The sequence below is a fragment of the Aricia agestis genome, chromosome 20 (genome assembly GCF_905147365.1).
Source record: "Aricia agestis chromosome 20, ilAriAges1.1, whole genome shotgun sequence".
NCBI classification, from domain to species: Eukaryota; Metazoa; Arthropoda; class Insecta; order Lepidoptera; family Lycaenidae; genus Aricia; species Aricia agestis.
The window spans coordinates 7843402-8131759 of record NC_056425.1 but is presented as its reverse complement, the minus strand read 5'-3'; the positions used below and the strand labels follow the sequence as shown (position 1 = coordinate 8131759).

General features: G+C 36.0%; 13 protein-coding genes and 2 non-coding genes across 19 annotated transcripts in view; 8 read left to right on the top strand and 7 right to left on the bottom strand.

Moving 5' to 3' along the window:
- Positions 1-13, top strand: part of LOC121737136 — a 12352-nt gene extending 12339 nt beyond the window's left edge. Inside the window, exon 9 of the mRNA XM_042128702.1 lies at positions 1-13. This exon is cut by the window's left edge and continues 2342 nt beyond it. Within this exon, the coding sequence (XP_041984636.1) occupies positions 1-13 (13 nt within the window).
- Positions 14-4870: 4857 nt separating this feature from the next.
- Trnai-aau lies at positions 4871-4944 on the bottom strand. The gene has a single exon. It is a non-coding gene; the product is annotated as a tRNA-Ile (tRNA).
- A 4349-nt stretch (positions 4945-9293) lies between these two features.
- Positions 9294-9375, top strand: Trnal-aag. Its single transcript has one exon. It is a non-coding gene; the product is annotated as a tRNA-Leu (tRNA).
- Positions 9376-33409: 24034 nt separating this feature from the next.
- LOC121737422 lies at positions 33410-87232 on the top strand. The gene is made up of 9 exons (XM_042129099.1): positions 33410-33450; positions 81407-81534; positions 82196-82339; positions 82592-82702; positions 83125-83258; positions 83558-83726; positions 83977-84395; positions 84482-84703; positions 84782-87232. Exons 2-9 carry the CDS (start codon positions 81438-81440, stop codon positions 87230-87232), a joined length of 3747 nt encoding a protein of 1248 aa, XP_041985033.1. The 5' UTR covers positions 33410-33450; positions 81407-81437.
- A 4510-nt stretch (positions 87233-91742) lies between these two features.
- On the bottom strand, positions 91743-96408 carry LOC121737355. The gene is made up of 5 exons (XM_042129022.1): positions 95692-96408; positions 94811-94908; positions 94382-94704; positions 93091-93337; positions 91743-92541 (listed from the first exon to the last, which is right to left on the bottom strand). Exons 1-5 carry the CDS (start codon positions 96343-96345, stop codon positions 92145-92147), a joined length of 1719 nt encoding a protein of 572 aa, XP_041984956.1. The 5' UTR covers positions 96346-96408; the 3' UTR covers positions 91743-92144.
- Positions 96409-128549: 32141 nt separating this feature from the next.
- On the top strand, positions 128550-202635 carry LOC121737200 (carbohydrate sulfotransferase 11). Of its 2 annotated transcripts, XM_042128798.1 has the most exons (8): positions 128550-128756; positions 148112-148352; positions 149124-149195; positions 184301-184485; positions 191851-192148; positions 200440-200616; positions 200884-201041; positions 201950-202635. In XM_042128798.1, exons 2-8 carry the CDS (start codon positions 148200-148202, stop codon positions 202026-202028), a joined length of 1122 nt encoding a protein of 373 aa, XP_041984732.1. In that variant the 5' UTR covers positions 128550-128756; positions 148112-148199; the 3' UTR covers positions 202029-202635. The 2 variants fall into 2 exon arrangements, with proteins under 2 accessions (XP_041984732.1, XP_041984733.1); XM_042128799.1 differs by lacking the exon at positions 149124-149195.
- A 4354-nt stretch (positions 202636-206989) lies between these two features.
- On the bottom strand, positions 206990-211611 carry LOC121737183 (putative GPI-anchor transamidase). Its single transcript, XM_042128778.1, has 7 exons — positions 211342-211611; positions 210985-211263; positions 210520-210728; positions 210080-210197; positions 207855-207965; positions 207374-207555; positions 206990-207096 (listed from the first exon to the last, which is right to left on the bottom strand). Exons 1-7 carry the CDS (start codon positions 211411-211413, stop codon positions 207024-207026), a joined length of 1044 nt encoding a protein of 347 aa, XP_041984712.1. The 5' UTR covers positions 211414-211611; the 3' UTR covers positions 206990-207023.
- Positions 211612-217221: 5610 nt separating this feature from the next.
- Positions 217222-219304, top strand: LOC121737184 (ras-related protein Rab-43). The gene is made up of 4 exons (XM_042128779.1): positions 217222-217497; positions 217578-217662; positions 217941-218197; positions 218767-219304. Exons 1-4 carry the CDS (start codon positions 217288-217290, stop codon positions 218866-218868), a joined length of 654 nt encoding a protein of 217 aa, XP_041984713.1. The 5' UTR covers positions 217222-217287; the 3' UTR covers positions 218869-219304.
- Positions 219305-223196: 3892 nt separating this feature from the next.
- LOC121737267 (RING finger protein nhl-1-like) lies at positions 223197-227570 on the bottom strand. Of its 2 annotated transcripts, none has more exons than XM_042128891.1 (9): positions 227303-227570; positions 226883-227007; positions 226357-226631; positions 226120-226239; positions 225826-226041; positions 225511-225725; positions 224738-224964; positions 224013-224179; positions 223197-223756 (listed from the first exon to the last, which is right to left on the bottom strand). In XM_042128891.1, exons 1-9 carry the CDS (start codon positions 227482-227484, stop codon positions 223280-223282), a joined length of 2004 nt encoding a protein of 667 aa, XP_041984825.1. In that variant the 5' UTR covers positions 227485-227570; the 3' UTR covers positions 223197-223279. The 2 variants fall into 2 exon arrangements, with proteins under 2 accessions (XP_041984825.1, XP_041984826.1); XM_042128892.1 differs by lacking the exon at positions 227303-227570 and adding an exon at positions 227145-227218 and having other exon boundaries at positions 223198-223756.
- Positions 227571-233795: 6225 nt separating this feature from the next.
- LOC121737138 lies at positions 233796-257393 on the top strand. Of its 2 annotated transcripts, none has more exons than XM_042128704.1 (6): positions 233796-234104; positions 247943-248206; positions 250276-250480; positions 252994-253140; positions 253671-253805; positions 257275-257393. In XM_042128704.1, exons 2-6 carry the CDS (start codon positions 247951-247953, stop codon positions 257351-257353), a joined length of 822 nt encoding a protein of 273 aa, XP_041984638.1. In that variant the 5' UTR covers positions 233796-234104; positions 247943-247950; the 3' UTR covers positions 257354-257393. The 2 variants fall into 2 exon arrangements, with proteins under 2 accessions (XP_041984638.1, XP_041984639.1); XM_042128705.1 differs by having other exon boundaries at positions 253671-253809; positions 257275-257323.
- A 1974-nt stretch (positions 257394-259367) lies between these two features.
- LOC121737140 lies at positions 259368-260089 on the top strand. Its single transcript, XM_042128707.1, has 3 exons — positions 259368-259503; positions 259570-259671; positions 259797-260089. The coding sequence occupies exons 1-3, from the start codon at positions 259495-259497 to the stop codon at positions 259968-259970; spliced, it is 285 nt and encodes a 94-aa protein (XP_041984641.1). The 5' UTR covers positions 259368-259494; the 3' UTR covers positions 259971-260089.
- A 75-nt stretch (positions 260090-260164) lies between these two features.
- Positions 260165-264532, top strand: LOC121737137 (peptidyl-alpha-hydroxyglycine alpha-amidating lyase 2-like). Of its 2 annotated transcripts, XR_006037103.1 has the most exons (6): positions 260165-260350; positions 260800-260945; positions 261289-261487; positions 262173-262694; positions 263563-263743; positions 264011-264532. XR_006037103.1 is itself a non-coding variant. In XM_042128703.1 (5 exons), exons 1-5 carry the CDS (start codon positions 260234-260236, stop codon positions 263677-263679), a joined length of 1101 nt encoding a protein of 366 aa, XP_041984637.1. In that variant the 5' UTR covers positions 260165-260233; the 3' UTR covers positions 263680-264532. The 2 variants fall into 2 exon arrangements, 1 of the variants encoding a protein (XP_041984637.1); XM_042128703.1 differs by having other exon boundaries at positions 263563-264532.
- Positions 264533-265431: 899 nt separating this feature from the next.
- On the bottom strand, positions 265432-273546 carry LOC121737139 (vesicle transport protein USE1). Its single transcript, XM_042128706.1, has 7 exons — positions 273221-273546; positions 272866-272962; positions 272442-272568; positions 271941-272146; positions 268841-268982; positions 268010-268085; positions 265432-265856 (listed from the first exon to the last, which is right to left on the bottom strand). Exons 1-6 carry the CDS (start codon positions 273409-273411, stop codon positions 268036-268038), a joined length of 813 nt encoding a protein of 270 aa, XP_041984640.1. The 5' UTR covers positions 273412-273546; the 3' UTR covers positions 265432-265856; positions 268010-268035.
- A 385-nt stretch (positions 273547-273931) lies between these two features.
- LOC121737263 (proteasome subunit alpha type-4) lies at positions 273932-276111 on the bottom strand. The gene is made up of 6 exons (XM_042128887.1): positions 275995-276111; positions 275842-275884; positions 275439-275768; positions 274849-274979; positions 274394-274517; positions 273932-274125 (listed from the first exon to the last, which is right to left on the bottom strand). The coding sequence occupies exons 1-6, from the start codon at positions 275995-275997 to the stop codon at positions 273983-273985; spliced, it is 774 nt and encodes a 257-aa protein (XP_041984821.1). The 5' UTR covers positions 275998-276111; the 3' UTR covers positions 273932-273982.
- Positions 276112-277732: 1621 nt separating this feature from the next.
- LOC121737264 lies at positions 277733-281733 on the bottom strand. The gene is made up of 3 exons (XM_042128888.1): positions 281419-281733; positions 280609-280801; positions 277733-278207 (listed from the first exon to the last, which is right to left on the bottom strand). The coding sequence occupies exons 1-3, from the start codon at positions 281716-281718 to the stop codon at positions 277909-277911; spliced, it is 792 nt and encodes a 263-aa protein (XP_041984822.1). The 5' UTR covers positions 281719-281733; the 3' UTR covers positions 277733-277908.
- Positions 281734-288358: the final 6625 nt, after the last annotated feature.

Below are 288358 nucleotides of genomic sequence, written 5' to 3'. Positions count from 1 at the left end.
CGTGGAGTGCTGAACCAAAAACTTTAAGTGCGATTACACGTTAAGTTTGGGCCGCGCATCGGACTGCGTTCTAAGCTGCAAGGTTTGGACTACCGATGAAAATGTTGTACTGATTATGAGTATGATGCCCTGTTTGGACTGTCATGTTGGCGTCGTAAATAATAGTTATGAATGTGTGTGCTCAATAAAAACTATGGAATATGCGTCAGTTTTGGCGCAAGTATTAGAACTTGGAATGGTGTGTGTCTTACTTGCAGTTCCAACTTTACATCATGTAGACGTTCAGAGAACATTTGCAAAAATTTATTCTGAATAAAAATGTTTGAGTTTGAGTTTACGCGTGTCTTGGGTTTAAATTTTTGTATAGATAGATCTTAGGTTATTTACCTTACATAATATATTGATTACTATAGTATTGATTTTGTGCCACTTACCTCAAAGATAATATAATTTAGAGTCTTAATTTTCTTAGTATAAATGTATTTAATATTAAAATAGTATTAAGAATTCATTGTAGATAATATTTTTATTGTTAATCAATAGATGAAATACGAATGTAATAGAAATAAGTTTCGTCGTAGTAGAATTTACGTAGGAAAAAGAAGAAAATTATGAGGCTTAAGTGAATAGTTAGGTAGTCTAAATACTAGAATTATTAAAGTTTTAATTGTTACTTATGTTAGTAAATCTCATCCTGAGTATTGCTCAATACATTTTTACTATACTATTTTTAGGGCCTGTTTCACCACTTCCTGATAAGGCTATCCATCAATTAACTTGACAGATCAAGTATGGAGAAACTGTCAAAAAAGTTATAAATAGCCTATTAGGCACTTTATCAAAAAGTGGTGAAACAGGCCCTTAATCTTTTAGAACCTACTTAGATAAATAATCATGTTGAAACTTATACAATGAAATTGTATTAAAATGTTATTTAATCTAATTTATTTCTCTATTTATACTGAAATGTAAGCAAAGAGGCTTTAATAATTTATTTTTACCTGCTATAGAATGAAAATGATCATATTATATGACCTAAAATAAAAATCAGCCAAGTGCGAGTTGGACTCGTGCACGAAGGGGGTTCCGTACCACTATAGAGCAAAAAAAGGAAAAAATGTGTTTTTTGTACGGGAGCCACCTTAATTTTTTAATTTTATTTAAATTTTTTATGAATCATTTACTATAGAATAAATAAAACTGAGAATTTTGTGAACATTTCAGGTGGCTACCTGTTGTCATCATTGAAACCGAGCAAAAAATGTTTAAAAAATCACGTTTGTTGTATGGGAGCCATGTAAATATTAAATTTATTTTGTTTTTAGTATTTATCGTTATAGCGGCAACAGAAATACATATTTTGTATAAATTTTAACTCTCTAGCTCAGTGTTTCTCAAACTTGTCGGGACCGCGACCCATCTACGAGAAGGTTTAAAGTTCGCGGCCCACCTTGCGTCATGAAAACAAAAAAGCAGCGGTATGTTGCTGCCGCATTTACCCGTTAATTCTTATCGTAGTTCACCATCAGGGCCCACCCAAAATCTACTCGCGACCCACCAGTAGGTCACGACCCACACTTTGGGAAATACTGCTCTAGCTATTACCGTTCTTGCGTTACAGCCTGGAGACAGACGGACAGACATCGAAGTCTCAGTAATAGGGTCCCGTTTTTATCCTTTGGGTACGGAACCCTAAAAATGCGTTCATTAAAAATATATTTTAATTTTCCTTGGGAAGTTCTTTATCAATTATACTATAGGTCTACCAGAATCTGATGGCAAATTTTGAGGGCAGATTTAAAAAAAATATCCCTAATCATTGGATAAAATTTTATATTTGCATGTTTCACACACAGAATAAGCCGCTATAAGGAAAAAAAGGATCAAAATGTTTTATTCCAATTATCCCGGTATTGCTAGAGTCAATTTAATTTCTCACTTTTTGCCGTCAGATTCTGGTAGACCTACGACATTTCATTCGCTAGTTTACGGCCGTTCCCAATATTTGATCTATCTCTGGTTTTGCCCTACTAGAGATAGGAATAGCTCACATTAGACATTAGAGACATATATTTTATGTCAATTCAATGTTAGCTGCGATCGGTCGTATGACAAACCAGAGATAGATTGAATATTGGGAACCACCGTTACATTGCGAAGGATATCGAAAATGTGTAGGATTTAACATAACGCATCACTAACGGCCGTTCCCAATATTTTATCTATCTCTGGTTTTGCCCTACTAGAGATAGGAATAGCTCAAAATTGACATAAAATATATGTCTGTAATGTCTAATGTGAGCTATTCCTATCTCTAGTAGGGCAAAACCAGAGATAGATCAAATATTGGGAACGGCCGTTAGTGTCATTGCGCCCTTTTTTATGAAATAAGGGGGCAAACGAGCAAACGGGTCACCTGATGGAAAGCAACTTCCGTCGCCCATGGACACTCGCAGCATCAGAAGAGCTGCAGATGCGTTGCCGGCCTTTTAAGAGGGAATTGGGTAATAGGGGAGGGTAGGAAAGGGAAGAGAAGGGAAGGGAAGGGAAGGGAATAGGGGAGGGTAGGGAAGGGAATAGGGTAGGGGATTGGGCCTCCGGTAAACTCACTCACTCGGCGAAACACAGCGCAAGCGCTGTTTCACGTCGGTTTTCTGTGAGAACGTGGCATTCGTGCCGAAGCATGGCTCTCCCACGTATCTTGCGATGCATTATGTCAAATCCCATACATTTTCGATATCTAACTTCGCTAACGAAATTCGCGAAGGCAATTCAACTAAGTACCTACCCTGTTTCATAGTCTGTGTACTTACTTTGTGTAAAACAATGTATTATTTTGTAAACGTTATCGCAAACCTTAATGCTATAAAAATAAGGTTTAAATGTAGACTATAAGTAACTTGTAGTTGTTTTTTAAAAAGCGGTCGATACAATTTTGGAAGCTTTATACAAAACTCCCACCAGGTACATTAGATGCCATTATTTCTTTAGATTTACTAATTGGTTATAAATTGTGATTAGACTAGTGTAATACTACATACAACGATAGAACTGCGCAGTTTGATCATAACTTACATTATATTTCACTACATATTACAGGGTGTAACATAATCAAATTAATGTTAATATTTTATAAAGTGTGTTTGTCCCTTGTATAGAGTTTACTGTAAAAGAAGCAGCGCTAACATATACAAGGCAAATCCATGACATTACTTACAGCATTTTCTCAAAGCAACATAGAGGCTTTTTTCTACGTAAGTTAGTTTATACCCTAAAGCAGTGTTTCCCAACCTTTTTCTGCCACGGACCCCTAGGAAATCATGTACAGTTTTTAGGGACCCCCTTAAACGGCAAAATAATCTGATCATGTATGGTCCAGAGACGACACCGCGGACCCCCATACGTATACTCGCGGACCGCCAGGGGTCCACGGACCACAGGTTGGGAAACACTGCCCTAAAGTTTACCTACCCTAAAGTTTATACACTTAAGTTTAGTTCAACTCTGCATAAACCTTAATTTTATACATTATTTATCGCCCAAATCATTGCGTGGCGGAACTGTGCAGTTCCATCGTACCGTATGTAGCAGGAATTAAGGTTCGAACCGTGTAAATTATTTTTCGGCCGGCAGTGCAATCAAAGATGTTAGGTAAATTGTTAGTCTAGTGTACATAATGTTTTATATTAAATTCATAAAAAATTAACTTTTTTTTTCTTTGAAACCTTTATCAAGACTCCTATTTGACAATAGATATATTTTTTTTACGTCCGTGAGATAGACGATATCCTATTTGACAATAAAAAGAATGTGCAAACGTTTGCCTGATGATAAGGAATTACCTTATTTTATTATGTCCCATCATGGGCCGTTTACGTAACGTTTGCTTTGTCAAAATATTATTATAATACTAGCTGTCCCGGCAAACGTTTCTTTGCCATATAAAGTATTTCGCCCGTATTATTTTATTGAAATGACTAAATAAGTATGTCACCATGGCAACGTCCATCGCTATCCCGTCGCAAAAACAATGGTCGCCGTCAGTCTCGAGTTGTAATAATTTACTATTATTTATGCAACAGAAGTGACACCTGTAGACAACTGGCGGGGATAACTAATGAAATGACGATTGATCAGTTATCGACCGGGAATGAACAATGATTAAATTACTAAAATGGCTATTAAAAAATAAGGGTTGATCGTAGAAGGGTGAAAATTGAGAATTGTATGTATTTTTGTATGTTGGATCATAAATAAATAGAAATTAAAAATTTTGTCTAAAAAATAAAATAAAAAATTTAGGGGGATGAAAAATAGATGTTGGCCGATTCTCATATATACCGGATAAGCACAAAAAATTTCATCAAAATCGGTCAAGCCGTTTCGGAGGAGTATGGCAACGAAAACTGTGACACGAGAATTTTATATATTAGATAAGGGTGGGTTGCGCTGACTTACTTTAACTATTTAACTTTAACTATATCAAAATATCAAATGAACAGTCAAATTTACTTAAAGTAAAAGTAAATTTGACTGTTCATTTGATATTTTATATACTAACTTAACTAGAACAACGCCTCTGGTGCAACCCAGCCTTAGGTATTATTTTTAAGAGTTCACAGAGCTACTCCAATTTAGAAATGAAGGAAAACTACAAGCAATCCATACTAATATTATAATTGCGAAAGTGTGTCTGTCTGTCTGTCTACCATATTCACGCCCAAACCGCTGAACCGCATGGAAATTGACATTCATCCCGGAAAAATGTATAGTGAGGTGTGATAAATAAAGTGTACCTAAGCTATGTAATTAATAAATATTGTCGTTAATTAAAACAATAATATCGTTCATAAAATACAAAAAAGGATATTGGCCCATGAGGGGATCGAACCCGCGACCTTCGCGTTATTAGCACGACGCTCTAACCAACTGAGCTAATGGGCCGTTGAAATTTGCAGTCAAATAGTGATTCAGTACTTAGGAAGTGCAAGTAAATTTTTTGAAATATACCAATTATAACGATAAATAATTAATATTTAAAAAAATACTTTAATTCCGTAAACATTATTCAGCAATTATTATGAAAATGTTTGACTTTGTTGATTCATATAGTTCCGAAAACACACAAGAGATGGCGCTAGCAGTACAATTACATATTATATTAACAAAAACTTTTTAAGTTGTAGTAAGTAAATTACAAAAATAGGTTTTGAAATGTTTTCATTTTAATTCATTATGTTCATCGCCATATTTTTTATTTAAATTACAATACTTAATTCTACACTTAATTACAGATATTTTTTGCTTAGATACAAGTAAGTACTTACATACTTAATAATTGTCCTCTAGGCTTGTTTGCACTATAATAATATCCTGTAATAACTTCAATACTACATTGTAGACCTAATATAAGACCTTCTATACACTGTCATAAACAATAATAACAGTGTTCAACCTTTATATTGCGGGATGTTACTTGTTATAATTTCCCGTGTATAAGCGTATGGCTCAATAAATAGAACTGACCTATGTATAATTTGTAGAATTATTCAATATGCCTTATAAAAATTGCATAGCCTAACACTCCTTTTTTTTTATGAAATAAGGGGGCATACGAGCAAACGGGTCACCTGATAGAAAGCAACTTCCGTCGCCCATGGACACTCGCAGCATCAGAAGATCTGCAGGTGCGTTGCCGGCCTTTTAGGAGGGAATAGGGTAATAGGGGAGGGTAGGGATGGGAAGGGAATTGGGGAGGGTAGGGAAGGGAATAGGGTAGGGGATTGGGCCTCCGGTAAACTCACTCACTCGGCGAAACACAGCGCTAGCGCTGTTTCACGCTGGTTTTCTGTGAGAACGTGGTATTTCTCCGGTCGAGCCGAACCATTCGTGCCGAAGCATGGCTCTCCCACGTATAAAATAATTTTCCTCGTTAATTGTGCTCATAAACCAGCTTTCATTGTAAGTAGTAGTCTGTAGTTGGTATTGGTATAGTGGTTAAAATAATATATTTTAATTTTTATATTTTATTTTAGTAATTTAGTAATGAACACATAATTACAACCCCAGGATTGAAATAATTAGACTATAGACTCTATGTCACAGGGGTTCCCAAACTTATTTTTGTTTAAAACTGCCCACTTCAAAGACAAAATTAATTATGATTTAGCGCCTCCATTGCTTCAATTTTAAATGCATCTATATGAAATAAATCACCCCGCAAGCCTCTACACAACGCCCCCATTATTTTTCTAGGCCCACACCGCCCGGCCCCCTTTAGACCTTCAGCCCACTAGGGGGCGTTATCGCCCGCTTTGGGAAAGGCTACTCTATGTCAATGTAACAGCGTCATACTATTTTCCATTACATAGTACTCTGTACTCCAATAAGTGCTTATTCCTAACCCATAACCCAATTATTGTTGTTGATTTGCTCATATCATCGGTAAGAGCAGAAGAGGAGCGTGCCTTGGCGGGGCCCCGTATACAATTATTAGGTTGCCCTAAGGTATGGTTGCCTTTTTTAACTTTAAGAAATAGTGAGTTATTAATAATTATGTTCACGTTGGGCCCCCGTGGCCCGGGGGCCTCGTTATAATTGATACAGCATATATGGCGGTAGCTACGCCACTGGGTAAGAGCTTCTCAAAAAGTTTCTGATATTTTGCCAACTGTTTGAAGGGGTTTTACACTTCATATCCATCCATACCCATACGTCCTAATAATTATTATAAATGCGAAAGTGTGTCTATCTGTCTGTCTCCTTCACACCCAAATCACGGAACCGATTTTGCTGAAATTTTGTATGGAGATATTTTGAGGCCCGGGAAAGACAAAGGATACTTTTTATCCCGGAAAAATGTGCGGTCGCCGTGCGATAAACCAATTTTGGCGCAACGGAGTTTCGGGCGACGGAGAACGTACTAGTACGTAGAGTAAAAGTGGGTTGCACCAGAGGCGTAGTTATAGTTAAGGTTGAGGTTATCGTCAAATATGGCGTCCATTATGGACTTTTACTATGGAATTCGACAGTTCATTTGACATTTTGTTATGGTTAAAGTAAGTTGGTGCAACCCACCAACAGCTGTCCAGAGTAGACAGAATGATAGAGTATGCCGACTTAGAACTGATGTTGAAATTTTTAAATTTGACGTCTTATGACGAAAATCGTCGCTAGGGTTGTTAAATTGTTTCTATATTGTTACCTACGAATTTAAAACTGTGACATATTCGCTGAACGTGTTCCTCTTTGGTCGTATTGTTGTTTGTGTTTTGGCACATGCGATTAAAATTGTCAGAATCCAATTTTGAAATCTTATTTTAAATATTTAAAAATAAATTATATCAGCCAGCGCGAGGCACATTCCGTTCATAATCCTAGTGAAACCCGACGAATTTGACAGACATTGAAACCTGTCCCTCTCTTTGCAGTCGAACTACTGGCAGTTATGTCTATTGTGAGCTGTCTATTTTGTTTTGAGAAACAACACGTAGTACTCACGTCATAAACTTAACTTCACATTGGTGTACAAAATCGCGGTTGCGCCATTCCTCGAAGCGTAGTGTGAAAGTATTGTGAGTTTTCTTGTTGAATCTCAATATTAAATATTTACGTGCTGTAAAGTTTCGCTTCTAGTTGTTTTACTCAAGAAGTTCTAAGGGTGCGTCCACAAATTACGTGAGGTGTTTAAGGGGAGGGGGTCAAGACAAATCTCACCTAACCTTACGTGATTTTTTTCTCATTGTTACAAAAAAAAAATGTACTATTTTGATCCATTTCGTCATGGTAGGTATACATCGCTTAAATACGTTATGCGATTTAGCTCATTCTCCAATTCGTTCGAATGAAAAATTCATAATTTCATTCATACTTTGCCGTTATACATCTACTGACTGTCAAACAATCCAACGCGTTTACGTAAGAAACACACATTAAAAAAAATATCACCGGCGGGGGAGGGGAGGTCAGAAAAAAAAAAACACCTCACTTAATTTGTGGACGCCCCTTAAGTACCATCGAGGAAATTGATACCTAGGCAGTTGACAGACCAACGTCTGTTGATCGGACAATGTTAATTGTGAATTGTCGACTGGGTTTGACGTAACGCGACCAAACTACGTAGGTCCCCATCTACTTAAGAATCAACTTCTCTGATAGTATCTACCTTAATTCTGCTGTTATAATCCGAGATTTGTTATATCCTAAGATCCGACCGTAAAATCCTGCATGAATCGTTTTTTTCGATCAAATATATTTTAAAATAATCTTTAGAACGTATAGAATGGATTAATGTTGGGTTGCCTTGTTAAAAGTAGCCGCAAGTACCTCTAATTGAGCAAAATGAAAGCCCGTAATACAAACTTGCGTGTATTCAATGGAAAAATAAGAACTAAGAAGGAATGACAGGACACTACGCATAAAAATAAAAACGCCTGTTACATAAAAATTGCAATCTTGCGGGTTCTCGACGTCCTCAAATTCTCCCAGGCATAATAATTGTAGGCCTGAACATTTGTCTTAAACAAAAGTGATGGCAACCCCAGTTTGCGGCTATCGTGCAACTGGCAACCATGGATATTCATGCACAAAATGCATAAAACTTTAATTTTGTATCAAAATTATTAAAAAAATCGATGCTTCAATTTTGATGAAGAACTATGTCTGTTTACGGGCTGGCAACCCTAGGTTGCGGCCGACTTAGAGCTGGCAACCATTTATACCTTATTTTATCTCGTCATTTTCTTTCAAATGATGTAAAATTTACTGAAAACAATATTCAAACAAATTATGCATTCATCTCATGAACATTAAACTTAACTAGAGGTACTTGCGGCTACTTTTGACAAGGCAACCCAACATTAATCCATTCTATACGTTCTAAAGATTATTTTAAAATAAATTTGATCGAAAAAAACGATTCCTGCAGGATTTTACGGTCGGATCCAATACTATTAAGTTTATACCGAGTTTAAAGTTTTGGATGCCAAACCAGCGTGTCAAAAAAAAACCTGTCAGTTGATGTACCTACAAGTACTAAAAAAAACCTGTCAGTTGATGTACCTACTACTAGTTTAATTAAAATGGTATGGGTTAATCACGGTGTTAATCTGTCGTACACATTTTGTTAATGTATGATACAGAACTAAAGGTTTTGAATTTTTTTTACTCTTAATCGTATTCGCAAATAATTATTACGGAACCTTGAAAAAAGTATACAAGTGTACCTATTAGCAATTTTACACGTGGTCACGAGCTCTAATCTAAGTAGCGCTATTTGAACTACTACAATATCCGGTAGCGTGGCCGAGCGGTCTAAGGCGCTGGTTTAAGGCACCAGTCTCTTCGGAGGCGTGGGTTCGAATCCCACCGCTGCCATCTTTTTTGACTTATTTCTTTTTATTTGTAAAATGAACTAAAGATTTTTTTTTAAGATTTATATAATAGGTACATACAAAATATGTAACTCTCTCTTGATGACGTTAAAGTTTTAATCGGTTGCGCTTCCTAGGTAACAATCTTTTAACGAAATTTTACTTTACTGACGTCTAAATCAGACGGTTTATTTCCCATTAGCGGTCGCTCGCGGCTCTTTTGAGTCATTCGTTAACCGGACTAAAAATGATTCCCAGTGTGTCTAGCATACGTTCAACGAAATATTATCTCACTCTTGAGCATAGCTGTTAAAATGTCGATATCGACATAATATATTATTATCTATTTTTCCCTTACGTACGTCGGGAGATAAATTTCTCGTTCGTAGACTAGCTTACTCGATAATATATTACGTCAACGTAACATCGAATGTCGACGTACACTAAGTACTTATTATTATCTACATAAACTGTACTTCATCATCATCATTTAGTGCCCTCTTCATAACGAAGTTCGGCGGTCAGCTGGTTGAATTTCTTCCGGTCTTGCCTCTTGGGCTAATTTCTTTCATTGTGGGTAGGTACATCTGGTCCATTCCTTTATGTCATCTATCCATTTTCTTCTTGGTCTACCAGGTGGTCTCTTCCCCGGAAATCTACCCTCTATGATCAACCGTAGAAATTCATATTGGGATCCTCTTTGTAGGTGACCGAAAAAACGTTTCTTTGGATGCAGATGTTCATTAGTTGACGTTCACGTTCACGCTCTTTTTAAAACTTCTTTATTCGATACAAATTGTGACCAAGAGATTTTTAACATTTTACGTAGTGTCCACATTTCAAACGCCTGTATCCGTCGACAACTATTTTTGTTTAAAACCCACCCTTCACAGGCGTACAAAAGGAAGGACCAGACATAACATTTAAGAACACGATATCTTGTTGAGAATGCTAGTTTTGGATCACACAGTACTTTACTCATTTTAAAGAAAGCTGTACTTAGTGATGGAATAATTTATTTTGATAAGGATTAAGAGCATGAGTAAAATAAACCTTTAAATGTAGTCCAAAAAAATTCAAGATTTTTAAATAAAAAATATGGTTATTGTGCCTCACTCGACAGGTGCGGAATTTTTGTAGATATTAATTATAATATCTACAATTACTTAGAACATTTTATTGTTCTATCTCTTATAGTTTAGGCAGCGTGCGCAAAACAAGTAACTTTTCTGATTGATTTTTTACATCTTGCCTCCGAAAAACCCAAGTATCTTACGGAACTCTATTTTTCCAAAATAAAATTCAGCCTATGTTCAGCAGAAACAATGTAGGATTCCAATGGTAAAATATTTTTCAAATCGGTCCAGTAGTTTCAGAGCCTATTCAATTCAAACAAACTAACAAACAAAAAATCAAAATATCTTTCCTCTTTATAATATTAGTGTAGATGTAGACTGGAAACTCTATAAGTCTATACTATAGTCTATATTATCATCTTCAAATACATACATCATCAAATTAATTATTATTGATTTGACGTGGATCAATCTTTATGATTTCTTTTATAAGTTGGTAGTATAATGTAGGTTTGAATGGGGAAATTATGGTATCTGTATAGCGCTGACCTCTATGGCAGCTTCTATGAATAGGTAGTCAATTTTTTGTGGAGTCGCTTACATTTAACGTTTTCCATAGTCAGAGTACCTGTGGCTTTCCCATACAAATACATCGTTTGATATAAGGGTCATAAGTCATAATTCACATGCAAAATTATTAATTACGAGCTTTTGCCCGCGGCTTCGCTCGCGTTAAGAAGTATTATTATATACAAACTTTCATCCCCTATTTTAACCCCTTGGAGGTGGAATTGATCAAAATCCTTTCTTAGTGGCTACGTCATAATATCTACCTGCATGCCCAATTTCAGCCCGATCGGTCCAGTGGTTTTGGCTGTGCGTTGATAGATCACCATGTCAGTCAGTCACCTTTGAGTTTTATATATATAGAAGATGACCAATGTATTATGATAAAAAGATTAAAAAGTGTAACGAAGACAGGGGCGTAGCTACCGGGGTCCCCGGGCCACAGAGAACCCTTATTTTTTTCAACAGTTTCATTAGGTAATAAAGGGTTCGCTGTCACCTGGAAATTTTAATAGGGGTTCGTGGGGCCGAAAATTTGAGAAGCCCTGATCTAAAACAGTGTTTTTCAATGATGCGACCTCCTTGGTATTGAAAATATTTAACGACTCCTTTCGCTTGATCCCCCCGGGGGTCGCGACGCACAGGTGAATAACACTGATCTGAAAAGTTAACATACGTCCGACACCAATAAGTTGTTAAAGTTCCACGGGATATTCCGATGTAACCCAGCCTCTACACCTCAACACGTTCATCTTTATACTACCTCCCCCTCACCTCTATCCCGACGGCATAAGGCTCAAGCACCTGCCTAGCTACCGCGTCCGAGTCATCCCCGTGCGATACCGACAGACAGACAGGTGGAGTCGCGGCACGCGCCCGCGTCTAGTGATGTCAGTGATTATAGTGAATGTCGATAAACTCGTGAAATGAAGAGCGGTGAGTTTTTTTTCTTTTTTTATTGGTGCAGGTTATTTTCGTTATTGGGTTAGGTTAGTTATTATGTAAGTTAATTATTTTTTATGTGATGTTAAATGCGGTCTAAGATTTTTTTCTCTAAACTCAGTCAAGACTCAAGATAAAATATATTCGAACATTATAAAAAAAAAGAATATCCATAACATGGGTTAAAAATAATTTAAAATAATTCTACGTTTTGTTTGGTATATTATTATTAAAATATAATATATATACGTGTGATATATTTATATATAAAAGCGACATAGTGTAAATCTAGGTATTTGAAAATCGAATTCTTAAAACTGTATGCTAACTGTAAGTATTTCAAAGTTATCCTCTTTAAATAGTTTTACTCTTATTTTTCAAGAAAAAAAAAACGAAATTCCATTAATTTTTATACGAAAATTACCATCCATAACGATTTGAATAATGACTAGATTACGGCGATATCTTGTATAACTGATAGTCATGGATAATATTAAGATAAATAATTATAAATACAAAATAGAGAGTTTACGATGTGTTATACGTAATTCGAAAGCGCGAACGTTTGGATAAAGCATAATATTTCTATATCTTTTAATCGTTCTAAATAACTCGGTCCAAAATAACAATAAGTATTTGCTTCTAAAAATAAATTCAGTGATTCTTCAAAAATAAATCGCTAATTGTAATAAATTAAATTCGCTAATTCTTCTAGAATAAATTCGCTAATTTCAAAATAAATTCTCTGATTATTCTAAAATAAATTCGCTATTTCTTCTAAAATAAATTCTCTGATTCTTCTTAAATAGATAAATTCGCTGATTCTTCGAAAATAAATTTACTTACTTAGATAGTTCCCGCGTTTTTTACAGTAGGTGCGTACAAAAATATCTTTGCATACACTTTATTTTCTCGCTTTTCAGTGATATATGGTGAATCTTTTAAAATTAAATAATAGACAAATTATGTTATATCACAACCAATTAAATAAAGCTAATTTGGTCTCCAATTATTATTATTAACAAGTTTAACAACTATTGTTGTAATTAGAGACAAATATATTCGTAAGTATTAACTACATTTAATTGTTTGTGATATAAGTTATGTTGCCTCTGGTGACTGGCATATTGTGGTTGCTCATCTTAACAGAAAATATCAAAATGGCTACTTATTAAATTCAACATGAGTTAATTTAATAAGTAGCCATTTTGATATTTCAACTTCATTATTTCAAATTGTCAAAAATATTTATACTTAATATTACACACTTCACTGTATAATCGAAAAGAAACGTAAAATTTTAATAATAAAAACAGTTGAAACCGATCACGATGTTTACTCACGTCATAATTCATAAGCTCTACAATATCTCTGATCAATAAAACTAAAAAAAACAGATGGACTGATTAGCCTTTGGTCTTAAAATAATCATAATAATTATTATCAATTCAGAGAATACTTACCACTCATATTAATTTGTCAGATTATATCTCGACCTTTAAATTAAAAAAAAACTTAAGCTTAAGTAATTTATTTTTCTAGAGAGTAGAAAGAGTCTAGTTTTTCTTTGGAATATAATTTAATAATCAAGGGAAATAAATGTTCAAACAGTAAACATTTTTAAACAACGAATCGGACACGGACAAAACACTGTATAATAAGTATAGTGTGGATTATTTACCAGTAAGGGGCAAAATGTTAATGAATAATTTCTAATATACGTGACATTATGACATGGCTTCCCGACGCAGACAATGGAGCAAAAAGTAACAATGGGTGAAAATGTGAGAGCATCGATTGGTATTAGCTGTGCCGCGAGAAGTCTTATAGTTTGTAAATATTGAGGAAATAGGTGAATAGGAGAGGAAAACTATGATAAATCTAAAAGAAGTTGGTCATGTCACTCAGGTTTAGGGGGTAAAAGCAGCTGCTAAATAGCCGGTATAAATAGTCAGTACTTAGGATGCGACCCGGTCTCAAGAAGCGTGTCGGCTCTGTGATTAGTCCAAATTTTGACAGCTAACCAATCACAGAGCCTGAACCGTGTCTTGAGATCGAGATGCATCTTGAGTACTGACTATTATAAATACCGGCCTTAAAGACATATTGCAGCTAAGAAAAGATAAAAGCATTATATTAAGTAAAATGTTTACTAACACTACGAGTATATGGTCACAGACCGAAATAAAAACCGAAAAAAAAAAGTTTTTTTTTATATTTATATTTATTTAGTGTATAATTGTTTAACTACATAAAGTTAAGGTGTTTTATAAAATATCGTTAGTTTTACTAACAAGTAACCTTACAATAAACTTAAACTGGTATTGATATAACACATTTTAGTTAATATATAATATGCTCAGATGTGTGTAACACTGTATAATATTATTATTATAATAGTTTCATTTTTTATTCATTTAAAAGTGTATTTATTTTGATCAGAAGGTACAGCACATAAGTTTCGGTAAATCCATAGTGCAGCTATTCTCAAAGTACGATCCGCGGAGCCCTGAGACTCAGAAAATGTCATAACAGACACAACTCACAAGCATTCACTCAAAGTGAAAAAGACGAAACATTTTTTTTGGGAAGTCCGTCGAAAATGTAACTTTTTTATAGATATCCGCTACCAAAAATGTTTGAGAGCTGCTGCTCCCTATACCATAGGTGTGAGAAAAATATTATCTTTGTAAACGATTTATATTATTATTTTATCTCTAAGTAAACAATGATGTCAATGCCATATTGCCCAACATAATATATACAATAATAACATCGTGGGAAATAGTTTCTGATTAAAAATGATAACATTAGATAATTATTTAGTAAATATTTTGGTCTGTATTGTTAATAAAAATTACTATGTTAACAAATCAATAGGCGTGATAGTTTTTCACAAAAGTGCTCAGGTTGTGGGATATACTAGGACTCGCTTTGCCCTGATAAAAAAAAACTTTCTCAGTGGACGCTTTAAAAATACACAAAAATGTATTCTATATGGTAAAGAATATGTTTTATAAATAAGGTCACAATAAAAGTTAAAGTACCAATGATTTTGGAAAAACTAAAACCTTAAAACATTATAAAAACTGACCTAACATCGTATCATTTTAAAATCTAGATATTCCTGTCGATACCGCGGCTACAAAAAGAAATTATCACTAACATACTGCGACTTCACAGCACAATGAGTCTTAGCATATAGGTGATAAGTGTTATATTTGTGTGGTATTTGTCGTGTCTTCGCTTCTGTTCCGGTCTGTTCCCACGTCAAGTAATAAGAAGAGATAATTGACGCTTTATCGATAACAATATAGTGATGGCGGGTGTACAATTAGACGTATCTATAACTATACAATCAATGGTTTCTCATACAAAAGTTCTTGTAACTTTTGTTGTAAGGTTCCTCATTATTAGATTTGTAAATAGCTAGATATTGCCGCAGTGTTGCACCAAAATTCGTTTACTGCCGCGCAGGTACTCTATTTTGCAGTTTGCCGCGATAAGACTATAATAATATTATTGTGTCCTTTTCCCAGGACTCACAGTATTTCTTTGTCTAATTTACAACACACAAACAGTACAAGTTTATATTACATATTATTAGTATGGATTTTTACTGACTGTAAAATAAGCTACATAGAGTCCTTCGAAATCTTTTATCTTTAAACGAGCAATTCTTGTATATAATATATTATAATAGGAATCTCGGAATCGGCTTCAACGATTTTCATGAAATTTAGTATATAGGGGGTTTCGGGGGCGATAAATCGATCTAGCTAGGAATCATTTTTAGAAAATTTAATTTTATTCGTGCATTTTCGAATACCGAGCGAAGCTTCGGTCAAATAGCTAGTGGGTATTTAAATTAAAAATGACACGCCACCAAATTGGTAGACCATTAACCGACAATTCAAAATTACACTAAAGTGTAGTTAGACTCTTAATATTAACTTGAAGATCGATCTTAAGTTCGGCTCAATAGCTACTACCATAATGGACTCTATAAAATTGGAAACATTGTGTAGATTGTAGATTATCGAATATGGAGTATGGACTATGGAGTAGGGGCGAAAAACATAATATACTAAGGGCCTGTTTCACCACTTCCTGATAAAGTGCCGGATAGGCTATCCACAACTTTTTTTGACAGATTTTCCATATTCTATCTGTCAAGTTAAGTGGTGGATAGCCGGTGATTATCCGGCCCCTCATAGAAAACAAGCGTAGCGTAGCGTAAGCGTAGGCCTCTCATAGAAAACAAGAAATGGCACAGCAAAAAATGAAAAGGGCGTAAGCGACAAAATGGTTTTTGTCGCTTAATTTAATAACCATAAATATATTTCATATAAGCTATTGGAAAATTATAGTGCATGCTTGAACTAGTCTATGTACACATTTTGGAAGCTTAAATCACTCTCCTCTGTTGGCAAAATTAGAATCCCTGTTTTTATAGAGGTCTTTTTGATTAATTATTCTGTGTTATAAAAGTTGACCAATCGTGTTAAGCTATAATGGGTAATTCAAAGATGAATACTGACAATGATCTTTAATTTCTTAGCTTTAGTCATTTTTGAGAAAAATCGATATCGCTGCAGCCAAATTATCAAGGCGTCACCTTGAGCAGCTGCTCTCGAAGTTACCATCATGCAAAAAAATAACTTAGAAATAAGCAGAACTCTACTAAATCATGTTATTTTCTCTAAATTCTTGCAGCTGTTGTCGTTAAACCATTTTACCTACATATCTAAGACAATGTATCTCTATTTTGAAGTGTTTTTTCTGCCACTTTACTGACATTTAAATCAGAGTACAGTCAATATTGGCACAGTAAATGTAATGTAGACTGTAGTGGGGACATCCGTTAATCCGGTGAGAGCACATTGGCTGCGCGCGCGCCGCCCTCACGAAGGCGGGCCGATCGATAGTAACGGCTATTTTTGACCGACTTCCAAAAAAGAATCCATATCCATATAAAATAATATTATTATATATGCAAAAGCGTGTGTCTGTCTGTCTATTGCCTCGTCACGCTCAAACGCGCTGTACCGATTGTGCTGAATTTTTTTATGGGGATACTTTGAGTCCCGGCATGGACTTACTTTTTACCCGTCTGCGAATGTATCCGAATATATATCTCTAAATATATTCGTCCGTTCCTCTATCCATAATTCCATACTAATTTTATAAATGATAAATGTTCTGTTCGTCTCTAACTTCAGATTAAGCAGCTGAACAGCAAAAATAGACACTTTCTTTTTCCGAAAATCGCGTCAAACAATTTCTGGTACTGTACAATGGATTTGCGGGAAACGTCTAGTACGTTGTAGAAACATAGCGAGAACTATAAGTAGTCTTTAACTTTTCAAAGAAACTATTTCGAATTCAAGATTTTTATAAGTACCTAACTTCCTTGTAAAAGAAAAGTATAATAATAACCGTTTAGAATTCCGTTACAGTTTATGTTATAACTGGTACGGCTAGACAAATACCAGTACAACCGTACTTACATATCAGTGAAATCTGATGTTACACCTAAAATAAGATCATAATGACACTGTGTTAAAGTGACTTACATTGCCTTGCTTACGTTTTAAAGCATCTATATTATAATGTTGACTATCTATTACTCTCATATTATCCTTTTTAACACCTCCATCGTGGGTATCGCAGACACAATAGATTTTCTATTGTTAATTGTTATGCGTCAGCCGGCTGCCGCTTTGGGGATTGATGGGTTAAATTGCTGATTGTTGACCAAAAACAAGGTGTAAAACACGAATCATGCTTTGGCACGAATCGATTGGGGAAACACTCCGTAATACAAAGCTTATTGCTTTGCCGGATGTATGGCTACGACTAGAGGCTACGACTACCTCATGGTAGTCGTAGCCTACGATAATATATAATATGCATTTTCACAATATGTATTTCATAATACCTAGGGATAGGTCCGTTGTATAATATTATGTTTTTTTTTTATGAAATAAGGGGGCAAACGAGCAAATGGGTCAACTGATGGAAAGCAACTTCCGTCGCCCATGGATAGGGGATTGGGCCTCCGGTAAACTCACTCACTCGGCGAAACAGCGCTTGGCTGTTTCACGCCGGTTTTCTGTGAGGCCGTGGTATTTCTCCGGTCGAGCCGGCCCATACGTGCCGAAGCATGGCTCTCCCACGGATGATAGTTAAAAAATTGCAAATATTACTTTCTAGTTAGGTGTATAATGTATATACTCGTAGTATAATTTACAAGATATAAAAACATAAAAATATGATAATTTTCTACGGGTTTTGCAAAGTTCAAACCATTTTTTCTAATTTTAGCATAACAAAGTACAGTTTGTTCAAACGTTTATTATATGGAGCGAACAATATTCACGTAATGTTCAAATGTGCGTGACGTTTCTTAAAATTATCATAAAAATTAAAAGCTTTGCGCACGCGCCGCCGTTACTTCGGTATACTCGGTAAAAACTCCAAAAATACGCAAAGTGCGGGTCAAACTCGCACACGAAGGGTTCCGTAACGTTATGACCTACAATTATAATAATAATTAAGTATTAACATATTATGATATTATGAATTATTTCATGCTGCTTGTTACATACATTATATTATCTGTGAAGTAAATATTTTTAAAATTCCAAAATGTTTTAACATTTTACCTATTAATAATAGAGTCCAAAAATGTTTATATCTACAGGGTGTAACAAAAATAAGTGATAATACTTTAGGGTGTATACGTGTTCCTTGTAGAGAGTTCACTGTGAAAGTAACAGCCCTGAAAGACCATACTTTTTTTCACTTTTGTATGGGGAAACTCGTGACGCGCGGGCCCTTGCCCTGGATACAAAAGTGAAAAAATTTTTTCGTCTTTCAGCGCTGCTACTTTCACAGTGAACTCTCTACAAAGAACACGTACACACCCTAAAGTATTATTACTTATTTTTGTTACACACTGTATACTAATATTATAAAGCGGAAGAGTTTCTTTGTTTGTTTGAACGCGCTAATCACAGGAACTACTGGTCCGATTTGAAAAATTCTTTCAGTGTTAGCCCAGTTATTGAGGAAGGATAAAGGCTATATTTAGCTAAGAGGAGCGAAGAAATAGAGGAAAATGAGGAAAAACGGGGGGTAATTACAGGGCTTATTTGAATTTTGAACGCGCTAATCTCAGGAACTACTGGTCCGATTTTAAAAAAAATTTCAGTGTTAGATAGCCTATTTATCGAGGATGGATATAAGCTATATTTTATCACGCTAAAACTAATAGGAGCGAAAAAATAGAGGAAAATGTGGAAAAAACGGGGGAAATTAATTGAAAGAAAGCTCACGAACTACTGGAGCAATTTTTCTGTTATTTGGCACAGATAAAAAGAAGACTACATGAAGGATCATAGGCTAGTTTTTGTGAACTAATTTATCTGTGAATTAATATCTAATTTACGCGGGCGAAGCCGCGCGGAACGTCTAGTTTTCTATAATTTCTATATATTTTCTACAAATAAAATCTTCTTTCTTGAAATTCAATCATCGAACTGCAGCTGCTGAAAAAGGCTCTATCATAAACATATTCAGAAAAACAGGCAGTGGAGCCTTATTTAATCTTATTTGCGGACCCTAAAATTAAGTATAAGCTCGTATTTTCGGCTTGGACTGTACCGGTCAGCGGTAACGGAACTGCCTAACGGATGTGTTACATGTCTCGTGCTCTCCGCACACGAGCGTACAGTTACCGATAATATCATTTTATTACATAATCGTTAAATCGATGAAATAATAAACGCAATAAACCCCATGTTGTAGATGGCTTTTATGCTTACAAATTTTAATGTGTAACGTTTTTTGTTGCTCTCTTCTCTCTGTCGTTATTGAGTATGAGATTATAATTTGAGGGTATCCCTAGCTTGTGTACGGTGTACCTCATGCCACGGGACTCAAATTAAATACTCACACAAGGTTTTGCTCGATCGAGCAATAACGTTTCCGCGGCTCGGGATTTCATCCACACATTCAGCATTGCTCGATAGTTTTACTCTAAATCGATATATTTAATTCCATCACAACACACATTAATGATTACTCGATTTGGGGTAAAACTATCGGGCAAAACCCTATGTGAATACAGCATTACTCCCACACTAAAGACAGAGAAAATACGCATCGTAAAACCAGAGTAGAGAGAGTAGTTATGTATATTGTGATTTGTGGTATAACTATAAAGTTCCGCTTTTCTTTGTCTGTCATTTGACATATTTTGATATGCTAGACAAAGACAAAGGGCCAGGCTACAGTTGCGGCGTCGCATCGTAAAAATCTACGACGCCGCAGAACGCATCAACGACTATTTCCAATGAAATTTTGCGCTCCGACATCACATCGCATTTCTGTGCAATGCTATTTCTGCGATGTGATGCCGTAACGCGAAAACAACATCGCACAGAAATGCGATGCGTTGTCACAACCCAAAAATGTCATCGGAAATCTCGGTCGCGTCGCAAATTTCCACGATGCGTTCAGCGACGTCGTAGATATCACAATGCGACGCCCAACGCACTGTTGTGGCATGGCCCTAGTAAAAATACCCAAAAGTCTCAAGAGAATCATGGCAATTAATATTACAATTTTATTGTTTTCATAATGATCTATAACGTTTTATTACTGAAATTGATGACGTTTTGGTAATAAAATCAATAATGATCGATCTTAAAATCATTTGTTTATAATAATTATTACGACCAAACGTTAACCGTATCTTCATGCCGATTGCCGTGGGATCCGCGTATTTTTTAACTGACTTCCAAAAACGAGGAGGTTATACGTTCGGCTGTGGATATATTTTTTTATGCGTGTTCATTGTTCAATGATTACTCCGCCGTTTGTGAACCGATTTTCAAAATTGTTTTGTTGTGTTAGGTTTCACTCCAATTTGTTACCATGTTCACAAAAGAAGTGACTTTATGAGGGGATTCATGAGTAATCGAGAAAATCCTCAAAACTCAAATTGAAACATATTATGGTTTTCTTGGTTTTATATGAAGTATTCCAGGCATATTATGTTACCAAAAATTAAGATTTTGCACCAGGACATACCATGGTTCGCAGGTGGTGAACAGAACTCTTTACATTTTATATAGATACATGTTTGGGGGTTTCGGCGTTGTTTTAGGAACTGAAAGCATATCCTACTATGCAAATTACATTAATCATCATCATCGTCACCACTATTCTACCATACATTTTCACAATATGACCCCATTATTGGTTGGTTGGACCTTTCATAATATTTTCAGATCAAAACAGATCACGGCCGATGTCTTTATACATTATTCTGTAATCTGTAGTAAGTTAAGCTATTTTTTGAAAATTCTTTTATTATTTCGACCTGATGATGGGTTCCATCCCACACTCAAATAGTTTTGCAAAAATGAACCAGCCAGTTTTTGTTGTATTATTATTAGAAATAGTAATAATGTTTAATATATTTAAATTTTGGTATATAGAGTAAATACATTATTGTAAATAAACTTTATTCAAAATCACAAACAATTTTATAGAGTACAAAATTTTAACAAAAATGTATTTTTCTTAGAACTGTCATAGTGTGGGTTGGTTCTGGTTTGCGTAAGTAGGTCCAATGGGAATTTGTTATGAATCACAGGATCTGACTTCATTTACTAAATGGTATTTTGTTATTGACAAACTGATAAGACAAAAATCCGAAATTTCAGGAAAAGTATAAACCTACTAGTAGCCACGATACGAGAATATTAGAAAGTATGTTCAAGATAAAATGGAAGAATTTTTTTTATGTAGAAAAAGAATTGAAAAGGAATTGTTTTTACTGTAAGGATAAAATTTTGCTCCTGTGTACTAAGAAAAAAAAGAACATGTAATAATCTGTTTATCGAACGGCGACCGTACATTTTTAGGACTAACTTACGGCCGTTCCCAATATTTGATCTATCTCTGGTTTTGCCCTACTAGAGATAGGAATAGCTCACATTAGACATTAGAGACATATATTATTTTATGTCAATTGTGAGCTATTCCTATCTCTAGTAGGGCAAAACCAGAGATAGATCAAATATTGGGAATGGCCGTTAGCGGTTTAAGCGTGAAGCGGTGACAGACAGACAGATTGACAGACAGACACACTTTCGCATTTATAACATTTCGTTTACAAATAGCAAGTAATTAATAATGTTTTACATGTCGGTCTGCGTTTCGCGACATAGGCTGCAATAGCTAATATGGTAATTCTGTATGTTTAACGGGCAGGTAATGTCTGATCACGTCGCCAGCCGTTTCTGTTCACAGGAAACTATTTAGTGCTTACTTAGGTCTTATTATGTACTTAAGAACTTTAAAGACCTTAAAGTATTTAAGTACATAATAAAGACCATGCACTAAGAAAGATGTTTTCGTTAATTTAACTATTGAAGTTTGAAATGTATGTTTTTTTTTATCTATTTTTATGGGGGTTTTTGTCAATAGACATGTCAACCCCATTGTATCCGCCTTAATGAAATTCACTCATCAACTTCCAGCTATAAATTGCAAACAGCCAAAGCTGCATTAGACCTAGTGACCATGTGCAAGTAACTCAGAATCCATTCCACATCTAAAAGATTTAAGTATATTAAACTAGAGATCGCCCAATGGTCGAAATTCGACCGTTTCAACAACATTAGGACTACTAGAGTCTGGCTAGCGAAAGATGAGACTGGCTTTTTATTCCAAAAACATAAACCTATAAAGTATATATTAAGTCTATGTCCAAAAATGATTATGGTAACACTGTCACTAACGTCATTGTCACCTATAGCATCTGTTGTTTAAAGTGAAAAATATTTCTATGGTTTACGTGATTTTCTAATTTAAACCTGACGAAAACTTTGAAAAAAGATTTGCGAAAACTGCTTTTTGCTATGATTAGTAAATACGAATATAAAAGAAGTGAAAAGGATGCAATTTAAAAAAAAAAAAAATTGTTTACATGAAATATCCCAGTGCATTGGTAAGTACAGGTAAAAGATTTTGGTACTTTCAATTACAATTAATTAAAATAATTATTATTTATCATGTAATTGAATTTATTGTTTTGCAGGTAACATGGATGATGCAAAGGATTCAGCAAGTTATATCAAGCATAAATAAATTAAGAGATATGTTCCAAGAAGAGTGTTTAAAGACAAAATCAGTTCCTTGATGAGATTTCTTCTTTGACAGGTAAGACCCTAACGTTACAAAAAAAAAAACCTGAAACCAACCTTGTTATTGAATGCTAACTTTATTTATGAACATATTTTCAGATGTCAGTGTTTGTACCCTAAAAAGGATTAAAAAAGAAGGCCAAATAAATAAAGGCGTGTGGTTACGGGAGTTTGGCTGGGAGGTGTTATTAATGCATCCGCCGTATTGTCCTGACCTCGCACTTGTTTCGGTCGCTGCAGGATTCTTTAGGCAGTGTCAGGTTGACATCACAAGAGGACTGCCAAAATCACTTGTCGCAGTTTTTTCATCAGAAGTACGAAAATTTTTATAGCAATGGGATCGTGTCCCTACCAACAAGATGGTAAAAAGTTGCTTTTTAAAAAACCTTTCGAATGTTTATAATATTATATAAAATGCGAAAAAAAATCCGCAATCTTTGATTTTCTGTGTTGTTTTTTCATCTCCCCTTAGTCCTTGGTTTTTAATCAACTCGCAAGGGGGGGTTATTAGTTTCAGGCATGTACAAGTATGTATTAAATAAACATATTTGAGTATAATCAATACAATCTATGATGCTTGCGAGAATTTGTGCTAATACACTTTTAATTGCATAATAATATAATATAGGAAATTATTTAACATTTAAATTAAATAAATTATATTTAAACTAAGAAACAGTAGGGACAATTTAATTTTAGGAAATGAAGATAATTGTTTGATTAAATTATATTTTGTAATATATTTCATGATGTACGGTAAGTATTAAAGAAGAAGTTTTTTAATACTTCGACAAAAACATGTAAGAGTTTTCGTCAAAAACAAAACATCATGAAATGTATTGCAAAATAAAATTTAAGTAAACAACAATAAACTTATTTTTCTTAAAAAGAGTTATCCAAACTAAAATATAATATTATTGTCATAAATAATCAAGTAGCAAAACTATAATTCCGACTATAGATACGTATATTTTTTGAATTTGCCGCCTTTTTCCAGTCTCATCTTTCGTTAGCCAGACTCTACCTATATTTTGTAAAAAAAATACTTTTATCATATTTTTTTTCAACTCTTGTCTATGGGACTCAGCTGATCTCAGACTGGCCATGTAAGCATTGTCTAATAGTATCTCAGATTCAATAAAAAAAACTAGTCTATAATACATTTTCAAATTGTCAACTTATTGTCAACAGACTTCAACCATAAACAAAAGAGTATAATTCGTAAGTATAGGTTTGTCACTCAAAAATCTGTCATTTTCCTAGTGTGTGTGTGTTGAAGTGTGTGTAATGTTTTATTTGTTAAAAAAATGTATGATAAAAGCATAATTTCAAAATAATATTAGCTCGATGCACTCCTTCACCTTATAAACTATAACTGTGCAAAATTTCATTCACCTACGTTTCTCCATTTTTCGTCAAAAGGGATACAAAGTTTTTGCCTCACGTATTAATACATAGAGATTGGTTGATTAGTAAATTTCTTTTACCTCTATTCTTGAGTCTTGACACATTCCATCAAAACATGCCAGACATCATCTATTTTATTACAATTTAAAATGTATGATATTTGATGTAAGGCGTCGCATTTGCAGTACAATATAGCAATGTTGTTCTTCTTCTTCTTTTAAAAATGGCCGCCTCGGTGAGTTGCCAATGTCAGAGTAATGTTGTTTCTAATAGGGGTGAGCATGAGTTGTCCGATGTCACTTGTTAGTGCCCAATCGAATCCTACTAATAATAAAACTATTTATTATTCGTAGGCCTAATTCTAACATTATTGAAATAATTGATGTGCCTCCTTAAGAGGATACAACAGGGGCTAGAGAAATGAAAAAAAAGTACGTGTAATATCTATAGCTGTCTCCCTTACCTCAAGCCTATACCGCAGAACGCGATAGAGACAACTGCAGAAAATCCAGAAAATCAACGATTCGTTGTCCCCTGATTCCTTCTCCAAAACTTAACCGATTTAAGTACTTTTTTCATTAAAGATTAAAAAAAGGCTTGAGCTGTGTTCCTATGTTTTGCTTTTTTTGTATAATCTAGCCAAATCTGTTTTCTGGACGTTTGAACACAGTGGAAAATCTGGCCATTTTTTTGGGTTTTTGAACGTTCATATCTTATTTAATAATTAAATTATGAAAAAAAAGAAAACATAGGGACATTGTATTAGTGGCCGTAGATATTCAAGAAAAAAATTATAACTCTACTAGCATTATCCAGGGAGGAAACAGGGGACAACGTTTGTATGGAAAAAAGGGCGGTGTGGAATCCTCTTAAGAGCGCTCCTGACTCAATAAATCAAACATCGTACTTCTCTCTTCACACTCACGCCCGACTTTCATAATTATGCCAGGTGAAAAATGACGGCGCGGAATCATCGCCAAGTTAGTTGAATAAAAGACGAACTATAATGATTATGAAGAAAGTGTTTTGAGAAAAGGTTAAAAATTTAGGTTTTATCAATGCCTTTTTAGATATTAAAAAATATTAAAGAAAAGACAGCAAACTTCGAAAATCCAAGCAAAAATGTGTCTAAAACAAGGTTTTTTTTGTAAAAAACAAACTTTCGAGCATTTTTTCAGTAATCGTGTTTTCGTCTTGAGCATTTAATATTCATGAACTGAAGTTACTTGTGTCAAAAAAACCAAACCTTAGAGATTTTGAGATCTAGGTTTAAGTATGTAGTCAAGTTAGGGTCAGGTGCGCTCTGGATAATTCTCTTCTGTTCTTCAAAAACTAGACGACAGATTCAGAGTATACGTATTAAGGTTTTTATCAATCACCCGTTTCTAGACTCTAGTCATATAAAATTCCGATAGGAATATCTTGCTCATTCAGATCACGAACGTGATTAGATAATAAGTATTTTCCAATGCATTAGTATGCGCAAAGTGACTTTACATCTTAAAAGATACACATGTCACATACATGTACATTGTACATGATGTCACTTCTTCCACTTTCCATTACCAGGGGACTGATTCTCACGCCTAGAATATCGATTATCGATTTCATGTGAAATGTATTGGTGCCCGAGTGAGACGTTACGAGATCGAGGCGAAATTCAAGGGATTAGAATCGGGCCCCTGATATAACAGTCTTAATTTTTTACCAAGCATGAAGTAAGACTGTTCTCATAGAAACTCCTAGGTAAAATAAACTGAGTACGGACTCTCTGGCAGTTTGTTCACGCTTTTTTATGGAAATATTTTGAGTCCCTAGAAAGGACCAAGAATAATTTGAAAAATGAATGGTTTTTGCGAATAAAGTAATGAGCAACATCTAGTTACATAGTGATGTTGTATTTTGTATGACACGTTAATTAATAGGCTTGCGAACTGCTATCAACAATGTGTGTACAATCCATAAAGTTAATATACCTAGCGGAATAGAGCAACAATCTCGAGCTGTCAAACGGCACCGAAATTGGTTTCATCTGTGTGTAAAAATATGTGTACGTATACACTTACACAAGCATGATTGAACATGATTTCTATGTGATTAAATTGTCAACGGCACGTGCCGACTGGACGTCAAAAAAAAACGTTGCTGTCATGTATCACACGTCTCTTTTTACCACGCAGTGTTACTGATAGTCACATCAGCTCTCCTGCTCAGGCCTTTGTTTCTCTATTCCGCTAGGCATATTAACTTTATGGTACAATCACATACCTTGTGCATATATAGAGTTAATTACTATGTTGCAATAGACCTTTTATATACAGGAAAAATGTGAACAAAGAAACTATATGCTGTATTAATCACTTGAGCCCTTGGCGAAGCTGCCATCATTCTGTAAATTCTGTTACATTGCATCGCTTAGAAATTTTGGCAATCACTAAAATTGGATTGGTTTGTCATCATTTTTTAAGAAATACAGAATGCTTAGTCAAGATGCTATACATTTTTGACGTTTTATTTCGCCATCGAAACTGACGAATGCATTTTGACTCACATCAGTAGGCCTGAACGGTTCGACGCGATACTGTAAGTATTTTCTGATTTGACTTGCTTTTGTAGCGACGATGATTAATAGGGAATAATATGCAAAGGTCGGAGCAGAGGGCGGTACTAGCGCATACAATAAATAATCCGACCAAAATCCGACATGTTGCACGTGTCATATCAGAATTATAAGTATGTCAAACGTCGAACAAAACTTTTAGATTCCTGTCCGTGCTGGTTTTTTTTATGAAACTTATTTGGGGGCACACGAGAAAACGGGTCACCTGATGGAAATCAACTTCCGTCGCCCATGGACACTCGCAGCATCAGAAGGTAAGAATAAGGAAAGAATAGGGTAATAGGGGAGGGTAGGGAAGGAAATAGGGGAGGGTAGGGGATTGGGCCTCCGGTAAACTCACTCGGCGAAACACAGCGCAAGCGCTGTTTCACGCCGGTTTTCTGTGAGCCCGTGGTATTTCTCCGGTCGAGCCGGCCCATTCGTGCCGCAGCATGGCTCTCCCACGTTAAAACGTTGCAGTAATATATCCTATTCTATGACGAATGTCTTCAACGTTCCGTTTCTTAATTTCATCGTCATAATTCATAACCACTAACCACTAAGTACGAAAAAGATGACTGCAAATTATAAGTGAACCTTGTTAAAGTAAAGTTTGCGGTCTATATTAGATTTAGTAGATGTCCACGAGAGCCCTCTGATTATTATCATAATTGAAGACGTAATGGATGAAGTTGGTAAGTTACAATTTGAAAATTTTCGTTTTTTACATAAATTGTGGCCAGGACCGGGAAAATGATATGAAATTGAAAAAAAGTGTATTGTAGGTCTGTAAATGTGTATAGATATATTAGCCAGATGATGAAGAACGTAAGTAACAAGGCCATTTAGCCGAAACTTTTTCGTTTTCGCTTCGTAATAGAATCGCCGATCAAAATGTATGGAATTGACATAAGACGCGTCGAACGTCAACGTCATATTAACGAACGCTTATGTCAATTCCATACATTTTCATCGGCGATTCTATAAAGAAGCAATAAGGAAAAAGTCTTGGCTAAACAGCCAGGTTATAAGAAAACGTAAGAAAACGTTTCGGCTACAGGCTCTGGTTAAAGAAGAAATAATATTATTATCTTTCTGAAAAATCAAAAGATATAAGAGGAATATTGTTTGTCTTTTTCTTTCCTTAAAAATGTAGAAATTGCGTATTATGGTTTATGATAAAGTAGGTTAAAATGTTGGTATTCGCCTGTAATTCAACATTTTACCCATATATTCATTCCTAAGCAGATGACGGACCTACGATATATAGATGTAAACATGTAAATTTTGGAGATCTGCGGATTATACGAGCTACCTAACCTACTTACTATGACAATTTTATTTTAATTTTAGAATTGTACATACAATATAATAATGATAAATAAATAAATATTTATTTTAATTTATATTTTAAACAATAGTCGCGCGCCCAAAGATTTTGAGAAAAAGTTATCTTATCTACTTCAAATAAGGAATTGGCCCAAAAAATAGGGCTATGTTTTACAAGGTTTTATTAGCTCGGGCTGTATATATTATAAATGTAATGGAATCTTTGAGCACGATTTTTAGTTTTTAACCTATCTCCAGTAGTCTAATTAATTTGAAATTTTGTATTAAGAGCCAATGAAAATGCAATAATTTGTGAAAAAAAAACGCGCGGTTTTTTTTTAACTATGTATTATATTATTGCTCCTATTAGCCATTCAAACGCTGGTACACCGTGTTCTTGGTGACCGTGCATTATGCTTCGCGACGCGGTGCGAATACTCATTACCTGATTTTAGTGACCACCGGGCTGGTTGCGGTTTTGTGCGCAACCATGGGAACAAGAATGTAAATACTTCTAATGATACCATTACCCTGATGGTCAGCTGACACCGAGACGAGACGGAACGTGACGCTGTGATGCATTTTAAAGGAGTGAGCACACTGAGACGGGCCGTGCCGGGGCTCAGCGTGCCGGGGCTCATCGCAAAAATCCGCCTCCATACAATTTGTATGGAAGCGGAAATCCGCTGCGCCCCGACACAGTGTGCGATACGCGCATCCGCTACCATACAAATTGTATGGAGGCGGATTTTTGCGATGAGCCCCGGCACGCTGAGCCCCGGCACGGCCCGTCTCAATGTGCTCACTCCTTTAATTAGCTGTAAAGGCTCGTACACATAACTGCGACGTCGCATTGCAAAATATTTGCGAATTTTTAAAGTGTTTATAATGAGATTGGAATGTTTTTACCACCGTAATATTTTGCGATGCGACGCCGCATCGCAGTTCTGTGTACGAGCCCTTATTGACAAGTGGCATCCACTTGTGCAGATATATGTGCTGTTAGACCGGGGGATGGTGACCCAAAATTCTTGGTCATTTGTACCAGTATGGCGGTTCTTCAGGGGTCTAATTACGTAAAGTTAAAAAGGAAAATGATGGTCATAGCGGCCACTGGCGGCCCAAACGCGTGGGCGTTAATCGAACGCGTCAGATAAATAACGAGTGTCGAACGATTTGTTCCATAAAAATGCTTGTATTTTCAAATAGTCGAAAAAAAAGAAGTAGGCGGTAGCGTAATGCTTGATTGATTGATTACTACCTTAAAATTTTATTCACAGGCAGTTGACAGACCCCTACAATTTGGTCGGGTTTGTCAATTTCACCCGACAAATGACAGATAGCGACTAACATTGATACAACCCGACCAAATTACGAAGACAATATAATATTATGTCGAGAAACAAATTCCTGGCGAATCATCCCGATTCCCAAGACCATGTCCGGTCACGGTCGCGCCGGTCTGAACGCAGCCATCTGCAAGATTAATCGCAAGAAAAAAGGTCACTGAACTTTGAAATATTAATATTAATCAAAGTAGCATTCATAAAAAATCAGGAAAAACTCACTAGACGCTCCAGTGCTGACCATCGTACCATATCGCACGTGGTGATTTAGAACTCTATTTCTCAAGGAATAGGGGCGTAGATAATAATCATAACATTTCAATTCGCCCTCAAAGCTCTGAGTGAATGAACGAATGCACTCAATTATAACCTGACAAGTTCGCGTTGAACCGGAACTAAGAGGTTCCGTAGGAAACCTTAATATAAGCAATATCGTTTCTCATCTCATCGTATAACTTTGTTAATCACGGCTAGTATTATCAATAACATTTATAAATTGTATTATTAATACAGTCAAATTTCAAACTTTCATATACTTAATAGTTTTTGCGTTGAAAAATCAGTTACTGATTAAATTTCGGCAGCATTCAGAGACTTATTGTAATGATGATTAAACTTCAATTTAATAATGAATTTGACAGATAATATTGTATGGGGTTTGTGTCAAGTTAATCAAAATATAATCATTACAGTTCGTCTCTGAGTGCGCAGTTTGACTTTTATTTAAAGAAATACATAAAATAGAAAATAACAATACGCTTAAAAATTGTGCATACACTAAACCAAATAATATTTTTAAGGGGAAGGGAACCCTAAATATATTTCTTGGGTGCTTTGAGTTAATAGTAGTTTAATTGTTCTCGTTTCTTTACAATGATCGTGTGTTTCTTGTTTCTACGCTAATAATAGGTATATCAACTTCAAAGTACTTGATTTTAATGAGAAAAACTAAAATTAGAATCTATTTTATGATTTTTCTACAAGTTATACGTGGGAGAGCCATGCTTCGGCACGTATGGGCCGGCTCGACCGGATAAATACCACGTTCTCACAGAAAACCGGCGTGTCCTTGGTTGACGGAAGTTGCTTTCCATCAGGTGACCCGTTTGCTCGTTTTCCCCCTTATTTCATAAAAAAAAAAAGTTACAATGGATTTTTTTTAGCTGTGGCCAAGAAAGCAGTCGTAAACAGGATAGCATACTACCATAGATACCATACTATAAATCATTTCATAGGCAGATCTTAGCGGTCCTATGTGTCTGAAATAATAAAAAAAATATTTATGTAATTTATCGGGTTGTGTCGAGTCCAGCCAACGGACCACGACTAACTCGACACATCGCGAGCAAAATATAAGTTATAACACTTATAACATACTAGGTTCGTTTAACTTGAATCTTCTCTGATGGTACTGTCATACTAGATCAGAAGGGCCTCCGTAGTCTAGTGGTATAGAGCGCAGCTCTTGAGTCTTGACTCGGAGGTCGCGGGTTCGATTCTAACGAACGCGATGGAAACATATTGTTATTTCCAAGTTTGGTTAGGACAATGCAGGCTGATCCCTGATTGTCTGACAAGTAAGATTTTTATTTTTATACTAGATGTCCCGCGCGGCTTCGCCCGCGTAAATTAGAAATTTTACAGAATCCGTAGGTACATTTTCCCATAAAAAATATTTCCCCCGTTTTTCCCACATTTTCCTGAGTTTCTTCTGTCGTATTAGTCTTAGAGTAATAATATAATATAACCTTCTCGATAAATGATGAGTCTTACTCGATAAATGATCTATCTAACACTGAGATAAGTTTTTAAATCGGACCTGTAGTTTCTGAGATTGACGCGTTCAAGCAAACATACTCTTCAGGTTTATAATATTAGGTAGATATAGATTTTTTTTAATTATCGCTTGACAAACTCGAGTCTCGATCTAAAAGACTATGAAATGGTATAATATGGTAGTGATGATGATGATGATGATGATGAAGAATGTAATTTGCATAGTAGCATATGCTTTCTGTTCTTAAAACAACGCCGAAACTCCCAAACTTGTATCTATAAAGAATCAGGAATTCTCTCAGCACCTTCCGAACCACGGTATACCAGGTATATCTCGGTGCAAAATCTTACTTGTTGGTAGCATATGCTTAGAATACTTTTCACGAAACCGAAGTCACCATATGTTTCCCTATAAGTTTTGAGGAGTTCCCTCGATTACTTATGGATCCTTCATCAGATCACCACTTTTCTGAATATAATACCAAATTGGGATGATACCCTATATACCAAAAGAAAAATTTTGAAAATCGGTTAACAAACGGCGGAGTAATCGTTGAATATAAGAAAACGAACATAACACCTCCCCCATTTTGAAAGTCGGTTAAAATTGTAGCCTATGTGTTATTTATTTAATATTTTAATCAGCACATGAATTGAATAACAAAATTTTTTTCAAATTAATCGTAGCACCATCTGTCAGGACAAACTAAAATTGAAATAGAATAATATTGAATGCGATGATAGCGCCGTCCGCCGGATCTAATGTAAAACATTCCAAAATCAACAACTCCTTATAAATAAGAAATTAATTGAAAAAACATTTTCCAGTAGACCAAACTGTAAATCTAAACCATTCTCGAATCTCCACGAACACACACAAAAAATTTCATCAAAATTGGTCCAGTCGTTTAGGAGGAGTTCAGTCACATACACACGCACACAAGAAATATATATATTAAGATTAAGATACAATAGGCCTATAACTACTCTTTCTTATATGATACTAGCTGTTCCGGCAAACGTTGTTTTGCCATAAAATGATTTTCCCTGTTTTCCTGCTTTTCTCTTGAAGTTTTTTTTTATTTTTTTTCTATAGACCTCACGGAGCCCGAGACCTTTTAAACGAATACCAACCCGTGGAAATCGGTTCGTGCGTTCTTGAGTTCTAGCGGCAGGAAGGAAAACCTGACTTATTTTTATATATTAGAGATAATAATATTATAATCCCTGCATTCGGCCCGAGACTTCAGTTCCAATTCACCCTATTACATCATCGCGCGACATTTGCATATTTCGTAAACTCATATATTTTGTAAAACCGAAATCTATTTCTAATTCTAATTGTGAATTAATCCTGTTTACAAATAAAATCCTTTTTTTTTAAAGAGGTTTATAACTGAACCGTCTAACAGTACCATCGAGGAAATTAATTCCTACGTCGTTGACGGACCTACGTCATGTGATCGGCTTATATTATCTCAATGTTAGCTGTGACCGGTCGGAGGGGTTTGGCTCGCGACCAAATTACTTAGGTCCGCCATCTGCCTAAGAATCAACTCTCTGATAGTACATTGAAAAGAACGAAACTGTTATGCCTAGTTTATTTAATCCACTGTTTTGTGATAAGATACAAAAGCTTGTGGGCTCGTTCTTTTAAGACGCACTTAGTGTTAGGATAGTTATGTGCTCATAATATTGTTAAGGCAAGCAGATAGGTATATCATTCATCATAGGCCATAGCTCTATTATAATGTCGTGATTTATTTTGGTTTCAGGTGAAGACTGCAGGCGAAGTTTAAAACGAATACATATTAGGTAAGCTAGAAACTTTTATTTATTTCTCTTAATCTTTAGTCCTTCGAAAAAACTAAGAAATAAGTAACCTGGGATTTTATAGATGTACCGTTCATTATATGCCTCCATAAAAACATGTACTTTCCTACAGAATACTGTATGATCGAAATTGTTTCAGACGTTATGAAACTAACTAACAAATAAAACTACCAAGTATCAAACAAAATAATATTGACTGTAAACCATTTGAAATTATTAGATGAACAAATTATATCTGCTTAAAGCAAATCCGTTTGGACTAATGACACAACAATTTTATCATGATCCTGCTTGGCAATAATAGATTTACAATCTGACCTTGTAGAACTCCTACGGAGCTGATCTATGGTGTAGGGATTCCCAAACTGGGTTCATAACTAGAATCGTCGCTTTGGAATACATTTAGGGTAGACCGAAGATAGGTCATGGGATATAGAGTAATACTAGTAGAAATACTTACCTGCTCTGTAAGTTATTTCATACAAAAGTTAGATGGCAGAGTTCCAGATTGCGTTTTTGCATAAAACAGCAGATTTTATACTTAAAAACCTATTCTATTTTTCAGACTCTATTACTATGTACCCTTGCTATTAACTTATATGTTCAATATAAGACTGAATCGTTTTATTCGACTTCAAAAATCTTGTACTCAAATAATATTAAATGAATGAATCGAATAGTGTTTTAACCTAATCGATTTATCAGGTCGACGCGAGGGCGAGAGATCATTGCTATTATGTATTACACGGTTTAGTGTGTACTGTGTAATGGTAAACACCTTTAACACCACAGGTGGTTGTAGCTTGTAGGTGTTTACAATTTATCAATAGACTGGATCCCCTCAAATCTCAATGTACGAAGTACGAACGATTATAATTATGCTGCTAAAATATTGAAATATACAGTGTATTAGTGTAAACACCGTTTTCCTTGAAACCATCAAATGAACCCGTCAAAATGAACAACTTTTTCTATGAGAGCAATGCTGGGAACTCTTAAAAAAATTCCATACGGATGCCCGGATCGGCAATTTGTATGGGTATGAAGACGGATTTTTTGAGTTCCGTTGAGTGAGATGGTTTCAAGGATAACAGTGTTTACACTAACATTTGACATACCTACTAAATTATTCAACAAGTGATGAGAAAAACGTATAGGCTCTCGGTGGGTGAAGTTTTGCAATAATATTCTTAGTTCTTACTAAATTATTGAACAAGTAATGAGAATAACGTATATCTCGTTGGGTTCCCAAAGTCTTTGAAATAATATTCTATTAAGTACCTCAAGTTTGTGCTTACGAGGCTTACTCTGACTTGAAATACTTGAAGTGTGATAATTATATCTTAGTATATTCTAATACTATGCTATAATATATTATAGTATAGTATTGGTATAGCTTAATGTATGATATTAACTTTATGCTTATTTCCCAATGTGTCCAACGTTGTTCCGAGTATTGTGGCGTAACTTCTTAATAATTATTGTACCACCCAAGTAGAATAAGCTAAGTAATAATTTTAAGTGAGATTAATCATTAATAAAGATGCATCGGAGGAGACAAGTCGTTTTTATTTAATAACTCTACAAGTCCAAACTCTTCATACCCAAAATTATTATCGCTATACAAAACACACGAAATGCTCACACACATGACAATAGTCTGACTTGTCTCAAGCAATATGTCTCACGCCAATTTCTGCGCTATCTGTCGTAGTTTTAAACGAAACCATCCCAGCAAGTCAATTAAAATCCTCAGAACATGCTTCAAAAGAGTAGAGATTGCTCTACTTAAAATATCAAAACAAATTTCAAAACTTGTCCCAGAACCATCCTACAGTGTGGTCACGCTAGTATTTTTATTCTAGTACAGAATACTCAGTAATTCTAGTGAGGTGTCCGAAGCTATACTTAGCTCTGCTACCGTGTGCCAGTAATAGGACACTTATTAGTTATGATTGATATGTTCGTATGTTCTTGAAATAAACAGGATTTAAATGTCTATGTATCATTTTACAGTAAAAACAAGTTTTCACAGGATGGAGTTAATATCGAAATGGAGGCAATACTAGCAATTTTTTCTTGTTAATTGTTAGGCCAGGTACAACTAAATGCAACATTTTATCTACAGTTTCTACTATATAATTAGAATCTTACATTTAGGATAATCTGAACATATTTTATGAAGGTTTTCTAAACGTCGCTCTATGTTATCATATTCTCTTTCCTTCATAACTCATCCTTCTGGGCTTAGAACTCAAGGCTTTTTCAGTAATCCGACCGAGCATAGGCACAGGAAAATTTAAAATTCAATTTGTTATTATTTTTAGCAATATTCCGCGAAATAAACTTCCACCTTTTTTTATTTCGCGGAATATTGCTAAAAATAATAACAAATTGAATTTTAAGATATGGATTTCCGCAAAGTAATGCCTGATTCCATTAACAGGACATTTTACTTTAGTTAGATTATCTTTTTATATTTGTCAAATAATAATTATTAGGACGTGATCAGCCTACATGACTGTACCGTACTCACAAACAATACTTCCCTCAGTTAATTACCATTGCTATGCGAAGTAAGGGATTTCTCAGTGCGTTCCTTTTGACAAGGCTTTTAATTCACAAACAATACTCAAACGTTCGCTATGCGTACGCATAGCATCATATAGGGCTTTCTGATTGGTCCGTTTTTGTTGCGTATCTTTGCTACATAATAATATTAATTTTTAACAAAGTCTAAGAAAAAAGTATACTGCACAATGGAATGTTAAAAAAAAGTCGGAGAGCTTCATAAACAACGCAAGTTTCAGTAATGCAGTTTGGTCTACTTTTTATCGTTGTTACCGCGCCGCGCCGGCCGCTGTGTATCCGAGCGCAAATGGCGACATTAGCCACGCGTGCGCACGCGACCGCTGTCGTGTGCGGTCAGGGCTGTCAAAACATATTTAAGAGCCGCATTTTATGCGTTAGTTATCATAGAAATAAGTGCAATTCTATTCTGGATTTTTTTCAAGGGTTCTATGTATTTCGGTACGAATTGGATGCAGTGCGAGATCGCTCTTACATAGAAAAATATTTAAGAATATTCATTGTTTCGTCTTACAGAAAACAGTTTAGGAAGATAAATACGCAAATATGCCGCACTAAGTGACAACTGAAATTGTATTATATGGGTTAAACAGCATGCCGTACGCAGCAGGAGAACTACGTAAGACGCCTAGAAAAAAAAAAACAATTTAATTTATAACTTAGGTAGTTATGAAATGAATTAGATTTTTTACACTAGATATCAAGTAATTCTAGCCTTAATAATTGTTTTACGCTCATCTCGTGAATCTCTATACGGTTAAATAATTTAATATTGTCCGTTCAATGAAAAATTGACAACCCTATTCTGGCGCGAGCTATTACGACTACGGTGAACAAAAATCTAGTTTTTTATGGATAAGATTATAATCAACTGTGAGTAAAGTTGCAGTGGGTTGATCGTGCCCGTATGCCTAAGCGGGGAGTGGAGCACCACGGGGTTTCAGTGGGTAGTTCCTCGGAGAGTCCCACATACCCCGGCTGATGTCCCCAATCCGCCGGGGATGCGCAAAGCATTTCCCCATTAAAAAAAAGTAACTTGATAAAGAATCCGGGAAAGGCCGTGTATATACTTTTTATCTCGGGTAGGTGTACGGTTCTCGCGCGATAATCGAATTTTGGCGCAACGGAGTTGCGGGCGTCATCTAGTAAAGGGTGTCACACACAGAGCAGGTATTGTATATTAATATACATTACATCCCGGGATGTATAGCTTTGTGGCAAGTGGCAACACTGTGTATATCTATATCTGTGTATATCACACACATAATATAATCACAGAAATATTTGAACATCGTATGAAGAGAAGAGATGTATAGTAATTAGTAATTATTATACACATATATTTGTTTTGAGATGTATTTAGATGTATCAAAATATTAATGTATATTTTCATAATATACTTACCTAGCTCTGTATCTTAAGATACGGAGATGTAAAAATACATTATAGCTGTTAGATATAGAAATATATATAGAAAGATGTACCACGTTCGCTGTTGACAGCGCTATAAGGCATGCCCTTGATGAACAGAAAAAGGCACAATGTGGACAAAGCTATGAGTGAGTTTACCGGAGGTCCAATTCCCTACCCTTCCTTTCCCTATTCCCTACCCTGTAATCCTATTCCCACTTAAAAGGCCGGTAACGCACCTGCAGCTCTTCGTAAGATCTTGCGTGTATCCATGGGCGACGGAAGTTGCTTTCCATCAGGTGACCCGTTTAAATACAAATAAATACAAAAATCTTTATTCACAAACTTAAAATACAATATAATAACAGTGTTTGAGACCCCCTTTTAAGTAAAGTGTTAGGGGAATCTCGCTCTGCCGAAAACAATAAATTTGAGAAGAGTTTGCTCGTTTGCCCCCTTATTTCATAAAAAAAAGTGTAAGGGAACACTTAATACATTATTGAATAGAGGAATGTCTTGACTCCTATGCCTGTCTGCTTTATAAACAATAGGTCTTCAAAGAACAAGCATATAAAGCCGCAGACTATAGAAAGCTGTTAAATAAATACATTAAAATCTTTTACTTGCTATAAAATATTTTATTATATTTATTTTAAACTAACTTTCGTTCTAAGCAGTGTAACAACTAATAATACTAGAGGTATGTGGCTAGTAAATAGACCAAGCATTAACCTTGTTAGTTCTGACTAAGAAATATCTAAGACTGTACCTATATAATGCAGACGATTTTTTTCCTAGTTTGCAAAGTATTTGGGCGTGTACAAATCATTGTTTTACTAATATCAGCTGTATAGTTTATATACGGTGTGAATTGATTTATTAGTAAGTAGATCATTTTTTAATTATAACGTACGACTTACGAGCAAGATAAACATTAAGGCGATTTTCATAAAAAAGTAGTCTAGAGTCTAGACTGTAGAATACATGAAGACATATCTACCTTATGAACTCGGAATATAACATGTATTTCAATTTGTAGGATCAAATTCATCACCTAAATCACAAGATAACGAGATTAATCTCGAAATTATAGGTATTTGTTTCAACTTCATATAAGATCAGCATAAAATGATATGTTATAATGAGTCTAATGAACAATGATTAAAGGTGAGCCCAAAATGATGATATCAGTGACTAGGTGATGACTTGATGCTGGCAATTGTTATCCCATATAAGGCCTAAACACTGGTTGCCATAGCAACCGTTTTTTCCCCGCCGACCAGATGCGCAGGGAAATGACCAATCATTAGTTCGACACATGTAGCGGCGTTTAGTGATGGGACACGCGATGTCCCATGATTGTCGATTATGTTTTGTTCCGTAATTCTTGGAGATACCGTAACTTTTATGGAATTTTCAGTTCAGTAAAGAAGGTTTTATATTCAAGATGTAAAAAATGGTAAAAACGGCGTAAATTTATTAGAGGGGTGTCCATTAATTGCGTGAGGCTTTTTCGCGGATTTTTGACCCCCTCAACCTCCTCGGGTGTCCATGTAATACAAATATTTTTTCACACAATATTACAGTTTTTCTGACAGAAAAAAAATACGTGATATTCGCTACGACCATCCTCCCTAGTAAGATTTGGAAAGATTTAGCTTGACCCCCTCCCTTCCTAAAACACCTAGCTAGTCAATTCTACTTAAAAACTTAGTAAGTAATTCAAGAATTGATTAATAAATTTAATAAAAAGTATTACGTTAATAATTAAAAGAAAAACTTAAAGTCACATAATCATTGTGTCTCGAAAATCGTGCTAGTTTATCTTACAATATAAGTTATTTATAATAAAAAAAAAAATAAGAATGTTTTTTTTTTCAGGTGAACTAATCTGTATGCAGTATGCTGAGTCTATAATAATAAAATGCCAACACAACATATCGCTATTCGCTACCAATCAAAATTCTATAATTTCGTTAATTTGAAACGCATTTAAACTAAATAATTCCAAATGTCCCAACCCTATACATATCATCAACATAGCATCATATACGAACATGATTTGCAAAACCATTGATATCCACATAGATGGAGGTTACAGGGTTATGGGTCTCAGAATATAGGTGCCGTACCAGACCAAGCTAATGTAAAAAATATTGTCGAGTACTCACTAAGTATTACTTAATGGTATTAAAATGTGTTTATATTAAAAGAAAATTAAGATACGGATTACAAATTAATGCACCTTTTGAAGTTCTCTTAATACCATAATTTCGTTTCATTATATTTTATCTAATGAGTTAAAGATGAAACGTCTTAATGAAAAGTGTTTATTAAGAAGCTTTTGATTTTAAAGATGAGTCTTATAAGTTAGAACTCATAAATAATTATGTTATCATGAAAAATATAACTTTAAATGACATTATTGAAGTTGTGCAGCCTAAATATTTTTACAATTTTTTTTTATTATCCAAGTTATTACAATCATTCAACGGGCACAGCGTATTTTTTGACTGATAGGTCTATGTGTTAGTCTATAGCAGGGGTCACCAAATGGCGGACCGCTGTCCGCATCCGGACCGCCGATCCATTGTGCAGACCAAGCATGTTCTTCTTTAAAAATTAATTTCATTTTCAACATAGGTTCTGATGAAATTGTAGCAACAAAAATTGACACTTTTCTCATTGATACAAATAAACACCTTTGTAATTTCCCTAATTACATTTGTTTAATGAATAATTTTTTAAATGTGTGGACCGCGAAGGTCATTTCATGTCTTAAAACGGACCCCGAGCGAAACTAATTGGTGACCCCTGGTCCATAGTCTATTACTCTAGAGCAGTGTTCCGCAAACTTTTTGTGTTCAAGGTACCTCTAGAAAAATAAAAATATTTGGACGCACACCACAAATGAATGTGTGTGTGGCTTACTCTGAGCTCCCACCCCTTCGTCGATCGTCCTGAGATGTCCCTTTTTAGTACTTAGCACTAGAACTATAAGTACGATGACCTTTTTTTCGGGGCGCACCAACTCGCAGCACAAATTTCGCGGATCACTGCTCTAGAGCACAACCTAACATAACAATATTTTAACAAAAGCCTTCTTTAGAGCCTGTTTCACCACTTCCTGATAAGTGCCGGTTAGGCTATCCACCATTTAACTTGACATAGAGTATGGTGAACCGGTAAAAAAAATTGTAGATAGCCTATCCGGCACTTTATCGGGAAGTGGTGAAACTGGCCCTTAGTATATTATACTATATTCATCTCATTATTTGACACGTTAAGGTGGCTTTCGTATCTTTGCCGCAAGCGACCGCGACCGAGGAAAATTCAAACGAAATACCACTTTATGACATTGGCGATAGGTTTTATTTTACTCTACCAACTAGCTTTTACGCCGCCGCCGGCGGCAGCGTGGGTCGCCACCAAAATGTCAGTAGAAAATGACACTTATATTCTATTATTATTTTTTTAATGAAATAAGGGGGCAAACGAGCAAACGGGTCACCTGATGGAAAGCAACTTCCGTCGCCCATGGACACTCGCAGCATCAGAAGAGCTGCAAGTGCGTTGCCGGCCTTTTAAGACGGAATAGGGTAATAGGGGAGGGTAGGGAAGGGAAGGGAAGGGAAGGGAATAGTTGAGGGTAGGGAAGGGAATAGGGTAGGGGTTAGGGGATTGGGCCTCCGGTAAACTCACTCACTCGGCGAAACACAGCGCAAGCGCTGTTTCACGCCGGTTTTCTGTGAGAACGTGGTATTTATCCGGTCGAGCCGGCCCATTCGTGCCGAAGCATGGCTCTCCCACGTATAAAAATCTATGTCATAAAGTAGCATTTTATTTGAATTTTCACCGGTCGCGGTCGCTCGCGGCAAAGGTCCTAAAGCCACCTTTAGAAAAGCCACTGCACGACAAATACAACATTATAGCTAGCGTAATATTTATACGAATAGTGACACGAATAAGGATCATAATAGTAATACCTAATTATTATTATTCATAACTTAACATTAAGTACCCTAAGTAGCCACATTCTTGTCCTAAGGCTTTCTCGATCAATTTGCATGACTATTATAGTTTTTGCCGTTTTCCATTAAGTACGTGGATTCCTGTTTATTGATTAATGATGTTTTCTTGTCAGCCCTGCCGTTGGATGCGCCTCTAATAAGCTACTACATGTAAATTGCCTTTAAATTCTATTTCGCATTTTCTGCCAGGCTCCTGGACTACTTCCCTTTATTAACAAACAACGTTTCAGCAAAGTTTTAGCACAATAATTAAAAATATGAGTAATGCTGCCTTTGAAATAAAATGCTCAATACGGAGATGTTTTTTACGCGATAAACTGCATTATTTTACTCTGTAAAATCTGAAAAAAGTATTTTTAAACTTTCTTTTTTATATAAAGTTTGTTCCAATAAATATCTAATTAATTGTGTTTTACAAAACATTGTTTAAACTAAGGTAACGGCACAATATTTTTTAAATGCATTTACTCATAGGTTTGAAACGTCTTGTGACAAGCGTGTTAAACATTTGAAACCAAAACCAATTATACAAATTTGGTATATAATAGATACATTCTATTGTACTATCCTTATAACAATACATTGCACACAGAGTATACTTTTCAGTCGTCACAATTGACTTGGACGCCCATTTTGACCCATAATTCAAGGTCAGATGGAAAGGTAATTATGACCTCACCGTACATGGCAAACAAAGATCTACCCATCGATTTGAAAACAAAAGATAGTGAGGATACTAAACCATTGTAAGCGGTACTAAAGCGCCAAAAATGTGACTATGAGTAAAGATTTCAAAACTTATAATAGACTTAGATATATTATAACAATCATGTAAGTATATATATATTTTAACGGTAAAGTTTTTGTACTGTGTGTAATACGACTATTGCAAACTTAAATGTCGATACTTTCGACGTTATTAATTAATTAAGGTTTTAATTTAAGCCAATCAAAAGCAATATATTATATGGGAACGTCAGATAATTCACATCAGAATCTTTGGAGTCATTTCATAGTACAGTCTGTCAAAAACAAAAATTTGCCCGAAGTAATTATTTTCGTAGTAATAGCTCGTCTGTCAAGCGCCCAAAATGGGCGTCTTACCCTAGAAGAGCATTTCGATACATAAAACACAAAATGGTTTGACAGTTCGTGACAGATGAAGGGATAAGTAACTTGAAATTATTCCCTTTTTAAGTAAGTAGCTCCTCTTATTTTAGTGAAACTCAAACATGTAGATGTTACGTTTAAAAAATTTGTGACGTTAACTCATAAAATAAAATGACATTTTCTAAAAATGATTCCTAGCTGGATCGACTTATCGCCCCCGAAGCCCCCTATATACTAAATTTCATGAAAATCGTTGGAGCCGATTCCGAGATTCCAATCATATACAGTGTGTAACAAAAATAAGTGATAATACTTTAGGGTGTGTATGTGTATATATAAACACATACACACCCTACATATGTATATATATATATATATATATATATATATATATATATATATATATATATATATATATATATATATATATATATATATATATATACAAGAATTGCTCGTTTAAAGATATAAGATAAATATTTGCCGTGACACAAGAAAGTGTATTAGAAAACTTAAAAAAATCAAAGTCATGTGAGTTTCGAGTTAGAAAGCTGCGACAATTTCGTGCCATTAGGTATGGCATCCAGCATGGAGACGCAATTTGCCGTGTGTCGCCTCTGATCGGTAATCATTGGATCGTGCCATTGGAAATGATTTCCGCATTTTCCAATATGATATAGAAAAATGCGGATATATCAACTGAAGTTTGTCGGCACTCGCCATTTTGATACCCGTGGGAACTTCACATTTTCCCGCGATAAAGAGCAGCGGGCCTAAAATGATCGCTTTGGAGAATCATGTTATGAATCATAATATAATTCTTTTTTTTTTAATCGTAAAATGCAAGTCTGCTTGCAATTCACGTCTAGTAATTCAGTCAGTTTGACAGTTTTGACAATTCATTTGCTAAATTGATTAAGAGGAATTGCTAAATGTGACCATTTTAGCCCCGCAGACTATGTTTGTACTTTCCTTAAAATAGTTTTAGTAGTTTCGATGCGCATTAGATGCCAGCAAACACATTTCAGCTGTCGTATATATAGCGACGCGCTCAGAAAACTTCGATAGCGCGATGCAGGAATGTCAGGCGAATTGTGGGTACCGCCACACCTCTTTTTAAAATTTGTACAAAACTGTAGATCATGAAGGGGGAGCAACATTTTTTTGATTTAAAAATATTGAAAATATGACGAATCTGAATCGCCGTTACTTCTTACACTTTAAACTCATTAGTCTCGCAGCTGATATGAAAATGCAAGGTTTTTATTAATAACGAGCTTTTGCCCGCGGCTTCGCTCGCGTTAGCAAGTATTATTATGTACAAACTTTCATCCCCTATTTTGACCCCTTGGGGGTAGAATTGATCAAAATCCTTTCTTAGCGGATGCCTACGTCATAACATCTACCTGCATGCCAGCCCGATCTGTCCAGTGGTTTGGGCTGTGCGTTGATAGATCACCATGTCAGTCACCTTTGAGTTTTAATTTTTCAAAATTGGAAAAGTATTTAATATTTATAGTTAAAACTGTATAATTCATCAGCATACCTGGTAAACAAGTAGTATAACATAATGGCGCTTCAAAAAACTCATTTTACCGAGGTAACTAATGTTCCATTGTTGATATCACGACTTCATCAGCTTTGCCGTTACTATCATTATCACCGATATTTTATGGTCCAGTACGATATGAGTCTAAAAGCTCATTTACGACGACATAGGGTCTATAGAATTAACCAGTTAATGGACACTTCTAAATCAATTACAAAAACTTATAATTAACTGTTTACTACGTGTGTTGATAGCAAATAAAACATGAAAAAATAAAAAAGAACCGGATGAATAAAGTTGAGAGTAACTGGAAAGGCACTGCCAAACAGCTGATAAGAGAACATATTTTTTTTAATAATTTGCCCAAAATTATATCTTTACAATTCGAAATATTCAGTTACTTAAAAACTTTTTATATTGTGCGTCCTTCCTTTATCTTATTCTAATTTAAACTTAATTTAACTACTATAAGTAATAAAAAAATAAATATTGTTAACTTACTGAATCTATAGTATATACTCATATTTTATAAATGCGAAAGTGTGCCCGTCTGTTTGTGACCTCTTCATGCCTAAACTGTTGAACCGATTTTGCTATAATTTGGTGTGAAGATACTTTGAGTTCGGAAACCTAAAGGATATTTCTATCCCGGGAATTTTGGCGTAACGGAGCTGCGGGCGTAAACTAATAATAAAGTATTACTAGCTGACTCGGCAAACGTTGTTTTGCCATTTGTAGTTGTAATGTAGTTCTTCATTATTTTATTGAAGTGATTAAATAAGTATGCCACCGTGGCAACGTCCATCGCTATCCCGTCGCACAAACAATAGTCGCCGGCCGGCAGTCTCGAGTTGTAATAATTTACTATTATTTATTCAACAAATGCACTGATCAATATAAATAGCCAGAAGCCGATTCTCAGACCCACTGAATATGCATATAAAATTTGGTAACAATCAGTAAAGCCGTTACAGAGGAGTACGGTAACTAACATTGTGACACGAGAATTTTATACATAAGATATTATTAGTTTACGTTTAGGTAAGCAGCACATATTGGACAGAAATGGGCCATACAAGTTCTCACGAAAGCTGTTGCTAAGACTACTTGTAATTAGAGAGGCCTTTATGTTTCACGGCTACCATCAATATCTATAACAAAATACTTCAACGCGCTGCAAGTAACATTTTAGAAGCTACGATCAACATTTAAGAAGGTAGAGGGATAACATATTCATTTAAATGTGTAGTGCCAAAAAAGTGTTAAAAATCTTGGGAAGATATATTTTTAATGGGTTAAACCTGAGAAGTAGGTAGTTATCGTACGTAGATCGTCATATTACAGATTGTAGGTATGTATCTTTTAAAATAATTATTGTAGGTAGATCTTTTAAAAATAGTAATACGTTGGTTTTCAAATATTTTTGTTAAAAATACGTTTTTCTAAGATATTAAAAGATGTCGTAGCGCGTTAATGTCTTTTCTACTGCAATAGCAAATTTATTTTCTGCTTTTGTTCAAACGACGAATCGAGGTATAAGACTTAATTTTAATGACAAAATTTCTATCAAATTGTCAGCCTCGTTATTTTATTGATTATATAGTCGATCATTTGTTAAATTATTATATTGAATTAATACTTTTGACTTTGTTACATATTATGGTCAGAATCTTTATATAAAAAATTACTAAGTTACTATAATATTTTGTTATATTTAGCAATTAGATTCATGGAATGTGTCGAAGAAAGTGATGATAAATTCTTCGAAAACTACCACAGTCCACAATAATTAATATCTTTGATACTCCGCTATATCATCTAGATTTGAGTTAACATGGCCCTTATTTTAAGGGAATAAGGGTCATGTTTGATGTAAAACAGACTGTAAACTTTATCATATTATTAAATTGACATTGTAATTGTCGAGTCCATACTAATTGCTTGATTGGTAAATTAAAATCGCTCTTCAAGAATTAATAAATGGACTAGTAAATATTGTAAATCTTATATATAAAATTCTCGTGTCACAATGTTAGGCCGCGTACTCCTCCGAAACGGCTTTACTGATTTTAACCAAATTTTATATGCATATTCAGTGGGTCTGAGAATCGGCTACTGGCTACTTTTTATATTGATAAGTGCATTTGTTGAATAAATAATAGTAAATTATTACAACTCGAGACTGACGGCGACCATTGTTTGTGCGACGGGATAGCGATGGACGTTGCCATGGTGACATACTTATTTAGTCACTTCGATAAAATAATATGGGTGAAATACTTTACATGGCGAAGAAACGTTTGCCGGGACAGCTAGTAATAATATGTAAAACTAGATGAGAAGAAAGATAGACGTAAATATGTAAAAATAGAATTTTTCCGATATAAGTATTCTATATCCTTTCCCGGGACTAAAAGTATATCCATACCAAATTTCAGCAAAATCGGTTTAGCAGTTTGGGCGTGAAGAGGTAACCGACAGACGAACAGACAGACATACACTTTCGCATTTAAAATATTAGTATGGAATTAATTGGTATGGTACTAGATGTTCATTGTTCTCAGTAAGAGTGCCCTGCAGACTCTTACTGTGAACATCTAGTATCACGAAACTGTTTTGAGACTTAAACAATCGAACGAGAATGCATGTAGCCTGCTCTAACAACGTAATTTCTCGTTTGTTAAAGCAGGACGCGGCATTCTCGTTCGAGTGTTTGAGTCTCAAAACGGTTTTGTGGTACGGGCCCAGTTTACATATTTTTTTAAGAGCCTATGCAGTCCCACTGCTGGGCAAAGGCCTCCCCAAGTCCTTCCATTCATCCCGATCCATCGCCACCGTCGGCCAACCTGGCTTGCATGTGTCAAGTTCATCGCGTCATCTTTTGCGAGGTCGACCGCGGCGGCGCGCGGCGTCGTCCATCATCAGTCTGTGGCGATCTTTGCCCAGCGGTCAGGATGCATACGGCCCAGTTTACATTGCATTAAGGTAATACTTCGATGCGAAATGCGGCCCGCCCCGCTGCGCCCCGTCTCAACGTGTGCGAAGCTTAACAGGACAGTAATGATCGGACAGTAAGCTCGAACCTAATTCTAGTTTTTACCGAAACTCCGTTAGACATTTCGAAGTGAAGCATCGAACACAAATTATGCTGCAATTAAATTCATTAAAATGTTTTCCAGTGCGTTATATGTAACTGTAATTGTAGTTTTATTATAATATTTACGCAACTAACGAGCGAGAAAGAATTAGAAAAGTTTGAACGTAATTACTTAAATGTTGTGTGTGTGTAGTCCGTTTGGAGCGCATTCAAATTATATAACCAGAAGATTATAGAAAATATTGGATAAGAAAAAGTTTTACGGTTCCTTCGCAATTATAGCCAATACACGAATTTTGGCACAACGGAGTTGTGGGCGTCATCTAGTAATATTATAATTATTATAATATTATTATACGTGCCGATGACTTTGGTATCACTTCCCTTCTAAATATATAAACCTTCCCAGACTTCCACGAATATTTTTAGACTAAAATCAGCCAAATCGGTTCAGCCGTTTTCGAATTTTAGCGAGATTAACAAAATTTAAAATATATAAAAGATTAGATGACGCCCGCAACTCCGTTGCGCTAAAAATAGTTTATCGCGCGGGAACCGTACTTTTTTCCGGGACAAAAAGTGTCCTATGTCCTTTCCCGGGACTCAAAGTATCTCCATGCCAAATTTCAGCAAAATCGGTTCAGCGGTTTGGGCGTGAAGAGGTAACAGACAGATAGACAGACAGACAGACACATTTTCGCATTTATAATATTAGTATGGAAGTATGGATTATCGGTCTTACTGCAAAAGATTTAAACACCTGTTGAGCAGTTAATTAGAGAAAAATTCAGTACAAAATGGTCGAAAAACAACTGTTCAATAGATGTTTAAATCTTTTGTGGTTCTTCGTTAAAGTCTAAATATTAACACAGGGAGAAATTTTGAAATGGGCAATGGCAAGGAAACAAGTAGCTGATGTTCATTGGCAAATGGCATATGCGGTAAGATTCCCATGGGATACTATTTTACTTCGCTCGCGGGCAAAATCTAGTCAATTATGTACAAGATATAGTCCTTAAGGAATACGAAGGGAGCGGACAACTCTAGGACCTTCGTATTCCAACCTTCATAGTCTCTCCCGTGCACTAACTCTATGCTTCAAATTACATTAAAATTGGTCCAGACTTGTTACAAAAATTGAATTTTCTATCGTATATACAGCTACATTGACACTGGATAAAACTAAATATAAAAAAAGAATATAAAATTAGATTTTAAAGCATTTAGAAGTGACATCGCAATGGTCGCTTTCGTTATTAAATCGTTTACATCTTCGTTATTTCCAATGATATCCAAAATCGATTTTTCAAATATATTAGATAATTAGACTAATAAAACGTAACTCTAATAGATTGTTAGCAGTGGTGATTCGTATATTCAAGGGGTCAAGTCATTTTGACAATTACATACAATAATGTTATTTTAATACGTACCTAACCTACACAAATACACGCGGTGGTGTCTGAGTTCAATTCTGTATAGACTAAGAGCTGGAAATACTTGGTATTCATATTAACTTGAATATAAGTATGTGTGATTGATTGTTAATTTTCAAATAACTTAGATAAATACTAAGTACAAAGATTGTAAATAAATCTATACTTAATAATTCAGATTTCGTTTTGTGTACGAATCTGTCATGGTTATGTTTGTTATGATTACTGACAGTAAACATAGTCTATGTTATAAATTGACAACATTTCAAAATTTTAACATGGCTTTTTTATTATTTTATATGAAAGTAGACTTAAAATAAGGCGACACGTGTTTCTTGCTTTTTCAAAATTATGTTTTTATGATACCTAAAAAATAGATTTTAATCCTTCGTATTCTAAAGAGACGTAAGCGCCAAGTGACGTCATACTTACGTCTGAACGGTTAATTCCATTACACTTTATCATAAGAAAAAATCTGTCAATGTAAGTTTGTTACGTTTATTATGACGTCTGTCAATGTCATCGTCAACCTGGAGGATAGGTAACCAATGAGGTAATGTTATTATTTAGAAATGTCAGTGTTGACAGGTGGTTGACAGTGACGTTTTTGTTTTTATGCTTCATGTTGTCTTTTTAAAACTATTTTACACCAGGCAAACAAACTGTATGATATTATGCCGTAAGTATGACGTCACAGCGTATTTTTCAGTTTTTATTTATTTTCTCAGTAAATAAGCAATATAAAAATTTTTTGAATATTTTTTTGATATCAGGAGAAGAAACTAAAGAAACGGTATTTTTTATTTTAAGGCTTAAAAATTTTGAAATGTTGTCAATTATGGACATAATAATTATAGTTAACGAGCTTTTGCCCGCGGCTTCGCTCGCGTTAAGAAGTATTATTATATACAAACTTTCATCCTCTATTTGAACCCTTTGGGGTTGGAATTTATCAAAATCCTTTCTTAGCGGATGCCTACGTCATAACATCTACCTGCATGCCAAATTTCAGCCAATCCGTCCAGTGTTTTGGGCTCGGCGTTGATAGATCACTGTCAATCAGTCAGTCAGTCACCTTTGAGTTTTATATATATACGAGCTTTTGCCCGCGGCTTCGCTCGCGTTAAGAAGTATTATTATATACAAACTTTCATCCCCTATTTGAACCCCTTGGGGTTGGAATTTATCAAAATCCTTTCTTAGCGGATGCCTACGTTATAACATCTACCTGCATGCCAAATTTCAGCCCGATCCGTCCAGTGGTTTGGGCTGTGCGTTGATAGATCACTATGTCAATCAGTCAGTCACCTTTGAGTTTTATATATATAGATTTCAACATATTATTATGCAGGGATATAAAATGCTAAAATGTTTTGATACGACATATTATAAACTTTATAGAATGTTTGAAAAATGTTTTTTAGGATGATGACAAGGTCAAAGATTAGCGAATTTTGTTAATAAAATAAAGAAATCTCGGTAAAAAATAAGTGTTCCCAAAATTTCAGCTTCATAGCATTTGTATTTTTTTTGGTATGCGCCTTCAAAGTTCGATATTCAAGTCGAATTTTTTTCAATTAAATTTCTTAATATTTGTATACAATTCGATAACTTATGCAATTAAAAGCAACTTTTGTTATGAAACTACTTTCATAAACGCAATATTTAATATACCTGTCGAACAAATTTGTCTCCCGATGCGTACAAACTACGAAAGACTGACGTCATACTTTCGTAGCACTTTGTATGGAGCGTTTCGGGCAGGTCTTTTTTATGAGATATTTGAATTGTCATATCTTGGTGAATTTTTAAGCTATCAGAGTCATTCTTTCAACGATGTTTCTATTTTTTAGGTGTCTTTTAATTACCGATAAGAAAAAAAAATAGTCATCATGCCTAAACCCACTTGCCGCTTTACCAACTTAGTAGTCAATAGACACGTCTTTCGTTGCATATTGTGATTTATGATTTAATCATGAATAAACCAAGGTAATATTATGTAATAATCTAATATATTAAAATAAGTCGGATTTTCCTTCTTAACGCTATAACTCCAGAACGCACGTACCTATTTCCATGGTTTTGAATTCGTTGGAAAGGTCTCGGGCTCCGTGAGGTCTATAGAACAAAAATCAGAAAAAACTTCAAGAGAAAACAGGAAATCAGGGAAAAATCATTTTATGGCAAAACAACGTTTGCCGGGACAACAAGTATTAAATATCTTTTAAAAATAAATTCAAAATAACATAATATTAATATGTTTTATGTTCTGTTTTCCAACTTTTTTGGACAAGCGAAAATTGCCGTGGGCTCTTATACTATGTGCTTATCGACAATTAAGAGCATAGTATAATACCTTATACAAACATGACGTCTTAACGTCTGCGTCTGGCGTACAGTCACTGACATATCCGCTTTATCAATTTTGAACTTTATCACTTAGGAATAAGGTCGAAAATATGTATACCAAAGTTTCAATAAAATCTTATGTCCATTTGTATCATAAAGGTACTTGAGTCTCTATCAATTTTTTCCTCTCTGTTCAATTAAGTGTAATGCAATTAATAAAATACGGTACGTACGTAATTTTTTTAGGTTTTAATATAAGTACTTACATTTTGTATAGATTTTCAGTTTTTTTGGCTTCACAGTTAGATGAGGAATAAAAAATCTGACTAGCTTAATAATAAACCTAAGTCAGTGTCTAACAGAAACGTATTTTTTGGAGTAAAAAAGTAGCAATATTATGTGTTACCTCTATCTACAGCCTAAACTACTGTATACATTTAATCGAAATCTAGCCAGTAGTTTTTGGATCAAGAAGTAACAAACAATCTTTCACTTTGTAATATTAGTGCAATTTTTTTAATAAAATATTATTTTGAGGTAAGTAATTAGGGCTTCGTACCCAAAGGGTAAAAACGGGACCCTATTAATAAGACTTCTGTCTGTCCGTCTGTCTGTCTCCGAGCTCCGGTCTGAAATTTTCACAGATTGTGTATATCTATTGCTGCTATAACAGCAAACACTGAAAACAAAATAAAATTAATATTTAAGGGGGGTCAAAGTTCATTCTTCAAATAAGTGGTCTAGGATATTTGAGATAAGAATCGGGTTTCAGCCCGCGAATGGAATGAGGATCGTAGGTACGAAAATTGGACCCCCAGACGTCACGTACCTATGTTCGCGATTGGACCGATTACCGCACGGCAGAAATGCAATGTGGCGTCATTACTACAAGTCACAAGATTATTTCAATAATATTAGATGTGTCTCTAGTTAAAATACGATCGAGGAATCGAACATTGAACTATAGGCTCTTCTTGTCACATTCATAAACGAATATATTGCTATGGCGTTTCAGGTAACATAAGTTTCTAATGTGCAGTGAGCTCTACGACCGGACTATAAAGTGTGTAACAAAAATAAGTGATAATACTTTAGGGTGTGTACGTGTTCCTTGTAGAGAGTTCACTGTGAAAATAGCAGATCTGAAAAATACGTTTATTTTATTGGAATTATTGGAAGTATTCTTTCCCGGGGGCCGGGACTCAAATTATCTCCATACCTAGCAGAATCGGTTCTGTAGTTTGGGCGTGAAAAGGAATTGGACAGAAAGAGTAAAGACACACTTTCGCACTTATAATATTGATATGGTTTTTATCTTTTTCGTTCTTCGTGTTTTATAGAACGACTAGATGACTCGTTATCGCAGCGGAACTGTACATTTTATCGGGATAAAAAGTATCCTATGTCCTTTCCCGGGACTCAAAGTATCTCCATGCCAAATTTCAGCAAAATCGGTCCAGCGGTTTGGGCGTGAAGAGATCACAGACAGACAGACAGACACACTTTCGCATTTATAATATTAGTATGAATCAATCTATAAAATAAACTTTCATAATATAAGTAATCAGAATATTCATAAAATCATAAATAATATTTCTATTCATGTAATTCATTTATTTATTCATATTAATTATATATATAATTTACTCTCTACTTCCTTAATCTCTTTTTTTTCCTATACTAAATTATTCATCTGTGGTCACCGCTGTTGGTTCTACATTTAGTAAATACTAGCTGTTGCCCGCGACTTCGTCCGCGTGGACTTTAGTTTATACCGCGCGCTATAAACTAAAGTCCACGCGGGCAGGCAAGTAAAAAATAAAACGCCATCTGTTGAATCGTATTAGAACTAAAATGTTCATTGCATCGATATATTTCTGGATTTTTTATAATATTATACATATAATATGTTTAAGATTTATGAAATTTTATTTTAATACACATCCAAGACCCAGGAACATTGAAAACTTTTTGTTCCGCCTGCGGGACTCGAACCCAGGACCCCCGGGATGAGCGCAGGCCACGCGCAATGCGAATTCATTTTCATCGATATTATCATGGAAATATGATATTTTCCCACATCAAAATGTAGCCTATGTCCTTTCTCAGACTCTAGAATAACTGTGTACAAAATTTCATTGCAATCGGTTCAGTAGTTTTGGCGTGAAAGCGAGACAGACAGACAGACAGACAGACCGACAGAGATACTTTCGCATTTATAATATTAGTATGGATTATAATTGCATACTTTACTAATATTCATGTAAGACTGTTTGGAGACCCCAATATACGAAAATAAAATAAAATAAAATTTTCATATCATAATAAAATATCATATTTACGATTTACTCTACTGCATGATATTTATATTGTGTACAGTGTAACCAAACAAACGACTAACACCAAAACATGCCATGTCACATTTCTCGCAATTTGCCAGCTAGTTTGATATCATTTGCGCCATTGACAATGTCGTTGTCAAACGTGTTCCTTGGACAATGGCCATCAGATGCCACAATGGCCGTCAACTTGGCCACACTGGCCCCGTGACCGTGGGTGATGGCCTCGGCCTTGCAACATGGTAAAAAGAGTTAAAATTATACCGTACATTCTGGTATGTTGTCCCGGATCTGTTTTTCAGGGCTCCGTAGTCAACAAGGAACCCTTATAGTTTCGGCCTGTCCATCCGGCTGTCGGTCTGTCTGTCGGGGTTTTGCTCAGAGACTATAGGACCTACAAAGCTGTAATTCGGCATGAATGCAGATATCAATCATTGCGACAAAATGGTGTATATAAATTCTTACAGTAATATTTTTATAGCACTACAGATCAAGCGGAGATTTTTTCGCGTCAGCCGACCGTGTGGGGTATCGTTGAATAGGTTTTTTTAATATTACGAGTATTCATAGATCATTTTCCGATTTAGGGATCCATTTTTTTTTATGAAATAAGGGGGCAAACGATCAAACGGGTTACCTGATGGAAAGCAACTTCCGTCGCCCATGGACACTCGCAGCATCAGAAGAGCTGCAAGTGCGTTGCCGGCCTTTTAAGGGGTAATAGGGGAGGGTAGGGAAGGGAAGGGAAGGGAAGGGAATAGTTGAGGGTAGGGAAGGGAAGGGAAGGGAATAGTCGAGGGTAGGGAAGGGAATAGGGTAGGGGTTAGGGGATTGGGCCTCCGGTAAACTCACTCACTCGGCGAAACACAGCGCAAGCGCTGTTTCACGTCGGTTTTCTGTGAGAACGTGGTATTTATCCGGTCGAGCCGGCCTATCGTGCCGAAGCATGGCTCTCCCACGTATCAAATATTTGTGAAATATGAAGTTTTAAAGTGGAAAAACTCGTCCCTTCTACCAGTTAAACGGTTACTTCTGGAAATGTGAAAAAAATTCACGGGAGTAGAAAATATGCTGAATTTAAAATGAAAACTATCACGGCTAAGAAGACTTCATAAGCATTTGAGTAATGGTCAATCAACTAGGTATTCGACGGAGTATTAAGAAACTTTTCGTTCAAATTCCTTCGAACGTAACTGAGATGATGTTGTCAGTAGTGTAAAACACGTTTTAAATGTAAGCTGTACATACCATACAAAAATTATCAAAAACTACGGAACGGTCTTTTAGAATTGATACTAGATGACGCCCGCAACTCCGTTGCGCCACAATTCGTTCATCGCGCGGGAACCGTACATTTTTCCAGGATAAAATACTTTTTATCCCTTTCACGGGCTTCAAAGTATCTCCATACCAAACAGCAAAATCAGTTCAACGGCTTAGCCGTGAAGAGGTTATATACAGACCCATTTCGCATTTAAGTATTACTAGCTATTTGACCGAGCTTTGCTCGGTATTCGATAAAACACGAATAAAATTACATTTTCTAAAAATGATTCCTAGCTAGATCGATTTATCGCCCCCGAAACCCCCTATATACTAAATTTCATGAAAATCGTTGGGGCCGATTCCAAGATTCCAATGATATATTTATATTATATACAAGAATTGCTCGTTTAAAGATATAAGATATTAGTGAGCATGTAACTTGTAGCTGTGCAAACGCTAGTAGATACTCTCTCACGTTTTCAATCATAGAAACGTTCGTTCCCGTATGTAAATTTCAATAGATTGAACATTATTGTTCTATTACGCAAATCCATAGGCAATTCCAGACGCATTAAATCGATCGTTTTAATGATAAATTGGCCTTTACGTGTTTGGCCACTTACATAGATGTACAATATACTAGCTGTTATTTGTACTATCTGAGAAATAGATTTACAGGTTTCGTTTGGGGTCCATAATGAAATGAAATGACCTTCGCGGTCCAAACTATAAAAAAACATGAAACAAAGGCAATTACGGAATTTACAAAGGTATTTATTTACAATGAGAAAAGCGTCATTTTCTATAGCGAATTATCTCTCCGATATTTGGAGCGAAATTGGTGCAAGCTATTGGTTTAAATCCTGGAGATGATCATCGAGACCGAAAATTTTGAACAAGGTTCATCTTCGAAAATGCTTGGTCCGCACACAATGAGTAGGCGGTCCGGATGCGGACCGCGGTCCGCCATTTGGTGATCCCTGATGTATGGTTTTGCGTCAGTGACGACTGTCGTCACAAACTCCGCGTTAGTGTCGCTATGCTCGATCCCAAACCACATTTTTCACAGTCGCAGCGTCACTGACGCAACAAACGCTCGATTCGAAAGGCTACCTTATGACGTGTTAATTAAGAGCCGGCTGAATCTCTTTTTTTGTTGTGTTTTCACATATAAAAATAAAATTAATAATATCGCCAAATAGAGCCTCTAAGATAATACCTATATTATATCTTAAACATTATAACATCCCTAAAAAGCAAATACTACATACATTTGCAAACTTGTCAGGTTTCCTAGAATGTCTAGAGAGAAATTACCATTCACAAATGAACATACAAAATACAAATATATCATTACCATATGACCTGGACTTTCACGAGCACAAATACATAATTACATTAGTAATAGAAAAAACTAGACACATAAGCAACTAATAAATAATATACTATAACTGTTAAAAAAAATAATCGGCCAAGTGCGAGTCGGACTCGCGCACGAAGGGTTCCGTACCGGTATAGAGCGAAAGTACACAAAAAATGTGTTTTTTGAATGAGAGCCCCCCTTAATTATTTACTTTTATTTAATTTGATTATTAATTATTAGAGTAACAATATAATTAAGTTTTTTGTGAAAAGTTCAAGTGCGGACGGACGGACGGACGGACGGACGGACTGAAGGACGGACTGAAGGACGGACTGAAGGACGGATGGACGGACGGACAGACGGACAGACGGACAGACGGACAGACGGACGGACGGACGGACAGACGGACAGACGGACAGACGGACAGACGGACAGACGGACAGACGGACAGACGGACAGACGGACAGACGGACAGACAGACAGACGGACAGACGGACATACAGACAGACAGACAGACGGACAGACAACGAAGTCTTTAGTAATAGAGTCCCATTTTTACCCTTTGGGTACGGAACCCTAAAAAGAATGCATTATGTCAAATAAATATATCACTAACAAAATTGAAAAGAATTTTCAATTTTGTTAGTGCCACAGGCCACTATATTGTACTCGGCGAAACATTGCGGTAGCGGTCATTGACTCCCTGTCAAAAACTTGTCATTTTCTATATAAACCGCGATTGACAATGAAGTGTCAGATGTTCCTAGTCCATTGTCAATCGCGGTTTATAATTAATAGAAAATGTGGAGTCAATGACCGCTACTGCCATGTTTCGCCGAGTACAGTAAAAAAGTCGAGAAAGCTTGAAATATTAGTGGAAGTCCAGGTAAGGTTTATATTGGGAGGAAAATGGTACGAACTTTACCGAGTCATCTAGTAGATCAGGGGTCACCAAATGGCGGACCGCGGTCCGCATCCGGACCGCCGACCTATTGTGTGCGGACCAAGCTTGTTCGAAGATGATCTTCGTTCATCTTAGGATTTCAACATCTCCAGGATTTAATGTCAATATCTATAGCTTGCACCAATATTTCCCTTCAAAATTGAAAGATATAATTAGCTACAAAAAATTGTTACTTTTCTCATTGATATCTAAAAAATACCTTTGTAATTTCCGTAATTACCTTTGTTTATTATATTTTTTTTATACAATGTGTCCCGACACCGGTGTCCGATCCTTCAGTGTCATGATCTGTGGCATATTTAATCGACAAATTGGCTCCCAAATTTTTTCTTTCTCTCACGGTTGTAAAATGGCAGCCATTTTAATTTTTCTCGGGCGTTCACACTAATCTGACCAGTACTTCTCATGTAAATATCCTATGAAGATAAAAAAGGTCTCATTTGATAGCTAAACTTATGGACTACGCTTACACAGGCAATATGTTATAAATTTCGTGGAACCAAACATAGAAAAACCAAAGTTTAAGAAAAAAAATTGTGCATTTTTAAATTAATGGCTTTTTGTGAAAAATCTAGCACATTAAACTGGTTCTTTTTTATTTAAAAAAAATAGAGGAGGTTTTCATTTTAAATAAATTCTTTACTTCAATGCTCTAAGTCAGATAGTTTAGACGTTATAACGATTTTCCTATGAAGTATTATTCAGATTAGTATGAAGCCACAGAAAAATATTTTTTTTCAAAAGTTGGAAAAAAAAATGAAAGCCAATTTGTCACTTAAATGTGCCATAAATCATGAGTTCAATTTTTTTTCTCCAACTTTTGAATAAAATAATTTTTCTCTGGCTTCATAATAATCTGACCTATACTTCATACGAAAATCGTTATAACTTCTGAACTATCTGACTTAGAGCATTGAAGTAAAGAATTTATGTAAGATGAAAACCTCCTCTATTTTCTTAAAATAAAAAATAATCAGTTTAATGTGTTAGATTTTTCACAAAAAGCCATTAATTAAAAAATGCACAATTTTTTTTCTTAAACTTTGGTTTTTCTATATTTGGTTCCACGAAATTTATAACATATTGCCTGTGTAAGCGTAGTCCACAAGTTTAGCTATCAAATGAGACCTTTTTTATCTTCATAGGATATTTACATGAGAAGTACTGGTCAGATTAGTGTGAACGCCCGAGAAAAATTAAAATGGCTGCCATTTTACAACCGTGAGAGAGAGAAAAAATTTGAGAGCCAATTTGTCGATAAAATATGCCATAGATCATGACATTAAAGGATCGGACACCGGTGCCGGGACACATTGTATATTATAAAATGTGTGGACCGCGAAGGCCACTTCATGTCGTAAAACGGACCCCGAGCGAAACTAATTGGTGACCCCTGTAGTAGATCATGTAATTAATAATTTTAGATATTTTTTAATGCCCAAGTAGAACAAACTATTTTTACTTTGTTGCTCCGGAGTCCGGAGTAGAGAGGCTCATATTTGGTTGAAATATGCAAAATGGAATTCACTTCTTCAGGTACAGTTTTAAAAGGATTATACTTAATTTCTTTATTGATATTTCTTTATTGATACAAAGCCACCCGCAAGTAATCGCGAGAAATGATCAACAATAATTAAAAATAACGTAAAAATTAACATTTTGTTAATGTTTGAAGGTTGTTAAAACCATTTTACGAACGTGTGAGTAATAAAGACGGACATTAAAAGTACTACGAGATTTTTGGCACACGCGTTTTTCTTTTTAACCGACTTCTTAAAAAATATTGATTATTGACTTTACTAACAGGGACACTTTTTATGAAAGAAAATCAGGCGTTAGCTCTATTTCTGTTATTTTTTATTCTTTTTGACGAATATGAGTGGTAAAGGTGATTTGAATTGGAGAAGTATACTGTATAGCCTTAGCCCTGAAGCAAGTCATAAAAATTACTTTGCTTGCTTTACTTGCATAGTAACTTTTTTGTTACGGTACTTACAATAAATTTTTGGTTCGAGTACTTAGTTTTATTTACAGTTAAAAAACTTTCCTGTCGTCGCTTAAACAAGAAAAAATATGTTACAATATATTTTTATACCCCGAACTTATTATTATCGCACTATCATATAACGAGATAAAAACCGGTGAAAATTTTAGCACTTGTGTCGCGTGCTATGGCCACACTTAAATTTACTACCCAGAGACACATCTAAATCAAATTTTATTGAGACATCGACATGGACCATAGACCGAAGAGGGAAGTAGACAGGATCTTAATTATATAATATGATCGCTGAAGCCTCAGAACAGGAAAATAAGGAGAAGTGTTATGTAGCGCCTTTTATATGGAAACCTATGTCGCCGACTTCAATGACACTATATTGTCAGCATAGTGTCAACGGTACACGATCTAGTGATGTCCGGTCTATCTACGGTGTCGATTAATTATTATTACGACGATATCGATGTATTTTGGTAGGTATTTAAATACTATTAAAAGAATGAAAGTGATAAATAATTAATATTACAGTCTAACAAAAACAACTTAAAGGCCGAAAGGGGTTGAACAAACAAACTCTTCAGCTTTGTAATATTAGTGTAACGTAACCGCATAAAAAATGTCGATACCAAAATCTGCATAACACCACATCACTAGTGCCTTAGTTTGATAGTTCACGGAACATTTTTCGTGAAGAATATTTTTCGTGAAGAATAATTGATTTTTAAATTAAAAAGTCGTATAAATTACAGTTGGCTGTGATAGGTGATCCCGCTATTTCTGAAATACACAGTATCGCTGCAATTTTTGTAGGTAATTATAGCACAAGTCAGCATTTTGTTCACAATTTACGGCGTAGTGAAAACGTGTAAGCCGTGGAGTGATTGACATACGACTGACAATTTGTGCCCATATGGGAAGGATTTGGCGACATGTGACACGCTCTATAACATATCTCTTACTTCTAAAATCTGTGGCTGAAGCATTTATGTATTAACCCACCAAAAATATTTTTGTTGAGTTATGAATGCAGTCTTGTTTTAAATGATATGAAGAACGTACATAACTCAAAACCCATTTTTTTGTGGGATAATAGGTACACATATTGCATAACAGCGTCCAATTGATGCGGTGATTTTTAAAAACATTATTTTATACAAACATTAAAGAAATGTTGAAAGGGATTAACCCCTTTCAACATTTTTTTAATGTTTTTTTTTTAATGAAATAAGGGGGCAAACGAGCAAACGGGTCACCTGATGGAAAGCAACTTCAGCCGCCCATGGACACTCGCAGCATCAGAAGAGCTGCAAGTGCGTTGCCGGACTTTTAAGAGGGAATAGGGTAATAGGGGAGGGTAGGGGAGGGTAGGGGAGGGTAGGGGAGGGTAGGGAAGGGAAGGAAAGGGAATAGTTGAGGGTAGGGAAGGGAATAGGGTAGGGGTTAGGGGATTGGGCCTCCGGTAAACTCACTCACTCGGCGAAACACAGCGCAAGCGCTGTTTCACGCCGGTTTTCTGTGAGAACGTGGTATTTATCCGGTCGAGCCGGCCCATTCGTGCCGAAGCATGGCTCTCCCACGTATAGATATTTAGCCTATTACCCACTTACGGCCATTCCCAATATTTTATCTATCTCTGGTTTTGCCCTACTAGAGATAGCAATAGCTCACAATTGACATAAAATATATGTCTCTAATGTCTAATGTGAGCTATTCCTATCTCTAGTAGGGCAAAACCAGAGATAGATCAGATATTGGGAATGGCCGTTAATAGCTGAAGCTGATTAACTGATAGATCAACGTGTTACTCTTTCCCTAAAAGAAACATACTACAGTACTATATTATATGCGGGCAAACTTTTTGTCACATAAAATAATCATTTTTTTAGACAATCCAACCCGAAGTAAAACAATACAAAAAGTTAGCTGTGCTAGGTCACATTCTTAGCTCTATAGAGACGTTAACTACATGACAGAAGCGAAACTTTTTACGTCGACATTTAAATAAACTCAAATAAACCGAGTGGAATCCAGTTATTTTAACAGAGCAGTATGTTCCCAAAACTGTCGTGGTTGTAAAACCTGTGCTCTCGATTTTACATGAAATTCGTGTCGACATCGCTAATTAGGTAATTAGGTACCTATTAAATATTAATTGGGGATTCACAAAATAATATCGAATTGACAGAAAAAATGTATTTTCCTTATGCGTTTTTTTTTTCTTTTTTTCTCAACTCGCAATCGCAACTGTAAATTGTTTCTAAAATATTGAAACATAATTGTTTGATGGATGAATTTAAATATATGGAATCGGGGTAATCCCCGATTCCATATATTTAAACGCAACATCATTGCAGCTTAACCTCTCCCAATCCAGTCCGTTAACACTTAATATTTCACGAAAAACTATTAAGTAATCCTACTAATATTATGAAGGCGAAAGTTTGTTTGGATGTAGGGATGTGTGGATGTATGGATGTTTGTTACTTTTTCATGCAAAAACTACAGAACGGATTTTAATGAAACTTTACAATAATATAGCTTATACATCAGAATAACACATAGGCTACAATTTTAAAATGGTGTTATGTTCGTTTTCTTATATTCAACGATTACTTCGCCATTTGTTAACCGATTTTCGAAATTTTTCTTTTGGTATATAGGGTATCATTCCAATTAGGTATGATATTCACATAAGTGGTGATCTGATGAAGGATCCATAAGTAATCGAGGGAACTCCTCAGAATTTATATGGAAACATGTGGTGACTTCGGTTTCGTGAGAAGTATTCTAAGCATATGCTACCAACAAATAAGATTTTGCACCGAGATATACCTGGTATACCGTGGTTCGGAAGGTGCTGAGAGAACTCCTGATTCTTTATAGATACAACTTTGGGAGTTCCGGCGTTGTTTTAAGAACAGAAAGCGTATGCTACTATGCAAATTACATTCATCATCATCATCATCATCATCATCATCATAACTACCATATTATACCATTTCATAGTCTTTTAGATCGAGACTCGAGTTTGTCAAGCGATAATTAAAAAAAATCTATACCTACCTAATATTATAAACCTGAAGAGTATGTTTACTTGAACGCGTCAATCTCAGGAATTACAGGTCCGATTTAAAAACTTATCTCAGTGTTAGATAGATCATTTATCGAGTAAAACTATAGGCTATATTATATTATCACGCTAAGACTAATACGACCGAAGAAACACAGGAAAATGTGGGAAAAACGGGGAAAATATTTTTTAAGAGAAAATGTACGGTTTCCGTAAAATTCCTAATTTACGCGGGCGAAGCCGCGCGGGACATCTAGTATTTTGTACGTGGGAGAGCAATGCTTCTGCACGAATGGGCCCGCTATACCAGAGAAATACCACGTTCTCACAGAAAACCGGCGTGAAACAGCGTTTGCGCTGTGTTTCGCCGAGTGAGTGAGTTTACCGGAGGCCCAATCCCTTAACCTATTCCCTTCCCTAGCCTCCCCTATTCCCTTCCCTTCCCATCCCTACCCTCCCCTATTAACCTATTCCCTCTTAAAAGGCCGGCAACGCACCTGTAGCTTTTCTGATGCTGCGAGTGTCCATGGGCGACGGAAGTTGCTTTCCATCAGGTGACCCGTTTGCTCGTTTGCCCCCTTATTTCATAAAATAATAATAATAATAATTTGCGTTACCTTGCGATTTAATTCAAATTTAAAAAAATCCACAGCCGAACATAATATTATAACCTCCTCGTTTTTTGGAAGTCGGTTAAAAATACGGCAATATTGTTCGGATTTTTTAAATTTAGCTCTCAGAATCTTATTAAAAAGTAAAAAAAAAATAAGCAGTCGATTTGTAAAGCTGTAAAATTAACGTAATTATCGTTAATAATTACGTATTAAACGTCGTAATGATGTGGGCTCGCAATTAATTTTTAAATTAAATTAATATACAAACCCCTTAACAAGTCGTTTATGATGAAACAATTACTTATTAACTGGACGAAATTCTTTATCAGCTTCTTAAATTTTTATCGTTAAAATAAATTAAAACATTTTAACAGTTTGTAATATACAGTGTATTTTGTGTTTATGGCTACGGAAAACGTTAAAAAGGCATATTCGTAAAAATCTGGTTCGATTAAATATTGTATTTACGAGTTCGACGTTAAAGATGCTTGTACACTTTATGCGAAACATCAAAACAGTTTAAGAAACTTATGTTATTTTTCCGTACTAATATTACAAATGCGTAAGTTTTTCTATATTTATGTCCGTTACCTTTTGAGGAGAGCATCTGATATCTACCTATAAATGAATATTGGATGGTACTTAAAGTATATTAATATAAAAAAATGTTTCGAAAATAAAGACCAGTGACCTTTTAATAAAAGATTTAATTGGCTATCAAGACGTCACATATGTATTTAGCTATAGTATACTGATTCAAGTTTAGAAACACACCCTATAAGCTCTAGATGAACATTTTTACAATATAAAAGTAAGTATGTTTTATGATTCCGTGAAATAGAACCGGGAATCCACTATTACAAAAAAAAGCCACAGTTAACCATATAACCTAATTTTTTTGGAAAGTCGTGTAAAATTAAGATGTCTTGAGTTTATAGCAACTATAACTTTTGAATAGCATTAATTTCGTACACTTATCGATTTTAAGTCGTCGTTACAGGTCACCGTATCATTTAAGCTCTTTTTTGTCGACGACAAAATAACAAATAACTGTATTTTTTTAAGCTCGAGATCTCTTAATGAACGTCGAGAAGGCTTTATTATATTTTATTTAGGTTTTTTGTGTCGTCTCTGCAGACACACAAAAACTAATCAGACGCGGAAATTCGCGGTTTTGACGAGGGAGAGCCATGCTTCGGCACGAATGGGCCGGCTCGACCGGAGAAATACCACGTTCTCACAGAAAACCGGCGTGAAACAGCGCTTGCGCTGTGTTTCGCCGAGTGAGTGAGTTTACCGGAGGCCCAATCCCCTACCCTTTTCCCTTCCCTACCCTCCCATATTTCCTTCCCTACCCTCCCCTATTCCCTTCACTACCCTCCCCCATTACCCTATTCCCTCTTAAAAGGCCGGCGACGCACCTGCAGCTCTTCTGATGCTGCGAGTGTCCTTGGGCGACGGAAGTTGCTTACCATCAGGTGACCCGTTTGCTCGTTTGCCCCCTAATTTAATTTAAAAAAATCGTGCAAAAGAAATGCTAATATGAGGTAGGTAACCTTCTTTCGGACACCGTGTATTTTTTCAAGATAAGCTACATTATCCTGTCCCAATTTTGGTTCTAAAGACACTCAAAGTATCTTTAGAATCAAAATCGGGTCAAGCGTAAATCGTTTATAGATAAAAAGATACACTTTACTAGATGACCTGATGAACTTCGTATCACTTTTTACTATCATTTAGTAGACAAATGATTTGCAAAAAAACAATATTGTATAAGCTATCCTATCATTCGAGAAATCGGTAATTCCATCCATACCCGCTTAATTTAATGCGAAACGCATACTGTACTGTTTTGTCACTGAACATTAATCTGTAGGTACACTAATGTGTCTATTGTGAAGGATGAAGATGGTCTACGATAAGTATGCGTCACTAACTGACCCGCCAAAACAAAAAATCCGTTGCCTAGTATAAAAGATCCATGGATTTATTATTAGAAGCATACACGGATACAGACAGCTGATAGACAAACAGTGCGAAACGACTTTTTAGTTATAGACTTGACTAGATGACGCCCGCAATTCCGTTGCGCCAAAATTCGGTTATCGCGCAGGAACCGTACATTTCGCTGGATAAAAGTATCCTACGTCCTTTCCCAGGAATCAAAATATCTCCATCAGTGGCGAAGAGTCCATATAACCCGATTCCCGTCGGCTTCCCTTTTTGGAAAATCTAATCTATGGGGCAAATACATTTTTATCTAATAAATATTTTACATACTTAAAAACTTTGAATTCACTAAACACCTACAAAATTTTATATGCAATAAATTTTTCTCTCACTTGAAATAGTTTGAATCAATAATTAATCGCCTACAAATTTATATAGGCATCTCCGATAGTCGATAGAAGCCGATAAATTAGCGGGTTATTTCTTCATACAACGATATTTCATAGTAAGCATCTGTCCTTTTCATTCCTGTGAACTGATCGTCATGTTCTGTCTCGTTCTAGCACGCGCGAATATACTCGGAAATAAGCCGATACTCGGCGAGTTATTACGGAGAAAGGTTAATTAACAACGCACAAGTGCGAGCGAGAAAGATGAGTCATGAAGCAAAATTCTTATGAGTCATATGGCGGATGAGTGTTTGTTGTTTACAAACTTATTTGTTTTGTGTTTAAATGTCGAATGTTAATTACGATAAGAGTGCAGTGTCGCGAATTTAAATTAATTTGTATTGTGATTTGTCAATTGTGACTCGTACAGCTGAGACTGTTGTCTGACAGATTATTTGCTGTCGAAAGAAACTTAGTTTTGCATGACCGCATGTGCCGACTGCCGTCACGACTCACGCATACAACTTAACTCAGAAGGCATTTTTCAAAGGCATCATTATCAAACTTGAAACTCGAACATTGTTGAACATCAGTGCTGAGCATTTTGGTAAGTAGATATTTTACTCCGGCTTCCCTTCCAAAAATATTCACCCTTCGCCACTGATCTCCATACCAAATTTCATCCAGATCGGTTCAGCGGTTAGGGCGTGAAGAGGTAACAGACAGACAATAGACTTTAGCATTTATAATATTAGTATGGAATTATGGATATAGTAGTTTCCAGGCCGGTCGTAAATCACGGGTTTTGCAAGTGACAAGTAGCAGGTTCGATGTTTGTCGCAACAGTGCGAGTGTATCACATATCAATTGGACCATCACACCTAGACAGTGATAATCGCGTGCGTCGATGTCTTATTGTAGATTTGCGTGATAATAGTTGGAGATGACGTAAGGCTGTGAATAAATTTGCAAGTGCTTTGGTTGTACGTATCCATGGGCGTAGCCACACTGGGGCAAGCTGGGGCGTTTGCCCCACCCTGACTCTGACCTATAAGTTACGTAACTAAACAAAAAAATATATATTTTCAACTAACTACAATCATAATATCCGTGCAGCTCGACAAGGGGAACTAACGCTGCCATCGTCACGTCATTTTTGACAGTTCTCCTTTACCAGCAGCGCTCGCTTTGGTAGGTTGACTGCTGCCCCACCCTGAGCCCAAGCCTGGCTACGCCCATGTGCGTATCCATTATTATTGGCTCGCGGAAAACAGAACAGATTGGCGCAAACGGATAATGGAGATTAGTAAATTTTGCGATGATGCCTGGTTCTGCAATGCTTTCAAAGACAAAAACCTCTGTGTTACTGTGGTCGTTTATCACTAGGCGAGAGGCGAGGCGAGACGAGTTTGCGCCACTTGTCGCGGTCTTGCGCAGTTTTTCTCTTAGTCGGTTTCTGACCCTGTGATTTTTCCGTGGGCCGTGTGTCAACCTGCCGCACAACCACCAAAATGCAGGAGGACTGCATCCGACGTTGGTCGGCGAGTCCATAATATGACTAAAGGTGGGCTTTCAAAGTGAGCGTCTATAGCGTCAGTGACGTCGCGACTCGCGACTGTCGTCGTGAAAAATGCATGGTTTTGCGCACAGGCGTATATATAGCTTTGATAAGGGGGGGTTACCTTACCCTAACGTAAAAAAGCGGCCAAGTGCGAGTTGGAATCGCCCATGAAGGGTTCCGCAGCAGCAAATAGGCAACGTGTTTAGGAAATCAAAAATATTTTTTATACATACAGTACCGCACCGATTTTAATCGGCGAGGTACATATATTATTGTCGAAAGTGGACAAGTAAGATTGATCCATGGTCCGGACCCCCCCCTTATATACGCCCATGGTTTTGCGTCAGTGACGTCACAGACTCCTCGAGCACAGCGACAAAGTCGAATCTACTAGAAAATAATTACAATGATTTATCTCTATACTTCTAATATCGATGTCAATTTTCGAGACGGAGACTCACGCACTAGAACATGGGAACCCCACGACTCTCCGTATTGACACGACCAGTGACGACTTGATGACTTCACACGATCACAATGAGAATATTTTATATTACAGGTTCAATTATAGTAACACCTTTACTTAACGAGATAAGGATTATTTTTGAAAACTCAGAGGTAATATAAGTCTGAACACAGCACATGGTTGATAGGTGTTAGAGTGATAAATGGCTTGTTAGTTTAAATGTTATTAAAATAATTGGTGAAGATTGAAACTTTATTGTATTGCATACTTCAATATTTGGTTATTAAAATGTTGTTATTAGCTTCTGATGTAATTATTTTGCAGTATCATTGTAATACATAAATATAAAATAGTATCGTTGACATTTTGTACATTATGTAACAGATTATATTTACTTTTTGTGTCAAAGTTGTTTTGTATGCGAAATAAAACAATTTCGTATTCAAATGTTAATAGTAGACAAAGCTATTAAAAGTGATAGTTGTAACAAAGGTTGTAACATCTACTGTGATTTGGATAATGACAAGAATATTAAACCGCCGAATGTTGAATTTACTTAATCTTTTTGGAAGTTAGTACTTAGTTAAAAAATAGTATGTCATATTATTTCGTAGCCTGCAAAAAACGCCTATTCTTTTAAAAGAATGAGAAAGATGACATAACATTATTTAGCCTGGTCTTAAATTTAATCAAAACTAGTTATCCCGGTGAACTTCGTGTCACTTTAAAACCTTCCCTGGACTTCTACGAATATTTTAAGACTATAATTAGCCCAATCAGTTCAGCCGTTTTCGAGTTTTAGCGTTACTAACACAATTGAAAATCCATTTTTATATATATGTTACCGTCCAAACCCGATTTCAGGACAAACCAGTTCTGCCTAGGCTCAACTAGTTCTTCCTATACGCGATAGGATTAACTAGTATATCCTAGTTCAAACTAATTTGTCCTAAGCTCGATTGGATAAACCAGTTTAGACTAGGCCAAACTAGTTGATCCTAATATCAATACGCACACTTTAGGATATACTGGTATGGCCTAGTCTAAATAGTAAAAAAATTAGCGAGGTCGTTGGTCTTGCCAGTCTGTGACCCACTCAAAATTGTGTACGGAAAACCCAGGCACAGTCAAAGCCTCTGTTGAACGTGCCAATCAAGATATTGAGAATATGATAGGCTCTTGGATGAAGGACAACATTTCAACGAAATAAGGCTTGAGATAATAATATGTTCAATTCATGAAAAACCGCGCTTACCCTTCAGGGATAAAACAATCGCCAAACAAGGCATTATTTGTTCGAGTTGGACTTTAGACTTCCTCTTTGCCGCAAGAAATCATAATATAATATTCAGGATGATTTAAGGGAGGTAATAGAAGATGATCGCAATGTTACCCTGACAGAAGACGTTGCTGAACCAAGAAAAAGTTTCTTCATCTGAAATAGACATTCATAAAGCTAGAACAACTGCAGCACAAAATCTTGTGAAACAGGCTAAGAAAATGAAAGCTACTACTATAATAAAAAAAATCCAATTATGAAGTATTTTATTCAGTTTAGGTATCTATTTATTTTGACTTTCTAGATATACTATAATGTTTAGACTAGGCCATACCAGTTTATCCTACAGTGTGCGTATTGATATTAGGATCAACTAATTTGGCCTAGTCCAAACTGGTCTATCCTATCGGGCTTAGGACAAATTAGTTTGGACTAGGCTATACTAGTTAATCCTATCGCGTATAGGAAGAACTAGTTGAGCCTAGGCAAAACTGGTTTGTCCTGCAATCGGGTTTGGCCGGTAACATATATATAGATTTGGGCAAATAGAAGAAAACAATAAAATAATAGCGAATTTCAATGCTGCATTTATTTTAACCAGACTAACCAAAGGGATTGAAAGATTTCAGGAAGGTCCAGCAATAAGAAAGCATCAAATTAAAAACTATAACGGGAGTAGACACCTTATTTAAATTAGATATGCAAATCACGAATGGTGATTATAGACAATTATTTGCGGGTGTACAGTGGGCTTAAGAATCAATAAGCCAAGGGTATGAGCCGTCATCGATGATGGATGGAACGGTGTTGGCGGCTTTGTGCAAATTTGCCTCCTCTGATTACTGCGACAAGTTTGCATAGAGTACACACTACACAGACATCTATAGATGGAGTTGTTACTTTGGAGTGTCTATGATCTTTAATGATAAGGGCATAAGAGTCTAGAGTAGTGGTTCTTAACCGGTGGTCCGCGGGCCACTGGTGGTCCCTGGAGGAATTCCAAGTGGTCCGCGAAGCCATTCAATAATACGTGAGAATTCAGAAGTTAGTGAGGAGTATGAAGACACAAAAATCTGTAGCTTTTAGATTTTTGGCCAAATAAAAAATAAATGAGTAGTGCTAGTAATTGTAAAGTTGGGCTTGTTTTCCTTATCAAATTACTCTTAATTTAGATTAACCAACTGGGTGGTCCCCGCCAAGACAAACATTAATTGGTAAAATGGTCCCTCATGACTAAAAGGTTAAGAAACACTGGTCTAGAATCTATTATTAATTATTATCATAGTTATACTTTTGTCGATGAGCGTCCGTGGCCTTATGGTAGACCTCTGGTACGCACTCGCAGGGGGTGCAGGTTCGATCCCGGGTGGAGGCGTGTACCAATGTGATATTTTCTGATCTCAACGGTCGTACGGAGAAGGAAAACATCGTGAGGAAACCTGCACATGGTTGGTCCCAGATGTATTGACCTGTTTTCTCCTCTGGACTAGTCTGACCATGTTGTGAGAATGCCGTATGTACTTGGGCAACCATACGGATATTTAAAAATCTTGTCACGGGCACACAGTAATATTTAAAGAGTGGTTACTTCGCTCTGAAAATACTGTATTTAAATCATCAAGTGGTTGCAAGGGCTACTTTTTCCATTGTAAAGTACTATGTGAGGTTGAATGTATGTTCTTGATTTACGAAGTTTTTTTTGGAAAAACAAAAACCGCGTAACCTACAATATTAATGTTTTCAATTCTTTAAATCTCGCGCACGAACTACAGATTTCTACACTAATCAAAATTACCTTTCACATCAAAAATCACCATTCACGCCAATAATTATTAAGAATCACGAGAGTCAGCACTTTTGTAATTTTTAGTAAATCATCGAACTATCGACTATAACGGTTCGCACTTGCTCGTCATTTTGACACGTTGTTTTAAATGTATCGTGTTTGCATTACGCGCTCGCGACGGATTCTGTACGTCATGACGCTATAGAGTTAAGAAGAATTTGGTTACTTACTGCTTCCGGGTTCTAGACTGTTCTTCTTTATCGTGCCCAAGTGTGTACGCAGTACACAAGAGCGCTATCTATTCCTTTACTCTCATAGGCCCAGTAGGACTTAAGACCGACACGACTGGCGAGAGATCGGGCACAGGTCGGTCCTGTGCCTGTGTCTTTTTACATGCCCGTCCGACGCGTGGATCATCTTACTTGTCAAACAATCAGGTGACCAGCCTGCATTATCCTAACCAAACTTGGAAATAACATATTCCCAACGTGGGAATCGAACCCACGACCTCGGAGCTCTTAACCACTGGACCACGGAGGCGTTAAATATGATTTGAGTTCATAATGAAAGTGAAAAAAAAATATTTTTTCTGACATATATTTAGTAGTTACACAAGTTAGTAGAGTCGACGACAGACTAGACTTACCACATCTGAAACGTATTGCTAAAGTAATAAAACCAGATGCCAGATCTACCGGTAACCGTACCGTTTACAAGTGACTAATGAGTGAAATCGCCTAACGTTCTGTAAGCTAAAAGTCACGATTCACCGTAATCTTGAGACAAAACTTGAGTTTTCTTAAACCGAGGTTTTTCTAAGTGCTCTCGAAATGCTACCAGAAAAATAACATTAAAGTAAAAAAACTTGAAGTGTGCTTAGTAATTTTAAAGTTTATAACAAACTTAAGTGTAAAAAACCGTATAACTGTAGTTAGAATGAATTACCATCTGGTTGTCGCGGTGTTTGCATTTGGAGTGCGGCTTCGAGTTTTGACGGGAAAACTAAAATATATACTTTAGAGTTTATAAAGTTTCTATAGTTTATTCGAGTGAAAACTTTACTAATAACAACGTATTTGTAAAAAAATATACAAATTCGTTGTTTTACAATATAGAAAATATCATGTTTTTTTGCCGGTGGTCGGTTATCACGTTAACTTTCTAAAAAGATTTGATTCAAATTTACTAAGAAATAAAAGTATTTTTATCTTATTTTAATCCTATATTTATTCAACATTGATTCAGTCAGCAATACCAGAATCCAGATTCTATTAATCAGCTTTATAATATTCTAAAATATCAAGGTTTTTAGAAAAAAATTTATATTGAGATGACGTTCCCAGAAAAAAGACCAAATAACTTGTTGACCATAATATTAATTTATTTCAGAACAGGGCATAATAGATATGTCGTCTAGTTTGACTTTCTGTAAACAACAATCATTTAAATAGATTACATATTTACATCGTCAATAGGGCAATAAAACCTTTGTAAATGACCGTAAACCGAGAGAACGCTGTTTACATATTTACATACACCTGTGGACACGGTAGATTACAATATCTCGGAATGTGTGATGAAGAATTATGATCCTTATGTGTTCGGCATAAAGGTGGTGTCAGGGGTACAATAATTTTGAATGGTTGGAACATTAGACACGGTTGACTCTACCTAGAGTAAGACTTTGGATTTTATGGATTTTGAACAATTGTCTTTAAACATTATCTATACACTAGCTGTCCCGGCAAACGTTTCTTTGCCATAAAAAGTATTTCACCCGTATTATTCTATAGAAGTGACTAAATAAGTATGTCACCATGGCAACATCCATCGCTATCCCATCGCACAAACAATGGTCGCCGTCAGTCTCAAGTTGTAATAATTTACTATTATTTATTCAACAAATGCACTTATAAATATAAAAAGTACCCTTAACTCCAAAATAGCTTAATCACTATCTGACTTCACAGTTTTTAATATTTTTATCAAACTAAACCAAAAACCTAGAATAAAATAGCATTTTAATAAATGATTTCAAGCACAGTATTAATCGCACAATAAAGTAAATGACACATTTATTTGGTAGACTGTTAATTTATAGCTTATTAGATGACGCCCGCAACTCCGTTGCGCCAAAATTCGTTTATCGCGGCAGAACCGTACATTTTTCCGGGATAAAAAGTGTCCTATACCCTTTCTCGGGTCTCAAAGTATCCCCATACCAAATTTTATCAAAATCGGTTCAGCGGTATAGGCGTGAAGAGATAACAGACAGACAGACGGACAGACAGACTTTCACATTTATAATTTTATTTTATTAACGAGTGAGTTATATAAATGAGAATTATATACAAACTTTCATCCCTTTCATGGGGTTGGAGTTTATCAAAATCCTTTCTTAGCGGATGCCTACGTACGTCATAACATCTACCTGCATGCCAAATTTTAGCCCGATCTGTCCAGTGGTTTGGGCCGTGCGTTGATAGATCACTATGTCAGGCAGTCACCTTTGAGTTTTATATATATAGATATGGATAATCGATGACAGATCATGCCGAAATTACGTCGCGTTATATTGTATGAGTAGCGCATTGCTGTATGTTTAGACAGACACTAACAGTGATATTACAAAGTTTATGTTCAAAGTTACTCATTAATCATTATGCTCACATTAAGTGTCTCCACGTACCGCATTAGCGCTGGTCAGGAACCAAGTGCTGTCTAAAAGCTCTCAATTTACACATCATAAAGCGCACGGAGCTTTGATGGCTGTTGAATAATCAATAGCGTCTGTAGCCTAGTGGTATATCAAAGACAGTGACGGATTAAGACTACTTGATGCCCTAAGCAATCCATGACTGTGTACCCCCCCCCCCCCATCCGTATGTCAACTAGAATCTGTCTTTAAGCTTTTACCACCTAAAACATTAGTAATTATTTTTTAGAAACTTTTTTTGCTGAGGTTTTTGGTGAAGTGAGAGTGGTGAGACGTGATGCCCTAAGGACGGATGTATTTTGTCCTTCTTCTGGTGCCCCCTCCGACGTGATGCCCTAGGCAATTGCTTAATTGATTAAGGGTTAATCCGTCACTGATCAAGGAATCGCTAGGGAAGGTGCTGCCCCCCAAGACAAAGTATATTTCGTAAAAAACGATGACGAAATTCGTTTTATATGACATTTCGCTTGCGAAGACTAATGTCAAATCCCATACATTTTGATAACGAATATAGTCATCGTTTTTAACGAAAGGCACTTTGGCTACGGCCTCAGGTTCGATTCCAGGTGGTGGCATTTTTAAAAACAAACACTTTGCATTCATTGTGGATGAAAATACTTGTTGTTTTCAAAGAACCTGTACGACCTGCAAACCTTCAAGAAGAGAGCGTATTCCTTCTTAAAAGGCCGGCTACGCACCTGCAGCTCTTCTGATGTTGCGAGGTGACCATGGGCGACGGTAGTTGCTTTCCATCAGGTGACCCGTTTGCTCGTTTGCCCCCCTATTTCATTTAAAAAAATTCAAAGCGAATTAACCACTATTCAAGTGTCAGTATGGTTTCTCAAGCACATACGGCATTCTCGTATAGTCAGCCTAGTCCAGAGGAATGAGCTCCCTGCTCATTCCTCTGGACTAGGCTGACTATACGTCTGGGACCAACTATGTGCGGGTTTCCTCACGATGTTTTCCTTCACCGTATGAGCATCCGTATTATGTACTTGAGATCTGAAGATGTCTCATTGGTACACGTCTCCATCCAGGATCGAACCTGCGCCCTCTCAAGTGCGAACTAACGGTCTTCCCACTAGGCGACGAACGCTCATGGTGGTGGCATATAATTATATTAATGACTAGTAGTTCCTGAGATTAGCGCGTTCAAATAAGTCCTTTTAAATAATTTCCCCCCGTTTTTTCCACACTTTCCTCTATTTCTTCGCTCCTATTAGTATTAGCGTGATAAAATATAGCCTATTATATAGCCTTCCTCGATAATTGGGCTATCTAACACTGAAAGAATTTTTCAATTCGGACCAGTAGTTCCTGAGATTAGCGCGTTCAAACAAACAAACAAACTCTTTCCAATTATAATATTATAGTAAAGATAAAATTTCTATATACGTACCTATAGTAAATAAGCGATTTTGTATTAATTACAAACGGGCCTTGAAAAAGACAGCAACGATCACGCATCTCTCAAGTAATAATTGGGCAGCTGTTTCACCACTTTCTGATAAAGTTCCGAATAGGCTATTCACAACTTTTTGACAGATTCTCCATACTTCATCTGTCAAGTTAAGTGGTGGATAGCCTATTCCGCACTTATCAGGAAGTGGTAAAACAGGCCCTTAGTTACCAAAAATAATATCTAATATTATATTGTATTTGGTAGGCTATATTATATTATGTTTGTAGCTTTATTTGTTGCACCTTAGCATCTAAACTTCTACGTCCTATTCATTCGAATATTGAAAACACCACATCCTTGATGGGCACGAACAATCTACTCAACTTTCGCGTTCAACAAATTAATAGAAGTAAATAATTTACACTAATATAACTTTAAATCATCATTAACCCATTTCAGTCGAGATACAAATATGATAGAGAGAGGTAATATAGTATGAAAGATACTTCGGTATGAAAGTTATGAGTAAGTATGAGTGATATGTAGAGTATCAGTAAGACGTATAGGCTATTACACACGACACCTAATTACCAGCTCGAGGCTACCGGAAACTGTCTGGACTAGAAACCTAGACCACTAATATTAAGCCCTAATATGTTGCAGTCAAAGCTGTGGAGATATTATACGATATGACAGTAAGACCACAGATGATATCAGAATAATAAATATGATCCATACTTAATATTATAAATGCAAAAGTGTGTTTGTCTGTCTGTCTATCTGTTACCTCTTCACGCCCAAACCGCTGAACCGATTTGGCTGAAATTTGGTATGGACATACTTTGAGTCTCGGGAAAGGACACAGGATACTTTTTATCCCAGAAAAACGTACGGTTCCCGCGCGATAAACGAATTTTGGCGAACGGAGTTGCGGGCATCACCTAGTCTATACTAATATTATAAAGCGGAAGAGTTTGTTAGTTTGTTTGAACGCGCTAATCTCAGGAACTACTGGTCTAATTTGAAAAATTATTTCAGTATTAGATAGCCCAGTTATCCAGAAAGGCTAAAGGCTATGTTTTATTACGCTAAAACTAATAGGAGCCAAGAAATAGAGGAAAATGTGGAAAAACGGGGGAAATTATTTGAAAGTGCCTATCTCACGAACTACTAAAGCATTTTTTCTGTTATTTGGATTAGATAAGAAGTAGACCACGTAAAGGACCATAGGCTTTTTTGTGGACAAATTTTTCTGTGAAAATATCTAATTTACGCGGGCGTAGCCGCGCGGAACGTCTAGTATTAAATAATTCTCAATTCGATTGACATTAATTTATTTAGGTACTATTTATCGAAAAATCCACAGCCGAACATACAACCTCCTTCTAATTAGGAAGTTGGTTAAAAAGTGTAGTTTACATTAAAATTAATTTTATGATACTAACATTTTCAATGAATTTCGTTTAAGAAATTACAATATCGCACATTTTAGTATTTATAAAGTTTTACCTTTACACAACCATCCATCGCTATTCACCTGCTTTTGGACTGGGGAGGTTTTAGTTCCTAAATATGTCACCTTTTTCTTTTCATCGTATTAGTTAGGCTTAGGGCCAGCGGCTTATTAAGGACACATCATTATTGAGAAAGTTTTGTCCTTCAAGAGAGACCTGCTGTCAAAAATCTGTTTTACGAGACTAGTACAGCTTTATGACAGCTGGACAGGACCACTCCTATACTGTTGAGTCTATGTGACGTTTTGTTGCTGGATAGTCCGTCTCAAGACTGCTGATTCTAAGTTATTTTTAGACATTTTATAAACTGCCTAGATGTAATTTAAACCGTAACACACGTACTAAGAAGCAGCTATACATGTAAATAATAGCTGACGATTAACCAGTCGAACCGGCTTCTTACTGTTACTATTACTTAATTGTTTGAAAATTATAAATCTGCTTTAATCACAGCCTCCATTTCTAAGAAATTCCATTTTCCCTCATTCCTAGGAAGGAAAATAATTCTCACTGTAGATAAGTAGGTACAGTGATTTGATATTTTTTTTAAATTAAAATATTTACTTTTGAAATCAATATAACTTAGTTCTTTTATTGAAGGCTAGCAGGTTTAAATATAACCAAGTATAAGTATAAGAATCATATTAATATGAACATAATTATAAAGGGTGTAAATTAATATGGATATACTCCATCACTATATAGAAAGACATTTACATTCTATAGTATAACTAATAATTAATTATTATTCATACATTTGACCTGTCGTATACAATTTTTTAACGTTTCCTAGAATACATTGTACAACTGTAACTTCTGTGTACCCCAGTGTAGGTCTTTTTATTACTAAGGTGTCTGCATACTTATTACTTATACCTTGATGATATATTTAATTGAACGGTAGCTGGATCATCTCTCTCAGCACACGCCGGTCTAACAGCTGGCGCCTTTCCAACATAGGGTTGACACTTATTAGTTTTTTACTCAATGTAGTTACAATAAAAATACGCGTAAATTGAATAGCATTAATCTTCAGGTAAGCAGACCAAGTTAAAATGCTTTAAATTTCAAGTAAGTAGTCAAAAACTAATATATGTACATGACAATATAATATAATATGTAGACTTACATTTATACACAATATGCACATCGTAGGATACACAGCTTACATGCCAACACTTTTTACTATTTAACTTATTACTTTTTATTAAGTAATTAAATGTGAATTTTGCCAAAAGTGTCAGTTAATTCTAATTAAAAAAAGATCGAATTAAAAAACCTTATCCATTTTGGATGTCGGTTAATAAAGTAGCGAATAAAGGATGTGTATTGCAGATATTATCGGTATCTACCTCTATAAAAAATTGTGGTTATTTCATTTGCGTACAAACACTGTGACACGAGAATTTTATTAAGATGTAATAAAAATGTTAGAAATCATTAATATAAAGCGACAGCCCTGAATGATGCCGCGCTTGAATACTAACATTAACTCATGCTCTATATTATTTCGTTCAGAAATTGAAACGTACACACGTAGAGACATAATGTTGTTTATAATATAGAGATCAGTAAAATGTAAAAGCTTTTCTGAGGTGGAGAGCGATGTATAATTATGTAGACGGTACTCTATTTCCGAAAACTTTATGAAAACCTTACTTACTTAAGATCTTTTCTAAAAAACTGTTTTCAAAAAACTTTATATGTACTATTTCCGCCTACATTATAAATGCGAAAGTGTAACTTTTTTTTATTTTAAAAGAAATTTGCTATGGACCTACTTTTAGTCCCGACTAGAACATAAAATAAGAAATGACAAAATAATATTATGACCCATTTATTAAAAATCCGAATCTATGACAACACTTTGAATCCCCATTCAAAAGTCTCTGTCTAATAAACACGTTTTTGTATCTGAATAGCTTTGACCACACTGTGCCTTTTTCTGTTCGTCAAGGGCATGCGTTATAGCGCAGACAACAGCGAACATGAGACATGCCCGCGACGCATGCCCTCTGACCGTTACCAAAACTTTCGCTTTGTTACTAAAAATGACAGTTGGCGTCGCGTTTGTTGACGCATTCAATTATTGAATGCGCCAAAAAGTTGAATAAAATAAGATGACGGCAATTGAAGACGAAAGCGCATAGTGTGGACATAGCTAATAAACATTTCTAAGGCGACTTGTTTACATTAGAAGGTATTCTCATCAGACGAAATAGGCTCCGAAGGTAATTTTACACCACAGACCGCTTCCTAACGCATCGATAGACGAATGGATGAGCCTAAGTTAAACTTTGAACAATAGACTATCCTCTTTACTGACGGAGGGTTAGTTTAGATTTTACGAACTATTGTTTTAAGCAAATAATGAATTCGCTCTGGAAAATTAACAAATCGTATTTTAGGGTTTACTGTTAGACTTTGCGTTTCCTGGGTAATTTTTACCAATTACCCGACTAGACTACGTAAGCGATATTATTTTTACCCGTGATATTAATAAGAATTTATCTGGAAGAAGTTAGACTCGTTAATTACAACAAAATCAACATTTTATGCGCTACGACATCAAACAAGAATACAAAATAGACAGTCAAGAACATTGCTATCTCTTTCGTCATGACCGCCGCACTCAGGGAGTTTAATGTTTACTTAACTTTAATTTAATGAGAATTTGACATTAACTTCATACATTTTCTGTCAAATGCTCATTAACTTAACGATAATTAATCATCTTATTTATCTCTCTGATCTTGTCTACGCGCATACGTCTACTCCAGCCTTTCCCAAAGTGGGGGTAATGTAATCATCTTATTTATCTCTCTGATCTTGTCTACGCGCATACGTCTACTCCAGCCTTTCCCAAAGATAACGCCCCCCTTTGGGCGCTGATTGCTGAAGGTGTGGGACCCAGAAAAAAATGGGGGTGTTTCATAGAGACTTGAGGGGTGATTTATCTCATCTGGATGCATTTTAAATTTAAACAATGAGAGCGCAAAAACATAATTTGTTCTCAAAATGGACAGCTGTAGACAAAATAAGTTTGGGAACTCCTGGTCTAGTCCCACGCACACAAACACCGTGCCGAAGACTGCCGAACTGAAACAACGTTCGACGACCCGACGTGTTAGGTTTATTTTCGTTACGGAATTTCTTAATTCGGTTTTCGTGCTCAAAGCCCGCGATAAAAACAATAGCAACAAATAGCTTAAAAACCGATAATATTATTACGTAAATTAACTTGTGAGGTCCGCGTGGTATACAGACCTCACCGTAGAACATTGTCACCTCATTTACTGCTGTTTGTTCCTCGAGTCAACACTGCCACTGCCACGCGGACACAGCAAACAGCTGAACATACATATTGATTGATAGACCAGTTGGGTGGTACAGTTGGAGGGAATGAGATTGCTTGGGATTACACGGATATGCGAAGCAACTTAAGAAGTTACTTAAAACTGAACTTTATAAACATATTAAAATCTTCTTTTTTTGGAAGTCGGTCGATAAATTAAATGTAACAACTAACAAGTTTTATTCCTGTGACTTAGTTTGAAATAATTATGATTATTTTTCCGACCCAAATATCGACCAATAGAATTGCACCATTCGACGTCACGTGGTACAACCTACATGGTATTATACTGATAATTTTTTGAAAATTTTCTCTGGTAGTTGCTATATATAAAAGACAAACACGTCAAACTGACAGGTTGAATTCAATTGTGTCTCATGGTGCAATTATATTGGCCGACATTTGGGACGGAAAAATAATCCCCCGAATACCACACGAGCTTCAAAATTATCTGGCATTTCCCTCAAGGTTCCCTGCAAACAAATGAAGGAGTCAAGTTTTTCAGGTTAAAAAATCACGAGCGCGAAGCGCGAGTGATTTTTCCTGAAAAACTTGACGACGACGACGACTTTATCGGGAAATACCCGATAATTTTGAAGCTCTTGTGGTATTATAAGTAAGCCGCCCCGCGCTGCAGAAGCACCTTTGAGCTTCGCATTTTTCATACAAGTTTTTTTAGTGTGCGATATTGCTCATAAAATTTATATGAAAAATGCGGCCCGCCCCGCTGCGCCTCACAATGTGCGCGAGGATTTAGGGTTAAGCTGTTAGTTAAGCTGTATAGGTAAATACCATAAAAACCTCTATGGTACTATTAGGCAAAATGCGATATTTATTCAAATAATAAATATATGTAAGGTAGCAAACAGACACACTGGCATACTTTTTTATTTTTTATGGATTTTATTGGACTACGTCATGATAACTAAGTTCTAGATATCAGGTCTAGTGAAAAATCGGCACATTTTCTTGATTCCCAGTCATAATCTAATAATGTGAACTAAGTGAAATCGAACAGTAACAATGAGCCGGCTTTCACTGCTGTAATTGCTTCAGACAATCTGTCAGCCCTATCATTTTATTGTTTTGAAAACAAAATGCTAATGATAACACCCATAAAAATAGCATGGAGGCAATCCAGTAGTTATCTTTGTCCGTAAAGTCTACTGGATCAAACAATTATTGGGGCTTTTAAAATATCTTTATATTGTTCGACATGATGTTAGAAATCCATACTTAATATTATAAATGCGAAAGTGTGTCTGTCTGTCTATCACCTCTTCACGCCCAAACCGCTGAACCGATTTTGCTGAAATTTGATATGGAGGCAGTTCGAGTCCCGGGAAAGGACATAGGATACTTTTGATCCCAAAAAATGTAAGACTCCCGCGCGATAAACGCATTTTGGCGCAACGGAGTTGCGGGCGTCATCTAGGATCAATATTAAGAAAATCAGGACGAGTTAGAGTCAGGGCCTGTAGACAAGTGGCAAAGCGCTAACGCTAGCGCTAACGCTAGCGCTACAAAATGTATGCGATTTGACATAAGTCATCGCTTCGCTAGCGAATACTAATGTCAAATCCATACATTTTGTAGCGTTAGCGCTAGCGTTAGCGTTCGAGTTAGCGTTTTGCCACTTGTCTACGGGGGCAGTTCAGACCACAACGCGACGCGTAGAGCATTTCTAAATTTGTATGGATTTGACAGATTTCAATTGCGTCAGACGTCTTGCGAATCTGTCAAATCCATACTAATTTAGAAATGCATCTACGCGTCGCGTTGCGGTCTGAATCAACCCTTAGCTGTTAGATGGTAGCTTCCACTCAGTGCCGGTTTTAGCACTAACAGCGCCCTGGGCGAGTATTTTTCGGCGCCCCGGGTGCTGGTATTGCTGAAAAAATTGGCGCCCCTGTTGCCCTCAGCACCCCCTTTTTATCTGGCACCCTGGGCGGTTGCCCAGCGTCGCCCCACCCTTACACCGCTACTGCTTCCACTTATCACAGGTATCCGTCCAAATAGCTAAGTATAAGGTTCAGCGGATCGTCCGTTACAGCGACAACACCTAATTTGTAAAAAAAACATTGACACCATAAATTATTATAAATCGTCCTTGTTTGTCGAATTCGTATACGAAAAAATAAGAACACCATAAAGTAAGATAGTGAACAAAAATATTTTTTAAGGCAAGTCGTTGTAGCCCTGACGTCACTGCGATCCATGAGGATCTATTGTGACTATAATATATTAACATGGACGAATTATACATTTCTCTATGGTATTAATTAGGTACTTGCCTATTTTCCTTCTTAACGATGCTTTTCATTGTTCCAGTGAGGTAGTATAGCGATGGTGCGGCGCGCAGATGGCGGGCGTCGCGCTGCTGGTGCTGCTGCCGCTGGCAGCCGCCGGCCTGGCTGACCTCTCGCGCAGGGACAACGGGGACGTCTTCACTCTCTACGGTAAGCAGGGGGAAGCGTGTGGCAGCGGGCGTTAGCGTGAGGCAGCGGGCGTAAGCGTTTGGCAGCAGGTGTAAGCGTGAGCCAGCAGGGGCAAGGGTTAGGCAGCGGGCGTAAGCGTGAGATATCAGGCGTAAGGCAGCAGGTGTAAGCGTGAGACAGCAGAGGCAAGAGTGAGGCAGTAGTTATAAGCGTAAGGCAGCAGGCGTAAGCGTAAGGCGTATGGCAAATAAGCGGGTATATAAGAGCAGATGCGAAGGCATAAATAAGCTGATGAACACGCATAAGAGCGGGAAGATGTCAGCAACAATCTTACAGGCATATCCAAGAATACATAATATTATGAGCAAGGCTAAGAAAATTAATTTCTAGGCATATCCTTCTGGATACTTTACATTGAGCATTAAAAAAAGACTGTAATGTTTTTCTTCATAGCTTAGTATAAAATAAGAGCTTCAGCGCAGTCTTAAGACTTTGCTATACCAAGCACATGAAAATACACACACTAAAACAAATATTTTAAATTTCAGTCTGCCTAAAAATTTTCGGGTCTTAACTTTCAGGGGAGCGCTCTTTCTAAGCAGCACTAAGATTTACATAAGCTATTGGTCACTAATTAGTAAAGTTATGAAACAGGCTTCTTCATATATTTGCAACATTCCAGGCGACAAATGCGGCCCCTCGCAGTGTTCGGAGCATGGCGCGGGCACTGTTGGCCCCAGCAGCCCCGACCGCTGCTCGTGCGCGTGCCCCCAACGCGCCCCCCTGTTCCGGGAGGATCGAGAACTGTGCGTTGATGATTTGCCAGGTACGTATCATGCGTATATTCTCTACACTCATAAGGCTCCTTAACAGCTTAAAAAATTTGTAAAACCTGCTGATGATATTTTTTGAACTAGGAAAGTTGCTACCATAGAAGGGGATGCTTATATTACACAGACTCACCCTAATTATTATTGATAGCACCAGTATTTTTAAATCCTCTAAGGATACGTGATTGATCCATTTGATTTTCTTTATAGCCTAGAAACCTAAGTAAAGCTATTGAAATCGTTTGCAGAATGTTCGCTAGCGATTTTCGGCAGCGGGGGCAGCGTGCAGAGAATACCTTTTGTCTACTTACCGCTGAAAGGCCAAATCATACACCCGTCTAAAGACATCGTCTTCCCAAGTAAGTAACAAATTAATATACTTTACTAAGGGCCTGTTTCGCCACTTTCTGATAAAGTGCCGAATAGACTATTCACAGCTTTTTTGACAAATTCTCCAATTCTCCATCTGTCAAGTTAACTGGTGGATAGTCTATTCGTCACTTATCAGGAAGGAGTGAAACAGGACCTAAGTAAAGTAAATTTTTATAACTGGGCAGGTTTAAAAGTAGTACTTTAACGTTTACTTAAATTTGCTATGAAGTAATTTCCAGGCGTTTTTTTTAAAGTGCTGGATAGGCTATCCACAACTTAATTGGACAGATAGAGTATTGGGCATCTGTTAAATAAGTTGTGGATAGCCTATCCAGCACCTTATCAACAAGTGGTGAAATAGGCCCTTAAGATGACGTAATCAGAAAATAATTACTTGAATTTTTTCCAGACGTGAAAACTCCAATATGTGCTGTATCTGGCGCGCAGTTTCTGACCAGGAAGGGTTTCCTGGACCTACGTAACACACTCGATGCCGATGTCCCGTTTGCTCTGTTTCGTGATGAAGGCCGAACTTTCCTACAAGTAAGTCTGGTCATATCTATCCTAACCATGAAGACACTCACAGAACTTTAAAATGCCAATTCAATTTGTTTGACTAGTGTCGTTGTTTTGGGTAATAATAAGGCAGTTGATAATCCAAATTAAGTATAACTTATCGTACACAGCCCGATAGAAACTATCGAACTCTTGCGTTAAAAGACAAAAAAAAAACATAAGAATAAAACAGGTGCTTTCTTCGCTATATCGATTTGCATTTTGGACTACTGACGAAAAACCTTCTATCGGACTAAGCGTTGATCAGACTTATAACCAAATTCCAGTGGACAGGCGAAGACGACGTCAGGTCCCGCATGTCAGGCCGCGTCATGGTGGTGCGACTGCTGTGTCGCGATGTGTCGGCCATGCCCACCTCGCCTCTCGACCTAAGGGGTGTGTTCACCCCATGCGTCGCCTTCAGGGTGCAGGGAGCCCCACCACGACATATTAATAGTGAGTTGAATGTTCCTTTGGTTACAATGCTATGTTATTTTAGGATCGATTGTCATGTTTAGTGATTGACGTAACAAAGAGGGGGACTTTTTATAGGAAGAGCAAATGAAGATAGCTCCAAAATATAACCCAACAGACCTTCATGGCTATATTACCACATAAAATGCTATTCTTGTTTTATTGGATGTCATAGAATCTATCGATATATAGATCGTGGATGTTTTACTAACAGAAACATACCTTATTTCAGATATAACAGAAGTTCAGTTTACTCCAAACGCACAAACTTCTGTAGCCAGCTCTTCAGGATTGTCAGTGGCAGAATACGTAGCTATTGGAATCAGTTCCCTCCTACTAGGTCTAATATATGTTGCATCTGTATTTCTCTATTTGCACATCAAAAAACGCCGTCAAGCTGTAACAGAAGCGAACAATAAAAGGATTCTAAAGAACCTAAAAGGCAATGGAGGATCTCCCATCACGGAAAGAGATATTATAAGGATCACGAATGAGAGAGCCATTTTGCCTAACAGTATGGGACAGGACGATGGAGTCATTAAAAAGAATCCTCTGTTAACGGTAGGACGTCATTTGTACGATAGAAATGTTTCAAGTGATTTATCTGATTGCGACGATAATGGGGAGAGAAGCGATGGGCAAGGATTTCAGGTACGATTTTTATTTTGAACAAATATTGTAAGTAACATATAAAGAAATACGAGTATAATAGTGTTAGCAATGAAATTTTATTTTAGAACTCAACTATATCTGCAATCATACATCAGCGAGCCGATGAAGGAAGAAATATCGATAACAACGAATACAACCACCGCGAAGAACCGAATATCGAACGACTGCCCGATGAGCACGTATCTATTGTGGAAACAATAGACGAAAGAGAAATAGCTAGACCAGTGGGTACTACGAGAAGAAAACTATATTTCAATCCAGCATATTTTGAACCACATTTAATGGCCGTAAGTAAATTTTATGATAAAAGCGTAGGTACATTAATTGTATTTTAGCATTAAATAGGTAAAAATTAACGGTTTCAGGACCCTCCAGCTGCAGCGTTAGAATTCCTGTCAAAAATCAGAGAAGTGATTGCAATCGCTAAACAAAAGATGGCAGCGAAGCGTTTTCAACCGATCTTGAATGAAATACCAGAAGAAGAAACATACCCGTCGTACGAAAACAGCATTGACTACTACCATAGGGTGGATAGTCAACGTAGTGGAAGTATTGTTAGTCTCAAACGAGAAAACAGTCGGAGGAAATCCGTCAATTGTTTGGGTTGTCCCGGCTGCCAATCCAATAACAATAACGAAATTCAAAATGTGGCTCCTATCAATCACGTAGCTTGCAATAACTGTAGACGCTCTAAAGGTGAATTGCAGCAAAGTATACGAAAATGGCTTGAAAATATTCCCCAAGAAAAACAACCTCCATCGTGCTTTGAAAATATTAATACGACCAATCAAAGCACATTGGCTTCATCGCTACTTTCTCTGCCACTAACAGTAAACAATTATAAAGCACAAGACTCGAATAGTGACACTTATAATTCTTTGAGCGATTTCGTTTTGCCAAAGAGACCTCGATCAGCTAATTCAGAACCAATAAGCAATTATAATATGCCACCAGAATTTAATACAAACAAAACGAATAACTTAAGCCGATGCCATACAGTTTCACACGTCAATGAAAATAAGAATATTATTCATCATGATTGTAGAGGTGGCAGTCTAAGAAATATCCATGATGTAAATAGATATAAAAACAATAGAACGTTTATGAAAAACAAAAACACCTTGCCCGATATGGTAAATGAGGCTATAGAGTTAGAAACAAAAACATCATATAATCTGAGTAGCTCTGATGATGAAAGACTATGTAAGGAAAATAATATTGTTAATGATTACGAAACAGATAGTTTGGAGCGAACGTCTCATAGAAAAGTTAAGGGCATAGCTAGCGATGTAACCGAATTATCGTCATCCCAAGCAAGCCCGAGCTTGAGTACTGCATTACCACTGGAAGAAGAACTAACGATACGAAATGACATTTACAAGGTGAACTGCAGCAGTAATAGTAACACGCCATCGCCAGACAATAACATACTAATAGAACACGATCATTACGAATCTATAGAAGCAATAAAGTCTAAATTCCAAAAGAATACAAACAATATATCCAGTTTGATAAAGAAGAACGCTGATTACAATTTGGTAAGCGAAGTGTACGTCAATAATAATTATAACTTCGGCAGCGCACCAACATCTCCCAGTGGTTCTGAATGTTCTATGGGAAGTAGAAAGTTTGTTGCACTCAATAACTCTGAAGAAACGACAGGACCTTTAACCATAGAAGTAAAGGACCCGCCTGAAAATTACATCAAAATTCACGAATCCGATGGATTTGAGCCGGACACTTTGGATCGGAAATATTCGAAGCAGAAAGATCTACTTCACCAGAATATATCCAATCAAATAGAATCCTATAGCTGTGAAGAAGGCAAGCCTAAGCAACGCTTTCAACTGATGAGTAGCGGTACATTTTCTATTAAAAATATGAACGGCGATTCTGGAAATACCTGTAAAAGCCTTGACATAGACCAGAAATATTCCAAATTCTTCCATAATGCTGCTTTATACAGTGGATCTAAGTCACTAGAAAATACAGCCGATGACGATTGGGAAGACACATTCGACTGGACATCAGAAGAAGGTAGAATATTGACTTTAGAACTGAGACACTCTAAAAGACAACGTCAGTGCACGCCACCCACAATCAAACAGATGAAGAACTTACCACGTCCTGACGTCCTCCCACCGCTACCTCCTGTTGAATTAGGTTCGATATACGAAAAACCCATCAGTCCACCTAGAAGAGTTGAAAGAGGTGACTTTGGAGTGACCAAAATAAGCCCTGGCTCTAAACCTCACGGAGAAGCAAAAGATAATTTAAATTCGCTGACGTCTCCGTACAGTTCCTTGCAAGCATACTCTATGCCTTCGTCGCAGGGTATTTCAGGACCATCCTCTCGATCTGAATATGACGAAAACGACATAATCAATTGTTACGATAACGAAATAGAGAAAGAAGAACCAGGTGACTGCGATGGTGCGAAGGAACAGGTATACGACATGGCGTTTTCGAATAGAATAAACACTAACACATTCGTAAAGGGCGTAAAAATTGACACAAGAAATAGGTTCAGACGAAAAAAGGGGCTGAGCATTGAAGATTCGGGTTACCTTAGCAGCGATTCTACGAGTTCGAAACAAACGAACCCAAAGAATTTCCAGAAGAAAATAGTTGTGGCAAAAGTAGTTAGTTGCAGTGAGAGTGAGGACACTGAAAATGAAGCGAGGAGTGAAAGTGGTGCTGAAAGTGTAGAGACACATTCTGTATATTTCGACAGTAAATATAAAGACAAGAAAAGTGATGACAACTTTAGTACTCGTGTTAAAAGTGTTAGAGACAAAAGAAAAGTAAATACCTAGTTGTAATATTATAATAATAGATATTATTTTTGTGCAATAAAAGTGCAATATGTATTGAATAGATAAATATATTGTAAAATAGAGTCACTATAGTGACAATAAACTAAAAATTGTAATCTTAATTATCTTATTCATGATGGTGCAAGAATTTGATAAAGAAAAGGTTTTTAGAAAAACGCAAAAATTTAGCTCGACTACTTATTAAGAATAGTTAAAAAATATATGAAAATATAATAGTAACTTAGTATATAACAATATAGATATTTTATTACTTGTTTGACACAAAGTGTATTTAGGTATGGTGATGACTGATGACGTAATCAAAATACTTATCCTAGCTTTAGTCCAAAACAATTATAATGTTATTAGTAGTGTAAAATTTTATTTATGTATAGATTTAACGAAAAGGAGAATTTTTAATATCATTTATTTACACCCAAAGAGTGAAAAATAGGTTTTAGAAAATCTAAAAATTTATTTTTTTAAGTTTTTTGTATACATGGTGTAACATAACATAAGTAAGTACGAAAATACCTTAGGGTGTGTATGTGCCCCTTCCATAGAGTTCAATGTGAAATAACAGCGTTATTATAAGATTAGAAGAAAATTAAAAAAAGTTTGTCTTCAACACTGGCACTACTATCACTATGAACTCTAAAAAAAGGGCTTGAAGTATGAACACATAAACATTAAACACCCTAAAGTATTATCACCTAGTTTTGTTACACCCTGTAACAAAACTAAGTGATATAATCACTAATGTTATTTTTTTATGGACAGAGTTACGAATTCTAATACTCACAGGTCGATAGACTGAACTTTAAATAAACCATAAAGTTAATATACCTAGCGGAATAGAGAAACAAACGCCTGAGCACGCGAGATGTCACTATCAGTAACACTGCGTGGTAAAAAGAGACGTGTGATACATGACAGTAGCAGTCTTTTTTGACGTCCAGTCGGCACGTGCCGCACGTTGACAATTTAATCTCATAGAAATCACGTTCAATCATGCTTGTGTAAGTGTATACATACACATATTTTTACACACAGATGAAACCAATTTCGGTTACGTTTGACAGCACGAGATTGTTGCTCTATCCCCCTAGGTATAATAACTTTATGAAATAAACATAATGACTGTAGGGACATTTTTCTCTAGGGTCTGATTCACAATGCGTGATTTGTCTCAAAGAGAACTTTCATGCGCTACAGCCAATAAATGCGTGCCGCGTCTAGCGTTGACCAATAACAGTGGTAAGTTTCGAATACGAGTCGAAAGGCATTGTGAATCACCCCATTGATTGATAAATAATTTAAAATATACAAGGTGTAAAAAACTAAGTGATAATACTTTTAGGCTATGTATGGGTCTAGGCTGTATTGAGTTCACTGTGAAAGTAGCAGCGCTGAAAGAGTAACTTTTTTTAAACTTTTGCATGGCAAATCACAAAAAAAATTTAATTCAGCGCTGCTACTCTCACAGTGAACTCTATATGAGGCACACAAACACATCCTAAAGAATTATCACTTAGTTTTGTTACAACCTGTATAAATTATAAAATAATTATAGTTAATAACATAGGAAAATTTACTAGGTTAATAAGTAGTAAAATATGGCCGGTCGTGCAATGCAATAATAGATTTAAGTAAACTTTAACTAGATGCTTACTCCCTTACTAATAAAAATATTTATTATTTACGCATTCATAATCCAGGGTCAGATTATTACTAATTAATATCCTATTTATTATTACTAATTAAGATCCTATTCCAACTCAAGCTGCACTGTTATTCCATGAGCTAGAGGCTGCTTGGAAGAAATCCCTTCATAGCGATAAAGCTTTGCAGTGCTCAATGCTCGTGCTGAGTTCATGTAACTTCTTTTATTATGTTTGTATATTTTGAGCACAATAAAGCATATTCATTCGTTTATTCCAGGCCCCTTAGACAAAGTCCCTTTCGTTAAGAGGATACACCAAGGGCTAGAGAAATTGAAAATAGGTATTTTAAAATGTATTGCTGTCTCGCCAATCTCAAGTCTCCCACCGCAGAGCGCAATAGAGACAACACGGCAAAAGTTCTAATAAAAGAACAGAAAATCATCGATTCGTTGTCCGCTGATTTCTTCTCCAAAACTTAACCGATTTAAGTACTTTTTTCATTAAGAATTAAAGCAAGGATTGAGCTGTGTTCCTTTGTTTTAATTTTTTGTATATTCTTGCCAGTATTGTTTTCTGGGTGTTTGAACACGGAGGAAAATCTGGCCATTTCACACATATTCATATCCTTTTTTATTAAGGCGGGGATTAATCTCAATCCAAAACGATAACCTTGCACACAACCAAAGACCAAGCGTATACGCATCGCAATAAGATTCATTGTGTATTCATATTGTATAGATTAAGTTATTTACATTGTAAATTTTATTTTTTTAAAAGACAAATTTTCCACTTTTTTACTAAAAAGTGGCCCCGTGCGAGTTTCTTACGCCGGTTCTTCTCGCCGGGTTAGTTCCCGAACCGGTGGTAGGCAACATGTAGTTCAACATTCTGAAAATATTTGATTCAAATTTATTCAGAAATAAAACAATTTTTATTTATTTTATTTATTTATTTTAGCTTAGAATAAAACTGTTCTTGCATAAAGCGGATCTTGTCTATTTTTCATGTTTTTTTAAATATCTTTCGAAATAAACATTAAGAAACAAAATTGTTCGGTTAAAGAAGTTTTAATATAGATTTACTAACATTTGATTCAAATAAAATGTATAATTATCCTAGTTAATACTTATATTTCGATGAAATAGATTTTTATCGGAGGTGAGTTTGTAAATTAATTACAGCCAAAGTATTACGTTTTATTAAAATGTTTATGGTTTAAGGTATTTTAAATATTGTGCTTTATATCTCATATTTTTTAACACTTCGTTATTATATTGGAACTAGGTAAACCGGGAGTCACGGAATAACAAATTGGGGTTTATCCTCGCCTTAACTAAATTATGAAAAAAAAACATAGGGACATTGTATTAGTGGCCATAGATATTCAGAAAAAAAATCATAAGTCTACCGGCATTATCCAGGGAAGAAACAGGGGACAACGTTTGTATGGAAAGACGGCGGTGTGGAGTCCTCTTAAAAACGATGATGAAATTCGTTATCAAAATGTACCTATGCGGTTTGACATAAGTCATCGCTAAATGACATTTTGCTTGGGGAGACTCGGGAGACTAATGTCAAATCCCATACATTTTGATAACGAATATCGTCATCGTTTTTAACGAAAGGGACTTTTTCTAAGGGGAGGTCTGCTGTCTTTATCTGTCACGTGACTTTTCCAATGTGCCAGACAGAGACAAGTAGAACTTGTAGTTGTTCACAGTTTAAATATTTTTATTTTTAGGGGGGTTTAGGTTTTTAGTATTAGATTTTTTTTACTTATATTTGAAAGCATGTCAAATTGTCAATATATTGAACGGAGTCAGGCGGCATAAATGAGCTTCCTAGTACCTGACTGGAAGTGCTCCAGAGAGGTAAATACCTCTCTGTACGTAGAGCGCTGTATAAATATGTTGGGAATAAGCAATCAAAATTTAGATTAAGAATCACTAGAGCTTAAAAAAATACCTATTAAAATTGAAAGCTATAGTATAAGTAATTAAAAATGTATAAAATTTATTTCAATTTAATGTTTTACAACAAAAGTTTTATATTTTTAATTTATAATGTAAGTAGGTAGTTAATATAATATAATATTGTATTAATAAAATTGATTATTCTCAACATTACAGGGACTTACGGTTGTGGGTAGAACTAAGTAGTTATTAAATAGAGCCTGATTAGGAAAATAGAAAACCACATTTAAAAATACAAAATTTTATTTGAGATTCAACCAATATTTTTTGCTGTGGCAACATTATGAAGTTGTAGCATTTCGTGGTGCTGCCACGTTTAAAAATTAAGTTTATAATAGGTTTCTTATTTTCCTAATCAGGTTATAATAATGCTGACTAATGGTGCTAAATGACAGGAAAATCGGGTATATACCATAGAATTAATGTAACACTAGTAAATAAACTAGATGAATGCCTTGTTTCTAATGTTTTTTTGACAGAAGTTCATTTATTCAACAGAATGCTGATTGTTAATATTTGACGTTACCCAATCAAAAGCCCTAGTACAAACGGCGGAGTAATCGTTGAACATACAAAAAAAATATATATATCCACAGCCGAACATATAACCTCCTTCTTTTTGGAAGTCGGATAAAAAGGTAAAACTTCAGCTTAAAAATACCTCAGAAACTGGGCAAAAGTAAATTAATTTTAAGCCTAAATTATTGTTATTTCTATTTATGACTTGCTGCTCAATTTTTTTTATTGTTTTAAAATATGCTTTCTTTACAGCCAGTATTCTGGATCAATCTTGAATTTCTCAAAATAAAAATTATGATTTTTAAAAAAGTATTTTATTTGTACTTACATAATATTATCACAGAATGTCCCTTAATATGCAATTTTCTCAGTCGGAAGAGTCAATATGTTATGAGTAATTCAAAATTATTTTAAGACAAAAGAACCTTTAAATAATATATTATCTTGATCGACACAAAAGTGCTTGTAATATAAAAGATTTTTATATTATTGCTGAAAAGGCAATTGCCTCGTGTTCTGAGATTGTGACGGATTCTGCATCGCGCTATAACAACTTCGTAAGCAGATTCGACAGCTAAAATCTTTCTAGTGGGCTTCCCTGACCAAGCATACCACCTCGTTTGGTCGGATAATCTTCCTTTGCGGCCTCAGCGAATATTCCCACAATATAAAATATAATATTGAGATGATATTTACAACTGGTAGATCGTAGCGAATAATGAGTTACAATTCAAGCTCAAAAAACTGCTTTTGTTATTACAATTCCATATCTTCACATTCATTATCGTTTTTAATTTTATTAAGTCCATCAATACCTTTTTCAGTGCTTTCTAATATCTTTCTTCTGAATTCCAAAAACTTTTCTTTGCCTAGAGCGACAATATCTATTTCTCTTCCGACTCTTGCTTGAACTAGAGGGTTCTTATTTTCATTCATTTTGACTAGGCACTCATCGAAATATTCTTTCATTATTTCTGTTTGATTTATAATGGATTTTGAGAGTTCTTCTGTGTTTATATCCTCTAAATTATCTGCTATTTCTGCGGGATCATCTTCAAGTGGTGACATCTTAATGTCTTTCGTTAAAACGATTATTCTGTGTGGAACAGCGTCATAGATGTAGTGTACGAGAGCTAATATTTGAGATGGTGATCTGGAATCATAACACAAGAGTCTTAAAAATAGGCTGTAAAAAGTCAGAATAATTAATATTTAATAATAATTAGTGCTATGTATTTAAACGAGCAATTCTTGTATATATATAATTGGAATCTTGGAATCGGCTTCAACGATTTTCATGAAATTTAGTATATAGGGGGTTTCGGGGGCGATAAATCGATCTAGCTACGAATCATTTTTAGAAAATGTCATTTTATTCACGTCACGAATGCGCTGCGAAACGCGAAACAGCGGCGAACCGATTTACTGTCTCATCCGCCACACGGCAATGCGTTATATGGCATCTCGCTCTATTCCTGTTTCGCAGATATTTCGCTTCCATGTACAAGAGGCGTTAACATTGAAAAAAAAATGAAATCAAAATTAAAACTATTTTTTAAAGTTTATAGTAAGTAATTGTCTTAATATATTATATTTAGAAGATGTCACTTTTTACATAAAATACTTTTGCAATTTACAGGTAATAAATCAAGTTTAGAACCACCTAAAATATATTTCTAGAAAGTTTAAATTATAAGCATACCTTGTGTAGACATCAATATCAAAACTATTATGATGACATTTTTTTAAGTGAATCATTACTCCATGTAGAGGGTGAAAGGGTGACAGTTTGTGTATGGCAACATTCTCAAAAAGTTCTTCCATTTTCAAATGAGTACAAAATATTTTGTGCAGTGTTACCAGGTCTTCGGAATTACCGGGTAGATTAAGAAGATTTAAATTATTTTTTTCGCTTGATGATAACACACATAGAAGAGTTATTCGGTCATCTGAAAACACATTTAAAGCCATAAAGGATTTTGTTTCTAATAATAATCGAATTTAGCTCTTTTGTCTGGCATATTGAAATGTTATACAATCAACAAGGAATAGAACTCATCAAAAACCCTCAGACACCCAGTGTCCAGACACCAGACTAATGCCTGGTCATCCAGTAGATTGTTTGTTTGGTAAGAAAAAGAATGTATATCCCTAAAGGGCAATACAGAGGGCATTTAGGTTTATTTCATTTATATTATTTAATATCAATTATACAATAATTTATATATCCCATTATAAATGCATAAATTTAAAAATGAATATTTATCATTATCTATTGTAAAAAGCAATACATATTGATTTTTAATTGAAATTGAATGATTGCAATAAGGGAGATCGCAGACGACAGACTTTTTGTGCGATCGAGTCTGCGGCGCCCATACAGTCGGCATGGCGCGGGCGCGGCCATGCGGACTGTATGGGCGCCGCAGACAAAAAGTCTGTCGTCTGCGATCTACATAAGGGGGGGTATTACATTATCATTTATAGTGGATCATTTCTATGATTATATATAGGATCCAATATATATGATCATTTGATCATATTTGCATATTACATTATCATATTTCATTGATCCCATTTTACGTCATATGTGGTTTCAATAGCCAATGGAGAGCGCTAACGCTGACAGGTATTGACGTCAGGGTTACTAGATCTCAGAGAATTCGATTTGTCAAAAGACATCGACTTTTTTTAATATGGCTTGTTTTGTGCTATTTCAGCAAGATTATCCAAGTATATAATTAGAAAAATAATTACATTACATTATTTAAAACATTAACGAACAAGAAAATAAAAACTCTTTTTTTTATTAAATAACTGGCAACACCTATTTCTATGACCGTATTGGATCCAATCTCTCAGCAAATGTCAAAAATCTATGATAAAGGAAGAAATGAATCTTATGTCTATAATACATTATCCAATATCATTGACTCAATGATCTCGGATCCAATATATATGATAATCTAATATCCCCCTAAGGAATATCTAACCATTATTCCTCGCCAAAATATCAAAATTCTCTCCCAAAATGTCTGTTGCAGAGATATGAACTTTATCAAATGGCAATAAGAAGCATTTTCCGCTTTTAGAGTATGATATTACAATCTCAAAGTTGACTTTTGAATTTGCACAATTTTGTAACTCCTCTAAATCTATTACAGCTACCACGCATGCTGAGTTATTTGGTTTCACAGTTCTTTCTGTCATTTCTTTCCAATAGGGTGGCTTATGAATTTCTTCGAAAAGTTTTGTTTTGTATTTTATTGTCTTCTTCGATGTGTTGTGTAGAATTATACTTACATCTTCTAATGGTCTGAAATAAAAATATTAATTATAAATCTTCTAGTTATTTACTGTTTTAAAACAAAAATAAAAATAATTACTACATATACTATAATATGAAATAATAATATTCTTACACAGAATTTTTATTGAGAATGTTAATCATAATTATAATCTTTTTATTACATAATTTTACTTCTGGATGCTGGGCGTCAATTTGTAATAAATTGGCTACCTGGAATATAAATAGCATAAAATATATTAATCATGATGGAAATGCAATTTACACCAGTACTTATATTCTGAGATGGAGGGAAAGAAGAGATGAAGAGAGAAGAGAATGAACATTATATAATGAATATTTGATGGATTTGGATCTCAAGTCAAATTATTATTGCAGCCTATAAAGTTAATATACCTAGCGGAATAGAGAAACAAAGACCTGAGCAAGCGAAATGTCACTATCAGTAACACTGCGTGGTAAAAAGAGATGTGTGATACATGACAGCAGAACCAATCTTTTTCATCTGTTTGACGTCCAGTCAGCACTTATCGGCACATTGTTAATTTAGAAAGATGCTTGTGTATGTGTATACGTAAATAATTTTTTACACACAGACGTAAATCAATTTCAGTTTCGTTTTGACAGCTCGAGATTGTTGCTCTATTCTGCTAGTGGATATAGATGGTTCCGTGGATTCCTGAAAATATATTGTTTTCGCGGTCAAATTCGACCGCTTGAGAGTTGAAGCATTAACTTTATGTTGCAGCCAGAGATTATTGTCAGAAGAGCAACTTTGACATACAATTTACTTTGTTATTCCCTTACGGCCATTCCCAATATTTGATTTATCTCTGGTCTTGCCCTATTAGAGATAGGAATAGCTCACATTAGACATTAGAGACATATTTTATGTCAATTCAATGTTAGCTGCGATTGGTCGTATGTCAAACCAGAGATAGATTGAATATTCTGAACGGCCGTTAGAAGCTTGAGATATCTGTAGAAAATACTTACATCCTTAACTTTTAGGGAAGTGTGTAAATCTTTTGCGATTGTATCATACATGTGGAATATTGCCTGCTGCCTTAAATTTATTAATTGTTTGTGCTTGTCCTCGTTAAATTTAACACAGTACTGAGCTTCTGACAATTTTCTTCTCAATTGTACTAGTAGAGGGAGGGTATCTTGCGAATGTGATTGACTTTCGGATATTAACAGTTGCTCCTCTAAATTCTCGAAATTATTGTCAAAAACCAGAGGCACTCCGTCATCACTTTTTATTATTTTGAGACATGGTCGGCCCTTACCATCTTTGTCATCAAGAGAGAAGCTACTAACATTGTCAATCTCGTGTCGTACCACAATTCTTTCTTTCCGCGACAGCAAAAAAATCTTATCATCTGCTCGCACTAAATAAAATAAATCACAGTTTTTATTCCTCAAAACTTTGATGTCCATTATTTCAGCTTTCTGTAGGGCGTAACTTTGTACTACTTCTCGTTTATAAAACTCGATTATTTCTCCTCTTTGTGTGTATACAATTACTTCTATTAATTTATTATCGCTAGGATGTTTATCGTACAAATCAAAACACTTGGTTTCATTGTAAACATAAACCGGGATCAACTTCAGAAGATCCTTACGAATATTACTGGGAAGTTGCTCCATGTTCACTGTATATGTACGATAACTATTTTGTTTAGATTTTAGTACCTATGTAGATTTGATTATTTTATTTTCATTTGTGGCATTAAAATCTTAATTATTGAGAGCAAAGAGAATATAATCACTACGTTTTATTGAGAGAGAAATTCTAGATAATTTCAAAATAAAATCATAACATTATCTTCTTTGTCTTCCTTTTTGAATTGCTTGACAACATGACAGTGTCACTCTGACATTGTGACGAGTAGTTTTTTATTTTTAAATGCAATAATATGCCTTGAAATTATTATATTCGGGCAAGACTGAACAACCAAAAAAAAAACAAAATGAAACTGCACGCAACAATTAACAGCTATCAGCACAAGATGTAAGAGAAATTCGTAACGTTGGATTTTATTTCTGTTTTTAGGGGACCGGCTGGACCCAGATTCCAGGCTCGAGATTTGGAAGCGAATAGCGACAATGGATGAGGGCTGAGGAGTGAGGACTAAAGTCCCAACTCCCAATACTCAAGTCTTAACCCAACACCACCTGATTCTACACTCACAAGAGCTATACTCAGAAGACTGCACAAGTAGGTGCTCAAGTCACTCAAAGCCTTGGTTACACAATATACCTATCGATACGTCTTGTACTATTATAATAAAATATTCTATTCTGTGCTATCGAGTAGAGTGGCGAGACCACAGATTTTAGATATTTTTCTGTTCTGAGGGCGAGACAATGCTCTTGGCCTATTATAATATAGTCTGTTTGAAGTGTCTCGCCACCTTCTCGCCACTTTATTTGGTAGACGACGTGCGTCGTGCATAAGAATGGGGCGGCAAAATTGACTTATTTCCATGATCCATGCACCTACTCCCCAAGTTTGAGAATGTTACCTCCAACCTACTTCAGATTTTATAGTGGAAATATTTAAGTATTTTACTTAAATATTCGAATCTATTTAATTAGTTAAGTTGTCCGATAACAATTTTTATATTTTTTATTTTTATTTTAGTATCCCCCAACAAAACTACCTCTGAATGTACCTATAGATCGGGCCCTGGCTGGGAGGTGTAAACTTATATACACATTACTGTATTAGTTGCTATAAGTACCTAGTTATTACAAGATACTTAATAATTTCGACTGTGGCTCAATTGGTTGAGTGTGTGGCAGCTCAAGCCGGGAATCGCGGGTTCGAATCCCGCCGACGGAACAAAAAATTTTCAATGTTCCTGGTTCATGCGTATTATTACCGCGATCGTGGGAATCGCAGACACAATAGATTTTCAATTGTTATGCGATAGCCGGTTGCCGCTTGGGGATTGATGGGTTAAATATGTATAATATCATGTACCTAATAAAAACCTTAATTATATTATGTAGGTAAGTATAGTATAAAAGTATTAAATATAATTGCGTTGTCTGGTACCTGTAACACAAGTCCTTCAGGTACTTAGCACGGGGCCAGACTGACGTGGTGTGAAGCGTCCATAGATTATTATCATTATTATTAATTATAATAATTGAACAAATGCACCTGTTATTTTCCAGTATCGCCAAAGGATCTTAGAATTCTGCGCAGACAATTTAATATTATTAATAAACAAATTGAATCAATTTTTAGTATAATGACCCAAATATTATTATGTTAATCATCTGTAGTATCTATACGGTGCTCTCACGTGAACAATTACGTAAAGCAATAATAGCGGATCATTACCGTTCGGCTCCAAAAGAATTATTCAACTGGAACGGCCATTTTAAATGACCTGACGCAAGCGTAATGAATTTGTCATTTCCGCAATTATACTGAAACCCATGGGCGTACCGGGGGGGGGCAGGGGGGGCAGCCGCTCCCCCCTGGATCATGTTGACGTCCCTACTAAGTATATTATATAGTACTTTCATCTATAAAAATTAAAAATAATAAAACGAATTTTGCCATTTGTTTGCAATACAATATTTTTTTTATTCTTTATAAACACCTAGCTTATAAAAAATCTGATTTGCCCCCCCCCTGGCCCAGAATCTGCGTAATTTGCCCCCCCCCCCCCCCCCCCCCCCCCCCCCCTGGCCCAGAACCTGGGTACGCCCATGTTGACACCTATAGGTAATTTACCTGTTATGATCTACTATCAGTTCAGAATTATTTTACCTTTGAAATAAATAAGGAAACGAGCAGATCGAACGTCCCATGATAAGCTAATTCTGCCATGAGCGATCGCAACAATAAACACGTCGATCCTCATACCCAGTGGCGAAATTATATTTTTATGAGCATAGGCCACTTTATTTCCGCCGCCCTACGTACGAAACCCAGCTCCGGATCTAGGGGGGGGGCAAGCCGGGGTCTGTGCCCCGGGCGGCAAATTCATACTTCACGGACCAATGGACAACTCATCATTGACCACGTAATAAAATATATTATAATAGCACAAGTACAGCAATTTCATGGCCATATCAACTTGACCGGTACCTGAGCGCGGACTGCGGAGTGAGACGTGCTGCACGAATAAAACATTATATTTTATTATTCGCGAGGCGCGTAGGCATAGTTCAAAATACGCGCCCGGCTCTCGCACGCTTTTAAACCCTACCCTGATAATTATATTGTAAACTAGCTGTTGCGCGCTATAAACTGAAGTCCGCGTGGACTTCAGCGCGATGTCAACAAAATTGGTGTCAAATGCTTTTATAAAAAAACCCTGGTACCAATTAAATCAATACAGTATAAGTCCAGTGTGCACACAATAAGTATTTCATTTTTTTATATTAAACTTTATATTTTATGCCAAATTTTAAAGCTTATTTAGCCCCCCAATTACACAACTTTACCCATAAACTATTTATCATTGATAGGTTTAAGGTTATGTCACTGCACAGATAAAGTAATGAGTTATTTAATACCTACCGTAGAATAGATGAACAATCGAAAAAAATCGAAACTTAGATGGAAGATGATACCACCTCTTATAGAAAGACTTTTGAGCAAGCGTCAGCGCGATGTAGAAGACGCACGGCGCCATCTATTATGAATTTTTGGAACTAACTTAATTTGAACAAATTTACGCATTTTCACCCCCTTACAACCCTTTTTTTTCAGTAAAAAAGTAGCCTATGTCCTTTCTCAGGCTTTAGACTATCTGTATACAAAATTTCATTACAATCGGTTCGGTAGTTTTGGCGTTTGGCGTGAAAGCGAGACTGACAGACAGACAGACAGACAGAGATACTTTCGCATTTATAATTAGTATAGATTATGTGCACACTGCACAGCTGTTTTTGGGTATTTTGATTAATTAAGGGCCGCGCTACACCGGAATGGCAGCGGCGAGGCAAGCACTTTCAGCGCTGCCACTCCGGTGTAGCGCGGCCCTAAGAGGGGTACCAGTTACCAGGGTTTTAAAAAGTTTTTAAATTTGATACAAATTTTGTTGACACCGCGCGCTATAAACTAAAGTCCACGCGGACGAAGTCGCGGGCAACAGCTAGTTACGAGTATGAATAAAAACAATATATAATAAAGTAGGTATGATTAGTTCTGTTACAATAATGAATTAAAAAATAAAACGCCATCTGTTTTCATATATTAGAATTAAAATAATAATAAAAGAGATAAGGTCACAAGGTGAAAAACCTCCAATGGAAACAGCTCTGGCAGGTGCGGAAAAAGAGAGCAGTAGCTCCTGATAATGGAAGTGAGAAGGTTAATGCCAACAGAGACTCAGACTCTGCGTCCAGTTCTCAAAGCTCAGAGAATCTCTTACCTTCCGGCTCCGCCTTACACGGTGCTCACCGGACTCAGATGTTTCGGCACGTACATGTACGTAATATTAACAATTCAGGAGAGCCTACGTCAGCCTGCCACGAATGTGGCGCTGTGGAGGATTTGTGGTGTGCGATGCAGCGCCATGACATCAGCTGTGAATCCATAATTTCACAGAAAAGGGCCGCAGAGCGGAACAGGGAGGAAGATCCACCCTCCATTCGGCTCAGGATACAGATTTCGGTAGAACAAAAGAGCAGAGACGTGGTTTTGAAAAGTTCTAAGACATTGTCTAAAGGGGTTTTGGGTGCAGTATATGGGAACCTACTTAGCAGTCCCGGTGCCGATGAAAATGCTTAAGTTTTTTTTTTATGAAATAAGGGGGCAAACGAGCAAACGGGTTACCTGATGGAAAGCAACTCCCGTCGCCCATGGACACTCGCAGCATCAGAAGAGCTGCAGGTGCGTTGCCGGCCTTTTAAGAGGGAATAGGGTAATAGGGGAGGGTAGGGATGGGAAGGGAATAGGGGAGGGTAGGGAAGGGAATAGGGTAGGGGATTGGGCCTCCGGTAAACTCACTCACTCGGCGAAACACAGCGCAAGCGCTGTTTCACGCCGGTTTTCTGTGAGAACGTGGTATTTCTCCGGTCGAGCCGACCCATTCGTGCCGAAGCATGGCTCTCCCACGTATGTTGACCTAAGTTCCCTTATTTTGTTGAAAATCCTATCCCTTATGTGGTAGACCAGCCAGTCGAGGTGGGCTTCTTGTGTTAAATAGTTTCAGGACACTCTCCGTTATACGGCTGATGGCAAACGTTTTTAGTGGGTTGGCATGCTACTACTCGTCGGCTAGTTCCCCAAATCCGTATTCAATTATGAATGATAGAAAAAAAAAATTGTTTCGTTTTCTTGCTTTGAATTTTATAAGGATTAATCAAAATGTTGTTTTTATTAACAAACGAAAATTCCAACTTTTCACTAAGTGAGCATTATTAATTTTTATTTAGTTGAAAATTAACTAAGCATACTTATAACCCTTTCTATTTCTTCAGTTTTTATGCGAAAACTCACTAAATGCACTTAACAAGCAATAAAATTACACTAATGAAAGAAACGGTAAGGGCGAAAAGTAACTAAAGTAGTTTTTATTGATTATTTTTCCGACCCAAATATCGACCAATAGAATTGCACCATTCGACGTCACGTGGTACAACCTACATGGTATTATACTGATAATTTTTTGAAAATTTTCTCTGGTAGTTGCTATATATAAAAGACAAACACGTCAAACTGACAGGTTGAATTCAATTGTGTCATGGTGCAATTATATTGGCCGACATTTGGGACGGAAAAATAATCCCCCGAATACCACACGAGCTTCAAAATTATCTGGCATTTCCCTCAAGGTTCCCTGCAAACAAATAAAGTCGTCAAGTTATTCAGGAAAAATTTTTTAACCTGAAAAACTTGAATCCTTCGTTTGTTTGCAACGAACCTATCGGGAAATATCCGATAATTTTGAAGCTCTTGTGGTATTATAAGTGAATATTTATTATAAAAATACATTTAAATTCATTAAAAATTATTGTGTAAGTAACTTTGGTATACCATCCAAGCAATAGCAAAAAGAAAAAGTTTATATCTCTTAACAGAAATCTGTAGGAATTTTTTGAAAATTTTAAAACTTTAAACGCTCGTATCTCAAAATGATGAAAAATCTATCTGGTGAATTTTAGCTCTACGGGACGATATACAATTTTGTGTAAAAACTAAAAACATTGCAAGAATTTGCAATTATAACGAATATTGCAATATTTGTGACCCTTGACCTTGCGTTGGTTATGGCACAAGTGGATAATGACCACGTCCGTTTCCTTGTTAGTAATGTACCAGAATAGACCCAGCGTGCTCGATAGTAAGGATTATATTACTTACCCGGTTAAAAGTTAAAACATTATAATAGGGAACCCGATTGCACAATTTTAATTTGGCATTAATGCAGTTTCGTTCCTTGTCCAGTCTAGACTCTATCTGTTACTTCTTTACGCCCAAACCGTTGAACTGATTTTTGTGGTTATGAAGATAACTAGGATAGAAATGTAAACACTAAAATACTATCTAAAATATACAGATATATTATAATATATACAAACTTTAAATATAAAACTATAAAAAGAAAAACTTGCCCAAGTCGTCCCCATCTGGCAGAGTGCCCAGCAAGCTGACAGCATTGCCACGTTGGATGGCAATTGCTATCCGCTGTGCCAGGTAGCTCCCAGCTCTGGGGTCTCGGGTGGCTTCAACAAGCTTCTTAGATATTCCTCTAAAAAGCTTATGTGCCCCCGGACCCCATGCGCCTAGAGTTTCCACCCCAAACGGTTCAAATATAAGATCTCCGCTGAGGTTCTCATATTTGCGCCGCTTGAGGTTCTCTGCTTGGTTTGCGGCTGCGCCCGCACAGCTCGAGGTGCTCTGAATATGGGACGAGGCGAGTGTGTCGACACAAGTAGCGTCCCACACAAGGGCCCGACCCACATTCCAGGGCACCAGGGTCATTCCATCGGGTCTCTTGCCATCGTCGCGCGCCAAACCGGAGGGCTCCAGTATCGCTGGCACGCCGGCAGTGACAAGAGCCCGACGAATGAGGTCATTCAGGTTGTGATGCCGTGAAAAGCGTCCGGCACTTCGCGAGCAGCACAACCCGTGGTGACCATAGCTGTCAACGCGCGCGCCGCAAACACACTGATGGGGGACGACATGGGGGACACCAAGACGCAGGGCAGTGGCAAGACGGAATGTATTACGGTCCAGCAATGTTCCTGTGTTTTTAGATGGCAGTGCCTGCAGCCAAGCTCCCGACTCCCACCTCTCCACGGCCAAAAGTCGAGCCCGTTCTACGGCGCTGGTAGACGTGTTAAACAGTTTATTACGCACCAGTTCGCAGATGGGCTCGTCCCAGAGCCTTTGGGAAGATGTGTTCTTGGGAACCTCGCTGCCGGCACTAGCAATGTCCCAGGCATCCTTGGCCTCGTCCGCAAAGGGAATGACGAATGGGCAAGATGAGGGCTCTAAAATTTTGGCTATTACTGCGCGATTTGCGTGGACCGAGGACAAGAACGCCGGTAAAGCTGTGTCCGATGTTTTTCGTATTCCCAGGCCACCGAACCTTACTGGTAGTGTAGCTTGGGTCCAGGAACGTTCATCAAATTTTATGTTTAAAATTGTGGAAAGCGTATGCTTTAGGGTGTCATCTAAGCTATGGAGAAGTTCTGGGAACTTCCAGATTTGACAACACCGCAAAGCATACGTAAATTTTGGAACGAATAAACAATATCGAATCAGAGTAAATGCCATGTGACTGTTAATTTGGAGAAGACGATCTAAACTTTCACTAAAATTCCGTGTTTTTTCATTTATATAGTCCGGAAAAGAATCGGCTAGAACAGGTGAACCCAAGAGAAAAAGTGCACTCTTCTCAATCACTGATAATTCTGGGGCGACGGCCTTGAAACTGGATATTATCTCATCTCTATCCCCACAATCATCAGGGACAAAAAGTTCACACTTCCCCAGGTTCAAATCTAGGCCTATAATTTTGAATTCGCGAATCAGAGTCTGAAAATCCGAAAGAACTGTAGATGCGTCGCTGGCAAGGGTCCCATCATCTAGATACCACACGTTGAATTTGGAATTTAGGAGTTCGATGACCGGGTGAATAGCTAGACTGAAAATTGCTGGACCTAGAGGGTCGCCCTGTTGACAGCCAACTTCAGACTGGATTAAGTGGTTCTGGTAAATGAGTTTAGTGGGATCTCGGTAGCACTGTAACATGAAGGGTAAAATGGTGGGGGCTTTGGTTTTTATCTGTGTTAACATGGCGACCCTGTCTACAGAATTGAAAGCGTTTGAAATATCCACCTTTAAATATATACTATTTTTTGAATTTTGAACATGAGTGCGAAAAGAGTGAACGGCTGCCTCACAGCCACCTTTGCAGGCGAAACCAAGTTGCTTGGGTTGGAAATATGATGACAGAGATTTTATGGACCTGCAGGCTATCTTGGCAGTGAGGCGCCGGTATGTTGAGCCGACAGCGATCGGTCGAATGCCACCATCTCTCTTCCTCAGCGCGCAGAGGTTTGCTCCATACAGGATGTCTACGATATCTGAAGCAACCTCACCACGAAGCATGAGGTTGCACAAATTCGTGACCTCCTGCAGGAGTTTCTCTCCGGCATCCCCACAGCAACCGCTGGTGAGGTCCTTCAGATGCTGAGAGGTGATACCGTCGAGACCGCCTGCTGAACCCGGAGGAAAAGACATGATGGCTCCACGAACACTGTCGACTGTCGTTTGAAGAGGTGGTGTTCCGTCATGGGCGTCAGAAATGTGTTGAGATAACTAGGTACTTTTAATCCTGGAATTATGGCAGTATACTCGTATATGAGTAATTGTAGGCAGTAGGCGTCATCCAGTTTCCTATAAAACTTCTTTATTATTATTCTCAAGGGCATATTTCATAAACAGTGACATACCCCTTTTATATAGAGTTCACTGTTAGGTCGGTATATTTAGTCAGTACTTAAGATGCGATCCGGTCTCAAGTCGCAGTTCGGCTCTGTGATTGGTCCAAATTTTGACAGCCAACCAATCACAGAGCCTGAACCGTGTCTTGAGACCTATTGGCCGGTAGCCATAAAGTAGCAGCGCTGAAAAAGTTACTCTTGACTTCTATGTTTCTGTAAATATTCCCCAATTTTCCCATTTAGATAGGTAATAATTAATTTAACGTTTTCAGCAGTGCTACTTTCACAGTAAATTCTATATTACAAATTATACAAGGGACATGCTTACACACCCACTTTGTTTTGTTACAGCCTGTATAGTCTGCAAATTCTCAGGAATCATAATGACATCATTATTCGAAAGTAGAGCAGTCCCACAAGATAAGTCTAATCTATTTACCTTGGGGCAAAAACTAAATTAGTCGGCAACATAATGAGTGGTAATTATAATTGTCTGTCTGTATGACGTCCGTAACCCACATGTTGTGAGCCGTGCGATGTGAAACTACCTACATTGTTAAAGCTCTAGCTAGTCTAGTCAGAATCTTCCTTTTTCTTAGGGTTACCCAAGGGGTAAAAACGGGACCCTATTACTAAGACTTCGTTGTCTGTCCGTCTGTCTGTCTTCAGGCTGTATCTCAAGAGCCGCTATAGGTAGACTTCAGAAAAATTTTCCCCTTCCATACAACAGACGTGATTTTTTCGGCCTTTTTTGCTCGATATCAATAATGGCAAAAGGTACCATCGAGGAAGTCGATTCCTATGCAATTGACAGACCAACGTTATTTGGTCAAATATGTCAATTCAATGTTAATTGTGATCTGTCAGCTGGGTTTGACGTAACGCGACCAAACTACTTAGGTCCCCGATTTGCATAGGAATCAACTTATCTGATAGTACATTAAAATTTCACAAAATCTTATTGCTCTATAACGGTACGGAACACTTCGTGCGCGAATCCGACTCGCACTTAGCGCATTTTTTTACATGGGGAAATGCTTTTCGCATCCCTGGCGGATTGAGGCGATTGGCCGGGGTATGCGGGGCTCCCCAGTAGGGTCTACCCACTAACACCCTCGCTTCTCTACTCCTCGCTTAAGGTAAGGTTGCGGTGACGGTAGAACCTACCGTAGTAAATGGAATCAGGCGTTACTTTGCGGAAATCCATAGTTTAAATTTAGTTTGTTATTATTTTTAGCAGTATTCCGCGAAAACAACTTCCACCTTTAAGTAAATGAGTGAGTGTACGCATAGGCATGCGTACAGCACCTCCCTCCTCCCACACTGCCTATGCGTACACTCGCATGCAAGAACTTGCAAACACCACCACCACACAAGCAATAATGTTGGCAAATCCGTGCAAGGCTCCTCACCACCATGCAGGTTGAAAACCTCGACGCGCGTTTCGCCCCAACACCGGAGCATCCTCAGGATGTGGACTCTACGAACAACGTCCGTTAAGTAACCTAACCTAACCTAACCTAACCTCTTAACTACTTTACTTTACTAAATTTAGAACCTACCGTAACGAACCAGATAACCTAGGCTTAAAGCAGTCTTATTATTTTATAAACTTTGTCACCAGAGGCAAAGGCTGGCTCTTCTTCAGATCCTTTATGTAGAGTTCCTAAATTTGGAGGATTATCTTCAAAATGGAAGAGGTAAGGGATAATGAGAATGAGTAAGGTCAGTAAGGGATACTGAACTGTCATGTCTTAAATAAGTTACTTAAATAACACAAACTTCTAATTTTGATACATAAACATGGAGTCCATCAAACAAACAATCAATGATTTGTCCCAAGTCTTCAATAAAAGAATGGCCGATTTTGAAAGGAACCTTCAAGAAAAAAATCCCTCAGCCACACAAGCAAAAGAGCAGAATGCAATACAGGAGGATTTCCAGAACTTCAAGCAATTCGTGATTTTTGCCTTGAACTCACTGCAGAAACAATTAGATATTTTATCCATCCAGTGTGACAACTTAGAAATGCGCTCCAGGAAAAAAATGCTCCTAATTCATGGAGTGCCAGAAGAAGATAAGGAAGATCTAGCGCTCAATATGTCAAAATTTTTCTCCCACCACATTGAAGATCAAGATATTACTTCAAGCTCCATCATTAAATGCATGCGTCTTGGCCAGGTCAAAAAGGACAAGCCCCGGCCCATACTCATCAAATTCAACAAGACCGAGGTGCGCAGCAAGATATGGTTTTCCAAGACAAACTTGAAAGGCACTGGAGTGAGCTTATCTGAGTTTTTAACTAAGGATAGATACAAAACATTCCTAGAAGCCAGGCAGCGATTTGGAATATCAAAGTGCTGGACAAAGGATGGCTGTATTTTTGTTCTTGGCCCAGATGGCACCCATCATCGTGCAGTATATGTGTCAGATTTGGAGGGCTTTCCTGTCTCTACTGATGATAATCAAGCTGTGGCTACTTCAGCTTCACCTCCATCTAAGTTGACCCGATCAAAAAAACAGGGTAAAAGAAAGTAATAGTTCTGCTCAATGTAAGTTTTGTTCTATTCAATTTGCTACCATCTGATTGCTTTCTTCTCAGCCTTTCGCTTTGCTTATTGTTATCATTGCTTGATACCATAAAAAATCACCAATCATATTCAGTGTTAATCTATTCTAGCTGTATGCCTACTCATTTAATTTCGTATACTTAATATGATTTTGTATTGTGGTGTTGTGTATTGTCCGTAGCTTTATATTCACGGATGCCATTCCTTATTCATTGAAATATCACTTTTCTGGCAGGTAGATTCTTAAATCACTAAATTACTACGGTATATTTTATAAATAGAAACATGTCAGGTAAAATTCAAAAATTTTTCGTTCAATGAATGACAAATGATGTCCAAATAAACATTAGAGAAGTGACAAGAGACAACTGACAACCAACATTGTCATTTGTCAAGTTGTTGAACTGTCATCTTCTTCTACTTCTTTTTTTTTTTTTTTTTTCTTTATTTTAAAATGTATTTGGAACAATATTCATTTATGCTCTTGTGTTGTGATTATCATAGTAGCGCTGCTCATTTTTTGATTTTTAATGTTTTAAAACTTATTGTATATTATGTAAGGGCTTGCGATAGTTTTCATATTTTGTTTTATTTGCTGGTAAGTATGCTGCTGGTTTTGTTAGTGTGCTTATTTGCTTTAATTAGCTTTATTGTCTGATTTATTTTGTTTTTTTATTTTGCTTTTTTTTTATTGTTTTTAGTTAGTAATTAATCGTACTGCTTTAATGGTTGAATCTGATAATGATGAGTTTTTCACGTGTTCATCCTCAGATGAGAGTTCAAGTGATAATAGTCATGATAATAATTACACTTTGAGTACTGCACTGCATGAGGGCTTAGACACCTCTCCGAAATCCCTTAACGTAGTTCATATAAACGCGCAAAGCATTCCTGCACACTATCCAGAGCTGCTCAACACTTTTGAATCAACTTGTATTCATGCCATTTTAGTTTCCGAGTCATGGTTAAAACCATGCTTACCATCAACCAGCTATTCTCTTCCTGGCTTCACACTAATCAGAAATGATCGCACATGCAGGGGTGGTGGTGGGGTTGCTATTTATCTAAAATCTCACATTCCCTTTCGCTTAGTTAGTGCTTCACCACAACCACCTCCTGCGGATACCGCCGAACACCTTCTTATTGAAATTGAACTGCGTCATGTCAAATTGCTTCTCGGTGTTTTTTATAGTCCCCCGTCACAAGTAAATTATTTCGCTTCTTTCGAGTCCCTTCTAGAGTCCTATTCAGCCTTATATGATCACACGATTATAATGGGTGACTTCAACACATGCCTTTTGAAAAATGATAATAGAGCTAAGAAGTTACAGTCAAGTGTTGAATCGTGTAATCTCCATCTGTTATCCCTTAATCCTACTCATAATGTCCCATTATGTACTCCCTCCCTACTGGACCTAATCATCGTCTCTTCCTTAAATCACGTAACAAGTCATGGGCAACTTGACTCCCATTCCTTTTCCTATCATGATCTCCTTTACCTGTCATACAACATAAAGCCCCCTAAATTTAAGCCTAAAGTTATGATGCGGCGTAACTTTAAGAGGATGGATTTAGTGGCTCTGAAGCGTGATGCCGGAAATCTCGATTGGACTGAGCTCATACAGGCGCCTACAGTTGATGCAAAAGTCGACATACTTACGCGACAGCTCAATAAACTGTATGATATGCATGCACCTATAATACCTGTCAAGCAAAAACATCTACCGACACCCTGGCTTACAAACGAGATTAAGGCAATGATTAGGAAGAAGAATATTGCTAAGCAAAAACTTAAATGCAATCCTTCTCAAGTAAATATAGATAAATATAAAACCTTACGTAATGTTTGCAACAGGCTTTGTAGAGACGCACAGAGGCGACATATTCACACCTCCGTAGAGAACGGTGACACCAGTAAAGTATGGAAGTTCCTCAAAACAGTTGGAGTTGGAAGACCTCACCAACAGACTACTATCAAGACCGGCAATATCGATGGCCTGAACCAGCATTTTAGCTCTAATTTTTTAAATTTTGATAAAAATATTAAGGCTAAGACACTATCTGCTCTCAGATCGGTACCAACTCTTAATGTCGAGCCGTTCTCAATTAAGAAATTTGCAGACCTGGAGGTTAAAAATGTAATTTTGTCCATAGCTTCGAATGCCGTTGGTGATGATTTGATCAGTCGTAATATGATTCTCCCTATCCTAGATGATATTTTACCTGCTATCTCACACATATTCAATACTTCCATTTCTTCTGGTATATTTCCCGAAAAATGGAAGGATGCGCTAATTATTCCCATTCCCAAAAAAAGCAAGCCTATCAATTTTTCAGATTATCGTCCCATATCAATTTTACCGTTTTTGTCCAAATTTCTTGAAAAGTTAGTACATCGACAACTCAATAACTACCTAATTAAAAACAACCTTCTTGTTCCTCTGCAATCCGGATTTCGGAGAAGCCATAGTACTGTTACGGCTCTTACTAGAATTACCGACGACATTCGATTAGCGATGGACAACAAAAAAGTTACATTTTTGATTCTCTTGGATTTCACTAATGCATTTAATTCTGTGGATTTCGACATCATGCTAAGTATCCTGCAGTCACTAAATATTTCAAAAGATGCTATAAACTGGTTTCAGAGCTATCTACATGGTCGTCGACAAAGAGTCAAAATCGATGAAACTGCTTCAAACTGGTGCCGCACTCTTACTGGAGTCCCACAAGGCGGTGTACTCTCCCCGTTGTTGTTCTCAATCTATATTAATTCTATATGTAATAACATAGCGTCACTTTACCACATGTATGCCGATGACCTTCAAATATATTCGCATGCTACTTTAGATAATCTAATTTCAGCTATTTCTAAGTTAAATCAAGACCTATCGAATATATTTGACTGGTCAACAAACCATGGTTTGCAACTCAATCCTGCAAAAACACAAGCTATTGTTATTGGCAGCCAAGGCATTATAAAAAGAATAAGTTTTTCGGATCTGCCTCCTATTATGTTGAACAACGTCATAATAAAGTACTCTGAGACAGTTAAAAATCTAGGGGTTATCTTTGACACAACATTGTCTTGGTCGAGCCAGATAAATTATGTCTGCAAAAGAGTTTTTGCAGCATCCGCTTCATTAAAACGCCTTAAAAACTTTTTGCCCATTCCGACTAAAGTAATGCTTGCACAGACTTTACTCCTTTCCATTGTCGACTATGCTGACGTCAGTTATATAAATTTGACAGAGGAACAATTAAATAAACTCGAACGCATGCAAAACCTATGCATTCGATTTATTTTTGGGCTGCGTAAGTTCGACCATGTCTCGGAACATAGATCAATTTTGAAGTGGCTACCTATTCGTTTACGCAGGAATGCTCATGTGCTACACCTACTATATAATATACTTTTTGACCCCATGGCTCCCCCTTATCTAAAGCAAATGTTTACTTTTTCTGACAGTGACAGCGCGCGTTTTGCTTTCAAATTAAATGTCCCTGTTCAAAAGACAAAATTTTTTGGTAACTCCTTTTCGGCTCGCGCAGTGCGCTTATGGAACTCTTTACCTAATCATGTAAGGCAGTCAGAAAACTTAAATGCATTTAAAAGACAACTTAAAAATTATTATCTGACTAAATCATTGAACAATAATGACACGGATGAAACATTGTAGCCTTGTTAGTCATTAGATTTTTTAACATTAGTAGTTAAGTAGGTAATTAATAGTTTTTCATCGTGTACTTTCGCTTTAATTGTTTTGTGTGTGTGTTTATTAGTTTTAGTTTGTTATGCACATTATGCATCCACTCGTTTTTAAGTTATCTTTATATCAATGTTCTAGTCGTAAGATGGTTGCCTGGAAGATATCGCTACTTAGCGATAAGGCCGCCAGAATTGTGTTGTCCTTTTCAGATTTTAGTGTTTTCTTGTATTATTTTGTGGAATGCAATAAAGTATATTATTATTAAGTGTTCACTGTTCTAATAGATCACCACTGCTAGGTGCTAACTCGCCAAACAATCTCAAATCATTAAAGTCATCAATGCAATTGCAACTGTGACCCCCGCGTCTCCGCCACGTATGTTGAGTAGTTACGTACCGAAATAGACGTTCCTCGGGCCACTTCCTTCGCGCAGACACCCATTACGGATGAGGAGTTCCGTACCCGAAGGCCGCATGAACTGTGATCGAATATAATTATGTTGTTACTAGCGATCATAATAATTTACAGCTTGGTAATTTGGCTGCATTTACAAGTTTAGAGGCTTACTGTCTGTAAGTTATTGAATACTAGTCATAATTTATTTGTTTTTTAGGGCCGAAAGTACCCAAAGGTTGAAAATGGGACCCTATTACTAAGACTTCTATGTCTGTCCGTCTGTCTGTGTAGTATGTGTCTCCACTCTCATAGCTAGACTTCTGAAATTTTCACAGATTGTGTATAATATCTGTTGCCGCTATAACAACAAATACTAAAAACAAAATAAATTAAATATTTAATGGTGGCTCCCATACAATAAACGTCATTTTTTGCTATTTTTTGCTCGATATCAATAACGGCAATACATAAACACTTTAAGTATTCACAAAATACTCAGTTTTATTTGTACTTTCATAATTTATAATAAAATTTAAATAATGCAATAATTAAGGGGGGCTCCCATACAAAACACACAACTATTGCTCTAATGTGGTACGGAACCCTTCGTGCGCGAATTTAACTTGCACTTGGCCGATTTTTATTTAGGGCCGAGGGTACCCAAAGGGTAAAAATGGGACCCTATCGATCGTTGTCTGTCTATCTGCCTGCCTCCGCCTCCTGCCTGTATCTCAAGAACCGCTATAGAATAGACTTCTGAATTTTTTACAGATTGTGTATATAATATAATTATATATTGTTGCCTGTATAACAACAAAGTCTAAAAACAGAATAAATTAAATAATATTAATGAATCCCATACCACAAACGTGTTATTTTTTGCTCAATCTCAGTAATGGGCACTTGCAAATTGCAATGTTTACGATTGACTATGTTTTCAACAAGTAGATTATTTAAAAAAGAAAGAGCTTATGTAACTCTGGTTATGTAGCATCTATGTTCGACATACAATAAAAATTAAAATGATTGTTCTAGTCAGGAAGTCCGCGCATGACTGTATAATTTATCATTAAGTGTATCTAGGCACGGAAACCTAGCTTTGTTCATTGTAAATACAGCTCTAGATATCATTTATTATCATTAATATCATTGTTGTCTTTATGATCATCACATTATAGTCAATTTAGCGTTAAAAGTATCAGCAGTTGACTGACCAACGCGCAACGTCTTTTGGTCGGATCATGTCAATTCAATGTTAATTGTGATCTTGGCTAGGTTTGGTAGTTCTACCATCTGCCTATGAATCCCTGGATAAACCTGGATGATTGGCGCGTGGCTGAAACTGACAAAACCGGACTCGTTTTATCCATTTTATGTACGCTTTGGTCAGCCTACGATCAGTCTGACATTATAATTATTATTTGAATCCAGGAACGCCTTGATTAAAAAAAATACGTGTGGCACTCGGGGACTGCCGCGGTAAAGCTGCATACTGCATTTTTAATTTATTGATAAGTCCAACCAGCATTAAATAAAATACTTTATTGTTTAGGGCCTGAAAAAATTTACTAAAACACATAGAAGATTTGGCAGGCGCAACGATGATCGGCGAATACCCATAACCCAGCACTCCCAGCAGGCAGCAATTTTATTTTATCAAAAGTAGCAACATTTTTTATTTAAAAAAGTATGATAATGACTTCCGTTTCCGAGTAACGCTGCCGACTTATCTCCATGATAATGATGTTTATTTTTAAAAGTTGCGAGAACAAGTCTGCTGGGAAAACAAACTCCAAAATATGGATCATTAATCACAATGACTAGTTGCTTACTCAGGCTGCTTTTTTGGTTTTCTGAAATAAATTATTTTTGCTTTCTTAAATATTTATGTAAGATGCAGATTACTTATTAGTTATTTTACATTCTGTTATGATATTTACATTAGATGGAACAAAAAAATCGCACGCGTAAAACTGATTGTCTTTAAGAGTTCTTACTATACAATTCGTATTACATGATATAAATTTTACTTTTTTTATTTACATCCCGAGCACCACAATCATAACAATATACCGATTTTTCGGTTTTATCAATGCTATCACTGCGACTTTAAAAAAGAAGGACGTTTCAGAACTCGACCGTCATAATATAATATTATTAAATTATTAAACTGTATGTTATTTTTTATGTTTGTTCGATTTTGATGATTCTTTTTTTTGTTGGAAAGAGGATAAGCATTAGACAGGTGATCCTTATCATGATAAGGCAATACTGTTTAAAGGCGGATCTCTTTTGTTAAATTTAGCCATGATTTAAGCTTGACATAGACCGACCAAATTAATCCCTCGATCGCGGATTCTTGGAAATCTTTTGTTATTTTATAATTGTTATCGAAATCGACCGCTTGGGAGTTGTTGATAGATTAAGATTCGCAATCTGCCAATGAATCAATTTATCTGATGGTTAGTGTTTACACAATACACAACGACAGCTATTCAGCTATTTTGGCCATATATTGCTGGTAATTCAAAGTTATCTTATCTTGCCTCGGAGTTTAAACGAAAATGATTTGTAAGTGGTAGGCATAAAAGCTTTGTCAAGGGTAGAATAACTATGAACAGACAGTATCGGTATATGTGATAAAACGACATCAAAAATCAAAAACTTATCATGGCGAGTACAAGGACACTGGACAGTCGAGTAGGTACAGTCGGATAGAGAATTGTAATCCATACTCAATGATCTATCTGATTCCTCGTCACGTTACCGCTAAAATGATGTTGGTGTAATTTCCCCCCCCCCCCCCCCCCCCCGATCGGGCCTTGGTCCCAGGAAAGGAAATAGGGATTACTTAAAGAGAGAAGTGACAATTAGGGTGAAGCCAAACGAACGTAATTTGTGAGTTGTGACTCACAACTCACAAATTACGCAATGAAACTGAATGCAGCAGAACTTCTGCCAGCCGAAATTCTGCGACTTACGACTCACAAATTACGCTCGTTTGGCTTCACCCTTAGCATAGTAAAAGGAGAGGAAGTAAGTTATCTTCATACAAAGGCACCGCGCGCGGCTTGTATGTGTGCGCCATAGTATCAATGCGTCGCCACGTACCGCACACAACAAAATCTCGGCGGTACCCACGAAGCTAAACTGGCCGAGATTTTGTTGTGTGCCGTACGTGGCGACGCATTGATACTATGGCGCGGCTTGTATGGCGCACACATACAAGCCGCGCGCGGTGCCTTTGTATGAAAATAACTTACTTCCCCTCCTTTTACTATGCCCTTAGTGTGTTCTCTTCACATCGTTGAAGTGGCAAGGCGTTCTCTTGAAATCCCCAATCGCTCCAGCCTTAAAGGTGTAAAGAAACCTAATAAATATGCCCTTGGTCTATACCTAAATAGTTCCAAAGTTTTGTTAACAAAACTTTAACTGTTTATCGTCAGTCAAAACATAATTCACGTTCAAAGTGTAATTAACACAAACCAAAACTTGTTGAAATCGAATCAAAGTTGATTATTTATAGGCAACACTGTTTTCATTCATACGGAAGTTATTTTCGGTTGTTATATTTTGGGGAGCCCTTGAACGTGGCACAGTTATTTGTAAATTTCACAATATTAAAATATTATGTGTTTTTATTTCTCCAGCGTATTAAACAAGACGTTTTTTCTTGTATTGACACTGTTATATTGTTAAAATTGTATTAATATTTGTATTAAATAATAAAGAACATAATATAAATATTACTCAAGTTAAATATTCTCAAAAGTACATACCTACCGAACCCTTTATTTTTCTCAAATTTAATTGGGAAAAAACAATGATTATAATTTTTTACGTACATTTTTATCGTTTACTAGCTGTCCTGGCAAACGTTTCTTTGCCATATTTAAAGTATTTCACCCATATTATTTTATTGAAGTGACGAAATATCTAAATAAGTATCTCACCATGGCAATGTCCATCGCTATCCCGTCGCACAAACAATGGTCGCCGTCAGTCTCGAGTTGTAATAATTTACTATTATTTATTCCACGAATGCACTTATCAATATACAAAGTACCCAGTAGCCGATTCTCAGACCCACTGAATATGCATATAAAATTTGGTTAAAATCAGTAAAGCCGTTTCGGAGGAGTACGCGGCCTAACATTGTGACACTAGAATTTTATATATGAGAAGAAGATTACAAAAGCTTAGTTTTTTGTAGCTTACAAGACATAAAAAATTTACTAATCAACCTTTTTTCTTTTCAGGTTTAATTTTTTTTAGCAATATAAGACTTGTGTGCATGAGTGTACACCGTTTTAAAGCACTCACTATAATATTGTGTTATCAGTAGTGCACCTTTACTTTCCCAAGACATCATCGAGATAAAATGGCCTCTTGTGTCATCGATTTGGGACACACCTTTTCTGAACAAATCTTTATTAAGGTGACGCCGCGTTCAAGTAGAAAAACCGTGTTGGATATGTTTTAGATTTCTTGTTTTCTATGAGAGGCCGGCTCGGCCTCTCATAGAAAGCAAGCAATGGAACAGCAAAAAAATGGAAAGGGCGTAAGCGACAAAATGGTTTTTGTCGCGTAATTTAAAAACCGTAAATACATTTCATATAATCTATGGGCAAATTAAAGTTTATGCTTGAACCAATTTATGTACAAATTTTGGAAGCTTAAATCACTCTCCTCTGTTGGCAAAATAGGAATCCCTTTTTTACAGAGGTCTTTTTGATTGATTATTCTGTGTTATAAAAGTTATGCTATGGGTAATTTAAAATTTTTAATTGTAGATCTTTTAAATATCTACAAAAAAGTCCGCGACACACTATACCTATCTATGTTGAGTGAGGCACAATAACCATTTTTTTATTAAAAAATCTTGAAATGTTTTTGGACTACATTTAAATGCCTTTATTTTACTCATGGCATTGATTCTTATCAAAAAAATTTTTTCATTACTAAGTACAGTTAATGTAGATAGTATTTGGTCTTAGAATAATTAAAATTGGACGTTTGGTTTTAATGTTATGGCGAAATTAAAATATTACGATTTCTGCTGCACGTTGCGAATTGGACGTCGTCAAGGCGAGCCGCGCGGGTGTGCTCGCCCGGAGAGTCCACGTAAATATTAATTATTATTACCTCGATCATGGGAATCGCAGACACAATAGATTTATAATATAATAGTTATGCGACAGCCGGGTGCCGCTTCATTGATGGGATAATATTATTGTGCTTCATTAATTCATTACGTTTTGAATGACTATTATAATTAATTTCTATAACTTTAAATCTCCAATAGCGACAGCCGGCTGCCAGCATAACAATTATTGAAGATCTATTGTGTCTGCGATACCCACGATGTCTGCGATACCCACGATGCCGATGGAAGTATAATTAATGCATATTTTTAAATCTACACTATTTCTGCTGAACAAAGGCTGTAGCCTATAATTATTTAATGAGAGAAAAAAGGGAACCGTATTAACATTAATGTTAATTGTGTAAAAAAACTACCAAAATATTCCATATATTGTAAGCTTTATAAATTATAGACTCAAAGTGATGTACTAGAGTCTTATAAGTTATAGAGGACATTGATATCGACGTAAAAGTCCGCGATATCGTATGTCTGACATCACAATTATTATCCTACTTTTTAATCTAAAAAAAAATATCCACAGCCGAACATATAACCTCCTCCTTTTTGGAAGTCGGTTAAAAATATGCAATAGTAACGTTGCGCCGGTACAAACCAGGCCAAATTATTTACCAGCTATAGCTTAGTTAGTATTTACCAGATTTAATAATAATAATGAAATTATATTTTAATCAAGTGTAACAATAATTATCCCAACCATTACATTTACCACGTTTACTAAATTAATAATGGTAAGGATAAAATAATCAAACATAACACTTAAAATATAAAAAAAAAATACAATAAAAATGTGTGTTATAATTATAATATAGTAGTTACAGGCTAAATAGTGTAAGCCATTTTTATGTTCTGCTTAACATAAAGATTGAGTAAGAAATAAAGATTTAAAAAAAAATATTTAAAAATCAATGTCCACCCGTGCGAAGCCGGGGCGGGCCGCTAGTATCTTATATCTTTAAACGAGCAATTCTTGTATATATATATATATATATATAATTGGAATCTCGGAATCGGCTCCAACGATATTCATGAAATTTAGTAAGTATATAGGGGGTTTCGGGGGCGATAAATCGATCTAGCTAGGGCTCATTTTTAGAAAATGTCATTTTATTCGTGTTTTATCGAATACCGAGCAAAGCTCGGTCAAATAGCTAGTAAATATATTATATTAGAAGGGATGTGATACGAAGTTCACCGGGTTATGTAGCAAAGGATATTATTATACCATTTATACCACATTAATATCCCTACTTCCCTACTAATATTATAAATGCGAAAGTGTGTCTGTCTGTCTGTCTGTTACGTCTTCACGCCCAAACCGCTGAACTGATTTTGCTGAAATTTGGCATGGAGATACTTTGAGTCCCGGGAAAGGACATAGGATAGGATACTTTTTATCCCGGAAAAATGTACGGTTCCCGCCCGATAAACGAATCTTGGCGCAACGGAGTTGCGGGCGTCATCTAGTTATCTATATATATAAAACTCAAAGGTGACTGACTGACGTGGTGATCTATCAATGCACAGCCCAAACCACTGGGCCGATCGGGCTGAAATTTTGCATGCAGGTAGATATTATTGTGACGTAGGCATCCGCTAAGAAAGGATTTTGATAAATTCCAACCCCAAGGTGTTAAAATAGGGGATGAAAGTTTGTATGTAATAATACTTCTTAACGCGAGCGAAGCCGCCGGCAAAAGCTCGTAATTTATAAATGCGAAAGTTTGTTAGTGTGCAATGTGTATGCTTGTAATCACTTTATCCACGTGTAATTGGCTGAAGCGATTTCAATTGGTATAGGCTAACTCTGTTAGCTAATTATAGGCCCTAGGCTAACTAATAATAAGGAAAAATATTGTGGAAATATTTGATTTTCCCTAAAAAATCGCTGGTAACACTGTAGAGCTAGTCATTTATAATAAATAAAATATAATACAGTATTGTTCATTATACGTAGTTTGTTTTAAATATAAGATGATGCCTTACCCCGAAATTATTTTACCGCGCGGGAATTGTCTATTTTTCCTGTTGTACATATAAATTATCATAATATAATTTATTATTATGATAATTATAATATGACTCCTGGTGAAGGACATATATTATAGCTGTATTTTTGAGTTTTCTGTGTAGCCAAAGAAAATCCACCCCTCTACCTCCCACACTCTTATCTTCATTACGCTCCTTTGTTTCTCAGCACGCTGCACGTACGTTCGGGCTTTCCCCGAAAAGCGGGACTGAGCCTGTCCCGCGCGGGACACTTAATTTTGATGAAAAAATCGGGACGTCCCGCCAAAATCGGGACTTCTGGCAACGCTGCTCTTAACATATCTACAATTTTCTTTTTTATGATATAAAGGTATAAAAGTAAACATAACAAGATATTATCAATATAATAAGAGTAGAAACAGGCTCAAAGCCGGTTATTCTAATTAAATAACAAGTTCAAATGAATTATTGTTTGATAAAATTTTATAAATCTTATGAATTATATAGCGATTAATATCAAATTTATATTAACTCTACATAATAGAGTATATTCTGGGGTAAGAGGTTTTCTGAGGTTTTGTAACAAAAATGTGGCTATTCCTTATTGCACAGGTTATCGTTAGTTTATCTAATCAAGAACACTATTGCAAAGATAAACATATTTTGTCAAAAAACCTGATAAATTGGATTTATTGGAAAGAAGTTTTGGAACGAGGTTACTATCGCGCGTTCGGCGTCAAGGAGGCTAGACAGAACTTTTTTATTAGTACCTGCAAGGCTGCATGGTAGGGGCAGAGGGCGTTGATAGTATTCCTGTGCGTTAACTACTCGTAGATGGCGTTTTTTATATATTTTCTGAACTGACACACCTTTTCTGAACAAATCTTTATTAAGGTGACGCCGCGTTCAAGTAGAAAAACCGTGTTGGATATGTTTTAGATTTCTTGTTTTCTATGAGAGGCCGGCTCGGCCTCTCATAGAAAGCAAGCAATGGAACAGCAAAAAAATGGAAAGGGCGTAAGCGACAAAATGGTTTTTGTCGCGTAATTTAAAAACCGTAAATACATTTCATATAATCTATGGGCAAATTAAAGTTTATGCTTGAACCAATTTATGTACAAATTTTGGAAGCTTAAATCACTCTCCTCTGTTGGCAAAATAGGAATCCCTTTTTTACAGAGGTCTTTTTGATTGATTATTCTGTGTTATAAAAGTTATGCTATGGGTAATTTAAAATTTTTAATTGTAGATCTTTTAAATATCTACAAAAAAGTCCGCGACACACTATACCTATCTATGTTGAGTGAGGCACAATAACCATTTTTTTATTAAAAAATCTTGAAATGTTTTTGGACTACATTTAAATGCCTTTATTTTACTCATGGCATTGATTCTTATCAAAAAAATTTTTTCATTACTAAGTACAGTTAATGTAGATAGTATTTGGTCTTAGAATAATTAAAATTGGACGTTTGGTTTTAATGTTATGGCGAAATTAAAATATTACGATTTCTGCTGCACGTTGCGAATTGGACGTCGTCAAGGCGAGCCGCGCGGGTGTGCTCGCCCGGAGAGTCCACGTAAATATTAATTATTATTACCTCGATCATGGGAATCGCAGACACAATAGATTTATAATATAATAGTTATGCGACAGCCGGGTGCCGCTTCATTGATGGGATAATATTATTGTGCTTCATTAATTCATTACGTTTTGAATGACTATTATAATTAATTTCTATAACTTTAAATCTCCAATAGCGACAGCCGGCTGCCAGCATAACAATTATTGAAGATCTATTGTGTCTGCGATACCCACGATGTCTGCGATACCCACGATGCCGATGGAAGTATAATTAATGCATATTTTTAAATCTACACTATTTCTGCTGAACAAAGGCTGTAGCCTATAATTATTTAATGAGAGAAAAAAGGGAACCGTATTAACATTAATGTTAATTGTGTAAAAAAACTACCAAAATATTCCATATATTGTAAGCTTTATAAATTATAGACTCAAAGTGATGTACTAGAGTCTTATAAGTTATAGAGGACATTGATATCGACGTAAAAGTCCGCGATATCGTATGTCTGACATCACAATTATTATCCTACTTTTTAATCTAAAAAAAAATATCCACAGCCGAACATATAACCTCCTCCTTTTTGGAAGTCGGTTAAAAATATGCAATAGTAACGTTGCGCCGGTACAAACCAGGCCAAATTATTTACCAGCTATAGCTTAGTTAGTATTTACCAGATTTAATAATAATAATGAAATTATATTTTAATCAAGTGTAACAATAATTATCCCAACCATTACATTTACCACGTTTACTAAATTAATAATGGTAAGGATAAAATAATCAAACATAACACTTAAAATATAAAAAAAAAATACAATAAAAATGTGTGTTATAATTATAATATAGTAGTTACAGGCTAAATAGTGTAAGCCATTTTTATGTTCTGCTTAACATAAAGATTGAGTAAGAAATAAAGATTTAAAAAAAAATATTTAAAAATCAATGTCCACCCGTGCGAAGCCGGGGCGGGCCGCTAGTATCTTATATCTTTAAACGAGCAATTCTTGTATATATATATATATATATATAATTGGAATCTCGGAATCGGCTCCAACGATATTCATGAAATTTAGTAAGTATATAGGGGGTTTCGGGGGCGATAAATCGATCTAGCTAGGGCTCATTTTTAGAAAATGTCATTTTATTCGTGTTTTATCGAATACCGAGCAAAGCTCGGTCAAATAGCTAGTAAATATATTATATTAGAAGGGATGTGATACGAAGTTCACCGGGTTATGTAGCAAAGGATATTATTATACCATTTATACCACATTAATATCCCTACTTCCCTACTAATATTATAAATGCGAAAGTGTGTCTGTCTGTCTGTCTGTTACGTCTTCACGCCCAAACCGCTGAACTGATTTTGCTGAAATTTGGCATGGAGATACTTTGAGTCCCGGGAAAGGACATAGGATAGGATACTTTTTATCCCGGAAAAATGTACGGTTCCCGCCCGATAAACGAATCTTGGCGCAACGGAGTTGCGGGCGTCATCTAGTTATCTATATATATAAAACTCAAAGGTGACTGACTGACGTGGTGATCTATCAATGCACAGCCCAAACCACTGGGCCGATCGGGCTGAAATTTTGCATGCAGGTAGATATTATTGTGACGTAGGCATCCGCTAAGAAAGGATTTTGATAAATTCCAACCCCAAGGTGTTAAAATAGGGGATGAAAGTTTGTATGTAATAATACTTCTTAACGCGAGCGAAGCCGCCGGCAAAAGCTCGTAATTTATAAATGCGAAAGTTTGTTAGTGTGCAATGTGTATGCTTGTAATCACTTTATCCACGTGTAATTGGCTGAAGCGATTTCAATTGGTATAGGCTAACTCTGTTAGCTAATTATAGGCCCTAGGCTAACTAATAATAAGGAAAAATATTGTGGAAATATTTGATTTTCCCTAAAAAATCGCTGGTAACACTGTAGAGCTAGTCATTTATAATAAATAAAATATAATACAGTATTGTTCATTATACGTAGTTTGTTTTAAATATAAGATGATGCCTTACCCCGAAATTATTTTACCGCGCGGGAATTGTCTATTTTTCCTGTTGTACATATAAATTATCATAATATAATTTATTATTATGATAATTATAATATGACTCCTGGTGAAGGACATATATTATAGCTGTATTTTTGAGTTTTCTGTGTAGCCAAAGAAAATCCACCCCTCTACCTCCCACACTCTTATCTTCATTACGCTCCTTTGTTTCTCAGCACGCTGCACGTACGTTCGGGCTTTCCCCGAAAAGCGGGACTGAGCCTGTCCCGCGCGGGACACTTAATTTTGATGAAAAAATCGGGACGTCCCGCCAAAATCGGGACTTCTGGCAACGCTGCTCTTAACATATCTACAATTTTCTTTTTTATGATATAAAGGTATAAAAGTAAACATAACAAGATATTATCAATATAATAAGAGTAGAAACAGGCTCAAAGCCGGTTATTCTAATTAAATAACAAGTTCAAATGAATTATTGTTTGATAAAATTTTATAAATCTTATGAATTATATAGCGATTAATATCAAATTTATATTAACTCTACATAATAGAGTATATTCTGGGGTAAGAGGTTTTCTGAGGTTTTGTAACAAAAATGTGGCTATTCCTTATTGCACAGGTTATCGTTAGTTTATCTAATCAAGAACACTATTGCAAAGATAAACATATTTTGTCAAAAAACCTGATAAATTGGATTTATTGGAAAGAAGTTTTGGAACGAGGTTACTATCGCGCGTTCGGCGTCAAGGAGGCTAGACAGAACTTTTTTATTAGTACCTGCAAGGCTGCATGGTAGGGGCAGAGGGCGTTGATAGTATTCCTGTGCGTTAACTACTCGTAGATGGCGTTTTTTATATATTTTCTGAACTGACACACCTTTTCTGAACAAATCTTTATTAAGGTGACGCCGCGTTCAAGTAGAAAAACCGTGTTGGATATGTTTTAGATTTCTTGTTTTCTATGAGAGGCCGGCTCGGCCTCTCATAGAAAGCAAGCAATGGAACAGCAAAAAAATGGAAAGGGCGTAAGCGACAAAATGGTTTTTGTCGCGTAATTTAAAAACCGTAAATACATTTCATATAATCTATGGGCAAATTAAAGTTTATGCTTGAACCAATTTATGTACAAATTTTGGAAGCTTAAATCACTCTCCTCTGTTGGCAAAATAGGAATCCCTTTTTTACAGAGGTCTTTTTGATTGATTATTCTGTGTTATAAAAGTTATGCTATGGGTAATTTAAAATTTTTAATTGTAGATCTTTTAAATATCTACAAAAAAGTCCGCGACACACTATACCTATCTATGTTGAGTGAGGCACAATAACCATTTTTTTATTAAAAAATCTTGAAATGTTTTTGGACTACATTTAAATGCCTTTATTTTACTCATGGCATTGATTCTTATCAAAAAAATTTTTTCATTACTAAGTACAGTTAATGTAGATAGTATTTGGTCTTAGAATAATTAAAATTGGACGTTTGGTTTTAATGTTATGGCGAAATTAAAATATTACGATTTCTGCTGCACGTTGCGAATTGGACGTCGTCAAGGCGAGCCGCGCGGGTGTGCTCGCCCGGAGAGTCCACGTAAATATTAATTATTATTACCTCGATCATGGGAATCGCAGACACAATAGATTTATAATATAATAGTTATGCGACAGCCGGGTGCCGCTTCATTGATGGGATAATATTATTGTGCTTCATTAATTCATTACGTTTTGAATGACTATTATAATTAATTTCTATAACTTTAAATCTCCAATAGCGACAGCCGGCTGCCAGCATAACAATTATTGAAGATCTATTGTGTCTGCGATACCCACGATGTCTGCGATACCCACGATGCCGATGGAAGTATAATTAATGCATATTTTTAAATCTACACTATTTCTGCTGAACAAAGGCTGTAGCCTATAATTATTTAATGAGAGAAAAAAGGGAACCGTATTAACATTAATGTTAATTGTGTAAAAAAACTACCAAAATATTCCATATATTGTAAGCTTTATAAATTATAGACTCAAAGTGATGTACTAGAGTCTTATAAGTTATAGAGGACATTGATATCGACGTAAAAGTCCGCGATATCGTATGTCTGACATCACAATTATTATCCTACTTTTTAATCTAAAAAAAAATATCCACAGCCGAACATATAACCTCCTCCTTTTTGGAAGTCGGTTAAAAATATGCAATAGTAACGTTGCGCCGGTACAAACCAGGCCAAATTATTTACCAGCTATAGCTTAGTTAGTATTTACCAGATTTAATAATAATAATGAAATTATATTTTAATCAAGTGTAACAATAATTATCCCAACCATTACATTTACCACGTTTACTAAATTAATAATGGTAAGGATAAAATAATCAAACATAACACTTAAAATATAAAAAAAAAATACAATAAAAATGTGTGTTATAATTATAATATAGTAGTTACAGGCTAAATAGTGTAAGCCATTTTTATGTTCTGCTTAACATAAAGATTGAGTAAGAAATAAAGATTTAAAAAAAAATATTTAAAAATCAATGTCCACCCGTGCGAAGCCGGGGCGGGCCGCTAGTATCTTATATCTTTAAACGAGCAATTCTTGTATATATATATATATATATATAATTGGAATCTCGGAATCGGCTCCAACGATATTCATGAAATTTAGTAAGTATATAGGGGGTTTCGGGGGCGATAAATCGATCTAGCTAGGGCTCATTTTTAGAAAATGTCATTTTATTCGTGTTTTATCGAATACCGAGCAAAGCTCGGTCAAATAGCTAGTAAATATATTATATTAGAAGGGATGTGATACGAAGTTCACCGGGTTATGTAGCAAAGGATATTATTATACCATTTATACCACATTAATATCCCTACTTCCCTACTAATATTATAAATGCGAAAGTGTGTCTGTCTGTCTGTCTGTTACGTCTTCACGCCCAAACCGCTGAACTGATTTTGCTGAAATTTGGCATGGAGATACTTTGAGTCCCGGGAAAGGACATAGGATAGGATACTTTTTATCCCGGAAAAATGTACGGTTCCCGCCCGATAAACGAATCTTGGCGCAACGGAGTTGCGGGCGTCATCTAGTTATCTATATATATAAAACTCAAAGGTGACTGACTGACGTGGTGATCTATCAATGCACAGCCCAAACCACTGGGCCGATCGGGCTGAAATTTTGCATGCAGGTAGATATTATTGTGACGTAGGCATCCGCTAAGAAAGGATTTTGATAAATTCCAACCCCAAGGTGTTAAAATAGGGGATGAAAGTTTGTATGTAATAATACTTCTTAACGCGAGCGAAGCCGCCGGCAAAAGCTCGTAATTTATAAATGCGAAAGTTTGTTAGTGTGCAATGTGTATGCTTGTAATCACTTTATCCACGTGTAATTGGCTGAAGCGATTTCAATTGGTATAGGCTAACTCTGTTAGCTAATTATAGGCCCTAGGCTAACTAATAATAAGGAAAAATATTGTGGAAATATTTGATTTTCCCTAAAAAATCGCTGGTAACACTGTAGAGCTAGTCATTTATAATAAATAAAATATAATACAGTATTGTTCATTATACGTAGTTTGTTTTAAATATAAGATGATGCCTTCCTTACCCCGAAATTATTTTAAATCGCGCGGGAATTGTCTATTTTTCCTGTTGTACATATAAATTATCATAATATAATATATTATTATGATAATTATAATATGACTCCTGGTGAAGGACATATATTATAGCTGTATTTTTGAGTTTTCTGTGTAGCCAAAGAAAATCCACCCCTCTACCTCCCACACTCTTATCTTCATTACGCTCCTTTGTTTCTCAGCACGCTGCACGTACGTTCGGGCTTTCCCCGAAAAGCGGGACTGAGCTTGTCCCGCGCGGGACACTTAATTTTGATGAAAAAATCGGGACGTCCCGCCAAAATCGGGACTTCTGGCAACGCATCTACAATTTTCTTTTTTATGATATAAAAGTAAACATAACAAGATATTATCAATATAATAAGAGTAGAAACAGGCTCAAAGCCGGTTATTCTAGTAAAATAACAAGTTCAAATGAATTATTGTTTGATAAAATTTTATAAATCTTATGAATGATATAGCGATTAATATCAAATTTATATTAACTCTACATAATAGAGTATATTCTGGGGTAAGAGGTTTTCTGAGGTTTTGTAACAAAAATGTGGCTATTCCTTATTGCACAGGTTATCGTTAGTTTATCTAATCAACAACAATATTGCAAAGATAAACATATTTTGTCAAAAAACCTGATAAATTGGATTTATTGGAACGAAGTTTTGGAACGAGGTTACTATCGCGCGTTCGGCGTAAAGGAGGCTAGACAGAACTTTTTTATTAGTACCTGCAAGGCTGCATGGTAGGGGCAGAGGGCGTTGATAGTATTCCTGTGCGTTAACTACTCGTAGATGGCGTTTTTTATATATTTTTTTGAATTTATATTATGCATATACAGCTTTTTTGAACATAAGAAATAACTTCGTTCCATTCGGGTGTCCCTTGACATCACTCAAGTTTTTATTTGCCGACCTCAGTTGGTGGGCTGTTGGTAGCTCAAGCCGGGGGTCGCGAGTTCGAATCCCGCTGACGGAACAAAATGTTTTCAAAGTTCCTGAATCATGGATGTGTATTATATATGTGTATCATGTAATAAAAATCTTAAATATATCATATATGTATAGTATAAAAGTATTAAATATATTTCCGTTGTCTGGTACTTGTAGCACAAGTCCTTCAGGTACTTAGCACGGGGCTAGACTGACGTGGAGTGAAGCGTCCATAGATTTTTTTTTTATGAGTGTAGGCCACTAATATTTGCACCGCCCTGTGTACGAAATCTGCCGCCCACACTAGGACTCTGCCGCCCCTAGACCGCGACCTATATGGCCTATTTATAAATTCAGGCCTGATAAGCGACGTGACACGTGACGCTTGACTTATAAATTATGTGAAATTCCATATTACATTTTTATTACTAGTAAGTACTAACTTTCTGTCGATATTACTGAATGCAGGTTGTCTAAGTACCCTGATTACTGTCCGCAGAAATAAGCAGTCTGTAGAGCCCTATCTATTTGAAGGAAACATTTTATCTAGTACGCATGCGTGTTTTCTGCCCAAAATCTAAATGGTAGTATAGTGTAATATAATACAGTAAATTACCCCAGCCATGCTCATTCAAATCAAATTCGCTCAATACAGAAACATAATATTTAGCTTCTTCATGCTATTCTTACGGATTTTGCTTCTTCACGTTATCTGAAATCACGCCAATGTAGTATATTGTGCCCAGGGTGATATCTATTTTGAAGAGTGAAGATGGCGTACTGCATAATTATATACTTTATACTGTGAACGACGATGGTTCATGGTAGAGTTCAAAATATTATGAGTTACTTATTTATGTATTTTTTAATTTAATTTCTTATAATATTGACATTTAAAGGTGCTTTGAGCAAAATAAAACAACTGACTCTAGAACGCAAAAAAATTGTTAACTTTAAGAATTCGCAATTTGGTTGCTTTAAAGTTTTTTAAGTGACTCTATATTTTATGACGTAGGCATCCGCTAAGAAAGGATTTTGATAAATTCCAACCCCAAGGGGTTTAAATAGGGGATGAAAGTTTGTATATAATAATACTTCATAACGCGAGCGAAGCCGCGGGAAAAAGCTCGTTGAGAATAATATTCAACATTTTTTTTATGAAATAATAAATAACAAACGAGCAAACGGGTCACCTGATGGAAAGCGACTTCCGTCGCTCATGGCCACTCGCAGCATCAGAAGAGCTGCAGGTGCGTTGCCGGCCTTTTAAGAGGGAATAGGGTAATTGGGGAGGGTAGGGATGGGAAGGGAAGGGAATAGGGGATGGTAGGAAAGGGAATAGGGTAGGGGATTGGGCCTCCGGTAAACTCACTCACTCGGCGAAACACAGCGCAAGCGCTGTTTCACGCCGGTTTTCTGTGAGAACGTGGTATTTCTCCGGTCGAGCCAGCCCATTCGTGCCGGAGTATGGCTCTCCCACGTATATGATAATTAAAAAAAATGAGTACCTACTTAGGTACTTAACAACTTCAAAAAGTTAGGCAAAAGCTTACAAATAGCAAGCAAAATATATTAACAAAAGAACTAATCTATTAAAATGTTGAATGTCTTATTAGTTTTTCCTAAAATATTTTTCTATGAAGGCACTCATAATAAGACGTATCATTGAGAACTGCTTTCTCATTTCCCACTCTATTGCCATTTCCATAAATATTTATGTCACCCCTTTGGCACACTTCTAGCGGGGTGGCATGCCAAAAATAAGTCTGCACTGCAGTGCACTGCGGCTCCTTCTGCCATTCATGGTACGCTGGTCTTCATAGAATCTTCTGACCCTTATTTCAATTACCATAAGATCGACAATCCATACATGTAGTTCACAGTGATCGTACATAGGTCGATAAAGTCAGTGCCGGCGCGGTCGTAGCCACGTGCGGACGTAATATACGCCGCCATGTTGTTTATAAATAAATACACCAATGAAATAAATAAAATGAACGAAAGATTAAAAAAATGAATAAATGACAACACATTATGAACTGAGGGTGTTGTTGAATGTTTAATTAAGTAGTTGTGACTTGTGAAGTGAATTTTCGGCGATTCGACGACATGAATGAAATTCATTCATTGTAAGTTTAACAACAAATACTTATTGATTTGAGGTTTTCGGAGCTTTTGGTTGTTTTGAGATAATGGCATATATTTTGTTAATGTTTCTGTCATGTTTTATAACAACCGCTTTACAAATATTTACCAAATCATTTTATAATTCATCGAAAATCAAGAAAATAGAGTAAGGAATTACATAAAAGCTCTAATTAGCTTAACTCTACCTTTTTGTTTTTCGATAAATTATAAAATGATTTAGTATAATATTTGTAAAGCGGTTGGTATAAAACAAGACTGAAACATTAACAAAATAAATACCACCCAACCAACAAATTTTCGATAAGTTATAAAATTGATACAGCCCTTATTTTCTATATAATATAATATTATTATGTGATGAATAAAAATACATTTACAATTTACGTACATTTTCACTGAAACCTACTCTACTTAGCTCATAATATTATGCTCTATTATTTTGAAGTTTATACCCAACAATATTTAAATTGTGAAACGGGTAGATATAATATGTAGTAACATATACTTACAATTGTTTTTATAATTTACATTAATAAATTGAGATCCGAGCCTCAATTATTATGCTAATTAGATATTAAGTAGAACTTTTTATATCAATCTTAAGACTTGAATGAATAAATTAATTCTATAAGTGGTACGATAATATATTATGTAACTCCATAAATTCTGGATACTTGATAATTATTTTAAATGCAAAAGTGTGTATCACTACCAGCGCCCTGGGCGTGATGGCTTCGGCAATCGGCGCCCAGGGTGCTGGTAGCGTTGAAAAAATTTGGCGCCCCTTTTGTTTGCCGTCAGCGCCCCTTTTATCTGGCACCCTGGGCGTTCGCCCAGCGCCCCCCCCCTCCCCCCCCCCCTTACGCCGCTACTGTATATGTATACTTTGAGTCTCGGAAAAGAATATAGGATACTTTTTATTCCGAGAAAATGAATGTGGTATAAAAGTCTCAGCCCGATCGGTTTAAAATCGACATAGTGTTAAACTAAAAAAACTTTCATCCCCTATTTCATCCTTTGGGGGTAGAATTGATCAAAATCCTTTCTTAGCGTATGCCTACGTCATAACATCTACCTGCATGCCAAATTTCAGCCCGATCCGTCCAGTGGTTTGGGCTGTGCGTTGATAGATTTCTATGTCAATCAGTCAGTCAGTCACCTTTGAGTTTTATATATATAGATAATATATTTAGATATTAAGATTAGTTTCATCCAAGCTTATTTGTTATTTTATCCTGAAATCCTTAAAAATCCGTTATCTTGAAAAAATACGTCGCGACTCGCGAGTTTCTAACAGATTTTTCTATAATTTTCTTAAGTAGGTACGCTTTAAATAATTGAACAGGAGCTTTTTTTTCTACAAGTTGTATTTCTAGTGCATGAATTCATTTTATCTTAACGAGTCGATAAGAAAACTCGAGTATAGATCTTAGTATAATTTTACAAAAAATAGAAATGGAGATTAAACAAGTTATTAACAAAATAGTGGTGGATTAAAATTGAATACATAACCTATTTATTTCTTTATTTTAAATTAAAAAATGATATCTGTATTGCAATTTATTGTTTCTTTGTTTATTACTTACCCAAAGTTAAAAGATTTCAGAATCCATTTTTTCGAACTTTTGTCTTACGTAGCGAAGGTCTGATAATATTCTTATTGCAAACAATTACAACAGCAATAACAATTGGTCAACAAACTGTTAAGCATTTCTGTATTATCCCACAAAAATTATATTGTATAGAGTTATGAATTCAGTCATGTTCTAAATTAATCACACCAAACTTTTTGTGGGTTAATGCACAAATGCTTTACAACGATCATTAACAATAAAGGGTTTTCCAGTAGAGACTTGACAATTTTGAATTTAGTTTGTGGACGCACCCTTTTATTTAACATCGAACTGATACTGTCAGTTTCTGTGGACATAACATTTTTATCATGGTGAAGTACACCAACGAACAACGTCTGCAAATCTTAAAATTCGGAGTCGGTGGCCACTACTTTAAGAGCGTTAACTCCGATTTTCAATAGTAATTCTCGCCCTTGTAGACAGGCAGATTGGCCATGATAATGAATTATTTTTGGCCCGAATTAGAAGATATGGACTTGGACAGCATGAGGTTTCAAAAGGACGGAGCCACAAGCCACACAGCACACGTTATAATCGATTAATTGAAGAACAAGTTTGATGAGCGTATTATCTCCAAAAATGGACCAGTCGGTTGACCGCCTCGTTCGTACGATTTAACGCCTCTAGATTTTTTCTTTGGAGCTCTGCGTCAAGTCGTTGGATAAGCCAACGACGTTGGAACAACTCAGATCCAAATCTATCTACGTTGCTCTACCGATCCTTTTTAAATACTGAAGCTTGAATAATATTCATATTTTTAGATATTTAGGGCCTGTTAGTACTAAATCGATATTGATGATAACATTTTATTGTGTAGAGTAGACGTAGAAGATATTAAAGGTCTGTAAACAATTCACGGAAAGTAACATTATTATGCAACTTTTTATCGTAGCAAATTGTAGTGGAAAAATACACAGAAATAAATTAATACTAATGATGAAGAGCGATAATTTAAATGTGAATTGAGTTAATTATTTCAACAAATAGATGACGCCCGCAACTCCGTTGCGCCAAAATTCGTTTTTCGCGCGGGAACCGTACATTTTCAGGGATAAAAGTATCCTATGTCCTTCCCGTGGAAAACTCTATGTCCAATGTCCATATCAAAAGACAGAATCGGGCCAGTAGTTTCGGACTCGGAGCGTATTCGATGTGAGTTGTGACAAACAAAATATTTTTCCTTATACATAATAATTAGTATAATAAAGATATCTATATTATACTAATTACTATTATAAAGAGGAAAAAATTGTAGGCTTGTAAATATTATAATATATTTAGGAACGCCCTTCTTACTTCTGTGGTAATCGATAAGTCATAGAAATATTTTGGTCACATATTATTTATTACTAGACGTACCGCGCGGCTTCGCCCGCGTATATAAGATATTTCACCTATGATACTCCACGTGGTATACTTCTTATTTGTGCTAAATAACAGAAAAATTGCTCCAGTAGTTCGTGAGATAAGCCCTTCCAAATAATTTCCCCCGTTTTTTCCACATTTTCCTCTATTTATTCGCTTCTATTAGTTTTAGCATGATAAAATGTAGCCTATATCCTTCCTCGATAAATGGACTATCTAACACTGAAAGAATTTTTCAAATCGGACTAGTAGTTCCCGAGATTAGCGCGTTCAAATAAGCCCTTTTAAATAATTTCCCCCCGTTTTTTCCACATTTTCCTCTATTTCTTCGCTCCTATTAGACTTAGCGTGATAAATATAGCCTATAGCCTTCCTCAATAAATGGACTATCTAACACTGAAAGAATTTTTCAAATCGGACCAGTAGTTCCTGAGATTAGCGCGTTCAAACAAACAAACAAAGTAACTAACAAACTCTTCCGCTTTATAATTATAATATTAGTAATTAGTATAGATTATGGTAGGGTTACCAAATCATCTCTGTATCTGTAGATCTCTACACCTATTTGAATATTACTTACCTACTAAGTTCTTACAGTGCGTGAAAAATATACATTATAAACACTTTAATTTGGTCGACTTTACACTTTTGTTTACAATTAAACTGTATCAAATAATCTACTAACTTTCTTTTAATTAGGAAAGTATCTTCGTATTTATTCAAAAGTAACGTTTTTTGTTTTAACAGTTAGGTATAAACGGTTCACAAAAGAAATACTAGCTGTCCGTGTATTTTAAATAGGAATATTTAATTAATAACTCATCAAGTCAATGACTAAAGTGTTTATGATTAATGATTATTTTTAAAATATGTATGTTAGTAATGATAACGTTTTTGTTATCTTTAAACACGTAACATAATAATATTACTAATTTACTATGCGTTTTTACGCATAATAATATTATGTTAATTACGTGTTTAAAGTTTAAACAACAACAAGCTTCCATTATCATTTTATTAAAGTATCAAAACCAATTGAGTAGGTGGCAATTATTGCTACCAATTTTTTGCTTATGACAATAATAATTAATAACTTAGGGCCTGTTTCACCACTTCCTGATAAGGCTATCCACCAATTAACTTGACAGATCAGTATGGAGAATCAGTCAAAAAAGTTATGAATAGCCATTAGCCTATTAGGCACTTTATCAGAAAGTGGTGAAACAGGCCCTTACTGTTGTAACTTGTAAGTCAAACAGAGTATTTGCAATAAGATATTTGAGAGTTGAGACTAACGGTCTGTTTCACCACTTCCTGATAAGTGCCGGATAGGCTATCATTTACTTAACTTGACAGATAGAGTATGGAGCATCACTCAAATAAGTTGTGGATAGCTTACACTATTTTATATTACAATAAGGAAATTTTTTGCGCTTTCAGCACTGCTACTTTCACAGCGAACTCTATTATGTATATATTTATTATATAACTAGCTTTTTCCCGCGGCTTCGCTCGCGTGGAATTCGAAAATCGTGTACAATACGAATATTCTTGCAAATCTCCTTTAGAAAAATGATGTTTTTCCAAGACCAAAGACGTTCTTCCTAGGCGTTAGCATAGTAAAATAACGGAAATGGATAATTCTCTCCTTTTTATGGTCCCTTACTCAAATGCTAAAAAACGGAACACGATTACAAAGATATAATATCAGCCTATCCGTCTGTCCATATCCAGGCAAAGCCTCCCTCATATTAATCAAATGACACTCGAAATCTCTATGTTTCAGATGTTTCACTATTAATTAATAACTTGGTTTGTTCCTAAGGAATAAGAATTAAAACTCAACACTAACGACGCAACATGTTAGATTAATTTTACTTTTAATAAATAACTTTATTTGATGCTAAAGGAGAATTAAAACTCAACACTAACGACGTAACACGTTTTTGCTTGGCAACATTACCAGGAGGGGGGGGGGGGGGGGCAAAGACTCCCGCATGTTAATCAAACGACACGCAAAATCTGCATGTTTAGCTTTGGGTAGATTTATTTCACTTTTAATAAATAACTTACGTTGATTCTAAAGAAGGAGAAGTAAAACTCACGACTTACGACGCAACACCATTTTGCTTTGCAACATTACCGGGGTTTGGGGGGGGGGGGGCAGCCAGGGGCAAAGCCTCCCGCATATTAATCGAACGACACGCAAAATCTGCATGTTCAGTTTTGGTTAGATTAATTTAGGTACCACCACCCCAAGTAGGGTCCGGGGCAAAGTCCCCCGTATATTAATCCAATGACACTTGAAAACTGTATCTTTAGTTTAGGTTAGAATAATTTCACTTTTAACAAATAACTTAGAAGATCCTAAAGAAAGAGAATTAAAACTCGACTTGGGGCGGCGCAGATGTAAGGCTAAGTTTCAATAAGGCATATATATCTGCAAAAACCGTATTCAAATCGGATCAGTAGTTTTCGTGTTAAAGAAAAAAGTTTTATACAAAATCTTGCCTCCTCTCTTGTCCCCTTAGAGGGGTGAGGGGAAAAATTTTATACACCAGTTATTAAATTGGAAAATACAGTTTATAATATGATGTAAGTTTATTCAAGAAAAAAGTTTGATATCTGATCTGCCCCCTCTTTGGTCCCCTTTGAGGGTTGGGGGGGAAAAATTTTAAACACCAGATATGAAGTTGGAAGAAGACAAATATATGCTAGCAAATGATGACAACAAGTAGGCACTTGAAATTTTCACAAAGGCCATAATTATAATATGTGTTATTTAATAATATTTAAATAAAATAAAAATTTAAGGGGGGCTCCCATACAAAACACAATTTTGGCTGATTTTTGCTCTATAACGGTACGGAACCCTTCGTGCGCAAGTCCGACTCGCACTTGACCGATTATTTCTTAGATTGATTTGAAAGGGATGACACCTTTCAAATCAATCTAAGTTGTTGCCACTTTTTAATTTCTTCACTTTCTTGACAGAGACAGACTATGACATATACAAAGATTATAATAAGTAGGTACAGTCTGTCAAAAAAGTCATGAAATTAAAAAGTGGCAACATCATAATGTCATCCCTTTTTTCTTAGATTGATTTGAAAGGGATGACACTACGATGTTGCCACTTTTTAATTTCATGACTTTTTTGACAGACTGTACTTTACATAGATTAAATTGTTTCTTGTAATGTCGTAAATTAAACACACAATATAACTACATCATAATTATTTCAAATTTTCTTAACTACATAATATATATAAATCATAATATTTACGTGTTTTTAAACTGTATTTAATTAAAGTATCAAAATCTTTTATAGTGACTGGATACAGCGTGGCCATAAGAGGCCACACCGGAAACAAGTGGCGACTCTATTAATGTCGTGACTTTTTTGACGGGCTATACAGTTTTATTACATGTATAGATATAGATTAAGGGACACGTCAAATACATATTAGGTATACCGTATAGACGTACAATCCTTCAAGTATTATTACTTTTATTTCGTTACATCCCGTATAATGCGAGTCTTGTCAGAGGAAAATTAACTTTGAACCAATAAGGCACGTGTAGAAAAAATTGAGTCACCCCAAAATGGAGGCGAAGAAAGTTAAATTGAAATTCGGCGAATTCGATCACCAATTACTGGCAGCGCCGCTGTAATGAGCCGCTCGCGTGACGGCGGACATTTCGCCCTGCCCACTGCCAGGGCCGGATATAGCGAAGGGGCACCATCGTAGCACCATTATGGCCGCCCTTTTCGTTGTTTCGGACTTTCGGTCAACTTCAATTAGTACAGTCTAAAGAAGTGCTTCAGGTTGTTTATTTACCTGCTCGGTCGCACATTATCCGATTCTCTGATCAGAAAAATTCGGACGCCCCGCCGAAACGCACTCTGTTCATACATTTTGTTGTAGACCCCGCTTACCATCAGAATTTAGATTCTGAGTGTCAAAAATCAAAATGTATGAGCGTCCGAATTTTCCTGATCAGAAATTCGGATAACGTACGGCCGGGTTCCCGATCACCTGTATTGACAGCTACGATTGACAAACCCCATTGGGTTGGGGTTTGTCAAATATTATTGCATTTCTTTATTATTGCTGGACCTTAGCAGGCTTTATGGCTATTATGATATTGAATGTACTGTCACTTCTTGGTGGAAATTCATCTTCAATTAAATAATTATACACTTTCCTTGCACTTATTCCACTTTATTTTAAGATATTTATTACAAAATTGTTTCGAAAACGACCGGTTTCGAAAAAATCAATACAGAGTGTCAGTACACCTGATGATGATTTTTTCAAAACCGTTCGTGTATTTAACAATTTTGTAATAAATATCTTAAAATAAAGTGGAATAAGTGCAAGGAAAGTGTATAATTATTTAATTTATGGCTATTGGCATTTTCATAAATAAAAGGTTAATTTTTTATGTAACCCGTAAATTCTAGCCCAAAAACAGATGTTGGCTGATCTAGATAATCAAAAATAGATGTTTGCCGATCTAGATAAGCACACGAATTTATTGAAATCAGTCCAGCCGTTTCGGAGGTGTTTGGCAAAAAACACCGCGACGAGGGAATTTTGTTTTCGAGTCAATGGGCTCGGCCTACTTTCCCATGTCAATCCGCCACTGCCACTGGATGTAGTCAAATGGCAAAGTGCTTTGGAATAACACATGATTGCTGTAACCACTTCGACGACCACGTGACCAATTGCAGCTAGATTTGTAATTGGATTTGATTTTGCAACTTGTTTACTACATGGAACCGATTTTGATGGATCTTTTTTTGGTGGAAATATAAAATTTCAGGAAAGAGGAAATTACTGTTTGAAGTCGGATTTTTGTTTTGTTAAATTGATTTCAATCAAAATTGTAACAGTTTACTATAATATATTTTCTCCAGCTCTACGTATTCAGTCAGGAAGTCTAGTTGTTTGTTAACACTTAAACATAAATAATCTTTATCTAATGTAAATGTTTCTATATTCGTTCGTGTTCTTGAAGCGAGCTGATTGTGACAACAGCAGTATAGCAATATGACATAGGGACTAATATTGCTATACTGTGACAACACTTATCAATTTGTTGATCAGTGATTAATAATATTATAATCTCAGAATACATCCAATAAATTATAATTATTTACAAAAAGTAGTGATATCCCACTAAAAACACAAGTTCCGTACAAACATTATTCATGTCTATGGAGTTCCCCCTAAAAAGGATGGAGATCTATATGAGTGCCAAGTTCTATGGAAAATTGAAATATGTATATTGGATGTATAGGAACCAAATAACTTTGGCCAAGTTAGATCTAATCTACTTTAAGATCTCACATTATTAAAATAACATCAATTGTTGTATATATTCAATAAAGCAAAGAAATAGACTTTATTATTTGTTCATAATGTTATTTGGTTCCTATACATCCAATATACACATTTCAATTTTCCATAGAACTTGGCACTCATATAGATCTCCATCCTTTATACGGGGAACTCCATAGACATGAATAATGTTTGTACGGAACTTGTGTTTTTAGTGGGATATCACTACTTTTTGTAAATAATTATAATTTATTGGATGTATTCTGAGATTATAATATTATTAATCACTGATCAACAAATTGTTAAGTGTTGTCACCACAGTATAGCGATATTAGTCCCTATGTCATATTGCTATACTGTGGTTGTCACAAGTTTTCATTACATCAGTCATTTCATAAAGTTATTGAACATTTTGATTCTGATGTTTCATTTGTATTCAAAATCCTTGAAATTATTAAAAATCAAATGGCGGTTAAGAAGTTGTTTCTAGTAACTTAAACATATTATTACGTTACAAATAAAATAAGTGAAATTTTAAGACAAAGGTGTCTCTTGATCCGAAGGCCTGAGCAGAACTTCTGAGTCCTGGCCATTTAGCCGAAACTTTTTCGTTTTCGCTTCTTTATAGAATCGCCGATCAAAATGTATGGAATTGACATAATCGAACGTCAACGTCATATTAACGAACGCCTTTGTCAATTCCATACATTTTCATCGGCGACTCTTTAACGAAGCGAAAACGAAAAGATTTTGGCACACCCCTCTGAACCTGGCAAGAAAAAAGTTTGGAAATTGCAGCATCGCTTAGATCACTGCAAGCATTTGCCACAATTCCGCTTACAGTAACATAATGTGAATATGTACCATCGAGGAAATTGATTCCTAGGCAGTTGACGGACCTACGTCATGTGGTCGGCTTATGTCAATTCAATGTTAGCTGTGATCGGTCGGATAGGTTTGCGCGACCAAATTACTTAGGTCCGCCATCTGTTTAGCAATCAAGTTCTCTGATAGTACATAGTTGAAATAATAATTTTACTCTTTAGGTACTTATGTATTTCGAAAGTATGTCTGTCTGTTTGTCTGTTACCTCTTCACGCCCAAACCTCTGAATCGATTTTGCTGAAATTTGGCATGGAGATACTTTGAGTCCCGGAAAAGGACATAGGATACTTTTTGTTCCGAAAAAATATACGATCCCCGCGCGATAAACGAGTTTTGGCGCAACGGAGTTGCGGGCATCATCTAGTAAAAAATAAGTAGCTTTTATGCTATACAGCACCTGTTATGGCTGTACTATTCGCTGTGGCGTAAGGAAAGTTTTTAATAGCTCAACTTATATAACTGTGATTTTAGTAGGTATCATCCTACAAATTAAATATTATCCATACTACTTACTAATATTATGTGATACTTAGTGTGTCTCTACTATCTGCATATTTCTTATTCACGGTTTATCGTTGGGCATGGAAATACTTTGAGTCCTGGGAAAGGACATAGGGTAGTTTGAATGAAATTTTGACGCATCAAAGTTGAAAGCGATATCTACTTATTTAATAAATACACGTGTCTATTTGTTACCTCTTCACTATCACCGGCTGAATCGTTTTGAATGTTTCAACATCTAGTTCGCTATGAGTCAATAGTTATGTCATTTGATATGGCCATCTCGTGTGTCCACATCTCCTAGGACCTAGACCTTTGACATTATAAATGTCAATATGTTGGCAATTGTAGCCAATTGTGGCAAAATATACTAGAACGAACAGTATTCATCTAACTGTCCATTGTCCGAAGAAACTAAACTGTTATAAATCTTTTTGATAACAAACAAAACCTTCTTCTTTTAATTATTAAAAGAGGAAAATTTGTTTGTTATCAAAAGGTTTTGAAACTACTACTTTATTAAATTTGTTACAACTTACAGTCATAAAGTAGATTAGCATAGCAGCAGACTTTTCTTGCAGGATAATGTCCGGATCCCGTGAGTTTCTCGGTATGTACACCATGAAAACCGGCGTGAAACAGCGCTTGCGCTGTGTTTCGCCAAGTGAGTGAGTTTACCGGAGGCCCAATCCCCTACCCTTTTCCCTTCCCTACCCCCCCTATTCCCTTCCCTTCCCATCCCTACCCTTCCCTATTACCCTATTCCCTCTTAAAAGGCCGGCAACGCACCTGCAACTCTTCTGATGCTGCGAGTGTCCATGGGCGAAGGAAGTTGCTTTCCATCAGGTGACCCGTCTGCTCGTTTGCCCCCTTATCTCATAAAAAAAAGTACTATGTGAGCTAAGTAGCAAAAAAGGCAGTACTAAAATTAAATATTATATAATAGATTTACATAAGTTTAAGTAATTGACTCCTGTACTATCCATACTTACATTATAAATGCGAAAGTGTGTCTGTCTGTCTGTTACCTCTTCACGCCCAAACCGCTGTACCAATTTTGCTGAAATTTGGTATGGAGAAACTCTGAGTCCCGGGAAAGGACATAGGATACTTTTATCCCGAAAAACGGACCAATGGAGTTGCGGGCGACATGTAACTTAATACATAATATCCATATTACGCATCACATATCATGCGCATAATATTAATTGCCACATAACGGTAGCGGGTTTGAGTCCCGAATTCGACATTGTCTGTTTACACTTTACATAAGGTACGTGTACTGAATATAAATCAAATGAATAATAATACTGCCTGTTTAAGTCTGGTCGCAGGATATAAAGAAACTTTCAATAAAGCTTTTCGAGATAATGTCAACTAATATGTAATCTGTGCTAGTACTGTCAAAACAATTTTTGTTACTATCACAGTTTCGACTGCGAAGAAAAAAAAAATAATCGAGATATGACGTACAGCATCGTAAGTTAAGCGCCATATTTGTCGAAATTATCGAAAACAATTTGTCTAAGTGCTCTCTTTTCGCTTGAAATCCGCGGTCCGCGACGAGTATTATCTAATAGGAATGGAGAAGCATTAAAATTCCATTAAACCGTTGAATCATCAGCCGAGGTCAACCACTTTACTTTTTGGCGTATTCTAAAACTGTTTTGTTCTTGACGCTTTATTTTGCCACTTGCCACAGATACAAGAAGTATCCATATATATATATATATATATATATATATATATATATATATATATATATATATATATATATATATATATATATATATATATATATCGGAATCCGATATATATATATATATATATATCGGAATCAACTCAAACGATTTTCATGAAATTTCGTATATAGGGGATTTCGGGGGCGATAAATCGATCTAGCTAGGAATCATTTCTAGAAAATGTCATTTTCATCGGATACCAAGCAAAGCTCGGTCAAACAGCTAGTAATATATAAATTATAATAATCTACCTAGCCGTTTTCGGCTTCAGTGACTTGGTTGTGTATAATTGTGCATAATTTTATCACTATGTTTTGCTCTAATATGACTATTGGCTAATATACCCAATCTTGGCAGTAAAGATGCGAGAGCAAGATTCGCAATTTAGGGTACCATAATATGTAAATACATAATTATATCGTATATTAGCGGGCGCTCTTACTTTTAGCTGGTCACGTTTGAGATCTAGTTCTCGCCTTCGTTCTTCCTCAAAAGAGTATGTGTTGTGATTAATAAGTTGCTAGGGATCAATATTGTATCTCTTCATGTGTCTTTTCTATACGTCCTTGTAGCGTAGAAATTGACCGCGTTTGCCTTGTTCCAACTCAGAAAAGAAGATGCGCTATGCCTTTCTCTTCTTCGGCATTCTTACAAGGTGCCCCCACCAAAGCAACTGCCGCCTCATCATTAACGATTGGATCACTGAATCATAATCATAAAAAAGATTAGAACAATGTAACCCGGCCATAATATCTTATATTATGCGTATCTTAACATTCTACGCTCTATAGTCGGCTATTTGAATTATAAAGCATTGTTGGAGCTTTCGAAAGCTCTGTTGGTTTAAGAGTGTTTGTAGTTCGACACGATTCTTTTGTAAAACAATTTTATATCATGTAAAGTAGATTTAATTTATTACATCTAGTTTAGTGTTTACAAAAATAATCTTAGGTAAATTTTAATTTTAAAGCAACATTCACCACTGGCCTTTTTTTATTTCTGGAGTTTTTGTGACATTTGTTGTTCATCGAAGCATATTAATATCATTGGAATTTTGCCTCCTTACTTTACATAGCGATTATCAACGTCTAGTTGTTTTTAACCCTCACTTTTGGAAAGTCATCTGACTAGTCTTTTTTGCGATAGATCGAAACGATCGATTACAATTACAAATGAGTAACTATATGCCCTAAAATTTCTTAACGCCTTCTTCGTTTATTGGCAAAGGCCTTTATTTCTTTACGTTCTAGTTTGTGTTATGACTTACGACGCCAACTTTTCCCCTCCATTATTTATAAACAAGTTATCAACCTTGTCATCTATAATCGTCATTTCCCTGGCAAGTCATTTTCTTGTGTTGAGGAAAACTAGATCGGTCGAGGCCAGTTTTTGTTGTGATCATTATTCAACATAATCTTTGACGCCTTGGATATCTATTACGAGACTTTTTATGTAAACAAAGAATACTAGATGTTGCTTGACTTCGTTTTTCGTTGCACTTGCACCGAAATTAGTTTATCACCAGAGGCCCAATCCCCTACCCTATTCCCTTTCCTACCCTTCCCTATTCCCTTCCCTTCCCATCCCTACCCTCCCCTATTCCCTTTTAAAAAGCCGGCAACGCACCTGCAGCTCTTCTGATGGTGCGAGTGTCCATGGGCGACGGAATTTGCTTTCCATCAGGTGACCCGTTTTCTCGTTTGCCTCCTTATTTCATAAAAAAAAACACTGGGAACTAGACTGACGTTACATGAATTATTATGTTTAAAGACGATGTAAATGTTATTTCCCTGGCCTTGTGTACGTCGATACATCATCGGTTGTCACGCTCCGAATAAACGAACAAGTCACTGCGCAAACATTCCCCAAATTTTGGAATTCTTCCAGAATATGCTTAACACACTTTTACAATTGCGGCGCGTCATGTTTTAGTACTATAAAGTAAGCCTAAGCTTTATGTTTACGACAAATGATCTAGATTCCCTGCCCCCGTAGACAAGTGGCAAAACGCTAACGCTAATTCTAGCGCTACAAAATGTATGGATTTGACATTAGTATCGCTAGCGAAGCGATGACTTATGTCAAATCGCATACATTTTGTAGCGCTAGAATTAGCGTTAGCGTTAGAGCTTCGCCACTTGTCTACAGGCCCTGATGGTAAGTTGCTTTTAATTTTAAGAAACACCACATGAATCAGATTTTTCTCCAACCGGAAAAATGGTGCTGAAAAAACAATATACATAATTGAAAATCGAAAATCGTAAAAAAAGGCGATATAATATTATGTAACCTGGCTTTTTAATATTTTTTCCAAGTCTAAAGTAGCCAACCCAATTTCCTCTTAAAGTTTCTGGAGCCTAAAATCACCCAACCTTAGTAGCAAACTCATCTTCATAGGACGCTTGGCTTCTTGGATTTCTCCTTTAACTAGACCCTTGCCCAACACTGGGACAGTTGCCCAGTTGACTACGTCAACAAACAACGCGCCAACTGTGTCGAACACAATTAGCTTAGTATCACTAGCCGCGTCATCTACTTATTTGTGTTCTACACAATAATTAATTACATTAAAAACTGTCATCCTCATCATAATAATATTATTAATGTAAGGGTTGATTCAGACCGCAACGAGATGCATTACTAAATTAGTATGGATTTGACAGATTCGCAAGACGTCTCACGCTGACGACATCTGTCAAATCCATACTAATTTAGGTCGCGTCGCGTCGCGCCTCGCCTCGTCACGTTGCGGTCTGAATTGACCCTTAGGCGTTAGGCGGCACAGCGCTGCACTTTTAATAAAGGTTCCGATCTTTGCAAGTTGCAACGTAGTTCCGTACCGTTCCGATCAATGCGGCAAGCGTCCGCGATCGACAAAAATTCAAAGAAATACGTAAGAGCTACGTTGCACAGCGGGCGGTTTGAAATTGGAATTTGGAACTGCGTGTGTACACGTGTTTTCTGAATCGCGTAGTAAACAAAGTTCAATTTTGAATTGCTATTTCAAAAACCCAACTGCATCGCTAGTGCTACGCCTACGCGTATTGTTGTGAACTAACCTTTACTATCATCGATTTGGAGACACATACTTAACAAGTATCGTTTTAAAAACAATATTTTTTAGTTCATATCAAGATATTGATTGCATCTTAGTTGGCTGGTGCAATTGATGCAAAATCATGTTTTACAGCAATAAAAACCTAGTATTCTTGCACTATTTCCTCTATTATAATAATTAATATGTATAATATGTTATGTAATTCAATTTTCTATAGGAAATCATTATTTATTTCATTACGTCCTATGCATTTGTTAAACATAAGCCAAGTCGGATTGTCAAAAATCACCATGGATTATAGATTACCACTAAAATGTTAGAGATCGTCAGATAAGCCGACTTATCTACGAGTTACGACCTTTCTCTTATCTGTTATCTTTGAGATGTCTTGTCCACACTCAGAAGAGATGTCTTGTCCCCACTCAGAAAGATAATATAAGGTAACACGCTAAGTTTGTATAATCGTTTGGTCTAAAACACATAGTACGGGAGCCCTAGAACATTTTTTTTTTTTATTACTATTGACAAGCGAATTTTTTGTGAGTAGCTACATTCTGATTTTGATAAGACCATTCACTCTTCATTTTGATAAGACCAACAACATTTTTATTTGCGAAAAATCTCGAAAGTGGTAGCTAACAGGGATAGAAAGGATTTCATACTTTGAATTGATGGTCCTAAAATATGGACTGTTTTATTAGTAATTTTAGGACAATGTTGTGTGACAAATGTACAAATAGAACAATCCATATTTTAGGACAATCAAATCAATGTATGTAATCCTTTCTATTTATGTCAGCTGTCACTTTCAAGATTTTTTGCAGATAAAAATGTTGTTCGTCTTATCAAAATGAAGCTACTCACAAAAAATTAGCTTGATAGTAATAAAAAAATTGTTCTAGGGCTCCCGTACTAATAGTTTTGGGTTTATTAATATTATTATTTATCTAGGTCAAACTTGATTGTGATTTATGATAAAGTCTGAAAACTAAAAACGATTGATTTGATTTGGTATGGCGATATGAGTCCCGGGAAAAAACCTACTTAGGATACTTACTTTTATCCCGGAAAAATGTACGGTTTCCGCGCGATATACGAGTTTTGGCGCAACGGAGTTGCGGGCGTCGTCTAGTAGGGAATATTAAACAGGGGCGGAGCAGAGGGCGCTATACTAGCACATAATATAGTAAATAATTATACGCCCAAAATCCGACATGTTACACACCTCATGTTTTATCTAATCAAGTCAACGTCAATACCATATCGAAGCTGTATACAGAGTGTAACAAAACTAAATGATAATATTTGTATGTGTGACTAAATGATAATTTTTCCATACAAAGGTTAAAAAAATTGTTCTTGTAGCGCTGCTACTTTTACAGTGTATTGGTACCCTAAAATATTATCACTTTGTTTTGTTACAGCCTGTATAAGCAAAACAACAGAAGTACGGTAATATAATACGTCTTATTAACTTTTATGTAATTTTATGTAGCACCGAATTCTCTAAAACCGTACCGTGTCATAATTTTAAACTAGTGATTGAGCAGTACCAGTCATTGGACAAAGCACAAAAAGACTATATTGGTTGATCAAAAATCCCTTTAAAAAAATAAAGATTTAAAAAAAAAGACTATATTGGTTGATGGTCGTTGCTTTAAAAACTGCCTGTTTTTAAAGTAATAGAACGCCTGATTTTAAAGAAAAACAGGTAGTTTTTAAAGTATTACCTTAATAAATATAGTGTTTTTGTGCTCTGTCCAATGACTAGGTCTTGTAATGCTCACCCTAGTTGTTTACATTATAATAACACATTGTGCATTTACACCACGTTTGCTATTTTGGTTAGCCGCAGTCAGCTCAAAATAAAGTAATTACTCGTGGAAAGCCGAAGTAGGTTAGCATGTTGAGGAAATGCAGTGTCAATTATGTACATTATCATAATTACTGCGGACGCCATGCTGTCGAAAAAGCGGCCAAGATGCCACTTACGCGGTGCTGACGAAAAAGCGGTTAAGTTTACACTTTAGTTAGACGTGTAATTGCAAGAGATTGCTGACAAAAGCATAGTAAAAGGAGGGGAAGTAAGTTATCTTCATACAAAGGCACCGCGCGCGGCTTGTATGTGTGCGCCATAGTATCAATGCGTCGCCACGTACGGCACACAACAAAATCTCGGCCAGTTTTACTAGGCTGGTACCGCCGAGATTTTATTGTGTGCGGTACGTGGCGACGCATTACGGTACGGTACGTGGTGGTACTATGGCGCACACATACAAGCCGCGCGCGGTGCCTTTGTATGAAGATAACTTACTTCCCCTCCTTTTACTATAATTATTTATATTTTTTTTATCTCCACTCTTGAATATAGGGATAACTACAGAGGTTTTCAGGCTTTTTGGAAATTTACCCTGTTCAAGAGAAATATTTATAAGGTGCGTTAATATGGGAGCTAATTCAGTCGCACAGTTTTTTAATATCTTTGTAGAAATTTCGTCATAACCTGTCGAGTTAGAGTTTTTTAAAGATTTTATTATAGATGTTACTTCTTTCTCATCGGTAGGTGCTAGGAAAGTACTGTTTTCATTTTGTTTTGGGTTGCTTGGAATTTTAAACTTATTTGTAGTACTTTGTGTATTTATGAAATTTTTATTAAATATGTCAGCAATCTGAGTCGGGTTAGTTATGTTAGTATTATTAAAGTTAATTTCATTAATGATTTTACTTTCGCCTACATGTTTATTAACCCTTAATTATATCCCATGATGCTTTACATTTGTTATATGAGTTTATGAGGAATCTTTTGTTACTTGTTCTCCTGGCCGTATTAATACATTTCTTTAAAATTTTTACGTAATTTTTAAATTTGTTTTTATCTTCGGTATTTTTATTTTTATAATAGGTATTGAAATTGTAATTTTCGCTTCGTTACACATGACACTTTTAATCCTTAATGACACTTTTAATAATTATTAAAATCATGGTGTGGTGTATTATAATTTAAGTCACGAATAAATGGCGACTTATAATAATTGTCAGTATATTTTTATGGGACTACAAACGAATACCAATGGAAAGTTAACAGTTATACACAACTCACAAGTATCTCTATAACGCTTTTAGAATATTAAATATGCGAGCTGTCTTTTTAACAATAAGTCAATGGGGAATTGGGGACTGAGGATATAATATTTTATTATACCACTTTGTTTTGTTAATTACTGTCTATTTGACCGAGCTTTGCTCGGTATTCGATAAAACACGAATAAAATGACATTTTCTAAAAATGATTCCTAGCTAGATCGATTTATCGCCTCCGAAAACATTTCATCAAAATCAGAAAACAGGTGGACAGACAGACAGAAAAACGATACACTTGTGATGACTTGTGATTAGCTTTGTATAACTTTGTTGAGTTAAAAAAATATCTTGTATGTTGCATTTTTTTTAATGAAATAAACGAGCAAACGGGTCACCTGATGGAAAGCAACTTCCGTCGCCCATGGACACTCGCAGCATCAGAAGAGCTGCAGGTGCGTTGCCGGTCTTTTAAGATGGAATAAGGTAATAGGGGAGGGTAGGGATGGGAAGGGAATAGGGGAAGGTAGGGAAGGGAATACGGTAGGGGATTGGGCCTCCGGTAAACTCACTCACTCGGCGAAACGCAAGCGCTGTTTCACGCCGGTTTTCTGTGAGAACGTGGTATTTCTCCGGTCGAGCCGGCCCATTCGCGCCGAAGCATGGCTCTCCCACGTATAAAATTTTTGCTTGCTTTATAATTTTACATATTATTTGAGTTTGTACAGCCCATAATTTCATTATATATTTCATTTATTTAATAGCGTATTCATTACCTATCCAAATGATATGCTGTCTTCAAACTTATGCTGCATTTTTTATACTTTTCTTTACTTTTCTGTATCACATTACTAATTTGAATATCAGAAACTCTTCAAGTAAGTATCTGTATCAAGTTTTATGGTACTAAATGGTTATGAGTTATGACTTACCTATGGCCGGCGAAATTACAGGCAATTTGGAACTTTATTCGTTATTGTGGGAATAAAGTAAGTTATTGCAGGTGTTATGTTAAGCATTGTAGGTGTAGATCGCGCACAATTTTTGGATCACTGAAGAAAAAAATTTTATATATACAGCCGAATATGGAAACTCCTCCTTTTTAGAAGTCGATCAAAAACTAGAGAAACTGCATTTGAACAACATATTATTACTTATACTTATGACATAGGTATATAATCACTGATTTACCAATAGCGTGAGCTGCTCACCCCACCATAGAGACCCATAACTTGTACTATTATCTATTCTGTGCTATGAGTCCCTATAATAATAATATAAATATTAAACACTGCGCATTCCCCTTCTACTATTTTAATCCGAGGTAACTTAAAATTATCATATCGGAAAAACCAATTTGTAATACACAGGATGTGCTTCTATCAATTTTCAATCAACTTCCTTTTATTTCAACGATAAACTTTTGAATTAGTAGATTGTAATATCAAATTAATATTGATAAATTACGATATGATACAAAACATATAAATATCGATTATCGGCCTATCAGCTTCATTATATTATATTATTAATTTATTACAAAACTATATACTTAGGTCAGTGGGTATTGTGTTCGTGACTGAATACATTACAAAAACAAACTAAAAATGACAGTTATTAAATTTAATAGCTCTTTTGACTGATTATAAAACTTATCTAAAAGATCAATTATTTCAAAGAGTTCATTCGAGTGCAATGTTACTAAATACATTTATTTTCTTTCAGATACAAGCAACCTAATAAGAAAATGTAAGAAACTAAAGTGTAAGTCAAAAGTGATGTTGAAAGTGAAGTGTGAGTGCAGAAAGTGAATATGGGGAGAAGGAACCTTAGTATGATGCGGGTGGGGAGGTGTGTGGCCTTTCTGGTGGCTGCAGCCTTCCTCCTACCCTTCACCATCCTGCTCATGGTGGCAGACCAGCAATACAACTTCACTTACAGTACAAAACGAGTGTTCTACCAAGAGGTAAATAAGTGTAACTACACTTTTAGTTCTTTTTTTCGAGTTGATTTTTTTTTTAAATGAAGTTTACAAGTGTTTTTTTTTTGTTGTACTGACTTTTTTTATCTTAAAAGTATCCGTTATGTTTTTATGAAGGATAAAAAGTTTATAACAAAATATAATTAACACCCGTATGTAGAAAACACGAGGTTTTTTCTAGTTATAGTTTATTAATTACATAGTAACACTGTTGTAAATACATTATACTAACACTTTAGCCATTCACGTAGGATCATAACCACTTTAGGAACACTGGTAGGGCCGACGAAACAGAAAATAAAAGTCTAAAGGTCAAGCTTTACAAATGTCAAGAGTTTGAAGCTTTTTGTTTAATCTGTCAGTCAATAAGGAGGTTTTTTAATGATACTCAGTACAATATATATTTGAATATAATAGTGGTTTCGGTTAAAAATAATCACATCATAACTACTCGTATAATAAGCTGCTTACATTTTGAAAATATTTCATAGCCTACCTATTAAACAGCCTAAGGCTGTCTGAAAAAGAACCGGCTTTTGCTACTGAATTATAAACCTACAGTGTACAGATCAAAACTAAACCGAAGTAGAGCAATTTTTCTACAAAATTAAATTTTTTTTTATTTTTTAAATTATTCTTTTACACCGAAATTTTTACAACCGACCAAATTTTTTTTTTCGTTTTTTTTTACACGGTAATTCTCCCCATCAATCGGCGAAAATGGGGCTGAAATATAATGAATGTATTCTTTTCCAGAGCGACTTCTATAAAATAAACGGCACATTTTATGCGCCCGCATATGCAACAACTCCCGTTGTTCGGACGCAGGTAAATTAACCTTGTCAAAATTAACATTGTCATTGTCAAATGACATGAGGCTAACCACGTTGCACAGCTTGGTCGATGCCGATTGCCAAATATTTGAACAATTATTATTGCTTAAACATTCGCCTAAATTAAAAAACACAGGTAAAGTTGTCTCTTTTTTTTTATTTGCTGACGAGCAGCAATGTCAGCATAACAAGCTAAATGTAGTTTAAGTTCCTTTTACACGTAAAATACAATTAGGTTTCAATTAAAATTTAAATGTATACAGTATATCCCTATGAAATAGGAAAAAAGATATTCCTTAAGATGTATATAATATACTCTATAGTGTTTTGGTTGCACCTAACAAAAACATTAAAAAGTGTTAAAATTTTTAATAATTTCAACATTTATTTGTCATGACTTTTAACGTTACAATAATTTACACTTCTTATTCGATCTTGGCGTTCAAATGTTCAAATATTTGGTCCGGTGTGGTGTCCACTAACAAAGGTCTAAAGACGACTCTGCACGATCCTGCAAATTGTCTGTGAATATTGTGTCGTTTATTAGAAGCTTCAGTGATGTGATACGCAACACACCCAAAATTAGATTTGTAATTATAATCTGTTTAGAACAAACATCCTATGACGGAATTAGCTTATTGTGAAGTTGCTAATTAATGTTAAAATAGCGTCAGTCACACCGAAAGGAGACGAGAGACATCGCGAGGCGAGGCATATTGATTGAATACAAAATTGACAATGTCAAGTCACGCCATTTGACATTTATATTTTGTATTACTTTTATGCATCGTTTAGCCTCGTTTCAGTGTGACTGACCCTAAGTGCTATACATCTATTTTCTTCGGGTAAAGGGTTGGTGGTGGTTATTATTTATTTTTATTTTCTAAATTAAGACATTTTGATTACTTATGTTAAGAGCTTTGTATCTTGTCATAACCGTAATAAAAGGAAAGTGTAAAATTTCACAGCAGGTGTAAAATTTACAAAATTAAAGAAGACAATTAATCTTGTGGCACATAGATGACATTGTCAACTGTCATTTAACATTTTACACCGGCGCGGCGACAATTCATAATTTTGCATATTAATATTAATATACAAAATTATGCATAGCATAGCGTGATTATAGCTTATTTCTTGCATTTTAGTTTTACAAGATGGCGGTTCTGACTTCTGATTTCGGCCACGAGCCAAAACATCCTTGTAGGATTATAAAAACTCTAACACTCGTCAAATATTGTGACACACTGATAATAATGTTTGCCAAGTATCAAAAAAGGAAACCATGTAACTTGTTCAAGTATTACTCACATAAGGATCGGTAATCCTAAAGACAACGGAAATTATATAATAATACTAGCTGTCCCGGCAAACGTTTCTTTGCCATATATAAAGTATTTCGGCCGTATTATTTTATTGAAGTGACTAAATAAGTATGTCACCATGGCAACGTCCATCGCTATCCCGTCGCACAGACAATGGTCGCCGTCAGTCTCGAGTTGTAATAATTTACTATTATTTATTCATCAAATCACTTCTCGATATAAAAAGTACCCAGTAGCCGATTCTCAGACCTTACTGAATATGCATATAAAATTTGGTAAAAATCAGTAAAGCCGTTTCAGAGGAGCACGGTGACACGAGAATTTTATATATAATAATATATTATACAGACGGACGTCTGTCCATTATAACAAGTTATCGCCCTTATGACGCAACAAAACCTTAAGGCTATTACATAATACAAAATATATCAAGATGTGTTAATGAAGTTGCAGTTTGCAAACAAGTATCAATGTTTGTCAACGCCGCGCTGTCTAATTTATGTACGTCAAATATCGCAATATGCAAACTCAATAGTCAATAAAACTTTCTATTGAACATATTGAGGAATCTGCTAAAAATATATAAGGTCATAGGCGTACCGAGGGGGGGGGGGGGGGCAGCTGCCCCCCCCCTGGATTATGTTGACGTTCCTACTAAGTATATTATCTAGTACTTTTATCTATAAAAATTAAAAATTAAGAACGAATTTTTGCCATTTGTTTGCATTATTACAATATTTTTACAACTAAAAATTATAATATTCTTTATAAACACCTAGCTTATGAAAAATCTGATTTGCCCCCCCCTGGCCCAGAACCTGGGTGATTTGCGCGCCCCCCCCCCCCCCTGGCACCAGAACCTGGGTAATTTGCCCCCCCCTGGCCCAGAGCCTGGGTACGCCCATGTATAAGGTCAACAATCAACATCGACATAATATTTTATAGGGCTATGGTACATGTTCCTTAGAACATTTTTTTTATTACTATCAAGCCAATTTTTCGTGAGTAGCAGCATTTTGATAAGACGAACAACAATTTCCTTTGCGAAAAATCTCGAAAGTGGTAGCTAACAGAGATAGAAAGGATTTAATATTTCGATTTGATGGTCCTAAAATATGGGTTGTTCTATTTATAGGACAATGTTACTCTTGAATTATATATAACTACTAGATGTCCCGCGCGGCTTCGCCCGCGTAAATTAGAAATTTCACAGAATCCGTTGGTACATTTTCCCATAAAAAATATTTCCCCCGTTTTTCCCACATTTTCCTGAGTTTCTTCTGTCGTATTAGTCTTAGAGTAATAATATAATATAACCTTCTCGATAAATGATGAGTCTTACTCGATAAATGATCTATCTAACACTGAGATAAGTTTTTAAATCGGACCTGTAGTTTCTGAGATTGACGCGTTCAAGCAAACATACTCTTCAGGTTTATAATATTAGGTAGATATAGATTTTTTTTAATTATCGCTTGACAAACTCGAGTCTCGATCTAAAAGACTATGAAATGGTATAATATGGTAGTGATGATGATGATGATGATGATGAAGAATGTAATTTGCATAGTAGCATATGCTTTCTGTTCTTAAAACAACGCCGAAACTCCCAAACTTGTATCTATAAAGAATCAGGAATTCTCTCAGCACCTTCCGAACCACGGTATACCAGGTATATCTCGGTGCAAAATCTTACTTGTTGGTAGCATATGCTTAGAATACTTCTCACGAAACCGAAGTCACCATATGTTTCCCTATAAGTTTTGAGGAGTTCCCTCGATTACTTATGGATCCTTCATCAGATCACCACTTTTCTGAATATAACACCAAATTGGGATGATACCCTATATACCAAAAGAAAAATTTTGAAAATCGGTTAACAAACGGCGGAGTAATCGTTGAATATAAGAAAACGAACATAACACCTCCCCCATTTTGAAAGTCGGTTAAAATTGTAGCCTATGTGTTATTTATTTAATATTTTAATCAGCACATGAATTGAATAACAAAATTTTTTTCAAATTAATCGTAGCACCATCTGTCAGGACAAACTAAAATTGAAATAGAATAATATTGAATGCGATGATAGCGCCGTCCGCCGGATCTAATGTAAAACATTCCAAAATCAACAACTCCTTATAAATAAGAAATTAATTGAAAAAACATTTTCCAGTAGACCAAACTGTAAATCTAAACCATTCTCGAATCTCCACGAACACACACAAAAAATTTCATCAAAATTGGTCCAGTCGTTTAGGAGGAGTTCAGTCACATACACACGCACACAAGAAATATATATATTAAGATATATAACCTATCAATATACAAAAAATCTGCTGGTTAGGGTTCCGTAGTCAACGAGGACTTGTTGATTGAAAGACACAATAGTATCATGTCTTTCTATATTATGATAGAGATATGTGGCAAAACGTTAAAGTTCGTAGTTACCTGAAAGGTCCCACTTGTTTGGGGCCAATTAGACATTTATGACATTGACGTTCAATGCGTTACTTTTTTGTATGAAGAGTTGTGATAATGTCTGATCCTATACATGTTTGAACTCTAGTATAATCATTACAGCGTGTCATAATTATTTTGTCTCGACCACAGCGTAGAATAATAATGCCTCAAGGCTCAAGCCCCAAGTGGTCACCGGCGCGGGCGACCGCGATAACAATAGATAAGCTATTGTGTCTGGTTTTTCCACGATCGAGGTAATGAATAGATTTAATCAGTAGAGATTAGAAAATCTATTAATCTTTACAACCATATTACTAATAAAACTGTGGTCATAATGAATTTGCCTCGGAGTTTTTGCGTAACTAGAGCGATCCTTAGGGCGTGTTCAGATAAACGTGACGGGCCACGTGACTGTGGCCGATCTTGGTGTTGGGATGGGTAGATTGATGGATGGATGAATCGAGCATGGATAGAGTCTACACAAATACTGTATGCTTACACATACTTCTGAAATGTCAGTTTTCACGCTCATAATCAATTGCTCTGGACGCACCTTTACATTGTTGTAAAAGTCTTATCATAGGTAAAATTAACTGTAAACGGACAACGGTATATATAAGTACTTATTTACAATATATAAAGGCCAAACTCATACTTTGTTGCAACAATTGAGTTTAATTTATAACGTACCATTTAGTGCGCGGCCGGATACTGCGACTGTAAACACGAATACATTTCGTATTGTAAACTATACTCCACTCGGGCTAACTTGTCGCTAGCGGTCATTGACTTCCTGTCAAAAACTTGTAATTTTCCACATAAACCGCGATTGACAATGAAGTGTCAGATATTGTCAATCGTGGTTTTATATGGAAAATGACAAGTTTTTGACAGGAAGTCAATGACCGCTAGCGACAAGTTAGCCCGAGTGGAGTATAGACGTTCTATTATTGAAAATCTTAAACAGTAGGGTAAGCACCGGGCATTAGGCAGGCTGCTGGAATTTCCAATAGTGCCTAGGCCCTATAAACATAATCAAAAGATATCGAATTTCATTCGTATATCACTATTAGGGTTGCCACCTTCATTTTTTGCAAATAAAGTACATTGGCTACTTTAGGTGAGAAAAAAACAGTACACAGTATAAAAATACAATTTATAAAATTATCTGTATAAAACATTCTGTACTTTGTTAGTTTCTTTAAAACTCGAGAGATAGGTGATACGTACGTAAATAAAGTATTTTTGCGTACTTTATTATTTTCGTAAAGTAAAAGTACAATTGCCTGAAATAACGTACAATACTTTATAATAAAGTACGGGTAGTAACCATGGAGCCATTATGGAGCCATTTTAAAAAAGAAGAAGAAGAAATGATTCTACAAAATGTATGATATTCGTTATCGTTAAGTTACGCAGCGTTGAAAATATTATATTCAAGCTTCACAGAATCTTTTATTGAACTCTATACACGGGACGGGGGCCCAAACACACCCTAAAGTATTATCACTTAGTTTTGTACATTCTGTATATTGGTCATGTCTGACAATAGTTTGCCAGCATACTGTTACAATATTCACAGCGTAACCCCAGGTCAACAAGTAACGGTGCTTGTTACACAAAAGGTACAACCAACGGTATTCCAAACGCAATTAGAATCACAAAGGACAAGTCTGCGCCTAGCCTTAATAGAGGCAAGAATTTAATATAACACGGCGGGGCTAGAATGGTCGCTTTGGAGAATCAAAGAAGATTTTTTTAATATCGGAAAATGGTCACTCTGCTTACAATTCATGTCTAGTAATTCGTACTCATAAAGTTAATATACCTAGCGGAATAGAGCAACAATCTCGAGCTGTCAAACGTAACCAAAATAAGTTCTCATCTGTGTGAAAAATATGTGTACGTATACACTTACACAAGCATGATTGAACATGAATTCTATGAGATTAAATTGTCAACGTGCGGCACGTGCCGAATGGACGTCAAAAAAATAGTGCTGCTGTCATGTATCACACGTCTCTTTTTACCACGCAGTGTTACTGATAGTGACATCTCTCTTACTCAGGCCTTTGTTTCTCTATTCCGCTAGGTATATTAGCTTTATGTTCGTACTAATTCGACATTCGTCAGTTTAACAGTTTTGACATTTCATTTGCTGAATTGATTGAGAGGAATTGCTAAATGTGACCATATTAGCCCCGCAGGAAATAGGAAGAAAATCTACATTCCTAATTTAAGAAATACGAAAGTGTGTATTTATCGGACCGATTTTAATGAAATTTGGTACGGAGATACCTGGAAAATGGACTTTACCATGAAAAAACACGCGGCTTTGCGTAATAAACAACGAATTTCAGGAAGATTTCAGCGCAATAAAGTTGCTAATGGTACTGAATATTTTGTCAGACCGAATAAAAATAATAGATTTGGTACGACAAAGTAGGATTTACATTCATGTGTGAGTCAAACTACTCTTCTGTGCGAAGAAGCGTAGTTTTACGTATGTGTGAGTCAAACTAAGCTAGTGTGCGAAATAGCGTAGCTTTACGTATGTGTGAGTCAAAGCACAGAATATATATTAGTAGGTCAAAGTAAGCTACTGTGCGAAGTAGCGTAGTTTTACGCATGTGTGAGTCAAACTAAGCTAGTGTGCGAAATAGCGTAGCTTTACGTATGTGTGAGTGCTTTGGCACAGAATATATATTAGTAGGTCAAAGTAAGCTACTGTGCGAAGTAGCGTAGTTTTACGCATGTGTGAGTCAAACTAAGCTAGTGTGCGAAATAGCGTAGTTTTACGTATGTGTGAGTCAAAGCACAGAATATATATTAGTAGGTCAAAGTAAGCTACTGTGCGAAGTAGCGTAGTTTTACGCATGTGTGAGTCAAACTAAGCTAGTGTGCGAAATAGCGTAGCTTTACGTATGTGTGAGTCAAAGCACATAATATATATTAGTAGGTCAAAGTAAGCTACTGTGCGAAGTAGCGTAGTTTTACGCATGTGTGAGTCAAACTAAGCTAGTGTGCGAAATAGCGTAGTTTTACGTATGTGTGAGTCAAAGCACAGAATATATATTAGTAGGTCAAAGTAAACTACTGTGCGAAGTAGCGTAGTTTTACGCATGTGTGAGTCAAACTAAGCTAGTGTGCGAAATAGCGTAGTTTTACGTATGTGTGAGTCAAAGCACAGAATATATATTAGTAGGTCAAAGTAAGCTACTGTGCGAAGTAGCGTAGTTTTACGCATGTGTGAGTCAAACTAAGCTAGTGTGCGAAATAGCGTAGTTTTACGTATGTGTGAGTCAAAGCACAGAATATATATTAGTAGGTCAAAGTAAGCTACTGTGCGAAGTAGCGTAGTTTTACGCATGTGTGAGTCAAACTAAGCTAGTGTGCGAAATAGCGTAGTTTTACGTATGTGTGAGTCAAACTAAGCTAGTGTGCAAAGTAGCGTAGTTTTACGTATAACGTATGAGTCAAACTAAGCTAGTGTACGAGGTAGCGTAGATTTACGTTTATGTGAGTCGAACTATACTACTGTGCGAAGTAGCCTAGTTTTACGTATGTGTGAGTCAAACTAAGCTAGTGTGTGAAGTAGCATATTTTTACGTATGTGTGAGTGAAAGTAAGCTACTGTGCGAACTGTGAAGCAGCGTATTTTTACGTATGTGTGCAATGTGCATCAAGCGCCGCGCCTGTAAACAATTAACAAAGCGGCCTCGCTGTATTAGTTCGTAAATTGAGACTATATTCAAAGTCTTAAGGAATTCTAATAGTAAGTAGTTGTACGAAAAAATGTTAATATTTTATGCAAATCAGTCATTTAGAACGGCAATAAGTATTAAAAATTACATTATTTTAATGAATACAATACTTATGTTTTTATTTAATAGCTGTAATTACAAAACTTACCATACATTAAGACTTTTGAGAAGTTTTGAGTAACCGAATTTCCGCTATGAAGGTACGTGCGAATTCAGAACACCAATAATTCAACTTCATATAAAAGGCTCTTTAATAGAAAAGGAAAAATAGATTACTATAATAATTATGAGAACCGCAAATCCGTTGTGCCAAAATACGTTTATTGCGCGGGAACCGTACATTTTCAGCCCTTTCCCAGGACTCTAAGTAATAAAAAGACTGTAAGTAATAAAAAACAATGATCGGCCAAGTGCGAGTCGGACTCGCGCGCGAAGTGTTCCGTACCGTCATAGACGAAAAATAAGCCAAAAATTGTGTTTTCGAATGGGAGCCCCCCTTTAATTTTGATTTTATTTAAATATTATTATTAATTATTAAAGTAGACATATAACTAAGGCTGTTATGAAAATGTGCCTAGCTGTTGCCATTATTGATTACAAGCAAAGAAGGCCAAAAAAAATAACGCTTGTTGTATGGGAGCCCCCCTTAAATATTAATTTAATTTTGTTTTTAGTATTTGTTGTTATAGCGGCAACAGAAATACACAATCTGTGAAAATTTCAGAAGTCTAGCTATAGCGTTTATTGAGTTACAGCCTGGAGACAGACAGACAGACGGACAGACATCGAAGTCTTAGTAGTTAGTAATAGGGTCCCGTTTTTACCCTTTGGGTACGGAACCCTAAAAATACCAATTTTCAGCAAAATCAGTTCAACGGTTTGGGCGTGAAGAGGTAACACACAGACCCAATTTTGCATCTATAATATTAAAGTAAGTATGGAAATACACATGCGCTTAATTTGGTTTGTGTTTAATCTATGAAATCGATAATATTGTGACACATACTAACATATATCTACCGATAATAAATTATCAGCTCCAACTCCAAGGTTACATGTTATATACGAAATTTGGGGCTTTCCATATTGAACGATATGAAGTTTGGATATGATTTATTACTATATTATTTTATGGTAAAAAAACGCTGCAGCCATCTAGTTTTGATCCAGCCACAGATATCAGAAACAATATTCGTTTAATATCTCTATGGATCCAGCCAATTAGACTTCTGGGCGGTTCATTATATTTTCGTGTTTTTTAATTTTAAATTTATATGTACTACCTACATATAAATTATAAATAAACTACTTATAATGATTTAAAGCTATAACGCTATAAAGAGACCTTTAAGTAGAGGAATTTAGGGAACATCACATGAGAAATCAGAGAAATTAAAAATTTAAATCATTTTATATTCGAAATTATCTGGTATCTTGATACACTTTTTGAACATCGAGTCTACAATGTTGCTCATTGCCTACCGGTCTGGGAAGAAGCTTCACTAAAAGCAAGAAAATAGAAATACTGACAGATTTAAGAAGAGTCCACACCTCCGTTTTTCCATACAAACGCTGTCCCCTGTTTCCTCCCTGGATAATGCCAGTAGAGCTATGATTTTTTTCCTGAATATCTATGGCCACTATTAGCATGTCCCTATGTTTTCTTTTTTTTCATAATTTTATTTTTAAAAAAGATAAGAACGTCCAAAAACCCAAAAAATGGCAAGATTTTCCTCTGTGTTCAAACACCCAGAAAACAAAACTGGCTAAAATATACCAAAAAAGTAAAACATAGGAACACAGCTCAAGCCTTGCTTTAATTCTTAATGAAAAAAGTACATAAATCGGTTAAGTTTTGGAGAAGGAATCAGCAGACAACGAATCGAAGATTTTCTGTTCTTTTATTAGAACTTTTGTCGTGTTGTCTCTATCACGCTCTGCGATGGGAGACTTGAGATTGGTGAGACAGCAATACATTTTCAAATACCTATTTTCAATTTCTCTCGCCCCTGGTATATCCTCTTAAGGCACAAACTTACCGTTTTCCTTTGACAATATCCCCTTCGTCTATTATTCATCGTGTACTTTTTTATAAGTACTAATAAAAAATCTTGAGAGGTGTCAAGGGACACCCGAATGGAACGAAATTATTTCTTATATTCCAAAAACCTATAAGTATACATAATTTTTAGACACACTAAAAAAAATTTAAAAAAACGCCATCTTTTTGACGCACAGGAATACTATCATCGCCTTACGTTGAAATATCGTTCTGTCTAGCCTCCTTTACGCCGGACGCGCGATAAGGAACTTCGTTCCAATATATTTTCAGGAATTTGCTCATATTAAGTAGTAAGCTTGCTGGATGTTTATGTTGCTAACTTTGAATAATTCAATCGAAAATCTTAAATCATATACCTACCAAATACCAATGAACTGTATAAAAGACAAAAATAAAAAAAAATAAAAAAAAATATATCCACAGCCGAACATATAACCTCCTCGTTTTTTGGAAGTCGGTTAATTAGTCTCTACTCTCTACATTTAGCGAGTCGTGACTGTACTTGGATATCGCAGCATACAGTTACCGGCACAAAAACCGCGGCACGCTCGACCTCACGAAACCTCGTGAATACTCCATAGTACACTATTTAGGTTTAGGAGTTATTGTGTAATATGGTTCAAATGGTTCGATGAGACACGAAAGTGTGTCTAAAAATTTTCGTCATTTTGTCATTTTGTAAGACATACTTACTATGGCATTATAAAAATATGAATAACTAGAGACTAGACGACATGATGACCGCGCCAAAATTCATTATAGCGTGGGAACCGTATATTTTTCCGGGATAACATGTATCCTATGTCCTTCCCCGGGACTGAAAGTATCTCCATACCAAATTTCAGCAAAATCGGTTCGGCGGTTTAAGTGTGAAGACGTAACAGACAGACACACTTTCGCATCTATAATATTAGTATGGATACGGTCCAAACTACGAACTACGAGATGAGACACAAAATTTCTACAGCGATATTTTTTCATAGGTACGTCTCAACTCTCATGGTTTTAACTTTTATGCTCGATCGAGCAATAACGTCGAGCAAAACCCGCGGCTCGGGATTTCGTCTACAGATTCGCACACAGCATTGCTCGATAGTTTTATATTCTAAATCGATATATTTAATTCCATCGAGCCTTCAAGTGGCTCGATACGAGCCTTCGAGCTGTGAGTTTTGCCATGTTTTGCGGTCCACACAGTAATTACTTATTACTCGATTTGGAGTAAAACTATCTAGCAAAACCGCATGTGAGTACTTAGCATAATATGATGGTGATGATTTACTTCAATAAAACTGTCCTATGCCTTGACTCCTAAGTCCTTACTTACTTACTGCGGCGCAGCGACCCAAATTGAGTCTTGGCATCTGAGTTCTGACACAAGTACATGCCATTTCTTCCGATCCTGTGCGACATCTTGCCATGATTCGGCTCGCAACGCCTTCAACTCCTAAGTCCCACGTATCTATAATATTATGGTTAAACTATCAAGAGTTAACATTTTAAGTGATGAAAATATTAAAATAAATAATCAAATTAATCCTGGATAAAACATGTTATCATAAATTAGTCAGACAAACATCATAAAAAATATAACTTAATCAACATTGACGATAAACTACGATAAAGTACTTATTAGCTTCCTCATTAGGGTCCAATTCACTTCATCTTTCTCTCACTCTATTAATCTAACTCCCATAATCGCAGCAGGTGGGTCTGACCCCCATCAATACAACTTATCAATCAGCCTGACGTCATAGAGATTATGACACACCACGTGTTATAATTATATGCTTAGGCGTAAACCGTAGGTCGATTCTTAATTCTTATTGTCTTACATTAAGGCCCTAAGCAAACGACCTTGACCATACATTTGCCGCGTTGCTGAGATCGCACCAAAATTTTATTTTTTTACTTTTTTTTTCTGATAAAACCGACTTCAAAATTGTATGTAACTGAGAATTCAATTTGTAAATTACTTATACATAATATTATAATAATTAAAGTCGGTTAAAAAAGACTACCTATAGTCTTTTAAAGTTCATTTTTTATTTGCCATTTAAAAATATCGCGCTGCGTCTGGATCGACCTGACTGGTATCGTTTCTGTTTTAGCTTATTCTAATGATGTGCCGTGTGCGTGTCGGTCGGTATTGTTTTATCGATTAGCAGAGTTAGCAGGAGTCAAAATACAGTATTGATATAACAGTAACCGAGCAACGACCTGCATCCATAATAAACCATATTTTGTTAACGTTGGGTTACGATGGAATAGCCATGATTGCCAACATAACTGTGAATCTGCTTAATATTATGCACAATCGCCGTCGTAGATGGGAAATTATTTCAGATTAGTAACGCAACACCGCTGCACCAAAGTTCGATCGCGCGCGAATTGTACAGTTTTCCAGAATGAAGTACCCTATGTCCTTTCCCGGGACCCAAAGCATCTCCATACCAAATTTCAGCAAAATCGGCTCAGCGGTTTGAGCGAGAAGAGGTGACAGACTGACAGACATACAGACACACTTTCGCATTTATAATATTAGTATGGATATACAGTGTGTAACAAAAATAAGTGATAATACTTTAGGGTGTGTACGTGTTCCTTGTAGAGAGTTCACTGTGAAAGTAACAGCTCTGAAAGTTGAATTTTTTTTTTCAGTTTTGTATGGGCAAGGGCAAGAGCGTCACGAGTTTCTTCATACAAAAGTGAAAAATTTTTTTGGTCTTTCAGCACTGCTACTTTCACAGTGAACTCTCTATAAGGAACACGTACACACCCTAAAGTATTATCACTTATTTTTGTTACACCCTGTAGATTAGATGACGCTCGCAACTCTGATGCGCCAAATTTCGTTTATGGCACGCGAATGAACAGTTTTCCAGAATAAAATATGTCCTCAAACTCAACTCAAACTCAAAAATTTTTATTCAGAATAAATTTTTTCAAATATTCTCTGAACGTCGGGGCTACACAGATGCCTACCACCGGTTCGGGAACTAACCCGGCGAGAAGAACCGGCGTAAGAAAACGCAACATTTTCGTACGATTGTTTGAGTCTCAAAACCGTTTCGTGGTATGGGCCCTGACTTCAATCTCCATCACCTTCGCAATGGCTGACACGTGAACTAATGACACAGCCGCATTGTCTCAGTGGGTCACTAAACAATGGGATCTCACGACGATCTACTAAGTAGTTTTTGATGTGCAGTCTTAGATTATTATGCTTCGATTGATGCAACTATGCTATTCTAGCAGTGAATGTAAAAAGAAAAGGAAGGGAAAAACGTTAAAAAAGAAAAGCTTATATTGCGAATGGGTAAGCTTTTCTGTAAACTTTCCTCTTTTAAACCACCGAACCGACATAGATGAAAATTGGTATGAAATTTGGAAGTAACTTTGAGTCAACGTCAGATAGTTTTCAACCCGGAAAATGTAGAGTTCCCACGAGATATATTTTATTTTTAGGCACAACCAATTATACAGCTAGCACAATGAAGTAGCGGGCAACATGTATCTATATTTAATAATATTATAAATGCGAATGTGTATCTGTCTGTTACCTCTTCACGCGCGCAACAGCTGAACCGATTTTTCTGAAATTTGGTATGTATATACTTTCAGTCCCGGGAAAGGACATAGGATACATGTTATCCCGAAAAAATGTACGGTTCCCGCGCGATAAACGATTTTTGGCGCAATGAAGTTGTGGGCAACATCTAATATTTAAATATATAAGAGGGAAAAACTTGTCTAACCAAAAGTGATAGAACGCAGAACAATAATTGCCCAGTGCCCACACTCCACCCTAGCTCAACTCTACCTCTCTGTGTCACATGTCACTTACCTCGTTCTACGAAAGTGGCGTTTTTACCATAATTAGGTATTAAAGCCTCAGCCCGATCGGTTTAAAATGGACAAAGTGTCATATAAACTTTCATCCCCTATTTTATCCCCTTGGGGGTAGAATTGATCAAAATCCTTTCTTAGTGGATACCTACGTCATAACATCTACCAGCATGCCAACTTTCAGCCCGACCTGTCCAGTAGTTTGGGCTGTGCGTTGATCATAAAGTTAATATACCTAGCAGAATAGAGCAACAATCTCGAGCTGTCAAACGTAACCAAAATTGGTTTTCATGTGTGTGAAAAATATGTGTACGTACACTTACACAAACATGATTAAACATGATTTCTATGAGATTATGCGGCACGTGCCGACTGGACGTCAAAAAAAGGATGCTGCTGTCATGTATCACACGTCTCTTTTTACCACGCAGTGTTACTGATCTGACATCTCTCTTGCTCAGGCCTTTGTTTCTCTATTCCGCTAGGTATATTAACTTTATGGCATTGATAGATCACTATGTCAGTCAGTCAGTCAACTTTGAGTTATACATATATATTTAGATGGAACAGTATTTCCTACCCTACAGTACACTACACTACACCTAATACAGTGTTTGAACAGGTGTTAATAATGAATGTATGTCGGCCGTGTCCCTACTTCACTAATTGGACTATGTTTGCCTGGGCAGTGGGCAGTGGGCAGTGGGCCGCGCCGGGACAACACGCTAAGTAGAATTTGATGACGCCGTCACGGCATTTTACATTAGCACTGCATGAAGTAGGATATATCTTAATCCTAAAAAACGTTTTCATCCCATTTGTAATACGATGTATTACATTTTTAAGTGTATAGTATCACATTTTTAAGTGTGTGTGCGCAATATAAATATGTCGCAGGAACATTTTTTTGCTAGAAGTCTATGTCGTGTAAAAGGTCAGTTTTACATAGAATTCCCAAAATACAATTTGGGAAATATTTAAAATACCACCAAACAAACATGCGTTCATCTCTAAAGTATTATTATATTAGTAGTATTTACACTGTGGTATAAGGTATTAGTATACATACGTAGGTATAATATGTACTAATATGTATAGTGTAAACTATAGTTGTATTTTTCAAAGTCTAACGAGCAAACAAAGTAATTTACCCTCATTTCCAAAACTAAATAAAAAAAAATGTTGAAATCATCTTTAGATTCAGCCCCTCACATTAAAAGGAAATTCAAAAGAGGGAAGAAAAGTAAAAATACATTCGTGGATAAAATTGTCGCATGTCAAAAGTCCCTTCAATAAAGTTAGCGGGCCCTCAAGGCTCAAGAAACGTCGAGGATATTAAAATGTACTTTTATTACACTTTTGTAGGTACGACTTACGACTTTACGAGGGGCACGATATATAGGATGTATTTTTATGCCAAAGGATTATAGTTTTTCAATAATTTATGCGTCATAACTCATAAAGATTAAAAGACGTCTATACTAAAATTACCAATATAGTTTACGCATATCATCTGTTATCACAAAAACCATCGTTTATTTGGAAGAAATGTATGAAATAAACATTAGAGTCCTAGGTAAAGATATAAAATAGTTTTACCCCGGAAAAATATGTGCGCCCCGCGTGCTGAACGAATTTCTTTTAAATTATATAACTATTAGTACGGAATACAGATACACTACAAACAACCCTCGCTGTTCCACATTGTAATAAATCATATTTTGTAAAAGCTATTTAAATTCTAAGTTACTCTTAGAACTCTACATGGCGGAACGTCTACGATTGTTAGCTGTTATCTCCACCTGATCTCACGTGAAATTTATAATAGAGCAAAAAATATGAGATATATATATATATATATATATATATATATATATATATATATATATATATATATATATATATACGCCCATGAGCTATACTAAAATTACTCTCAATCGGTTTCGCGGTTTGAGAATACAACAAACAGAATGAAGTTACCAAACTATGCAACTTATTTGAAAGGCTTTAGCTTTACACAAGCATATTGTGTATTGGAGTGAACAAAGAGTGCACCGGAGTTGCACCTTCCCGCTTCCGCCTCGACGTGATCCGGTGCATATCCGATGAGGAAATCCACACATACTTGTACTGTCTATTGTCGTAGTCGATATTATAGCTACTAACATTTTCATAGAAATGGGTAGCTATGTAGGAATTTAGTATTTATATTTTAATTTTATAGAATAAATGCGTTTAGGTATGGGCTCGCATAGCACATAAAATTTGCGGCAAAACTCATAATAAAAATCAAATTGCGATGCGATTGATCCGATTTCGCAGTTATTTACCCCTAAGATAGGATTTTCTTGCAAAAAAAATGAAACTAATATTATTAAAAGAAACTATTTTTTAATCGCAGACGTCTATAAAAAAAACTTTTACCGTCTTCCTTGAGTGCTAGGAACGTCGTGTTATATAAAAAACTAGATGACCCGCGCGGCTTCGCCCGCGTAAATTAGGAATTTTACGGAAACCGTACATTTTCCCATAAAAATAGCTCTTATGTCCCTACTCCCTTCACTTGGTCTACTCTATATCTGTGCCAAATATTGCCATAAAAATTGCTCCAGTAGTTCGTAATGTCTAATATTTCCCCCGTTTTTCCCACATTTTCCTGAGTTTCTTCGGTTGTATTAGTCTTAGCGTGTAATATAATATAGCCTATAGTCATACTCGATAAATTAGCTATCTAACACTGAAATAAGTTTTTAAATCGGACCAGTAGTTCCTGAGTTTAGCGAGTTCAAGCAAACATACTCTTAAGCAATATTAAGTATAGGTTTTTTTTTCAATTATCGCTTGACAAACTCAAGTCTCGATCTAAAAGACTATGAAAAGTACCAATAACAGGGTCATTATAGACTCATAAGTCATAACCATGGGACGATGTATGGGTATAAAATGATAGTGATGATGATAATGAATGTAATTTGCATAGTAGCATATGCTTTCCCTTCTTAAAACAACGCCGAAACTCCCAAACTTGTATCTATAAAGAATCAGGAGTTCTCTCAGCACCTTCCGAACCACGGTATACCAGGTTCACCTCGGTGCACAATCTTACTTGTTGGTAGCATATGCTTAGAATACTTCTCACGAAACCGAAGTCACCACATGTTTCCATATAAATTCTGAGGAGTTCCCTCGATTACTTATTTATGCATCTTTCATCAGATCACCAATTTTGTGAATATAGTACCAAATTGGGATGATACCCTATATACCAAAAGAAAATTTTTGAAAATCGGTTAACAAACGGCGGAGTAATCGTTGAACATAAGAAAACGAACATAACACCTCCCCCATTTTGAAAGTTGGTTAAAATTGTAGCCTATGTGTTATTCTGATGTATAAGCTATATTATTGTAAAGTTTCATTAAAATCCGTTCAGTAGTTTTTGCATGAAAGAGTAACAAACATCCATACATCCACACACATAACAGGGTCATTATAGACTCATAAGTCATAACCATGGGACGATGTATGGGTATAAAATGATAGTGATGATGATAATGAATGTAATTTGCATAGTAGCATATGCTTTCCCTTCTTAAAACAACGCCGAAACTCCCAAACTTGTATCTATAAAGAATCAGGAGTTCTCTCAGCACCTTCCGAACCACGGTATACCAGGTTCACCTCGGTGCACAATCTTACTTGTTGGTAGCATATGCTTAGAATACTTCTCACGAAACCGAAGTCACCACATGTTTCCATATAAATTCTGAGGAGTTCCCTCGATTACTTATTTATGCATCTTTCATCAGATCACCAATTTTGTGAATATAGTACCAAATTGGGATGATACCCTATATACCAAAAGAAAATTTTTGAAAATCGGTTAACAAACGGCGGAGTAATCGTTGAACATAAGAAAACGAACATAACACCTCCCCCATTTTGAAAGTTGGTGAAAATTGTAGCCTATGTGTTATTCTGATGTATAAGCTATATTATTGTAAAGTTTCATTAAAATCCGTTCAGTAGTTTTTGCGTGAAAGAGTAACAAACATCCATACATCCACACATCCATACATCCAAACAAACTTTCGCCTTTATAATATTAGTAGGATTAGTAGGATAGTAGGAAGTAGGATATAAGATTAAGAATACGATTACAACATAATAATTATTATAGTAGAGTACTTGAGTGCGTTTAAGTCTTTAAACTGCGCATTGCGATTATACTAAAGTTATTATAAAAATACTTGTTCCATTTTTACTGGCCAAAATGTGTGAAGAAGAAAACCCTCTTTTAACCCAAGAATAAAAGTAAATAACATGAAAATTTTCATAAAAAAATATTAAATATAGACATCAAAATAAAATGAGCAAGAGAGATGAAAGAAATAAAAGGAATAACATAAGACCGCAGCAGATCAAGCCTAGACCACAAACATAAAACAACCAACACCACAAACGGTTAACAGACCAATAATAACTAACGGTTCTCGGTGAAATACTGACACCATTTACTATTCAATTTTACTACCAATCTTAGAAATTAAAGATGGTATCGGAATTTTCTTTCAAACGAGACACTAAGAAAAAGTAAAGAAAATAGTGCCTAAAAATTAAAAAAAAATTTAAGTTAAGTTAGGCTTACCACATTTAAAGTGGTAAGCCAGTTGGATTAAAGTTTAAAAAATATTATGACGTCTCGAAAATATTAAAATTGCAAAATTTTAATATTTTCGGGACCTACATACATTAGACAGAATACATACTTACACAGAATTAAGTACCTACATACATTAATTATATTTAAAGAGTTTAACCTGGAATCAAGTAAAGCCTGGATGAAATATTATCATGTTATCTCCTCCTTACGAAGCGGAAAGTTTAATGTTTCATCAAGCTCCAATGAAAACACAGAAACTACAATATTATGGTAATTGGTAGGCTCTACATAATATTTGCTCAACCCAAATAGACATTTTAATATGTAGTGTTTTTCGTTTGATAGCAACCTAACTTTATGTAATCTATATATCTTATATATAAAAATGGATTTTCAAATATGTTAGTCGCGCTAAAACTCGAAAACGGCTTTGGCTGATTTTAGTCTTAAAATATTCGTAGAAGTCCAGGGAAGGTTTTAAAGTGACACGAAGTTCACCGGGACAGCTAGTCTTCTTCTTATATATAAAAATGGATTTTTAAATGTGTTAGTCGCGCTAATACTCGAAAACGGCTGAACGGATTGGGCTAATTTTAGTCTTAAAATATTCGTAGAAGTCCAGGGAAGGTTTTAAAGTGACACGAAGTTCATCGGGACAGCTAGTTTTTTATAAAATAAGGGGCCAACGAGCAAACCTGATGGATAGCAACTACCGTGCCCATGGACACTCACAGCATTAGAAGAGCTGCAGGTGCGTTGTGGCCTTCCGGCCTTTTAAGAAGAAGTATATCACTTTCTTTTTGAAGGTTTGCAGGTCGTATTGTTCCGGGAAAACTGCTGGAGACAGTTCGTTCTAGAGTTTTAGAGTGCGCGGCAGAAAGTTACGCGAAAAACGCACTGTGGAAGACTGCCACTCATCAAGGTGATGAGGATGGTATATTTTTCGCATAGAACGATGGCGAAAAGTTAAGAGGATACACCAGGGCCTAGAGGAATGAAAAAAAATTACGTGTAATATCTATAGCTGTCTCCCTTACCTCAAGCCTATACCGCAGAACGCGATAGAGACAACTGCTGAAAATCCAGAAAATCAACGATTAGTTGTCCCCTGATTCCTTCTCCAAACCTTAACCGATTTAAGTACTTTTTTCATTAAAGATTAAAGAAAGGCTTGAGATGTGTTCCTATCTTTTATTTTTTTGTTTAATCTAGCCAAATCTGTTCTCTGGATGTTTGAACACAGCGGAAAATCTGGCCATTTTTTTGGGTTTTTGAACGTTCATATCTTATTTAGTAATTAAATTATGAAAAAAAAGAAAACATAGGGACATTGTATTAGTGGCCGTAGATATTCAGGAAAAAAATTATAACTCTACTAGCATTATCCAGGGAGGAAACAGGGGACAACGTTTGTATGGAAAAAAGGGCGGTGTGGACTCCTCTTAAGGCGCTCCTCCTAGGAGATGCCGTAATTTGCCGTTTTCAGAGCCTTATAACTCATAATTGGAAAGCTACAAAATAAAAATACAGCAATTATCTTCAGTATATGAACATTTCTTTCCCCGTTATCAATTTCCTATTTTTGTTTATTATACTCATGATATCAGCTTCCAAAGAAATAGCAATATATAATATATAATAGCATTTATTAAAATTCAAGCATACTTTCAGTGTATCCCTAGTATTTACAAATTACTTACTTTTATTTGAAACACACGCTAATAGATCGTCAATTTCAATAACTACATATTCCCTGTTTGATTTTTTTTAGGTCAATTTTGAACTAAGATAAGTAAAAAAATAGGATTTTGTTGCGATCTCGGCAACGCGGCAAATGTATGGTCAAGGTCGTTTGCTCGGGGGATGGGCTTAATGCAATTTTATATTCTTGATCACAAGGAGCAGACTGATTAATATTCCGAATGGCAAAAAATCACTGCGAGAGCAATTTGCGAAATTGAGGCTCTAAAAAGAACATTAACCTCGCGAAATAAAAGAAAGCTATACACATAGTATAAACTAATACAGTAGACCACTTTCAACTAAGTTTATGTCCATAATTTTAATACGCGAGCGAGCGAGATTGACGAAAAATGCGGAAACGTAGGTAAATGAAATTTTGCACAGTTATAGTTTAAATATTATGGTGAAGGAGTGCATCGAGCTAATATTGTTTTGAAATTATGCTTTTCTCAGTGACGGATTAAGACTACTTGATGCCCTAAGCAATCCATGCCTGTGGGCCCCCCTATTCGTATCTCAACTGGAATCGGTCTTTGAACCTTTACTCTTCTGGTGCCCCCTGGTGGAATCGGCAGACAGCAGCTCGCGAGCCGCATGCGGCTCTTCCATAGGATTAATATGGCCCTCTTACACTCATTCACTGCCTAACTGTTCCGTTTTAGCATAAATAAAACACCTAAACAATATGAAACAACTGAATTCTCCGATAATTTACCTAAAATACAGCAAATCCTGTCTAATACAAGGAATAGCCTTCCTCCAACATAATATGGAACGACAAAAAAAAAATAGCATTTGCCATTATATCTATCTTCGGCTCTACATATTCAAATTTCAATAAATAAGTTATGTGAGCAAACATTCTCATCTATGAATCAGATTAAAAGTAAATTAAGAAGCAAATTAATTGATGACAATTATTTACAGTCGTGCCTTCAATTAATAAAAACGAGTAATTACTTCAAGCTGTTTCACGCCGGTTTTCTGTGAGAACGTGGTATTTATCCGGTCGAGCCGGCCCATTCGTGCCGAAGCATGGTTCTCCCACGTATGGAGAGCCATGTTTCGGCACGAATGGGCCCATATATTAAAATTAATGAGTGTTCTATTGTAATAAATATCTATCAGTAACTATTTTTTTTTACTGTAAATGTAGCTTTGTAGTGTGCGAATTAGACTCTAATTATTATTATTAGACTTACTTAGAATTTATGTAGCGGCTCTTTGAAGGTATGGGAAAATCTACAAACTTGATATTTGGCTCATCTGATTGGTAAGTCAGCCGACCCCTGCCCTAGGCAATTGCTTAATTTGATTAAGGGTTAATCCGTCACTGGCTTTTATCATACATTTTTTTAACAAAGAAAATATTACACACACTACAACACACACACTAGGAGATTTTGATTGACAAGCCTATACACACGAATTGTACTCTTTTATTTATGATAAGTTATACCTAACAAAGAGAATATAAAATTTGTAACAATACGCAATTTAATTTTATATTTGAGGTCGAATTTCGGCCATTGGGCGATCTCTATTACCAGCTTATTTAAAAAAAACATATTTATTTGCACGCGAAGTCGAGATACATCCGGCAAAATATGAGTGCTATTTCACATTGTGCCATATTATTATTGTATGTAAGTTATAGCAACCATATTTTTGTAACTAACGTAATACTTGTCAGAGCGCAGAACCATCTAGTATCAAGTCGCGCTGACGTATACAATTAATATATTTTCTCTGTGATTTCAATGGAACAGCTGAGTTAATGTACTGTATGTTTATATTGCGCTATAAACATAACGTTAATGATATATTAGCCTCTTATAACGGTTAAATTAACGCGTACTTAACGCTTTTATAACAAAAACGGTAACTGAGTATGTAAATAGACTTTATTATAGGGGAAAGTTGCAAAAAATTAACAGGAGGGCTAGTAACACATATTCTATCGTAATAATCTTATTTTAGTAGTTTATAGGCAGTTTTTTAACACTTTAGATACTTTTTCTCTGAGATTCATGGACGCAGGAAAAAAACAAAAACCGCATGTAAAAAACAATCTTTTCATCCATGTTATGATTTAGAGTTAGTTTTTAATCACCGTTATTGTCGTATCGTACTTAGTACTTTATCGAAAGCATGCCTACGAGGCAAGTATATTAAAATTATGAATTATCAAAAGTATAGTACGGGAGCCATAGAACAATTTATTTTTTTTATTACTATCAAGCAATTTTTTTGTGAGAAGCTTCATTTTGATAAGACGAACTACATTTTCATTTGCGAAAAATCTCGAAAGTGGTAGCTAACAGAGATAGAAAGGATTTCATACTTTGACTTTAAGGTCCTAAAATATAGACTGTTTTATTTGTAGGACAATGTTACTCTTAAATTATATAATTAATAACCTATCAATATATCTACAAAAAATCAGCTCGTTAGGCTTCCGTTATAGGGTTCTGTAATCATCAATCATAATTTTGTGTTAAGAGTTTATAGTACGGGAGCCCCTCCCGTACTATAAACTCTTAACACAAAATCTAATAAGTATATAAAAATGGATTTTCAAATGTGTTAGTCGCGCTAAAACTCGAAAACCGCTGAACGGATTGAGCTGATTGTAGTCTTAAAATATTCGTAGAATCCAGGGAAGGTTTTAAAGTGACACCGTGAAGTTCACCGGGACAGCTAGTTACTTATAAAAATACCTTGCGAGCAAAAACAAAACATAACCAAATAAGGCAGAATATAATTTATTATGAATAACATGAAATAATTATACTCAATTTGGTTTGCAATTTAAATGTAATTATCAAAACCAAAACGTAAGTAGTAATAGTTACCTACTTGCTAAATTTATGGAAAACAGTTAAAGCATATTTTGTCGAATATCAAAACTGTAAACCGGTCTTTGTTATGTAATACGAATAAACAGTATGCTGTATGTGTGTCACGCACGTGCTAACAGTATGTCAGACCGTTTGTCCACCGTCGCCGTCGCCGGGACGTCACCGAGAACGAGATAACGGCGCCGTTATAGCGATACATTTACTATTGATGCGTGGTTCAGTGGTTTAGAGCATGGATCTATACTCGGAGGTCGATTCCCGCGTTGGAAACATGTTATTTCCAAGCTTGGTTAGAACAATGCAGGCTAATCGCCTGATTGTCTGATAAGTTAAAGATGGTCCATGAGTAGGATGGGCATGTAAAAAGTCGGTCCTGCACCTGATCTCTCGCCAGTCGTGTCAGTCTTCCGTCCCACTGGGTTATGAGAGTAAGTAGAGGAATACAGAGTGCTATTGGGTACTGCGCACGCACTTGGGCACTATAAAAAATTAGCTGGCCTAGTTTCAATACAACCGGGTGGCCGAAACCGGTGGGGGAGTTATTATCTGCGTGTCTACCACTGCGCTCAGGTGACGGATGTGCACTGTGCTGTGGACACACGGCCATAGTTACGGCGCCGCGCCGTCATCTTGTTCTCGGTGACGTCCCGGTGAAGGCCTCAGTATAACAATTTCCGAAGATTTTTAACTTGCACAGATATAATAATGAATCTCTATAGCTTTGTCCACACTGGGCCTTTTTTTGTTCATCAAGGGCATGCGTTATAGCGCAGTCAACAGCGAACGTGAGGCATGCCCGTGACGCGCGTTGAAATCATAGCACTCGCTATGAAGATGAAATTGCATAATGTGGACATAGCTTATTTCCCTTGGTCACGGCGTCACCTATTTTAGTAAAATTTAGCGCAAATATAGAGTAAACAAAAATTAGGGCTACTAAAACCAAAAAAAACTGTGAATTAAATAAACGTAATATATTAGCCCTAAATTAAAAAAAAACATATTTATTATATTTTTACAATAACTTTGGAAAGTTCCAATTAAAGTTTATAATATTTTCTTGTATCAGGATAACTGTATTGTTTTTCCTGTACCTGGAATTATACATTATGGGACAGGGATGGCGAACCTTTTTGTATCAACGTACCCTTTTTCTAAAGAAAGGTTTTTCGGAGAAAAGAAAAGTCATAAACGTGCCATTCAAATATTTTTTGTGATTCGGTGCGTATTTCAAAATTTGCCAAGTTTGGTGCTCACTATGCAGAGGTGGATCTACAAGGTGTAACAAAACTTATAAGTGATAATACTTTAGGGTGTGTACTGTATATGGGCGTTTCTCTGTAAACTGGGCAACTCATGCAATGAAACTGTCTCAGCTACTTTTTTGCTCATAATATAATAAACTTTCTTTAGGAAGTAAGTATTTGCCTATATATTAATATACAGAAGATGAACCACAAATATTCCCATTACTTTAGGAAATATTAAGTATTTTCTGAAACAAATAAACAGGGGACTGTTGCCAAAGCCAGGGGACTGTGAACTTAAATAAAATATACAATTTTAGTAGTGAAATTAAACGTTTTATTAGTATCATAAACTTTGGAGCTTAAGAATTAAGTAACTGAGAAATAAAGAATCAACTATCTTTCTGTAACATTGTACTTAGCACTGTAATCTTAATATTTACTTTATTAAATCACATATTTGAAAATACTTTCAGTACTTTGAATTAAACTTACACTACAGAATCAGTCTCAAAAATATTTAGTAATTTCTAAAATATAGCAAAATAATAAAAATTGTACTTAAAGTCTTATTTTTTCTCGAAAACATCTACAGGTAAATCAAACTTATAAAATATTCTATTGCCTTTTAAAACTATGTTTGGATTAGACAGCTTTTGTACCACTTGGTCCATTGTAATGTCTGACACATCATCAGCATCGTATCTAAATAATTGGCCTTTATTATCACAGAGCTTTAGGAATGTGACCCGGATTTCGCCATCTTCTTCATCAATCTTGTCAATTATGCTCACATATCTATATTCCATATTTGTTTTGCTAAGCAATTTCACAACAATATAATCTCCAGTTTTGAATGGTTGTACTACAGCAGAACTAGGTCCAGCCTCATTGTCAGATTCTGAATCAGTGTACACATCTTCTACATTAAGTTTTGGCTTGTCTTCATAAATTATTTTTCCGATATTAAAGTGCACACAATAATCATTGTCGCAAAAACAGCTTAAAGTTTTCATCACTATTTCAGTAGAATTTGATTTTATTCCTGTTGGATTAAAGAATTTTCCAGTGACTTGATGGACTTTGAGGGTGCCAACGAAAGTTTTCATTTTGGTTACTTCTCGATCGATTTCAGTGCTCATTTCTTCAATTGCTTCATCTGGTATAATGCTCAAACTAATTGCAGGACATCTCTTTTCAATGGCTTCTACAAATTTTTCCAGATTCTCGACATCACCTCCAGTAGCGACCAGGGCATCTGCAGTCCTCTTGCAGGTAGCTCCAACGCCGTCTGGAGCGCCTTTACCATGGCCACTTTCCGTATAGTTCCAAGTAAAATTTTGCACATATGGAAATCTCTTTGATATTTTCGTCGCCATAATGTAAAACATGGTTTTATTTCTGTACTGAGTAACTGGACCATCACTCAAAAAATGCAGGTGTTTAATTTGAGGTGGCAAAGCATTAAAAATTGGATTAAGGTGAGCCCAAATAGCAGCTGGAGAATGAGAAACATTCGTAGAAATTGTGCAGTAAGATTTTGTTGTGTCTTTCAAGTATACTACAACCGTGTGCAAACTAATTTGTGTGCGTGAACCGCCAAAGTGAAAAGCTTGAATTTCTTGAGAATATTTAGTTATATAATTCTCAGAAAAATCCATGTGAATGAGAGCATCTTCTTCAGTCAGCATACTTTTAAGTTTTTTTATTGCACTGAACTGATGTACAATATTTCTTTCGTGACGAAGAAATGTCTCTAGCTCATCTTGCAATTCTATAATGAGATCGCGCGGTTTCACATCGAAGGATTTCTTAACGTATTTGGTTACTCGACGAGTCTTTTTGGATTTTGGGTCTATGAAGTCGGCTTTTTCAGATATCCATTTCTTATAACTGATACGTCTCATGTTATTAAATTCTTTATAAAAAGGATTATTATTAAAACACTTTTGACAGTCTCTCGACAAACATTTCTCATTATAGCGGTCACAACATAGTTCCTGAAGCAATTTCTGATAGCTGTTATAATTTAAAATTTTTGCATTGAATAAAGCAGATACTTTTAAGTCTATGTTTGCGTGGTTTATACACAAACAAGTATCACGTTTATCAACTTTGGGCATGACAATCCAAAAAGGTCGCAGTTTGCAAAAAGTTTGATAACTTAGTGTAAAATTTCTCTTCTCTAGTTTGAATTTTTCGTACAACCCTAGTAATGAGTCAAGCATGTATCGCTTTTGTTTTCGTTCTGATTTTCTTGTTATAAATTCCTTCTTTCCAGCGCCTAGCCTACTATTAGAATCATCTTCATAGAAATTAACAACTGCTCTTACACATTTATCGGAAATTTTCTTTCTTCTTTCCAGTCGATGACCTATTTTTGCCTTTTTTATTCTTTTGTAGCTTATCACACCTGTGTTTTTCATTCGCCATAACTTATATTTATCAACTATCTTTCCAGTAACCATTTTTGTTAAAAGTCTTTTTTCTTTTACGGTCTTCATCTCTGAAAAATTATCTTCTATTTGTTGTTTTAGTACTTCACCGAAAAGAGCTTTTTTTACAAGATCTTTTCTTGATTCTGGATTGTCTGCCATTTTTTGTAATTTTGTATTTGGTGTATCTGTAGGCTTTGGATTTGTACTCTTTTTTAATCGCGATAAACGTTTTTTGTACTTTAATACTTTCCTCTTCAGTTCTTTAATTTCTTCATCTTTTTTCTTTTTAATTTTATATCTAAGCATTTTTTCTTTATTTTTATTATTTCTTTCAGCAACTTCAGGTGTTACCATTTGACATGAAGCAGATACGTCAGAATCTGGAGTATTTTCTTTAATAAATGAGTTAGTAATGTTTGCTAATACTTTTTTCTTACTGCGATACTTGGTGCAGTGCTCTTTCCATTTCTTTTTAGCGTCTCGGTGTTCTCGTGGAGTCATATTCTCAACAAGCTTTCTAGTTCCCTTTTCTTTTTTCTTAAGGTACTTAAGACGTTCTTTTTCTCTAAGTTCTTCCCTTTTCTGAGGATCGTTTTTAATCTTCGCATATCGCTTTCGCTCTGCTTCCCTTTTTTTTTGTAGAATCTCTTCTTTAGTGGCTTTTTTCTTCTTTGGCGCCATTTCCTAATCTAAAGCAATAACAAGTATATTTTACAGGCTGCGCAAGTATTACGTAGGTATTTTTTTGTAATTATTAATAAGTCTGTAGACTTAAGTAATAGGTTTGGAATATTTTTTAAATAAACTTTACTTACACTGTATTCAACATAGAATGACTTATAAATATCAAACATTTTGTAAAAAAATATGCAAAGCAAAGACCCCCCCCCCTTCCTATAATGCTTACGTAATACTTGAATTGCCTCTTAGACAGTCCCCTGGGTGCAAAAACAGTCCCCTGTCTTGTAGAGAGACAGGGGACTGTTGCCAGGGGACTGTTTAATTTGATTTCATTGAAGAGTAGTACAAAATGTAATTGAACTATGCTATTTTACTGCACATAGGAAATATGCATTTATTGTACCAATTTAAATATTTGAAAGAATCATTAAAATACATAAATAGAAATTTAAAAAATCCTTACCAGTGGACTGTTGGCTTTGAGGTTATAACGCGGGTTCCACGGAAGGACGCTCGCACACCACTAAATAAGATGGCGTCTGAGCCATCATGGCGGCAACCGCGCAAACTTCAGACTTGTTGCGTTTCGTTATACGCAGAAAACGCGTTGTTTAACCTTTAGGCTACGTGACACCTAATTTAAAATATAGACAGGGGGACTGTTCCCAAAATGCGAAGACAAAGTTTCATTGTTATTTTTTTAATTGTAAAATAATATTTATGCAAAATAAATGGGTCTCATGAACAAACAAACAATATTGATTTAATAATATAATAATTACATCAATTCCAATAGATACTGTCCCGAATAATTTAGTTTGAAGTAACTACACAGCTTTGGTGACATGCCAGGGGACTGGTTTAGAAGAACTATAAAAACGTTTTTAATATAATAAAGTTTATTTTAATGGATTTTTAATGTTGTGCAGCGGTAGATTAGGGTATTGATTTTTGAAATTACTTACGAAATATTTACGATATTTATTTTTTTAAACAAAATCAGCCTGGGACAATGAGTTGCCCAGTTTACAGAGAAATGCCCATATGTGTCCCTTATATAGAGTTGTAAATGTAGCAGCGCTGAAAGAGCAAAATTTTTTGTGGTCTGTATTGACATTTGACATGCACCCCGCGTACAATACAAAGGTGAAAAAAGTGACTCTTTCAGTGCTGCTACTTTCACAACGAACTCTATACATATACCCATACACTATTTATAACCTTCATTGTCTGTAAAATAATTATTTCGATACTAGTTTTGTGACCAGTAGTGTGCTCTTAATTTTATGTCATGTACCATTGGTTCGCCATCCCTGAATAGGGCATACATTAGGGCCTTTTTGAATCGCTAATATTTTCCTGTTCGCCAAACACGTTCCAAGAAAACAGTCGGCTTGATACTCGTTTTTTTCACGAACTCATTATCATGATGTCATACTGTTTTTTCCAGTTTTTAGTGAATTATTTAGTCATACATATACAGGAATACATTTCACAGGGTGTTTATTCTTATTAATATTATAAAAGTGAAAGTGTGTATGTCTGTTACCTCTTCACGCCCAAACCGCTGAACCGATTTTGCTGAAATGTTGCCATGGAGATACTTTGAGTCCCGGGAAAGGACGTAGGATACTTTTTTGAGTTTTTAGGTAGGTACCTTAAAAATGTACAATAATTCCCGCGCGATAAAAGAATTACGACACAAAGAAGTGGCGTAATTTGGTTAGGTTATACTTATTTAAATTGCTCGGCAATCGTTTTTCACACACTGTCTGTAATTTCCATGGAAAAACGAAAGTATACATCAAGGGAAGGGAATTCATAGATTAACATGTCCTTCGCGTTCGTAGTTGCTTGTATTTGTACTATTAGAGTAGTTGACACCTAGGCTGATGACCTAAGTAATTTGGTCGCGTAAAGTCAACCCCATCAGACCGATCACAGCTCATTGAATTGACATGATCCGACCAAATGACGTAGCTTAGGTCCGTCAACTGTCTAGGAATCGATTTCCTCGATGGTACATGATGGGTCAACGAGGAGAGGCGTGGTTGGGGGGACTCGATTGTTCGAAACTCCAATTGCTATACCACCAAATTATGCCTTATTAGTAATGAAAAGCGTTTTAACCGACTCCTAGGCATCCATTACACGGTAGGTTTTGCTGTCAGTTTTACCACAGTCATGACTGTGACTGATGGGTAATCTACCGTGTAAGAGCGTGACTGACGGTTGCATGAAGCTGATTGACGAAAATCTGGATACATTCGTCATTGACGGAATTGACTGACGTTTGCATGAGCGTATAATGGATGCCTAAGAGGTTATAATATTATGTTCGTCTTTAATTTTTTTATACTTCATTGAAAATCTATTGTGTCTGCGATACCCACGATGGAGGTGTTAAATGCAGTTAGGCACAGTTCTATTTTGATAATAGCAACAAATGCATATTGAATGTTGATAGTTAAAATTACGCATTGTCAAGACTCAAGTTATTGATATTCAAAGCACGCAGAGTTAGAGCTTACCTCATAGACGTAGCATGTCGTGGCAAAAAGTGTGGTTACTTCTTCGATCACTAATATACAAGATACACAGTCCCATACAAAACCTCTCGAAAATCTGTCGCCAAGTAAAAGTTTTTAAAAAAGTATACATTTATCTAAAATCAACCTTAATAATAGTTATTAAAGATCTTTTTATAAAACAATGTACAATGTGTGTTTACAAAGCAATAAATTTTTACGAACGACGCACGCTTTGAAACTAAATTCAACCATCGTCAGATGTCTTAAAGTTTAAATTATTACAATTCCAAAAAAGCACTTCAATAATTTAACGGCCGCACTTCGCCGCTGGAACAGGGTGAAGTAAAGTATGAGTGGAATCGAACTGTTCAACATTTTTTGTTGATTGTAATAATTTTAATAGTCCATTTTTTAATTTTTCCAAAGTTTAATGTATAAAGTGTGGAGTAATTATTTTTACTTGTAATATTATGTTGTTCTAATATGTTTAATTTTATAGTTAACTAAAATATACGTGTATACATTGAATATAAATGCTTAGAACATACAACGCTCGCTAAAGTCGGCTTGAAAAATTGTTCGCATCTTTGCCGTGCTATAACTGATATCCAATCTCCACATTGATTTATTTACAACTTAATTTTAAAACTGTTTTTGTTGATTTCTTAATGAAATACCAATATTTATAATACGATTGTATGAAATATATTAGGATAAAATTAATACTTACCGGAAATATGAAATTCCATCCTTTTTTTGCGTTTTAAACGTATGATTTTTACAATTGTTGAACGAGCACTGGGACATGTTTCCCAGCGGAGCGTTCGAGCACTACTAAATCGAAAGTCCACCAGAATGTTGCGTTTGGTGCTCTTTTAGTGAGGTCGTTTTTTGCCGCGGACTGTGTATCTTGTATATTAGTGATCGAAGGGTTACTTGGAAAGTTCCCACTTAGGGAGTTTTGGGGCCATTTTGACTTACGTAGATAGAGTTACTATTATGGTTGTCCATACATCGAACAAAACAAGGTTTTTCCCTCTAACTTGGGGAGAAAACCAAAACCACTGAACCGATTTTACTGAAATTTGGTATGGAGATACTTTGAGTCCTGGGAAAGGACATAGGACATAGAGCGAAATACTTTATAATATGGCAAAACAAAGTTTACCGGGACAGCTAGTACTATCTAAAATGTGAATAGAGCTAACTTCAGCGGGGCTAAAATGGTGACATCTAGCAATTCCTCTCAATCTATTCAGCAAATGAATTGTCAAAACTGTCAAACTGACAAATGTCAAATCAGTACAAAAATATAGAAATGAATTGCAAGCAGAGTTGCATTTTGCGATTTTAGAAAAATGAATAATATTATGATTCATATCATGATTCTTCAAAGCGACCATTTTAGCCCCGCTGTGCCTACAATACATAATACAACCAAAGTTCTCTATATGCACACACGTTTTCTTAGGTCTATATACTTTAGCTTTCACTGTTGGAAAGTTTGCATCGTCACTTGATTTGTTATGTTTGATGTTGTACGTCCATTTCTATATGAGAAGAAGAAATCCTACATGTTATCGAATATCGATTTCACGAGAGCTTTTAATAACAATATGGCTTCGGTTTAGGGTTTTGGGATTTCTGTGCCTAACTGTAATTACTGTAAAATATGTGACTTAGAAACTTACATAATAATTTTAGTTCCTAACTTACAGAGTTACAGGACTGTTAGGAACAAAACAGTGTGAAATTAGTAATTACTAGAAAATCTTAACAACCAGACCGATTTTTAACCCCCGACAAAAAAGAGGGGTATTATAAGTTTGACGTGTCTGTCTTTCGGTCTGTCTGTCTGTCTGTCTGTCTGTCTGTCTGTGGCATCGTAGCATCCAAACGAGTGGACCGATTTTGATCTAGTTTTTTTTGTTTGAAAGCTGACTTAACTGAGAGTGTTCTTAGCTATAGTTTAACAACTTTAAAAAGTAATGAAATAATTTAATATTTTACTGACTTTAAGTTTAAATAATTCCTAAGTGTAAAGTGATATTTTAGTCCATAATTGTTGTCAAGGTGTGTCGGGGGACCGCTAAATATGTAGATGTTTGATTTCACATAACATTATAGTTTAAGGGTCATTTCACAGCGAACCGAATCGAGACAATCAGTGATATGGCGATACAAAATGCAAAAGACACTGTTAGCGGTCCCCCGACACACCGTGACAACAATTATGGACTAAAATATCACTTTACACTTAGGAATTATTTAAACTTAAAGTCAGTAAAATATTATATTATTTCATTACTTTTTAAAGTTGTTTGGCGGGGGTTTTTTTAAATTTCTTAATTTAATTATGTAAGTACTTCGTCACAAGTAGAGTAAGACCTGGGGAAAGAAGATAATATGTATTATAGGCTTTGTTTGCGGTAAAACGTAGCTTAGATATAATTTTGTGTCTTATACCTAGATAACAAATATAGTGTATAGTATCGTTATTTCATAGTATTAGGAACTCAGTCAGATGTCAGAACTGGGACATACTGTAGTTTAGAGTTTGGAGCACTGGAGCCCCAAAGCGCAGGGGCATCAATAGGGATTAGGGCCACATAGCACGAGCTATAATAGTCTAATCTATATCATATGGTTAATCCGGCCCTGCACGGTGTTAATTAATTTTGCGGTCAGCGCTACATTACGTTTGGACGACGGGGTAGAAAATTCATAAACTTAATTAATGCATAATTTATATTTCGCGTGACTCACTTCGGTGTTATTATAATTAAACGGTTGTTAGTGTTTTAATTTTTACGGTTTATGTATATTGTGGTGTACACTTAGCAAAATGCCGTCAATGATAGTGCGCACAAAAAATCATACTTTTTGCGGCGATCACCTGGGGCCTGGGGGCCTACCATGAGCTCTTAAAGCAGTATAGTATTACTTTAATAATGAGCAATGATATTACTTTTGAATTTTTAAGCTCATGATAGCGAATTTGCGATTTGTCTTGCAATAAAATTTCATATTGGACTATCGGTTAACGTCGCTCACATAAACTATGCAATTTTATTGTAGCTCGTGTGTCGCGACTACAATATTATACAATCATAGAGTAAGTAACTCAGCCGTGTTGTTTAAAAACTAATAAGCTCAACATAAATACAACTTTCTTGCGACGTGATACTGTATTCTTTGATACTTATATTTAGGAGTCTACACCGCCGTTTTTCCATACAAACGTTGTCCCCTGTTTCCTCCCTGGATAATGTCGGTAGAGTTATTTTTTTCCTGAATATCTATGGCCATTATTAGCATGTCCCTATGTTTTCTTTTTTACATAATTTTATAATTAAAAGAAGATACGAACGAACGAATTTTCCTCTGTGTTCAAACACTCAGAATTTAAAACTGGATAGAATATACAAAAAAAAAAAAACATAGGAACACAGCTCAAGCCTTGCTTTATTTCTTAGTGAAAAAATACTTAAATCGGTTAAGTTTTGGAGAAGGAATCAGCGGACAACGAATCGAAGATTTTCTGTTCTTTTATTAGAAATTTTGTCGTATTGTCTCTATAGCGCTCTGCGGTGGGAGACTTGAGATTGGTGAGACAGCAATACATTTTCAAATACCTATTTTCAATTTCTCTCGCCCCTGGTGTATCCTCTTAAAGATATCTGAATTCTTGCAAATGTGTGCGTGCGCCCGATTCAGCCTAGTGTAGATTGTTTGCTGTATTTATACTGCGGCAGGACTTAGAATGACGAACGATCGAGGTTATTACAATGACGAATATTGAATTTTAGCAATTGCGTCCGCGAGCATCGCCCGTGGCGTCATGTTATCATTTCCTACCTTATTTTTATAGCAGTTAGGTCCGAAATTCAATCACAGCGTCAACCGACATGGGTGTGGAATTTCACACACGCCCGGGACCAGACCTCGAAAAAATAAGGTCACCTTGTTGATGATATACCTACGCAAAGTGTTATTGTCTATAGTTTAGAGCAGAGTTTCCCAAACACTTGTTTGATAGATCACTTTCAAAAATATGTTGTTACAGGTGTCCACCAGGGTGCGACACCTTTGCAGCTACATAACTAGTAATTTCCGAGTCTCGAAAAAAATTAAAATTAGATCTATGGAATCTTGCGTTCTTTTTTTGGAAAACAGAGTCCAAGTAGTGTTTCCATAATATCTAAGGCCCAATTTTAGCAACGACTGTTAGTGTCACCGCAGACTTACAATTTAAAGTTGGCCGACTATCGTACAAACCACAGAAATAGATCAAGATAGAAGCGCCATGTCGTTCCAATTTGTATGAACACGAGCGTATGGCGCTTCTATCTTGATCTATTTCTGTGGTTTGTACGATAGTCGTGACTATCTTTAAATTGTAAGTCTGCGTACCCCTTAAAGTTAATGCTCGAATTAGTTACCTCTTTCGTTTTCCATATGAATAAAAGTGAAGACATGGCATTTTAACAAGCTGTTAACACTAACAGACGTTGGTGAAATTGGGCATTAACCTTAGATATAGTGTTTAGCGCTTATAAAATCTAAGATAAGTAATCCCACATCTTACAAGCGCTAACTAAAAATATTAAACGCTCGTTAAGATTAACGATACACTTATCACGATTGTAATTTGTAACACCATGTAATGGCGACGATTTATTTCTTTGACGGAAAATGAAGTCATTTTCACAGCAGGAGATTATGTTCAATTGCTATGTTTGCTTTTATTATAATCATAATTATTATTTTTCATCATAATGAAGACATTGTGGTTATGCTTAACGGTAACCCTTTCAAAGACAGAGAGAAAGAAATTATTATAAAGTTTGTAGAGAAAATAATAATATGGGAGCGTCAGCGGGAGAACCTAATTAATAAAACTTTTAAACGTTCCAGACTCCAGTCCATTTTCAAGAAATCTGGATAGATTCCAGGTTTCTCGAAGATGTTTGTCGTGACGTGCGTCATTTATAATAATACCTACTAATTTACTATGTACCATCGAGGAAGTTGATTCCTATGCAATTGACATATCAAAGTTATTTGGTCGAATATGTCAATTCAATGTTAATTCTGATCTGTCAGCTGGGTTTGACGTAACGCAACCAAACTACTTAGGTCCCCGATTTGCATAGGAATCAACTTCTCTGATAGTACATATCATAATACATCTCTGAGAAATACGGAACATATCCAGAATTCTTGAAGATATTTGACATGGTATGGGAGCATCCAATATATTCACAATATTTATTATCATTTATCACTATCTTGTACATCTTCGAGAAATTCTATTTATTAATTTATTTTTATTTTTAGTACTTTATGCGAATATTTTCTTTCAGCCAACCTTAAAGCGATAATGCAGTAAATAATAATAATAATGTACTTATCCAGATTTCTTGAAAATACACCTGCTGAAGCATTCAATCTTATTATCACTATCTTGTTTCAGTACATCTTTGAGAACGGTACGGAGGAGGGTCTTCTCCCCCGTGACAAGTTCCTGGAGGTGGGAAGTCGGATGGACGCGCGGAGGGAGTTCCTCCGAAGCCAGTGCTCCCGGCTAAGCCTGGACGACTACAGCCACAAGGCCTACGCGTGGGAGTACCTTATTAACCGCCAGTACCATGTGATATGGTGAGTATACTTGTAATTGTATGTGTTTACTCGTCTGTATGTTATTAAATTAACACAACTACGTGGTACTTGTTGTAAATTTTTTGATAAATAATTTGTGTCCCATTTGCTATGATAAAATATATTATGTTACCTTCTTCTCTGGAATCAAACTTCATTAACATCGTTTCAGTGGATTAAACGTGAAGAATAGTAGCGTAAACGTTCGCGTTTATAATAATAATTAGTTTACGCGTAAGAATTTTTCCCGTTCCATGAAAGATCGATAATATTAAAAATTCTGCGACTCACCTGAGTCACGACTCACAAAATTAAGCTCGTTTGGCTTCACCCTTAGTTTTCTTTATGTTTTAACACCTTTGAGCCAATTTATATATGATCTTCTACTTAGGCATTATTATTAGACGTCAAGTGTTATCTTAACTCTTACCTAATCTGGGGCACGGGAGTGCCTCCGCCAAGATGAGCCAAGCGAAGCGCGCAAGGGCACTACCTACCTTTTCTCGAAACGTTTCGTCGTATTTTTGAACCCTCGTAACTTTGGTTTGAATAATGCCAGATAGTTGAAATTTTTAGGATATAGTGACATGGGTACAGTTATTAAATGCGCAAAGTTTGAATATCGTAGCTATTATACTTTAGATTTTATAGGTGTCCAAAAACCCACAATTTGGTCACTGACTCACCGATCATCAAAACTGTTAGGGTACTTCCTGACGTCTTAGAAAGCTAAAATTTGGTATGTAACATGAAATTATTACTAAAACAACAAAAAAATTATCAAACCCAACTTAACCTATATCCGTACCATTATAAAGCAAAATTAGGCAAAAATTTGTGTTTTTTGTATGGGAGCCCCCCTTAATTTTTTATTTTATTTTAATATTATTATTAAATATTAAAGTAGACATATAATAATAGACTTTGGAAAAAAAACAAATACCTACTTGTTGCCACTATTGATAGAGAGCAAAAAAGGCCAAAAAAACTGTTAGGGTACTTACTTCCTGACGTCTTAGAAAGCTGAAATTTGGTATGAAACATGATATTATTACTAAAACAACAACAAAATTATCAAACCCAACTTAACCTATATCCGTACCATTATAGAACAAAATTAGGCAAAAATTTGTGTTTTTTGTATGGGAGCCCCCCTTAATTTTTTATTTTATTTTAATATTATTATTAAATATTAAAGTAGACATATAATTAAGGACTTTAAAAAAAAATCAAGTACCTACCTGTTGCCACTATTGATATAGAGCAAAAAAGGCCAAAAAAATCACGTTTGTTGTATGGGAGTCCCCCTTAAATATTAATTTTATTTTTACTATTTGTTGTTACAGCGGCAATAGATATACATAATCTGTGAAAATTTAAACTCTCTAGCTATTACCGTTCTTGAGTTACAGCCTAGAGACAGACAGACAGACAGACAGACAGACGGATAGACGGAAAGACAACGAAGTCTTTGTAATAGGCTCCCGTTTTTACCCCATGGGTACGGAACCCTAAAAAATGAACTAAAAGAAAAAACTACGTAGACCAGCTTACAAAAAGAAATGAAATCCCACCAAAAACATTTTCATGTAAAAATGTTGCCAAGATGATAACATAATTTTATAGTTCGTCGTATCAAAAAGTTGTGAGATCTCATGTAGAGCCAAGTTTCTAACCTTACATACTCAGCTCTAAATCTAAAAACCTTAATTTTACACTAAAGCGCGGCAAAATATTTGATAATAATATTATAATGTGTCAGCCGCATGAGAAGAATCTAAAAACTCTACACATTAGTCAAAATTGGTGGCTTGGCCATTTTGTTATTCGTCAGGGCTTTGAACTTAATAATATACCGTAAGTAATGATAAATGGCCAGGCCACCGATTTTGACTAATGTGTAGAGTTTTTAGATTCTTACCTAATAACAAAATATACAGCTTACATCTTACAAAAATCTGTTTCTTAGAACGAACAATATCAAAGATTACCTGTTTTTCAATCAGCTAAAAACCACAGCGAAATCACAATTTTCTTCGCCGTCAGCTTAAAAATATGGAGCAATAGCTGCTTTTAGAAATTACCCTACTACGGAACCTAGCTATATCTAGGCCACATACAAGGCCTTAGATGACAAAAGCTACTTTGCCTTTGTGTTTAGCTTTCAAAGTTTTTAATTACTCAGCACTGAAACAAAGAACCTACGTTCTAGCTACTGTTTTTAAAATATGAAAATTACAAACTTAAATTTAAAATATGAATATTATAATGCTACTGTAGATGCTACTTCTGTTTTAATCTTCATTTTTACAAATGTGGTACATGTAATTATTTTTATATAATTATTAGTAAGAATCTAATATCTATTAATTAGAACAAAAACGTGTCGAAAATAATTTTAAATTAGACCTCTAGGGATCGGGTGAGGCTAGCAAAATGTCATCAAACTAAAGTAAGGTAATGGAATATTAGTTAATTTGTTTATTAACATGTAAGGGTCAATTCAGACAGCAACGGGACGCGTAGATGCATTAACCCATCAAGCCCCATAAGCTCACCGGTGAGCGAGACACAATAGAATAACAATAGATTTCCAAGAATCCACGATCGAAGGACAGATTTCAATAATTGCGATTGAGACGTCTTTCCAATCTGTCAAATCCATACAAATATAGGAATGCATCTACGCGTCGCGTTGTGATCTAAATTGACCATAATAATATTTTACTGACATATCTATTATTTTCCAAATTCTTAGTATTATTACAAAGTATAACGTTACAAATAATATTTTTCGATGTGTGATGTTTCAGGTATTTTCTAAGTCACAGTACCTAATAGCTCCATTCTTATCGATTCTACTTACCTACCTTAATTTTGAGGATTCTTATCAAATTTCTACTTTAACCTGAAGAAGAACCTACATTTCCACTGCCACATTCTCATTATTACACCAGTATTTTGCAAGGAATTTGATAGTTTCGCCTACGTTGGTTCATCTCCATTAACCGAACGGTTTAAGGCTACCATTACCTGCCTAGTAATTTATATAAAGTGCAGTCCAACCGCTATGCCACATCCATCATAAGAACTCTAATGATTAATCCATGTTCCCGGTGCTGGTAAACTTTATTGATGAGTATTAGGTGCTATTAGGTACCGTTTATTAGAATTTAGAAGACTAGGGTAAAACAAGGAATGCCTGACTGTAAAGGTCAGAGCACATTGCAGCGGCACAGGGCGATGCGTTGCCATGCATTTATGAATGAGCCTAAAGGCTGAATTTTTAATATGCGCCCGCCCGATCGCGCGGTTTGGCGGTTTCACTGATATATCACAAGCGAATGTATGTAACGATTCATTTATTACATAATATTTTGCTTGTCATCTCGCGGCGCGGTGTAGAATCCGTGCGTTTGCACCGCCGCATAAATGATGTTCCACGCGGCTTCGCCCGCGTAATTTAGGAATTTCACGGAAACCGTACATTTTTCCGCAAAAAAATAGCCTATGTCCCTTCACGTGCTCTATACTTCGTGTCTGCCAAGTAACATAAAAAGCTGCAGTAGTTCTTAAGATAATACTTAAGCGATTTCAAATAATTTCCCCCGTTTTTTCCAAATTTTCTCTATTTCTTCGCTCCTATTAGTCTTAGCGTTATAAAATATAGCCTATAACCTTCCTTGATAAATGGGCTATCTAACACTGAAAGAATTTTTTAAATCGGATCAGTAGTTCCTGAGATTAGCGCGTTCAAACAAACAAACTCTTCCGCTTTACAATATTATAAGTATAGATAGATTGAGACTCTATTTGCTACAAATATCCATATTCCATATTGAATTAACGGGTTTGTAACGGGATATTTATAGCTATAAAGTTCTCATTAACTTTACACCACGGTTTTTGCCTCGAGATAGTATGCCTCTCTAAAAATCGATCGGAAATGTGAGGCAAGGCACGACTAGACGCGCAGGGTTTATCTACACTACTATTATAAAGAGGAAAGATTTGATTTTTTGTTTGTTTGTTTGTTTGAGTCGAATAGGCTCCGAAACTACTGGACCGATTTGAAAAATTCTTTTACCATTGGAATCCTGCATTATTTCTGCTGAACATAGGCTAATTTTTATTTTGGAAAAATATAAGGTTCCGTAAGATATTTGGGATTTTCGGACGCAAGGTTTAAAAAATCAACCAGAAAAGTTACTTATTTTGCGTACGCTGCCTAAACTATAAAAGATAGAGGCATAAAATGTTCTAAGTAATTATAGATCTTTTAAATATCTACAAAAAAGTACGCGACACACTATACCTATCTATGTTGAGTGAGGCACAATAACCATTTTTTTATTAAAAAATCTAGATTTTTTTTGGACTATATTTAAATGCGTTTATTTAAATCATGCTATTGACCCTTATCAAAATAAATTATTTCATCACTAAGTACAGTTAATGTAGATAATATTTGGTCTTTGAATGATTAAAATTGGACGTTTGGTTTTAATGTTATGGCGAAATTAAAATATTACGATTTCTGCTGCACGTTGCGAATTGGGCGTCAAGGCGCGATGCGCGGGCCGCGGGTGTGCGTGCGGTAGGGGAGAGATTTAATTATCAGTGCCACAGACTCGCCCGGAGAGTCCACGTAAATATTACCTCGATCGTGGGAATCGCAGACACAATAGATTTTCAATAGTTATGCGACAGCCGGGTGCTGCTTTATTGATTTGATATAGACTATCGTGCTTCATTATTATAATCCTAATTTCAAAAAAGCTTTAAAAGTTATGACTACGAAAGTAATATTTTTAGAACTTTTTAAAATAAGTTTTGAATGACTATTATTTTTGATTGCTATTATAATTAATTAATTTCTTTAACTATAAATCTCCAATAGCGGCAGCCGGCTGCCAGCATAACAATTGAAGATCTATTGTGTCTGCGATACCCACGATGCCGATGCACGATGGAAGTATTAATGCATATTTTTTAATCCACACTATTTCTGCTGAATATAGGCTATATTTAATGAGAGAAAAAAGGGAACCGTATTAAGTGTTAATAATTGTGTGAAAAATCTACCAAAATATTCCTTCTTGCTTATCCATACTAATATTATAAATGCGAAAGTATCTCTGTCTGTCTGTCTGTCTGTCTGTCTGTCTGTCTTGCTTTCACGCCAAAACTACTGAACCGATTGCAATGAAATTTTGTATACAGTTATTCTAGAGTCTGAGAAAGGACATAGGCTACATTTTGATGTGGGAAAATATCTTATTTCCATGAAAATTTCGATGAAAATGAATTCGCATTGCGCGTGGCCAGCGCTCATCCCGGGGGTCCTGGGTTCGAGTCCCGCAGGCGGAACAAAAAGTTTTCAATGTTCCTGGGTCTTGGATGTGTATTAAAATAAAATTTCAAAAATCTTAAACATATTTTATGTATAATATTATAAAAAATCCAGAAATATATCGATGGAATGAACATTTTAGTTCTAATACGATTCAACAGATGGCGTTTTATTTTTTACTTTATTGTAACATAGAACTAATCATACTTATTAGTTAGTATGTTTTTGTTTATAGTTTTTAATACGTTAGAATATTATGTTTAATAATATTATCACTTGGTATAATAATAATCAATCTATCTTATCTTATGTAGAACTCCTACTGCATTTCTAATCCATACTATCCATACTAATATTATAAATGCGAAAGTATCTCTGTCTGTCTGTCTGTCTGTCTGTCTTGCTTTCACGCCAAAACTACTGAACCGATTGCAATGAAATTTTGTATACAGTTATTCTAGAGTCTGAGAAAGGACATAGGCTACATTTTGATGTGGGAAAATATCTTATTTCCATGAAAATATCGATGAAAATGAATTCGCATTGCGCGTGGCCAGCGCTCATCCCGGGGGTCCTGGGTTTGAGTCCCGCAGGCGGAACAAAAAGTTTTCAATGTTCCTGGGTCTTGGATGTGTATTAAAATAAAATTTCAAAAATCTTAAACATATTTTATGTATAATACTAGCTGTTGCCCGCGACTTCGTCCGCGTGGACTTTAGTTTATAGCGCGCGGTGTCAACAAAATTTGTGTCAAATTTAAAAACTTTTTAATACCCTGGTAAGTGCTTCCGGTGTAGCGCGGCCCTTAATTAATCAAAATACCCAAAAACAGCTATGCAGTGTGCACATAATCTATACTAATATTATAAATGCGAAAGTATCTCTGTCTGTCTGTCTGTCTGTCAGTCTCGCTTTCACGCCAAACGCCAAAAGTATCTCTGTCTGTCTGTCTGTCTGTCAGTCTCGCTTTCACGCCAAACGCCAAAACTTCCGAACCGATTGTAATGAAATTTTGTATACAGATAGTCTAAAGCCTGAGAAAGGACATAGGCTACTTTTTTACTGGAAAAAAGGGTTGTAAGGGGGTGAAAATGCGTAAATTTGTTCAAATTAAGTTAGTTCCAACAATTCATAATAGATGGCGCCGTGCGTCTTCTACATCGCGCTGACGCTTGCTCAAAAGTCTTTCTATAAGACGTGGTATCATCTTTTTAAGTTTCGATTTTTTTCGATTGCTATATCTATTCTACGGTATTAAATAACTCAGTACTTTATCTGTGCAGTGACGTAACCTTAAATCTATCAATGATAAATAGTTTATGGGTAAAGTTGTGTAATTGGAGGGCTAAATAAGCTTTAAAATTTGGCATAAAGTATAAAGTTTAATATAAAAAAATGAAATACTTATTGTGTGCACACTGCACAGCTGTATTGATTTAAGGGGTACCAGGGTTTTTTTATAAAAGCTTTTGACACCAATTTTGTTGACATCGCTCGCTATAAACTGAAGTCCACGCGGACGAAGTCGCGGGCAACAGCTAGTAAGTAAATAAGAAGAGGAGAATATTTATTAAGGTTTACCGTGTAAATCCAGCACCATAAAGTGGTAAAATTAAATAGTAAATAAGTACATATTATGTAAACAAAATCATTTTAGTAGAGCCACCTACGCTCCACAAATATAATTTAAGTACATAAAAATATGCAAATGCGACAGCTTTTGGAGGCGAACGAACTTGGTTGTGTCCATGATAAGTCGAAGTAACTTTATTTTGACCTAAATCAAAAAAAGTTTGATGGCCTGGCATAAAAATTACCGCCAAAATAAAATTACTTTTTCTGCTTATTTTCTCTTTGCACTTTAGCGAGCAAGTTTCTAGTCAAGGAGACCATGAACTTGGTCTTTTTGACGATTACTACTTCTTCTGATTACGTTCAAAAGACTTTTGGTCTTTTCAGACTTGTCTAAAGACGTCTACCAAACACGCAATATAGTTTATCAATTTTTCCAGGTGCAACATCTTCAAAGCGGCCTCCACTTCCTGGATGTACAACTTCAACCTGATGGCGAACTACTCAGCCGCTTTCCTCGACAAAACCAAGGAGGTTCCTCTGGAGTTGGCGCGGAAGAAATACGCGCGACCAACCGTGGAGATGATCAGAAAGGCCCAGGCAGACTCCATCACGTTCCTCATAGTGAGGCACCCATTGGAGAGGCTGGCCTCGGCGTACAATGATAAGATAGTCCACGCCTGGCCCAAGTCCTTTCACGACAAAATGGGACAAAGAATCATTAGGAAATATCGGAAGGTAAGCTTTTAAATATATTGATAGATGAATTTTCTTGAGCGCATTTTTGAAATGGTAGAGCAGTGGTAACCAACCTTTTTTTCATGCAGGCCACAAACATGTTTTGGTCTTGGTGTCGCGGGCCGCAACAAAAATTTTTAGGTTTAAAATATAACGTTCTTCAAAATTAACGATTTAAAAGTAAAAAAAATTCACGACTTTCATGATGACTACATTATTTTGCCGGTGGGCCTGAATTTCAAAATAGTTTAACATAACGCGGGCCATAAATTGAAAGTCCCGGCGGGCCGCATGCGGCCCGCGGGCTGCGGGTTGGGGATAGCAAAGCAGCGGGCTGCATGCCATCAGCATCAGGCAAAGAGAATAGGTCGAATTTTACGAATAACAAAGTGAGATTTTTCATGCATGTGCCCCGGGGCAGGGCAGGCAGGGCAGGCCGAATGGATACGGAAATAGCCGAACAAAACCGATGATCCACGAAGCACGTAGACTTAGTACAAGTGCAATACGTAGTTTATGTTCTTAATTTAAACTTCGGCTATTTTCGTATCCATTCGGCCCGTCCTGCCTGCCCTGCCCCGGGGCAGTTCTGGAAGCCGAAAACGCTATAAGCTTCTGCTCAGCCAACCAACCAATCAGTTACGGAAGATAACACAAGGTAGCGTAGTTTATGGCAAATGTGTGAGTAAACGCTTGTAAAGTGTAGCCTAGTTAAAAAGGTGCACCATATTTTTTTTAAATTTCTATTAGTCCTTTTAAAGTTGGTACCTATGGATTCTCGCGTTTACAAGTACCTACTGTTTTAGCTTCAAATGTAAAGAGAAACGTTTGCGAAGAGGCGTGAGGTGCCTTTTTTGACAAATTCGGACCACTTAAGAGCTCACCTGACTCTAAAAATCAAACATCGTCCTTCTCTCTTCACACTCACGCCCGTCTTTCATATGCCAGGTGAAAAAGGACGGCGCGGAATCATCGCCGAGTTAGTTTTACTTGAATAAAAGACGAACTATAATGATTATGAAAAAAGTGTTTTGAGCAAATTTAGGTTTTATCAATACCTTTTTAGATATTAAAAAACATTAAAGAAAAGACAGCAAACTTCGAAGATCCAAGCAAAAATGTGTCTAAAACAAAATTATTTGTAAAAAAGAAACTATCGAGCATTTTTTGAGTAATCGTGTTTTCGTCTTGAGCATTTAATCTTTATGAACTGAAGTTACTTGTGTCAAAAAATCAGTTTTCTAGACTTTACAGATTTTGAGATCTAGGTTAAAGTATGTAGTCAAGTTAGGGTCATATGGGCTCTTAACAATGACTCACTAATAAGTAATAAGTAATAAGAAACGGTAAAACAAGTGGTGGACCCAGTTTTGACAAAAATAGAAAAACAGGCATTTAAACTCTAATATAATTGATAATATAAGTACCAACATGTTTTGGATTCATCGATAAAATACTGTTAATAAACCAATAAAACTTTATCCAAGACCACAGTTAAATGTCTAAAAGGTTCTCAATTTAAGTTGAATTAGCAAAATTATTATAAAGCAGAAATATTTTATTCAGGAACCGAAACTATCAGTCTGTCAAGAAAGTGAAGAAATTAATAAAAAGTGGCAACATCGTACTCGTAGTGTCATCCCTCTAGAAAAAACGGGATGACACTACGATGTTGTCACTTTTTAATTTCTTCACTTTCTTGACGGACTATACTGGAGCAATTTTGATGGGAGGTACTTACGGAGTACGGACATCTCACGAACAGACCAAAGCAAATAACAGGCTTTAGCCACAGAATATAATAATTATATTAGTTGTACCAACTTTAGCGGCAAAATTTCTATACTTAGGGTTATTTTGCGAGTTCGTACCGGATAACGTCAAGTCTCAAGATAAACATTATAATGCAAACTATAAATCGTAAGATACATTTACCAAGCATTATCCCGTTCTGGCCTTGACATTTGAATGCATAACCTGTCGAATACTAACGATAAACACACAATCTATTCGTGTACCTAATAGTTAAAGTTTTCTTTGCGGTTTGTACTAAAATGATCCTTATTAACAAATAGTTAGATCAGGGGTCACCAAATGGCGGACCGCGGACCGAGCATTATCGAAGATGAACTTCGTTAAAAATAAATTTCGGTCTCGACTTACTGATGAACATCCCCAGGATTTAATATCAATAGCTTGCATCAGTTTCACTTCAAACATTAGATCTTTGTAATTTCCATAATTACTTACTTTTGTTTAATGACAATTTTTTTATAAAATGTGCGGACCGCGCAGGTCAGGTTCATTCCTGAAAATGGACCCCGAGCGAAACTAATTGGTGAGTTAGATCTTTTACAGGAAAAATAGCTGTGAATTGAATTCGCAAATCTTATAATTTTATTATGGTGCCTTGACTCATGACAAGAAGTTAATTATCTGCTGGTGATTTCTACGAAGCAGTAACCATTTTTCGATTAAAAAACACTCGTTGTGTTAAGCAGAATTCTTTTATTACGTAGTGGCCGATTTACACGGGTGACTAAAGCCGCACGATTTACGCCGCACGGCGAAAATCGACCGTGTAAATGGCAATTCGACTACGCCGCATGCGGTTAGTCGCAAGCCCCAAAGTCGTGCGGCCAATGGCCGCATGCGGCTGGTGAATAAAATCGACCGTGCAAACACTCAGTCGCAAGCGATCGCTTGCTGCGAATACTACAGTTGACTGGTGACTAAAATTGACCCGTTAGTCACCCGTGTAAATGGGGTGGCGATTTGACTCGGACAGGCGATTCGACTGGTGACTTGCCGGGTGACTAAAATCGACCCGTTCACCCGTGTAAATCGACCATAAGGACCGCACATCCGGACCTTAAAGACTCAAGTATCCCCATACGAAATTTTATCTAAATCGATTCAGCGGTTTAAGCTTGAAGATTACCAGACACTTTTACATTCATAATATTAGTAAGGATCGCTACCCGTGTATTATAATATTTCTCTATGGATAGATACCACACATGATCTCAACATAAATTGAAAACGCCAATCTTATAAAATTCTCGTGTCACAATGTTAGTCAACGTACTCCTCCGAAACGGCTTTACTGATTTTTACCAAATTTTATATGCATATTCAGTAGGTCTGAGAATCGGCTACTGGGTACTTTTTATATTGATAAGTGCATTTGTTGAATAAATAATAGTAAATTATTATAACTCGAGACTGACGGCGACCACTGTTTGTGCGACGGGATAGCGATGGACATTGCCATGGTGAGATACTTATTTAGTCACTTCAATAAAATAATACGGGCGAAATACTTTATATGGCAAAGAAAAATTTGCCGGGACAGCTAGTATATGTATAAAGTGGCGTTTTGAAATGGCGCAGCACTCAACAAGGCTAGACCTCGAACTTGACCTATATAACAGTGCAGATATCATCCGGTATCGATTCATGTTGAATCGCCCTGACAAGCCTTTGATGAGCTTAATGTGCTGGAGTATTTCAATATCATCATCATTTCGGACGCAGAAGCTATCGACAGCTTTGATGAGCTTAATTTGCTCAAGTATTTCAATATGGTGGTATAACTGCTTCTGAGATATCGGCCTCAACCATTGATTAGGCACTTTCATCTTCAATTTTCGTTATCAACTTTCATATTGGCGCATTCAATAATTGAATGCGTCATGGAACGCAACGCCAATATTGTCATTTTTGAAGTTTTGGATACGGTCAGAGGGCATGCGTCGCGGGCATGCCTCACGTTCGCTGTTGACTGCGCTATAACGCATGCCCTTGACGAACAGAAAAAGGCGCAGTGTGGACAAAGCTATTCCTCATCTGTTTAAAGTTCTACATTTTCTCTTCTACCTCTTACATACGAACGGCACTTGTCGACGGCAGTCGGCGGCACGCGTCGAAGCCAGTCAAGTGAAAAAACAATGAAAAAAATCCAGCGACTGGCGTCGACGGCCATTCGTCTTTAGGAAGCCTTAATCCTTACAATTTATAGTAAAACGCAGTGAGTCGTTCCACAGATAATAAATTTATTTCATAGAAAACACATACTTAAATATGCACAGACTATAATTACAATAATTTTGTTACCATATTAACACCTACCCTTAACAAAATCATTGATACTTTGAAACAGTTGAAATACCAAGCTTTTTTGTAAAATATTTATGCTTCACAGATCCTAAACTTTTTGTAAAAATATCAGCTGGCATTTCATTTGTTTCCAAATACTTAAATTCTACAAACTTATTTGCAACTGCCTCCCGTACAAAATGATATCTCACATCTATGTGTTTTGACCTTCTATGAAACATTGGATTCAAAATCAACTTTTGTGCACTTTGACAATCATTATACAAAGTAATAGTTTCTGAAGTACCCAAAATTTCAAACAGTAAATTCTTTAAATAAATTGCCTCTTTGCTGGCTTCAGACATAGAAATATATTCAGCTTCTGTTGAGGACAGTGCTACATTTCTTTGCTTCCTACATTCAAACGATATAACTGCATTTGATAATTTAAAGCAAAATCCTGAAAAAGATTTTCTATCCATTATATCTGAACCCCAATCAGCATCAACATAGCCCTCTAAACAAGATGTATCTTTTACAAAAACAAGACCAAAATTTTTTGTACCCTTTAAATATCTTAAAATTCTTTTTAAGTGTCTCCAATGAGTTTCATCATATGCATTGTTAAACTGACTGAGATAACAAACACTATAAGCAATATCTGGTCTGGTTAGAACGGCTAAATACATTAAGTTACCTATTAATTGCCTATATGGAATATTTTTATCACAGCAGTTATTCTTACTCTTTTCTAATTTTAAATTAATCTCCATAGGAGTTTCAGCGGTCTTACAATGTGTCATTTTGAATTTTTTTAATAAACTTTCTATATATTGCTCTTGATCCAGAGTTAACAAATTTTCATACATATTTACCCTTAATCCTAGACATTGTTTTATCTGACCTAAATCTTTTATTTTAAACTCACAACTCAATTCATTAACCAACTTGTTGGTTGACATTTTACAGTTTGAAAAAACAAAAAAGTCATCAACAAAAAGTGCAATTATTATTTTAACATTACCTTCAAACTTAGTGAATAAACAAGGTTCATATTTTGATTTACAGTATCCTAAAGTTAACAGATAATCATTTATTCTCTGATACCAAGCACGTGATGCCTGTTTAAGTCCATAAATGGCACGCTTAAGTTTTAATACTTTGTTTTCATCACTACTATCTTTATAAGTTACAGGTTTTTGCATATACACACATTCAGTCAAAAAACCATTTAAAAAAGCTGTAGTAACATCAAGATGACGTATATCTAAACTTAACTTTACTGCTAAAGAGAATAAAAGTCTTAAAGTAGTATAACGGAGCACAGGAGAAAAAGTCTCATGATAATCTATGCCGGCCTTCTGTGAAAAACCTTTCGCCACTAGTCGCGCACGATATCGCACATTACCCGCACTATCATATTTCTTTTTAAAAACCCACTTGCTCTGCACTACTGTGGAGTCGCGTGGCTTGTCAACAAGTTCCCACGCATCGTTGTTCTTGAAAGATTCTAATTCCTCCTCCATGCTTGCTCTCCAAAATTTACTTTCTGGTCCATTTAAAGCTTCTTCGAGTGTTATATCAGTTAGAATGTCGTCTTCAGGCTCTGTAATACATAGATGAGTATAGCCAAATCTAACAGGTATTTTCCTCGCTCGCTTGCTTGGAACATGTTGGATTGATTCTACTAATGATACTTCTGTCTCTGACGCTGTATCAAATGAATTATCATATGAGTCACTTACCGAAGAAGCTTCTGGAATATATGTTGTGTCATTAACATCATCACTGTCTGTGTTTTCCTCTTCTTCGATAGTGTTAATCTCTTCTTTCTCATATTTTATGTTTTCCTCTACTGAAGCCTTGCACTCTATCGGGATATCGACTGTATTTTTTATAGGTTCCATTATAATTACATCTCTACTTGTGGTCACAGAGTTATCTTCTGGATCATAAACCCTATAACCCTTCACATTTTCTGAATAGCCAACCAGAATAAGTTCTTTAGCCTTCTTATCCCATTTTAAACGCTTTTCTTTCGGAATGTGACTCATTACTTTACTCCCAAAAATACGTAAGTGACTTAAGTCAGGCTTATTTCCAGACCAGGCTTCATATGGAGTCATATTCAATCCTGCTACATATGATCTGTTTCTTAAATATACAGAGGTATTGACAGCTTCTGCCCAAAATTTTTTATGTAAACCAGCATCAAAAATCAGACATCTCGCCTTTTCAACTAATGATCTATTCATCCTTTCGGATAAACCATTCTGCTGGGGTGTATAGGCATTTGTTCTTTGGTGAATTATTCCATGCTGCTTTAAGTGTCTTTCAAAAACTTCATTGCAAAACTCACCACCATTATCTGTCCTTAGAACTTTGATTTTCCTGTCTTTCTGTTTCTCAACCATAGACTGAAATTCTTTAAAATACTTAAATACCTCAGACTTTGCTTTCATGAAGTAAACGAAGACCATTCTGCTGTAGTCATCCACGAACAACACATAGTATCGGGATCCTCCAATTGAAACATTCTCCATAGGACCACATACATCCGAGTGTACCAGCTCTAATAAAGATTGTTTTTGTCAAGCTAGGCTTAAAAGGTAGTCTGGCCTGCTTTCCCTGACAACAAACAGTACACTTAGATTTATCTATGTCTGCCATATCTGTGTATGAAATACCTTCTGCAGCTCCGTTCTTCATTTTAGTTAAACTAGTACTGTTGATGTGCCCCAAGCGTCGATGCCAAGTTTCACTCGATGCCTTAACTGTAGCTGCCAATAACTGTTCTGATTTCTTTGTATCTAACCTGTACACACCATCAACTAATTCTGCTTTTCCAACCAGAGTATTCTGTTGATTGTAAATATAGCAAAACTTATCTATAAATCTGACATTATTGCCGTTCTCAATCAACTGACTCACTGAAAGCAAGTTTGTGGTTAAACTCGGTATGCACAATACATTTGAGACAGTGATGTCATATTCTACACCATTCACAATCGTAATAATGTTTACATCACCAGAACATAGCACAGGGACACAGGTTTTATTCGCAACAATTATTTCTTTGGTTTCATTTTCATATGATGGATTCACAATGTATTCTTGCTTTGCTGTCATGTGCTTACTGGCTCCGCTATCGATATACCAATTATCGCTATTGAATTTACTGCTAAAGAAAATAGCGCTAAACGCATTGGATTGCTTTCTTTTGCTTATTTCGAGATTTGGACATTGATTTTTATAATGACCTGTTTGCTTACATTTGTAGCATTTTATAACCTTGTTGACAACTTTTGACGTTTGTCCTGTCAATTGTCTGTGGTAATTTTTATTGGTAATGTCGCCATATCTCATATTCTGCGTACTTTTCGCAGCAAAAGCACTCTCGGAACCGGAAACTGTTTCAACTTCACTACACATGTCCAACAACTTTGTTTTAATGGCGTCGGCGCCTATATCTATGCCCGAATGTTCAATGGCCATCAGCATTGGTCCATATTTTTCGGGCAAACCTGCCAACATTAATGCTCCAACCCACTCATCGGTTATCTTAAAGCCTGTACCTTGAAGACGCTGGCTCATTTCCACGATTTGAGTTACATACTGGGTCATCGTGTCGCAGTTTTCTAGTCGAATATTGATAAGTTTTCGCAACAAGCTAATTTTCCTTGTAAAGCCGTTGTCGTCAAACATATTTTTCAACTTGTTCCATAAATCATAGGTAGTTGCTGCATGCTTTATATGCACATAGAGTGATGGATCAATCGTCAACACTAGCTTCGCCTTAGCTTTTGCATCGTCATTTTGTTGACTTGCTGTAGGTTCAGCCGGTAACCTCACTGTAATAGCAGACGCCATGTTCTCCAACACTAACACATTCTGCACTGCAAAACACCAGTCTTCATAGTTCTCGCGACCTTTTAGTTTTGGAATGTTAGCAATATAGTTCGTCGTCATTTTCACGAAACCACACAGTACTAATTAACCTGATTATATTTTAAAACAATTTTTCTACGCTTACGCCCATAACCTTATAGTAAAACGCAGTGAGTCGTTCCACAGATAATAAATTTATTTCATAGAAAACACATACTTAAATATGCACAGACTATAATTACAATAATTTTGTTACCATATTAACAACAATTTGCTTAACATAAGGTCTATAATTCCTTCAACAGGCGACCAGCAAGCCCGCTCTAACAGAGCGTTACCCTGTCTTCGAGGAGTTCGTAGCGTATGTGCTGGACGAGGCGCGGGCGAGACGCACCCTGGACATGCACTGGACACCGTACACAGACTTCTGTACACCTTGCAAGTTCAACTTCGACGTTATACTCAAGTTTGAGACCTTGGATGTGAGTATACTTCAGCTCTTTGAAATGAACATCACTCATAGAAAACGCGGGACGGGACGCAAAATCCAAGTATTTAGGTAATATGGTTATGGTAACGTGAACAGCAAGTGCCGCAGGAAAATAAATTTCTCCTAAAAATTCTAACAATTAAGTTATAACCTCAATATATTATACAATTTGCATGAAACATAACTTACATACATACAGAGCAAGTTAAATAAAAGCTTTTAATAAAAAAAAACTGAGCAATCTATTACGCCCTTTCAGGAGGACCAGCGGTTTCTCATCCAGCTGGCCCACCTCCAGGATATCGTGAAGCCGGAGTGGCGGAACAGCGGCAAGGGCACCAACACGCTGCACATCATCAACCACCTGTACTCCCGCCTCAAGAAGTCGCAACTCGACGGCTTGTATACGCTGTACAAGTGAGTTTGTTTATTTTCTTAGACCCTTATTTTGCTAGATATCTCTAAAACGGTTATTGTAGTTAATAGTCTTATAATCAGCTATTTATATTCTAACGATCTGGTCAATCTGGGACTACAAGAATGATTTATATTATTCCCGTCTAAATACACTATGCCGAATTTCCGCGGCGGAAGTTCGGCTTGATTCCGTCTGCAATGTATTTTGAATTACCGATGACGCATGCCGAAATTCGGTCGCGTTATAATATTGTATGCGTTTGAAATTGCTGACGTAGGTAGGTAATGCGGAATTTCCGCCGCGGAACTTCGGAATAGTGTGTTTAGAGTTAGACACTCTAAACACACTTTATACGTGGGAGAGCCATCTTCGGCACGAATGGGCCGGCTCGACCGGATAAATACCACGTTCTCACAGAAAACCGGCGTGAAGCAGCGCTTGCGCTGTGTTTCGCCGAGTGAGTGAGTTTACCGAAGGCCCAATCCCCTACCCTATTCCCTTTCCTACCCTCCCATATTCCCTTCCCTTCCCTACCCTCCCCTATTCCCTCTTAAAAGGCCGGCAACGCACATGCAGCTCTTCTGATGCTGCGAGTGTCCATGGGCGACGGAAGTTGCTTTTCATCAGGTGACCCGTTTGCTCGTTTGCCCCCTTATTTCATAAAAAAAAAACACTAACCCCCTTACTAATAAGCGCTGTATAAGCTTTGAATAGTTATACAGTGTTTTGTCTTCTTCAATCCAATTAAAAATGTCACTTGTGTGACAGGAACAAAACACTGTATTACTATTCAAAGCTTATACAACGTTTATTAGTAAGGGGGTTAGTATATAGCTACGCTTTAATCGATGGCCAGGAAAATGATAAAATAATTTTAATCAACCCTTTTTCTCCTACTCTTTTTCAGAAACGACTTCCAACTCTTCAACTATTCGATCGACAACTACTACGAAATAGTGCAAGACGACGAAACCAGCAAGGGTTGAAGACGCCTAGCAACACTTCGTGTCACATCACTCACTAGGGCGGGAAATGTCGAGTGTGCCGGCTTACATCGTTAATTATAGGGATGTCTGACGTCAATCCCATGTCGATGAAGACCAACGCTATCATTCGTCAAGCCATTTCATTATGGTAAGAGTATACGTCATTTGTTATACACATTTAATGTGTTTTAAATTAAAAAAAGATCAGCATTTAAGTAACTTCTTATTCACTGGAAGATACATATTTACATGGTAAGTTGACTTACATTTTCTAGTCATTGGCATTATTAACTATGCCAATATTATTACTAGCGAGATTTAACGTCATTGTCAGTAGTAAAATACTATTAATCACCCATTAATAAAATGGCCACACGCAAACCAACACAAAGTGGCGTCCATACTCCATAGTCAAATATAATTGGTATAGTTTAGGAACTAAAAGTAAGGAAAAGATGGTCATATTAGTCTTGTGACGTTAAACTTAAAACTACTGATACGTTAAAATTGGGGAACTAAAGCTTTTCTAAGAATTCATTATGAATGCATATTAGTGCTCGACAAGGCTTTAAATGAACGTAGCGAAAAAAGGAACTAATGGCTAAGGCTGCCATCATACAAAAACGCCATTTTTGACATGTTTTTGACAGTTCTCTTTTACCAGCAGCGCCCCATCCACGTTCATTTTAAGCCTTGTAGCAATTTTAAATATTATATATGTATGTAATTTTAAGTTTAACTTTTTAAAATCCTTAACGTAGGCTCGTCAAGCATGCTGCATAAGCATGATAATTCGACACAATATTTTAATTAAAATTAAGGTTTGAATTCTATAGAATTGTTTTAAACTGTATTTTTATCCAGTACAATAATTATGACACAAAGCTTTCACATATGGAATGTAGATGGAGAAGAACTATCTCTGTATGTAAAATGTGTCCGCTGAAATGCGTTAAATTAGGGTGGCGCTACAGTAGCAACAGGGTAAATTTTTAAATCATTTAGCAGCTTTTATTTCAGCTATTTTAGGTTATATTTTAATATAGGTACTTCAATTTATATTTTGTTACCAACGGCTACATTCATTCCATGCCCTTTGCTGCAGCTAGCGCCACTCTTGGAGGATTTTTCAACTGTTATTTACTGCGTACAGCTGGACACTTTTTCAAATATCCCCCATATAAGATAGTTCTCCTCCATCTACCCTCCATACTTTCACAGCAATGTCATTAATAATGACATTGGTTGTTTTGCAAAACAGCCAAATACATTTTTGGTATCAAATAATTTTTGTATCAATATAAATTAAGTTGTTGAGTTTTATTTTTAATTAAGTGTTTTATACCATGGCATTTATCACGTATACCTAAATATGAGGTAAGTACATAATATTTATTTTTGACGTTTTTCTAAGAGCAAATTACTGTTGACGTTAATATTATTAAACATCCATCTTATTAAGTTACAAAATACATTTTTTGAGTTATTAAATTATTGTTAAGTACAAAAATAGATTATTTTAGAAAAGTAGTTGTATGTCCTAATGGTTACTGTTATATTGTCATTGTTTATTTATTTCATAGTTTTCAACTTTACAGTAAAAAATAAACTGTGTATTAATTAAAATTAAAAACCTACGTAACAAAGATAAAATAGCTAGATATTTCGTGCTTCCCTAGATTTTGATAAATTCTAATAATGGTTAAAATAAGTATGTTGTAAAAGCTACAGTATAATATTTGCGTCGCGCTTAAAAAAATAATACCTACATTTACAAATAAAATTCTATAACTTTTCATTGTGGCGGTTTTTGACAAAAAACTGTAGATTTTTTTATTAAAAAAAACAATAGGTACCTAAGTACAGATAAAAACAATAATTTGAAAGTTATCTTTTTTTGCTTAGGTACCTATATTAAAATAAAAAATATAAAATGAAAAGGTTTCTCAATAAATACTTAATATTACATACCTACTTCTCAGGACATTATTGTATAAATAAACTAAGATCGTTAAATAAAAAGTTTTTTTGTTCTTGGATTAAAAAAAATACGGATGTATGTTAACGAATGCGTGTGCCTTTTATCAAATTTTGTCTATGAATGAGTCATGTAAGAATAATGTTGGGTTTTTAGTAAATTCTTTTGGTAACGCAAAAAAAAGGTTTAGTTCTCTTTCGAATAATAACTTATTATAGTTTTTGCGGCAAGATTTATTATACCTACTTTTGTAATATTATTATGTTCAACAAAATAAATAAATAAAATAAAAATAATATTTAAAATTATAAGTAGGTAGGTCTACCAGAATCTGATGGCAAAAAGTGAGCAAAATAAATTGACTCTAGCAATACCGGGGTAATTGGAATAAAACATTTTGATCCTTTTCTTCTTATTTTTCTTATAGCGGCTGATTCTGTGTGTTAAACATGCAAATATAAAAATGTATCCAATGATCAAGGATATTTTTTTTAAATCTGCTGTCAAAAATTGCCATCAGATTCTGGTACACCTATATTTACCTTGTTTATTATGATGATGAGTGAAGACCAAATTTATTCTTACTGGCTCTACAATTTTTGTCCGAGTAAAAGTAATATTGTAATTCATAAAGTATTTTTATAATGAAGCCTTGGGCGATGAACGTTTGTCACATTTATTAACGCTGTACAGTAAAATTAAAACAGTACAATTTATTAATTTATTATGACTATAGAATGTTACAAAAAATCAAAAACTTTTGTGCATGATTTATGTAGAGAATATTTTTAATTATTCTGTTTAATTTATAAAATAATATAAGGTTTGGTAAAATAGACTTTTGGGCATATTATATCTACTAGATTACTATTAAATATTCCTAGTTGATTTTACTAAACCTTACATGTTGTGTATGTAAATTGTGCATTCTGTAAATAGGTGGGCCATTATGTTAACGACTTTTTTGTATATTGTTAGATAATAAGTGCAAATTTAAGCTGGACTCGTTCTTTCTCTCCTATGTCTATAGAGAGTATGAGTTGATGAGTTCTAAGAAACAAAATAATACCTTAGTAATGACATTTATACGTAATTATAATACCTCATTGTGCTGAAGCCTCTTATAGCTTAATATTTAGCCATCCATCCATGTAAAAACATTAAAAATATGTATGTAGAAAATGTAAGAGCAACCCCTTTTGTAAATAGTAGGTAATTAAAAATCTTGTAAATTAATTTGAAGTGCAAGACCAAATTAATAATATTAATTCGCTTGTAGTAACGTTATGTAGTTATAGGGAAGAGATGAGCTTGAGATCTTTAGGAGAGAGGGACCATCAAAAAAAAATTAACACAGTTTCAAAAATTTACAGTTTCAACAGAAAACTTTCAAAAACACGAAATTAAAAATATTAACAAGTAAAAAAATAAACATTTTTCTATTAAGTACTAATAAAAACCATCACTTTCTGTTGCAAAAATGCACCAACAGAGAGTAGAGACATTCATTCATAGGCTGACCGACGTTATTTGATCAGATTACATCAAGTGACATAACCCAATCAACTTCTGCGGGGCTAAAATGGTCACATTTAGCAATTCCTCTCAATCATTTCAGCAAATGAATTGTCAAAACTGTCAAACTGACTAATATGTGAAATCAGTACAAAAATACAGAAATGAATTGCAAGCAGAGTTGCATTTTGCGATTTTAGAAAAATGAATCATATTATGATTCATATCATGATTCTTCAAAGCGACCATTTTAGCCCCGCTGTTCTCTGACTACCAGTTAAATTCCCTGATGGTAAAATCTAAAGTTTCCAAATGAGGGTACCTCTATCGTAACGAACCCAAGCTCTAGACCAAACGAATGGCCTACGTGTGCAACTGTATTGGTGCTATAGTCCAGTAGGTTTGATCTCATATCAGCGGTCATATCACATCACAACTCGTGAGGTGGGTATGTATTTGTTGCGCTCGGTCCACTTATTTAGATGGAATTTTAATTATAAGCCGCAAGCATAAAATTTTCTTTTTTTTTATTTTATTTGACGTTTTCAAAGTATCAAGTTTAGTTGCAGTACATTTTGGCAGTTGATTTTTTAAACTTAAAAAAAATAATATTTTTAATTCATTAAGGGGGATATTAGATTATCATATATATTGGATCCGAGATCATTGAGTCAATGATATTGGATAATGTAATATAGACATATGATTCATTTATTCATTCTTTCCTGAGAGATTGGATCCAATACGGTCATAGAAATAGGTGTTGCCAGTTATTTAATATAAAAAAGAGTTTTTAATTTCTTGTTCCTTAATATGTTTCAAATAATGTAATGTAATTATTTTTCTAATTATATACTTGGATAATCTTGCTGAAATAACAAAAAACAAGCCATATTAAAAATGACGATGTCTTTTGACAAATCGAATTCTCTGAGATCTAGTAACCCTGACGTCAATACCTGTCAGCGTTAGCGCTCTACATTGGCTATTGAAACCACATATGACGTAAAATAGGATCAATGAAATATGATAATGTAATACGCAGATATGATCAAATGATATATGATCATAGAAATGATCCAATATAAATGATAATGTAATACCCCCCTAAGTCTAAATAAGTTGACCAAGATATATTTGATGTTATAGAATGCAAATAATTAAAATCGGTTGTGTTGATTAATGTTAAAAAGTTTTATTCTTAGTACTTATAGCGAAATAAAGAGTTTCAACATGATAATGACTTTATATCTTACTTGGTATATTTTGAGTATAATTTTTATTTTGTTAAATGATTGATCTCGCAATCACTCCTTGAACTATCAGCAGATTTGTGTTGTTTATGGCATATCAGTTTCCCAGCGGAGACTAGTCTTTTGGAATCTGGTGGCCTGTGACATATCCAGTTATTGTATTATATTCTATAATAATTTCCCTGGCTTGATGTAAAACAATGAAATTCTGTTGATATTATCTAGTATTTATTATATTTCTACAATACTTTATGTGGTTTGAATCAAATGCATAGGAAATTGTGGTGAGTATTCCCTCTTCTCAGGTACTTTGGTTTTGTTCCTGAAAATGAATGTTGGGCAAAATTATAAAATTGCAAATAAAGGCTTATGCAGGGAGAATATTCTAAAAATATATATTATTCCAACTCATGCCTACAAGAGTTAAGTAATTTGATTTAAAATGAAACTCATAAGATCTGTTTTTTGATTTAACATGTTAAATGCGGGTTATAATTCGACAGATTTAATCATGGTGAATTACCGGGAAATGAGATTTGTATGAAGTTTTGACCTGAGTGTCAATCAATGTCACATTTTTCATATAACAATATACTCACTCTATCTCATTCTTTCTCTTTCTCTTTGGTTCAATTTGTATGTCGATGGGATCAGTGGTAAGTATAACGGGTCTAACTGACCCAAAGAAGTCAGTTATTGGCACTTTAGTTGGGTCTCTTTTGAACAGATCTTTCCGTACTCCTACTGTTGATAAACATGCACTTTTGGGACACACTGCCAGCTGAAATATAAAGAAATATAATATAATTATATATAATTACATAAATTAAACAACATTATATTTTTAAAGACCTATTTAGGGTATTTATATATATTTTTACGGAATTCACAAAAAATACAGGATGTGATCTTGTAACTAGATTAGAGCAGACTTTTGCGATACTGTTGTGCAGATTTAAATTGAATTGCAAAAAAAATTACTTTACTATTAGTTTATAATTTTTCCATAAAAACAATTACATTAAAAGGTAAATTTATTATACTTCAATAGCATAATTCAGTATTTATGTTATAACTTACAAATTCCGACATAGTTCTCTTGCTGTTGGGGTGTACATTTTCCAAAAACTCCAGTACATAGTAGGTGTATCTGTCAATTATGTACACTCCTATTGCTGAATCTACATGATGCTGAAATTTAGAATAAAAATTTTATACATATCAATTCTCAGACCTACTGAATATGCTAATAAAATTTGGTAAAAATCAGTAAAACCGTTTTGGAGGAGTACAGTAACTAACATTGTGACACAAGAATTTTATACATATACTCGTACTTATAAGAACATAGAAAATAAATTTGTAAATATGGATTAGAGTTTAGACTCTACATTTAAGACTTTTTAATAACAGTTGGTACTTATTGTTTATTTTCGCCTTTTGGTTAGCCTAAATCTATACTAATATTATAAAGAGGTAAACTTTGTTTGTTTGTTTGTTTAATTGTAATGAATAGGCTCAAAAACTACTGGACCGATTTAAAAAATTCTTTCACCATTCGAAAGCTACATTATTTACGAGTAACATAGGCCACTTTTTATTTTGGAGAATATAGGGTTCCGTAAGATATTTCAGTTTTTCGGAAACAACCAGAAAGTTTACTTATTTTACGTACGCTGCCTAAACTATAAAAGATAGAACTATACAATGTTCTAAGTAAATGTAGATCTTATAAATATCTACAAAAATGTCCGCGACACACTATACCTATCTATGTCAAGTGAGGCACAACAACCATTTTTTTATTTAAAAGTGTAGATTTTTTTTGGACTACATTTAAATGCATTTATTTTACTCATGCTAATAATCCTTATCAAAATAAATAATTTCATCACTAAGTACAATTTATGTAGATTATATTTTCTCTTTGAATGATTTAAATTGGACGTTTGGTTTAGAAGTTATGGCGAAATTAAAATATTGCGATTTACGCCCGTTTCGAAGTGGGCGCTACCAATGCCACAGAATAGATAATAGTACGAGTACCAATGCAGGGGTGCGCATTGTACACATTGAAAAGGTCTACAGAAAACTCCGTGATGGTATATATTTTTTTTTTATGAAATAAGGGGGCAAGCGAGCAAACGGGTCACCTGATGGAAAGCAACTTCCGTCGCCCATGGACACTCGCAGCATCAGAAGAGCTGTACGTGCGTTGCCGGCCTTTTAAGAGGGAATAGGGTAATAGGGGAGGGTAGAGATGGGAAGGGAAGGGAAGGGAATAGGGGAGGGTAGGAAAGGGAATAGGGTAGGGGATTAGGCCTCCGGTAAACTCACTCGGCCAAACACAGCGTAAGCGCTGTTTCACGCCGGTTTTCTGTGAGAACGTGGTATTTCTCCGGTCGAGCCGGCCCATTCGTGCCGAAGCATGGCTCTCCCACGTATAAGTATATCTCTTATGGATATATACCACAATAACATATTTTTTGTCATTTACTTTTAACTTCAAATAATGGCTAATTTTCGAAGCGATTTTAACCAATACGGCAATAATCCTTATTCAATTAAATACTTCAAATACATTATTGATTTTGGCCCTTTACAGCATAATTATTACGATTTTAATTATAAATGAATATTTTCGAAGACATAAAAAATTGCGGGACGTAAGTAGCTTTTGCGGCAGTAACAACCAATGCGGGCCACGGGTAGTAATGAATATAAATTATTTAAAATCAAACTACTGAATCGATTTTAATCATTTTTTCAGTGACTTAGGCCATAATTTATTTTATACCCGTGCGAAGTCGGGGCGGGTCGCTAGTAGAATATAATATCATACTGGAATACTAAACTTATTTTAGACTAGTTTTTTCAAGTTTATTTTCAATGTACTATCAGAGAAGTTAATTCCTATGCAAATCGGGGACCTAAGTAGTTTGGTTGCATTACGTCAAACCCAGCTGACAGATCACAATTAACATTGAATTGACATATTCGACCAAAAAACGTTGGTCTGACAATTGCATAGGAATCAACTTCCTCGATGGTACAAAGATTTTACCTCTACTATTTTATTATATGTATAGATAAAAAGTAGCCTATGTATTAAAACAAACCTTAAAATACTCCACCATGAAAACAGTTTACCACTACAAACATTAAAATCTGATAAGCAGTTTTTGTGTGAAAAAATAACTAACATATTATATTATGATATGTAATATTATGTTAGTTACTTTTTTTGCAAACATTCACATCCATTCATTCTTACAAAATAATACATTACTAATAGTAGAACTTACAGAAAGAGAATCTTCACCGACCAAACTACTCGCTGTTGCTAGAATATTTGGGGAGTAGAATTTCTCATACATAGATGATGCTTGGCAAGTATCTATTATGAAGAATATTTCATTATACCTGTAAAAAATAAATTATAATATTTCAGACATTGCAAAATGGTAAGACATTTCATGTTTATAATACTCTAAGTCCCAAGAAAAGACACAAGTCACAACATAATGCATAGAACCTATACAAAACACTAGACTATTTGCAGTGCTTCGCCCACATAAATTAGGAATTTCACAGACAAATTAGATAATAATTATATAGCCTATAGTCTTCCTCGATAAATGAGCTATTTAACACTGAAATAATTTTTCAATTCAGACCTGTAGTTCATGAGATCAGTGCATTCAAACAAATGAACAAACTCTACAGTTTTATTAGTATAGATTACCTTCTCTTCTGCCACATCTGTTCAAGTGCATCAGCTAACTCCTGGCTTGTGATCTCCTCCGAGTCTTGGAACTTCAGGAAACCATCACCCCCATGACCGGTTAAGTATATAAGGATGTTACTCCCTTCGTCCGTGAGGAGCCTCTTTGATCGAGGGGTGTCAGGCGGCACTCTCCCAGTAAGCAGTCTTACGAAATTCTCAACTGAAACCTAAACAATGAAAATTGTTAAAAAAAATAGAAAAAATACATTAACACCTCCATCGTGGGTATCGCTGACACAATAGATTTTTCAATTGTTATGCGGCAGCGGGGTGTCGCTTGGGGATTGATGGGTTAAGATTTGAAGTAATAATATAATAGGTCAACTTATTTATCTCTTTACATGAAAATGAAAGATAAATTATGTTATTTGCTGTCCTTAATGTGGCCACTAGATAAATAGTTAAGACTTAAAACTTATTTACCTCATATCCTCTATAGTCCACCTCTACATCGTCTCCATAAACATTAATTTGTTCATGAGCATTGTTGAAGATTGTGGCAGGTCTAGGATTCCTAGGGTTACAGGCCATGTCATCGGATATCATGAGAATAATCTGGCTGTCCGGTATTCCTAGCCGTTTGACGCTGCGGTATATAGAGAGCACGTTGGCCACATGCCGGTAGTTAAACCAAAATCGCGAAGTATCGACCAGCACCGCCCAATTGTTGGTATGGTTGGATTTTTGAAATTTTTCGGGTATCTGAAAGTGCAGACAATTATTTAGACTTAATATCAGGATTTACAAGAGTTATCTTCGAATACAAATCAGTTATCTTACCTCTATTCCATTACAAAAATATAAAAAGCTTAGCAAGAACAGCAAAGCGTATTTACTCATTGTTTTACACATTATAAGAACATCAATTGTTTCTTAGCAAGGTTATATGAACAAAGCATTGATTTTATTGAACATACACAAGTTTTTGAGGATAAATTACATATTTTACTGTTTTAAAACTTTATCAAACACCAAAAATGTTTCAAGTTTTTTCAATGAATAAAGTGGCCCATTCATTATCCTGCTTTGCAGTCCGCCGTGCAGGCCTGCGAAATGACGTAGCCCACACATTATCCTACTTTGCCGTCCATCTAGGGATGTGATATACTTGCAAAATTCAATATCAGGGCTTCTAAGTACGAATACGTAACGAAACGAAGCATATTGGCATGCTCTACGTGGAAAATTAAGATGGTTTTGTTCAGAGTAGAACCTTCTAAAGTGTAATTTGAGGGAGAAACAATCGTTTTTTTTTTAATGACACGGCTCACGTGTCATACGCCACATGATAAAAACATATATGACACGGCTGCCGCGTCATCCGCACTAAATCAGTTAAAGTATTTATTTATTTACACGATTTTGCTCCTTATTATTTCCATACATATACAGATTGAAGTCCTATGAAAGTATTTTCAGGGAGCCTTAGTGATTCAAGAGGAAGGTTTATAAGAATAATAACATTCATTAAATAGCGGAGAAATACTGTTATTGTTTGGGGTTTCTAATGACGTGATGTCGTAAATAATTACATTTTTTCCGCTTACATTGCAAACGCAGGCTGAACCTTACGAGCTTTATCAAAATAATGTACCAAGTATTGTACATATTAAAAAGGTCTAGGTACAGAAAACTCCGCGATGGTAGGTATATGTCTGTCTCTTATGGATATCCCCTACGAATAATAAAAACTAAGGAAAAGTAACTCCGTCAAAAAACGTGCTCCACAATACTTATCAAAAAAGTATACGTTACGTTAGGTACACATTTCAATACATTTGCAATATTTAGGTGACCTTGAGCGGTACTAGGCTGACGTTACATGACAGATCAAAACGAACCAAATATAAAACGGTAATAGTATGGGAGTTACGATTTCCTACGACTTTTTATTATTCGTAGGATATCCCACAATAACAGTTTTTTGTCATTTACTTTTAACGACAAATAATGGGTAATTTTAGAAGCAATTTTAACTAATACGGCATTAATCCTTATTCAATTAAACACTTTAAATATATTATTGATTTAATATAGATCTATATTATGGCCCTTTACAGCATATGATTTGAATGAATATTTTCGAAGATAATAATTATTACATACAGCTCGACAAGGCTTTAAATGAACGTGGGTGATATAGGAGAACTGTCAAACACATGTCAAAAATAACTTTTTTGCAACGTTTTTGTATGATAGCATCATAGATTAAGTATAGCATTATGATAGAAACGTTTAGTTCCTTTTCTCGCCACGTTCATATAAGCCTTGTCGAACTGTATTTAAAAATTATGAGACGTAGCTTTTGCGGCGATACCGAATGCAGGCCACGGGTTACTACCCGTGGCCTGCATTCGTTTCATCTGCATTTCGCTTCATTTCAATTCGATAAGGAATATAAATCAAAAATACTAAATCGATTTTAATTATTTTTTCAGTGGCTATATATTTTATACCCGTGCGAGTCGCTAGTAAATTAATAATATTATTCTCTTTGCTGTCAAGTGTCAACAAGGAGTTTCGCCGGGAATGGGAAAGAGTGATGTTGTGTTTTTGTATTATTTTCCTAAAATTGTGTTTACTGGGTTTTAAATGTGTAATATTGGTAGGATGTTAACTATTAGATATTCGTTATCGTGCATAAGTGTGGGAAAGTGATGCAATATCTAGAAACGTGCTATTTTGTGTTCCCTTCAAAACTCCATCGAAAGTTTCAGTAAAGCGTCTACCACTTTACTGAATCGACCGACTTGACTTCCTGACTGTATTGACTTTTACTTAGACTTTGACTAGACTTTTAGACCTGACAATATAGAAAAACGATGCTGAAAATTATTGTATTATAAAATATTGTTTTCCCGCCGTAATATACTCCGCCGAAGTGCCATACTAGCCGAAGTGTCATATTAAGAAAACAAAATGTCAAAATGCAGGCCTGCAAACATCCTGCAACCACATTCACGGTCCTTTGTCTACAAATATAAATACTAGTAATCTGTGGTATGCAGGCTGCCGTGCAGGCCTGCAACACCAGTCACCATTCAATATCCTGCTCAATATATACTAGTAATCTGTGATCCTGTAAGCCGGCAGAATGCAAGGCAGTCCTGCCGTGAATGGGCCTTTTAAGGAAACAGAGTTTTTTTTACTGTTGACCATAGACATAATATATACTGTCGTACTGTTGACAGCTGCACGGCTGTCAAATGGTTAATGGCTGTCAAATTACAAAAAACCTGTGTACTTTTTTTTTCTTATTATGGCACTTCGGCTATTTAGCCATGGCCAGTGTCGAGTATAAAATATATGGCGGGAAAACAATATTCTAATGATACAATTTTCAGCTTCGTTTTTCTATATTTGTCAGGTCTAAAGTCTTGTCAAATTCTAATCAAAAGTCAATACAGTCAAGAAGTCAAGTCGGTCGATTCAGTAAAGTGGTAAACGCTTTACTGAAACTGGCGATGGAGTTTTGGAGGGAAAACTAAATAGCACGTTTCAGGATATTGCATCACTTTTCTAAACTTATGCACAATAACGAATATCTATATAATATTACACATTAAAAACCCAATTAACACAATTTTAGGAAAATAATACAAAAACTCTTTCACATTCCCGGCAAAACTCCACCGTCTTTAACAGTTCGACGAGAACCGTGTTCGTTTCATTTTTTCCCAGTTTGACAGCTGACTGTCAACTTCATAATGGAGTGTCACCTGTCACGTTCTAACGTTACGTAGTATAATATGACATTCTCTTTGGCTTGAAGTATAAATTTATCCCCGCGTTCCAGATGACGTTAGAAACGCTCACGCTCAAGACCGTAGTTTTTCCCGTTCCACTAGCATGTGAGCGTCAGTGATACAAACCCAAGTGGAACGGATTATGGAGGGTTTTGAGCGTTTTGAGAAAAGTTTACAAAAAGAACTATATTTTTTTATACATAGGTATATTAAACCGAACTTGGATATTACGATCCTTTTCTTCAAGTCGTAAATAAAAGTAATTTATTGTTTATAGTTACAAATAAAATACATAATATTATATTTGTTTCGTTTTTAGTATTACATTTTTTTACTTAAGTAATCATATTTTAATATGGTTAAACTTTTATTATATTTGAGTATTCACATTGAATCATATTTTAATAACAAAATCACATACTTTGAATATTGACTATTGTCACAATATACATTTAAAAGTTTTTAAGGTAACAATACCGCTTAATCCTTAGTCAAGTACGAGTAAGTCAAAAGACTATAGAATAGATGAAAATTAGTATTAATTATTATATTTTATAAGAAATCATTTGACCTTTCATTTAAAACAATTTATTTTCTAATCAAAATATTTCATTATAGTATGTTATTTAATTAAAATATTATTTGTAATGAAATAATATAAAGTTTTTTTGTCTCTACTCTCTCCTGAAAAGTTTCCGAACATGGCTTTCGCGATATAGTTACGTTAAAATTAAAAAAAAAACTAGAACGCCCACTTTGACCCATCTTCGTCAAGGGTCGTTTTGAGCGAAAATGATGACGTCATGAGTGACGTCATAGCCGCGATCAAAACGACCCCGGTCGCCAAAGGGAACGGCAGAAGAGGACGTTTTGAGCGTTTTGGTCAAAATTAACGTCATCTGGAACGCAGCCTATATCGATAAAAATCATAAATAAAAAAGGAGAAGAAGAAAAATCATAAAAATATTGTCATGGACTAAATGTTTTTTTTTTTCAGGATTTGAAAATGCTTCAAAATAGACGACGAACAGAAATATTTAGACGCAAGTTTCATGCAAGTTTTTAATCCTTACTCCCTTAAGAAGGCATCACAATATTGGGATTATCATTTCAAACGTAAGTTTGAAACAATGATATTATTGAAATAAAAAAGTTCTAACGGAGAGTAAAATGATCAACAGCTCTTGCACCTCCCCCCTGTAAGTACTCAAATCGTTACTTGGATTTACTTTTTGAAATTTTATCCTTGCATTACTCTTTTTTAATAAATACCAGACACAATAGATATTCAGTTGTTATGCGGCACCTGGGTTCCGCTTGGGGCGGATGATGGGTTGAGTATGGAAAACTTACATAAAGCATATTGCCCCATATACAATACTATAATATTATGTATATATTTTATAGTATTAAGTACATTTAATGTCACTAAACCAAATATTTTTTTAGGTTTTTGGAATGCTTCTAAAGAAAAGTTCAATATGATGGTGATGACGGAGAGACCTATAATGAAGATAATATTATTTTTAAGTTTAGATTATAACCAAGTAATCTGGTGGTGAGATGGAGTGAGGAGGTGTGGTTTAAGTGAGGTCCCCCCTTATCACCACCACCCTCAGGAGACCCCCCCGTTAAGGAGACTGTTGTCAACTGTTTTCAGTATAATTCTCGAGGCATACTAATTACTAAGGTTAGCTAAAGTCCAATAATTATAAAGCAGACAACCTTCCCCATAATCCATATTTAAAAATTGCTAATTTCATATTTTTTCATTTAAGTCTTGACATGTCCAAATTTTGTAATGTGCAATAAATGGAATAAATACTTTTTGAATATTGATACTAATAAACAAATTATTTTTAAGTTAAAGAAATGCTCCTAGAGAAGAGATCAATGTGATGATGATGACAATAATTGGGAACCTATATTGAACTTAATATAATTATATTTACTTCAAAAGCTGCGACTAAGAACATATTCAATAAAACCTTATGTTTGAATATTTTTCATTTTTATTTAATTTCTAATTTTTAATATGTGTGTACTGTGTATTATACAATGTGTCCTAACACCGGTGTCCGATCCTTACATGTTATGATGTATGGCATATTTTATTGACTGAAAGATCGGACACTGGTGTTGGGACAGTGGACACATTATATTATTATGTGTCCCGTCACGAGTATTAACGTCTTTATTTCTTCGATAATACATAATAATTGTTATTTTACAAATTTGTTTAATAGTAATTAAGTATAATAAAGTATTTTTGTTCTTCTGTTGTTTTCTTATAAAATTGTTGATTTTATTGATATTACACTCCGGACAAGCCTTCGTGGCTTATGGAGTATACATATTATGTATATTTTTAACAATTTGTGTAATTATATACTTAAATATTTTATTTATATAAAAGTATTTTCATTTTTCATATACTTTTGAACATGAGGGTCGAATTGATAACCTCCTTGTTTGATGTCCTAAAAATCTATAACGTGATAAAAATCTATAACATAAAATTATGGTCGACTATAATTGGTCGATAGCTATAGTCTAATTTTATATTTTTATCGATATACAAGCAGATATACGCCCATCCCTACACGCACACTATGGCAATTGCACACAAGCAAAAAATGGCCACGCGCTGGCGAGCTAAGAATCCATCTACCTATATCCTTAATCTATGGTGTGCTATAGCGCATTTTGCGCTGCGCTGCGCCCCGACCCACCCCGGCACGCGCCGACAAAGTGAGCGCGAACCTTATACTCGCTGACCATAGATATAGAATATAATATAGAGCAGCCAGTATAGAGTAAAGTACCATAGCTTGTCACTTGTCAGTTGTTCACTCTGTCAATGTTGAACTGTCATATCTGCCATAAAATCATCATAAAATGAAGTGTCAAAAAATCTAACGTAAACACTGAATTTTCAATTTCTCAATTAAAATTGGTTTAAATATTATTGATTAGAAACATGAGTATTCGTAATCCTAATACTTTAATGAGTGTGCCAGATGAACAATTTGATTATTTGTTTAAAATAGTGCTAATAGGTGATTGCGGGACTGGTAAAACATGCATAGTACAACGTTTGAAATCGGGCAACTTCATAGAAAGGCACGGAAATACCATAGGCGTAGACTTTTCTATGAAAACATTAATTGTGGATGGAAAGAAGGTCAAGGTAATTAAATAAATCGATACGCTTATTGTATTACTAGCGGCTTATAATGGATATACTAACCTAAAGGATACTAAACTCAGTTACAGATTTGGGATACGGCTGGACAGGAAAGATTTAGAACTATCACGCAAAGCTACTATCGCTCTGCTAACGGAGTTATTATAGGTACACCTGATTTTTTATTTTTTCATTTATCCAATTATACAAAAAATTAAATGCCCATTTTAAGTGCTTTGACACACCCCTAACTTAGGGATGTGACTCATTTTGATAAAGATCTTGTTAGTATGCTGCAAAATAATATTTTGCTTGAACCTTTTTATATCACAAAAACATTTCACTTTATTATAATCTAATGGTATTATGTATAAATAAACCTTTACAAGATTAGGGTATTATAGGTGGTGGTACATTACATTAATATGGTTTCTAATATTTTTCAGTGTATGACATTACTAAGAGGTCATCGTTTTTGTCTTTACAAAAATGGATAGAAGAAGTAAGACGCTACACATCATCAAATGTTATTGTGTCATTGATTGGCAACAAATGTGATTTGACAGACCAGAGAGAAGTAGAACCGGATGAGCCAAAATCATTCTGTCGGTACTTTCCAGAAATTATGTTTGTCATGGAAACATCTGCTAAAGATAATACAAATGTAGAAGATACATTCAGAAGTTTAGCCACAGAGTTAAAGGTGATTTTTTTATTGTACAACCATAATATTTTTTGTGCATGCTTAGCACAGCCACCATAAAAAAGTTTTGTTATGTAGATTAAACAAAGTGACACTATGATACAAAAATCTGTTGGAGTATCTATAAAATTTGTTAGTATTCCTATTTGGTATTTCTACTAAGCCTGCAGACTTTGAATTGTATATACTGCTAGGCACTGCTATAGAAAAGTATACACTATGTCGTACTTGCATAAAAAATATAATCACAATTTGAATGCTTACACAATTGATTGTTATCCATAATACAACAATGCATGCACTCATCCATGCTACATACTTTTACAGGTTGGTATCAACATATCCCTCTTACTAATATAAAATGTATTGAATGTTGCATTATAACTCGTGTGAGTTGACTGTGCACCCTGCTGGAATTTTTTGCAAATGTTACTGCCAGACATGGACAAAACATTGTTGAGCCAAATGTGTGTGTATTTTTATTATTCAGAGTGTGTATTGCAGTATAACTATTTATTTTTAGACAATGATTATTTAGTAATAATGAAAATCTCTATCTTTTCTTACAGAGACAACATGACAGCAGCGAAGGACCTCCAGCGGAGTCAGACTCGGTGGTGCTTGGTGACAGTCATCCTGTCAACAGGTGTCAGCCGTGTCGCTCATCTTAGGTAAAAATTTTGACAACTGAAAACTTCTCTGAATATCCACCCTTCATAGCATAAGGTCTGTTCATATTGATAACATTAACAATTAAAATGTATTACAGCTTTTATAATGATGTTATACCTTTAAAATAAAAGCGTGTTTCAGTGTTATCTGACCCTTAGCAAGTTACTTTTTTCAGCTCGGATGTTACAAACATCTTTGCATAGGAGTTTTCAGTTTGTGCATTATGCATACTTTTCCATTACCAAATAATTTGCCATAGGCTAATGTAAATAACTGTCACAAATTGCCTACTATGTTACATAACTAGCTTAATGATCAGTGGATATCTACGTTCACATAATATAATATGCTGAAAAAATAAAATTAAAACCTGACCAAAAATATACTAGTAATGTATAATGGACTTAGGGTCAATTTATACTAGCACAGAGTAGAAGCGCATCGAAGCGAATTATTAAAACTGAACATAACAAATTCAACCTTAACTCCAAAGCGTTAACGCACTTCTGAGAATTTAAAAAGCGCGTGCTATTGCGTGAATTCGCTTGACCACCGCTTTTTGGTGCGCGCGCATTCTCGCGTATCCAAGCGCACACAAGCGAATCTACGCGTCATCACTGTAGGCACTCTGGCGAATCCGCGCGCATTCGTTCGACTTGTTGCGAATTTGACGCTTCGACGCGCTTCGCTGCGCTTCGACTCTGCGCTATTATAAATTGACCCTTATGAATCACATAAAATTAGACTGTAAACACCTAACCACAATGAAGGAAGTAAGCCGGCCCCTAGATGAGCAATTATATTGTTCAATATCACGTTTTGCGTAATATTATTGACCATCTAGGGTTGATATTGAACATCGCGCGCCTTCAATCTAATTGTCAAATGAACTGTTCAATAAAATTAAAGTGTGATATTGCACAATGCAATTGATCGTCTATGTGCCGGCTTATGTTTCTTCTAATGACTATAGTTTATGTTCCTCTGGTTGTTTTGCTAATAGTAATAGCCGAAGGTGCTATAAACACCATATTTTGTGATTGTGTGAATCTCTGTATAAAATTGATTATAATAATAAGTTTATGAACAATGTTTGTGTCCATCACATTTTTGGTGTGTTCAGTTTAGGATTTTTATTTATTATAAATCATAATATTATTTATTGACTAAATTTTTCGACATAAAAACATAATGCTTTTGCATTAAAGAGTTTGTTTTTAGTGACAGCAAAGTCACATTAATCTATAGTCTATTAAGTTTTGAGAACTTTTTGTGTGTAGGTATCTATTATTCTCTTTGTAACATGCCACTAAAGATATTTTATTTAGATGAGCTACCAGATACACTTTCCTTAGTTTTGTGTTACTAGCGCCCTCTATAGCAACATTGACTATACATGATGCTTGCTTATAGTTTTTTCGAGAAAACTAATGAAAATTAACACAGTATTAAAAATATGCAGCAAGCATTCTTCGTAAAACTTCTTGAAAATTTAAATACATGTACAATGTATGTATGTGTACACTGTATTTAGTACTTAACTGTTAACACCAAAGTACTAAAGGTGCTAAATAATAATTGTGACATAACACATTAATTAAAATATCTAGTACCTACCTATTTTAAACGTAATAAAAGGAGTTAATATGTAGTAAAACATCACATAATAATATCTAATATTATATCCTGATAGATTACATGACTGTACTAATAAAAAGTTACACACTTGACTTTGTGTAATGTGTATTAGTGACATTATAGTAAATGAGTTTAACAATGTATTGTACGCGTACAGATACAAGTTTGAAGCCGGTTACATGAAGTTGCAGGAGACGACGTGTCGCCACGACACTACTGGTTTCTATGTATTTTTATGAATATGTGTCGCTAGCTTCGTGTCCACAGAAATAATCAAGATAGAACGGCGACGTGCGTGCGTTGCTAAGGAATCGATCGTGTTAATTTTTGCTTTGCATTTAGTTAGAACAAATAACTTACCCGTGGAAAGAAATACCTCCTTTTGACTGATTCACTTTCGTACTTCTGTTTTTACAATTAGACACTGCACAGTGAGGCTTTTTGCACAACCGCTCCGGTGTAATCAATTCGAGACGTGCGCGCTGACTCAATGAACGTTCAACAAATCTTGCTCACTTGTGCAAGATTGAAACACGCGTACTCCACCCGCTTAGCCGTTCTATCTTGATTTATTTCTGTGTTCGTGTCGCTATTTGCGTAGGGCATTTCATAGACATACAAACCAGTAGTGTTGCGACGACATGTGGTCTGCGGTTGCTTCATGTCGTTCGCTGCCAACCGACACCTTACTTGTCTGTCAAGCAACTTCTACAACATATTATTCAAGGACAAAACATAAACTGTTTTCACAGCGTGTATCTTTTTATTAGTGAGAGAGTAAGATTATTACTACTAGGTGCAATGTGTATAATTTAATTATTAAGTAAATTATTTAAGCCATCGGTGTAAATATTATGAATTATTTAAAAAATAATTTAGATCAATTAGACATGCAATTATGTACACTACCTCTTTTTGTATAATGCTCATAATATAATTCTAAAATGAACAATAAGTTTTGACGTTTGTGAAAATTTTTGCATAACATTTTGTAAATGTAGAAATAGTGTAGTCTAGTAGATTGTACTCACATAAATACTTTGAAAACATTTTCAAGATCGACAGTGAGCTAATTAAAATTAAACAACACCTATGCTATTTAAAGGAGTGTCACAAAAATAAGTTGTGTCAATCAAATCCAGTCTGAGCCATAAAGTTATTATTATACCTAGCGGAATAGAGCAACAATCTCGAGCTGTCAAACGAAACCGAAATTGGTTTACATCTGTGTGTAAAAATATGTGTACGTATACACTTACACGAGCATCTTTCTTAGAGATTAAATTGTCAACGTGCCGATAAGTGCCGACAGAACGTCAAAAAAAGAGTTCTGATGTCATGTATCACACGTCTCTTTTTACCACGCAGTGTTACTGATAGTGACATCTCTCTTGCTCAGGCCTTTGTTTCTCTATTCCGCTAGGTATATTAACTTTATGGTCTGAGCAACGGCTAACTAATCATTGGCATACCAATTAATGGCACTTTATAATGTATCTCGAAAATACAAGGAATACCAGTATGAAGATTTTTATAGTTGTGTTTAATGACAGATAATAACTTATTTTAGATATATTATGTTTTGTAAATATTAGTTATCTTCACATAGAATCAGTTTCGACTATTTAAGTAAGTACATAAATATCGTTGAGATTGATTTTTGCCATATTATTCTTGATATCTGTTTTCAGCTAAGAATAGTTCTTATGTTAAGTGCCAATTTCACAGATATATTATGTTAAAGTTAATCATTGTATTGCTTCTTTTTTCATCATGCTATAAAATTGTGATACACGATAATTCATCGGCAATCGGAAACAATTTACTTTTCCTGGAGAAAAAGTAGCTTATGCCTTTATGTAGTGCCATGCTAAATCCGTTCAGTAGTTTTTACGTGATGAAGTAATAAACATTCGCCTTTATAATATAAACCTGGATTTATATGCGTTCGCCCGAACGCGCGGTCTGTGGCTACCACCGCAAGATCACAAGCAATTCAAAATCAAAGTCAAAATCAATGCTATTTAAATAAATCGTTACGTACCTTTGCTTGGGATGTCGCGGTGTAGCGGCCAAACCGCGCGTTCCGGCGGACGCAATGCATCCAGCCATAGAGCCAGTTCACACGGCGCTTTGCGTCAGCGTTGTGTCGACGCAGCGTTGCCGTTGCGTTGTTTTACGTACAAATAACCAAGGTGTTCACACGGCGCGCTGCGTCGTCGCAACGCACACATGACGGACAGCAGCCCTCGAGACGAAGTGGGAAGTGTTGACGTTAAGACTGCTGCGTAATAATGCTGCAATGGCGCAGCGCCCGTGTGGCCGACTATGCGTCAAACGGCAGCGCTGCGTCGACGCAACGCTGACGCAACCCGCCGTGTGGACTGGCTCTAAGTGTGATCATCTTTGACATGTATTGGGAAATTGGCACTTGTAGTCTAAAATTACTTAGTTTTACTCCTAAATTTGAATTTCAGAAAACTTTATATGTTTTTTGGCTTATATATTTTTGATGTTTATAGCATACACAGGTCCATAGTAAGTAATGCTTTATATACTTTTGTATATTTGAAACAAAACCAGTGTATAAAATAGGATTTGTGAGCATAGAAAAATATTTTAGTTAAAGTCCTTTAAAATGCTTATGAAAATATGATCTAATATGAAAATAAGAATCTCAAAGATGAGATTAAAAAGCAAGTTTTCTTGTGATATTGTATTTATTTTTACTTAAGTTTAACAATAAATATGGTTACGTTGAAGTTTGTTGTTTTAAAAGAAGTTGACGCTGTGGTTTTTGGTATCACTGACTATCACATCTAGTTGTTTGGTCACATGAATACCAGAAATCCAGCCAAACTTGCCCGGTTCTGTGCCTAAGCGTCCAAAAACTCTCACCAACTGTCCATTGGGTTTGAAGACCTGGACTCGGCAGTTCCCTGAATCTCCCACAAGGATAAATCCCATAGGATCCACTGCTAGGACTTCTGGTTGTCTGAACTGCCCTTTCCTATTACCCAAGGATCCAAATTCGGCGATTTTGTTCTTATCCTGTTTATTGTAGACTTTAACGCGACGGTTTCCACTGTCCAGTATGATTACTCGGTCGTTGGTCACGGCTACAGATGTAGGAGCGTTCAGTTCGGTGCATAAAACCTGTTTGGTCTCCCAAACGCTCGATGCCTGTGACGTTTGATGCCTCATGGCTACCCCGAATTGATCCACATATTTACCATCTGGTTGGATTACCTGGAATTTGCCATATGATAAATGCTTAATGTAGTTTTTTTTTAAACTGATGATCTTAAATCCGTCGCAATCAATACGCTTCGCTTAGTTAATTACTCAAAACGGGTCCACATTTTCTCTTTTATTCCTACGAAGGGCGAATTTCCTGAAGATTTAAAGTATGAAGCTTCGCTTAAACTTCACTATAGCGATTCTGTAAATAAGAGTGCTAAATATACATGACTAAATGAAATAAATATATTTTTGGTTACAATACCTGCACTCTATCATTTCCAGTGTCCACCACGTATATAAGATGTTGCGCGTTGTCTGTGGCGATCCCCTCTGGTGATCTAAACATGCCCACGCGGCTTCCCTTCTGTCCGATAGATCGGATGAATTCTCCTTCCTTGGAGAACACGTGTATGCAGTGCTTCCATTTATCTGGAAAGTATTAAAATGAGGAAAAAGACTAGAGAATGCAAAATCAGAAGTGGGATTAATATGGGACTTAATATAAATGCAGGGATGATACCATAAATTCTAATGTTTCAAGCCAAAATTTATGATAAACACTTGTAAATCATTGAAGATTGCAAAATATAGGTAGTAGGTACCTTACCTAAGTCTTTGGCTAAAAAAAGACTCACATATACCATCGAGGAAGTTGATTCCTATGCAATTGACAGACCAACGTTATTTGGTCGAATATGTAAATTCAATGTTAATTGTGATCTGTCAGCTGGGTTTGACGTAACGCAACCAAACTACTTAGGTCCCCGATTTGCATAGGAATCAAGTATCAACTTCTCTGATAGTACATGTCTATTAGTAGATGGTCTAACAATAAAGTTAATATTACCTATCGGAAAGGTAATATTAACTTTATGGGTCTAACAGAAGTCAAATAACACGATATACATGATAACCAAGTACATGAAGCAAGAGAAGACAATATTTTACCAAGGACTACAGGTAAGGTAAAAAGCTATTCAAACATACCTGTGACATAAATCTCTCCCAAACTCTTCATGAAGGCGATGTTGACAGGACACAGCATTTCATCACAGGACAACCTGGTGACGATCTTGGCCTGGGAGCGTTCCACCACGATGACGCTATGACTGTCCATGCCGCAGATGTAGAGGTGGTTGTTCCAGGGACTGACGCCGATACCACCAGGCCTGGAGGTCTTCCTCCAGATGTAGTGCGGGACGAAGTTGCGGGACCTGACGAAGAGTTGTCAAGGCGAGAGTAACGTTTCGATGGTAAGATCTTTTTAATTTTTAAACTTTGTTTAAAATATATTGTTGTATACCAATGAGAGTCCGTTGCCTAGTGGGAAGAACTTTGGTTCGCACTCCAGTGAGTGCAGAGTCGATCCAGGGTAGAGGCATAAACCAATGAGGCATAAACCATTTTTTTGTCTCAAGCACATAATACGGACGCTCGTACGGTGAAGGAAAACATCGTGAAGAAACCCGCACAAGGTTGGTCTCAGACGTTAACCACCAGCTGTTCATTCGCTCTAAAAATACTGTATAAATCATCCACATCGGATGCAAAAGCCTTGTCGTTTTTTGTATACCAATACAAAAATAATGATTTGAACTTCAGCTCGATTGGTAGAACTCCGAAATGTCGAAAATATTATAGTGAACGTGAAAAACTGTAGATAATATAGTAAAAGTAAAAAAAGAAGGATTGTCGTTGAAAGATAACTTTGATCTTCAACCGCGATGTCTTGGATTATGGGTATCCTAAAGTGAAATTACCTGTAATGAAGTATAAGACTGGCTTCACTCTCCATTGGATCGTATTCTTTAGCACCCTCTGGCACAGGATCGTCCGATTCAGCGTCACACGGAGTGGAATTATCGGACTCGATCCTAAAGTTTTCTTTATCAAACACAACACTGCCAGCATCCCATTTTGATATATCTGTCAGTAGTTGTATGGTGTTTTGATGGAGGTTCATGAAAATTAATACCTGAGGAAAATGGTTAAGGATTTAAGTAGTTTCTTTTCCACTACAATTCAAAATTAAAAAAAAAAACAACATCTGTTGGCTGTATTAAAGGGTTCCTTACCTGCTCATCATCAGAATATTGGTTATTCTGTGCCATGGTATTATTAGCAACCTCTCTAGCTTCCTTCAATGATGACCGCAACGCTAGTCCAGAAAAGTCACCAGTCTTCTGTATTTGAGACGCTTCGGTAAGCAACTCCATCTTTGTTTCTAGGATTGAATTAATTTTTTCTTCAGCTGCATTATTGATTTGTTCGATGATGCGTTCACAGCGATCCTGCAAGATTCATAAAATGATTATTTAACCACATCATCCACTATATCGGAATGGGGCTGTACGCGATGTGAGGATTACCTTAAAATGTTCTATTTTGTGCTCAAGACGATCGCCAGCAGAATCCAATTGCTTGATGATGGAACTTATTTGCGTTCGCATATCCTCGAGATGATTTGACCAGCATATTTGGCAGAACCTCTGAAAATTCGATGATGAAAACGAAGTTTTAAAGAACACTGTGAATAAAGTTTTGATATTATAGCTCCAACATCCAAGCTGTTAAGGCTACCGTCAAGTAAGTAAACTCTTTCTTACCAATTTACAATGATCGCAGTGCTTAACCTCAATGGTATCATACATGGTCTTGCAGTGAGAGCATCTCAGGCCACCAGCGATCAAGTCAACGCTCTGCATGCCCGTACCGTTTGGGGTGACTGGTGGTGTTTCTGGTTTGGTTGGTTTCCCGTTGCTTATACCAACCATCTGCAGTAGTGTGTCAATGTACAGATTTGAGGGTAGTTCCTCTATGTAATTTGAACCATGCACTTGGATTTTAGTACGGCATAGCGGACATTCAATGACTGGCAAATCTGAAAATGTACAATTTAGGGGTTGTCATCGTGAATTCTTAATATTAGATTTGATTTTAACTTCCACCGTTTTGTTAGATAGAAACACATCTTAAGGTTCCCGAAGTTTCCGATTTCGGTATTTGTAATCCAAGCAGTTATAGATTTCGGCAGAAGTATGGGTTTTGTAACAATTGTAATAAGTAATAACAAACGCTATTAAAAACTCTTATTACATTATATATTATTGCAAGTGACTTTTAAAACCTTACCTGCAACGTAAACTTTGAGGCAGTTGTAGCAAAAAGTATGCTGACATGGTAACATCTTTGGCTTCTGTAGCACCTCTAAGCATAAGGCACATTGCACTAAATCCTTGATTCCACCAGCTGACCATCTGAAATGATATAATGCGTTTCAAATCCTAGAATCGATTTTCAAAGCGTTTTTTACCGGACACGACACGATTTTCCATTCTTTTCTCTCCTGACTTTTTTTCTGAGATTCCTGTAAGTTGCAATCTTATTTACTTACCTCATTACCTTCTGGGTTAGCATATTGGACAAGCAAACACTAACACTGTTATTTTCGCATTAAGTACTGAGCTGTACATATTAAATAACACTTACAAATCCCCTTCACTGATAAGATATCGGTAGCGTTTGTAATATAAATTCGTGGTTTCTACTTACTTTCTTGGTTTCGTTTCGGTAAATACAAAATTAACCGATCTGGTTGGTTGGGTTTGCTTGTATATTGGTTGCGGTTGCGGGGTGGTTGGTGTGGTTAAGGACAACCCATTTTCTTCTATGTTATTCCTCTGGCTGTTCCACCTTTTCAAGCTGAAAAACGGTCTCTTGTTTTTCTCTGACATCTTTGCGCATTAGTGATTCAAACTATTTTGAAACATTATCATAATAATTATCACAATAACAGTAATCGGTTAATTTTGATTTGGTGCACGATTATTTTGATTAGATTAGATTGTATGCTTGCCTATGATATATGTATAGAGCGCTTACAGATGAACGGCACGTGTCGGCGGCACGCGTCGGCGGCATTCGACGACGACGTTTCTAAGTCAAAATTTCGACTTTTCCATCCAAACCCCCTTTTGAGCATTAATTTAGGGTCTATACAGACGGACCGCATTTCAACTGCAATCCAACCGCAAATTGCAGTTCAAGTGCAGTTTGAATGCAGTTGATAATGGTTTGCAGTTCTATTGCAGTCGTGTCAACTGCATTCAAACTGCAATTTGCGGTTGGATTGCAGTTCGTCTGTATAGACCCTTAGGTACAAGGCTAGTCGGTTATCCGTACGCTGCCGACTCAGCGGACGTACTGTGAAAAAAATATCCGTTTGATGCGAGACGTCCGTTGCGTACGATAACCACCTGTGGACGCTTACCTTTAGGCGGTACGCCACAACTGGGGGCCTATCACCACCTCTACTAAGCGACACCGTTTGACAGATAAGCAATATTACTTTAACGTCAAGCTTAGCGATTAAGCGATCTTAGAAAAGGTTGATATTTCACCCCTGTTAAAATCCGCTGATTTAAAAATGTTTTGAATTTTTTACTGTTTTTTAGTAAAATTATATTTCAAAAGTGAGTACGGTAATGTTATTGTAATCTTACAACAAAGTGTTCTGGAAAAGTTTTAGGAAAGGTCGTGGTAGGCCCCCTGTAAGCGTCATAAACTGTCAACGGCTGCCGTCGGCCTTCGACTGCCGCCGACACCTGCCGCCGACACGTGCCGTTCGTACGCAATAATATAAGGCGTCGTGTAAGACGCCTTATATTATTGCGTATTAGATAAGCGTTTTAACCGGAAAAGTTATTGTTTTTGTTAATAGCGGTGATACATAGGTACGTATTACTTCATTTGTATTCAAACCTTAAAGGAATAAATACATCACGGTCTTCCTGAATGTAATGAATGTAAAAGGCCCGAGGATCACCCGATGATAAGCAGATACCAGTGCCGAATTTATATTTTTTGTGAGTATACTGTATAGGCCAGGGGTCACCAAATGGCGGACCGCGGTCCGCATCCGGATCGCCGCGGCCGACCCATTGCGTGCGGACGAAGAATGTTCGAAGATGATCTTCGTTCATCTTAGTACTTCAACATCTCCAGGATTTAATGTTAATATCTATAGCTTGCACCAATATTTCACTCCAAACTTCAGAGATATAATTAGCTACAAAAAATGGTTACTTTTGTCATTGATATATAAAAAATACCTTTCTCATTTCCGTATTTTACCTTTGTTTAATAATATTTTTTTAATATAAAATGTGTGGACCGCGAAGTTCATTTCATGTCTTAAAACGGACCCCGAGCGAAACTAATTGGTGACTCCTGGTATAGGCCATTTTATTTCTGCCGCCCCATGTACGAAATCTGCCGGCCTTCTATAAACGCTGGACCCTAGGATGCTGCCGTCCCTAGGCCGCGGCCTATTACGGCCTATTTATAAATTCGGGGCTGGCAGTTACATAGAAATGATCACCAGATTTCGTCGATAAAGTTATTTTCAACTTCAACACCGTAAGAGTTAACACCGTAGCAATATTTTGATCAATCATAATTTTTTCCCGCCACTTTTTTATAAAATTTTAAGCCTTTTTGCATTAGGTCTTAACATGAATCAATAACAATCAGAGTTTTCCCACGTTTAAAGGCTCTATTCTCGTTTTAAAAACATGAATTAATCCTTAAGTATTACGCTTTCACAATCAAACCGAAGTGGGCTTTTGGGTGACTACAGTTTTATATTTTTGTTTCGGATAGCCTTCATAAATACAGTCCGTTCAAAATTATTCTTCCCGTGATAGGACCTTTATGCCCATGTCCTAAGGATTACTCTTGTATAAACTACAAGGTAAAATAACTCTAAGGAACTGTACATGCTGATCCTTTTAATAAACTTGTGTGTACGACAATAATGGCCGTTTTGATAAATAAGTTAAGCAGTCCCGTTGATTCGCCACTTGGTTTTTTTTTTATTTGATAGGATTGATTTTTTGCATCATGATTGGACTGCGAAATTACATGACCGATTTTTTTTAAGTTTTGGCACTGATACTTACGGTCTGTCCACACTCCACATATCCACGACGTCGTCTACGTGGAACGGTGCGGTAACGTGGCATGGTACGTTGACGTGACGTGAAAGTCAACATAACCTGAAAATGCACGTCACGGTGTAGCAACATTTTACGTCACCGTGCCTTGTAAAACTGCTACATTCTTGACTACTTATCGCACAATACGTATTCTGCTTCTGCTAATGTTAAGAAGACGGAGAGTTAAGAAAAAAAAGACGTGAAATGTTGCTGCGCCGTGACGTGCATTTTCACGTTACGTTGACGTAAATTTTCACGTCACATCAACGTACCGTGCCACGCGTTATCGCACCGTTCCACGTTGACGACGTCGTAACGTGGAGATGTGGACAGGCCGATAAAACCATAGGCTACTGCCTACTGTTTGTGAAATAAAAACGTACGGTTCCGATGTGATACGTGTTTCGTAGCCGCGGGCGAAATCTAGTTATGAGTCATTGCAAAGTTTCTCCCAGAACAGAAAATAACATTTATATGTAAATTCTGATAAAGCTCGCAAAAATATACTTGAGATAGACGTTATCAGACATCTTGACCTGTTGCGAATAAGTAAAAGGGATACCATTCACTGTTATTTCACCTTAGTTATTCTTACAATGATCCCTATTATATGTCGATCACATTAAGGTCCTGTAAAATATATCTGAACGGTTAGTACTTTCCTCGCGAATCTGCGTATTAAAATGGTAAACACGTTAAGTTGGGAATTTTAATAGGAGTGAGCAGTTACAAGATAAAAGGGCCAGCTAGACCTTTGACCACACACAAAGACTAAATGAATAAATATTTACTACATAGTTAAAGACACATTAAAACATAATACAACCAGAGACCAGACATAATATTTTCCTTTGTCTATGATACATCATTATGATAATACAAGTTCATGACACTGCACCCATTTTGGAAAATAGGTCCCCGTCATCATCTGCAACCATATTTTATGAGTTCATCGGTTAATAATTAATTAGTTAACATGTACATAAATAGTCACTTTGAAACTGAGCTTTTTCTAAACAAATTAGCTCCTCCTTTAAGCGGTAGAGCCATGCTTCGGCACGAATAGGCCGGCTCGACCGGAGAAATACCACGGGCTCACAGAAAACCGGCGTGAAACAGCGCTTACGCTGTGTTATTCCGAATGAGTGAGTTTACCGGAGGCTCAATCCCCTACCCTATAACCTATTCCATTCCCTACCATTCCCTATTCCCTTCCTTACCCTCCTCCCCTACCCTATTCCCTCTTAAAAGGCCGGCAACGCACCTGCAGCTCTTGTGGGCGACGGAAGTAGCTTTCCATCAGGTGACCCGTTTGCTCGTTTGCCCCCTTCATACTCGTAAAAAAAGCCTAGCAAGAGCTGCCTAGGTCATAAATACCTTTGCGGTAGGTTCTATCGTACCCAACTCTGCCTTAAGCGATGAGTGGAGCACCATGGGGTTTTAGTGGGTAGACAGGAGTCCCACATACCCCCGGCCGATATCCCCAATCTGCTGATGATGCGTAAAGCATTTCCCCATGTTAAAAAAAAGGTCATAAATACTTAATTAGGTAGAAACACAAACCTAACAGTGCCAGCACAATACATTATGTATCGCCAGTGTTTCCGCCTGAATCACAAACAACGCGAAAGTTATCGTACGGCGCCAGCAACTTGATAGCTTTAAGTAAGGATTAAGGTTACACGGCAGAATACTAAATGTTGCCTTGAAACTTCGCTTATATGGCGTATTAACATCGATCCAGTAGAAGGCGTTATCATCGCAGAATTAACAAATAACACTGCACTGTGCAGTCCCGGATTTTAAACATTTCCGCCACCCCATGTACGAAATCTGCAGTTCTCCTAAGTCGCTGCTGCCCCTAGGCTATAGGCCGCGGCCTCTTTAGAAATCATGGTTTAAGCGGCCATGAGTTATTGAAATTAAGGATTTTCAGGACAAATAACTAACAGTTCTTGCACTTAAAGATTTAATGATTTAATTTCATTCATTCATCAACTTTAATTTCATGAAAATATTATAACATAATTAAGCTCCATACAAAACCTGTCAAACGCAAATAAGTTATAGTGCCCATTAAATCTCTCTGGATGTGGCCGTAAGATACTCAAGTCGAAATGTAGAGTTCCGCGTGAACCTTATGTTTACAGAGTTTCACATGAACACTAACTTCAATATAAGTTATGTATTGTATGTATTACTTAATATTATAAAGCGGAAGAGTTTGTTTGTCTGAGTGCGCTAATCTCAGGAACTAGTCCGATTTGAAAAATTCTTTCAGTGTTAGTATAGATTATAGACATATATTATACGTTAAGAGTTAAGACTGATAGACTGAAGCGAAGAAACAGAGGGAAATATGAAAAAAACGGAAGAAATTATTTGAAAGGGGGTATCTTCCGAACTACTGGAGAATTTTTTTGTTATTTGGCACAGATATAGAGAGGACTGCGCGAAGAGACATATTAGGCTATTTTTTGCCTAAGTTACGAAACGACGACGCGAAACGTCTGGAGTATATTCTATATATTGGAGTCATTGTGAGTACTACAAATCATTTTTGCGGGAGAGGAATCCGGCCGGCTCAAAAGTTGGGGTCAAGGATCTAGTTTGTGGGCATGATAGAGCACCCGTCAAAATATTCTCAATTAAAATTGAAAATGGGGGCTGTGAAAATAAGAGAAATATGATTGTTATTATTATCATACCATTTCAATATTTCACTGCTATAAGAAATATTTAAAACCACATAATATAACAAAGCCTGCCTCCTGGGCTAAATATTAAATGATCTATCCTTCATCATATATAAAAGACATGGCATCATATTTAAAGCAAGTTAAATTTAACATAGGTATTATTATGTTCTTAGAGGAAATTTAACGAGTGTTCTTTACAGGTCGGCGATAGCGAATGTCCATATTTAGCTAATAATGTAATCTCATACAAAATTTCGCTTTCAATCTACCGCATTACGCTGGAAAATTGTGTCCACAGAATACGTAATAGTTCGGAGACTATTTGGCGAAGAGACTCGCAAAGATTTAGATCTTAGAAAAAAAACTTGTTTGTTTTTTAAGGTGAATGCTCTCATATTTTAGCACACGTGTAAACAGGCTTTATTTCGCTTAAATATATTTTATTTTGGTTTTAGAATTTTTATAGTCTAGCCTAATTTCTATTCAGAAATGTTTTTGCATCTAATTATATTTTGTTTTATGTGGACTATGCTACATATTTTTATTATTTACTCATTTAAGATTTTTAATATTTATTTCGCATGTATAATTATTACTGGTCAATTCATAAAATATTGTAATCACTCAGTACCGACTACCGACCTACTTAAGGTACATGCTCTACTTCTCTACATTAAATCTTTAACCAGAATTTATATCTTGTTATATTAATCTGCCATCTAGATAATTATATATTTTTTTTAATGAAATAAGGGGGCAAACGAGCAAACGGGTCACCTGATGGAAAGCAACTTCCGTCGCCCATGGACACTCGCAGCATCAGAAGAGCTGTAAGTGCGTTGCCGGCCTTTTAAGAGGGAATAGGTTAATAGGGTAAGGAAGGAAAGGGAATAGGGGAGGGTAGGGAAGGGAAGAGAATAGGGGAGGGTAGAGAGGGGAATAGGGTAGGGGATTGGGCCTCCGGTAAACTCACTCACTCGACGAAACACAGCGCAAGCGCTGTTTCACGCCGGTTTTCTGTGAGAACGTGGTATTTCTCCGGTCGAGCCGGCCCATTCGTGCCGAAGCATGGCTCTCCCACGTAAATAGACAGATTGGAGATCAAGAATCTAGAAAAGTCTTATTAAGTATGTGACTTTGTTTTGTGAACCTTAAAAAATTTACATGTAAAAAAAACACAATTATCCTTCGCTGACCTCAGCGTAATAAAATTTCTCTTATAAATAAAACAAGGATAAATAGCCAGGATGAAATGGAAACTCGGACAGGTTTGTCCACTCGCCCATTAAGTGCAGCAGGAAGAGGACTGGTAACCCAGTGGCCAACTGCCGTCATTCCGAGCCCGCGCACCCGACCTGCCGCGCGTCACCATGCAGCCTCGACCATGGACCTATCACCCCGAGGTGGGCTCCATTGTCTCCTAAAGAAAGCGCCCGACGCAGCCTGCATCCAAATTAGCGAAGAGAGTTTCGGCGACTTGCGACTTAGCGGCAGTGCGTACGAAACCGATCGCGGACGGGGGTTGACGTTTAATCGAATTTCGAACGTGTTTTTTTTTTAATTTGAAACTTTTTGTTTTTTATTGCAATTTTGTTGGCAAAGGTTCAACAGTAGTGGGACTGTTTAAATGACATTTTGTGTAGTGTAGTGCAATAAAAGGTGAGTTATTGATTGTCGATTTGATTAGATCGTAGTCTAATGATAATGGTTTTTAATATGGCTCAATAGTGCAGCCTAGATTATGTATCGTAACTGTAACGCGCCCTTGATTGAATATCGTAATAAATGAAACCAGAAGCCAAATATTTGATAAGGTTCCACATAATATTATAATGTACACACATAAATAATTCAGTAGTAAAGGTTAGTTATACTTCTAAAACGCATTAAAGTTTAAGCTACAAATATTTTTTTGTCACATAAAAAATCAGTACAATCACTCGAAGAAATAAATTAAATTAACGTGTTACAAAGGTTTTTAATGTTCCTTTAGTCTGGTCTGTAAGTTGGTTAAGTTTAATAGATCCTTTTAAGTGATTACAAAGTAATTGGTATGGTAATTAAAAGTAGATAGGCTGAAACAGGTCATTTTATTATCTCGCCTTATTTTGTAAACTAGTTCAATAATTGAGCTTATAAACTGGTACTAACTAGTACTAGATTTAATAGATTTCCAGGTAAATTCGCCTCATGAATGGAATTTTCTAGCAAACCTAACTATGATATGGTCATAGTTAGAATTTAAACTAGCCTTCTACCAGGTAACTCTGGTCAGTGGTCACACATTCATCTGTTCAAATTAGTTCCTGAAAAAAATATCTCCAGTCGAATACATAGAATCCTCCTTTTACGAAAACGGTTAAAATGGAATACCCTATTTCGTACATGAATTATTCTCGTTGATTATGCTTTGAAACTTAACCGAACAGCATTTTCAGGGTTCCGTATCTAAAGGATAAAAACAGAACCTATTACTATTACTTCGCTGTTATTTTTTCCGCCTGTCTATCTGTCACCGTCACCGCCGAAATGGCTTTTATCGCGAAAAATATTACCGGGTAATTTGGCACAGAGCCGCGGGCCTATTTCTAGTTGAGTCATAAATATATAGTTCCTACTTCAAAACCTTCAAAGTATTTACTTATCAGCAATAGTAGATACCTAATTGTAATCTATGATGCATACATTCTTTACTGTAATTAGCAACATTTTTGTGGTTGTTGATAAGCTTTTCTATCTCTACAATGCAATGTTATCGCCAGAAAAATAGCAATCGCTCTAGAATAGCAAACCCAAGAGGAAGATAGCCACGCGAAATGTTGATATTTTGTTGACAGTAGAATTCGTTATTATGAAGTTCATCTTATTGAAAATTGTAATAGGTACTAGACGTTGCCGCAGTACTAGATGTTGTTGGTGCGTTTTTCCTCGACGAAAACTATCTTTTAATAGCTGTCCCGGTGAACTTCGTGTCACTTAAAAACCTTCCCTGGACTTCAAGGATTATTTTAAGACTAAAGAAAGCAGAATCGGTTCAGCCGTTATCAAGTTATAGCGTTACTTACACAATTGGAAATCCGTTTTTATATATACAGATAGAGGCGCTCTATTAAATCTGTTATCATTAGAGTTTCAGGGCATATTATTACAAAAAGGGTAGCAGATAGCTAAAATCAACATAGCTCAAACTGCAAGGACTAAAAGCCATTTCAATCTCAAGTTTGTTCATTTAACAATTTATTGTAAACAAACAAAAATAACTAATTATTTCTTTATTATACTCGTACATGTTATACTCATACGTGGGAGAGCCATGCTTCGGCACGAATGGGCCGGCTCGACCGGAGAAATACCACGTTCTCATAGAAAACCGGCGTGAAACAGCGCTTGCGCTGTGTTTCGCCGAGTGAGTGTACCGGAGGCCCAATCCCCTAACCTATTCCCTTCCCTACCCTCGCCTATTCCCTTCCCATCCCTACCCTCCCCTATTACCCTATTCCGTCTTAAAAGGCCGGCAACGCACTTGCAGCTCTTCTAATCCTGCGAGTGTCCATGGGCGACGGTAGTTGATATCCATCAGGTGACCCGTTTGTCGTTTGCCCCCTTATTTCATAAAAAAAATACAATAACACATCGTAGCACAAAGTAGACAGTGTACTGTCTAACGGCCGTTCCCAATATTTGATCTATCTCTGGTTTTGCCCTACTAGAGTTAGGAATAGCTCACATTAGACATTAGAGACATATATTTTATATCAATTGTGAGCTATTCCTATCTCTAGTAGGGCAAAACCAGAGATAGATCAAATATTGGGAACGGCCGTAAATCACGTCGTTCAATCCAATGTTAAGCTGAACTTGTGATGGCAATCAGACAACGGATGCACACCGAACAACAGCAGATAGCATTCTTATAGATAAAGCAATGTTAAGGCCCTGTTTCATCACTTTCTGATAAAGTACCGAATAGGCTATTCACCACTTTTTGACAGATTCTCCATACTTGATCTGTCAAGTTAATTGGTGGATAGCCTATTCGTCACTTATCAGGAAGTGGTGAAACAGGCCCTAATAAATCAATTTATCCAATACAGCACTTATAAGATAAAACAAATAGGCATGTGAACGAAATAACACGTGTATGGAATGTAACCTAGCGTTCAGGCTAAGTGTGCTGGGGTCATAGGCCAACACAGTAACAATTTATGGACTGGATAAGTTCTTAGTATCGATGTATAGGATTCCTAATAGATGTAAACATAGAAATGTGGTTAACTACTCGTATGTTGTAAGTTGTATTGTAAAGTAGGCACCATAATTAATGATTAAAAGGCCGGCAACGCACTTGCAACTCTACTGATGTTGCTAATGTCCATGGGTGACGGTAGTTGCTTTCCAGCAGGTGACGCGTTTACTCGTTTGTCCCCTAATTTTATCAAAAAAAAACTTAACATGGAATGCAGGTGTTTCTTATTGTGCGGGAACCGTTTAATTTTTCGGGATAATACTTAACTGTCCTAGTTCTCAGGATTCACAGTAAATCCATACCAAACCTAAACAAAATTGATTCAGAGATGAACGTCAGGCAGACAGAAGAAATGTGACGGACATTTTAATATAGATATAGAGCTTTTTAACCAGCTTATGAAAATCGAAAGCCCATAAAATCTTTGGGCCATAATAAAATGTGTTAATTTCCATTTTAGTTCATTGAGAGCAAAAACACTTTTAGTTTCGTCTGAACTTAATTTACTAAAATGTTGTATTGGCGTGCTTTTTCACACTTTGTACTTCTATACATGTTATAAAACAAAGTCGCTTTTTTCCCTCATGTCCCTTTAAACTACGCAACGGATTTTGATGATTCTTTCAGTGTTAGATAGCCCATTTATCGAGGAAGGCTATATGCTATATTTTATCACGATAAGACTAGCGAAGGAGCGAAGAAATAAAGGAAAATGTGGAAAAAACGGGGAAAATTATTTGAAAGGACCAACTTGAACGCGCTAATCTCAAGAACTACTGGTTCGATTTGAAAAATTCTTTCAGTGTTAGATAGCCTATTTATTGAGGAAGGCTATAGGCTTATGAACCTATAGCCTTCCTCAATAAATAGGCAATTAGCATATTTTATCACGCTAAGACTAATAGGAGAATGTGGAAAAAACGGGGGAAATTATTTGAAAGGGCTTATCTCGCGAACTACTGGAGCAATTTTTATGTTATTTGGCACAGATAAGAAGTAAACCACGTGAAGGATCATAGGCTATCGATTTTAATAATTTTTCAGTGGCTATATATTTTATACCAGTGCGACGCCGGGGCGGGATAGTACCTAGATAAATGGTTTTCTTGTATATTATAAATTTGGAAGTGCGTCTGTCTTTTACTCACTCACTCATGCCGGCTCAACCGATTTAAATATGTACATTGTTAATAATTAGGGCCTGTTTCACCACTTCCTGGTAAGTGCCGAATAGGCTATCCACCGCTTAACTTGTCAGATGAAGTATGGAGAATCTGTCAAAAAAGTTGTGAATAGCCTATTCGCCACTTTATCAGAAAGTGGTGAAACAGGCCCTTAATATTCTTTTACTTAAACATACTTTGAATCTCCGCTACCCTATGGTAGCTCTGGACGAGTGAAAAATGGAAATGTTAAGTTGTCGTGCGAATTTCTGCGCAATAGATTTTAATTAATAACATAATATGGGATAAAATAACAACAAACAGAATATACACGGAAACGCTAAATGAACTTACTTTTACTGCGTACAAAAAGAAATTACTTTCAATGGCCAAAAAACTGCAGCACGCATGTGCAGGGAAAAAGTAAAAGAAACCTACGACCTCATAACCTACAAAGTAACTTTTTGCGCATACGCATTCGAGATTAAATACAACTTGTTTCCCGTGCCTTATCTTAACTTCTTAAGGTGCAATGTCAGATAAAGAAATGTAGTGTATGTTCACTTTATTCTAATGGAACCTCTTCACGTTGGTCAAATACCAAAATACTATTTTGAATGTGTAGTAATCGCCTATGATTGGTGATGATCTATGTTGATTGTGCATGCTTATAGGCTGGGCAAATATGGTACCAATCATGACTAGGGTTGCCAGATGTCCGGTATTTAAGCGTACAGTCCGGTATTTTCGAAGCCTGTCCGGTAAAAAATAAAAGGTCATACCGGACAGAACAATGTCCGGTATTTTGAGGAAAGTTGGTGTTACTGGTACCTAGTTTCGGGTGATTTTAATTTTTTTAGAAGCTCCTACCTTACCTTTATTTCGTTAAGTAAGTTATAGTATATAATGGCGACCACAATTTAATGACCGCATTTTATAATATAAAGAACTGTATTTTTGCGACCTTCCGTACCTACAATACAACACCGTTTGTCCGGTATTTTTTCGCGACTCACCACCTGGCAACCCTAATCATGACTATGATCATAGCTGAAACTTTGGGGCACATGATGCCTTAGATGTTGACCAAGGCAGAGAAAAGAAAGGCATCAAACGTATAGTACATTATATGATTTGAGAAATGTATAAAGAAACATTTTTGCATAATTTATTGCGCAAGCATAAAAATAACTTATGGACTATGGTGATATGGTCATTGACTCATTGATCTTTAGGTCACAATGTCAAACGACTGATTTGAAAACGTATCAAAATATAAACAGATGAGTGATGATAAAAAAATAGATTTTTTCTTCAAAGACACAAAGCTTAGTTTCCTTTCTCGTATTTTATCGTTGACACTATTATTATCTACTCCTAATTAATGCACATGATATGGTAATTTCGTCCTAATCGTATTCCTCTCTCCTCATCATCATAACCTGAATGTGACAGCCTGGCGTAGAATATTAATTACTAGAGAGTACTACCATATAGGGACTAATGAGTTTGATGTCCTTGATACAGTCAATTTAGAATTTTTTATTCTAGAAATCCTTGATTTGCTGTACCAAGCTGTGTTTCCATAATCAAAGTACAACGATGTCCTTGATACAGTCAATTTAGATTTTTTTAATTCTAGAAATCCTTGATTTTGCTGTAACATTTTGTATGCTGTAACGTTTCCATAATCAAAGTACAACTTGGACAAAGCTTATTAGATCCAAAGTCCTTATAGTCAGGAGTTTTAAGTAAGTGTTAATAAGTATAAGTGGTGATACTTAAGTCCCGGAAAGGAGAAAGGACACTTTATCTTTTTTTTTATGAAATAAGGGGACAAACGAGCAAACGGGTCACGGGATGGAAAGCAACTTCCGTCGCCCATGGACACTTGTAGCAACAGAAGAGCTGCAGTTGCGTTGCCGGCCTTTTAAGAGGGAATAGGGTAATAGGGGAGGGTAGGGATGGGAAGGGAAGGGAATAGGGAAGGGCGCAAGCGCTGTTTCACGCCGGTTTTCTGTGAGAACGTGGTATTTCTCCGGTCGAGCTGGCCCATTCGTGCCGAAGCATGGCTCTCCCACGTCATCCCGGAAAATGTACGGTTCCCGCTCGATAAACGTATATCTGTGGAACGGAATTGCGGGCATCTATAAGTTTTAACGCATTGGGATTTGGGACGGACGACCGACACGACTGGCGAGAGATCAGGCGATGGAGCGACTTTTTACACGCCCATCCGACGCATGGATTACTCAACTTGTCAGACAATCAGGTGATCAGCCTGTATTGTCTTAATTAGAATTGGAGATAAATATTTTCCAACGCGGGATTATAACAATGGTTATTTTCAACATTGAAAATATTTGAAAATAATGAAGAAGAACCTATAGAACATAAACCAATTCGAAAGACAAAGCAATATTTACAGTAGCCTAATAGCTTGGAAGTAACTGCAGTAGCTTGAAACTCTTCATAAGCTTTATGAAGTCTTCACCACAGCTTAAGACAATAAGGCATTATCGTTTAAGCTGATATTGACTTCTATGAAACGATTTTGACTTACTTAAGAACAATGCCAGGTAAAACACGTACGGTGCACACGTCTTACTGATTGTAGAGAAACCTATTTCTTAATGAAAAAGCAAAATCTTCTATATATATGTATACGAGCTGTTGCACGCGTTAAGAAGTATTATTATATACAAACTTTCATCCCCTATTTTAACCCCTTGGAGGTAAAATTGATCAAAATCCTTTCTTAGCGGATGCCTACGTCATAACATCTACCTGCATGCAAAATTTCAGCCCGATCCGTCCAGTGGTTTGGGCTATGCGTTGATAGATCACCATGTCAGTCACAATATATATATACTTATACATATATATAAAACTCAAACTCAAAGGTGACTGACTGACATGCTAAGAAATGATATTGATCAATTCTACCCCCAAGGGGTTAAAATAGGGGATGAAAGATTGTAACCCTTTTTACGAAAAATGGGGAAACGTAGGTGCATGAAATTTCGCACAGTTATAGTTTATATGGTGAAGGAGTGCATCGAGCTAATATTATTTTAAAATTATGCTTTTATCATACAAATAAAACGTTACACAAACTACGACACTACTATAATATAAAATAAATAAAATATATTTTTATTCAAAATGGGTATCATGATACACTTTTTGAAAGTCGAACGAAGAAATTACGTTGCCTACCACCGGTTCGGGAACTACCCCGCCGAGAAGAACCGGGCGGCGTAAGAAACTCGCACGGGGCCATCTTTTACCAAAAAAAAATGGAAAATACTACAAGGAAAAATGGCAGATTTTTGAGTGACAAGCCTATATGAATTATACTCTTTTATTTATGGTTGAAGTCTGTTGACAATACGACAGTATCCCCGCGTTCCATTTGATGTTAAAAACGATCAAAACGCTCAAAATGTCTCCTATTTTGAGCGTTTTGATCGTTTTTAACATCAAATGGAACGCGGGGTATATATTAAGTCTATGGTTGACAACAAGTTGACAAATTGAAAATGGATTATTGTTTTTTTTTATTTAATTTTAGATACTATTAGACAATGCTTAAACGGCCAGTCTGAGATCTGCTGAGTCCCAGGGACAAGAATTGAAAAAAACTATGAGGAAGTCAATATTTTTTACAAAATATAGGTAGTAGTCCTAATGTCGTTGCAAGTAAGGTCGAATTTCGACCATTGGGCGATCTCTAGTAAGCTTTATTTGGCCTTAGAATTTCGTGTTATTTTACTAATTATTAATTAATGTCTTCTTGCTTTTAAAAAAATTATACGATGAATAAGTCCTTGTCTGTGAAGTATGTCTGTGTGAATTTTATAACATTTTAGAGTAAGGACAAACCATTAGCTACATTAGCAATAGCGTTTATAATTTGCCATCTTTTCATCACGTGCCCTATGTAACGCCAGATTGTGTGCCTTATTTAAAACTAAGTCACTTAAGTCGTTACTTTTACTTCAAATGCTCTAAGCTAAGAGGTAATAAACAGACCTAATTAAAGAGCTTTTACTGGTTTTCATTTACTGGTTTTCAAGTTTATTGTTCTTTGAACTTCTAAAGGAGATTTTTTCCCTCTTAACATATGCCTCTACGTATTACATATTATCATTGCAATCTCATAAATGCGAGAAACCAATATGGTTTGCGCGCGAAAGTGACTTCTGTATGGCATACAAATCATACTCGAATTAACTTATCGAATCGACTATCGATGATCTACTCGATTCGTACGATTCGTAAATCGTATTCGCTACTCGGCATGCATCTGCGATTTTGGCACGTGATAAAGACTTGGAAATGACTTGACTACATTAAAGTTAGCGTAAGCGCAGACTATAGACAGTAACCAGAACCAGAAATTACCCAACGTTTGTAAGTTCATGTTGCAAAGTGTGGGGGCGATGCGATTAATTTTTAATAGAAATCCAAAAAGGAGGAAGGACTCAATTCGATCTACTATATTTTTAATGAGCCATTCAAAATTGGAACAGGCAACCTAACTAACTTGTGGGCTGCAAGTCTGTCAAGTGTCAACTTAATGTGTGCTTTGCTGTGTAGTAAAAAAGTTCCGTTTAGAATGTTTCACTTAGAAACTTGTGGTTCGGTATCGCGTCGCACTGCAAAGCAACGCAACAATTGAAGAAAGCACCAAGTGGACTTCACCTAAGCTTAAGGCCGGCCGCAAATTGTCCGAAATTTCTGATCAGAAACATATGAACTGCCATCCGATCAAGTACTCTGGTGTTTCGTCCCAACCAAGGTTTTTGAGCCCAGTGGGCCCAATCACCAGATATGAATTTTTAACATTTTTTTAATCTGGCGATTGGTCCTAAGTATTTATTTTTTATGACTTTTGGGCTTATGTCCGTAGGGCTAGCAAAAAAGTTGTAGATTTGAATAAAAAACAAAATAATTGCTTTGTATGAAAGCATTTATTAAGATATTTATAGAAAAATAATACAATGGACATGTATATATTAAAATTTCTTATGACATAAATAATAACAAAAGTACTTATTTTCTAAATAATCTAATTATATTATTATTGTATAGTTATTTCAGTTTAAAATTTATTTATAATTATTATTTTTATATAAAGCATATGTATATATTTCTTTAATTGGCAAATTATAGGTATATAATTTTTTTTGTAAGAGAAAGACTAATTAATTAATTAATTTTATATAAGTAAGCTTAATTCAATTACGCGCCATTGTTGTGGCAGAATGTTAAAACTATAAGTATTTAATAAAACCTTTATATCAACAACATTCTGGCAATAAAGACATTTGAATTTGAAAATGAAAAATATTTTGTATCACGTAGGTGCTATGGCAACTTTATGCTGGGCTCTATAATGGGCTATAGCCCGGCTGAATTTTATTTATGATTTGAATACAAAAAAAAAAACTTCTAAAAGTCTATCGTACAACTAAGATAGAATCATTTTACTATGGGAAAACAACCATTAAAATTTCACGCAGTACCTATTAGAGCAGGTATTTTTTTTAAAACTTGATTCGACGCAGTATGTTTATAATAATAATAATAATATAAATTTTAAGGTCTTAGATATTTTTTAGTGTTAGATATGTTTCGGATCAGAAATTTCGGACAATGTGCGGCTGGGCTTAATCAGCATAGTCTCTTCTAACAATTATTATATCTGACTTAAATAAATATTAAATAAGTTATTATTTATGTAATTAATTATTATTATTTTGTATTATTATTAAATATTAAATATTTTCTGTTAATGCGGTGTTGCAATAATTAGTAAAATGAAAACTCGTATATCCAATACGTGACCTATAATATTATGTTAGATATTTTTTAAATTTACAAAACAATATTATGGTTATAACTGATTATTTTTGTGCCAACCCTACTTCAAAATTTCTTGCCAGAAAACAATGAATCATAAAATTGGGACCAATCGCCAGATGATAAAATGTTAAAAATTCATATCTGGTCATTGGGCCCACTGGGCCTAAAAACCTTGGGACGAAGCACCAGAGTACTCATCCGATCGACGTCATCTGACACATAATGTCAGATGCCTGCCGGAACGCACTCTGCTCATATATTTTGTATCTGACGTCCGGTCCGGGTGAGTTGTCAGATGCCGTCTATCGGATGGCAGACATTTTTAATTGCGTTCCGGCGGGCGTCTGACATTATGTGTCAGATGACTCAGATGACGTCGATCGGATGGCAGTTCAAATGTTTTTGACGGATCGCGCTCTCTCTTACATTTTGTACTGAGCCGAGTGAGCTCGAACTCGCCGGAAGGAAATTTCGGATAGTGTGCGGTGTGGCGGTCCGGCCGACGTTCAAATGTTTCGTATCAGAAATTTCGGACAATGTGCGGCCGGGCTAAAATCTCTTTATTTCTTGACACTATATTTCTAAATTCTAATAATATGTCAGTGCTTGTCTCGGGGCGTAGACTGTAACACGTTCGACAACAATGTGGCTCTTAAGTTTCAAACAAGGACATTTTACGAGCCTGACTGACATTTCCAATAAATATTAAATATTCAATAAACTCTCTATCGAAACGGGGGCATGCGCCTACTTTCCGTGTTTTCTTCGATAAATTATGCACGGATGCGTTAAGCGTATTGTTTTTGTACGACAATAGGTTTCTCGAGAAAAGTCCAACTACAGGCCGAACATTATTATTGAAATGTTTACAACTTCTGATTATTTGTTGCACGAAGGTTGTGTTAGTTCCGCATGAAATTAAGCTGCGGACACGCTTGGCTGTTGTTGCGAATTGCCTATAGTGTGCGCGTATCTTAACACATTTTATGAGCAGAAGTTTATGAACACTGCTTTATAAGTGTTACGCTTATAACTTTATGAAGCAGTGCTTATTTTACTAACGTTTGTTAAAGTTAATTGTCGATTTAATGACTTTTTATCTTTCGTTTTTTGTGGCAACGAAAGAGAAATGGTATTTTAACAAGCTGTTAAGATTAAACGGCGTAAAATTGCCACTAAAAATAATCCATTAACAAAACATTATAACTTTATCTATCTATATATTAATACGTGAGCCAAAAACTTTGTATGTGAAGAAACGTAGGTGAATGAAATTTTGCACAGTTATAGTTTATATGGTGAAGGAGTGCATCGAGCTAATATTATTTTGAAATTATGCTTTTATCATACATTTTTTTAACAAATAATACATTACACACACTACAACACACACGCTAGGAAAATGACTGATTTTTGAGTGACAAGTCTATGCATACGAATTATACTTACTCTTTTATTTATGGTTGAAGTATGTTGACAAGGTGACAAATTGAAAATGGATTATAGTTTTTTTATTGAATCTTAGATACTATTAGACAATGCTTTCACGGCCAGTCTGAGATCAGCTGAGTCTCAGGACCCAGAGACAAGAGTTGAAAAAAATATGATAAAGTAAATATTTTTTTACATCCTAATGTCGTTGAAACTAAGGTCGAATTTCGACCATTGGGCGATCTCTAGTTAATATTAATCCATGATACTTATATTATAATTATAAAAAATCCGCTGTGTATGTACTGAATAAATGTTTATTATTATTATTATTTTGCTGTAATTTGGTATGGAGATACTTTGAGTCCCGCGAAAGGACATAGGACACATTTTATGCTGGAGAACCGTACGGTTGTCGTGCGATAAACGAGTTTTGGCGCAACAGCGTCGCGGGCGAGATCTAGTCAGTTAATTATAATAATTTTGCATAGCAAATGGATGCGTGACAAAGATAAATGACTCCAATAGCACCCAGGCGCGGTCGCAGACTGAAATTTTGGAGGGGGTCACTCACTATACTAAAAATTTATTGGCAAAAATTTCCTTTTATTATTGGGCATAATTTTGAGATTTTCAATTTGACCTTAGATTTTGGGGGGGGGGGGGCATGTCCCCTGTGACAAGCTGAGAAGTGCTCATGCTGCTCGATTTAGAGTCCGCGCGGTTTGTGTGTAAATGACAGCGCGCCTGCGCCGCTATTTAAATGAATCGTTACATACTATTGCTAATGATCTCGCGGTGAAGCGGCCTAAGCGCGCGTTCGGGCGGTCGCGTATAAATCCAGCCTAAACCTCATTAGTCCCTCGATCGCGGATTCTTGGAAATCTATTGTTATTCTAACGTTATCGCGGTCGCATGCGACATGCACACTTGACTAGGTGGTCTTTAGTTTCGACGTTAAACGTTATAGTCAACGACATGACGAGTTGGCCTTTAGCCAGTAAATTAAATGGTTTCATTCAATGAATTAGTTACTGCCAGTAAATTAATTTTAGTTTCTTTCAATGAATTAGCTAGTCATTTAATCAAATAGCTGATTTGACCAGATGACTGCGACAGATGTAAAGTCTTTGATTCAACGTCGATTGTTGAACCGGTTGAACTGATCTAGAGCCGCGGCACACATATACGAGTACGACAGGTTTCATCCTTGCATTCTTTGGGAGTTCGTGCGAAAGTATTTTTAACCGACTGCGGCAGGAGGTGTGTTATTTGAGTGGATGTATATAATTTTTTCATTTTTGTGCACTTTGTTTTAATTAATTTCGATCTAAATGCAAACAAAATTAATTATGTGGCTATAATGCCAATTTTAATATCACATGGTATTTTTATTGAGAGTTGAATTGAAAAACATTTCCGTGCCTATTACAGATTATCAAACACAGTATAAGCATAGTATACGATTTAACAGACTACATTTAGTATAGTCATTTCGGATATAGAAAAAAAAATTGGTTCAAAGTTTAAGCGGTATAAAAGAATTAAACGCGAGCGAAGCTCACTTTCAAAATAGCTATGAACATAAAATTGAAAGGAAAGTAATGTTATGTACAACACCCTTTAGGGCCTGTAGTGTCCCTCATAATTATAGAGTTCACTGTGAAAGTAGCAGCACTAAAGTAACTTTTTTTTTTCACTTTTGTATGAATAAATTCACGACGCTCGAGTGCTTGCCTATACAAATTGCAAAAAAAATTGCTCTTTCAGCGCTGCTACTTTCACAGCGAACTCTATGTACACCCATGCAACCCCTTTTTTATGCCCAGGGGAAACCCTTTATCGGTGCCCCGGGTTGGGGATGTGCCTCAGTTAGCTGAAGCACCCCGGGGGTATGTGCGACATCCGACGAGAGGCGTCGGGCTTACCCACTAAAACCACCTTCGGTTTGCTTTAAACACAGGTCTAACACAGGACTCCCTCCACGACCGGCCGGTCTACCTCAGAAGGGATCGGACTTCCACCAAAGTTAGGAAACACTTAGGCAAACTGAAGCGTTCCCCTCAGCGCCGGGACTATCTATACTAATATTATAAATGCGAAAGTATCTCTGTCTGTCTGTCTGTCTGTCTCGCTTTCACGCCAAAACTACCGAACCGATTGTAATGAAATTTTGTATACAGAAGCCTGAGAAAGGACATAGGCTACTTTTTTTACTGGAAAAAAGGGTTGTAAGGGGGTGAAAATACGAAAATTTGTTCAAATTAAGTAAGTTCCAAACATTCATACTAGATGGCGCCGTGCGTCTCTTACATCGCGCTAACACTTGCCCAACATCTTTCTATAAGAGGTGGTATCATCATTTTCGATTGTTATTTCTTTTTTGCGTTATTTAATAAGTCAGTACTTTATATTATATAATATATACAGTGACGTAACCTTAAACCTAACAATGATAAATAGTTTATGGGTGAAGTTGTGTAATTGGGGGGCTAAATAAGCTTTAAAATTTGGCATAAAATATAAAGTTTAATTTTAAAAAATGAAATATTATGTGCACATTGCACAGCTGTTTTGATTTAAGGGTTTTTTTTATAAAAGCTTTTGACACCAATTTTGTTGACATCGCGCGCTATAAACTGAAGTCCACGCGGACGAAGTCGCGGGCAACAGCTAGTAAGCTATAAGCCGGGCAGGTTACCCAAGCGCACCCTAAAGTATCAACTAAGTCTTGTAACTTGTTACATCCTGTATAGTAACTTATTTGACGATTTTTTTCTTCACAGCTTAGGCGATGGAGAGCCTACCACGTGTGATACTGAGCATAGCTTTAGCCAGTCTGCTGCCCATACCTGCAATCAGCAAGGAGGTGGCCAAGGAAGATATCCCTCACTCGAGACAGAAGAGGATCCTGTGGATCACCAATGATGGGCGACTGGCCCTCCCCCCGGGGACGTCCATGGCCATCACACCCTCGTTATCCATGCCCTTCGTCCGGCATCCACCCAACGGGTTCTTGTCGAATGTGACCGTCAGTTTTCCGTTTTCAAGTAAGTTTATAAGATTTATTTTTTTCAATATACAAGATGTAACATTAGGGTGTGTATGGTCGTCCATCCACCCTAAACTTTAGGGTGTGATGGGTACTTTAGGTGCTAAAGTATTAACACTTAATTTTGTTACACCCCGTAGATATTCATACTAATATTATAAAAACGAAAGTGTGTAGGTATATCTGTCTATTACCTCTTCACGCCCAAACCGTTGAACCGATTTTGCTGAAATTTGGTATGGGGATACTTTGAGTCCCGGAAAAGGACATAGGATACTTTTCATCTAGGAAAAATAGACAGCAGACCCACGTAATTTGGTCGCGTCATGTCAAACCCGACTAAATAATGAGGTCCACCATCTGCGTATTAATTAATTTCTTTGATGGTACCATCTTAGTGTAACAACCATAGAAAATAAACGTTCTTATTCTTTAAATTACGATTAGCTGAGGGTTCATTTCCCGTAGTTAAAATCAGTCCTAGTTTAACTGGTATCATTGCTAATAAATAGCGGGCAGCAGTTATAAAACCAACCGACGTTTATAGCTAATCTACAGGGTTAATATAAATTATTCAATTCCGAGACTTTACAGAATGAATACACTTTAAATATAAGCTTCCCTAACGAAAAAGGGGCATTCATTCAAAAGGTTTAGCACTTTAGTTAAAAATATTTTTTTTCAAGTAGGACAGTTGGTGCGGAAACGTTTATTTTATATTTTAACGGCCGTTCCCAATATTTGATCTATCTCTGGTTTTGCCCTACTAGAGATAGGAATAGCTCACATTAGACATAAAATATTTATTCCTATCTCTAGTAGGACAAAACCAGAGATAGATCAAATATTGGGAACGGCCGTAAGAGTATATTAGGTAATGAAGAAAAGTCTTTACACGAAATAATTAATATTCACCTCTAAAGATATAATTACGATTATTGTAAGTTCGTAACAATCTTTAGTAACTTAAAGTGTACGGTGTACCGTGTATGAATTCAGATTCATCTTAATCCAAATGTGAACAAAATACTAGATGGCACCCGCATCTCCGTTGCGCCAAAATTCGTTTATCGCTCGGGAACCGTACATTTTTCCGGGATAAAGGTATCCTATATCCTTTGCCGAGACTCAAAGTATCTCCATGCCGAATTTCAGCACAATCGGTTCAGCGGTCTCAGGTCTGGGCATAAATAAGTGACGGATAGACAGTCTTTCGCATTTATATTATTAGTATGGATTACAATAGATCTCTATAACGGGATAGTCGGGATCGAATGATAGATACAGTGGGGCATTGTATGCATCACAGATTCATTTCAGTATTATTTAGGATCTATAAGGGAACATACTCTTATTGTCGCACTCAGGAACGAATATTAAGTACTTAAAGGTAATTAAATAAATATTTTGACAGATAATATACGGGGCATAAAGTTAAATAATTTAGGGATAATATTGTGATAGGGCCTTTGTCAAAATCTCATTCAATTACAGTTAAGTAATTAATATTCGTTTCTGAGTGCGGCAATCAGAAGTGTCATAAAGTTTACGAGTTGTAAATTATAGTATTCATATTCTAAACTGTACTGAACATTATAAACATGGGACTAATAAATATTCAAATGTTACAATTTTTACTCTGTGTAGTGTGCAATTATGAAAATCAAATATGTGTTCTCCGTAAGTTCTTTTACTTTTTCGGCTCCATCTTTTCTTAGTGTCTAAACCACAGTATAGCAATATTATGTCATATTGCTATACTGTGGTCTAAACACACCATGCCGAAGATCCGCGGTTCGGCAGCGGAAGTTCGGCATGATTCCGCCTGCAATGTATTTTAACACCTCCATCGTGGGTATCGCAGACACAATAGATTTTTAATTGTATGCGGCAACCGGCTGCCGCTTGGGGATTGATGGGAGCGTGAAAAGGTTACTGACGGACTCACTTTCGCGTTTAAAATATAAGTGAGAATTTCTTAGCCAATACCTTAATAATAAATAATTTTAATAATAAATAACATTTCCTTGAACTAACCGATACTAAACTGATAAATTCTTATTCCAGTCGACTTCGACAAGCTCGGTTTGACTGACAACGAGAACCCATACGGAGATCTGCCGCCGATCTTCGCGCGGTCCATGGGCCGAGCGGCCGCGTCAGTCATGGCAGACTACGTGGGACAGTACCTGGACACGCGGAGAGGAAAGAGAGCCGCCCCGGAGAGAGAGACGGAGAAGGCGGCGGTGGACAAGTTCCATGGAGGAGAGAGGTAAGGATTGAGGGTATGCGGTTGCGTTGAGCTATGATGGATGGACTGCAAACATATAGCATGGCGAATGGGCCAAATGGTGTATGAGGAATGAGGGTACGTGGTTGGGTTTTGCGTCGTGATAAATGGATTGCAAACTTGCATGGCAAATATGACAAATGGTCTATTATGTGATTGTCTATCATGGCTATTAGTGTAGTCAATCATGATGAAGGCACCATTAGCAGCAGCAATGCTCTAAGCTCTACCGCCGATCTTCGCGCGGTCCATGGGCCGAGCGGCCAAGAGTGTCATGACTCATGGCAGAATACGTGGGGCAGTACCTGGACACAAGGAGAGGGAAGAGAACCGCCGCGGAGAGAGAGACGGAGAAGGCGGCGATAGACAAGTTCCATGGAGGAGAGAGTTAAGACAAGGGTGTGCTTTTGCGTTGAGTTGAGCCACGATGTATGGATTGCAAACGTGTAGCATGGCGAATGGTCTATTTACTGATTATTTGTAATTGCTGTTAGTATAGACGAACATGCAATCAAATGAGATAATTAGCATCAGCGATTAGCGCAGGTCCAAAGTGTTCAAGACGTCCCTAAATAGATGTATGTCTTTAAATGCTATACGAATGAATACAAGGATTACGTCTTCATCCTTGAATCATTTTAATACAAACTGCCGCCGATCTTTGTGCGGTCCATGGGGCGAGCAGCGGCGTTCCATCCATTCCATTCCCTTCCATCATGGAGAGACTACGTATCCCGGAGAGAGACGGAGAGTAAGTTTCATAGAGGAGATATGTAAGGAAGAAGGAGATGCGGTTGTTATGCTTTGGGCCATGGTGGATGGATTGCAAACGTGTAGCATAGCAAATGGTGTATTCTATGATTATCTATCGTGGCTATTAGTGTAGTCGTGTAGGCAATCTAACAGGACGACGCGACGCGATGAAGGCATTAGCAGCAGCAATGCCCTAAGTTCTGCGCTAAGAATGATTATCCTTTCAGCACAGAGGTGGCGCGCTTTATCACCTTCTGAATTCTATCGCGCATATTTACATGATCTCGTGCTTAACCCATCAAGCCCCATAAGCTCACCGGTGAGCGAGACACAATAGAATAACAATAGATTTCCAAGAATCCACGATCGAAGGATTAATGTTGTGTAATCCCAATTAAATAGAGAGCTAATTCAGCATATTCTCTTCATTTCTCCTGTTATATATCAAAGATAACAACAAGAAATTCGCACTCCTATTGAATACGCGTCCCCCTATACTGATAAAAAAAAACTCTAGGCTAACGTTAATCCATGCCATTTTTGACTGTCAAATATCTTTTTTAATGCATCAGATAAGGACAGGAACATAGATTAGTATTTTGATATCGTTGAGATTAACATTATTTTTATTTAACTTTAACCTACCCTAACGTCTACCAATATCGTATTAGGATGGTGGCATTTCGGCTCACTTTCACTCGTCCCAAACGTGAAGGATTCCACACACGAGCCAAAACGTGACGTCTGTAAAACGTTTAAGTAGCGACCTGAATCGAAAGTAATTGTTATATAATACACGATTTGATACGAATACGATACTGTGATAGAATAGAATAGAATAGAAGAAGTGATAGTTTGGGTCTATATATTGTGTAGTTGTACATTTCTATTTTTTAATCCCGTAACTTAGGTTATGGTCGGAAATCCAAAGGGCGAAATCGAAAATCATAAGTAGGTTCACATTTGTGAGTTAAGAAAAAATCCGCTGATATTGTCATAAAATAATTGTTATGTCACCCAATAGGTTCGATGTTAAGAGCATTTAAATAGGCCTGTAGTCATCTACAGCAGTGTTTCCCAACCTGTGGTCCACGGACCCCTGCGGGTCCGCGAGAATATGTATAGGGGTCTGCAGTGTCATCTCTGGACCATACATAATCCGACTTTTGCTGTTTATTTCATTAAGGGAGTCCGTGAAAACTGTGCTTGACTTCCTGGGGGTCCGTGGCTGAAAAAGGTTGGGAAACACTGATCTACAGGGTATTAACCTACCAAATTATGAAATGTTAACTTTTCGGGCATAAACATAACATTTTATACAGTGTCCCTAAAAGACGATTTAATGCAAAAAGCTCGAAGGCTTACCGTACGCAATTGCTTTTCGATTATAACGGGCAATTGTTTGTTGCCGACTTACCACAGACCTGTCATAAACAACATCAAAACGGTAAAGCCGGCGCATCTGTGCTCATCATCAGTTTTTCTCACGCCAGACCTCAGTATTCTAGAAATCTAACCAATAAATGGCTTATAGCGATAAATTTAGCTTTATATCTTGTTTGTTCGCATCGATCTCGAAAACTATTGGACCGATTGTGATGAAATTTCGCACAGACATAGAGCAGACCACGAGGTTTGACATTGGCTTACTTTTTAGTCTACAAAAATGTACCGTTCCAGTGGGATTTTCATTTGAAGTCACGGGCAATTTATCTTTGCTAAATACAGGGTTTTTGTTTCAGAGCCATAATGTATGGCATTGCTGAGGACCTCCTGGCCAACTTCGGTCTCTCTGGCAAGGAGTGTCTCCTTAGAGCAATATGCGAGACCCACGCGCATCCACTTACTAACTTCGGCTTCGTGGGAGAAGTTATGAAGTTGTTCTTTAGGTAAGACTTACCATAAAAACACACACGAAGTAAAATTGTTTTTTATTGTTTTTAGAAAGATTTAACTTGAGTATTGTATCTAATTAGTTGTAGTTTACTTATGCCTGTTTTCACCAACCGCCTCCTAACGCTAAGTGGTCCCCTATCGGCCATATCCTTCAAGATTTCACGAATTTTTGTGTGTCACGTTCGTCCTTAGGGCGTAAGAACTTTTGCAAAACATTACTTTTTTTTTAAAATGTGTTTGTTTTAAGAGATATTTGACCCGCAAAGATCGCTAGGGAACACTCAGCGTTAGGAGACCGTTGGTGAAAACAGGCATTAGAACCCTAAGGAAATTGGAATAAAAGCTCATAAAACCTAAATCCCTTCTTCGACACTCGGGTAATAGCGTCAAGCAAGGACCAATCTCAAGAGTCAAGACCCTGCAAGGACTAGCCCATGCATACCAAAATTTCTTTTAAGACTTTTTTTTGGTACATACCTTTAATCGAAATCAATTATCATCAATCTATTCTTTTTTGGCACAGCCCTAGCAAATCTCCGTACGCGGAACTTCTAGAAGAATACGTAGAAGCCCAGAAGACGGGGGAGTCCACGGGCGAGTGCTGGCCCTACTACAGGCTGTGCCCGAAAAGTTTCTTTCAACCATCAAATAAATATTCGTAAGTAAACAACTTTTGTCTGTTGCTGACATACAATTACATACAATTTAATATTTCAGAAGAAAGATTGGATTGTAGGTTGGGCACAGAGATATAGAGTAGACCAGGGGAATTAAGGATAGGAGTCGAGAGGTAGTCGGACAAGGTATTATCAATAAAGTTAATTCATAGGCAGATGGCGGAGATTATTGGTCGCTTTATGCCGAACTCAGCCGACAGATCACGTCATGTGCGGCCGAAAAACTGACACCGCCGCCATCCCACGACCATCGCTGGCGCCATCAGCCATCCTACACCACTACGTCCTCCACACGCTGAGCCACTACGATGGGCCATCGTGTAGAGGCGCAATAACATTGAAGTGACATAATCCGACCAAATAACGTAGGTCCGGCATCTGCCTATGAATCCATTTCCGAAGAAAATCATCAAACCATCGAAATGACCACTTAACACTAGAAATTCAGTGATTGACTTATTACTAGTTATCTCTTTCGCTCACGAACGAATACGCTTCTACATATTGTGTACTTTAAAAGGGTAGCGATATTTTATTTGACCGAGCTTTGCTCGGTATTCAATAAAACCCGAATAAAATGTCATTTTCTAAAAATGATTCCTAGCTAGATCGATTTATCGCCCCCGAAACCTCCTATATACTAAATTTCATGAAAATCGTTGGAACCGATTCCGAGATTTCAATTATAATATATAATACGAGTTTTTCCCCGCGGCTTCGCTCGCGTTAAGAAGACGTATTATTATATACAAATTTCATACCCTATTTTAACCCCTTGGGGTTGGAATTTATCAAAATTCTTTCATAGCGGATGCCTACGTCATAACATCTACCTGCATGCAAAATTTCAGCCCGATCCGTCCAGTGGTTTGGGCTGTGCGTTGATAGATCACCATGTCAGTCAGTTACCTTTGAGTTTTAGATATATACAAGAGTTGCTCGTTTAAAGATATAAGATTAAAGAGACAAGTAGCGATGGGATCAAAGTTCTATGTGACCGATGACTGAGCTAAAAACTTGTTTTAGAAAAATATAAATTTAAAAATAATAATATGTAAATAGATCTGAATATTTACATATAGAATTTAATTTGCTTTAGATGTGTGCTAAGATGAGCAGAAAGTTAGCATAATTTCGCAGAATAACTTTCCCACCTGGTGCACGAAAATTAATTTTGAATAAGTGGCCAATAAATTAAAATATTTAAACAAATATAATATTATTTTAATACTACTTTTAAATATAAATTCATGTTAAGTTTTATTGCTATGATTTTATTACATTTTTTTGCACGCTATTCATTTATCAACTTTTATTTTCTTGTTCTGGTTTTTGAGGCTATGTGGTCGCTGGGTTTTTGTGACTAAAACAAACGCCGCACGTGTCACTTTTTCAAGATACTAATAATATTTTTAGGGTTCCGTATCCAAAGGGTAAAAACGAAACCCTATTGCTATGACTTCGATGTCTGTCCGTCTGTGTCTAGGATGAAACTCAAAAACGGTATAAGCTAGATAGTTCAAATTTTCACAGATTCTACATATTTCTGTTGCCGCTATAACAACAAACACTAAAAACGAAATAAATTAAATATTTAAGGGGGCAAGGGGGCTCCTAACGTGATTTTTAGGGTTCCGTACCTCAAAAGGAAAAAACGGAACCCTTATAGGATCACTTTGTTGTCCGTCTGTCCGTCCGTCCGTCTGTCAAGACCCTTTTTCTCAGGAACGCGTGGAGGTATGAAGCTGAAATTTATATCAATTACTCAGGTCTACTGTCCCTTGAAGCTGTGAAAAAATCAAACTTCTAAGCCAACGCAATCAAAAGATACAGCCGTTTATGCCGCAAATTTTCAACACTTGCAAGGGAATCAAAACCTACAGGGTGCTTCCCGTGAACTCAGAATCTTGAAATTTGGTACGAAGCAACGTCTTATAGCATAGATAAAGGAAAAATTACGAAAACCATAAATTTTTAGTTACATCACATAATATATATTTTTTTAATAATTTTAAACTTACTACCCATTTCCTCATAAACGCGTAGAGGTATTAAATTGAAATTCATACCAAATACTCAGGTCTATAATACCTTTAAGCTGTCGGAACCCTCGGTGCGCGAGTCCGACTCGCACTTGGCCGGTTTTTATTTAAACATTTTTTGCTCGGTATCAATGATGACAATTACAGGTAGTACTTACCTAATGTTTATAAAATACTCAATTGTATTTAAATACTTTAATAATAAACTTTAAAATTAAAATAAAATAAATATTGAAGGGGGACTCCCATACAAAAAAACAGACTTTTCGGCCTATTTTTGCTCTATAATGGTACGGAACTCTTCATGAGCGAGTCCGACTCGCTCTTCGCCGATTTATTTCTCTATAACGATAATACGGAACCCTTCATGCACGAGTCCGTCTCGCACATAGCCGATTATTTTATTCTCTTGTCATTTCACTAAAGTTTTATCCCAGGACATCCCTTTACCCTGGAAAGGGCAATAAAGTAGTATTTGACCTGTACATCCCAGGGCATCCCTACGCCCTAGGACAATTAAGTAGCATTTTATTTGACCTTTATTACCAAGAAAAGATCGTGGAGCAATTACCCTCAAATAACAGCTCTACACTCTACAGCCAGTCCGGCAGGTTTGAAGCGAGTGGATGATGGACCACTTCGCTACCGCTTTACAAGGAATAAATTATTTTGCAACTTGCATCGTAATTACTTGGTCTTGGTAAGGAGCGTTCATAAATCACGTGAGACTTTTTCGAGGTTCAAAACCCGGGGAGGGTTTTGAACCTCGAAAACCTCCCCATAATATATATGTCAGATGAAAATAATACATTTTATTGAGAATAAATTGGTTTATGTAAGTATGATTGCAATATTTATACTTTTTTATTAAGACTAGAAAAATTGTTTGCAAATCATTTAATAACAAAATAACGTCGAGGCTTGTAATTGGCTTTTTATAAACCATCACATATAGCATATTTTATTGTAGCTATTAGTAAGCCACCCAAATATTGCAAAATAAAATAAAATTATTGCTTAGTGTCTAGCCATGTCAAGTTGTAACTATAAAATCGAATGTCACTAATAAAATATTATAATTTGTATTGGGACTTGTGAGTTGTGACTTGTGACTTGTGCCCCAGCTCCTATGTCAGTTTCGGTGCGGTTGGCAGTTGGATGAATCATTCAATTCTCGCCTATATCACTGACGTAATTTATGGACGCCCCTTAAGTGCAAGTTATTTTCCGTGAGAAAATTGGATGTTTCTACTGAAAAGATACCACGGCCTACAGAAAAGCGCATGAAATAACGCTCGCTCTGCGTAACACAAACATTTAGTTCATAATCAAAAACAAAGAACATAATGCCCAATGAGACCTAAATTTTTTCTGGAAATCTGATGTTTCTATTTTTTTTTTATTCCAGAAAGAATGCCGAAGGTCTGCACAGGCGACAGGAGCATGACGACATCGACAACAATATAATAGATGTCAAAGCCATGTAAATAAAAAAAGTAAAAGTAAAACGTTGGGGCACCACAGTTTATTAAGGGGGCGACTAACCCTAAAGTGTCGATTTTATAATTCATTTTTATACTTGAAAATAAGCACCGAATTGTTTCATTTTCTAAAATTAGATACTACATTATAATATTTCCGAGAATTCGATCTGAGCAAAAACACGTTATCTTAAAATTTTCTCGATAGAAAAAAATCACAAAGATGCGTCTAATTTTCACGAATTTTTCATTCATTGCTATAACCGTGCATTGAACTAAGTTAATATTTTAACACAATGTATAAAATTCTATCATTGAGAGATCGACCTAGCGGATTTTTAAAATGTTGTATGTTAATTTTCGAGTTATTGAGAAAAAACTAATTTGGCGATGAGTCCGCGTCGTCCTTTTTCACCTGGCATATGAAAGACGGGCCGCGTGAGTGTGAAGAGAGAAGGACGATGTTTGATTTTTTGGGTTAGTCGCCCTCTTAAGACAGAATTTTTACACCAAAGGTCTGACTATAGTTCTGCCTCTAACTTTGCATGAAGACAGATCTAATGGCCGGTTTACACCAATTCTGTCATCGTTCTAGCGATGAATTGCTATTAGAATAATGTAAACGGCCACTGGAATGCACTGGAATGCAATTCAGTCCATTCCAGTGCATTCAAGTATGTACGCCGTGTACGCGTTTACATTAGGTGTTACGGTAAAAATCTAGCGCTGGTTTGGATTACTGGATTGGAATAATGTAAACCCGATATAACAACGTTAAAACCTGGTTCGGAAAAACTTATTATTATAGACACTTTGTGTACTTACGTGTTTTACAGTTCTATATTAAGTTTTTAATGCCGAGAAAAAAAATGAAGATCGATAAGAACAAATGGCGCAATTTTTTTTTCATAATGTTTGTTGCCAATTTTTTTTGTAAACTATGTGGTACTAGAAAGGTGCCCCAAATATCTTAGTAGAAACAAGGAACGATAAAAACATAGTTCTTGTGGTGTAGCATTATAAAAATCCCAAATGTAGAGTTAGTAGACAACCAAAGGTCTTCAAGCATTTAGTATTTATTGGTAGTTGCGAAATTCGTCTACAGATTATGCAAATAAAAAAGTCCTTAAACAGTAGTTGAAGACTGAGAAAAAATAAAATTAAGTGATTTCCAGTATTAAAATTATTTATTGGCAAAACGTCATATAACTTAAAAATCATTTTATTTTAATAGTTGGTAATTAATCTTAAAACGAATTTCGCTTTTAAAATATTGTAGTGCCATGGAATATAGTCGTTATGAATTATTATTATACGACCTACTATTCCGAAATTTAAAAGTGATAGATCTATATATTTATATATCTAAAAATATATCAATTTTAGAGTCTTTTCTTTATTTAGGTATAAAATACTTTTTTTTTGTAACTTATCTATAATTTATCGTTTATACGTTGGTGTATACTTACTAAAAAGCCAGGCAATTACAATAACAAAATATGTAGAGTTATAAAGATCAATATTGTAAGATTTTTGCGTCAATACTCAATATACATGCCAATGGAAAACAGATAATCAGACTAAAAGGAGGTCTCGAAAGCCTACTTATTTTGGACACATGTAATTTGCATTGAATTGCTCTCATTTATTTCTCATAACTTTTTCTCGTATGACTTGTAAATTTTAGATTTATGTAAATAATAAAATTTTGGTTTCATTCTTCTTTTTTCGAAATGATTTTGTTAAGATGGCTAGTGCCTTAAGAAAAATGTATAAATGTTATAATATTATATTAAGTGTAGTCATTATTATTATGCAGATCCTATGCAAGAAACTAAACAGTTTAAATTTTATAACTTCGTTAAATTAATAAAATGTGTACGATAAAATTTTGTTTCATTTCGTGGTTACTACACTTTGGGAAGGTCATTCGAGTTCCACATAAACTCAACCTTAACTAGGTCATATAAAAAAAAAAACCTAAGTGCTAGATATAACAGGGTGCGATCTAATTTCTCAGACAACGTAATACATAACTATCCATCTAAAACCCGAAATGATCCACCGCGCATCTTACGGCAGCGGTGGGGGTGTAAATTTTAGGTTACGTATTCCAACACTATCTATTTATTGACGAAAACACTGCTATGTTTAAGGTAAGACACCGTTTCCTTAAAGAATTCCTTAGAATATGTGTTACGATAACTAGAGATAATTTTTAGGCTCACTATGTAGCACTCGCCGTGATCCTGCTACAAATAGATGCAGCCACCATCACCAAGAGAAGCTACTCGGACCGGTCCATACGAGGGTATGTCACGGAGGTACGCATAAAACCTCGTTATTAACCTACAAACCCGTACACTTTCGTTCGCACTAAAAAATTCACTGAATTCTAAATTTGAAACGCGCTGACAGCACTTCAAAAATGGAACAACTTTTTTTTCAGCGAACGTGCTGGTGGAACGAGGTTTGCAAGGAGGAGTTCCAAACTCTCTTCCGATGCAAGTGCCCCTCGTGGTCCTACTGCCGCAGCCCCGGCCGGTACTACAATGCGGTGTGCTCCATGACGGAAACTGGCTACATCTGGGACCAGCCCAACTCGCAGTGGCGCGGGCAATAAGTAAATTGATTGAGAAACCTCCGTGTGCCGAGATCTGAGACTGATGAGATGGATCCACTATTTTCATAATTAGTTTAGCTCTCCTGTCATGCAACGAATCACGTAATAAACTTTTAATTAACATGATACTTTCATTTATCGAAATGACCTTGGACGGGCGATTAGTTGACTGAAAACTGATCGGGGCGGCGCATGCGTGAGGTTTTCCAATCAATATATGCCTAGAGCGAATTCTTCAGGAGAAATCACAACAAACATCGAAAATGTGGCTGGTTTTGCTCTTCTGCTTGGTTTCCTCTGGAGTGAATTGTGAACCAGAAACCGTTAGGGACAATTTTGACTATGTGGCGTACGGGAACACGTTTGAAGATGATCGGATGGTAAGTAACCCCATAGAATAGGCACCTATTACATAAATTTGTTGACACGTAATAAGTAACCCGCAACAATTTATTGTCCAAACATTGAGATGACCTGATAGTCAACGGATAATTTCTTTGGGATTCTGCACGATAATTCTTGAGAGGAAAACTTGGTTTCCGATTTATAATTAGCTGGAGGCGAGCTTGTAGAATATTATTTAGGTAAAAGTAAATTACCTACCTAACAACTTTTACCACGGGGCTTCCCCAAGTCCTCATTAATAGAAGTTGTCGTGGAGGAAAAATACTCTGTGACGTAGGTACAAAAAACTCAGTGTGCAATTTTTGTACCTTATGACCATAGAAATAAAGTCGAAAAGTTGTCACACTGTCACAAACCCCACTTGCTATGAACTATTCATTCTAGTAAGGAAATTATTAAAAAATTTTGATTCCTTTTCTTGCAGTCCAAAGGCGAAATCGTGTTACGGCCCCAAGAAGTCAAGGGTTGGCCCCAACAATCCCTAAATGTGGGCCAAATAACTGCAGTGTCAATAAATTCTCTGGCCCAGCCAGTCATCTTCCATCGCGCCGAAAGAGTATGGGACGAAAGGTATGTGCTTAATTTCTTTTGGGGCCAATTAATACGCATTGTACATTTTGGGTCAGATTGAAATGAAGACTTTTTGTTTGTATTTTATTGGCATACAGGACAATATAATCTGATGGCGCGACCGCAGCGTTGCAAAGTTTTAAGATGCGCTATTTTTTGCGAAGCAGTTTACGGGTTTTGATGCCTCCATATCATTTTTTGACATTTTTTATCAGTCCAAACTCTAAATAACTATCGTTCATTTAGGAGTGTTCGTAACTACAAATACAAAGTTCAAAGAAGTCAGTCTACTCGTTCAAGAAAACACAATGAAACATTACAACTAACCATCTCTAAATTCCAGTACTTTCAACGAATCCAACGTATACCAGAATATAGACAAGGGCCCCATCATAGAGGATACCATCTTAGTCCTGGACCCTCACACTGGGTCGGTGCTACACAGCTGGGGGGCTTACCAGTTCTACATGCCTCATGGTCTGTTCATTGACCATCACGACAACGTCTGGGTCACTGATGTGGCCAAGCACCAGGTGTTTAAGGTATGACTAGGACGCTAAACGTCATGATCACTATAGAATTGTTTCTTTCTACAAAGGAATGGATAAAGTGAGTTTTGAAAAAGAAACGAAATATTCGGTCGGTGTATGTGTGTATGAAAAGTTTTCAACACACACATACTGGCAAGCCGGCAGAACACATCTGCAGTCAAAGATTCAGCCAGTGCCGTATATAGCCTTTTTTGCGCCCTGTGCGAGCTTCTATTAGTGCACCCCTATTTTTTAATCGATCTCCAAAAAAAGGAGGAGGTTATAATATGTTCAGCTGTGAATATTTTTAAGGTTCCGTACCCAAAGGGTACAAACGGGACCCTATTACTGAGACTTCGATGTCTGTTCGACTCGCACTTGGCCGATTATTTTTACTACATTGTGCATTGGGAAACGTCTCTAGGGCGCAGCGGGAACTTATCAGGAGCAATTCCAAAAAATTTGAGTCGGCCTGGTCTGGCCATTCTTGCGCCCCCCAGAGTCTACGCCCTGTGCCTGGGCACCGGTGGCACCGCCCTATTTACGGCACTGGACTCACCTGCATATTTCAAATCAGAACAATGTCTGCTTGGCTGACTAATATGTCCTAACGTAATTATTGTTATTAATTTCTCAGTCAACCTTGCGTGATCTACAAAAAAAATGCAAAAACTTCTAAAGCCTTTTCTCATTCCAGTTCACACCAAACAACCACAAGTACCCAAGCCTGACAATCGGCGAATCATTCACTGCTGGTTTCGCGACAAAGCGGCGGGTGTTACTATGCATGCCAACCGCAGTGGCCATAGCCAGCACAGGAGAGATCTTCCTAGCCGATGGCTACTGTAACAACCAGGTCCTGAAATTCAATGCAGCAGGAGATCTCTTGATGAACATACCCATCTATACCCGAAACAACTTTCTTGGGCTGAATCTGCCACATGGTATTACCCTTTTGGAGCAGATCGATAGAGTCTGTATTGCTGATAGGGAGAACATGAGGATCATCTGCCCTAAAGCCGGGTTGAAGAGTTATTTGAGGCTGATGGAACCAGCTACTGTTGTCACGGATCCTAGTCTTGGAAGGGTGTTCTCGGTGGCTTCTCATGGGGACTTCGTGTATGCTGTTAACGGACCTACGTCCCCGAATATCGCTGTGAGAGGCTTCACTGTGAATGCTGTGACAGGAATTATAATGGATACTTGGGAGCCGAGTGCTGTAAGTTTTTCAAAATAATATTTATTTTAATGCCTTAGCATGAACGCCTCCGTGGTCGTGGTATAGAGCCCGGCTTTTGACTTGGAGGTTGTGGGTTCGATTCCCGCGCTGGAATCATGTTATTTCCAAGTTTGGTTAGGACAATGAAGGCTGATCACCTGATTGTCTGACAAGTAAGATGATCCATGCGTCGGATGGGCATGTAAAAAGTCGGTCCTACGCCTGGTCTCTCGCCGGCCGTGTCGGTCTTCTCTCTCTATCCCTTTACTCTCAAAGCTCAGTGGGACGGGTTATGAGAGTAAAGGAATAGAGAGTGCTTGTGTACTGCGCACACACTTGACAGTATAAAATTACTCCTGCGTAGCTGGCCTGGTTTCAATGAAACCGGCCACCATCACCGAAACCGGTGTGGCAGTTATTACTTGTAAAGCGTTAGTCTTAAGTAAGTAAAGACGACTTTTCTATCTGTCCGTACAGTTTGAAGATATTTGAGCCGCCACTTGTCCCTAGACAGTTTAATCTATTAAATGTTTTGTTTTGTTTTTAGTGTTTTTATATAATATTATTGTTTAATTGCAATAGTGTGTACAGAACGGTCATGTGTCGAGTAAGCACCTACCCTTACATTTAAAATCGATATTTTAACTTTTGCATACAATTAATTGTGGATACCATGACCTTAATTATTAGGTATAATTTGATTTCTTATACTCCAATTTAGCAGTTACCTAAAATCTATTTGTAAATTCCAATAGAACGTTTACCTTTTTGAATTCAAGCGTTAGACAATTTGAATTCTTAATTAAGTACATTTTAATCATATAGTTTTTTAACATATTATGTACTTAAATCATATTTTCTTTTTTAGGGCTTCACCAACCCTCACGGTTTAGCAGTGACAAGGAATGGATCCCACCTCTACGTAACAGAAATTGGACCCAACAAGATCTGGAAATTCGAATTAGTTGATGTTTATGATAAATAAATATTATGTTATTTTAATGGTTGAATATCAGGTATATTACTCGCCATCAAGATGACGTCACAATGTGTTAGATCAGTCATGGTCCCCAACCTTTTTTTTATGCGGGCAACAAACATGTTTTGGTTTTGGTGTCGCGAGCCGCAACAAAAATTTTTAGGTTTAAAAAGTAACGTTCTTCAAATTTAACGATTCAAAAGTGAAAAATTCGCGAATCTCACGATGACTTTATATGATTTTGCCGGTGGGCGTGAATTTCAAAATGGTTTAACATCACGCGGGCCACAAATAAAGTCCCGACGGGCCGCGGGTTGGGGATAGCTGTGTTAGATAGTGTTAGGGTTGCCAGTTGTCAAGTTTTTCCAACATTTTGTCAAGTTTCTTAAAGGACTCAGCAAAAAGGATTGACTATGTTTCTGCAATGTGACGTTTTCTTATTAAAACTGGCTGCTGTACATTTAAATGAAAAAAATAGACAACATTTCTAGGCTTTAGACTTTTACGCTTCTAGTCCACCGATGCTGCGAACTGCAAAACAGCGGCGAACCGATTTACTGTCTCATCCGCCACACGACACTGCGTTATATTGTTATATTGCATCTCGCTCTATTGCTGTTTCGCATTGGTTCCGCAGGGTTTTCGCAGTTCGCAGCGTCGGTGGACTAGAGGCGTTAGCCTTTTTCCTATGGCTACTGTCAACTGTCGTTTAGTCATTTGTAAAATAATGATTATCTAGGAAACAATATTATTTAGTCTTAACATTCACACTGGTCTTATACTGCAATATAAAATTAGATTTTACAAATGGATAGCACTTTAGCATTTACACTTGCGTGTGCGAAATAAAATACACAAATTACCGCAAACAAAAACTATTGCAACGAAAAGTTACCTTTATAATTATATTTTTTTAATGTTGCGATTATTTTTTTGGATCTAAGAGAGATATTGTTTGCGTTGTTATTATTTGTTTAATTTTAAATTATAATATAATATAATATATTATAAGTACTTAATTAAAGAATCGTTAAAATCTAGACATAAGTTTGGCTTTGTAAAGATTAATTAGGTACCGTTCAAGTATTAAACTATGTAATTAAAGTGTAAGAAAAAAAAACAATATTATTTATTAAATCGTAATTTTACTGTTCTGACTAGGGCATTTATTGTTTAAACATGTTTATGAATATAATATTATTCAATATGAAGTAAATAATAAAATATTTTATTACAAAGAGTAGGCGTTTGTTAATATTGTTATGACTTATGACATTTTTAATTTGACACAAATATGTATTATAGTGAGGAAAATATTAGAATATTGTCATGCCAGTTAGTACGTTGGCAACACTGATCAGTAAAAAATATAAATTGACAGTCCCTACTAGGGACTGTCAATTTATATATTATTTTAACCTTTGTAGGGACTCCCTGCAAAAGTTTATTTTGTCAAAAATTTAAAAAAAAGTTTTCAAAATAATAATCCTATTATGGAAAATTTTAAAGAATTGTTTTTGACATGTCTTTTTAAACGTAGAGGCTGTCTAAATAGGTATTATTTAATGGTAATGGAAACACGCATACATTTATATTGGATATTTATTTTTGAACATGGTAACACAGTTTGTTAAATACATTTCCAATTTCAAAATTAATGATATTATATCCAATAAAATTGGCTAAATATATATTGGACCAAAATTGTACTGTTTGTGGTTTGTAGATCGCGTCGTAGAGGGCAAATAAATATACATAGAACGTTGAAAACGAATTTATTTGTTTCTTTTACCCAGTACCAACTGCCCAGTTTCTATAGCTTGTAATTAGCAAGCAGAACGTTATTTTGGATGTCTTTAGTGAAAAAATCATAGTTTAAAAAAAGTATTTTTTATAAAATATTATATAAAATATTTTCTATAGAGGACATTCCATAGCCCACACATTAGTACAATGTAGTATTTTCTGTAACGAAGAGCTTTGGAATATACTATAGTAGGCTTTGATCAAGCAAACTTGGTTGGACTCTTTGGGCATCAATCCCACACACTTAAAATAAATAAAATTCTATAAAAACAATAACAAATTAAATAATTAATAATTCTAGCTTTAGCGCTTAATTCATTTACTTATCGAATGAGTACCCTAAAGTTTAAACTAACAGTAAGTAATAATTACTTAGATCAGTGTTTCCCAACCTGTGGTGGTTTCGCGACCATGTTTTTTTTTTAATGAAATAAGGGGGCTAACGAGCAAACGGGTCACCTGATGGAAAGCAACTTCCGTCGCCCATGGACACTCGCAGCATCAGAAGAGCTGCAGGTGCGTTGCCGGCCTTTTGAGAGGGAATAGGGTAATAGGGGAGGGTAGGGATGGGAAGGGAACGGAATAGGGGAGGGTAGGGAAGGGAATAGGTTAGGGGATTGCGTCTCTGGTAAACTCACTCACTCGGCGAAACACAGCGCAAGTGCTGTTTCTCGCCGGTTTTCTGTGAGAACGTGGTATTTCTCCGGTCGAGCCGGCCCATTCGTGCAGAAGCATGGCTCTCCCACGTGTTTGGGGTTCCGCGAGCATCTGTTCGGGGATCCACGGTGTCACCACCTCTGGACCATACAATATAATCAATTTTTTTTATAAAGGACTAGCTGTTGCCCGCGACTTCGTCCGCGTGGACTTTAGTTTATAGCGCGCGGTGTCAACAAAATTTGTGTCAAATTTAAAAACTTTTTAAAACCCTGGTAAGTGGTACCCCTCTTAGGGCCGCGCTACACCGGAATGGCAGCGCTGAAAGTGCTCGCCTCGCCGCTGCCATTCCGGTGTACGGCGGCCCTTAATTAATCAAAATACCCAAAAACAGCTGTGCAGTGTGCACATAATCTATACTAATATTATAAATGCGAAAGTATCTCTGTCTGTCTGTCTGTCAGTCTCGCTTTCACGCCAAACGCCAAAACTACCGAACCGATTGTAATGAAATTTTGTATAAAGATAGTCTTAAACCTGAGAAAGGACATAGGCTACTTTTTTACTGGAAAAAAGGGTTGTCAGGGGGTGAAATTGCGTAAATTTGTTCAAATTAAATTAGGTTCAAAAATTCATAATAGATGGCGCCGTGCGTCTTCTACGTCGCGCTGACGCTTGCTCAAAAGTCTTACTATAAGAGGTAGTATCATCTTACATTTAAGTTTCGATTTTTTTTCGATTGTTATATCTATTCTACGGTATTAAATAACTCAGTACTTTATCTGTGCAGTGACGTAACCTTAAACCTATCAATGATAAATAGTTTATGGGTAAAGTTGTGTAATTGGGGGGCTAAATAAGCTTTAAAATTTGGCATAAAATATAAAGTTTAATATAAAAGTATTTAATTTAAATACTTATTGTGTGCACACTGCACAGCTGTATTGATTTAAGGGGTACCAGGGTTTTTTTATAAAAGCTTTTGACACCATTTTTGTTGACATCGCGCTTTATAAACTGAAGTCCACGCGGACGAAGTCGCGGGCAACAGCTAGTAACTAATAAATATGATTAGTTCTATGTTACAATGAAGTAAAAAATAAAACGCTATCTGTTGAATCGTATTAGAACTAAAATGTTCATTGCATCGATATATTTCTGGATTTTTATAATATTATACATACAATATATTTAAGTAAAAAATAAAACGCTATCTGTTTTCATATATTAGAATTAAAATGTTGATTGCATTGATATATTTTCTGGATGGAATATAGGCCAACACGGTACACTTGAACTCCTTTATTTTAGAGAGCCTTCTGTTGTCAACTTGTCACATATATAAGAAATGCAGTAGGAGTTCTTAAGTATGATTAGTTCTATGTTACAATTAAGTAAAAAATAAAACGCCATCTGTTGAATCGTATTAGAACTAAAATGTTCATTGCATCGATATATTTCTGGATTTTTTATAATATTATACATAAAATATATTTAAGATTTTTGAAATTTTATTTTAATACACATCCAAGACCCAGGAACATTGAAAACTTTTTGTTCCGCCTGCGGGACTCGAACCCAGGACCCCCGGGATGAGCGCTGGCCACGCGCAATGCGAATTCATTTTCATCGATATTTTCATGGAAATAAGATATTTTCCCACAACAAAATGTAGCCTATGTCCTTTCTCAGACTCTAGAATAACTGTGTACAAAATTTCATTGCAATCGGTTCAGTAGTTTTGGCGTAAAAGCGAGACAGACAGAGATACATTCGCATTTATAATATTAGCATGGATTTACACAGACCCTGTGTGCTTGAGTTCCTATTTCCTAGGGGTCCGTCGCTCAAAAGGGTTGGGAAACACTGATTTAGATAGATTTAGAGAGTTCGGCACCTTTACGCGTCGTATTTTCGTTTCTTCATAACTTTCATGAAGAGCACCATATCTGTAAAAAGAAAAAAAATATTATTATCTTAATCATGCTGCATGCATGCTGCTGTAGCGGCTATTTGCTGTTAAGGCGAGGATAAACCCCAATTTGTTATTCCGTGACTCCCGGTTTACGTAGTTCCAATATAGTAACGAAGTGTTAAAAAATATGAGACATAAAGCACAATATTTAAAATACCTTAAACCGTAAACATTTTAATAAAGCGTAATACTTTGGCTGTAATTAATTTACAAACTCACCTCCGATAAAAATCTATTTCTATATTAAAATGACCTTAACCGAACAATTTTGTTTCTTAATGTTTATTTCCAAAGATATTTAAAAAAAACATGAAAAATAGTGAAGATCCGCCCGAGAACCTACAGTTTTATGCTAAGCTAAAATGAATCTAATTGCGATGCGTATACACTTGGTCTTTGGTTGTGTGCAAGGTTATCGTTTTGGATTGAGATTAATCCTCGCCTTAAGGCTCTTTAGCACACTTACACTTCAATTTAATAAAGAGTTTGACAGATAAGGTATGTAATTAATTATGAATTAATTACATTTAAGTAATTAATGTTCCACTCTGGTCTCTGAGTGCGGCAGTTAAATTCCTTTGTCCCAGCTGGTCCCAGTTAATTTTTCAACTATTTATAGCGGTTAATTGCTGTTAAGTTTCTTTAGCGCACTTAAAACTCCTGGTGCAGTTAAAATACAGCATAAATAGATCTATGTGAATTGAGAATACATAGCAAGAATACACTTACTTATAAATATAACCATAACAACAGCCAGCATCAGCCACAGCCAACACTTCCAAGCGCTGCGGCTGTGCTCCTGCAACCTCTCTGACTCCACTTTCAGCGACATCATGTTTCTGTCTGTGAGTTCTGATGATTTTTTCAGAGCCTGTAATTAATAAATAAAAATTTTTGGTTTTTTATTTTATTAATTTTTTATTTAATTACTTATGTGCACGAGAAACATTTTTTTTTATGAAATAAGAGGGCAAACAAGCAAACGGGTAGCCTGAGGAAAGATAAAATCTGGGGGCACGGCAGTGCCCCCGCCAAGTCGAGCAAAAAAGCGGCACGGCCGTACCATCCTTTTCTCGAACCAATTCAGGCTCTTTTTGACCCCCTATAACTTCATTTTGGATAAACCAACAAGCCTGAATTTTCAGCTGCTAAGTAAGCATTGTATAAACATGGTATATTTAAAATTTCATTCAATTTGAACCAGTAGTTTAAGAACTGTAACTAGTTAAAGTTTCTTAATTTTGTCACTGACTGACTGACTGACTGACCAATCACCAAAAGTCTAGCTGATAGAACCTTCAAATTTAGAATACAAATATTTCAAAATTTCTGTCTAGTTTTCTAGATACACTAGCTTCATAAATAACTTTGTAATCCCATATAAATGTATAGCATTACAAAGTTACATTTGCGGTTTATGAATCATTGTACCCGTACCATGAATCGGAGATATTGATTTCGTTTATCGTCGGTAGAGAGATATCTAGCTAGTAGATATCTAGCAAGATAAAATAATAATTTACACAGCAAGACGACACAAAGGGTCTGCTTATTTCTAATGAGAAATCTCTTTCAGCAGCCCTACGGAGAGAGATTGGATGAGGATAGCAGATAGGATGTGCACAATTATGAATAAAAAATTAATAATATTAAATCAATATGCACTTCTTGATATTTTATTTCTGGTTGGTTGTGACTTGTGAGGTCTTTTAATATTATTGCTACTTCTGAGTAACATGTTGTTTTCTAGGGTTGCTGAGGATTCCTCTTCCTCTTCCTCATAATGAGGAAGTTCCGCAATAATTTGGGTTCCTCAACCGTTACCGCATCCTCATAAATAAAAATACAAAAATCCTCTTCCGCTATCGCTTCCTCAAAATTTAGGAGGAATTTATGAGGAATTTCACTGCGCATGCGCGTCGCGTATATAAGCATGGCAACGCACACGCCAGAGTGCGATGCCGGACCGAACGGGCGAGCGAGACCTACCCTCTCGCCACCCGCGCTGTTCCTTGCTTGTTTGTTTTAATTTTATTGACATAATATAGCAAGCGTTGTTTTGTTTACGCGTGTACGCACTACGCAGAAACGCACGCAATGCGAATAATCTAATAATTTGATTTCTTTTATCGAAAATCGAAATGAGACCGAAGTGTAGTGCTATATTTTTTTTTAAATTTGGTTCACAAAACAAGATACAATTCACAATACATTCAGTTATAAATAATAAGAGTATAAAATGACTAATACTAGGGAATGTATCTCTCTAGGAAGTGAACACAACATGCACATAACAAAATAAAAGAGTTGTGTCAACTAAATACTAAATTAAATACAGTTACAAAAAGAAAAGTTAGGAAAAAAAAGACAGCCATTACCCTAACCGTAGATGGCCATAAGATATTTTTTAGAAGAGACAAGAGAACCAGAGAATATGTCGTAAGCCGTATTGATAGCATTATAAGATGAACATATCAGGGGTTCCCAGACTTTTTTTGTCCACTGCCCACTTTGAGAACAAAATATGTTTAAGTGCCCCCATTGTTTCACCTACTTTCTTTTCCTAATTTAAATTAAGGGGTTTTTGCCACAAATTTGTCGCTAATATTAGCCCCCCCAGCCTCTATAAAATGCCGCCATTTTTTCTGAGTCCCACACTGCCCCCCTTTAGACCTTCAGCGCCCACAAGGAGGCGTAATCGCCCACATTGGGAAACACTGTACTATATAGACGTACTTCCTCTTCCGCTTCCTCATCCGCATCCTCTAAATTTGCGCGTGACAATTCCTCTTCCTCCTCCTCTTCCTCATAATCACTTCCTCAACAACCCTATTGTTTTCTTCAATATGAAGTTATCATAGCTGGGCACCGTCAATCAAATAGTTAACTTCGTTAATCGATAATCCGTTAAATTTCGAAAGAATTAACGCAAGTTAACGTTAATCCGTTAATTTATGTAAAATTGCATTTTTTTATCGTTGCGTTAGTGAACTTATTAGAAAACCTGTTGGTTTAGGTTCTGAAAGTTAACAGGTTAAAAACAACCAAAATATTCATATAATTCTAATGGGTTATTTAATATTCGGGCATAAGTTGTATAATATTCCCCTTTATGAAGTTGAAGTTCTCGTCTGTAAAGCGAGACTCGTTTTGGTGTTAAAATGTCTTTACCCGTGGAAAAAAAGATAATAATATGCATTATAAAATTGAGATTAAAATGTGCAAGGTATATTTAAAGTGTATAAGCGTTCTCTGTGGAAAAACAAAGAGAAAAAAAAAAAAACAACTTTTGAGCCTGATTACGTTTACAAAATTTTGTACTGTGTCTACTCTTTCTTGACCGACTGCTTTTGAAACTTATTTCGCGCCACGCCGCGGTGCTGTGCGGTAAATATAGGCATCGGATTAACGATTAACGGACTTCTACAAATTAACGGAAGTTAACGTGTCCGTTAACATTTTCTAAATTTAACTTAAAAGTTAATCCGTTAATGAAAATGTTAACTTCGTTAATTAACGATTAACGGATTAACGAGTTAATGCCTAGCTATAGAAGTTATTTACTCTGACATGTGGTTTTAGTGAAGGTAGTAAGTAGATAAAATTTGTCCTGGTTTAGAATAATTTGGCCAGTTTCTGTTTGGTGAAAAAATGACAAAAATTTATCTTACATTATAAATGAATATATTGGTTAACCTAGGCATACGCTTGGAGCGATTCTTGAGTGACTAAAGGCGACAAATATCAAACATCAATGGACAAATTTCTACCTATTTCAAAACTATGTTATACCAGAGACTAGATATTACTGATCTGTGATCATACTTACGTCAGTATCCCCTTTGATGATAGTGCTAGCAATTTGGGACTGTTCCTTCAGACTCTTTGTCAGCATCACCATGTTCTCTGCAACCTTTTCCTGCATGTTCTGATGGTACTTCAGCAGGGAATCTATATCTTCTTGACTGGTACTGTTGCTGGTGAAATTCGGTGCCTTGATGATGTTACGTTTGCGAAGCTTGTCGTCACTCTCTTCTGAAAAATAAAGTAAGATAGAATGAAAACCTGTCCATTTATTTTTAAGACAAACCTGTCTCCTTAGCAGTACCAGCTGTCACTCTTACTAACTACTGGCTTGGCTTGACTAAAAGGTTACATTTTTATCACAGGAAAATGCATGATTGTTTTGGATAAATATACAATGTCTGAAATCACGTCAGTGGGTTTCGGCCTAACTGAGCATTCTATCTCACTCATTCATAAGATCTTCCTCTTCGGCCACAAGGCATATTCCTAAAGAATAGAACAAGAAACTGAGTTCAATATTTACCTAGTCCAAAAAGTTCAGACCTAAGTTCGACACCATATTTGGCTACCGTCTTCTGGTGTATCTCTTGTGCAGCACCGTCAACAGTTGTCGTGGCTGCTCCATGAGACAGCAACTGTGCTGCTTCCAACTGAAACATAATTAATTCTTGAATTTTTTGTCTCTCTTATGCTTGAACTCCCAAGCGGTCGAATTCTACCACGAAAACAATAGATTTTCAGGAATCCACAAATCAAAAGATTAATTTGATCTTGTTATTGTAAAGAACGAGGAATAAAACTATATTACTACAATCAAGTTTTTCTAAATGAAAATAATATTCCTGTAAATGTTGACAACACATAGACAGGCAGCGAAACTTTTGGTAGACAGCTTAGGAAATTTAAAAAATAACTTATTTAAGTACTCTATTAAAACAGTATCTTACCTTCTCTGTTGGACTGTTAAGTGTCGCTGTTTGGATCACTCCTTTTAAAAAAGCTGCCCTCTTGGTGTATTCTGACAAAACTTCTTTCCCAGGTTTACTATAAGAATTAATATGAATACCTAATGTATGCTGTATTTACAAATGTAATTTTAATTATTTACTTTCATACTAAACATGATAACATTATAAACAATAAAAAATGTACTTACTTTACGTAGATTCCAAATTCTAATTCTTAGTTTTTATATGCCAGAATTCAATTCTACATTTATTATGCCTTGAATATTAATAATAGATTTACAAAATTAATTTCAGACTGCAAATAAATCCAAAAAGCATAAAAGACACTACTTACTCTGGGCCAGTCTTCAGTTCCGTTATCATTTCATTTAATGATTTCACGTATTGTTTTAGTCTGTAGTTACCATCTATGGGCTCTTGTTTTGCCATTATTTCACATTTTAGCAGTAATTGTCTAACATTTATCTCAAGTCTTGATCTTGTCGGAACCGTATGGGAATGTATTCGCTCCTGCTCAACTGCCATGTTTTAGAACAGAATATTATGGCGCAGAGGACTTGGTGATGTTATGTATTTCTTTATTTAAAAACCTTGTTTTCGTCAAACAAATTACCAATAGTGATAAAAATATTGAAAATAAATTATATTATAAATTTGTGAAAAATTGTACACCTCACAATTTGTTTTCAAATTTTGACATGTTTTCAGTTTTGACTTTTGACATCTTTTTCTTCTCCTTCTCCTCGTTAGTTTTTTTATACAAAATATAAAGATTGGCAAAAGATTTGTATGATCAGTTTCAGCGGTGAAGTAAAGCTCAAGTCAAGTGCAAATAATTTGTAAAAGCTATTATGAATGGATCAGTATGATATATTGTTGCCCACTGCTTGTTGGCAGTGGGCAAGAAACCACCACAAAAATACCGAATGTGAGAGTCTTTCTACACAAGAAATCCTAAGAATTCATTACGAAGTGCTCGATTTGTATAAATCTTTAGAATTAATAGTACACAAAGTGCTTATAATTGTAATAGAAACAAAAGTTATACTTTAAGAAATATTTATTTGCCAAATAGAATACTTAGAAAATATACAAATTATGATTTCTGTGCCTGCTTCTTAGCAGCCTCGGCTTCCGCTTCAGTCTTCTCATAATCTGCAATTAGCTTCTCGACCTCAGCGCTGGTCAGAACTCGAATGATAGTTTTGTTGTCCTTCCTTGTGAGTGTTGCCATTTCAACTGAAAAAAAAGTTTTTTTAATAAACATTAAAAACTTGTTGATAAATAAAATTATATTTTGTAATACTCTTTGCCATTAAGATTATTTATTCAGGCATATTATGCTTGGGGGAGGCCTACATTCAGCAGTGGACAGCAATAGGCTGGTGATGATGATGCTGCTGAGTCTTTTTCTCTGAATTGCTGTGGTCATGAGACAATATCAGAAAATATCAAGAGGTAATCTATACTTATATCTGGTAATCTATATATCTATACATATTCTTACCTTTTTCTGGTGTCAGTTTAGTCATGTCCAAAGTTTTACTCAATACTTTGATAGCTAATGCTTGAGCCTCAGCCAATGTTGTTTCATTCTCCTTATACTCCTGCTTGAGACTTGATACAGCAGCCTAGAACAATATTAACAATGAAAAATGTATGAAACTACTCTTTGTTTTCTAACAAAGGGCTCCTCCTCTTCTCTTCTCAATCCTTGGACTGCAGATTCTTGGAAATCTATTGTTCTCGCGGCCACATGTGGCCGCTTGCGAGTTGAAGCATTAATATGAACTTTGTTTCACAAAAATCTTCCAACTTTAACATCTAAGTACTTTCTTTCACTAAAATCTTCAAACTTTAACATCTAAGGTATTCCATTTGAAAACAAAACTAATATCTTATTTTGCTTGTCAAGTCAGTTTAGTTAAATATGTGATAATTATAAGTAGACAAAAAACTTACAGCACTATTGTTTCCGATGCAAGTGGCTTTCCATCCACCATAGTTACCGCTGGGGTCCGACTGGTAGAGTTGGTAGCCATAGTGCTTGTCCCAGCCCATGTACAGAATTGACACACCAAAAGGTCTTTTACCTGTAATCATAAAATATGATGAGCACCCATAATATGTATAATACGAAGTATAATAGTGCCTGCCAGTTATAAAATTATGTTTGTTTGTTGTTCATTGTTTTCCGTAATGTTGTTAAATTTATGAAAATTGATTGTTAAACAATGTTGCAAGCAGTTTGATATGAGTTTAAGTTCTTTTGGCTTGTTATAAATAGATTGAATCTCAGGTTAATTCAGTCAAAGGAGTATCTATTTTTAAATTGAGTATAATTGCCTTAATTTGCACATCATACTGTAACAATATCCATAGAACCTTTAAATGTCAAATTATATTGCTATAAGTTACACTCCAGTCTCATTAGCTATTAATCCTTCAATCGTGGATTCTTGGAAATCTATTGTTATTCTATTGTGTCTCGCTCACCGGTGAGCTTATGGGACTTGATGGGTTCATTAATAAGAATGGAATCATAAAAGTACCTCCGTATTGTGTGTACGCCTGTTTCACATCACAGAGCCAAGAGACAAGCTGTTCACAAGGTATAGACTCGCCATACTGAAGTAAATATCTCTGTGCAATCAAACGCAGCTCATTTGTAAGAACGTTGGCATCTGAAGTGATACCAGCCACTGAACAGACCATGTCATCGTTGAGTTTGTAAATTTTCTCCGAGAAGAAAACTTCATCTAGAAGTTTATTTGTGTTTCTTCTTTCGGCAGCTAAAAGAATGCCATCGGTGGCAAGTATTCCTAGTGATGTACCAGCGTGACTGATAGCTTCCATAGCATATTCCACCTGGTATAAGCGCCCTGTGAATGTAAGAAAAAAATTAGTTGAGAAAGTTACCAAATAGCAATTTCACTGGATTGCTTCAAGACTTACCTTCGGGCGAGAATATAGTTGTACGTGTATCATAGCGACGGGCCTAGTGGATAAAACAAAAGTTGTTATTTTGGATAATGACTAGCAAGTTGTTGTTAACCTAACAATAATGAAACTACGGCAAATATTTAGTTACATTTCTAAAGTACTCACCATCTTAATGTATTATTCAATTTAGATTCGGTTTATTTACTCAAAAGTACACCTTTTTAATTAAATTTTGTAGTAAATAATTTCACAAGCTAGAGCTTTGCCGGGATGACAATTGACATTTTGAATTTGACATTGACACCAGCATGACACGGAAATTTTTAGTTTTTTTTTTTTTAACATTGGGTGATGTAAAGTAAATACTGGCAGTGTCAACTAAAAAACACGGGAAATAGTTTTCAGAAACATAAACTGATCCATAGACATAATATATATGAACTGATCAATGCTCACCGTTTTTTACAGTTTATTATAAGTTTATGGTTTTTTAGAGTTTATTTTTCTGCTATGGTATTAATGTGAATCAGTCCTTTATGTTGTATTTTATTAATTTAGCGCCATCTCGTGTGGAGTAGAGGTAACTAATACAGTATTGTATTAGTTCTGTTGTTGAACATTAGATGGCATTAGCAATACTTATTTAACATTATTATTAATTTTAAAATAATATTATAATTATACCTAAGTATTGTTATTTAATTATAATTAAATAAATTTGAATTAAAATAAAATAAGAAAATATATTTTTTTATAAAACTTCTTTTGAAGCTAATGATTTAGGATTCATTGAAATAAATAAAACTTGATATTATCTTAAATAATTTATTTTAGTAAAAACACCCATACAGAAGGTCACATAATAATACTTAGCATTATTATACAAGAAAATAACAATACAAGTAATAAACAACATACACTTCTCAATGTAATTTTGCAGCTTAGGATTTTATCATTAAACTATAAAAATGCTTTAAGTACGTCTAAAGTGCTAAGCAGATAAAATTTTGTAAAATAGTTACTTTGAGTCTTTGGAAGGAGTGGAAAAACAACAAATAGATCATCATAGTACGAAATAAATAAATAAAATAAATGAAATTGTGGTGTAATAAAAAGAATGACTCTAATTTCTAAAATAGCCCTTAGTAGGGCCTAGATTATAGATACGGAGTGTTACTGATTTATAAAAATAATTAAGAATCTATAAACAGCAGTGGAAGTTACAAAATTACATTAGAATTCTTAATAACACACACACAAATATTAAATTATTTATAGTAAATTATTATTATGTATTTGAATTCATAATAGCATTAAAAAGTTCAGTAAGACCTTATTACAATCAAAATAAAAAATTATTACACGTAACATAGTCTAGAAGCTACGCATAAAAATTTAATGTTCATTTTCACTTCTGAGAAATGGTTGGATGAATGGATGGATGGATGATGATATGTTTATGTACATGAAATACTTATTTAAAATCGGCAGCACTGAACTTCATGAAAAATGTGTCAATTTATAAAGTTTTGTGCCTCGTCACATAATATTGTATTGATCTTAATGTAAATAAAAACGGCACTCGATCAAATAAAATCTATGTTACCTATTTTACGTGGTAGAGCCATGCTTCGGCACGAATGGGCCGGCTCGACCGGAGAAATACCACGGGCTCACAGAAAACCGGCGTGAAACAACGCTTGCGCTGTTTGGCCGAGTTTACCGGAGGCCCAATCCCCTCCCATGTTCCCTTCCCTACCCTTCTCTCTTCCCTTCCTTACCCTCCCCTATTCCCTCTTAAAAGGACGGCAACGCACCTGCAGCTCTTCTGATGTTGCGAGTGTCCATGGGCGACGGGCGTTGCTTTCCATCAGGTGACCCGTTTGCTCGTTTACCCCCTTATTTCATAAACAAATGTATTTCAGTACCTATTGCGCTGCTAAAATCTTATAAATTAGTAGCATTATAATTGCCCATATAATATTTTATTTACACTTAGACCAAAACACACACACACACCGATAAAATAAAATACAAAATCTAAGCATGGCTGTCCCCATCATTTGACCCAGGGACTAGTCAAACCGAATTACGCGCTGTCGACACAATATCCACTATGGGCTGTACTACAATATACATGAGGATCATAACTACAAAAACTATCAGGGCTGTAGCCAAGCCCCCCTGAGATGTGGTGAAATACTCCATATTGAAGCCCAAAATCATAGTGATAAGACCCATGGATATAGCGAACAAGCCGACTAACATGTGGAATATTTTCACCGGGTTGCTTCTTATGAGTAGACGCACTTTTGAGGAGAAGAGCGCAATAATTCCAGACACGAAACTTAGGAGTGTGAAGCTTAGAGCTATTACACCTGAAAATGACGATAGCATAAAGTTAATGTTATAATTTATAATTAAGGCGCTGTGGTTGTTGCAACTACGTAAAATGGGTTTTTTTAAACACGTTTTTAGTAAAGGAAATGTCATTATTTAAGTATAAAATAAGTACCGTTTTAAAATTGAGAAAATTTCCTATACGCAAAGGTATATCAGTACACAATTTGAAAAATTCTGCTCAATAAAAAAAAACTCAAAGATGACAGTTATAACGCTGTTTTTCATAATTAAATAATTTTATGGGTAAATTACACACTTTCTAGAAAAAACAAAAAATGTAGTATATGTGTCGTAACATAACGTAAACGATTTGATATATTTGATTTGTGTAATCCTAAAAACAAAAGGTTTTTACTCCTATTTTCTATTATCAAGGCACGCGGCGAGCGCGTAACAGCCACTGTACAAGGCGCGCTGATATGAATGTTATTTTAATGTCCTTATCGTCGATATTCGTACTGACAGACATCGACCTGCTTATGTTAGGGACTACTGGGCCTTAAGCAAGATTGATAGTTTTCGCTAATAGCGCATGTACATTGTAAATAATCTGACCAAATTCCGTCCAAAAACATATCAGAATATTTACAGAATTGTTGGCAAACGTCAGACAAAACTTTTTATTTACTGTCGATGCTGGTGCCTGCCGTCTAGCATGAAAACATTTCAGTAGGCAATATATTATTATTATAATATTCTAATTCCTAGCAAACGACCTTGACCATACATTTGCCGCGTTGCCGAGATCGCGCCAAAATCCTATTTTTTTTTACTTTTTAACTTAGTTCAAATTCAAACGTCCAGTACGTAGTTAATGAAATTGTCGATCTATTGGCGTGTGTTTCAAATAACCGTAGTTTGTAAATACTAGGGAGATACTGAATTTATGCTTGAATTTAAATAAATTGGTATTACTTTGGAAGCCGATTTCATGAGTATAAAAAAACAGAAATAGGAAATAGCTATGAAAGGAACGTTCATATACATACTGAAGATTATTGCTGTATTTTTATTACAATTCTGTAGCTTTCAAATTATGAGTTAATAAGCCTCTAAAAACGGTAAATTACGGCATCTCCGTAGGGGGAGCGTCTTAATACCGGGCAGTAGTTTTTAGTTGGCCTGTGACATCCTCAAACAACAACAAAGACAGGAAAAAACAATTTGTAATGATAGACGTGGGAGAGCCATGCTTCGGCACGAATGGGCCGGCTCGACCGGAGAAATACCACGTTCTCACAGAAAACCGGCGTGAAACAGCGCTTACGCTGTGTTTCGCCGAGTGAGTTTACCGGAGGCCCAATCCCCTACCCTATTCCCTTCCCTTCCCATCCCTACCCTCCCCTATTTCCTCTTAAAAGGCCGGCAACGCACCTGCAGCTCTTCTGATGCTACGAGTGTCCATGGGCAACGGAAGTTGCTTTCCATCAGGTGACCCGTTTGCTCATTTGCCCCCTTATTTCATAAAAAAAAGTTAAAATTTTTGTTCAAAAATATTTTACGTGTTGTTTTAATGTTTAATCTTGTTTTACAACCGTACAAAGTTCCCATTGCTGGGAGAGTTTATCAGTTATCGCATTGTTGCAATAACAATAATCACTTAGTTTTCACTATCACTCCGAATTGGAACTCCCAGTGATGTGTTTATCGTCTGTCAAGACTCGAGATACGTCTGATAAACATAACTAGTACCACGTAACTGCAAAGTTCGTTTCGCGTAGGTAGAATTCAATAAATAATCTTACAAGAAAATAGTTTTGATGCTGACTTGATATTATTAAACTGAGGGCCTGTTTCACCACTTCCTGATAAGGCTATCCACCAATTAACTTGACAGATCAAGTATGGAGAATCTGTCAAAAAAGTGGTGAATAACCTATTAGGCACTTTTTTTTTATGAAAGAAGGGGGCAAACGAGCAAACGGGTTACCTGATGGAAAGCAACTTCCGTCGCCCATGGACACTCGCAGCATCAGAAGAGCCGCAGGTGCGTTGCCGGCCTTTTAAGAGGGAATAGGGTAATAGGGGAGGGTAGGGATGGGAAGGGAAGGGAATAGGGGAGGATAGGGAAGGGAATTGGGCCTCCGGTAAACTCACTCACTCGGCGAAACACAGCGCAAGCGCTGTTTCACGCCGGTTTTCTGTGAGAACGTGGTATTTCTCCGGTCGAGCCGGCCCATTCGTGCCGAAGCATGGCTCTCCCACGTATAACTTTATCAGCTCTATCAACTTTATCAGAAAGTGGTGAAACAGGCCCTTAAAATAGTATTCTAATAAAAGTTTTTGTCAAAACATAACTTGACATGCTTTTAGGTCAAGGGTGAGGACACATTTATTCAGCTAAATTTTAGTATCTGTAGGGATGTCAAATCTTACCGCAAATGCCATGAGGTGTGTTAATCGTCATGTTCACTTGGGCCAGCCCTAGGAAGGTACCGGCGATGACGAAGAGCGAGCCGATGAGCTGGAGACAACCATGGATGACTCTTCTGCTGTCCTTGCTGAGTTGGAACGACCAGGCATTATGCTTGTGCAGCGTCAGAACTGACTCTACCAAGAAGAATTGATACTGAAAGAGAACAGATTAAGATATAAAACAGTTTTAGGAGAGCAACGCTTGGTCTCTTTTAACTGGATTAAAACACTTTTAAATCTAATTTTAAAAGTGTTTTGATCGAGTTAAAAGAATACGAGATCTTAAAATGAACATACTCTACAATAATAAAAAAAGAGCTAAGATTTGTTTGTTTGTTAGGCTCCGAAATTAGGTACTGTCCGTAACGATTTTAACAAGACGCAATTATGAATTAAAACAATTAGAATATAGAGAAGGACCGGTAGTATACTCCTGTTTATGGCAGAAAAAACTTCTATTTAGTTTGTCGATTTAAAGAAATTCGTGAGGGAGATAAGCGATAACATTTATCGGCATACAATTCAAACATTCAAGGGCGATTATAGTACACTTTCTTAACGTTTTTAGGGTATCGTGTCCAAGAGATAAACATTTTTCTGTGGAAGCTGGTTTTAGTAGCACGATGACCATTTGCTGACCATACTGGAATTCATGACAACGCGTTGCAAGATACGCGTTGTTCAAAAACACTTCAACTATTCCACCTAGTAGCACTGATGGCAAACGTGACACTAAAACCCAGCTTAGACTCAACTGTCTCTGATACATACACCAGTCCCCGCGAACACGATATGGAGCTGCAGATTCGTGATGGAACCATCAGGCTGGGACGTCAGGGCGAAGTGCCAAACACAGAACACAACCACGATTATCTGCATATGATGCAGCAGGTTAACCAGCTGGCAGATAGCCCTCCAGGCGGAAGACCAGGAGGAGGAATACACATCTCCACTTTCTTCGTCGTATGTCGTTGGCGCCCGCGTCACTTCGGCCTGGTAAGGCACATGTTCCCTTACTTCGAACATTTCTATCTTCTCCACGGACTGGTGGCTCGTGCTTGGTCTGTCCATCGTGAAACTACTATGTCAAATGATGATAAAGATGCTGGGTATCGAATGATAGCGATCTTGCGTAATGATAAGAATTCGGATGGTTTAGGTATGTGTCATGTCGTCAATTGTGAAATTTGTGAGGATCGGTTACGTTTATTGTTTGGTAGATTGTTTTCCCCTATAAGCTGTTCCCTCACCGGGAGCTACATTACAAGCGAATGCTCCAGGTGAGGGCATCTTTAGTCTTATTTCATGTCAAAAGCTTTCGGCATTAAATAGCTAAAAGTTGATTAAGGGTAGTCCATTTTACCTTGCCAAGGTCTTTAACACTAACGGCCGTTCCCAATATTTGATCTATCTCTGGTTTTGCCTTACTAGAGATAGGAATAGCTCACATTAGACATTAGAGACATATATATATATATGTCTCTAATGTCTAATGTGAGCTATTATATACATATATACATACGTGGGAGAGCCATGCTTCGGCACGAATGGGCCGGCTCGACCGGAGAAATACCACGTTCTCACAGAAAACCGGCGTGAAACAGCGCTTGCGCTGTGTTTCATCGAGTGAGTGAGTTTACCGGAGGCCCAATCCCCTACCCTATTCCCTTTCCTACTCTCTCCTATTCCCTTCCCTTCCCATCCCTACCCTCCCCTATTACCCTATTCCCTCTTAAAAGGCCGGCAACGCACATGCAGCTCTTCTGATGCTGCGAGTGTCCATGGGCGACGGAAGTTGCTTTCCATCAGGTGACCCGTTTGCTCGTTTGCCCCCTTATTTTATAAAAAAAAAAAATATATTTTATGTCAATTGTGAGCTATTCCTATCTCTAGTAGGGCAAAACCAGAGATAGATCAAATATTGGGAACGGCCGTAAGACGTGATCAATAAGGAAGAGGGATAGATCACTTAGATTACATGACGTCTTATTTGCCGAACTTTGAGCATTCTTATTATCTTTCAAATTTATTTGAAAGGATTTCTTATAATAATCCATGATAATAACCACCTGATACAAATTACCCTTGTAATTGACCGTATCACCCTCAAATTACCACGTAGTATATTCGATTTATTGATTTGTGTAATAAATATAATTACATTAGTATAAATCGTGTAAAACGCGGTTTCAATTATTGGGTGAAGGTGTGATTATGTTATGAAAAAACACCGCCGCTATTAATGGGTTAACTGATGAGCACCTGGGGCGAGCGGATAGGGTTGTCACTGTTTTAAAAATAAAAAATGTTGATAAAAATAATTATGTCCGCGATGTCGCACTTGCATAAAAAAGTTATTGAAAACTGCACCCAAAAAGTACCTCGCTGGAACCATGTGTTATTGGATTCTAATGATGTCCTACAAAGTTATGTATGAACCAGTCACTCATACAAAGAATGAATGAACCAGAAATTATGCAATAATAATTTGGTTTTGGCGTGATTGACAGACTCCTAGTTTAGAGTTTATAGAAATTACTTTTTAATAGAGTAAAAGTTATTTTTTTGTTTAACCTATTATAAAAGTAGTCGATTCATAAGAAGAAAAAAGTCTATAAATAGCATACTATTTATAGACTTTTTTCTTTTTATGAATCGACTACTTTATAGCAAACTATATCTATAAGAAGTAAGTAATATAGCAAAATATAATATAACAATTTGAGTGTAACTTGTGGCAGCCCTAGAGGGCGTAACCCATTTGTCACCGATTGATAACGAGGGCGGTTAGAGATCACACAGATACCGCACCTGATTGTCAATTAGGGCCTTAATGACCCCAGATATTACGGGGTACTTAAGATCCCCAAAAAACAAAAGTATTTGAGGAATATCCTCTCTAAATACTTAAATTTTTTGTGCTTTTACTTTTTTATGTCTTTTGTACACAAGTATAATTGTAGTGATAATAAATAATAATATTACATTATTTTTTTTTATGAAATAAGGGGGCAAACGAGCAAACGGGTCACCTGATGGAAAGCAACTTCCCTCGCCCATGGACACTCGCAGCATCAGAAGAGTTGCAAGTGCGTTACCGGCCTTTTAAGAGGGAATAGGGTAATAGGGGAGGGTAGGGAAGGGAAGGGAAGGGAATAGTTGAGGGTAGGGAAGGGAATAGGGTAGGGGTAAGGGGATTGGGCCTCCGGTAAACTCACTCACTCGGCGAAACACAGCGCAAGCGCTGTTTCACGCCGGTTTTCTGTGAGAACGTGGTATTTCTCCGGTCGAGCCGGCCCATTCGTGCCGAAGCATCCCACGTATAAATATACCATATATTAATATGGATGGATTATCACGTATAATAATCCATCCATACTAATATTATAAATGCGAAAGTGTGTGTCTGTCTGTCTGTCTGTCTGTTACCTCTTCACGCCCAAACCGCTGAACCGATTTAGGTGAAATTTGGCATATAGATACTTTGAGTCCCGGGAAAGGACATAGGATACTTTTTGTTCCCGAAAAGTGTACGGTTCCCGCGCGATAAACGAGTTTTGGCGCAACGGAGTTGCGGGCGTCATCTAGTATATAATATATTATTGTAAGAGGAATTACAAAAAAGAGATTTAATGAAAATCGGCCAAGTGTGAGCCGGACTCGTGCACGAAGGGTTCCGTACGTACATAGAGAGGAACTAGGCCAAAAATTGTGTTTTTATATGGGCCCCTTACATATTTATTTTATTTTTTATGCTAGTATAATATTAGGTACATTATTAAATAACATAACAGCCTGCAGACAGACAGATAGACATCCTTTCCGCTAAAAAATGATGATAAATATATTGATATATTATGTCATGAAATCTTTCCAGAGTCCATACTACAGTAGTTTTGCAATTACATAATACTCTACCTAAAATACTTAATTACATAAGCAATGCATTACATTATCTTTGTACCAATGTTTTTCAAAATGGCAGTCAGAAAACTTTAGATCCTTGTAAAGACCGAAAAGCGGAGAAAGTGAACATTCCTTCTTATTTTAAAATAATAAGTTTAGTGATGTGCTCGAGACTATAAATCGAAGCGTATCGAGTATCGATTACGGCCGATTATCGATTGATTTATATCGATATTACGTCCTCACGTAGCCATTTTGTAGCGTCTAATAAAATTACCTTCGTGATGGTTTAAATTCTTGTTCGATTTATAAAATATATGATCCACTTATTAGTTGTTACTAATTAGACTGTACTTTTTTTAAATTAAGGCAAATAATAGCATATTTAGAAAAAAAATTAAGAAGAATTTTATACGTGGGAGAGCCATGCTTCGACACGAATGGGCCGGCTCGACCGGAGAAATACCACGTTCTCACAGAAAACCGGCGTGAAACAGTGCTTGCGCTGTGTTTCGCCGAGTGAGTGAGTTTACCGGAGGTCCAATCCCCTACCCTATTCCCTTTCCTACCCTCCCCTATTCCCTTCCCTCCCCATCCCTACCCTCCCCTATTACCCTATTCCCTCTTCAAAGGCCGGCAACGCACCTGCAGCTCTTCTGATGCTGCGAGTGTCCATGGGCGACGGAAGTTGCTTTCCATCAGGTGACCCGTTTGCTCGTTTGCCCCCTTATTTCATAAAAAAAAAAGAAGAAATAATAGTTTATACCTTAGCTAGGAAGCTGCTACTATATTTAATTTTCAAATTATTTTTCTAATTACTATATTATCAATTATGTGGAGACCAAAATCTAGCCCTTTATTCATGGTGCTCCAAAATGTTTAATAAGCGGAACCCGGGAACCACACAACTCTCCCATGTCCTATTCCAGGACCAAATTCCATAAAAATATGTTCAGCATGACAAGGCTGACTGACAGACAACTTTCGCATAATTTATAATAATAATAATATCTATGGACGCTTCACACCACGTCAGTCTGGCCCCGTGCTAAGTACCTAAAGGACTTGTGTTACAGGTACCAGACAACGGAAATATATTTAATACTTTTATACTATACATATATTTAAGATTTTTATTATATCATACACATATTTAATACACATCCAGACCCGGGAACATTGAAAATTTTTTTGTTCCGTCGCGTCGGTGCGATTCGAACCCGCGACCCCCTTCTTGAGCTACCAAGGCGCTCACCACTGAGCCACAGAGGTCGTCAATAATATACCTAGTATGAATTTGGATTCACGTTTTTGAATCAGGAAAGTTTAAAAACACTTACTGACATGACAACTCTACTTTTACAGTAGCACACAGATTTATGTCTACAGAGTATATTTCTGTAGACACGATACTGTTTCGCAAAGGTAGAGCAAGTAATTTGTTGTATTTTCTGTATTTCTGGTTACTCCTTATCATTATTGTATTAGTGAGACGCCAGTATTAATAATACATTTGCAGGCAGTAGTTAATATCTTAATAATAAGTAAATAGAGCTTAGCGTAATAACACGGTACCATGTGTGGTCCCGTCAGCCTGTCAGCAATGGTAGGGCTGCCAGCTTTAAGAAAAAGTTATTTTTAATAAATTGTGTTTGGTGAATTAATGTTTTCTATGTCAGTATAGTAACGCTTGTATCTTGTTTCACTACCATTTATTGTATTTCGGTTGTTAAGTTCGAAGATAAAAAAAAATATACTGTAACTATATTGTTAGTTAATTTAGAGATTTTTAGTGTTCATATTTTATGGCATTTAATGCCACTTTAAAGTACCACATAAAAATCATTTTTTAACTGCAGATTATAATATAAATAAAATAGAATATTATAATATTATTTTAGTTATTCTCGCTACAACACAAGAATAGCTAAATCGATTTGGCTAATTTTAGTTTTAAAATATTCATGTAGAAGTCCAAGGGGCAAGCGAGGTATATTAGGAAGGATCAAGGAAGTGATATACAGTTCACGGGGTCATCTAGTTGGCAATTTATTTTTTATCTGACAACCCTAATAGTGACGTCGATGTGTCGATAATATATTGTCGATAGTCCTGTAGGAGAGCTGTCGCTCCGGGCTGTTCCATGGAATTTAAATCGAGTTCCTATTTCAAATTATGTTAACGACGCGTTCGACGGTTGATCTTTTTGATTAAGATTTATTCTTTTGTTTAAACTTATTTAAAATTAGAATTTGTCTTACGTAAACAAAATAAGGAAATTAAAACAATGATTATATATTTTTCTTTATTGTTTCGACAAATAACTATATAAGTAAAAGTAATAAACAAATAAACGGCAATTTTTTTGAAATATTATGAAATTAAAATCCTACAAGGATATATTTTGCTGGCCGCCATTTTGTGAAGTTTCATTTATGTGACAGCTGTTAATTCTACCAAGACCAAGTATCATTTTATATGTCAACGAAGAATAATAATTTAAATATTTTAGTTATTTTTGATTTTGCTATTTCATGACATTGTTACATAAACTCGCTACATACTTTTAAGCCTGTACTATACCATCATTCGGTCCTTTCCTTGCTATTTTTGCCTCTCTAGTTTCCTTATTACGTTTTGATTTATGACAGCACATGACAGATGACGGGCCAACAAAGACTTTCCCGCGGGAAGCGCTTACAGATTTGCTCCGGAGATGTGCTTCCTGGACTCCTTCCTTAATTGAAAATAGCAGTAGAGGTAGTAGCAGAAGTTGTGAAGTTTAAGTTTTTTATTTTTTATTTTTTTTTACTTTTTTAAGTTTTTATGTTGCGTTTTTTATGTTTAGCGAATTTGTAATTTGTCGCCAACAATTGTAAAATGTTAATTTACTCTGAATAAATAATAATAAAAAAAGTACCAAAAGAAAACAAACCTTAAATTATTTATTAAGACGCTCCCCCTACGGAGATGCCGTAATTTACCGTTTTTAGAGCCTTATTAACTCACAATTTGAAAGCTACAAAATTATGATAAAAATACAGCAATAATCTTCAGTATATGAACGTTCTCCAATTTTTGTTTTTTATACTCACAATATCAGCTTCTAAAGTAATACCAATTTATTTAAATCTAAGCATGCATTCAGTATCTATAGTATTTACAAATTATGGTTATTTGAAACCCACGCCAATAGATCGACAATTTCATTAACTACATACTATACTTTACGTTTGAATTTTTTTTTAGGTCAATTTTGAACTAAGATAAGTAAAAACATAGGACTTTGGCGCGATCTCAGCAACGCGGCAAATGTATGGTCAAGGTCGTTTGCTCAGGGGATGGACTTAACGAGGTAATTACTGCAGAGTATTGTAACTTACCGATTACTAATTTAGTGCGAATGATCGGCTACGTATTTGAACTATTCTAATACTAATTTAAGCTGAAGAGTTTGCTTGTTTGAATGCGCTAAGCTCGCAATTTTTTTGACCGAGAAACTACGAATAATAAAAACTATTTATTATTCGTAGCCGGGAAAGGACAATATGGCTCTACATTTTTACGGGAAAATATTCGGTTCCCGTGAAATTCCTAATTTACGCCTCGTAACTAATTTGGCATAAATATAATACAGAGATTTATAATATAATATTTGGAATAAACGATTTAAAAAAAGAAAACAAAAAAAAAACCTCTTTTACCGTGGTACAGTAGTTCCGAAGCCTAAAAAAAAAAATTAGGGATGTAACTACAATATTTTTCAAGATAATAATATTTCGCAGACTCTTATAAGTTAGGTAAA

What these genes read in the sequence shown, in the direction of transcription:
- LOC121737422 (XM_042129099.1), top strand. Translation starts at nt 81,438, where the DNA reads ATGGCGGGCGTCGCGCTGCTGGTGCTGCTGCCGCTGGCAGCCGCCGGC. An exon ending in GGACGTCTTCACTCTCTACG is followed by an intron (nt 81,535 to 82,195) that starts GTAAGCAGGGGG and finishes GCAACATTCCAG; the next exon opens with GCGACAAATGCGGCCCCTCG. An exon ending in AAGGCCGAACTTTCCTACAA is followed by an intron (nt 83,259 to 83,557) that starts GTAAGTCTGGTC and finishes ACCAAATTCCAG; the next exon opens with TGGACAGGCGAAGACGACGT.
- LOC121737355 (XM_042129022.1), bottom strand. Translation starts at nt 96,345, where the DNA reads ATGGAGCAACTTCCCAGTAATATTCGTAAGGATCTTCTGAAGTTGATC. An exon ending in CTTCCCTAAAAGTTAAGGAT is followed by an intron (nt 94,909 to 95,691) that starts GTAAGTATTTTC and finishes TTTATATTCCAG; the next exon opens with GTAGCCAATTTATTACAAAT. An exon ending in ATTCTCAATAAAAATTCTGT is followed by an intron (nt 94,705 to 94,810) that starts GTAAGAATATTA and finishes TTTTTATTTCAG; the next exon opens with ACCATTAGAAGATGTAAGTA.
- LOC121737200 (XM_042128798.1), top strand. Translation starts at nt 148,200, where the DNA reads ATGGGGAGAAGGAACCTTAGTATGATGCGGGTGGGGAGGTGTGTGGCC. An exon ending in TCAAGTTTGAGACCTTGGAT is followed by an intron (nt 200,617 to 200,883) that starts GTGAGTATACTT and finishes ACGCCCTTTCAG; the next exon opens with GAGGACCAGCGGTTTCTCAT. An exon ending in GGCTTGTATACGCTGTACAA is followed by an intron (nt 201,042 to 201,949) that starts GTGAGTTTGTTT and finishes ACTCTTTTTCAG; the next exon opens with AAACGACTTCCAACTCTTCA.
- LOC121737183 (XM_042128778.1), bottom strand. Translation starts at nt 211,413, where the DNA reads ATGTGTAAAACAATGAGTAAATACGCTTTGCTGTTCTTGCTAAGCTTT. An exon ending in CAGATGTGGCAGAAGAGAAG is followed by an intron (nt 210,198 to 210,519) that starts GTAATCTATACT and finishes TATTTTTTACAG; the next exon opens with GTATAATGAAATATTCTTCA. An exon ending in AGAGAACTATGTCGGAATTT is followed by an intron (nt 207,556 to 207,854) that starts GTAAGTTATAAC and finishes TTTATATTTCAG; the next exon opens with CTGGCAGTGTGTCCCAAAAG.
- LOC121737184 (XM_042128779.1), top strand. Translation starts at nt 217,288, where the DNA reads ATGAGTATTCGTAATCCTAATACTTTAATGAGTGTGCCAGATGAACAA. An exon ending in TGCTAACGGAGTTATTATAG is followed by an intron (nt 217,663 to 217,940) that starts GTACACCTGATT and finishes AATATTTTTCAG; the next exon opens with TGTATGACATTACTAAGAGG. An exon ending in GTTTAGCCACAGAGTTAAAG is followed by an intron (nt 218,198 to 218,766) that starts GTGATTTTTTTA and finishes CTTTTCTTACAG; the next exon opens with AGACAACATGACAGCAGCGA.
- LOC121737267 (XM_042128891.1), bottom strand. Translation starts at nt 227,484, where the DNA reads ATGTCAGAGAAAAACAAGAGACCGTTTTTCAGCTTGAAAAGGTGGAAC. An exon ending in AGTCTTATACTTCATTACAG is followed by an intron (nt 224,965 to 225,510) that starts GTAATTTCACTT and finishes ACTCTTCGTCAG; the next exon opens with GTCCCGCAACTTCGTCCCGC. An exon ending in GGGAGAGATTTATGTCACAG is followed by an intron (nt 224,180 to 224,737) that starts GTATGTTTGAAT and finishes AATACTTTCCAG; the next exon opens with ATAAATGGAAGCACTGCATA.
- LOC121737138 (XM_042128704.1), top strand. Translation starts at nt 247,951, where the DNA reads ATGGAGAGCCTACCACGTGTGATACTGAGCATAGCTTTAGCCAGTCTG. An exon ending in CGTCAGTTTTCCGTTTTCAA is followed by an intron (nt 248,207 to 250,275) that starts GTAAGTTTATAA and finishes TTCTTATTCCAG; the next exon opens with TCGACTTCGACAAGCTCGGT. An exon ending in AAGTTCCATGGAGGAGAGAG is followed by an intron (nt 250,481 to 252,993) that starts GTAAGGATTGAG and finishes TTTTTGTTTCAG; the next exon opens with AGCCATAATGTATGGCATTG.
- LOC121737140 (XM_042128707.1), top strand. An exon ending in TACGAGGGTATGTCACGGAG is followed by an intron (nt 259,672 to 259,796) that starts GTACGCATAAAA and finishes CTTTTTTTTCAG; the next exon opens with CGAACGTGCTGGTGGAACGA.
- LOC121737137 (XM_042128703.1), top strand. Translation starts at nt 260,234, where the DNA reads ATGTGGCTGGTTTTGCTCTTCTGCTTGGTTTCCTCTGGAGTGAATTGT. An exon ending in CGTTTGAAGATGATCGGATG is followed by an intron (nt 260,351 to 260,799) that starts GTAAGTAACCCC and finishes CTTTTCTTGCAG; the next exon opens with TCCAAAGGCGAAATCGTGTT. An exon ending in ATACTTGGGAGCCGAGTGCT is followed by an intron (nt 262,695 to 263,562) that starts GTAAGTTTTTCA and finishes TTTCTTTTTTAG; the next exon opens with GGCTTCACCAACCCTCACGG.
- LOC121737139 (XM_042128706.1), bottom strand. Translation starts at nt 273,411, where the DNA reads ATGGCAGTTGAGCAGGAGCGAATACATTCCCATACGGTTCCGACAAGA. An exon ending in GAACTGAAGACTGGCCCAGA is followed by an intron (nt 272,963 to 273,220) that starts GTAAGTAGTGTC and finishes TAATTCTTATAG; the next exon opens with TAAACCTGGGAAAGAAGTTT. An exon ending in TCATCAAAGGGGATACTGAC is followed by an intron (nt 268,983 to 271,940) that starts GTAAGTATGATC and finishes TATTAATTACAG; the next exon opens with GCTCTGAAAAAATCATCAGA.
- LOC121737263 (XM_042128887.1), bottom strand. An exon ending in AACTATATTCTCGCCCGAAG is followed by an intron (nt 275,769 to 275,841) that starts GTAAGTCTTGAA and finishes TTACATTCACAG; the next exon opens with GGCGCTTATACCAGGTGGAA. An exon ending in GCATCGGAAACAATAGTGCT is followed by an intron (nt 274,518 to 274,848) that starts GTAAGTTTTTTG and finishes ATATTGTTCTAG; the next exon opens with GCTGCTGTATCAAGTCTCAA.
- LOC121737264 (XM_042128888.1), bottom strand. Translation starts at nt 281,718, where the DNA reads ATGGACAGACCAAGCACGAGCCACCAGTCCGTGGAGAAGATAGAAATG. An exon ending in TCGTGTTCGCGGGGACTGGT is followed by an intron (nt 280,802 to 281,418) that starts GTATGTATCAGA and finishes GTTCTCTTTCAG; the next exon opens with TATCAATTCTTCTTGGTAGA. An exon ending in CACACCTCATGGCATTTGCG is followed by an intron (nt 278,208 to 280,608) that starts GTAAGATTTGAC and finishes CGTCATTTTCAG; the next exon opens with GTGTAATAGCTCTAAGCTTC.